At 37.4% G+C, this 288358-nt stretch overlaps 12 protein-coding genes across 22 annotated transcripts; 5 read left to right on the forward strand and 7 right to left on the reverse strand.

The window, feature by feature from the left end:
• Window positions 1–2211: 2211 nt before the first annotated feature.
• Window positions 2212–12384, reverse strand: plk1 (polo-like kinase 1 (Drosophila)). Its single transcript, XM_007238135.4, has 11 exons — window positions 11692–12384; window positions 10078–10246; window positions 9841–9985; window positions 9481–9574; window positions 8600–8822; window positions 7999–8059; window positions 5991–6091; window positions 5813–5890; window positions 4541–4695; window positions 4122–4304; window positions 2212–3179 (listed from the first exon to the last, which is right to left on the reverse strand). The coding sequence occupies exons 1-11, from the start codon at window positions 12052–12054 to the stop codon at window positions 2961–2963; spliced, it is 1791 nt and encodes a 596-aa protein (XP_007238197.1). The 5' UTR covers window positions 12055–12384; the 3' UTR covers window positions 2212–2960.
• Window positions 12385–17070: 4686 nt separating this feature from the next.
• Window positions 17071–31056, forward strand: palb2 (partner and localizer of BRCA2). 4 transcript variants are annotated; one of them, XR_007428117.1, is made up of 13 exons: window positions 17073–17619; window positions 19527–19579; window positions 19927–19986; window positions 20278–20443; window positions 20852–22258; window positions 23626–25061; window positions 26259–26414; window positions 26916–26998; window positions 27465–27626; window positions 28108–28224; window positions 28847–28934; window positions 29345–29473; window positions 30617–30753. XR_007428117.1 is itself a non-coding variant. In XM_007238132.4 (13 exons), the coding sequence occupies exons 2-13, from the start codon at window positions 19541–19543 to the stop codon at window positions 30846–30848; spliced, it is 4101 nt and encodes a 1366-aa protein (XP_007238194.3). In that variant the 5' UTR covers window positions 17074–17619; window positions 19527–19540; the 3' UTR covers window positions 30849–31056. The 4 variants fall into 4 exon arrangements, 3 of the variants coding, with proteins under 3 accessions (XP_049325826.1, XP_007238194.3, XP_049325825.1); XM_007238132.4 differs by having other exon boundaries at window positions 17074–17619; window positions 29319–29473; window positions 30617–31056; XM_049469868.1 differs by having other exon boundaries at window positions 17074–17564; window positions 29319–29473; window positions 30617–31056.
• Window positions 31057–31562: 506 nt separating this feature from the next.
• LOC107197111 (protein tonB2) lies at window positions 31563–36873 on the reverse strand. Of its 2 annotated transcripts, none has more exons than XM_015602690.3 (3): window positions 36661–36873; window positions 34471–34648; window positions 31563–33463 (listed from the first exon to the last, which is right to left on the reverse strand). In XM_015602690.3, the coding sequence occupies exons 1-3, from the start codon at window positions 36864–36866 to the stop codon at window positions 33386–33388; spliced, it is 462 nt and encodes a 153-aa protein (XP_015458176.2). In that variant the 5' UTR covers window positions 36867–36873; the 3' UTR covers window positions 31563–33385. The 2 variants fall into 2 exon arrangements, with proteins under 2 accessions (XP_015458176.2, XP_015458177.3); XM_015602691.3 differs by lacking the exon at window positions 36661–36873 and adding an exon at window positions 36122–36217.
• A 1180-nt stretch (window positions 36874–38053) lies between these two features.
• On the forward strand, window positions 38054–45465 carry ndufab1a (NADH:ubiquinone oxidoreductase subunit AB1a). Its single transcript, XM_007238131.3, has 5 exons — window positions 38054–38293; window positions 42089–42217; window positions 42932–43019; window positions 44691–44799; window positions 45232–45465. Exons 1-4 carry the CDS (start codon window positions 38138–38140, stop codon window positions 44780–44782), a joined length of 465 nt encoding a protein of 154 aa, XP_007238193.1. The 5' UTR covers window positions 38054–38137; the 3' UTR covers window positions 44783–44799; window positions 45232–45465.
• Window positions 45466–52351: 6886 nt separating this feature from the next.
• Window positions 52352–56510, reverse strand: LOC103041889 (glutamic acid-rich protein). Its single transcript, XM_022674912.2, has 9 exons — window positions 56489–56510; window positions 55582–55698; window positions 55169–55330; window positions 55016–55081; window positions 54659–54733; window positions 54442–54543; window positions 53885–54202; window positions 53490–53631; window positions 52352–53170 (listed from the first exon to the last, which is right to left on the reverse strand). Exons 2-9 carry the CDS (start codon window positions 55696–55698, stop codon window positions 53097–53099), a joined length of 1056 nt encoding a protein of 351 aa, XP_022530633.2. The 5' UTR covers window positions 56489–56510; the 3' UTR covers window positions 52352–53096.
• Window positions 56511–58878: 2368 nt separating this feature from the next.
• Window positions 58879–82284, forward strand: si:ch211-14k19.8 (mucin-2). Of its 2 annotated transcripts, none has more exons than XM_022674910.2 (10): window positions 58879–59205; window positions 61490–64207; window positions 65929–65999; window positions 66748–66806; window positions 69830–69987; window positions 71771–71930; window positions 73947–74138; window positions 75749–75970; window positions 80746–80902; window positions 81006–82284. In XM_022674910.2, the coding sequence occupies exons 1-10, from the start codon at window positions 59163–59165 to the stop codon at window positions 81078–81080; spliced, it is 3855 nt and encodes a 1284-aa protein (XP_022530631.2). In that variant the 5' UTR covers window positions 58879–59162; the 3' UTR covers window positions 81081–82284. The 2 variants fall into 2 exon arrangements, with proteins under 2 accessions (XP_022530631.2, XP_022530632.2); XM_022674911.2 differs by having other exon boundaries at window positions 75800–75970.
• An 811-nt stretch (window positions 82285–83095) lies between these two features.
• On the reverse strand, window positions 83096–95252 carry cacng3a (calcium channel, voltage-dependent, gamma subunit 3a). Its single transcript, XM_007260282.3, has 4 exons — window positions 94574–95252; window positions 87866–87949; window positions 86835–86975; window positions 83096–85348 (listed from the first exon to the last, which is right to left on the reverse strand). The coding sequence occupies exons 1-4, from the start codon at window positions 94782–94784 to the stop codon at window positions 84681–84683; spliced, it is 1104 nt and encodes a 367-aa protein (XP_007260344.3). The 5' UTR covers window positions 94785–95252; the 3' UTR covers window positions 83096–84680.
• A 7298-nt stretch (window positions 95253–102550) lies between these two features.
• prkcba (protein kinase C, beta a) lies at window positions 102551–176384 on the reverse strand. 3 transcript variants are annotated; one of them, XM_022674908.2, is made up of 17 exons: window positions 176022–176382; window positions 174995–175026; window positions 150986–151068; window positions 139557–139668; window positions 136862–136990; window positions 133412–133568; window positions 133114–133248; window positions 131462–131558; window positions 127409–127555; window positions 126319–126492; window positions 126028–126119; window positions 124939–125001; window positions 123625–123763; window positions 122228–122308; window positions 122013–122120; window positions 120332–120472; window positions 102551–104144 (listed from the first exon to the last, which is right to left on the reverse strand). In XM_022674908.2, exons 1-17 carry the CDS (start codon window positions 176189–176191, stop codon window positions 103992–103994), a joined length of 2013 nt encoding a protein of 670 aa, XP_022530629.2. In that variant the 5' UTR covers window positions 176192–176382; the 3' UTR covers window positions 102551–103991. The 3 variants fall into 3 exon arrangements, with proteins under 3 accessions (XP_022530629.2, XP_022530628.2, XP_049326116.1); XM_022674907.2 differs by lacking the exon at window positions 102551–104144 and adding an exon at window positions 111725–115111 and having other exon boundaries at window positions 176022–176370; XM_049470159.1 differs by lacking the exon at window positions 102551–104144 and having other exon boundaries at window positions 120426–121754; window positions 176022–176384.
• Window positions 176385–185150: 8766 nt separating this feature from the next.
• Window positions 185151–196583, reverse strand: tlr2 (toll-like receptor 2). Its single transcript, XM_022674906.2, has 3 exons — window positions 196328–196583; window positions 193712–193821; window positions 185151–189659 (listed from the first exon to the last, which is right to left on the reverse strand). Exon 3 carries the CDS (start codon window positions 189656–189658, stop codon window positions 187292–187294), a length of 2367 nt encoding a protein of 788 aa, XP_022530627.2. The 5' UTR covers window position 189659; window positions 193712–193821; window positions 196328–196583; the 3' UTR covers window positions 185151–187291.
• A 6363-nt stretch (window positions 196584–202946) lies between these two features.
• On the reverse strand, window positions 202947–206692 carry LOC103045101 (toll-like receptor 2 type-2). Its single transcript, XM_007260284.4, has one exon. The coding sequence runs from the start codon at window positions 206665–206667 to the stop codon at window positions 204316–204318; it is 2352 nt and encodes a 783-aa protein (XP_007260346.3). The 5' UTR covers window positions 206668–206692; the 3' UTR covers window positions 202947–204315.
• Window positions 206693–216138: 9446 nt separating this feature from the next.
• On the forward strand, window positions 216139–225339 carry LOC111193560 (ATP synthase membrane subunit K, mitochondrial). Of its 3 annotated transcripts, none has more exons than XM_022674905.2 (3): window positions 216139–216370; window positions 219905–219985; window positions 225112–225339. In XM_022674905.2, the coding sequence occupies exons 1-3, from the start codon at window positions 216308–216310 to the stop codon at window positions 225211–225213; spliced, it is 246 nt and encodes an 81-aa protein (XP_022530626.1). In that variant the 5' UTR covers window positions 216139–216307; the 3' UTR covers window positions 225214–225339. The 3 variants fall into 3 exon arrangements, with proteins under 3 accessions (XP_022530626.1, XP_022530624.1, XP_022530623.1); XM_022674903.2 differs by having other exon boundaries at window positions 216140–216370; window positions 219899–219985; XM_022674902.2 differs by having other exon boundaries at window positions 216142–216376; window positions 219899–219985.
• A 50694-nt stretch (window positions 225340–276033) lies between these two features.
• socs1b (suppressor of cytokine signaling 1b) lies at window positions 276034–278921 on the forward strand. 2 transcript variants are annotated; one of them, XM_007260261.4, is made up of 2 exons: window positions 276034–276450; window positions 277021–278921. In XM_007260261.4, the coding sequence occupies exon 2, from the start codon at window positions 277095–277097 to the stop codon at window positions 277665–277667; it is 573 nt and encodes a 190-aa protein (XP_007260323.1). In that variant the 5' UTR covers window positions 276034–276450; window positions 277021–277094; the 3' UTR covers window positions 277668–278921. The 2 variants fall into 2 exon arrangements, with proteins under 2 accessions (XP_007260323.1, XP_007260324.1); XM_007260262.4 differs by having other exon boundaries at window positions 277025–278921.
• The last annotated feature ends 9437 nt before the right edge of the window (window positions 278922–288358 follow it).

The raw sequence follows: 288358 nt of genomic DNA on the forward strand, positions 1-288358 counted from the left end.
ATTGGATTGTTTAGTGCATGAAAACTCACTGACCTTTGAAAGTTAAGGTATCTTTTGTGTGAAACCACCATTTTGGAGATAAGAGGTTTTGGTCTCAAAGTAACGACATACAGAAGTTTGAAATTAGGTTAATTAAATAGAAAGTTCTTTTGTATTTTATTTAGTTTAAAAAACACTTGTTTTCAGAATCATAAAATGATCTAGTTTAATACATTTGGTGATAATCATGAATCACCAAATGTATTATCACAGCATCAGTCTCATTACCAACAAAACAAAGATGGGTAAATATAAAACCTGCTGAAAAGACTGCAATAATAGCTTTTGAGGATTTGAGGATAGGATTTGTCTGTCTGAAGATAACTGAGGAAGGGGGGGGATGGTTGGTTTGTCCCTACATGTCAGAGTCACATAAGGTCATTTGAGATTACACTGAAGTTGGGAAGGGCATAAGTGGGAAAGGGAAAATCTAAAAGTGGCCATCTGCTCCACTTAAACAAGCAATTAGCAATAACAGTAAGCCCAAGTGGGACTACAGCCAACAGCTGTTTGTAATTAAAAGGCCTGCCCACTCTTGGTTTGGCGACATGCCTTGCTTAGCTTACAATGGACATAAATATATGTATTAGCATTACTGACTTTAGGTTTTAGCATTTTGAACTTTTAAGAATATTAAAGAAGCACTAGGTAGAATTTCCTTAATTTTTTATCTTTTTAAAGAAGTAAAATTACAGCTTAAAACTCACTGCAGCGCTGCATTGAGGTGTAATAGGAGGAATAGTGGTGCTCACTTGTCTGTGCAGGAGCTCCTCTGAGCTCAAACCAGACTAAGTTTTCCGAGGCGGCCACGCCCAACGCTCGCAAGAACTCCGACCTGCTTTCCGACCTTTAGTTCTAACCGTTCTACACGGACTATTGGTTCATTCTTTACAAACTAACATAGACACTCTGACAGAAGCTGGAAAGAGAACGAATGTGTCTGTGAAAGCCAGAAAACAAGAAAGAGAAACTAATCCGCCTGAAACATTTATTACACTCTACAACTGTAAGCCCACAAGCACAAAATCTCAATCCAACCTAGTGAAGCCTTAACTAAGCTAAATCACTGGATTGGTTTCTGGGTAGCTTTGCCTTTAGTGTTGTACTTTTAAAAGATGTTGACATTTCTGCAAGATGTGCACTACACAAAAACACAACCTACCTAAATAAAATATTTTTCACGTTTTAGTATCCAACGTTTGCGTTTAGATTACAATTGGAGATGCTAGGTTAACATTGTTAACAAACCCCTTAGCATTATACCAAGTGTGAATGTTTTGCACATGGGATGTCCCAATTCTTGTTAGGGTATTTAGGGAAGACACACCAAACAGACAGCTAGGAGAAATCACAGGCATAAGTGTGTAGAGAAAACCAAATATGACTATAACGTCTATATTCCTATAGTGTAATCTAAAATGTAAATATTTTATGGCCATTTTCTTCGTGACAAGCATAAAAATACTAGTCTTGATAGCTACCTAGTTACATTTCCCACTCCAGCCTAATTGGCACAAAAGGAAGCAGTGACTGAATCCCTTTCTGAAGACATATGATACCCGAATGATAAGTAGTTAACCAGCAGCTTGGTTGCTGAATTTTAGTGCTTCACTACTATCAGATCAGCCCAGCAGGATCGCCTACAGATTCTTGAAGGGTTGTCCCAATTCTTAGTGAGAGTATTTCACCTACACACCTTGTAACTCTGTTCCACTCAAAAATAATCCTTTGCAGGTATGACTAAACAGTGCAGTCAGATTCTATCTGGATTAGATTAGATTTTCACAACATGTATTCACACACATTAGACAAGATGCACCTCTAGTTTGACTGAAACCTGATTGCTCTATATGACCAAATAAGCAAGTTATTGGAAGGATGAGTCTTAGACTTATGCACGTGTTCACACTGCCAGAACATTTGAAAATCTGTAATATATGTCTCAGACCATCTCCTAAATTGGTTTGAAAGAAATTTGTTTTAAAACAAGTCTTGGGGGTGTTTACACTTCCATTATGTGAATTAATCTGATCCATATTTACTGTGGAGTATGATAATGCATTTAAATGAAATGTTTTTTTTTTTCTCTGAACAATTAGTAACACTGTAAAGAAAGGTTCTGATCTGTACAATAAATATAATCTAAATAAATCTAAATAAAAAGGAAATAAATCAGTTCTCAGTAGGTTTATTAATTAACAGTAAACTGTATTTCACACCAACAGCATGCAATGGAGTCCTCTAAAATGTTGTACAAAGAGTGGCACCATAATTGTTTAGCAATAACTGAACCAATCCAAATGTCATGATGACCCAAGTGCCACGTGAAGACTGAACCTAATTAACCCATTAGTGTTAAAAGAAACTGCGCACCTGTTGTACTTCTAAGATACAAACCATAACGTGACCCATGCAAAGAAAAATCCTTTGGTCCCCAAAGCCTTCTGTAGGTGTTCTTTATTATTTAAAATTAACATTAAAATCCTTTGCGTAAAAGGAACCGTATTTTAACAATAAGGTCTTTATTCATTTGGATTATTGGTCAGTTTAATAAAATCTCATTAACCTGTTGATATTTATGTCTAAAGCTTTTTATACAAAGAACAGACAATAACAAAGACAAACAGCTAAAAATAGAACACTCAAAGTAGAAAAGCAATATACATGATGCAGCAGATAGTGAGCAGTCACATTTAGCTTTTTCACCCGTGAAGAGCGAAGAAAAGGGAGAGAATAGTAAACAAAGAAAAAGACTGAAATAGGGGAGAAAAAAAAAAAAGTGTCCAGAGGCCCCTATAAAAAGGTCACAGGGTCCGTCCACTTTAGCATGAAGTCAACTGAGTCCATGGCCGTCGTGTCTGATGGGCTAGCTATCTGCAGTCATGTGAGGATATTGATTAAACTGAAAGTTCCAGTGTGCACTAGCGTCCTGAGCTAGCCCCTGTGGCGGTTGCTGCAACTGTGTTTTTACAGGCCATGAGCTTCTCCACCATGCTGCGGGCATAGCGCAACCTGCTGGCCAGCTCCTTGCAGCAGCCGTACTCCTCGATCAGGCTCATTTTGTAGGTGCAGAACTCTCGCCTCTCGTTGATGTACGTCACGGCTCCCATCAGAGGACACAGGATCAGCTTTGTGTGGTCCTGAAATTCAGAAGGGGAAACTGAATTAGAACCCAGGAGGAGAGGGTGAGGTGGGGGGTAGAGCTGTCAATCTGATAGACTGGAATGATACACATGCATTTATACTTGAAAGTGAAATGAGTTTGTTTAGTCGCAATGAAATTTGACTGCTGTGTGAAACAAAATATGCAAATATATCCAAATAAATCCATATCCAAATAAATAAAATTTATTCATCCATTTACACAACCCAAGTTTTTATTTTTCTTTGAAACTGCAGCCACAGTCTGTAGCTACACTCAGCCAGTTCATTAGGAGTTTTTCATTCTCATTGTCATTCTCATTGTCCTTGACGTAAACTTTGCACAATCACAATATGTGTTCAGACAGGGCAGGGATGCCCCAAATTAGATGTTTATTTGCTTTTTATACCACTTATTGAAGTGACTCAAATCAACACTTCTGTTGATTTTAGTGGCCCAATGTAGCCCAAGTGAGCACATATGTATTTTTTTAAATTAGACTAATGTGGGCAATGTTAACATGTTAATGCACACAATTTAGTTATATTTCATATTAATTGGTTTGCAAATATTGGTAATTTAGTTCAGCGAGTTGCTTTGCCAGGTGTTGTGCCGAATTCCTGCTCTGTCAGAATTTGCCTCCCTTTTGCATACGCAAATATGGTCTTTGGTCAGAAATCAAATACATAGATACGTGACATAACTGTTAGATGAAATAAGAAAGAGAAAGAGAAAAAAAAAAAAAAAAAAAAAAAAAAAAAAAATTCAGGGCAGTATTGATTAGCAATCTGTTGCGCACAACAAAAATGGCTTCAGATTCTAGCAAAGGTAACTAAAACATGACCAGATAATGTGGACAAGCTAGCATGATTTTTGGTCAGTAGCGAGGGACTTAAGAACAACGACGAGGAACACCACAAGGTGTGGCACCAACACTAACCTGGAAGAAGTTGATCTGTACGGTCCCGTTGCTCAGATTGAGCACGATGGCGCTCTTGGTGCGGAACCAGTGCCGTAGGTAGGGCAGGCGGGTCAGTTCATCACCATCACGTGGAGTTATGTTGGCTCCCGCCTTTAACAAGTGCTCACTCATGTAGTTCCTAAAGTACTTCAGCAGTGTGATCTACACAGCAGAGGAAACAAAACTATACATCAGAAAGGAAAGACTTGCTTGCTCACTACAGAATTTTTATACCACAATTTTTTCCTGGCTGGGTCTGTGCTAGTTGGATTTAGTCTACGGGTTTTAGCGATATTATTACACTTAAAGTGGTAGCAGATTATTAAAATTAGCACCGCATACTTGATAAAAAAAAAAAAAAAAAAAAAACAATCTCCTGGTCACATTAGAAACCTCACCTTTTTGGAGAGGGCAGGAGGGTAAGAGCGCACACTGAGGTAGGACTCTGCTGCATTGCGGTCAATGTACTGTAAACTGTCTCCATCTTCATACATAATCAGGCGGGTGAAGTCGTTAAATAGAACTCCAACGCTGTTGTCACACAACTGATACCCTACAGAACAGAGGATAGAGAAAATAAATAAATAAAAACCATTTTAAAGTTGGAGACTACGCTCATTCTGAAACCTGAATCTGAACTTGAGTTCAGGTTCATATCCCAGTATGCACAGTACATATTTAAAGGAAATTTGCACCAATCCACAAAGATTTCAAACTTTAAAAAAAAAAAAAAAAACACACACAACTCCAAAAAACCCAAAGATTTATAGTTTGAGACAGCGATTTTAGGCTTAAGGCATACAGTGAGATCTCAAATCTGGACCCAACTCCTAACCTCCAAGCAGCACATCTATACCAGCTAGCTGACGTACTAATAAATATGCTATACACAAGGTGAACAGAAAGCTGAAGGGGGAGTAAACATCATTTTAAAGGGGAACAATACTTGTCCTCTTGTTGAAATGTGAATCAAAGAAAATGGCTACAGGAGTTCAATTTCCAAAACACTGTGCTCTGCCCACCCAATTCTCAGACCGGTTGTTAGCTTGACCCAGTGACGAGCAAGGACATGTCTGTACCTGATCTCAAATATGCTGGTGGTTGTAAATGATTTAGATATGGTTAGCAACTTTACTGAAGCTCAGTGATTACCTGTTCAGCAGAAAAATAGCTAGCTCACTCATTACTGTGGCTGCTACAACATTTGTGTGCTGTTGTCTTTACCTGGCAAACCCAAGTGTGGAAATGTGTCTGGGGGAATGACAGTGGGCATAATCGGAGGCTAAACCCCTAGTGTGGCACAACACTGTTCAAAAAAGAAAAATACTGAAAGCTCTGCTGAGTACGTTACCTTAACATCATGTTTTTATCCATTTTACATATGCGCATCATGTGTTTCAGCTTGGACCACCTCTAATTTCCAAAAACACTGTAAAAGTGTTACACCTACTGGTGATTACACTATCCAGAACAAGAATCCACCTAGTGCAAAGGCTTATTAAATCAAGCACATCCAATTATCCTCAATAACAAGCTCCTGCAGTAAGGCAGGTTTGTTCATGTAAGGAAAAGTGAAACACGAACCCCAGAAGCTCCCCAGAGAGTGGGTTTGAGAAGCCCCAGTCTAGCAAGGTTGCAGCTAAACAAGCATTAGGGTATCAAATTCTTACCAAGGCCATATTTGTCTGAGTAGTCAACCCATTTACTGATCCAGAAGACGGGGATACAGGCTGGGTCCTCAGCTTCCTCTGTTAGAAAAGTAAAGAGAAACCAGCAGTGTAAGATTTAGATTAAATCAAGTCAGCTAGTTAATATTTTCAAGGAAGTCCTGCAGCAAATCTGTTATACCTTGTCTTACAAAATCTCTCTCTGAAGGTCTGGAGGCGTTAACACTGTTCAGCTGCTGCAACATGTCAGTCAAATGGGAGTCAGGCTGTTCAGGTCCATCCCTGCAGATGGTTAATAAAAATACTTCATTACCTGAAGACCTTTAACAGTTAATCATCCATCCTTTTGGAGAAGCAGTGAATTTTTACCAAAATACCAAATCTTTTGCATGTTTTCATTTTAATATCAAGTTAAGCAAAAGGTGTGGCAAATGCAAATAGCCAAAACTCAATTGTGTTTAACAGCAAAGCACAGTACAGGTGCTGGTCAACGAATTAGAATAATTTGAAATAGTGCAATCATGAAATTCTTTGAATGCATTTTTTGTGCAGAAAGCAAATCAGGTGTTCACCGCACCTGTCCTACTCGTTAGACTAATCACAGAACTCGTTACCTGGAAAAAAATTTGCTCAGCTGAGCTTTCCAAAAGGCCCATTTAGGCCATTTAACTGTGACACTGTTGTTTTATTGAATTAGAATAATGGAGAGACCGTTTCATTGAATTAGAATAAATGCTCGAATTTTTGTTTTCTGTGAAGAGTGTTCACTGTGCAGTATAAAGTCAGGGTTGAGTAGAATTTCTAAGTTGTAAAATCAATCATGGGTAAGCAGCGCGACCTCTCAACCGGAATAGTGGCTCAAATTCAAGCCCTTCGCCAACAAGGCTTGACCCAAACTAAAATTGCTGAGCAGCTCGGCATCAGCCAGTCTTCCGTCTGCAAAGCTCTCAAGAAAAACTGCAGCAAGCGCACCAACTGTTCCGGCGTCCGAAAAACTTCTGCTCGCGACAACAAGCAGCTGAGAAAGATCGCAGTCAGCAACCGGTTCAAGTCCACTTCCGAGCTCACCGACTTGTGGAACAAGCAGACCGGCGCTGACGTCTCCAGATCAACCACTTACCGTCGTCTGCGCGAACTCGGCTTCAAATCTCGCGTTCCAGCAGTAAAACCGATGCTGAACAAGAAACAAGTGGAGAAAAGGCTGAAGTGGGCCAAAGAACACGGCGAGTGGACTGCTGAAGACTGGCAGAAAGTGGTTTTCAGTGACGAATCACGCTTCTGCATCTCCTTCGGTGACCAAGGTCCTCGTGTCTGGCGTCGTGGTGGCGAAACCTACAACCACAAGTGCGTGAAAAGATCCGTCAAGTTTCCCCAGAGCGTTATGGTCTGGGGATGCATGTCCGCTCGAGGTGTAGGGAAACTCTGCTTCCTCAAGAAGACTGTCAATGCTGCCGTATATCAAGATGTTCTGGAAACGTTCCTGATTCCGACTGTTGAGGAACAGTTCGGCGAAGAAGACTTCATATTTCAACAGGATCTTGCACCGGCTCATGCGGCAAAGTAGACCAAAGATTGGTTCACTAAAAAACAGCTTGAAGTTTTGGCATGGCCGGCCAACTCGCCTGACCTCAATGTCATTGAAAACCTTTGGGCCATCGTCAAGCGGAAAATTCGCGACAGAAAGCCTACTACGCTGGACCAACTGAAGCAGAACATCGCCACTGCCTGGGAAGCTGTGAGTGCGGAAACTTGCGACAAGCTGGTCAAATCGATGCCGCGGAGACTTCAGGCAGTCATACAAGCCAAGGGGGCAGCCACAAAATACTGAGACTGTTTTTCCAGGTAACCAGTTCTGTGATTAGTCTAACGAGTAGGACAGGTGCGGCGAACACCTGATTTGCTTTCTGCACAGAAAATGCATTCAAAGAATTTCATGATTGCACTATTTCAAATTATTCTAATTCGTTGACCAGCACCTGTACTGTTCCATATAAATGATCCGTTCTTTTCACTTGTTCTGCCATATTGCTTTTTATTTGACTAATTTACAAATATTTATTTCCAAAAGACAATTATTCAAATGTTTAAATCAAAAGAGGGGTATATTGTTCAACAGTTTGGGGTAAAAGTACAACACAAGTGGGGTAAATAAAGAAAATCATTGTAATAGGAAACAGTAGGAGTCCTACCTTTGCTGAAGCTCCTCCTTTTGTGGCTGGTCTCCTTTTCCCATCTTCTCAATTGGGCTATCTGTTCATAATAAAGCAGAAAAGGTGTCAGAAAAGAAGCCATACAACTGGATTTCTAATCTGTGTGGGTAGTAATTTTTGAAAATGCAACAAGATAGAGTTTTGATATGCCCAGAAAAGCATAGTGTAAATGCTTAAAGAGCAGACCTAATGCACATTTTAAACACACAACATAATTAGCTCAGTTTCTTCAAGTGAAGTGCAATGCATTTTGAATAAAGAGGAATGTGGTAAATATGGGCGTGTATTTGGACAAACCTTTAAAAGTATGGCACTACTAGAAAAAGTTTTGCTGCAATGGCTGCTTATGCAAAACCCTCACACCCACATTTTATGATTAATAACTAATGATGATTCAATGTACTTTGAGAATTGATATTACAATAGTTTTTTTTATTCTATTTATAATTTTTTTTTTTTTAAGTGAGGAACCCCCGTTTTTAATTTTTTTTTAACCTGCTAAACTAAAATGAAGAAAAATTCATTCACTGTTTAACCTAAAGGCACACGATTCACACTAAAATAAACAAGACAAGCATACCAGTATTCAATGCAGTGAGAGGTCTACGGAGCAGGCCAGGGTCTAAACTAGATGGGGCGATGGAGAACCTGGGAGGCACAGTAAGGCAAGAGGTAGGAAGCCTGAGGGGAACGTATCCCGAGGTGAAAAACTCGTCTGTAAGCAGGTCTGCTACTGAGGGTCGGAGAGTAGGGTCTGCGTGCAACATTCGACGAATCAGTGAAGCCGCCACTGGATTAATTTGCTACAAAGAAAAGAAAAAAAAAAGTGAAAGTTATTGTCAGTGTAATGCCAACAAGCAATCAGATCAAAAATTGTAATGAATTAAATATATTTTTTTTAAATGATGTCAGTAAGTAGTTTAACGCCAAGACAGCTCATAGCTAATTTTCCTGGCTGGTGCGGTTTTGTTAGGTACTGTCTTTTTCGGGGCAATGGAGCGTTTATTATTTCTGCGAGACTGGCTGTTTAGCAGTGTTAGTGTAGCACTCTCCTTGTAGACTTCTGTAAAATTCAGATATCAAGCATTGTAGCTGGAGTAAGTTTACTTGATTTTTCGTAATGTCCAAAACATAATTTACGTCACTTGGACATCCACAAATGTTTGGGAACTACAGGTTTTCTAACAGTACCTTAAGGTAAAGAACCCATTGCCCTCATGCAAATTAAATATCATACATCACTTCCATACAGAAGACCCAAGCCAATTATCACCTCAGGTGACCCCTCAGGTGGCAACAAAGTTCTTGAGCAACACGTGAGCATTAAGGACACCAACTTTTTTGTTATTCTCCATCAGCACACTACGGGGTTGCACCGTATGTAATCCTTAAACAACCTTTAGAAGCCGCCACAAACTGGAGCTAAGCATCAAAGTGTGAAGAACTAGAAGTGTTACCAACCCTGGGGATAGAGTACTCGTTCTTTTTGATGCGGACATATGTCTCCTTTAGGCATGACGTCTCAAATGGAGGTTTACCAACCAGCAGTGTGTACCTAACAGAAACATTATGATTAGTAATGTGTGAATTTAAAGCCTGCTTGTAGACGCCACTATAATGGTGAAGTCATGGTGATGGTGAAGTGGCCAGAAGTCATGCACAACCTAAAAATTGCAGATATGATGCAAGTTTATGATGAGAATAGCAATGCTGAGAAACAATATGCTTTGTTTGTACATACAAATGTTGGGATATAAAAAAAAAGTGTTCAATAAACATTTTTAAAATGTAAAAACACAAGAAATTCTGAAGCAGACTTACAGAATGCAACCCAGTGACCAGACATCAACTTCAAAACTGTGCCCTTTTTTACACAGCACCTCAGGGGCTATGTAGTTTGGAGTGCCACACAGGGTCTTCTTCCGCTCACCATCAAATTCAATCTTAGTGGCCAGACCAAAATCACCTTGGGAGAGAACAAAGCGTTATAGGATAAAGTAACGAGTAAAGTCGAACTGTACTTTAGGCAAAAAGTTGTGAGCAAATTTGCCTGCTTACCAATCTTCACCTCCATATCATCGCTAAGAAAAAGATTTCCAAGTTTAAGATCACGATGAATAACTCTGTTGTTGTGCAAGTAGTGAACTCCCTGGATTGTCTGCCGCATGAAGTACCTTGCTTCAGGCTCAGTCACTGCCTTCCTGCGCTTGTGCAGCTCCAGAAGAGACTAACAGAAGAACAATGGAAGGGGAAAAAAATATTAAAATAATAAAATAATTATCAGCAAAGAAGCAGCATAGGGACACTGCTGTAGGGCTATTACAAAAAGCTTGTTGATAGTGTTAACGTTTTTGCTTACTTAAAGATAAATATAATCCTGACAATAAAACTTGTCGTGTTACAAACTTGCAGCTTTAGGGGATATGGAAATTGACAAAACTATGTTTTACACCTTCAAACTGCAAAAATAAAATAACCTAATGTCATTTCTCTCCATGTTTCTAAAAGAAAAAAGAAATTAAACATGTCAAAAGTGTCTAATAGGTCAAGGCTGTGCCCCAGCCAGTTGCTGCATCTACAGCAAAACTGGAAACGTTCATAAATGCATTACTGTAAAAACTAAACACTTTATTTAAAAAATACCCTACCACTGCATGAGTTACACAGCCTAAATGTATTTTTACATGCATCTAAAGAAAATACAATTACAAAACTATAATAACAAAAAAAAAAATCAAAAAGCTCTACTGTGTAGGGCTAAATTACTTAAAAAAACTTTGAGCTGAGGCATTTCTTAGCTCGAAATAGATACTCCATACATAAATGGAAACAGATTTGTAGACCATGACTTTCAAAATTCTCTTTAGTATTCCAAAACTAATTTAGGTCTGGAAACTGATATTTAAGTTTTTTCCAGGTTTTTCATGACCATACAATCCCTGCACAAAGATGGTGATTTTTTTTTACATTTTACTAAATTACAATGCGACTTAAAGTTCAACTTCGACTCCACCACAACAGCAAATATATATAACTCAATATATCTAGGTTAGTTAAAAACATAATAAATAGGAAGAACAGATAAGTTAGCTAATAAAAAGGAGAAAACACCAGCAGGAAACACCAACAAGACAAAAGTATTTCATATAGCATTTATAATATGCTGTATTATAAATACTTCTCAAGTGGAAACTTGAGCATTATTTACTATATTTAACGATTTTGACGGGCGAAAAAAAAGTTCACGAAAATTTTCAAACATCTCGGTCGAGGTTCTGACGTCACATCCTCACATTTAAAATCCACATCTCGGAAAGGAGGCTCGGATACAGCCGGTCAAAACGGTTCTTAAAAACACCCACAAACACTTTAACCCCACTTACAGACACCAATTTCTCACTGTTATAATATTCATGACATTTAAACTTTACAGTAGTGAGGTTTCACACCTCTCAGAGCTAACAAACAGTTAGCTAACCGGCTAATGCTAACTAACCCTCACTGAGGAATTCGACCGTTGGTGAGGACTGAGAGACAGCTAACTTAAGCTAGGTTTGATAGATTAGCCAGTTTGCTAGTGAAGCTAGCCTCAGTTATTACGTGTTTCTAAAGCTTTAAAAAATCACTTTATATTTTACTCCCACTCAGCTAAACTAAGCGAGGATAACTCACCCTCCTCCTGCAGATCTCCAGCACCACGAACACGAAGTCGTCGTCCTCGAAGAAGCCGTGAAAGCCCACGACGTGCGGGTTGTCGAGGCTCTTGTGGATCGCGATCTCCGTGCTCATCTTCTCCTTCTGGTGCGGCTTCATCAGCAGAGACTTGGGCACCACTTTACCGGCGAACACCTCCTTCGTCTCCATGTCTGTGATCTCGTAGCACTTAGCGAAGCCGCCTTTCCCGAGGAACCGGCCCCGCATGTAGCGCTTCATGGTCCGCGGATCCACCAGGATGTCTGGGATCTCTTTCAGGGGCGCAGACTTCGGGTCTACGTTGACCGAAGGCTTCGGCGCCTTCGCCACTGCAGCGCTCATACTGAATACGCTCTCAAAATAACGCTAATTTAAAGAGAAACACGAACAAAACACGGATCTCTGCGACACTGCTAACAGAAAACAGCGAGTTCAGACCCGGACAGACAGGGCGAGCCGCCCGGCCGAGCAATTCGAATAAAAACTAACCGAACTAAGCGCGCCTGAACCGGTTTAACACACAAGCCAGCACAAATCCACTCGGGTACACCAGTTTCTGTTAATGTAAGCGGGGTATTTTAAACAGAAACTCGCTAAATTGTCCGCCTGTCCGCTTCTTCTCTCTACAACCCCCGTCCCCGCTCAGCGTCTCTCAGCGCAGCACCAACACAACATTTTTAAATTCGGCCCTTATTCGTTATCGCCGCCTCTGATTGGCTCTCGCCGGAGCACCGCCTCTGATTGGCTGTGGCCACGGACCCGCCTGTGATTGGCTCTCGCGATTTGAAATCCAGGCGATAGCGGCAAAGGATCATGGGAGATGTGCTGCTTTAAAATGTGTCGTATATTAAAGTCCTCAGGGCTCGAAAGCTAACAGTTGTTTACATTCATTAAAATAAGGTTTTGTATATATGTGTTAAACATCATATAGTATTCTTTAACTGTGTCCATTCAAATATTTTTAGAAATGATCCCATTTAGGATATGGGTCAAAACTAAACACTATAAAATATATAATTTTATTGTCCATTTTGTATTTTATTTTATTATAATGACTGCAGTAAGGATACTTGCTACTTGTTTTATCTATTCATTTAAATTGGAAAAAAAATATTTTATCCATGAAATGAAATTGACAACTATGATTTTCACTTTTATGTCTGTTCAGTTATATATATTTAAATATTACACATTTAAAATGTGTTATTATTAAAATGTATATGTATATATATATATAGTTTTTTGAAAACGTGTGCTGTATTTGTAACATATTTTGGTTGTAACTTTTGTCTGTCAATGAATAAACAGACATAATAAGAACACAGTATAACACATAAACCATACAATATTTATTGATACAATAAAATAACTTTTAACTTTTTTTTAATTATTGATAATTTTTTAAAGATTAGTTTTGTTTACTTAAAGATAAATAGACCATAATCAATAGCAAAACAAAAAGAAGAAAAAAGTAATATTTATAATTTTACATTTATGTACATAAATGGCCATTTAAAATTTTTAGAATAATAAAATTATTATTATTATATTCTTGAAATCACATGCATGGAATGATGATGTGTGCCATACTGTCGTCTAAACAGAACCTCAGGATTAGGTTAATCTTAGAGAGAGAGAGAGAGAGAGAGAGTTAGGAATAATCTGTGTTCTTACTTACTTACTTACACTGTAGGAAAACCCAGTCCAGAACGAACAGATACACATGCTATTAACAAATATTCAGAAGAAAATAATACATTAACTTAAGCTGTAAACTGTGCATGAAAAAGAGAGAGTTGCCAGGTCTTTTTCTACAGTTGATGACATGTTAGCGGCATTTGTGCTAGCTTTGATAGCTCTTAATCTTCTACAAGAGGGAAGTGTTTGAAGGAGGGGGTCACCAGGACAAGAGGGGACAGATATAATCTTGCAAGTGCACTTCTTGACCTTGCTGATATCTTAATACTGAAGTTTTGGCAGAATACACCCAGCCATCCTCTCTGCTATACTGATAATGCACTGGAATGTGTCTCATTCTAGTAAAGAGGATTTAATGAATGAATGAACATGATGTGAAAATAAATATGATGATGGCTATGTAGGGATGGGTCCTTAGGGTCTGTGGCAAGTGGAATTTGCTCAGGCTGTCTCACAAAGCTGCGCTCTGGAGACCATGTTCCATCCCCCTTCAGGTCCTTGAAGAGGGTGATGCCCAGACACTTATGTAAATCCACAGAAGAGGGGGAGTGAAGGTAAGTGTGTCTGAAGTCTACCACCACATCAGGTCATTTGTGGGGTCAGCAACAGGTGGCCTGGACTGCACCAAGACACCAGCTGCTTGACTTCCTTTCTGTAAGGAGACTCTTCATTCTTGGTTTGGAGGTTGACCACAGTGACATGATCTACAAACATCATGGTTGTCATGGATGGTTCCTTGGAAACACAGTGATTGGTGTACAGATTTAACAGAAGGCACGAGTGCACACAAGCTTGTGGTACTTCAGTAACGAGGGTCCAGGTGTCTGACAGGTTTACCTGCTGACTATGTACAACCTTTAATTTAAAACAAAGTTGAGATGGTATGTAAAATGCATAACCCCCCCAAAACATGCAGTGTTTTTTACTTCTATTCTCACTTTCATCTCATTTGATTGCAGACAGAATGAACCCAAGATGTTTAATGTTTGGTAAGGCTATGCATCCATTCCTGCATTTCATGCCTGTAACACCTGCTTTGTATTAATGCAATTCCTTATAGGTGCTGCATTCCAGGCAATTAAATGTTTTAGGTGGTATTTTGTCCCATTCTTCCTGACAACATTACAAGAAAGTCATTGTTGCATTTTTCTGTTTCTAATTGATCTATCTATTGTTAACAGGTTAGGCCTGCACCCAGGCCAGTCCAGTATCCATACCCACTTCTTCCATGACCATGTTTTGTAATAATGTGTGCAGCAAGTGTTTTTTTTCATTGTCTTGTTTAAAAATGCACAGACGTCTCTATAGAACATCAACATTTAAACAATACAGAAGATAAAATAATTGGTGTTGTGTCAAAATCCTATTTTGCCTTACCTGCAGATCCAGTATGGAATTCTTTCTTCTGGAAAAGAACACATTACCACTGTGTGGTGGTCCACCCCAGATGCTTCCAAGTCCACATACATTGATGCCACTGGTGGCATAGCTGACCCAGCACTGCAAAAAGTATTGTTTTTGTTGTTTCTCAGATTAAAGTTTATGTCTCATGAGCTAAAAATATAAACATCTTAGAAAGTTGACTATTAAACAGAATTTTATTAATGAAAATACCATGCAGTGCAAATAGTAACTTTTTATTTTGCTCTCTCACACACACAAAATTAAGCAGCACTCTATATGCTGTTAATATCTGAGACTTTTATTATTTAGCTTATGCTATAGACTGATTATCAGCCACTGTCCACTGTTGTGTGTGCAAGAGACTTGCTCTGCTGCCATTAGTTGCTCTGTGTGTTAATATTAAAGACAGTGTGCTAGACTAGTACTGCCTGTTTGTGTAACAGCTAATTAATGTTAAAGAATAACAGAAAAAGATTCAGGTAATGTCCCACCTGGTGTGTGTGTGTGTGTGTGTGTGTGTGTGTGTGTGTGCGTGCATTTGGTGAATACATGTTTTAGAATGAAAGTAACACATGTCCTCTGTGCATAATAGTTTGTGTGTCTGATTTGAATCTAAAGGAATTTCTTTTGATATGAAACACGCACCCCTCCTGTGCAGTGAGGCTGTGTTCATTAGGTGCTCAGAACCTAGAGCTTAGACTCACCCATGGCTTCTAACTTAATATAAGCCTTTTTTTTTTGCATAGTTAAGTTTTAAGGCATGTAACAATTTTAATTCTGGAATGTGTTGCACATCTAAAATGCTGTTTTGTTTACAGTAGCCTAAAAAAAGGAATGACCACTAACTTTCTTCTTGATTTTAGTCTTTGCAGATTTTCCTGATGCTGGTAAACATACACTCCATTAACCCAGATTATGTTTTTATGCAGTGCAGTGAGTGAGATCTTGCTCTATGCCTCATAACCCACTGAGTCTGGCCAATATGGAGAGTTCAGTCATTACTAGCTTTGTTGTAAACATGTCTGTTCACATCCTAAAGCAGCGTTGCACAAGTCTCTTCTAGTACCAGATTTCAACCACTTTTGGCAAACTCTACCTGTCACAACTGCTTTGGGGCAGATACTTGGAGTTGGGCTGATGAAATACTTTTCTTCACTACTGATGACATTTGCTTTATACAACAGGGCAGCCGCTCAAAAAAGATTTGTTTTAAGTGTCAGTCTTATGATTTTTTTCTTTTCAGTTGAAAGCAATAGTATTCCAGTGCTGGTAGAGGAAAAACAACCTAATTACTGTTATGATTCTGTTGGCATGACCATCCCTGGTAAGATATTAATTCTATAAACTTCAAAAAACTTAGTTCGTTTTATAAATTTATGACCGGTTCCCCCAAGGCCCTTACTCTATACCCCACACAGCCGATTCACACAGCAGCTCCTCCTCTCCCACTTTCTGAATAAACATGATTTATGGGATAAGTTCAGCTACACTACCATGAAAAACAAAACTCGAAATATGTGAAAAAAAATATTTTGTGGCATGTGTCTTGTTACCAAGATCTTTAGGAAGATAAACTTGTTCAGAGGCAGGTAACGCAGGTAACACGGATATGTTAGCTAGTTTAGCTAGGTTAGCTAGTTTGATAAGTGTCCGGTTTAGTGTTAGCGTTAGTTAAAGTAAGCTAGATTGATAAGTCTGGTTTAGTGTTAGCATTAGAGTTAGCTAGGTTATCTAGTTAGCTAGGTTAGCTAACTAGTCATTAAACACCACTGGGGGGCACTGGATCCCATAGGCACACAGACATAGACGCGGTCCTACAAATAAACAAGCCCAGCGATTTGAAAATGCATTATTTCACACATTATCAGCCATTATCAGTGGTAGATGCTCTGCATTGTCACCGGGTTTGATAAAGCTGCTCATCGCTGAAGGAACCAAGAGATCAAGCTAATCTTAGAAGAAGACAACACTGCTCCCATTCTGAACTTTCACCCTGGGAACTTTTCACTGCTTTCAGTACGTACTGTAACTACATAACACAGTACTGTATTTTTACTTTTAGTACTTCAGTAACACAGTTTACAATAAACTTTTGTAATACTTAAGTGCAGAAAATGTACTATATAATAGCCAAAAGGTAAAGTTCTGTTATTCTTTGGGGTGTGCGTAAAGGAGTGGATCAGAACGCAGTGTTGCTGCAGCTGAAACCAATGAGTAATCAACAAGTTAATATTTGTTCCTTTGTTCCACAGAGTCTCCTGTTCTGTCCCTATTCTGTTGGCAGATCTTCTCTGCTGGGTCTGAACAAGCTAAGTTTGTGCATTTATTCATCTGTACACATATGGTGTCCATAAGCATTAGGAAATATATAGTGTAGCTATAATACTACTTTAAAGTGTAAGGTGAACGGTATCCCGTATCCTGCTGCTCTTTTCTCTATTATTTTCCCTGCGGAGAATTGTGACGGCACCATGGGAGTTGTAGTTTTTTTCGACGTGACTGCGCTGAAATGCCTCGCATTTAAAACTACAATAGTTGAGACCCGAGAAAATAAAATAGTGGATTAAATAATGTTTAAAAAACAGTGTCCTATTTAAACACAGTGACAGATCAGCAGAACTGAGTTCATTATATTAAAACTAAAAGTATATCGAAATAAATAATAATTAAAAAACGATCTGACATCCATTACTCTTCCCTGCCCAGAGAAGTAGCGGGAGATTTGTTATGGCGACAGAGAGCAGCAGCAGGTATGAACAGTGTTCGGTTCTGTAGTTTAACTACGGGTTTCTACACTTCTCTCAGGTAAATATTCCTCTTTATGCGTTAAAAATTCGCTTAATCGGCACTATAACACCCAACTATCCTTCTGTCACAGGACCTCAGTGCGGGCTAACCGCTAACGGCTCTATAAATTCACCACATAACTTGCTAGTTAGTTAGGTAAGTTAGCTTTAGCTATGTTGGGTTAGGAAAGCTAACGCTAACTCGCCGGATAAATTGTGTTTATCTGCTACTCGCTGTTTAGAAAACGAGTGACAGCTATCAAATACGGTCTGTTATTGTATAATAAACAAATTCAGAAGTTCAGTGAGAAGGTTACGCTTTTCAATTATTTATAAAACAGTAATATTTCGCTGTGTCAGTCAGTGTGAAGCCGTGTAATAGCATGACACACGGGTTGTATTTATGAGTCTCTCTTCTTAAAATAAAAACTAAAGCAACCCTTTCTATAGAGCCTCTGAAATACCACGGTAGAAAAATAACATATAACAGTTAGTAACCACGGCTATTTAACAGCTAAACCCATTTACCTCAAATGGTTCCCTTTTTAATTTTGTTTAATGAATTTCTCTCTCTGCTTTAGTTAAACTGAGGGAATAGTTTATTAGCTAAATCCAATAAAACAAACTGAGGAAGCAAGTAGGAAAACAGTTTAATACATTTAAGGAGCTATTTATTAAAGTGAGGAAACAATATACGAAATAAAATAAATGTTGGAAATACTTTATTTACTAAAGGCAAAATAAGTTCAAATATTATTTTTCTATCCTGATACTTTTGTGGCTCTTTACATTGTACATTCGGTAAATTAAGTTTAAGCTTGTCACCTTTCAGAAACAAAAATAAGAGACGTCCACCAAATCAATAGATAATAAAACAAAAATCAAATTATACACAGACATTTATGGAAGTAAAGAACAAATCACCAATCGCCAAATAAAGGACGTTCTGTATTTTACAGGATGGGTGGCAGTGGTCATTATAAACAAAATTTATAAAGTAAAAAAAAATGCTATAACTCTTTATCATTGTCACTATCAATAGTAATTTCCTTTAGGGGTGAGCTGATACGATATATATTTATATATAATATAAATCCTTGTTTATATATCTGAAGATGTTTCTGCATTCACCCCTTTAAGCACTATTTTGAGTTGAATCCAGTTAAATTTGTTGCTTTTCTGGCACAACCACCATATTTTCGCAGTAGGCTTTAGGCTCTAAAAGCTTGGTCATGGCTTACTTTATTCGTTCCACAACCACCTTTAATGTAGATAATGAACACATTTTGACACAACTAGGAAGACATAGTTCTGTACAAGTTTAATTAGCATAGTCCCACTAAAATGTCAGCGTTAAATACCTTGAGACGTTGTTTACAATTGTTAGTGTAACAGCGGGCAGATATGTCTTATGGAAGGTAAATTCTGCCAAAATTAAAACTAATATAAAAAGCTCCATCCTCAAACCAGATGTGTTTACTAAAGCGCCCCCTATCCCCAGCTCTGGGAAAGAGGTAGTCCTCTTTCTACACTATTCTATTCACTTAATGCAATTGAGTTCATCCAGCAGCAAAATAGCCTTACAACATGATTATTCTCCCACAACCTTGCCCACCAGCTGGTACAGTGATCTTGGGGTGGTTCACCTACATTCTGTTCTCCTGGAGTTCAGCATATACATCATAGTACATCATCACTTTGAAATACCATTAAGGTCTAAACATCTGTCCCTCCCATCACATACCTCACATTTAGGTTCCTGTTAAGTAAAGGAGGAGTAAGGGGCAGTTTTTAAAGCACATCTTAAGCCTAAAACAGCATCCGAAAGCATTTAAACAGATGTTAAAGTTTAATCCAATACTGTATTTATTCTGTAGGTTTCTGTTGAGCCTCAAAATGTAATTTCTTATGTTACATCTGTTACAGGTGAACTCGTCACAATGGCTGAGGAGAGTCTCAGGGGTGAAGAAAAAGAGATGGTAGGTCTTAATTTTTTCGTTTTTGGTTAGAGGTTACTTTTTTTTTGCTTTCTACACTGTACTGTCAGATTATCATCTTTCACAAATATAATATTCCCTGACATTGTAAACAGTCTGACTGGCCCAGCAGTTCTGTTTTGTTCTGTCAGTACAAGCAAAAATAAATGCTGCTTGATGCACAGATTTGCATATTCTTTTCCACACAGTAATATGATTTCGGTGTCTACCAAGTGTAAGTGCTTGTGGTTAAACTCTTATCAGGATGCAATCCGGATTATATTCACATGAAATCACAGGTCACAAGTGAATAAAATAAGGTGATATTTCTTCAATGAATTTGATTACAGCTCAGGAGGCGACTGGAGCTGCTGCAGAAAGAGTATGAAAGAACAGCTCAGCGACTACAGGTGAGTCTGTCTCTGTCTGTCTCTCTCTGTCTGTCTGTCTGTTTATGGTACACTGAATATTCAGAATCATTTTGTCAGCAGAAGTAATTTGAGCAACATGGCCAAAAAAAATGTGTTGATCTTTGAAAACAAAAATATAATTAGGCTACGTTAAAAATGTTAAACTTCAATTTTCAATCCTTTTTAGGTTTTCATTTTGATGCAGTATTATAAATATTTGTATATAATAAAACTGTTATATGTTATGTTTGATGCCTCACTGTACTGTACTGTGTGTTGGTTCATTTGTAGCGAGCAGAGAGGAAAGCAGCAGTACGCAGGCATGTGCAAAACCGAATCTCTGATGAGAACAGACAGCTGCAGATCAACACAACAGGTTTATCCCAGCTAAGCCCCGCCTCTTCTTCTGTATCAAACACCAACCTGCTCTCTAACCAGCCTCTGCAGTCGGAAATCAGTAAGTGTCCTGGTCATGTTTGATTTTTTTTTTTTTTCAATTTGATAAAGTAATTAATTAAATAGTAATTGTGTTGTTTTAGTTTTCACTTGCAAAATTAATGAGACATATTGAGGATATCATCCATGCTTAAAGAACAATAAACTTAACTGTACATTTCATTACAGATTGATGTGCAGCCAAAATTAAATAAAAATTACAGTACTTGAAAAAAGTACTTAAATACCAGTTTTTAGGAATACGTTTTTGATGCATTACGTGAACAGTCAAACACAGTTGTAAACATGTCCTTTAATATTGTGATATAATATTTTTACCATATTTTTATGGCCCAGAACTAGCATTCGTTCCCATGTAATATCTTAGTAATAATAGTAAATAAATAGTGTTTTGTTGTTTGTTTTATAGAGCCTGATTATGGTTCCCTCTCATCTAAAAAACACCCCTTGGTCCGTTTTCATCTTCCTGACGGGTCAGACGATTCTCCATGTTCCACACCAACGTGCAGACGAAGTCCCACTCACCGCCTGCGCTCAAAACGCAGTCGTCTTCGTCTGCAGAGCAAGGAGAAGGAGGCTGACATTGACAGTCAAGACAAAGCAAAAGAAGGAGTGGAGGAGAGACTGGGAGAAAAGAGAAACTGTAACTTAACTACTAAAGAAAATGGCGTAGAGGTGGAAAGAGGTGGCGAGAAAGAACAGGCTGACATTACCGGAGGAGACACTGTAGAAGAAAAGATCCAGAATGGAGATCCAGAAGTGACAGGAAGTGATGGAGAGATTGGTAAAGAGCAGCAGAGAGAGGTGCTGCATGATAGATTGAGTAAAGGTGACAGGAACTCTGATGTCAGGTTACAAATGTGTTCAATATCAGACAATGCTTCAGTAAATCAGGTACCTGGGGAAGTCTTTCCAATTAGCCAAGTAGAAGTTAAGGCTTCTCTAGGTAACCAGTCAGCTGACATCAACTCCCAGTCAAGCTCCAGTGCCTCTGATCAGTTATTTATGCAGATCCGGTCTTGCCAGTCAACAGGTCTTTCTGAACAATCAGATAATCAGCAAGCAGATGACACGAAAAGGGAAGTTAATGGTGCAGGAATGGACTCTGTAGATGAAATAAATGCTCCATTCTCTTCTGAGAAGAATGGAATTCTTGATTCCTGCACACTGGTCGAGGGTTTACCTTTTCCAGTGGAATACTACGTTCGTACCACCAGACGCATGGCTGCAGCCCACAGCCCTGTGGACCTGAATGCTGTCATTCTCAGCCAGCTCTCTAGAGGGAGGGGAAGACGGAGGTCCAGCTCTTCTCAGGCACGTGGGAGCAACCACCTGACCTCAGAGGACTCTCAACCACATGGCAAAAGCCTTGACCAGCCCAGATGCAGAGGGCGTGGTCGAAGAGGACGGAGAGGTCGCAGGCGTACAAGAGTGGAAGGCGTGACTAAAAGTTCCCAAGCAAGGTCATGTACAGATGATTTCTCCGAAATGGAGCCTGAGTCTCTTACAGAAACATCTCTTACAGAATCTTCCACTCAGTCCCCACAATCTCAATCTCTTCTCCAAACTTCACTCCCAGGTGGGCCTTCTCCACAGCTGGAGCCAGCTTCTCAGACTGAGCTTATCCTAACACCCAAACCGGTGTTAAACACACAGCCAGAAGCTGCAGATTTTAAGCACCTTTCAGATTCTCAGCTCTACCTGGACTGTAAGTTTCTACCAGATTGTGAAGTCTATCCAATCTTCAGGAGGAGATGTAGCCAAACGGAAAGAGCTGGTTCATGTTCTCAAGTCCAGACAAGCACAAATGGAAAAGGTGAGATCTGCTCCTTAACTCACTTAAAGTACATTAATGTAATGTAATGTACTGTATCTACTAGAGGGGGGCAAAATACACGCATTTTGTGTTCTCAGTCCACAGTGTCACATGTATACCGGAAATACAGTTAGGCTCAAAAATATTTGGACAGCAGACTTCATGATATGGGCTCTTTATGCTATCATACTGGATTTAAAAGTTAACAAATGAGCTGTATTTAAAGTGTAGACTTTAAAGTGTAGGTTTAATTGAAGGGGTTGAACAAGATCCTATGAACCGTTTAGGAATTACAACCATTTTTCTACAAAGCCTAATTTCAGTGGTTTAAAAGTAATTGCACAAATTAACTTAAAAGCTGTCTTCAGTTAAGTAGGTGAAAGGTTTGAAGCTGATTCTAGATGTGGCTGATTCCCACAACATGCAGTCAAAGGAGCTCTTAATGAAATTGAAACAGAAAAAAACATCTAAAGAAGCCAGCCCTGTTCTGGAACAGTGTTCTTTGGACAGATGAAACCAAGATCAACCTGTACTGGAATAATGGGAAGAAAAAAATATGGAGAAGGCTTGGAACAGTTTGACACACAGCTCACCACATCCTCTGTAAAACATGGTGTTGCCATGGGCGTGCGTGGATTCTAGTGGCACTGAGTCACTAGTGTTTACTGAAGATGAATTTTGAAGTAAATACGGATTTACTTTTTGCTACAGAGCTTAATTTTATTAAAAATAATAATTATCTACTTGTTATGAGCATTTCTTTTATTTTTTTTACTAAAAAAGCAAAGAAAGCATGCCTGTATTTTCCATTTTTCTATAGCAAACAGGTTTTTCACTGTAAAGACACTAGCATCTGCTGCTGTGAACTGATTGGTGAACTAATGCTGGAGTTACAGCTAAAGCACGTTTAAAAGACATATAAACCTTTAAAATTGGTCTGTGTTACTGAAACATTTGCTATTGTTCTGTGTTGAGGACATAAGTACATATCTCATTTATCATTTATGAACTCATATTTTACTTAAATGCTTCATATGTTTTTATACATTTCAGGCTCACTTCATGTGGGTATTCTCCACTTAGATTAAGACTCCACTTTTCTTGTGATTTTCTTGTGTCATCACTAGTTCTAACACATGTTCTTGTGACAAAACATGTCCAAAAATCATGTAATTCATGGCCCAGTTCAGATTAGTCACATAGTGTATAAGTCACAACAACTGCAGGACTCACGCAAAAAAAACAGTCATATAGTGTGAACAGAACAATGACCTGACAACTCAAAGTTGTGTAGTGTAAATAAGGTGTAGATATTGTTGGCTCATGAAGTGCTATGTTCAAGTGAATGTTTTTCTTTCTCTTCTCAGATTGCAGACCTCTTCTTTCATTAGTCTCTCTTGCTCAAGCTTTGAAGATGACGAATTGCACACCCCTTGGCCAGCTGCTGACATCTTCTGACATTCAGGATTTTCACCTACCGGATGATGAATTTGGCCAACTGAAACTACAGAGACTGTGCACGTCCTGCTTGAATGTGGAACCTTTGAGTTCGCACTACTCTGCGAACAACACACGGTGCAACAGCCCACGCTATAGCTTTAGAAATCTTAGGAATAAGAATATCGCTGAGGGGCAGCGTACTGACAATGAATTGTTTTCCCCAGAGCTCCTACCACCTAGTGCTCACCTAGAAGGTAGCTTTGATCAGAGTGAAATACGTTCTGCTGACCAGTTGCTGATGCCAAGGAATCCTGACCAATCGGAAAAGCACACAAAGTCTGCAAACCAGTTAAAATCTGATACTGGTAGCCAAAAGTCCTGCCAGTCAAGCATCACATGTCTAGCAGAGGTGAGTCAAGGAACTAAAGACCATATACCGTTAAGGAACACAAAAGATGAGAAGACACCTGTAGCCTACAACTACAAAGAATTTGAGGAAGATGCTGGTAAACAAAAACATGATCTAAAAACATGTGAGGAACTTGAACAAGGCAATGGATCTCCATGCCCAGCAGTGCTTAACTTTAGCATGACCTTGACGCCACACATGGAGCATGGTCCTGACTCTTCCCTTCCGTCCCTGGGCATCACTCCTTATTTATTATCCAGCGTCTCACCTTCAGACTTCAGTCTTATTCAGCCTGCACCTTCTGACCAGAGTGTTTCTCTGTATTCTTTTCAGCATGCAGAGAATTCATCTCCAGCTGTGCCGGCCTTTAACCAGGCTTCAAGTGCAGGCCAGAATGTATGTGGAGGTACACTGCAATCTCAGAGCCAAACTACTGAAAGAGACCTCCAAACACTGCCAGGGTCTGAACCTGCAAACGAGGCCTGGTTGAGTCCTGTCACAAAGACTCCACTCCAGAATGTATATGATATGGATTCATCCATTTCTGAAAATTGCCATCGAGCCACGGATGTATTTGAGGGAGAGAATCAATATCTTGACACCCAAACAGGAAACCAATCACCGATACAGCCTGAGCCCAAGCTCGAAGACCAGAGAGAAGTACAGAGAGAGGGCTTGTCTCCACTGCAGTCTGACAGTAGCTGTGTAAATAAGCCCTGTTCATCAGATCCCTCAGTCGTTCAGACAGCAGGTGGCGAGAGTGTTTTGGTTATGAATATGGCCGATACAGGCCACAAGTTAACAGAACACACCCTGGGCATGGAAAACTCTGCCCACCTGGTTTCCCAGAGGATGGATACCGAGACCACTTGTCAGAGCCAGGCTGTGGAAGACATGCGTAACTCGGACAAGGCCATTTCCTATGGCACATTTCAGAAGGCTCATAGATTTAAGGTAATGATTATTTCTTAGTTTTTTGTTAGTGTTATGAAATATCACTATCAAACATAGACCTGGTTTGTTTTTTTTTGAGCCTGTATACTTTTGACTTCAAGATAATATGAATGCAATGTGGAAGCTCTGCGTTTTAAACAGAAAAAACATACTGTAACCTTTTCGGTTGTGTGAGAATCCACCTCACACATCTCATAGCAATTACATAGAAACAATAAAGCAAAGTGGCACAACTATCAGCTGCTGATCAATATCAACCAGATATTATATCACAATACCCACATAGCAAAAGCGTCCTGGGAGACCATTGCAATAGCATTGGAACCACCTACAAACTTTCTAGCAACCACTTGAAGCACCCTAGCAGATCCAAGCTGAATACGTTAGCTAAATGTCAGTTTAAAGTTTTTACTGAGATATTAGGTGTCTAGTAGGAGTGGGCGATATGGCCCTAAAATAATGTCACAATATTTCATGGTATTTCCGCGATAACAATATTCTTGACGATATAACAAAACACTGAATTACAACAAAAATTCAGAAATATACTACTGCAACAAAATGAAAATTTAAATTATTATTGTTTAAGATATGATATGGCACACCCTTAACTGAGATATTAAAAAATACAGAAAATATATCAGATTTGTAACAGAAATCAATGATCCAGAATGTCATGATACTAATAATGCACTCCAAATATCTCCATATATCCAGGATTAAAGTAAAATAAATGATACTGGACATATATAATCTGTCTCTAGTAGATATATAATGAGAAATGAGAACAGTGTGAATTTTTCTTTTGATAAAAACAGTAAAAACAGTCGTACCCTGATGTGATAATTAGGGTTGAGTGATATGGCACGATATTTCAGGGTATAATATCGTTCACGATATTCAAAAATGTTGGCGATATTATCACGTAGATATGATATGGCACACTCCTAGTATCTAGTACAAAGTAGAAAAGGACTTGCAGCTTGTGAGAGAGTGGAAGAGAGAGCAGTAGAGATGCGCATACAGTGTTCTAGCAGCACTGTATCCAATAAACACAAACAAACACGTGACTAATCGAATAAACAATCTGCAGATTAGTCGACTACTAAAATAGTCATTAGTTGCAGCCCTATTCATAACACAATGTAAACTGTGCTGAGATTTCTGATCCAGTTGTATATGTGTCCGTGTCTTTAGGCTCTAGAGGGAGGATGCGTGCTGGATGTATGTTCGGTACGATGGCCATCTGATGACTGTTGCGTGTGTGTGGCTGGAGAGTGGAGTGTGTGTGTCTGGGCTCAGAAGACAGGAGTCCAGCAGTGGAGTTTAATACACACTTGGACCTTCGCACAGGTGAGTACATACTGTATGAGAGTTTTAATCACAAAGAAATACAGTACCAGCCAGAATTTAGCCACAAATTCTTATTAATATTAATATAAATATTTGTCCTCGAAAATTAATATATAGTGTAGTAAATAAGTAGTAATACAAACAAAGACTTAGGTAGTAGACAAAAAAAACACAACATGCCTTCACATGCCTGCCATAAAAACCCAACCCAGGTGGTTTGGGACATGTTGAAGTATCTGAATGATAAAACACATTTTGGCTTGTTTACTTCATAATGGCATGTGTGTTATAAAAATAAAGAAAAAAACAATGACTGAAAGGTGGTGTGTCCAAGTGGCAGACAATTATTATTAACTGAATAAGTCTACTTACTATATGTTATTGTTGTTGTTGTTGTGTCGTAACAAGATTAAAGTACAGAAATCAATAACTGCTAATGCTATACTCGGCTCTTACTGTTTGCACCAGTGACTAAATTGCCTGTAATCTCTGTATGTCTAGTCCATCATCTCTCTTCAAGAGGTTCCAGATTCTCCTGGTTTGCTTTGTGTGTCTCTGGGGAGCCTGGAGATCACAGAAGTGAGGTACACTTTGATATAAATCTGCAAACTCTTTGCATAAGTTAGCATTATGTTAGTACTATGTAACACATTATATAAATTTCATAACATTTTAAAGTTAATGCATTGGTACTATATATCTGTTAAAGTAATATGTAGTTTATAAGTACAAGAGGTGGCCTGTTTTAAGTACATTTTAAGTAAAACACACATCTAAGTAAAAAAAAAAAAAAAGGAAGTAAAATGTTTAAATTTTATGTAAGTTTAGTTACCTACATTTACAAAAAAAGTGAACCCACTTATAGATGTATTTTAGATGTTGCTTCAGCATCAATTACAAACCCAGTCTAAATACACTGATAGCACACAGTAACTCTTATGATGATTGAGCACATTGAAATATTTAACACTTTGTATATGTAACTTTTCTTTATCATATTTGACATCAAAATACTTTAATGTGTCTGTGTGTGTGTTTCTATTTCAACAGGATCCTGCACTGTTCCAGTATTGATGGGGAGTTTTCTCACGCAGAGGTGTGTAAAGGTGCATTGCAGGCAGTGGTAGCTGTATCTGACTGCAGGCTGGTGTGCTGCTCTGCTCCTGGAGCCCAGCAGAAAGTTCAGGTGTGCACACTTTCCCAAGACTGCAGGTAACAATGCATGCACAACCAACATTTTAACCACTATTACACTGTATTCCAAATTACTATGCAAGTGATATTTTGTCTATTTTTGAGATTTTCCTAAATGGTCAATGCAAATTACAGTCAATATAATTTCCAAGTCATGTACCATTATAGATATAGTGTGCAACATAAAGTAGCTATTCATTAGAATGTGGTGTCTATTCATTGTGTTGTTACAAAAATAATTATAGGACATTAAAGCCATAATAAATCATGGTAATTTAACTGTTGATGCTTTTTCAGTATATGTGAAGGCAAAGATTTTGTATTTTACTGAATTGATCCAAAGTAAGGAGTAATATTTTACTTTGAGTATCTCTATTTTAACTCAAGAACATGGTTTGTACTACATCCACCACTTATCAGCGTAAAACTGACAGTTGTCTGTTGTTGATTTATATACAATCACAGATGAATTCATATGCAATCTCTACTCTCTTTGCAGGGTATCTGATGTTCTTTGCCTGGTTTCTACTAGTCGAAGTATTCAGACTTTGGCAGCTGTGGAAAGAGAAAAAGATGCACTAATTGGATGGACTGAATGTAAGACCCTTCTCATTTGGTAAGAAACCATGGTAACCATGTACCATTAGTTATACTAATGTAGGAATACATTTTTGATTTAGGTTGTGTTACTTTTTAGTTCAGTTTAGTTGTATTAGTACGTCCCCCCTTAATGTAATAAAATTGTACTGTGGTAACACACTTTAATCTCTGTGACCTTGCAATAGAAGAAGTTGTCCTGCATGGAATCAGAATTATAATTGTATTAATAGTTTGTTTTCACAAATATGCTGTTGTGATGTGATACACGGTTGTGTCATCAAAACGTCTCAAAATCAGAAAAGTTCGGATTCCCACATGACTATTGTAGGTGCTTTTAAAGTTAGGTTGGGTCAGCATCTCTGTGACCTCTGTATTTGTTTCACCAAGTTGTTTGTGGTTACTTAAAAAGTCTTAAATTTGGTTTAAAAATGCCACAGGCACTTTTTGTTTTTATTTTTAGCATATTTTGTATTCAAGCTAGTTTATTAAACACTGTCTTGTCCCTTATCTGGTCTGTTTAGATATTTATAAAGACACAGAGATAGCATATTTGCATATATGTGTCAGCAATGGGTGCAACTTAAAATATGTGAATTCATAAAAGTTCATACTTTACCTCTTGTATATTTTAATTTTAGGAACATGAAGTCAGGCCAACTTCTTCAGTCTATACATCTGACTGAGGCTGTGTCTACAGCTACCTGTCTAAAGGGATATTCCTACAAGGTAGGGGATATAAGTTATTTAGCAAATATTTAATGTTTTAAACATAGAAGTGTGTAAGGCTGTATTGTAACTCCAAATCAGAAAAAAGGTGAAGAGTATGTAAAATGAATGTAAAGCAAAGCACAGAGATTCTTGATAGGGTTTGATTTTTTCATTCTGCTTCTTGATCGTGCAGCAGAAAGCTGCCTGTGCAAATGCATAAAGATGTTAGGCTGAGGAGGAATAATGGACTAAAGATAAAGATTTAATTAATGACGTGCAGTTACCTATTAGCTATTAACTATGCTTTTGCAATGATTTTTTTAACAAACATGTTTAGGATTAAGGTTTGGGTGTCTGTATACCTTTACTCCAGTAGTTTTTGTACTTTGTGGTGTCTCATAGGGGGCGCTGTGTGTGTTATTTCAAAGTGCAAGCTCAAATCCATGCCTTGAGGAGAATGACGCTGTTCTTTTTACGCTGATCGCATTGAATCCACTTACGGGCAAACATTTCACTTTGACCTCTGTCACCAGCCCGCCTGCTTCTTGTTCTGAGAGGTAAGAGATGGGCTTATTGTGTTGAACTGTACAGAAAATAATAGTAAGCATCAGGAAAAAACCTGCACCATCTGAAGTAGTGCTGCATAATATATTGTTTCAGCATATGTATATATATATATATATATATATATATATATATATATATATATATATATACATATGCTGAAATATATATATATATTTTTTTAATTTTCCCATTTTCTCCCCAATTTACACGGCCAATTACCCAACCCACTCATTGGGACTCCCCCTATCACTAGTAACACATCAGCAGGGTGAAGACTAACACATGCTTCCTCCGATACATGTGAAGCTCTTTTCTAGCTGCTGCTGATGCAGCATTGCCGAGTAGCATCACAGCGAGCTCGGAGGATTCATATATGGAAGGTTAAAAACAGGGTATTTGACAACAAAAGACTCAAAAAGCTGGACAGTCTACAAGTATGGAAACCACTGTCTTTTTGACTGAGCAGCAGCAGCAGAGAGCTTCACATGACAAAGCTGATGGTTGTGCTTTATTAGTTTTTTAAACAGCAAATAAAATATTGAAATAAAATAGTGAAAAGTTTTGTGGTGGGAACGTCAGAAACCCCTAGTTAAGGGCATTTAGTAATCTTAATACTTCAATTTTAGTGTCTGAAAATGTTTTAATAATTAAAGGAGTGTAATTGCCTTATTATGCAACAGTAATAACATTTTATGAAATACATAAATGTCTTTAAAAGTACAATAAAACAATTTTAGCATGATTGTGTATTCTGTGACAATGTGAAGTTATACTGAGTTATGCTGACAGGCCTGTGCTTAAAAGCTTTTTTGCTCCAATCATTAACACAGATTGGATTATTAATATGGTGTGAAATCTGCTGAAAATTAATGTATTTTGGTTAGATCGCTGTATATATTGCAGAAAAACAAAAATATTGTATTGTCAGCTTTTTCCCCAATGTGCAGCCTGAATCTAAGGCCTAAATTATGATCCAGTACAGGCACCCTTGTTGTTTTAGGGGCTTTTATTGTTAATTAACAGTCACTTACACAGGCCAATTATCGAGTGTATTTAAAATACATGAAGAGCTAATATAAACATGATAATCATATGAACTATAAATCTGTACATTGCTGTGTCTCTGGATCCAGGTTGATAGATGGTGACGTTTGTGAATCGATGCTTGCTGGCGTTTTCCAGTCGGGCCATCTGACCATCTGGGATTTGAAAGGAGACGTGGCCGGTGTGCTTGGAGGTGTGGAGGCACAGTCATGTCGACTAGCGCGGTGGGCGGGGCCAAGTACACTACTCACTGGGTATCTAAATGGGGATGTTCATCTCTACCAGTTTAAACCCACAGAATCTAAAACAAATTGTCGTTAATAATAAATTGTCATAGGCTTTTTTGCAGCATAATAATTTATTGAGTTTATGAATGTAACAAAAGAAACAGTATACACATTAAATGTTTTCTTCTTTCTTTAAAAGAAAAGTATTTTTGTATTTTATGATCTGTATGTACCTGTTTGATGTATTTACACTGAAAAAAAAAGTTTTTATTAGCAAATAAATTCACTTTTAGTTACCCAGATTAAGAAGACCTGTTTCTGTAAGCCTTTTGAATAACTGTCACTGTAACTTTTGTCTCTTCATAATTTGTATACTCTATTCCTTATTTGGCCATTATCATTCACTGTTAACCCAAAAGTACCCATGGTTGAATCTGTATAAAGTTCCTTACAGCACTCTGTCTTTTTACTCGTGAACTCTGTAAGTTACATATACTGAACATCCTAAGAACATCACAGCTCAGTGTGTAAATGTGTTTTTGTTCAGAATGTGTAAGTGCTGGGTTAGTGCAGAATATAAAACTAGCTCCTTTTTAAAGTTTATTGTCTGCTTCTACTGCTTAACTATTTTAACAATTCAAACACTTTAATGAAATGTTTCATTATTTATATAATTAGTTCTGATCTGATTTCTAGAAAAAAAAATACTGAAAATGTATATAAATATTTAATGTGTGAGCTTCTCACTGAATTCGTCCGATTAAATTGTTTATTTTAGGCAGGTGCATAAATTTGGGCACCCCTGGCGTTTTTTTTTCTTTTCAATACCTTTACTAATACTAATACTGCATGGATTCTAGTCAATATCAGCAGATTCTTGAGAACAATGTTCAAGAATCAGTGAGAAAGTTCAAGTTAAAGCCCCGGGGCTGGATACTTCAACAAGACAATTTTATTTACTGATCAAGCTCAGGTAGGATCTGAAATGAAGACCTAAATTAATTGCTTTATATTTTTAAAGTACTTGTTTGTAACACTGGTTTAGTAATTATTAATACAATTAAAGTTTACCAGACAAAATATGAAAGGTCTTGGGTTCAGTAAATATGAGACACTGCACTTTGTTTATTGCTTATATATTCCATAATGTCCCCATTGATTCCAATTTACTGTCAGAAAATAAATGATTGTACATTTTCCAGACTACAAAATCCCTAACTTTGATAGGCCCCACATTACTACTGATTTAAAAAAACTGGTAACCAAAATGCTGCTGTGTCCTTAAATAAAAAAAAAGTATAAAAAGTATTTTTTTTTTCATGGTTCTGTTAAATAAACTAACCTTTACTGGTTGTCCTCTAAGAGGCTTTTTGTGAATTATGTAGCTTTGCAGAGAAATCCCTGTGCTAGGTGGTTCTAAAGACATATTGTATAAACCAATTAAATAAAAAACAGCAACAAAATTGTTAATTTATTTGCTGGACAGATTTGCTGTACATAATGGCACATTACATAAATCATAAATAATTGTAACAAAATAAATAATTAAAAAAAAAGTGCTAAATCTGGTTTAACCTACTGTATATTCCTGATCTATGAAGCAATCTCACAGATTCCTTCATATAAACTAATACACTAAGTTTATCATTTAGTCCCAGCATCAAATCTGGACCTTGAATCCAGTTTTTCAATTCACTACCCCAGCTGTTTTCTTAAAGTGGCAGTCTGAAATTTTTAGAGGGATTTTAGAGACCTCTCTGGTGAGAAGGTCAGTCTCTGGGTTAACGATGGATACGCAGATGTTGCTCTGGTAAACCCAAAAGTCACTTTCTCAGGTAACCAGCAAAAGCAATCAGTAAAACATGTGATGTGGCCAGAAATACTCTTGTATAAAATAACCAGATCACTCTATTTTCAAAATTAACATATTTGGCTTTGCAGGGATTGACGCAGTAAAACTTGACGCAGAAGGCCAAATATTAAGGACTACTTAATTTTCAGAAATGACAAAATCCAGAACTGGAAGCTGGACTCAAGATCCAGATATGATGATCTGGGCTGTAGAAAGTAAAAAAAAAAAAGAGACTCTTCTGAAAATCTGTTTTTTTAGAGTTGTCTTCTATAGACAGTGGGGAACTCAGAAGCTTTCTGAGGGTATGCTCTGTAGATTGGAAATGACAGGCATCTCCATGACCTCTCGCTTTGTGTGTTTTCTCTGAATGTGTGTTTTTAAGTTTTTCTTATTTAAAAGCAAATAACAGTGCGGACAATTCACCTGAATAATGTTTCTAACTCGGATCTCCTTTAGTTTCATTTCAACACTGGGGAGGTGGGCAGGAGGTGCATCAGTGGGTGTAGGGTCTGTGGCAGGAGGTGCATCAGTGGGTGTAGGGTCTGTGGCAGGAGGTGCATCAGTGGGTGTAGGATCTGTGACAGGAGGTGCTGCAGTGGATGGAGGGTCTGTGGCAGGAGGTGCATCAGTGGCTGGAGGGTCTGTGACAGGAGGTGTCAAGGTAGATGTAGAGATTGCAGCAGGGGGTGTCGATGAGGGTGTACTGTTGTTTGATGTGGTGTTGAAGAAACGAGAATGTTTGCATATTCCAAAATGTCTGAAGAAATCCTCTTTACGAATTATAGTGGTTGTGCAGCCTGGACAGTGGAAATGTAATTTTGGTCTACATTCAAACCCACATCGGTACATGGTGTAGCCTGAGGAAAGAAAACAGGACATATGTATGTTACTGCAAACAGTTAAGTAATATTAGATAAACTGATTTCAGAAATGTATAAACATAAAAATCCAACATGAACATTAAAGAATAATGCACATAGATAATTTAATAGAGCAAAAAACAAGAAGGAACATCAAGAAAGGGTTGGAGCAGCCTAGGAGATTTGAACTCGCACAATGACATATATATGTATATATATATATATATATATATATATATATATATATATATATATATATTCTACACCTCATACTGTCTGTTGTGATCCAATGAGTTGTTAAATGTGACTCTCATGCCAAATTTATTTGCTGGCCTAGACTGAGAGCAAATGCCGTTTACAACAAGATTTTGTCATTCTTAATAATTAGTCCAGTTTAATAGTTAAACTGGACTATGGTAGCTGTGGTTCATTGCAGTCAAACAGAGTAAACTACGCTATGCTCTGGTACTGTGATTTGATGGAAACGTAAATTGTTTTATAATAAAATACATGAAATGCACTTTTACTAAGCCCACTGCTTCAAAAGACAGATTTTCACACACACAACAATTAATTAACATGAACCTACATAAATCTGCTGTGTGCACTCTCACCAGAGAGGTCTCTAAATCAGCAAAAACTTACAGAATGATACTTTAAAGTGGATGTGGCTGATGCACACTACTTTAACTGTGCTGTAAACTCAATGAAGGTGGACTGAGACACTTGGTCTGGGAGTAGGCAGCTCTGGCTCCACATCTGGTCTCTACTGTGCTTAGTCTATTTGCAAATTTGATGGTGGAAAATTTAGCTTATTATTATAGAAGAGACACAGAACAGAATGGAACTTTAATGTTCATGTTTTCTACAGTCGTCTTTTAAACAAGAAATTAATGTGTGCTTTAACAATTAGTATTATTTTCTGTTGAAACTTGTGTAGTCATTTAAACATTTATATACAAAACATTTTTCTATAAAGCAAAAATACAATATAAAAAAAATACCTCCATATTCAACCGCTCCCCGGGCGTGCCAGGCCAGATGGAGCTGCACCTTGTACGGCTTTGCTGCTTTGAACTTGGAGAGACTGCAGAACGGGCACTGAAACAGATTTGTGCCGCGCACTCTGATGCATCTTTGAGGCTCTGGTTGTTGCCCTTTTTTCCGAACCGATGGATGAATCTGTAAAATGAATAAAAGGTGATGTAGATGGATTTTGTTTATGTAATGAGGTAATAATTAAAAAGTGCTGATGTTTTTTTTTTGTGAAGTTGTATATTGTTTATAAAAAGGAGAGCAGGAAGTCTCTGTTTTTAAATATTTGTTTAAATGTAAACAATTATAACTAAATACAAAAGGATTGTTGGGATTAGTTAATTTCTGTGCTCAGTGCAATGTTAAGAATGATTAAGGAAATTAAAGCAAAATGTATCCACAGGACTTTATAAAAAACTTTATGATTTTTTTTTACATTTTCTTAAAGGGAGATTTAGGCTGGCTGGGGTTAGGGGTTATACTGGAGAATCTCTAATAGAGAGGAAAATACATATGACACAATTGAGTACACTGCAAAAAATTGCAAAAACTAGATACAATTTATTTAAATTGAGACATAAATGCTTAAATTAAGCAAAAAAAGAAATTGCCAATGGGGTAACCAAACTTTTCTTATAAAGTATTTCTAAAATAAGCAATGACAAAGCCTCAAAATGAGTGAAATAAGACTCAAATCAAGCAAAAATGATTTATTTTCTAGCTTAAATTTCTACTCAAATTTTAGAATAACTTGATTGGTGACTTTTTGTGTTTAGTTTGAGTTCAAATTACCTAAAATAAGGTGAAAATTCTAAGTAAGACTGATTAAGATGCAAACGAGTGCTGCATGTTAATCTACACAGATTTCTCTCATATGCAGCAGCATTGGCTTTAGCAGCTAACCGCAAGTGCTAGCCATGGTTAGCACTAATAAATGCTGCTTGACAGCACTACACTGAGGAACCCTGAGTGTTCTGGTAACCCAGGGCGATATTAGCTAGTCCGATATACATGCCTATGAACAGCGAAAGAGCTAGCACTTAGCGCGATTAGCAGCTAATGCTGCTCCAGCAGTGCTAGCCAGGGTTAGCAGCAGCCTACAGGCCAATAATATTCACCTCTGAAAGGCAAAAGAGCTAGAGCTAGTAGCTAGATGGCTATTGCTAATACTGCTCCAGCCTCAGTGCTGGAGAACTAAACTGAAACTTCTGTATAACTTTAGTGGAGTGGCTTTACTGCTCCTTACAACCTGACTGGTAAATTTATACATAAGGTGCACCAGAATATAAGGCGCACTGACGATTTTGGGAGAAATTAAAGGATTTTAAGTGCGCCTTGTAGTGCGAAAAATACGGTAATATAAATGTTTTAAATTTAAATATTAAAGAAATGACTAATTACCTCAACACAGAACAATATAACGTTACCATTTTTCGACACAGTACAGATATATTTGTAACCGTTATAAACCTTTTAAACTCAAACCCAGTGCTCTGACTGTAACTGCAGTCATGTAGCTCACAGTAGGATTAATGCAGATTCTTTACTGCCTAAAGTCTCTTCACTTAATATATAATAAAATACATAGGTAAGCTTATTTTAAATAAAAAATATATACACCATTAGTTAGCTCCACAGTCTATGATTTTGACTGACTCGCGGGCTTCCTCTAGCGATCCGCAAATTCTTTGACATAACGGTGGGCGGAAGTGTGTCTATCTTCAAAATAAAAGCCCTAATTTAAAAAACTGACAGGACATTTTGAAGATTGTTTATCAAGGAAAGTTTGCGCATTTTAGTTCATTAATAAGGAATATTTTTTCTCTTTTAAGCACAATGAATTTAAAACAATACTTTTAAAAAATGAAAACGTGACGTTTTAAGAACATTTATTATAATGCTATCGTTATATGTTAAGGACGTTTCCAAAAGTGTAAAATGAATTAGCTAACGTTAGTATTTTAACTTTTATTATTTAACCTAAAAACGAATGGAAGGGAAACTTCAAGCTAACTAACCATCGATCCCTTCACTTTCACAGCTTCAGTTTCTCGAATATTGTAATTATTAAGTTAGTTATCATTGTAGTTGTTGTTATAATTTTCCGCTCGGAGCTGCTTCCGCTCAGATATTAATGTTATACACCAATAAACACTCACCCATCCGCGGCTCTCCATATTAACTGCAGCAGATCCGAGTCTCTAACCGTGCGGATCTGACCGTGCGGAGCTGAGAGTGCCGTACTGCGGATCTGCCCCCCAATAACACCCGTCTGCAGAAGCGCGGAGCCGCGGATGTAGGCCAGCAGATTCAGGCCAATGGCAGCGCATGCGCAGTAGGACCACGCGATTCTGCTGCGAAGCATGGCTGCGTCCAGAATTTATTTTATTTAGACATATGAAAAGACTTACAGAACCACAAACATTATTACAGTATTTTAAAGCATAATAAGCAGCTGTATCACTACTGGGTGAAAAAAACTGACAAAAAATTAAATAATAAAAAACTAACAAACAAACAAACAAAAAAATACATTACCAAAATAAAAATAAATATAAATGGACATACAAGAGATCAACATTCAAAACATACCTTCATTAATGAGCACAACTTAAAGGTATTCTTACTATTTTCAATTTTAACGTTTGTAGTACAGAGACAAAACATTTTAAGTGCTAAAAAAATTGGAATGTTTATTGGCTGTAACGTTAATAATTACATTTTCTGACCATTTGATGCTAAATGCAAAAATAGGAAATTGGATTTAAAAACTTTTAATGTAGTGCAGACTTTCGTTCTTTTTCCAATTTTTTCCTCTCTGCCTCTCACAATCGTAATTTTAGGATTTTTTTTTGTTGCATTTTTTGCATGAAGATTCAACTTTTCATTTTTCTTCCAATTCTGTTTGCGATAGGCTGAAATTAAGAATTGGATTAAACCCCATTTCTTATTTATTTCGAAATTAGCTTGATACAGTCAGAAAATTAAACTGCTAAAAGTTACACTGACCGTTTTCTCCTCCTCCTTTCCTGACCCTCCTCTCCTTCTTTTCTTCTCCTCCTCCTATCTTACTGCTCCTCTCCTCCTCCTTACCTACTCCTCCTTTTCTACTTCTTCTTTCCTACTTCTCCTCTCCTCTGCCTTTCCTAACCCTCCTCTTCATCCTCATCCTCCTTTCCTTTTCATCCACCTATCCTACTGCTCCTCTCCTCCTCTTTTCTTGGTATTCCACCAAATATTGATTTCTGAACTCTTACAACTTTATGAATACGAACTTGTTTTCTTTGCATTATTTGAGGTCTTAAAGCTCTGGATCTTTTCTCTCATTTTCTGTAAATGACAATATTTTTATTTAGAATTTGGGAGAAATGTCTGTAGTTTATAGAATAAAACAACAATATTCATTTTACTGAAACATATACCTATAAATAGCAAAATCAGAGAAACTTTATTTTATGGATGGTCTCTCTCTGCAGACAGCCGCTGTTCTCCCCCGGTCCGCGGTAGGGTAGGAGCCTGTAGGGGGCAGCAGCGCGGGGAGCGCCGCTATTAGAGGAGGAGGAGGAGGGGGAGAGGAAGAGGCCGCTGCATTGTGGGAATACTGTGTGTGTGTGGATCAGTGAGCACAGGAGTAACATGGCGGCGCGCATCCTTGCCCGGTGTGTCCGATCACTGAACCCCAGCCTGGTGTCTCTGAACCGGGGCTGCGGGGCCGCTGTCGCCTCGGCTCCTCTCGGCCTGAGCCGTTGCCTCTCTGTCCCGGCCTTCGGGCGCCCGGCCCGGCTGACTCAGGTGGGTCCTGTCGCTCCGCGCGGTCACAGCCAATGACCTACCCGAGCTCCTGACTGACTGCAGCCCCGCCGTGCCGCGCTGCGCCGAGACACGGTCAAAGTCAAACCCGGGGTTACAGAGAGTTACCTGGTTAAACCGGATTAATCTGATTTAATCCGTAGTCAGATCCGCATGACTGATAGTGATATTTAAACGTTATATCTATAGCGAACTAACGCTGGCTAGTTTAATTAGCAGCGCCGGCTAATCTGAGGTTAACTAACCTTAACTTCAGTAACGTCGTTATAAAGCTAACTAAACTGCACGTTTACGCTTTTTTACAGAGTAAAAAGGTATTTTAAATAATATTGTATTAAATATTAAAGTAGTAAATAATACCTGATAATCATATCTACTCTCAGTTACGGTAAAATGTATACATACTATTATATAAAGTTTTTTTTTTTTGAAGTATTTGGTTAATAATGTGCAGAAGATTTACTTAATCCTTTAGTTGTTTCTGTTATCTTTTATTATTTATAGTTAACGCTGGTTTGTTTAGTTAGTAAGTTAACACCCTCAATCTTCGTGTTCAGTTTGACTGCGGCTTTTTAAACCTTCAGAAAATTTACGTTATATTATTAAAAACGTTGTCGAGCTTTTTTCAGGAATTAATTGTGTATATGTTGTAGTATCACTGTTTCTCTCAGTACTGTAGGGATAGTGGTGTTTTTTAAATCTAATTTTATTTAAATTTTTTGTCCCCCAATCTTTCCCCCAATTTATAAAGCCAAATACCCAACCCACTCATTAGGACTCCCCCTATCACTAGTGATGCCCCAACACCAGGAGGGTGTGCTAATTGACATCACACAGAGAATGCAAGGCCAATTGTGCTCTCTCAGGGCTCCGGTAGCTGATGGCAAGCTGCATGAACAGGATTTGTAAATTCCTTATCATAGTTGGAGCCCCATATAGTGGTGTTGAGGCTTAAAGCAGAATGACGTTTTTATATTAAGTATCAAAAAATATTAGCTTTTTATACTGAGCTCAGTATTCTCCATTGCAACGTTTTTATACACTTCAAAACTGTTTTTTTTATTATTTGGTAAAGTTAACTAGGCAGAAAACACTGGAACATGGAAATTCACCTGTACATTATTGTCTTTTTGTTCACACACACACATATAAAGCATTGAACAGTATTTTAGGCAGTCATGTAATGACCAGTACTTCAGTAACTGTGGGTAGGTGAGGTCCCAATCTAGGATTAATTCAGATTTAGTTATTTTTAAAAGGGTATTATTGGTTTGTTATGCTATTATCATTGTCAGTGTATTTTAATGGTCTTCAAATGGGAATCCCAGAATTTTGTTTTTTTTTTGCAATAATTTCTGGTATTTTTGGAATTGTGTCGATCCTACACAAAAATATTCCCTAGCAAATGTTAAACATCAAATAGGGCCAAATTGACCTCAGATAGAGGGTAGTTCTAAAGTTAAATTCAATTTTCAATTTTTTGTGCATTGCTTTATTGTATGACTACAATGTATTAAATTAAATTGTATTAGCTATATTACATTATGTAGGGGTTAAGGGAGGTACTTGAGTCTACTATGTAGCATTTATTATATACTGAAGTGATAAGTGAACAACCAAACACACTCTTTATTTGTGCCGCTGTGAGGTGGTCTGGTACACCACCACTGCGCTGCATTGTTATACACTGGTGATTGCAGTGAGTGCTGCATTATATGGATTTAGTAGTATTTAGATTTTAAACAGCATTACAAAGTGGCTGACACACTATTTAGTGCACTATTTCTGTAATAGGGAGCGAACATTTTGGTTCTTTAAAATATTTCCACTTTGCAGAGCGTTTTTAAAATGTGCATTTTCGTGTGGATGGGAGGCCAAAATACTATACTATAATAAGAAATAATTGTGGGTGGAGCTCTAGGACACCCTGTACATAACTCTACTGCAAATTAATGTAGTTCTTAATACTAATGTGCTTGTTTTAGTGTCTTTACAGTGTAATATTCATATTTTAAATGTATGTTAATAATTGATTTAGCTATATTTAAATGCATAAATATTATCTTGTGTGTGTTTTTTTTTTTTTTTTTAAGATTGCTATTTAAATTTGTGTCCGTAACCTGCAGAGCATGAATTTACTAGGCAAAAGTGGCAAAAATAAAAAAATATATATAATATATATAAAAAAAAAATAAAAATAAAGACCGAGCAATGATGTTTAAAATCATAAAAATATTTATAGGCTAATTTACTTGAGCAGTGGTAAAAACTGTCAAAAATAATAAAAACGTATTCAGTTTTAGTTTCTGCAGGAGAACATCCCTAGAATATATGCTGACAAACCAAAAGTCATGGGATAGCAGTGCGTAAATTAATCATGAACTGTTATCTCAAGGGACATAATGCATAACATTTGTGAACTGCTCATGACATGGCAACATGAATGTTTACAAGCAAGGCCTGATATTCGGTGCCAAATGAATTGGACTTTTTCTGAAGTTGTGCAGGCATTTAACATTCCTCTACTCACCGTGTCTGGTCTGACATTACCGCTCTCAGTGGACAGTACAGTGAGTGGTAATGTTTGTCACTGGTGGTTAGAATTTCTATGCAAACAATCAAGCAACTCATGCATATCCTGAAGATCAGTGTATTATTTTGCTTTTACTGTCCCATGACATTTGGCATGTTCATGTTATTCCAGGAAATTGTTAGTAAGCTGTTAGAGAGTTTTGTCAGGCAGTTTTCTTATTTAATGTATAGCCTAGGGATATATGTAATGGTTGATTTCCCTCTGATGTGTAGAGAGGACAAAATGTAAATGTTGATTTAATTCTATAGTTTAGGTGCAAAAGATGTACATTTCTTATCTGCACATTTACTATTTTATTATATTATTAATGAGCAAACTTCAGTCCTTTTTAAGCTTTTATATAAAAATAAAGTGAGTATAAATGGAAAAGTGTTTTTTTTTAGTGGTGTCTATTGATGATAAAATGTAATCAAATTAATCACATCAAAATTCTGTGATCAACTGTGATTAATCACACTTGTTATTTTCAAAACATTTGGTTTGGCTTAGTTTCACACAGGCATAAATCTAAATGCACAAAAAAGTGCAGCAATAAACCAATGAACCACATTGTCTCCTCTGATTGGTCAGAGCTTTCTGGCACTGGAGCAAGAAAGTAAATATTCTATATTCTACGTTTCAGGGCATATATCTGTGCAGTGTGAAGCTGCTTTAACACAGAACTCTTTTCAATTAGATGTACAGCGCAGATGAACTAAATGGAGTCGCATGGCTGCAAGCAGTGAGCGCTGCACATACTGAGCTCTTAGTATGTGAACAGCATGGAGCAGCTGAGACAGCGGTTTATTCATAGCAGCTTATTGTCTGGTAAATATATTAAATTTAAACTGGACTTTATCAGCAGTTTAGCTGATAGGCGGGTCGGATCGAGACCAGATCACATTCTCACCACAAGCGAACCGCATCAGAAAAAAAAAAATCTGCGTGTTTGGCGGGGGCAAGGCAGATTATGGTGGAAGTTGGGAGTCAATCTTGGTGGCGTAGTTTATTTGTGTACCAAAAAAATTCTGCGTTACTAATTCCAAATTAATCACCTGCATTAGCACTTCAACATTGACAGCACTGGTTATTTTATATGGTATAGACAGCTGGTTTGTATAGAGGGGTTGCTATTAACACCAAACGCTCCATCCTCTGGAACCTTTAGCTGTTTTAAACCCTTTTTGTTGTTTGTATGATTTCAGATCCAGTACAGCTCTCCACTGGTCTCTCAGTTGCGGCAGTATGGTGACCTGCCCCCATTAACCTTAGACTCCATCCGCGACAGGGTCCTCTACGTTCTCAAACTCTACGACAAAGTCAACCCAGAGAAGGTAAGTTTTCATTTTTTATTTTTTTTTGGATTTGCTTCAATTAGTCACACCCAGTTCTCATTTATAAAAAATAATAATAATAGTAATAATAAATAAAAACAAGTTTAAACAGAGCATACACACATCTAAACTCCTCTTCATAAATCACAATGTTCTTCAGAACATGTCCAGGTGAACTAGCCTCGTGCTTTGACTACATTCTTCCCACGTTTAACCATAAATGATCCATACAATCACGTTTCCTCATTTTTTTAAGCATAATAATGGAGAAACAAAAGAAGAATGTGAGGCTCAAATAGATTAACTCTAAGTGGACAAAAAAAACAGGCTAGTGTAAAAAAATACTACAAATAAATTAGAATAAGATGCAAATATTAAACTTTATTTTACTTAATTCAAATCTTGTATAAAAACAAGTTAATTTAAACAGATGCATGTTCATTTTTCTTAATCCTTCCTTGATCTTCTTTTTCTTAATCTTGATTTATTGTGAGGTGATATGCATGAGCCAGGTTTGCACATTTACTTGCAGTTCTCTATTTTACCACATGATGTCACTAGGTGCTCGCAGATTCATCAAATTATAAAATAAAAAAAAACTCAGTTTTTAAAATCCAGATGAAATATAATTTATGTCTTGCTTTGAGACATGTTCTAGATTGTTCAGACTTTTTTTGGAAATGCATTCTAACTTTGTGGTTGTTTGTCTATTAGCTTCAGGTCACATCCCACTTCATGAAGGACTTGGGGCTGGACAGTCTAGACCAAGTGGAGATCATCATGGCCATGGAGGATGAATTTGGTTTGTACTCTGTTAATCACTGTTTGTTTTTCGTATTTCTTTTGTATTTTTACTGATTCAGAAGTATATTAGGTGCTTGCCTCTCTACATTTAAAGCTGGCATAGTAGTCCTTTATTGAGTGTTTTAAGTTTTATGATGCATATGTAGCTGTGTGAGTTTGGTTGGGGTGTAAAGTGGTCGTATGTGGCTTAAGAAGCTTATTTAAAACTGTTGTTTTACTTCAAAGTGAAACCCACTGATTTGGTTTATGTCATTTAACGATCCACTGCTGCTTCTCATAGTGTAGATAAACTAGATTAGTAACAAAAGCAAAACAACTTATTCCAGACTTTTATGCTCTAACCTCTGTAAACACAGTGTTTGTAGCTACTTTTGTTAGCGTTATAGCATTTTTATCTGCTCCATAGGCTTTGTGTTTTGTGACACGGTGAGCTTTTGCTTTGGTCTAGCCTTAGCCTTTTATTCCCCTGGCTGTTCATTTTTTTCCCTCAAGTGTGTTTGGCTACCATTCTCCCTTCTTATGTATAGCTAGCTTTAGGTTTAATGCTCTCATTAGCCGTTCTCCCCTTTTCCGTTAGCTCAGTGTTAGTTGTTAGCATTTTCTGCTAGTCCCTAGGCTTCTGTGCTCTATGGCTCAGTGAGCTTTTGCTGTGCTGGGCATAGCATTAGCATTTAGCATCCTCTGGTTGTTAATTTCCCCTCTCCAGTGCAGCAAACCTCTAGGCTTTAGGCTGTGCTGTACCATTCTCTAATCAAGTCAATAGGCTTTTATTGTCAGTCCATCTGAATACAGGTACACAGTGTAGTAAAATTACGTTCCTCCTGAACCAAAGTGCAACATAAAATTATAACACTACAATAAATACAGTAAATACAGCAGATACAAGACAATTTAACAGACAGGACAGTGCAGTACCGATACAGTATAATGATATGTTTTAGCGAGGATAAGATGCAGAGATGTGTAACATACTATAACATATATAAAACATACATGATCACAGCAGTTACTGAGGTAGAGTTAATAGTTTTTAAAAGTAAATAAGCAATTTAATTTAGCAGTAGTAAAAAACTAGTAGTAGTTGTAGTGAACAACAAACTGGGTGCCGAAAAGTGAGTAGATACACCATAAAGCTCACTGTGAAAGCAAGATTATTAAAAAATAAGGGCAAAAAAGGGCCTCAAATAAATAAATAAGTTTTCAGCTGGTTTTACTGGTTTCTCTAATTTAAGCCTACATGAATTCCTCATCCTTCAGAACCCGTTGTTGTGTGTTCAGGTTACATTTTCCTGTTCTTAAGACATATATCTTAATTCTGAACTTCTCTCATCTATGATGATCCTTAATGTGCCTTCTAAAAGTGGCCCTTTGAAGGAGAACTCTGGTGTAAAATGAACTTTTGGTGTAGTAAAACATGATAAAAAGTACTGACCTTTGATGAATAGCACACCTCCGTTCTCCCACAGCATTCGGAGATCCAAACAAATCCTGATAAATCGCTTTTTCCTCCGTTATCCAGCTCAAAGTAGCTCCACAGCTCCTTGCTAGAATCTGGAGAGCCCTGACATTTAACAGATGCATTAATAACTTAAAAAGTGCACAAAAAGCGTATTTAAAAAAACTGTTTACATCCATTAACGCTAACTTCACTTTTTCTGTTTCTGTGCAGGTTTTGAGATTCCAGATGCAGAAGCAGAGAAGCTGATGACACCTGAAGAGATCGTTCAGTACATCGCAGACAAGAAGGATGTCTACGAATAGACTTTTTTGTTTTTCATGTGAGTAAACAAACAAAAGCAGTATTTTAAGACTACTGTATGTTATCAGTTAAAGTAATACACCAAATATTCGATCGCCAGTTCAAATCCCAGATAGTCTTGCTTGCCATCAGCAGCTAGAGCCCCAGAGACCACAGTTGGACATGCTCTCTCTGGGTGGGTAGGTGGCGCTCTCTCCCCACATTCACTCCCATTGTGATGATGTCAGTCTAGTGCAAAATGGGACCATTACTTTTAATGAATTATTGAAGAATTACACAGAATAATAGGATCTAATAATTAGTTCTTAATATGTAAAAAAAAAAGGTTAGATGAATTATTAGATTTGTACCTCAGCTGTTAAATTTATATGATTGTTCATTTTTCTTATTTGCTTTTTCTTTCGTTCTTCTAATTCTTATATGTAATGTTAGTCTTTATTTTTTTTTCCAGGTACAGAGTTTCGCGTGGAGATGTGAATCACGGCAAAGGCGCCAGGACACTGTTTATTTTATTCGAATGCGAAAGCATCTATCTGTAATCCCTGTTTTGGTCTTTGTTGTTTGTGATTGGCAGAATCTGCCTTACACACTGCATAATGCTACCAGTTAGAATTCATTCAGACATGGATAATTCATATAAATATTGCCATAATAAAATCTTTAAACCCCTAATTTAGATTTCAAAGCATGTGTTCACTGTTTTTCTTTCTTTCATCTGTTTATAAAAAGCCAGATGACCAAAACTGCTTCTCCATTGCCACCTATGAAACCAATGACACTTAGAAAGACTCTTTGATGGTGGTCTAAAACAGGAGAGACTTCACTTAAGCTGGGTTTTTGGAATTAAATCGCCACTGTGTACAACCAAAGTTCACTCTACAGGACCTCTGAAGGTGTTATCTGTGGAAACGACTAGCTCGGTAAAGTTGGTCTCGCACTGATGGTTTAGCTAGATGGCGTGAATCTTGGAACAAAAGTTACATGCGAAAAAGAAAATCCACAATCAAAATTTTAAGAATCAAAAGGAAAAGTATATGTTGCAAATTCAAATAAGAAAAAAAAAATATCAAATACATATTTGTAAATATACTTGGTAACAGTTTGGATTTTGCCTGTTTTTGCTTTAATTTTTGTGTCATTGAAGGATTTTTTTGTTTGCTTCTGCTTCATTTTGGCACAGTTTTAAGCATTTTTCCATTTTTATTTTTTTCTGTTTTGCAAAGTAAAAAGTATGAAAAATGTGAAAATAGTTTAGATTAATATAATTTACGATGTGGAGTTGGTAAGATAAGCTAATTTATTTGCAAAATAAAAATGTTTAGGTTGAGAGTACTCATGTCAGCAGTACACTGTGTGAGAATAATGATAGCTTTTTGTAGTTTTGGGTTGCAGTTTAGAAAATGGGTATTGAAAAAAGTATTGTTTGGGTATCTATATCATTTTTTAAAAATGATACTCAGCCCTAGTTGTGGTGTATTTGATTATTAAATTGCAATTAAAATAAATAAAATATTTCTGGGAGGCCGGGGAAAATTTTATGTAGTGGGCTAAGGGGGCCATGAGTTGCAAAAGTTTAGGAATGCCTGACCTAGTGAATGAGTTAGCTATGATTGGCTAATCATGCCTCTAGGTAAAGCCAAGTAGGTACTGGATAGCATTATTTGATTAGCTTTTTATTACTATAGCTAATAGTTTAAAGCTAATACTTTAACGTTCATACTTAAGCCGATGTGATTTTGGCTCCCCAGACAGTAAGTGTAAATAACGTGATTGCAGCAGCACAGGGGCTAATATCTATGATTGATCTGACCCTGGATCAGGGACAAGACGGGCAACAGAGAGTGAAGCACAGTAAACCTGAAAATGAACAGTTTTGCGCTTAATGTGTCCGGTGTAATTGTTATTTATATCAGCAGTGTACAGTTCAGATCAGGAGACTAATTTCTAGGTTCTTGATGTTCACTCCGGTGAAATGCCACCTCACTAAATACACCCTGTTTCTACACGCACTCCTCTTTTTAATTGAGTAAAACACTTACTTTGAGAATAAATACACTATTAAACAATATGCTTGTATGAAATATAAATAGTAAAAGTATCTGCTGCTGCTGCTGGAACCCGCTCACATCGCCGTGTTTGGAAGAACACTAAAGCTGGCGGGGTGGGCGTGGCCGGTTTCAGACAAAATCAAGTGACCAATGGAGATTCAAGGGAAACGCCTTCTTCTTAGCCCCGCCCACCCGTGAAAACTGACAAAACTCAGAAGCAAAAAACAGTAGCAACATACACACTTCAATATTCAATATATGTTTAAATACTATACAACAATACTTAGTTACTTTATTTTTGTAATTATTTGAATATTATTTCAGTTTGGATTTTTCCAGAACTTGCCTTTGGATTTTCCAGAAAAATCCACAAAGAAAAAAATCCGCAAATCCAAGTTTTAGAGCTGTAAAATTGACTGTGTTCTCTGTTGCAGTGCTGTTGTCCAATCAGAGGCAATATATGTTTGTATAATGTAGGGTGACCAGATTTGGGTTTCTGAAAAGGAGGACACCTTGTTTTTCCTTTGGGGGGCTTCCTTGGGGGGGGGGGGGCTGCTTTATGAATTCATGCAATGCAACTATGTCTTAAAAAGCATTTGACACTGTTTTACTCTTATTCAGTATGGGCAGACCTTTTGCATATACCTTTTGCTAATATTACTTTTACATTTTTACACTTTTACACTTTTTAAGTTAACTGATCATTTATCAGTTTTAAAATCTGTTATTATATAACATGTTGATCCACAGCATAGAGGCTACAAAACTCAGACTATGCAGTCTTTCAACACATCTTTAACCTAAATATCTAAAATAAAATGATGTAGCCTAAAATACACACTTGCTGCTCATCCAACACTTCTTAGTCTTGACCGTTTGCTATTTTTATCGGCCATTGCTGATCATGGAATGAAACCTGGAATGGAGTAGAATGGAACGGAGTGGCAATTCTAATCATAATTGTGGGCAGTCAAACAAAATCCTAGAGGATTTTGAAATTCCCTCCGGACATTTTTTTAGGTCTCAAAAATAGGACATGTCCGGGAAAAAGAGGATGTCTGGTCACCCTATATAATGTATAAATATTCATTAGCAAGAGCCAAAATCCTGTCTTTCGGAAATAAAGTAGGGCTAAATAGAAACACCTGAGCACTTTTTTTTTTCACAAAAAGATGGCTCACATGGCATTCATTCATATTTTAAAATGAATGAAAAATCGATGGAATGAGACCTTTAAACACATAAACACATCCCTCTTTGGTTGCCCTTCTGACCTTCCAGTATGTGTTCAGGGTGTTGTTATGAAAATTAGTTGAATTTGCTACTGATTTTTTATTGAGTCCTGCTGGAAAGGATATGTTTATTTGGGCGGTTCAACTATGAGAAGTTCTTTTGCTCTTTTCAGCATTTTGTGTCCAGCAGTTTGTAATGTTGAGACTGTAAATGGTTTCAAATATTCACTGTGTTGTTTAGTCTGTTGAAATTGGGACGGAGCAAAAATGTGAACTGGAGTTGAGCTTTGGTGGAGTTTAGATGATGGTGGTGAAGTCAGGACTAAAGGAAGCCCCCCGTTTCCTCTTATGGATGTGCGGACTAAGCCTGGGTAACATTTCCTTTTGAGGCGTCATAAAAAGTCCTGCCTCCCTCTGTGTTTGTGAGCTGCTGGACGTCTGTAGGCTCAGCTCTCGCTGTGATGAAGAGAGGCCTAGGAGGGACGCTCTGGGCATTTCCGTGTGTGTGTGTGTGTGTGTGTGTGTGGGAAAAACAAAGGAACACCATGCAAATGTTTGGGGACCTCAAGATATTTATATTCAATATTTCACAGTCTCTATGATACTTCTGTGACTGACTTCTGTGTTCATGAAGATTATAAAATAATCCTAAATAAGCAAATCTCAGAAATTATGGATTTATTGGTGACTAAGTTTGACAACCAAAATTCTTCACTGCAGAATATTAACCTATTTACCTTATTCATTTAATAAGTGAAACCACCTGGAGTACTGAAGCATTATATTTTTTTCCTGGTCTTGCTGGAGCATCTGTGACCAAGACAGCAAGTCTTTGTGATGCATCAAGAGCCACGGTATCCAGGGTAATGTCAGCATACCACCAAGAAGGACCAACCACATCCAACAGGATTAACTGTGGACGCAAGAGGAAGCTGTCTGAAAGGGATGTCCCGGATTGTATCAAAAAACATAAAACCACGGCTGAACAAATCTCGCAGAATTCAATGTGCACCTCAACTCTCCTGTTTCCATCAGAACTGTCCGTAGGGACAATAAATTATTGTGCTCTAAAACCATGTGTTTCAGTTTCATTGTCCAACCCCTGTATGTTCATGTACAAACATAACTAAATTAATGAATTAATAAATTAAATCAAATTTTTTTGTTGCAATTATTAGGTTATTAAGTGCATGAAAAAGCACTCAGTCTTATTTTAAATTGTTTGTACAAAATATGTCTTCGAGTTAGTGCTAACCTTCCCTGTAGACACAAAACAGTATTAGATGTTAGATGTTATAATTTTTTCTCATCTGACCAACACTCAATCTGATATTAACGTCTATTAATGTTGGTGGCCAACTGGGTAGGACTTGTTTTTATTTTAAAACAGAAGCAAATGTTCTATAATGTTCAGATAGTGTTTGTACTGTATACAGGATACTTTCTCTGTAGTAACTTACATTGTAAAAAATGTTAGAGTCAGCAGCAGAAACACACACACACAGACTCACAGTGTTAATAACCCTGCCACCCTGCTGCTCTCCTGCCTCTCCCTTCAGCTTTGAACTGTTTTCCGGCCTGGAGTTTTGACTGCTTGCCCCCTGAAGTGATGAGCTAATAGCAGTCAGATGCTTGCATGAAGCCCCACTGTGACCCTACACAACCAACCACACACACACACACACACGTTTGTATTTCTGCCCTTGTAGGAGTTTTCCACTTCCACTAGTACTAGGAGTACTACATATGTACTACTATATGCATAAAAGCTAAATGCTGTTAACTGATGATTAAATTGGCTCCATTGTTCCTTGGTTGCATTGTATTGGGGGAAGGATAATTTAGTCTAATGAAAGGGAAATTACATCATATATATATATATATATATACAGTTGGAATTACCTGGATTTCTGCAGATATTGGTCATTAAATATGTTCTGATCTTCATCTGAGTCACAACAATAGACAAACACAGTCTGCTTAAACTAATATCACACACAAAATATGTGTTTGCATGGTTTTATTGAGCACAACATGTTAACATTCACAGTGAGGGGTGGAAAAAGTATGTGATACTTTGGATTTAATAACTGGTTGACTCTCCTTTGGCAGCAAAAACCTCAACCAATCGTCTCCTGTAGCTGCAGATCAGACCTGCAGAACAGTCAGGAGGAATTTTGGATCTTCACAAAACTGTTTCAGTTCAGTAATATTTTGGGATATCTGGTGTGAATTGCTCTCTTTAGGTCATGATGCCACAGCATCTCAATTGGGTTGAGGTCAGGACTGTGACTGGACCACTCCAGAAGGCGTATTTTCTTGTTGATTTACTTCTATGTTTTGGGTCGTTGTCCTGTTGCATCATCCATCCTCTGTTGAGCTTCAGTTGATGGACAGATGGTCTTAAGTCTTCCTATAAAATGTCTTGGTAAACTTGGAAATTCATTTTTCTGTTAATGAGGGCAATCTGTCCAGACCCTGAGGCAGCAAATCAGCCACAAACCATGATGCCCCCTCCACCATGTTTCACAGTTGGGGTGAGGTTTTGATGGTGTGCTGCTGTGCCTTTTTTCTCCGCACATCGCGTTGTGTGTTTCTTCCAAACAACTCAATTTTGGTTTTATCTGTTCACAGTATATTTAGCCAGTAGTGCTCTGGAACATCCAGGTGCTCTTTTGCAAACTTCAAACGTGCTGCAATGTTTTTTTGGACAGCAGTGGCTTCCTCTGTGGTGTCTACTCGATTTTTGTTTAATGTTTTCCTTATTGTAGATTTGTCAACAAAAATGTTAGCATGTGCCAGAGATTTCTGTAAGTCTTTAGCCGACACTCTAGGATTCTTCCTCACCTCATTGATCATTCTGCGCTATGCTCTTACAGTCATCTTTACAGGACGACCACACCTAGGGAGAGTAGCAACAGTGCTGAACTTTCTCCATTTGTAGACCATCTGTCTTACCGTGGACACAGTGCATGGTCTACCAGTAAAAGCTAAGTCTATTTTTTTGCCCTCATTGATCAAAAAAAGATTAATTTTATTACATTACATATATCAGGGGTCGGCAATAGGCAGCTGATGAGCTAGATGTGGCCCGAAAGCATGAAACATCTGGCCCGTGAGGTTGTTTGAACTATAATGAACGATAATTGGAAAAAAATAAATAAAATGCTTCTCTGGCGAGCTTTTTGTTTATATTCCTCCCCAGTCTCTCTGTCGCGCTCGGCTTGACTTTAGTTTCCGCCCGTTCTTGTTTTTCCGCTTGTTCTTTGGCTCCCTATCTCCTTATAAGGGTTTTTTTTCCCCAGACGTGCTCCAATTCACTAATCGGGGCAGCGGGAGTGTATTGGACCGCCACCCTGTCGACATGGGTTTGATCCCATGTGAGGAGCTGTGTGTTTATTTATTTATTATTATTATTTTTTTTCCCTTTCTTCTTGGGTTTACCTGCTTTGAGATCAACTGTTCAGCAATTGGGTTCAACAACCCTCTGGAGAGCTGGAGAGCTCATAGTCTGTAGCACTGCATCCCATTACACTTCATTTTACAAAACAGATTTTTTTTTTGTGGCCACGTAATGGCTTAGAAAATATTTCTGACCCGTGGCCAAACTTAATTGCCGACCCCTGACATATGTATTATAGTTTAAAGAAAAACATGCCTTACATCAGATTTTTTTCTGCATCCTTATTGGGACATGGGGCACACCTGCTGCCACACTTAGAAATGTTTTTACCTGTGATTGCACTGGAATTTCATATTAAAGTTAAAATCACTAAAATTATTTTTCTGTTACTGTGTTGTCTCTCTCTCTCTCTACAAAATCTACAGCAGTAAAATAAACATGCTGGGTAAGATTAATTAACTTTCACTGACTCTAATCCTAGTGGAAACACAGAGTATCCCAAAGTGGGACACCAGTTGACCTCAGACAATTTAGTGCATGCACAATAATATTAATAACTGAAATCTATAACTGTTCAACTGTAATTTTATTATTACATTTTATAGGTTTCTGTTTGGTGTTTAGCTTAACAGATCTTGAATCTGGATAAGAGTTTTACCTAAATGTCATAAATATAAATTAATAAATTATTAACATCAGTTTTATTGGCCCTGCACTAGAACCCTGTAGAACTCCACAAGGCCAATCCAAACCCCAGGCCTAAAATCCACCCGCCCTCTTAATCTCTAGTAACTAAGTAACAGTAACTAACTACTTAATATCAATATGATCTTTACAAATGGAACAAAATTGTAGTAGTAAAAATAATCACAAATCAATCACCATTAATATATTTTAAAATGTTTATTATTTTTTTGGGTGGTGAGCGTTAATGATATGATTTGGTCAAGGCTGCATTCGCTGTTATGTGGTTTCTTTAAAGTCACGTCACATCACGCGTTTATTAGTCTAGTGATTTTTACTAAACACGTAACCCCAAGTGAGCAAGCCCAAGTCGACAGTGGTGAGGAAAAACTCCCCTGTAGGAAGAAACCTCAGGAGGAACCAGGCTTCACAAGGGGGACCCATCCTCCTCTGGTCTAAACCACATATGACTAATACATGATATGACGTGACTTTAAGACCACATAAACAGTTTTATATATGTTTGCTTCCTGATGCCTGCAAATCATCTACAATACCTATACAATATAAAATTATCTTATTACCTTTATACTGCAGAAACGAAACTAAACTAGAATATTCTAGCCTAGAAAGAGAGCTGTGGAGCCTAAATCGCTCCCACATGTGCTCACTGACAGATCCAAGCCCAAGCAGGGACCAATCAGGATGCACTCTCAGTCTTACTTTTGCTGCAGCGTCACACTGCAATCTTTAATTGTAGATGTAGATTTGGGGGCATCAGGGGGCCGCTATTAATATGCGCTCCAGACGGTTGCGAATTTATGGCGAACAATATGGCGGATAATTTGATACAATACAATAGATTAATATGGATAGCGTTGACCAAATCATATGATTAATATAAAAAAGAAGTGAAAGGGGGGGTGGTGAATGGGGAAAATGGGGAAATTTAGATGGCAGGAGGAGCTGATTTGGGGCGCTTTACTGCCTTCCAGACTCTCTTGAAGATGGACCAGATGGAGCCTGTAGACAAAAGAAGAAAATATTTAATAATTATGAATTTATAAAATCACAGACAATCCCAGTTTAATAATCAAGAACAGTGGCAGGTTTAGGATCTGTAATTTTTTTTTCTACCAGATAGGCAGAAGACATCCATAAATAGGCAATTATTAACCCTTTAGAGCCCAGACCCAGTTATAAATATATTTTTAAAAATAACTAAATCAGTTAAACTAATTGAGCAGCTCATTGGAGTTTTTTTTTTTTATTATTCTGATAACCCTCCCTCTCACTAAGACAACGATCATGAAATACTGATTAAGCATTTCCTGTTTCTTACCTCGGCTGTCACCCTCTTCAGAAGTTTCCTCCATTTTCTCCCAGGTGCTGGATGGCTCTTGGACATTTATCCGAGTCAAAGATTTCTTTTTCTTCAGGTGCGTCTCAGTTTCGAGTGGGAGGATTGGCTTTGATGTTGTCATCTGTACAAGTTGTGGAAACATATAAATAAATGTATTAATATATTAGGATACAGTAGTTCACTGGATGGCCACAATATTATATGGGTGTAAGACTTTATCGATATGTCGAAGTATTGCAATGTTTTGTTTTGCAATCCTCTACCAGTTTTCAAAAACACAGTATTGATTTTAGATCATTAGTTCACAGGTAAAGATTGGTGTCAGACAGTGACAGTGATTAGTTTAGTGTTGTGTTTAAACCACGCAAACTCACCTCCACCGTTTCTTCTTTAGGAGCTTGGTCTATATCCTCCACTGAAACATCAGCCACCTCGGTTTGGAAGCTCTGCTCCTCCTCCTGCTCCTCCTCGAGGTCTATCAGCCGCAGCTCCTCGGGCTCTTTTTCAGTTTTGAAATCATAAACCTGATCATCATCACGCTCTAATGTGTGGGATTGTGCGAGTAATGTACGTTCTTTCTTTTCCTGATCGGTTCGTTTTTGTTTCATGCGCCGCTTCTTCTTCTCCGGGCGGCTGGAGCCCTTGCTCTGGCAGGTCATTTGTAAGCTGGGCTGCTTGAATTCTGATGTATCCTGAATGAGGAGGTGTCAGAGGAATTCACACAATACATTTAATATCTGTATGAGTTTTATATCTGTTGGTCTATGTTAAAATATTGCCTTGATTGCAGTGTTGTAATATATTGCGATATGTTGTATCATGATACATATAGTTCTTGGCAATACAAAGCTTTATTATATATTATATACTTATTATATAAAATCAGTATACTGGTAGTGAAGTCTGTAGGAAAATGTATTTGCTCACTCACCTCCACCTTTTTTTCTCTAGGAGTTTGTTTTAGGTCCTCAACTGAAACATGAACCTCCTCCTCCAGGTCTATCAGCCTCAGCTCCTCAGTCTCTTTCTTCATCTTCAAATCAAAAACACCATTATTATCACGCTGTAATGTATTTGTGTTGTGAACTTGCGTGTGATGTGTGTGCCTCCTTATACTGATTAATGATTTTTTGTTTAATATACTGCACCTTCTTCTCCGGGCGGCTGGAACCCTTCCACCGGCAGGTCATTTGTAAGCTGGGCTGCTTGATTTTTGATGTATCCTGAATGAGGAGGTGTCAGAAGAATTCACACAATACATTTAATATCTGTATGAGTTTAATATCTGTCGCTCTATGTTAAACTGTACATAAATATGCACTATTACAACACAGGACCTTCTTCCTGTATTTACTCTTTGCTCACACCCCAGCGTCAAATTATTGACACATATCCTCAAAAATTACTAAAACCACAACAAAGTGTAGCAGTGTATATATATATAATATAACTGTCACATTAAAGCACCGAACTGCAAATTCACAAAACAATAAAAGGTGACTTACCTGTTTCAGTGGGGTGTCCTTCAGGTGCTCAACGTATTCGTTAAACTCCTTTACGGAGCACCGGACCTAAAAATAATAAAAATAATAGTTTAATTATGGATGTGGACTATGCATTAAACACTGTTAAAATGTGTGTAAATCTAATGTATGTACTTTTCCATCCTGAGAAATTATGCCAAGTTTTATGAGCTGTTTCTTTTTCTCCGGATGTCTGAAGAACTTCTTCAAGTATTTATCGTGCAGGCAGTTGTATTCCCCGAGTTTCTTGGGCATTTTAGGGTCTCCGAAGTCATAATCCTGTTTATCAGGAGAAAGCTGCGAAAAAAAAAATAACACAATACATTTAATATCTGTGTGAGTTTCACACCAACAGCATCACTCTACCAACAAGAACCATCCCAAACACTGGAATATGTAACGTTAATCTAAATAGTTTTATTAGAGTGTTTTCACACTCTTCAAATGCTTCAGATTTACACATTCAAATGATTATAAATGATAAGGACCAGAGAAAACAAACTATAGGTGTGAATTAAGTTCAGAATTCTTTCTACTCGGATACTTACACTCTGTCCCAGTTTGCCCCGGAAGACCTGCACCTTACATTTATCAGGCACAAACACCTTTGTGCCTTTTGGTTTCGCCATTAGAGCAGAAAAGTCAATTTTATCCAGGTCAAACATCTGGAAAGTGGAGAAGAAAACACAGTCTGGTTAAAACCTGCCTGAATTGCAGAATTATGTTCAGTACTGACCGAATTTAATTCACAGAGCTTTTTTCTTTCAAGCATTTTACAGTGTTAGCGTGCAGGAGCCGCTACTTTAACCTCTGCATTTTAGTATTGCAGCTATATTTCTCTTGACTCTGTTAGCTTGATAAAATTTTATATAAAGTCTTATAGAGGCACTAAAGGCAACTATACTGCAGTTTCTGCAGAAACTGTGAGGGTGATTGCAGTGCCAAAATCTTGGTGGATGCTAAGATGTTGCTACGTGGTTGCTAAGGAGTTGCAACAGTGTTGCTAAGTGGTTGTGAGATGGTTGCTAAGGTGTTGCTAGGTGGTTGCTGAAGAATTGCTATGGTGTTGCTAAGTGGTTGGTAGGTGGTTGCTAAGATGTTGCTGAGTGGTTGATGTGTGGTACACAAATGATTGACCCTAAAATTGGTTTATACATATAGATAGATAGATAGATAGATAGATAGATAGATAGATAGATAGATAGATAGATAGATAGATAGATAGATAGATAGATAGATAGATAGATAATACTTTATTCATACCAAAGGAAATTTAGGCATAAATAATATCTATCTATCTATCTATCTATCTATCTATCTATCTATCTATCTATCTATCTATCTATCTATCTATCTATCTATCTATCTATCTATCTTAATGAAGTATTAATATCTTATTAAGTATTAATAAGACCAGCACTGTAGCTACTGTTTCTGCAGCTCATAAACACTTACATTCTCTCTCTTCAAATCTCCGCTGCCCTCCAGAAGAATGAGCAGCTGTGAGGGAGGAGCCTAATATATAGACATAGCTGTGATGACATCATCAGTGACGTCACCAACATTCCACGTTCCATTCGGAGTACAGTAGAATTGTCAGCTTGAATCACGTGACCAACAATATAAGGGCCATTCCACTGAATGGGGCCATTTGATTGTTGTAACTTTTCCAAATTAGACTTAATTTTTATATTTTTCCAACTCTGAATCTGATGGTTCCATTTTTCTCAGTCCTGTTACCAAAACTCATGTTACATTTAAAAAGCATGTTTAAAAGCAAGTCCACTAATTCCTTTGATTTTCCTTAAAGAAAGTGTTGTTGTAAAGAAATGTTCAAATAATTGATATTTATGACAAAATCATTGTATAATCGCTATATATGCATGCACATTTTATTTTTATTATCTTTTCAAGAAGAACCAAACAAAAGATTTATTATAAAACAATATTTTTAAAGTTTAAATGGGATTTGGAGTCAAACAACAATAAAAAAAGAAACATAATAATATTAAATGGTAAAGTTTATAGTGGCAAACCTGGCAACTCTGCTATCTGTAACTAGCTAGCCCTAACAGCGCCCCCTACCTCTCCTGCTGGCTGTCAGTGATGTAGATTTATTTTGCATAAATAAATCTACATCACTACAAGTCAAAAAGTGATTGGTTGATTCCACTGTCACTTTATAATTATGTTTTTGGTTTAACAGGGGATAAGAGATTTACTCAGGAACATTAAGGCACAACCAGTCAGAAAGCAATGTTCAGTCCTCTTATTTTCCTATTTACCACAGAAACAAAAGTCCTGATTGGATAATTTGCTATGCTGTGAGTTTAACTGTTTTATGCATGACAAAATCTGAACATTTGCAAAAGTAACACTTACAGATATATAACCATTATATAAAATAAGAATGTATAATTAATTACAGACATTCTTTTTTCTTTTTTTATTTCAAAAAGGTTAGGCCTTCTCAAAAGTCCCTAAGGGTTCCCCTCCTATATATTTAAAATTATTTTTACTTTTCAAAGAACAACCCTCTTGCAATACCCCTACGGCCCACTAGGGGGCCGCACCCCACAGGTTGAAAATCACTGTAATAGAGGCTAATAAAATATAATAAGCAGTTACCAATTATACTTATGCTCGACAACAGATAATAAATACAATAAATAGATTATATAATACATGGAAATGTCTGATGAAGGTGCAGCTGTTACTGAACTACACTATTAGTAAATTTACTGTGTCCAGTGATAAAAGGATAAGTAGACGGACAGACATATTCACTGACAGAAATAAACACTAAAACTGTTTCTAACTAACAGAGACAGACAGGAGAGAGGGACAGACAGACAGATAGACAAACAAACCTTGATAGATAGATAGATAGATAGATAGATAGATAGATAGATAGATAGATAGATAGATAGAGTGAGAGACATATATACTGACAGATAGACAAACCTTGTTAGATAGATATATAGATAGATAGAGTGAGAGACATATCTACTGACAGACAGATAGACAAACAAACAGACAGAGATAGATAGATAGATAGATAGATAGATAGATAGATAGATAGATAGATAGATAGATAGATAGATAGACAGGCAGGCAGGCAGGCAGGCCTAAAGACAGACAGGCATAAATAGACAGATAGATAGATAGATAGATAGATAGATAGATAGATAGATAGATAGATAGATAGATAGAGTGAGAGACATATCTACTGACAGACAGACAGACAAATAAACCTTGTTAGATAGATAGATAGATAGATAGAGTGAGTGAGAGACATATATACTGACAGACAGATAGACAAACAGACAGATAGATAGACAGGCAGGCTTAAAGACAGACAGACAGATAAATAGACAGACAGACAGATAGATAGATAGATAGATAGATAGATAGATAGATAGATAGATAGATAGACAGACAGGCAGGCAGGCAGGCAGGCAGGCCTAAAGACAGACAGACATAAATAGACAGAGAGACAGACAGGCAGATAGATAGATAGATAGATAGATAGATAGATAGATAGATAGATAGATAGATAGATAGATAGATATATTCAGTGAGAGACATATCTACTGACAAACAAAAATAGATAGATAGATAGATACATATATACATAGATATATACATACATATATACGTACATAGATAGACATATTCAGTGACAAACGTATCTATTTACTTATCCAGGTATCCATGTCTGACAGACAGAGATAGATAGACATACTCATGAGGTTTTTAAGATTGATGTTTCTAGCGAGTGGTCCCCACAAAGGTTTAAATACATGTGCGCGCTCACACACACACACACACACACACACACACACACACACACACACACGTGCGTCTCATTTGGCAGACTGGGGTTCGGCGGTGTGTCCGTGGCTGTTTCAGAGACTCAGAGACAGTCATCACTCTTTCTCTTCCTCTCCGTCTCATTTTCTCTCCCTCTCTTCTCCTCTCATCTCTCTCTTTCTCTCTCTGTCCCTGTGTAAAGCGGTGTTGTTAACTCAGTGCGGCTGTAATGAGCCGCTTCCAGCAGTCTACTGAAGCTCATTAATGGACCTGACTCGGCGGAGCTGCTCCTCAGGGGAATGTTTCATGCAACAAAATGCGTCTTCTGCTCTGTCATCTTCTGTTCTTCTTCACTACAGGTGAGTACAGAGCTTTACTGAGCACCACAGATAACTGCAGCAGAGGCAGATATGTAGCCGAGCTAGGGAATGACTCTCAGTGAAATGACTGGCATCAAAACTGGTAAACATTAGTAGCTACAGAACAGCATGTTCGTAGTTGCAGTAAAAGTACACTCTTAGACTCTTAGTAGCTACACCCCTCATGTATCAGCACAGGGACTTTGTTGACTGTGCTGACTTTATGATCTTTCATTATTTCTGTCGTGTGACTGTAAAATTACATATGAATACTTTTAGGGTTCTGTTAAATTTGTCATTTAAAATTATCCAGAAAAAATCTTCTAGAAAAATACTAAGCTGTTTTGTAATTGTCAATGTGATTAAATTCCTGGTCTGGGTTTGTCCTATACTGTGCTACACCAGTAAGAGCCCTTGTGCAGGAGTCCTAAGACTTTATTAGCCCACCTTTTGATATATGAGTTACCTTACTTAAGTAAGTAAGTAAGTAAGTTGCACTGGACAAAAGTATCAGCTTAAAGGATGGCTGTTCATTTGAAAACATGTCTTATAGTGGTAAGTCAGCTGATTAAGTTGGTTTAATAGCACAGTGTATGCTTTATTTGTGTTAGATGCACTAGCTGGTCTAATGCTGCCTTTAAGTCGTGTTCAAAATATTGGATTTACTGGATAAGTGCACATGAACGACACCATTTTTTGGTTTATGTTAAGCTCCAACTTTAACACAAACACTGCATTTTCTTAGGGTGTTTCTTAGGGTCTTGCTTCAGACTGGAACCACTTAAACAGAAATAATGCTGCTCCAAAGCGCCAAAGTCGTAAATACAAGATTCTGAGTTGGACTCATCACCGTTTTGTTAGCTAGTTATCATGATGTGAGAAAACTCAAACTGTTTGACCAGCTTATCTCTTGACCATCTAAGAATATGGTTTTAAACCAGTTTGATGCATGTCTACAACCCTGATCAAGCTAGACCATTAGTATGACCAAGCCTTGCCATGCTAGTTGACCAGCCTGACCATTATGACCCAAGCTTGACCCAGGCTAATCAAGAGCTGATAACCCAACTAGCTTATCAACAAATGTTTTTTTTTACCACCTTGACCATCAAAGACCAGCTTAGAACCCCTACTACAGAACAATCTACCAGCAAAACTGGATTCGGAGCTAAATTTTACAGCAGAACTTCTTGGGGACCAATGTGTGGTGGACCAGGCTGGTGGCTCCAAATTGTGTACTAATTTCTAATACTAATACATTCATTAAAATAGCTTTTAAGTATGAAGTTCGTAATATAGATAAAAGTAAGGGATGCACAGAATATTTGGTCATATAAGTAAGAAAACCAATTAATTTACACAGAACAATGATTTATTCGGATTCTTGAGTCCTATTTACAGTAATACTGCAATATGTTTCTGCTAAAATTCCTAACCACAGTGACAGCACTTTACTTAATTTTAAGCCAAAACTGAGCTGAAAAAAGTTAGACGTTAGACATGGCTAAAAAACTATGGGAGGGCCCTTACTATCCACTGGGTACTCAGACTGCAGTATGTTAAAAACTCTGTGAGCAATCCAGCTCAGAGAATCAGTCAGCTTTTATCACAACTAAACAGTTACAGCCCAGCTGGAGCTTTTATAAGCATCATCAGTTTTAACCTGGCTATAAGCAGACATGGCTAAAACCCATGCTTCAGCCCAGCAGAGGCCGGCTGCTGTGTCTGTGTCCTTTGTTTCAAATTAAAAGTCCTCCGCATAGTTTGTAATTGTGACTTAATGACGTTTCATAAAAATCTTGAGTGTTTGCGACAAAAATGTTTGCACTGTGTTAAAAATGTCTGGTGTATACATTTTTAAAAGCAAAAGCAACAATATGTTTAAGGTATTTGGTTTAACTTTCTAAAACCAGTTCGTTTTGGCACGTCTCTAGTAAGAGTATCACAGTTGAGTATACTCTAAGAACTTACAGTGAAGTATGTTGGAAGTGCAAGGCTTCATTATCATATCCTGTTCCAAAAACAAAAGAGGATATTACATTAATACTTTCAGTACGATCCTGCCTAAGTTGTACTATTAAATAGTATATAGTGTATATCATATAGTATTAGTGTTTTTGTACTAGAATACTGTTGGTATGCAGTCTACTTGATGCATCTATTGTCTTTACTTATGGAGTCTTTGTTTATATGTCCTTTTTTCCATCAGTTCTGGAATTTCCTACCCTGAGTGTTCAAGAAATTCCTGTTTCCATTCATATCTGTGTATGTGTATGTGTTTCAGGATGGAACACGTCAGTGGACGGTCATGATCCAGCTCAGGTTCCTTACACGCACTCCGACAGTGACCCTGTATCTCCTTCGCCGGACACTCTGAACAGGGTGACCCATTCACCAGACATTCTTGGGTTCGGCAGCGGGTCCCCAACTGTGCTTGCCCTCGGAGGTGTGAGTGTACAACAGGGTGTAGGCGTGTCTGCGTCGGACGATAAGAGCAGACCCCCTATCCCACAGGAAAGCGCTCACAATGGACAGGAAAAGGCTGGAGCTGCAATCTCTGACCTTGCGCACACCGTCACACACTCTCCCGCTGATACACTCGCTCGCACACAGTCCACTCTCTCTTACACACATGCGGAGACACACACAGTTACGCAAACTGCCCCTCCTTCGCTTCGCACGAGTGCTGAAGCAAAATCGCGACAACTCTTAGCACACACACTGGCTGGGCATGATGATGATGATGTTGCCATGGCAACAAGCGCACATTTGAATAGAGAGACTGACAATGCACATACAGTCGCGCAGACACAATCGCTCACAAAGAGAACTCCGCCTACCGAGTCCAACAAACAAACAGGTACAGAAATATACTCCGGGCTACACAATAGCACGAGGGGCAGTCTATTGAATTCAACCGTTTCAGTGGCGAGCTCTCACACAGTCGGTCTCACAGCAGACCCGCTCACAAAAACCAACTCTACAAGCCTACGGGAAGAGTCTAACGTGCCGGACTCCTACAGTGTCACCAACAGTGACATGTCTGTGACATCGTCAGTTGATGAGGGTCTGTCGGTGGTGACCGTGAATTGCCAAAATCACCCGCCTAATGTAACTGCTGTTGCAAGTATACCTTACAAAAGAACACCAGCAACAGAAATGGACCAAACCAGTCAGTCTTTAAGGTTGGCTCAACCTAACCAGGAGTCGCCTCTTGACCGAACACAAGGCACAGAAATGGACCAAACCAGTCTGTCTCTGGGCTCAGCTAACCCTAACCAGGATGCACCTCACAACAGCACACTAGCAACAGAAATGGACCAAACCAGTCAGTCTCTGGCATCAACTAAATCTAACCAGGAGACATTTTTTGGCAGAACGCTAGGCACAGAAACCAACCAAACCAGTCATTCCCTAGGGTCAACAAACAGTAACCAGGACACACTTCAGAACAGCACACTAGCAACAGATACAGATCAAACCAGTCCATTTCTGAGGTTGGCTCAACCTTACCAAGAGATGCCTATAGACAGAACACCAGGCACAGAAACCGACCAAACCAGTCGATCTATGAGGTCAGCTAACCCTAACCAGGATGCACCTTATAACAGCACACTAGCGACAGATATGGACCAAACCAGGCAGTCTCTGACATCAGATCACCCTAACCGAGATGATCCTGAACAAACCCAAACATCAGTTTTGAATCGTTCGTCAACTCTTGCTGTTAATACTCATAATCCAACAATTTCTGATTCGCCCAGCCACTCTGAAGATCCAGTTTCTGAAAGTCCATTTCTAATGACACTCACAACAAGTAGAGAAGAGACACCACCATCAGCAGAGCAACCCTCATTTGAGACATTTCCTCCAAACCCACACGTGGAATACACCTCACAACCTGCCACTAATGTACCCTCGCCGGATTTTACCACCACACATATTGAGCGCACTACAGCAGCTAAAGATAGTTCCACATTTCTGCCTAGCACTATTAACCAATCCAAACCAAACACTGACCCTTCCAGTGCCTTCACAACAACCATGCCGGCAACACCCTCAGATTTGCTTCGGTTAAGTCCTGTTACCTCAGTTGAGCGACTAACTGAGAAAACCACAACTTTTAACCCTACTTTGACTTTACCTTCATCAAATACAGTAAGGAAAGATGGCGAGAGGGAGATGAGTTCCACTTCATTTGAATCTAAATCTATCTCTCCATCTGACACAATCACCCATCATTCAACCCATCAGGTTCATCCTACGGTGACTTCTCCTCGTACAGTGCAAGCACCATTCACTACAGAGGAGTATCTGTACAACACAAGTGAAAATGAACATGAACAGTTCGTCACACCCAAACACCAAACAACCTCGCCTCACATATTTAGTCCTCATATCTCTACAACTGCACACAGCGCAGGAACCACCACTGCTGTCCCTCAGTACACTACTTCCCTTCAGACCGACCACAGCACTAATGACATTAGCCATGCTAACTCCTCTCAGAGTGGCATTTCATTAGGTCCCATGATACCTGTTAGCATTTCTCCACCTATTAGCACTGAAACTGGATCAACAGAGCCAGGTAATGCCCAGACTGAAAGTCATGATCCTCTGACCCCTACAAATCATAGTCCTGTAATGAGCACAGCTAATGGAGAAGCTGTTAGCACTAGCATACCTTCACGCTGGGGCACAACTGCGTGGACAACAACTGTGTGGACAAGAATAACACCATCAACCCCTACACCATCCTCAAACCAGCTCACTACAAGCAGAAAAACAGTTCCTCCAGCACTTTTTACAACAGAACCTCCCAGTACTTACACCTTAACAACACAAATGAACACAAACTCATCCAAACCGACTGGATTAAACACCGCTTCAACAGTGAACAATTCAACACCCTGGCTCCGCCCCTTCATTCTCAAAACTGACAAAGATTGGTCACACAAGGCGCGGGTCTTCGTTGTTGAGGACCAACCAGCTATTATCAAAGGTAAGCAGCATACAAAAAATATATATATATTGAACTTATAATACAAGTTTATTTCTAATGTCTGTTGGTGCCTAGCTTTGTGTTTTTTTTTATTTAAATTGACTCAGAGTCTCTTGCACTTTCTCAGTGACTGCAGAAAAACATGGATGCTGTAGTTGCATTATCTTTCTTTTCTATAAAAATTAATACATTTATTAGACCCGCAATCTTTTACCAGACCAAGTGTCTCAGGCTGCCTTCCTTGAATTTACAGTGCAGCCCAAAGAAGCCACTTTGTCCTGTATATGTACTGTATTAATAGTAGAAAGTGAAAGTACACATTTTTTACAAAGGCATGAACAGTCAGTGTTTTTAACAGGGAGACAGAATATAAAAAAAATACCAGAAAAAAAATCAGATATGAAAAAATGATTTTGTAAACATACAATATCAGCAGGGGATCAAAAGATTAATTTCCCCACTGTATTTTATTACCAAGTACAGTACCAGAGCTCAGCTTTGGTCATCAATTCTTGCTGTTATTACTCATAATCCAACAACTACTGATTTGTCCAACCACTCTGAAGATCAAGGTTCTGAAAGTCCATTTCTAATGACACTGTATTTTTATACTGTATTTCATTATCAAGTCGAGTACCAGAGCTCAGCTTTGTTCGGCTTGTTTACGTATAAGCTGAAAAAAAAGTTATTATGAACCGAAGGAAAAGACCTAAGTGGTATATTGACCAGTCCAGACCAAAACTAGTTTTAGTTTTAGGTGGAGTGCTAGCAAAGGCTGAGTACAAATACTGCCGAGTCCAGTACATTTTTAGCTACACTAATATCAGCTAACAGCCTAAAAATAAATTAGATTAAATTAGCAGATTTTTTTTACACTAACATCAGACTGCAACCAACAGCACTATAACACCACATGTTCAATATTAGTATGATTTAATAAGATTAAATCGAATTGATTACAACTCAGCTACTCCATGCAGTGAAAAGAAAGGTCCTGCAATATAGTGAAACAAACATGTTTGCAAGGGAAAAATATTAATAATAATAATAATAATAATAAAAAATATATGTTAATATTAACACAGGGAAAACTGAGAGATGGTATTAGAGACTGGAGATTAAAAGACAGATTAGAGTGGAAAAAATGTACCACTTTAAAATAAGACTACCTTTATAAAGGCTTTGTAAATGGTTTACAATTAGTTTATTAATGGTTACTAATTAGGTTGTAAATGTCTTAAAAATCATTAATAATCATTTATAACACATACGTAGAAAGAGCAACAATGACCTTTTGTTTGTCAAATACTGAACCCACAGCCATCTATGTTGTTGCCCTTTCTATGTATGTGTTATAACTGATTATTAATGATTTTTAAGGCATTTACAACCTAATTAGTAACCATCCATAAACTAATTGTAACTCGTTTATAAACCCTTTATAAAGGTAGTCTTATTTTAAAGTGGTGCCGAAAAAACATATGGGCTGTTTTGTCATTGACACGTACTGTATGGAGATGGGCAGAGCTACAAATCATACTGAACCCAGCTAAAAGAAAAACATGGCACTAGGCCTGTGGTGGCTTCATTTGAGAGATGTTTTTCTGTTCATGCTTTTCTACAGTCATTAGCATACCTTCTGGTAGCAAACTGCTTCTTTCTTAGCTTGAAAAGCAAAGCAACAATTTGTTTTTGTTAAAAGATTTTCTCTGTGTTTTTAGTGGAAATGTTTCAAGTGCTGCTACAGGTGGTGCTGGAAGGAAACCCTCACTCATATGTGGGACTGGAGGAGGTAAAAATATAATCTGATTGAGTTTTGGCATCTTATCTTAGATATCATGTACATAATTCAGGTTGTTGATAGCTCCTTTGTCTTTAGTCTTGGGCAGCTTTAGTAAAGATAATGCTATTAGCCTAAATGGCAACAGGAAGCAACCATTTGCTAAATAAGCTAAGCAGTGATTGTGTGAGGTCTGTAGAGTGCACAGTAGGGTTACCACCCGTCCCGTAAAATATGGAATCGTCCTTTATTTGGCAACAAAATGTTCCGTCCCGTATTAAACTTTGATTTTACCAAATTAAAAAACTCTGGAATATAATCAAGAGGAAGATGGATGATCACAAGTAATCAAACCAAACTGAACTGCTTGAATTTTTGCACCAGGAGTAAAGGCATAAAAAGCAGTGTGTAAGACTGGTGGAGGAGAACATGATGCCAAGATGCATGAAAACTATTATTAAAAACCAGGATTACCACCAAATATTGATTTCTGAACTCTTAAAACTTAAACAATGAATATGATTTTCTTGCATCTTTTAAGCTATTTTCATTTTCTGCAAATAAATGCTTTAAATGCCAATATTTTTATTTGGAATTTGGGAGCAATGTTGTCAGTAGTTTGTAGAATAAAACATCAATGTTCATTTTACTCATATATATCTATAAATAGCAAAATCTGATAAACTGATTTAGAAACTGTAGTGGTCTCATAATTTGTCCCAGAGCTGTATATTATACTGATAAATCTTCCTGTGTGCAGGTGGAGCGATATCTGCACAGAGTTGCAGGTTACCAAAGTCAGCAAGTCACATGGCACAGGTAAGAATGTTTAATGTACAGTATGTGCTATAAGTGCAAGCCACATTCACAAAGTTAAAAATCTATGTATTGTTACATTACAAATGTTTTAATAATGTACTGGTACTTGTTAGTGACTATCAAATTAAATTTATTTATACAGTGCTTTTTACAACTGATATCGCAAAGCAGATTCACAGAGATGTGGAAGCAGGACAGAGAATCAGACAAAACATGAAACGTAGAACAATGAATCCCCAGTGAGCAAGAGTGACAAGGAAAAGTCCTTCAGAGCCTTGAGAGAATAAAAATATCAAGGCTAATATGTCAGAGGGAACTCATCCTCCTCAAATCAAACTACTAAGAAATGAATATTGAAAGGTCTTTTTACATTCACAAAGGTCTAAAACATTTGGATGAATAACTATAGCAACAATTAAAGCAGTCATAAAATTGATAGTTAGTAATTATATATTTGGTAATGGAGAGTTAGCAACTAGTCTCAGGCAGGCGGCCTAAACTGGGTAGAGGGCAGCTGATCTGTGGTGGGAGATGGGGAAGCCTGACGTCCAAAGACTTTAAAAAGACCATCAGCACCTAGGTGCACAGGTGACAGGGGAAACTGAGGGTGGAGCATCCATCTTAACTTGGAGGAAAGCAGAAAGATGGAATTAGTTTTAACTGAATTTATGGAAATCAGAAAATATAAAACATTATAGTACAGAAAGCCTTTCCAGGATAAGGATAAAATGAATGAACAGATTAATTTCGTCTCCATAGTAGTGCTGCTATTGTGGTTTTAATATTAACAGCAGCAGCAACTTTAGGCACAGTACTCCATGTTAGTTCAAATTCGCTAAACGAATGTGCTTGTCCTGAAGCAGCTGTATCCACGGCTCATTTTTCCTGCTTTTCCGGTTATTTTGAGAGGGTCCTGACTGCAGCCTGCAGGAAGGCGGAGTTGGACGTCCAGTGCGTCCAGCTCCGCCCACTTTGTTAGTGTCATGCCGTCCAGTCCCGCCCACTTTGTTAGCGTCATGCCGTCCAGCTCCGCCCACTTTGTTAGCGTCATGTCTTAGCTCCGCCTCTGAACGGAAGTAAACAATGTACAGGGCAGTTAGCGGACTTTAAATATAATGTGCCGCATCGTCCGGCTTAAATACTGTGTTTACACTACAAGCTTGCGACACTGACAAGGTGTGGCGTGGACAAAGTGGGTGACTGGACACGCTGGATGTCCAACTCCGCCTTCCCGCAGGCTGCAGTCAGTAGTAGTTGGTTATTTTTCTTCTTCTGCTTCCGTTGTTGAGGAACGCTGCTTAGCTTCCAGCAATTGGTCCGAAAGTTCGACCCATCCAGAAAAGCTCTTTCACACTGCAGGAGAACCGGACCATGGTTCAGAAGATCCGGACCGAGACCACCTCTCTTGGTCGGACCAAAATCTGGTCCTTTGGTCCGGACCGTGGTTCGCGGCCCCTTTCACACCTGCTACTTTGGTTCGGACTAAACTGAAAAGTCACGTGGTCATTTTTAACTTGCGTTATGATTCAGAGCTGTATCCTGTATACTAAAGAAGCCTAGTAGTTCTGTCAGTGTTTTATGTAATCAACAACTGACAGACAAAACAAATTACAAATACTATTCTACATACTATAAGTATATTTCAACAATATTTATTGTTTTAAATAGGCCTGTCACAAAAATTACATTATTAACTTATCATACAACAAATGGAAACACCCTCAATAATTGAACTTATTGAGTCTATTAATGTGAATCTGTATGTCAACTTTGTTTTAAAATGCTATATTTATTCTTTTTGATTTTATTTATATTATATTTAGGCCTGCCTGTAATGATAAGTACATTAATGACAAAGCGTACAATATATGGATAAATGTTGAACTTGGCCAAAATATCAGCTTTGTTTAAAAACAGCAGTTTTATTTTATTTATTATTATTACTGTTAGTATGTTTTACGAATGTAGTATTTTCATTTTTTTTTCTGGTGCGCACCATCTGAATTAGCCTTTCTCGCTTTACTCTCCGACTGCTGCTTCTCACTGTGTACTTTGCCTGTGTGAACTCTGCGCTTCCGAATAAGCACAGATCTGATCACAGGCAGAAGAGAGCGTCTGGTGATCTTATAGCACACGTGAGTGGTCTGTGGGTTTACTGCACCGCAATAAAGCACGTATAGCATAAAGATAAGAGAAGTTCCTCCGCTTTAAATAAACACTGTCAAAATTAAGCATTCTCGTCAGTTTATCGGTTTGACCGCAGTCCGCCTATTAGTCACCTCTGCCCCAAGTCCATGAACCCCTGGATCCTCAGCGTATCTAAGGGGAAAAAAACATTAATTACCAAAAGCGAAATTAAATAAGTAGGTTTTCAGTCTAGACTTAAAGATTGAGGCTGTGTCTGAACTACCTGAGGTTATTCCAGAGTTGGGAGACTTAATAAGAGAAGGCAGTTCTCCCTGCTCAACTGCTCTTAACTTTGGGAACTAATAGAAAGCCGGCACCCTGTGTTTTTGTGACGGCTCATAAAAGGTGATGACGTCTTACAAATATTTTTATAGGCTTTGTAGGTACATTTATAGTCTATGAACGTACCAACCAAAATTGACACTAATTAGGAAAGTGGTCTAATGTTTGGTTCAGGCCTGAGGCATTAAATGTGGGTTGCAGGGCGGGGGGGGGGGTGACGGCCAAAATTCTGCTGCATACAGAAAGTTCTCTTATCCTGAGAAGGTTTGGATACCTGTGTTTAGATTACATGTTTTGTTCATTTTTAAAATGATATAATCTAATCATCTCTACAGATTTAAATATTGACATTTTCTGCTAATGTTGCAGTTAGGTGTTCCAGTGAAATATTCATGCCCCCAATTTAATCTATGTACTTTAATACTGACTTTCTATAAATAATGCAGCAACAAATGCAGCCATTGTTAGTTTTGGCATTTCTGTACCAGAATTCACCACCACTGTGTTAGAGTTTTAATTAATTTATCTCTTGTTTGTTATCTCTTGGCGTTTAGTGGCCCAGTGCTTCAGACCGTGGTCAGTTTCCGCACGATGGATGCTCTCTCCTGGCTGGGGAGGGCGGAGTCTCTTTTGCAGGAGGCCAGGCTAAGTCCACTTCCTGGAGAGGGGATATATGTCGGTGGAGCCAGGGTGAAAAACATCACCGTAGGAGGTGAGGCACCAACACAGAAAACACACCAGTCTTGAGGTTTCTCAAGCACTCTTTGAAGCTGGATTAATTTTACATAACAACATTGCTGCATTTTAAACTACAGAAACATTTTTTTTCCAAATTACCACAAGTATTGGAATAGCATGGCCAATTCTTTTGTTTTTGCTTTGCTAGCCCAGGTTGACCGTGTCCATAGCATTGCATAGTTAACATCATACACTCATCATCAGAATAATAGTTGGACCCAAAAGAAGGTGTTGGATTGCAGAGCTATTCAGAGGAAAGATTTGGATGGTTACCAGTTATTGTATTGTAAAAAACTAAATATACAAATTATTTCCCTGTTATATTTCAGTGTTGATTTTATAGTTTTAAAATAATAGTTAAAATGTTAGTTAAAATGTGAAGTGCTGCAATGTGAAACTGTTGAAAATAATTCCAGTAGCATAACATTACATCCCTGATGTTCAGTTCCTAGGTGCAGACTTTCCAGAGGGAACTAATTAAAGGACACATCCTTACTCACTTAATGTAGAAAATAATTCCCTCAGTTTTAATTAATTGTTCTGTTAATTTAATAGATAATTCCCTTAGTTTTAATAAATCTTTCTCTTTATTTAATAAGTATTTTCAATAAATTGTTCTTTTAATTTAATAGATTTTCCCGCAGTTTTAATAAATTGTTCTGTTAGTTTATAAGATAATTCCTTTAGTTATAATAAATATGTCTGTTAATTTAATAGATAATTCCCTCAGTTTAAATAAATGAAAGATAATTCCCTTAGTTTTAATACATCTTTCTGTTAATTTAATAGATAATTCCCTCAGTTTTAATAAATCGCTCTGTTTTGAGGGTTATTATTATTAAATAATAATAATAATAATTGAGGGTAAGTATTATTAAATAATTATTGAATAATTGCATTTAATTAAAATATTTTAATTTTTAGACCAGTGTTGTTTGTTGCAGAACCTCATTAACATAACTAGTTGCTCCACATTTTCTAAATACACACTCTGGTGTGCTGTTCCAACAAGACAACGCTCATCCACATACTGCAGCCATCTCAAGAGCTGCTAACCCAGGCTAGCACTGCTGGAGCAGCAATAGCAGTACAAGCTAACAGCGTTAGCTCTTTCGCCATTCAGATGTGAGAATACCAAATTGGATCCAGCGCGTTTACTGTATTAAAACAAGCTACGTGGGATGAACTGCTAGCTAATATCGTTATCTGCTAATGCTGTGCCTTAGTAGAAATCTGGAAATCTAAACTTACTGTTAATGAATGGAAGTGTTTTCCAGAGACAAATCTGTGAAGATTAACATCCAGCACTCGTTTGACTTAAAAAAAAAAGTCAATTCTTTTTTAAGAATTACAGTTTTCTTTACTTGGCTTATCTTTACATGTCTCGACACCCAACAGCAAGACCTGCTGAATTAGAAGATATACTCCGGTGCACCTTATGTATGAAAATAGATGTTTATTGATAATGTGATAATCTGGTGCGTCATATAGTGCAAAAAATATGGTAATTGTCTGGCTATTGTGTTACACATGCATGACACGCTACTTCTATATGAGTAGCTCAATAATGACTGCCCATATCAGGTGTAAATTTTCATTTAATGAATTATTGTTTCTGCTAAACTTTATCTTTCTTTCGAAAAGCATTGCATTCCTTCTGGATGCATAAGCTGAGTGTATATGTTTTGGATGGTGAGTGTATGGTGAGTGTATGAGTTAACTATGAGTTAATTATGTCTAAAATTCTTTTCTCTCAGGCTTGCACACTGATGTCTGCTCATGGCTGTTTACCTGCCCGTCTGGATTCCAGTGTGTGTCTTCAGAGGGCAATGCCAGCTGCAGTTCAGTTTGCCACTCGGAGTACTGCAAACACCAGGGCATCTGTGTCCACCGGTCTGGGCAACAACCCCTCTGCCAGTGAGTTCCACACCAGCACATATACGTTCACTTTTAAATCTAACTCTAACTTTAGAGTTTACTATGGTTTGGGGTAAAACAGATTTTGGACCAGCCAGGACTGAGAGCATCATCAGTTGTGGGTGGGATGGACCATCAGGGCGTTTCCAAGTCATATTTTAAGTGAAGTCATCAGCCATCAATTTATTTTATAGTACACAACCAATTAAATGGATTCCACTAAAACTACGTAGCTGCCTGTCTGTAACAGTTGCAGTTACAGTTATTCATTCATTATTTCTTATGAAATTAACGATATTAGAAAGACGTTTTTGAAGTAACTGTCTATACTGTCCAGACAGTAGATTTTGTTCAATTTTAGAGCATTGCTGTGAGGATTTGATTGCATTCAGTGGTGGTAGATTTTTGGATGAACATTCCCAAACTATTCCAATAGTATTGGACTGAGCACCATCATTCCAGAGAACACAGTTCCACTGCTTCACAGCTCACTGTTTGGGGAGGTGGAGCGTTAGGGGGTTGTAGTGCACTATAGGACCCTGTGGAGTGGCCCAAACTTTTGTCCTTAATGGCATTTTTTGCACTTATATTACTTTTTACTTTAAGTAGTTTTGAAAGCAGTAATTTTACTTGAGCCTGAGCTAAAACTTCAACTTCTACAACTAAGTATTTTAAACCTTAGTATATATTTCTATTTTTCTCCCTATTTAGCTAGGCCAATTATCCCACATATTCAGCTGCTACTCAGCTGCTACTCAGCCACTGCCTCTTTTCTAACTGCTGTTGATGTAGCAATGCTGAGTAGTATCACAGCGCTCTCGTAGGGAAGCGCAGCGACCCGGTTCTGATACATCAGCTCACAGATGCCTTGTGCTGATCAACATCACCCTAGTAGTGATGAGGGGGAAAAAGCACAATCTACCCAGCCAGAGAGAGCAAGGCCAATTGTGCTCTCTCAGGGCTCTGGCAGCTGGTGGCAAGCTGAATGACCATATACTTTACTTTAACCTGAGTAATGAATGTAAAAAATGTTCACACCTTTGATAAATACGGATACTGATACTCATTTACTCATTTTTGTAAGTGCAAACAAGGCTGTAAAACCAACATCTGATACTCTGTGCCCAATGCATTCTAGATCAGTCCCAGATCAGAGATCCACAGCACAGGGTAAGAGTGAGAGACTGAGCAAAATAATATGTCAGGGAGAGAATTCAATAAGGCAAGTGAGTTCAGCTCAGCAGAGAATCATCCTTAGTGCAACGAAACTCACGAAGCACAACATCCAGCCATAGTTGGTCAACCTTCATATCAAAGAGCTCATTAATCCAACACAAAGAATCCACATGCAGTAAAAAAAAACGTTGGTAAAAAAAGTCAAAAGTGAAACTTGCTTAAAAAGAGACACTCACCCCCCTCCTATTTATTTCCTGTTTTTTCCTATCATGTGATCTAATTATAGTAAATCAAACTTCTTTTTTTGATTTAAATAATTTCCTAAAAGTAAGCTTGATTGAAAACATTTTAAATGTGTTTATATACTGTGACTCAACAGAACTCAATATAAACAAATTAACTGCTGCATTACTTTACTTTAGAGTGACATCTTCACTATTTAATAATGCTTCTGATTTGCTTTATTCTAAGTAGGTATCAGTATTGGTATTTGTATCAGAAAGTACAAAAATACATGTACCTGTACTTGTACTCATTGGGAAAAATGGTATCTATGCATTCCTACTTATTAGATAAGTCTAATAATAATAATTGTCTATAATTGTGACTTATGTTTAAGGATTCAATCAGACTTTATTGTTATTCACATCCCATGTTGGAATAAAATTGTATTCTCTTATATATTAATCAGACCACATTTTTTATTAGCAATCAAAGCAGAAATCCAGTGACTTCCAAAGGATTTAGGTACCTTTTCTGGCAGTGCAAGTGATTAAACTAAAATCCTTGAGAATTTAGTTCACTGATCTCTGTGGCCTGTGTATGCTCTGTGCTCGGTAGGTGTCCTGTGGGGGAGGATTTCTGGTTTATGGGGCAGCGATGTGACCTGCGTATGACCCGGCAGCGGCTGGTTGGCGTGTGCTTTGCTGTGCTGCTTGCTGTGGCTCTGTTGATGGCTGTTCTGTGTTATCTGGTCGTGCGGCGCTTTAAGACCATGCTGGTTCAGGCCAAAGTGGACCAAACACGCAGCAGGTATGTCACACACTTTTTTTTTGGCTGCTATTTGAGAAAAATGAGAAATATTGCTGATCTGGGCGCAGCTACAATCACGCCTATGAGGTATTATCCTGACTTTGTTATCGGAAAGGGTTTGCAGGAAATCGTTGGCCCGTTTAAACAAACCTTGGTTTTGAAGGACACAGCAGTGAAGCAGGGGGACATGAGGGAGGGGCTGAGGGGCAGACCCACACACACACACACACACACACACACACACACACAGCCATGCACAAGGTCAAGGTCATCAACGTTATTTTAAATCCTGTGTTGGAAATGAAATCCTAATCTTTTTATTCTAACAGTTTTAAAGGAGCCATGTCCTACATTGTATTGTATTAAATTGTATTGTATTGTATTTTACACTCTGAGGCCCACTGAGGACATTAGCATGATCAAAATTAATTTTCCAAGCTGCCATTAACATTTAGACTTAATTATAAGCAATCTGAATTAGTCACTGTGCTTTTAAGACTAATATGTCCTCATAGATTATTATACTCACTTAGATACATAGGCTTAAAATAAATTAACATTTTCATATATACAGTGGTGCTTAAAAGTTTGTGTATCCTTTAGAATTATATATATATTTGCATACAAAATGAGCTAAACATTATTATATTTTTACACTAAAAGTCCTAAAAGTAGAAAAAGGAAACTCAGTTAAACAGGAAAGGAAATATAGATATTATACTTTTTATTTTTTCCTTTTATTAAGAAAAATGATCCAATATTACATATTTGTGAGTGGCAAACATAAGTAACCTCTAGAAGTCAGTTTTTAAAGGTGAATGTATCCCGGTCTGCTCTTTACAACACATGTTTGTGGAAATGTATCACAGCCCAAACAAAGAAAATTACTGAGGACCTCAGAAAAAGAGTTGTTGGGGCTCCGAGTGGTTCAGCCGGTTCGAATCCTGTTTATGTAGCTTGCCATTGGCTGCCGGAGCCCTGAGAGAGCACAATTGGCCTTGGTCTCTCTGGGTGGGTAGATGGTGCTCTTTCCCTACATCACTCCAAATGGTGATGTCGATCAGCACAAGGCGTCTGTGAGCTGATGTATCAGAACCAAGTCGCTGTGCTTTCCTCCGAGCATTAGCGCTGTGATGCTACTCAGTAATGCTACATCAGCAACAGAGGTGGTGGCTGACTTCACATGTATCGGAGGAGGCATGTGCTAGTCTTCACCCTCCTGGTGTTGGGCATTGCTCGTGATAGGGGAGTGCAGGACTTATTTTATTAATTAAAATCTTTCACATTGTAAGTTGAAACACATTTAGAGCACTAGAAACGCAGTAGCACAAAGCGGCAGTACAAACATGTTACGTAAAAATAAGATTGAGTTATGGTCTAAAAATTATATTTAAATCAAATAAAGTCTTCACTGGTTTATTATTTACTCTTAGTAAATAACTTCTTATTGTTAATGTACCAGTGAACAGTAGCCTTAGTGCTTACAGTACTAGTATGAAAGGAAACACACACACAGTTTATCTGATTTGGGTCAGATTTAGAGTAAATTTGGGTGTAGCAGCAGAATTCAGCACGTTGCACTGTGTGTGTTTTTGTGTGCGCCTGTGAAGTTATCGCAGGTTTAACCACTTTGACGAGCTGTCGGCTCGTTTTTGGGGAAGGTCCTGGCCAGGCTCGGAGGACTCGCTGGATAACCCTGCCTTCACCCGCTCTGATGAAATCCTGCACATGAGGGCACTGGACCACACCTGCTGTTACCATGACGACACCATGTCCATCACCTCCACCTACCAGGGCAGTGTCTCGCACCTGAATACTGTATATCCTCACAGGTATGTTCCCATGACACATAAAAACACACACACACACACACACACTTTTAAGTTTGCATTCTTTTCACTGTATTCCCAGAATGTTATAAATGATGTTCTGTTCAAAGCAATGCACTGATTACTGTTATCTCCCCAAGTCCACTGTCTGTTTTCAGGGGGCAGTGTCCCCAATAGTTCAGATCAGTTCAGATGCCACTACTATTTTTTTAAATACAATGGAGATTTACATTTTTTACACACAAATGATCACAACCTTCTCAACCATCACCATGTTTGTTGTTTTAGAAATGTTTGACACTAAACTGTCCTCTAGTGGATACAGTTAAAAAACATGCAAACGTTTGGAACCCATAGAACTTAATTATTAATAAAGTCACCCAAAGTATGAAAAAAATGCAATTATTCAGTAAACAGAAGCCACATTATTTTACATTCTTCAAAGAAGGCACCTCTTTCTCACATGACAGTTTTGGGGTAGAGTCACCTAAAATTCAGACTTTCAGTTAACAGCTGTGCTGAATTCATCAAGAAAAGACGATATAAAGGTTTTTAAGAACATTCAAAGTATCTCCAAGAGCAGTCACAAAAACACTCTTATATTAAATATAAAATATTATGATGAAACTGGCACTGATCAGGACTGCACCAGGAAAGGAGGAGCAACAGTTACCTCATATAAGAGAGTTTTTTTGCTTGTTTAAGACTTTTAAGATTCTTACCTATATATATATATATTATGGTAAGCCAAACAGGAAATATATAATAAAAGCCGATATATATATATAATGAAAGCCGATATATATATAATGAAAGCGATATATATATAATGAACTCTGATATATATATATATAATAAAAGTGATATATATATAATGAAAGTGATATGTATATAATGAAAGCTAATATATATAATGAACGCTGATATATATATAATAAACTCTGATATATATAATACTCTAATATATATATATATATATATATATATATATATATATATATATATATATATAATGAAAGTGATATATATATAATGAAAGTGATATATATATAATGAAAGCGATATATATATAATGAACTCTTATATATATATATATATATATATAGTAAAGGCTGATATATATATATATATATAATGAAAACTGATATATATATAATGAAAGCGATATATATATAATGAAAGCTGATATATATATATAATGAACGCTGGTAGACCGTCCCCGGCTCGGGGAAAGCAGCTCGCGGGCCGGACCTTTTTTGCCACCTTCGCCCCCTGACACTTTAAAGCCAGTCTGAGGCTGGTCGCGCCGCTCCTCCGTGGAGAGAGTGCGCCGCGCTGCCTGCCGGTGGTCGGCCTCCCCTGCGCGAGGAGCTGCGGCCGGCTGAACCACAACGCCACCTTCAGTCTCTCAGGCTGACCCGTTTACCTCTTAAAGGGTCTTAACAGCTTTCATTATATATATATATTAGGGGTGTCACGATTCTCTAAATCCTCGATTCGATTTCATTTTCGATTTGAGGGTCACGATTCGATTCGATTCTCGATTTTCTTGTTTTTTTTCTTGTTATTATTTTATGCCTCATAAAATTTAAATAATATATTTATTATTATTATTATTATTATAAATATTATAAATATTATTATTATTATTTATTAAGCTATATATGGTAATGCCATCTAGTGACTTTTTTTGGTAGCAACAGTGTGCACTATTAAAACAAGCAGTTTATCAGAGCTGTGTGTGGATGGCTGGTGAAACTGCTCACTTACATGAAGCTGCAGTTCTTCATCCAACCACTAGCAGCAGCAGCACAAGCCCCGCTCTCTTCACTCAGTCACTACTTCAGTACAGCCCAGCCACGGGCTACAGAGCTCAGCCAGTCCGTTTTTACTGTTTCTGTAAACAAATAAAGGTTTTAACCCCACTAACCGGATAATACAGCTCACTACAGTTCATCTTTCAGCCCAAGCAGCTAACAGCAGCAGGTTAGAACAGCCGACACGGAGGCACTGCTCGGATTACATTATAAACAGGTCAGTTAGCGCGCTGCTAACCTCAGGATGTTTATAACTACGGAGTTTAGTGAACACACCACGGCCGCCAGGTAAGTCTTTTAAAGGCTACTGAAGACTATTAAAGGCTATTAGAGGTTATTGAAAGCATTATTGGGGGCAGAAATCAGTACAGGCTGGTTAGATAAGTGATGTGGTGAAACTGTGACTAGCGCTGTCACAGTGATGTTTATTAACGTCATTAAAACAGATTTTGTCAGGTATTGTCTTATAAATATTTACACATAACTTATATCTCTCCTGAAAAGCTTTTATTTTAGTCAGAAACACGCTTGTGTTTACTTTATCTGAGAGAAAGATGTTTTTTTAATTCAATGGAAAGCAACAGGTGTAGTCAATTATAAGTTTAAGATTTTTAATCCACCTCACTGTGATCTATAGTCAGTGTTCTCAAGTCACACTGACACACGCATTTCAGCGAGTTCACACGCTCTCACCTGCGTGCACCCACCCCTCCGTTAGATACAGATACAAAACCTGCGCGCCCAACCCCCGCCCCCCTCCCCCGTTGGACAGATAAAAAACAGTGATCACACTCCCGCCGACACTCAAAACTTGAGAGCCCTGTCTATATTTCTATAAATCCGTTTTCAGTTTCTCCTCCGTGGTTGAAAGGCAGCTGTCTCTCACACAGCAGAACTGAGGGCGGGGCTGCGCTCATGCAGCGGCTCTCTATTTAAATGAATAGGATGCGCTGTGTTGGTGCCGCGCCATTTGCGTAGCGCGCGCGGGAGGGATCGTCGATCCTCTTTTTGACTTCGATACTCGAGACCATGACCTCATTTCGATTCGATTTCGATAAAATATCGAGATCGTGACACCCCTAATATATATATCAGCTTTTATTATATATATATATATATATATATATATACATATATATATATATATATATATATATATCAGAGTTCATTATATATATATCGCTTTTATTATATATATATATATCGCTTTCATTATATATATATCAGCTTTCATTATATATATATATCAGCTTTCATTATATATATATATCAGCTTTCATTATATATATATCAGAGTTCATTATATATATATATATATCGTCTTTTATTATACATATATATATATCGGCTTTCATTATATATATATCGGCTTTCATTATATATATATATATATCGCTTTCATTATATACATATATGCGTTTAATATATATTTCCTGTTTGGCTTGCCATAATATATATATATACATATATATATATATATATATATATACATATAAACATTGAATGAGAAGGTGTATCCAAATTTGGAAGCACAGTAGTATATGAAGTGTTGGTACCATCTACAGGACATGTTTTCTTTTTTTTTTTCTGTTGGAGCTGTAGGTGTGAGATGCAGTCTTTCTAACATACAGAGCTATGTGATCACTTACTGTGTACAGTAGAAATAATGTAGCATTTTAATAGAGCTGAACTAATTGTTTGCTTTATTTACTGTGGTTTTGTGGAATTATAAAAAGCATATGACTGCAAATCTGTCATATTTAATTCCTGACAAATTGCTTATTTGCCAATGATGAACATAATACATTTTACCACAGACCTCAATGTTTTTGAAATTAAAAACACCATCGTCCTGATCTTGCTTTCATCAAGGACTATAGAAGGACCCTCACAAGACTAGATATTGACGGTTCGACTGTGCCTGATTATAGTATTCAAATATTTTAGAAAAAAGCCAACTTTAGCTTAGGATGCAAACTATCTAAGGCAGTGCTAATGGCATAGTGCAGGAAAACAGAAAACTTGGTCACGACTCCAGCTAACACTGACTAACCAAATTGAAATTTTTACCAAATGAAAAAAACTCTGGAGTATAATCAAGAGGAAGATGGTTGATCACAAACCATCAAACCAAACTGAACTGGTTGAATTTTTGCACCAGGAGTAAATCAGCATAAAGTTATCCAAAAGCAGTGTGTAAGACTGGTGGAGGAGAACATGATGACAAGATGCATGAAAAAACTGTGATTAAAAACCAGGGTTATTCCACCAAATATTGATTTCTTAAAACTTTATGAATATGAATAATTTATTATTTCAGCCATTTCTCATTTTCTGCAAACAAATGCTCTAAATGACAATATTTTTATTTGGAATTTGGGAGAAATGTTGAAGTGGTCTCTTATTTTTTTCCAGATCTGTATATCATGTTTTATCTGCTTAGTTTCAATCTTATAACTTAATTTATTAATTTATGCATTCCTGCTTCAGACCTGTAACACATAAAAATAATTTGGACAGTACAGTACAATACAGTATTAACCCCTATTGTAATGTAGTCATTCTCCGAACCCTTCGAGTAAAGGAGGTTTGAAATACCAGTGAACCAAGTGGAACACTGTCACCATGGTCTGAGAATCGCTGGTTAGAATCCTGGGTCAAGTTACTCACCCTCAGCAGCAGGAGTCTGAGAGAGCACAATTGGCCTTGATTTCTCTGGTTGGGTAGCTGGTGCTCTCTCCATGTGACCCCCAAGAAGAATGTAAAATATAAAAAAAACTGGTTTGATAAAATAAGCGAAACAACACTGAATTAAAGGTCCTTCGGAATTTTTGACTGGTACTGTATTTCCACATTTGCTGCCGCAGTACCGTTTTTCGCCTGTTTAGGGCAGTGTTGTACTGTCAAACCACTGTCATTACATTTCTCAGTATGATTAATCTACTCTTTTTTTTTTTTCAGTTCTCATTATCGATGGGATCTCAGCAACTACAGTCTTGCAGATGGTGTGGTTGATTCAGGAAAGGCCAGTGACCTGTCTGTATGTAGCTGGCCAATCGAACCAATACAGTGGACACCTTTCCCTTTATTACAGCAACTCTCTAAAAACACAGCCTCAGTGAGTCACACAACCAAAATACAAACACACACATTGATTTTACTTGTTGTACAGATATATAGGCTGACTAACTGCTTTTAACTGCTTCCTCCTCCATTTTCAGGTTAAAGCCTCGCGTCCTCGCTCGTACTGTGAAGGCATGGAGCTGGTGGAGCTAGAGAAAAGCTGGACAGCGTAGGAGGACTAAGGAGCAAGATGCGTCTCTGATGAGACTGAGCCAAAAGACTCGGTTACAGGATACTTGAAGTTTTTTGATGGAGAGCTAGACGGACAAGCTAAGCCTCGCAGTTTGTTCTCTTCCTTGATTAATCAGACTGGATGAACTGTATTCATCTGCGAGACTGTGTTTATTAAACGTTTCTGCTGATGTGAGAATACCCTCACTTGCTGTTGAAGGACATATCAGAACTGGACAGCCGTGAATTCTCGTTCATTTTCAGTGGGTTTGCTTAGAATTCCTGTCAAAGATATTTTTCAGTTGTTCAGCTGTTTTTTTTGTAATTTTATATAGAATTTAAAGAAAAACAATGAAGTATTATCTTCTAAATAATATTGTAAATCACTCACCAAATGTGTTTATACTTAATATTTAAAGTATTTTGGGATGATAAATATGAAATATGGGTTTAATATGGGTGTAACTGGTTGACAATCTGAGCTGGTCTACAACCTGACCAAACTATAAATGACCAGCATGACCAAAAACTTGACCATGTTGCTTTAGCATCATGCTCAGCATTAGCAAACCAGACTGACCAGCAAGTCAAACGACATACTGAGGAGCGGTGTGTTTGTTTTTATTTATTTTTTCCTTTCTTCTTGGGTTTACCTGCTTTGAGATCAACTGTTCTGCAATTGGGTTCAACAACCCTCTGGGCTGGAGAGCTACAAGTCTGTAGCACTCCATCCCATTACATTTCCTTCTCCCGTCACATAATGACTTGGAAAATATCTGGCCAGTCAGACCAGTCACCAGCAAAAGCTGATCATGCGATGGATTTTGGAACACTTTCCAAATCCAGCCATTAGCTTAAACTCCCCGGTCAAATGGAGGCACCTTTTCTGGGCACATGTAGCACCAAACACATGTTTCTGTTTCATTGGGCAGCTGTACATGCTTGAAGGAGAACAATAACGCCCAGTTTATTTTTTTATCACCTATTTCATCAACAGATTCCTGCACTAGCTAACATCTTGCTGAGTGATTGGGCAGAGGGAGATTACTGGGTATCAATCCTGCTATTTCCTGAAAGATCACCATTTTTTAAATAAGGGGCATTCTGCACATTTCGATTAGAACCTCATTCTCTTGAAACTGTTGAAGAGTAATGTAAGTGCCTGGGGATGCACAAAAAATGACTAATAAACTGTTGTTGTATTTACCACATCTGGTACTTAGTATGTTCACATACAGCTCAACCAGCCCTAACATTAAAAACTCCTGCCTAATAACATGCTGCGATGGCTCCCTAAGACCTCTTAATGTGATAGTAGTAGATCCTTTAACCCTTTCAGACCTAAAATTTGATAATAATTGTTTTTTTATCTATAATACACACAAAGACTGTATGTTCTAATATAAAACCTATATAAAATGTATATAAAGATTTTATCCATTTAACTAAGTTTTTTATTTTGTATTAGATATTGAAAAATGTAAAAATGAGCTCTTACTTTGCCCTGTTGGCTCTAGTGCTGCCATGCTCTAGTGTCTGAGTTACTGTTTATCCAGTGCAGTGACCAGGGCTAAGCCACGTTTTCATTAGCGTGTAAATGTTTTCATTGGCTGGTTCATGGTCTATTCTGATGGAACTCAATGAGGTCTAAATTAGTGTTATGTGCAACAAAAATCTTGCTGGTTTTGTAATGGATGCAGGATCTGAAGGTGTAAGGTCTGTAAGTTGTGAGGGTAAAGCTTCCATAGATTACACCAGTATGCCTTTGGTGCCCATAATGACCCTGTTGTTGGTTCACTGCTTGTCCTGTCTGATGTTTTGGAGATGTTCTGACCCAGACACCTTGCTTCATAGTTTGGCTCTTGTTACAGTGCCTCAGATTTTAATGCTTGCCCATTTTTCTGCTTTTAACACATCAGCTTCAATGACTTCAAAGACTGGCTGTTCACGTCCTGCTTAATATATGTATATAGCACCACTTGATGGCTGCCAATGAGGAAATCAAGTGTTTACATCAGTGGTTTTAATGTTACAGAAGATCATTGTAGGCTACACACAGATTATTGCTGTTGAGAAATAAAGAAAAAAAATAAAGAATTGAGAAACCAAGAAATCAAAGTACATTCATCAAAAACATTTTTCCTGTAAAACATACATCGGATTCAACAGGAAATTTAGAAAGTGACATATTCTTCCTCCGATCAAGCATGACGTTATAGCCACATCCTTGCTCCTACACCCATTATCTGCCAGTCAGTATTCCAGAAAAAAAAGAATATTATATAAACATTTTGGCAGTGTGGACAGTATGCCAAGTCCTGCTGGAAAATGAAATCTGCATATCCATAAAGCTTGTCAGCAGAGGAAAGCGTGAAGTGCATTGATGTTTCCTGATAGAGTGCTGTAAATCAAGGTCTCAGAAACGTGGGGAGACATCGTTCAAGCTGTGTGAAGTTTTCAAAATCAGTGATGTGAAAACACAGCCTGAGACACGTAACCAGTTAAAATAAGGAACTAAATCAGCCGTGATTTGCACACAATGATGGCACAATAAACTGCACACCAAGTTTGAAAGTACACCAATATGCGATTTATTGTCTTGAAATGCCTTAAATATTCACAATATTAGATGGTCAATATTAGATGTCTATCAGCTTGTGCACAGCTGGCAATTGAGTCACTGCTGCACCACTGTAAATATCACCAAATTACTTCTATAAAATGTGTTAACTGTGAAGAGAAACACTGTGGGGGGGATGGGGGTGTAGTAGCATGAGGGGAGCTTAGAGAATTGACAAAACACAACTGGCAAAAATGTATACGTACATAGTGGATGTGTCTTTTTAATTTAAAGTTCCATTTCTGCTCTACTCACTTACAAGGGATTTGGTGGGGATAAATGTTGTACTGCAGTCAGCCACCAGAAGGTGTAATGATTAAAAAACAAATACAGGGGTTGGACAAAGAAACTGAAACACCTGGTTTTAGACTACAATAATTTATTGTGGCGACGGACAGTTCTGGTGGAAACAGGAGAGTTGAGGTGCACATTGAATTCTGTCGTGATTTAATCAGCCGTGGTTTTATGTTTTTTGGAGACAATCCGGGTTAGCACCCGAACATCCCTTTCAGACAGCTTCCTCTTACAGTGTCCACAGTTAATCCTATTGGATGTGGTTGGTCCTTCTTGGTGGTATGCTGACATTACCCTGGATACCGTAGCTCTTGATACATCACAAAGACTTGCTGTCTTGGTCACAGATGCACCAGCAAGACGTGCACCAACAATTTGTCCTCTTTTGAACTCTGGTATGTCACCTATAATGTTGTGTGCATTGCATTGAACCTTCACACTCTGCTCTTACTGGTGCAATTAGTTTCATTGTCCAACCCCTGTAGATTTCAATGTTTGGTGAGTGATGGATTCACTATACTCAAACATTGCTTTTTCAGGTCTGAAAGGGAGATCAGGAATGTAAAATTTAGAGGAACATTTTAATTCTCTAATTCTGTAAAGAGAAGTGAGCGAGTGAAAATATCCATGGTTGCATTTGAGGCCAAGAGCTGTCATTCATAGTATCACATAGTCACACAAGTCTTCCTCACACTGGTGTGGTTCTCCTCGTGGCTGTGCCACTTGGAGGCGAGAGTGTACCCTCCTTTGGTGGATCTGATGCATGCTGTGGATTTTGACCTACCGGGTGGCTTGAGTTCTGCTTGCAGCGCTCCAGACTGGGCGCTCCGGCCATCTCCACTGGGCTCCGCACATGAGCAGCCATGAGCAACGCTGGAGGCAGCCCGTTATCCAGTGGTGCAACAGCACTTTGGGGCAGGAGCGCTCGTGCCCCCATGCCCACGCCCGCACCAACCAAGGCCAAGCCCTCGTCGGCGATGGCTGCGTGGTGAAACCGTGCAAAGCTGCCACGGCCATAGACGAGAGAGTTGCGTGTCAGCACGGGGGGCGTGGCTGCAAGTGGATAGAGGGCGAGGTCTCGAGAACGTGAGCGAAAGGAGCCCGAGGAGAGGCGGCGCTGCAGCGAGGACTGGCGGGAGCGGGGGCGGAGCGAGCGGCGGGAGCTTGCACGCAGTGCGCGGTGCGTGTCTATGAAGAGGTGCACGGTGAGCACGCCCACCGTCTCGGCGATGATGAAGGACAGCGCACCACAGTAGAAGCTCCAGCCGTACCAGTGGCTCCGCTTGGACTCGCTCTGGTTGGGGTCGCCCGCGTTGGACGAGATGTACACAATGATGCCGATAATGTTGCTGAGGCCTAAAACAGTAACACAGACACACTCGTTTGTATTGACCTTATGTATACATTACATATGCATCATCAGGAGATGTCATACTGCAGTACTGTTGATTAAAAAGTTACACTGATATTGGAAATATTTATTGAGCTGCACATACAGAAATATTGTGCAATGCATGTCCAGTGCTTTAGAGCTGCCTAATAGTGTTCTGCGATAATCCATCACATGTAGGTTGAATATTTCTACAGGTGTTGCAATAAAGATGAAATGTCGAGAGCACAATGTTAATGGTTTGATAGTTATTATATGCCTCCACATACAGATGTATTGGTCATTTCCATCAAGAAAAAGCAGAATGGAAGTGGGTCAGCTTTAGTGCCAAATCCTACTACCACAAAATATGCAAGATTTTACAGGAGAGAGGTGGATCCAACACTTGTTGTATTTTCTTTTTTATTCCCTCCATTACTGGTCACCCCTCTACAAAGGTGCGACAGAGAAGTGTGGTTTGACTGGGGTGTATATAGAGTGCTGCACAGGTGTGGCTGGTTGCCACTGATCTCCACCAGAGATTCTGGATCCAACTCCACTGATGTTTTCTCTCCGTTGCCCAGGTCCCCTGTTGGTGGCCATTGGTGCAGCACTGCCTATCACACAAGAACTGTGTGCGTATTTTGGGTCACACATGCAGAACACCACTAGGAACCTCTAAAACTCTAACTTCTAAGTGCAAATCATCTGGCATGTTGTCATACACATACATTACACAAAGGAGCGAGACTGGTAGTGTTCTCCACTGCAGTGCTGTTAGCCAATCAGAAACGATATGTTTGCATGTATGAATATTCATATGCAAGAGCCCAAATCCTGTCTTTCTTCAGAGACAAGTAATTCAGTGAAATAAAGCAGGCTTATACAGAAACACCAGGGCATTTTTCCCCAAAAAACTACTCACATTCATACTAGAGACCACAACTAGACATTTTAAAATGAACGGAAAAAACGATGAAATGAGACCTTTAATAGGCAAGAAATTCAAATAATTAACTCTTGACAAGTTCAGCACAGCTGTTAACTGAAAGCCTGTATTCCAGTGACTCTACCTCATAAAACTGACTTAGAAAATTCAGCCAAGGTGTGCAAAACTGTCATCTATGCGAGAACTGCTACTTTGAATAATCTAAAATATAAAATATTTTCTAGTTTGTTCAATACTTTTTTGTTTACTAAATTATTCCATATGTTTCTTTTTCTTGGTTAGTTTACTTTAGTGTTAATCGATAATGCAGTGGGTCCAAATGTTTGACTGGTACTGTATGTTTTAAAATGCTTTAATAAAGATGTGTATTATTAACAAATGAAAGGAAGTTATACTTTATCATACTGTCCCAGTGTTTTCTGATTTGATGTTGTAAAAGCTTGACCTTGGCTTATTGATCATACATCTTTATGATTAAACCTCATGTCCAGTGGCCTTGACCAGACATTCGTACGTAAACCTACCAGCTGAGACGAAAAAAATCCCAGCGCTCAGGATGACGTTGTGGCGACTCTTGTAGAATTCACTGGCAGCCACACACACACCGCCGATAAACAGCAGCCCCACACTCATGATGGGGAAAAGACTGGAGGCACGGACTGCCCCTGTAATTATAAACACAACTTTACCATTAGAACCATATGATATTAATGATATTAATAATATTTTTTAATTAATGTGATTTCAGTAGGCAATCAATATTTTTAATTATTATTATTACAGTTACAATTATTACTATTAGATGTCAATACCGTTCTAACGTTGATATGTTCAAAAAATTGCAGTTACAACCATCAGCCAAATGTTTTTGGACTCAAAAATTGCCAAAAGTATTAGCAGAAAACATTGCAATACCTTATAAACCACCTAGCAAGCCTTAGCAACACTCTAGCATCACAAGGCACCACAGCACCCAACAGCCTTGTAACCACAAGGAACCATAGCAACAAGTACATTTACCTTAGCAACTGCCTAGTGACACCATAGCAGCCTGTTAGCAACATCATAACAACCTCTTAGCAACACATTTGCATTGAGTAAGCAAACCTTAACAACCAACTCTTATACCATAGCAACACGTTAGCAACCATCTAGCAAGCCCTTAGCAATAGCCTAGTAACACCTTATCAACCAACCTGTTATAACAGGACTCAGCTTCCCATTAGGTTAGCAATAGTCTAACAACATCCTTAGCAACCAACACATTTACGCTAGCAACTGTCTAACACAATCTTAGCAACTTAGCAAATACCATGGCAACCTCTTGAATGCTGTGAATTGATAAGTATTTATAGTTATGTGTTAATCTGTTATATTTTGTTTTATATAGTTATGTAGTAAAGTCATGTTTAAATCTTAAGTCTCTCGCAAATGATGAGATACTGTGTGTGGTTAAATAAGTATTTTAATATTAGTGTTTATTAATTTATTAAGCAAGAAATACACAGTTTATGTATCAATATCATAAGTGAAAAAGTGTGTTACAGATACTCACGGAGCAGATATTCTGCTGCATCCTGTTCGTAGTCTGCGTCTTCCGGGAAGTGATCAATGTTTTTACACACACCTGTGAACATGCCTTTCAGAAACACAGAACACACACACACGAGCACACATCGCCAGTTAATGAACAAAACCCATTTTCCACTTCATTGCACTAATCTAATCAAATCTTTAACAATATCAATATCTAATTAATGTAATTAGAATTCCCCCCTTTCCAAGCATGCACATTAGAACAAACACAGACATGCTAACACAAAACATTCCTGTAACGTTACTGCACATTTTAGTTTTCTCCTTTGATTATTTTTAGGGAACCATCACAATCATTATGGCAATGTTCTTTTTTTGTTTGAGCAACACTGCAAAAAACTAAATCTTAGCAAGTGAAATTTTCTAAATTTAAGGCAATAAATCTTATTTTCTTCTCTGATAAGACTTTACAGTCTTACTAAGCATTGTGTGTAGGTGTTAGATTATTTTGCTTATTTTATTTAATTTTTTACTTAAAATTTGTACCTTATTTTAAGTAATTTGAACTCAAAATAAGCAAAATCAAGCAGCAATCAAGTTATTCTGATTTTTGTGTCCAAAAACAGTAACTTTTTTGCTTGATTTAGGTGTAACTTCACTCATTTTGAGACTTTGCCATTGTTTTTTGTAAGAAATCTTACTAAGAAAATTTTGCTTACCCCATTGGGAGATCTTTTTGCTTAATATACATATATTTTTCTTAATTTGCATATATTTTGTCTAGTTTTTCCCAATGGATTGTTTTGCCATGAAGACATTGATGTTCCTAGAACATTCTGGGAACTATGAAACCTAATGTTCTTGGCACCACTTTAAAATAAAGCTCCTTTATAAAGGAATAATGGAAATTAATTAGGTTGTACATACTTTCAATCCATTAATTAAACAATAATACATGAGAGGGAGTGCTATAACATGTAATATTGATTAACATTTGGAACTATTTTAACACGTTGAGTTTTTCTAACCAAACAGATCATATTTCCACGTCCTTTTTAACTTAAAATCGTACAATAAACAGTGATAATGGAACTGTGGTATAATTGCAATAATACACTTGAGGTTTGTGCTATAAGATGTAATATTGGCACAGCTGTGCTGCGGTGGTAGGTATGAGGCCGCAGGCCGCAGGTAATAAAAGATAAGAATATCTCTCTCCACACTGTAATTCCATACGTTGTTTGAACTCAAATGATTTAAGTCTGTTTTACATAAAATTGAATTTTGTAGGCACATATATACATTCAAACTGAGATCTTTGAGTCGCACCAACTTATAATAACCGAGTTTAGTTTGTTCTCTTTCGCAGCTTCTTTTTCATTGGCTTCTGTCACAGTCTATTTGCATACTGGGTGTGTCCAATAGTTTCTGACAGACACTCACCATCAGTGTGTAGTTATTCCCCCTGAGCTACCTTACAAATAAATCAACTTCCCCTTTTGTTGTAATAACTTGATGTTTTAATTTATGCTAACTCAAGTTTTTATTCTCCATTACGTAAAAAAAACTGAGCAAACCGGCTGCTTTAAAAAAGTTAAGTAAACTCAACTTATCCAGGTCTTAAAGTATAACAAAAATAAAAAAGTTAAATCAAATTGCCTTTTAGTTGTTGTAACTTGATGTTCTAAGTTATGTTAACTTTTATTACCTAATACTTAACTTTTTTAAGGCAATCAGTTTCCTAATTTTTTTAAATAAATTGAACTTATCCGGGCTTACAGTGCATGTATATATATATATATAAGGAGTAAAACGTTGTTTACTGTATTTCTGTAATTGTTCAAAAGTAAGAATGAAGTATTTACACAGTACAAACTGACGAAAATTTTGGTTTTTATTTTCCAGTGGTGGAAAAGTATAAGAATGGTGTTTTTTGTCTTTACCCATAACAGACTAGCTTGGGCTAAGCTACTGTCTGATTGGCTGGTTAATGATCTGTTCTAAAAGACAACAGGTCAATTAGTGTTCTGTGCACAAAACATAAAAAAAAAGATTGTAATGGATGCAGGATCTGAAAGAGTTTAGTTGCAAATTTGGTTCATCCTGCCATGTTTGTACAATGTATTGCAATCTAAATAAGCAGTAAATTTTTTTTATCTGTTTCCTCGGGGAACGCAATGGCCATGGGCACAACGTTGGCACGGTTGGTGTGTATGTTCATGCACATGTGGGTATAGAAATGTTCCTGGCCTGTGATGCATCGATGTACAGAATAGATCTCTTCCTCTGTGGGCGTAATGGGCTGTATGTCGATGTCGGCTGCTGTGAGGCTGGGCAGGCCGGGGAGATGCCGCCCCTCTGAAGGGGGTGTGGGGGGAGGGTGGGCTAGTTGGTGTGTTTTATATTTGACTATTTTTAGGATCATCTCTATAGCTTCCTTTGTCTCTATTGTTTCACGTTCGCACCTACTAATGCACACACACACGTTGGGCACACAAGTGTGGTCATATTGACGCCCTTTTAACAGCCTGAATGCTTCATTACACTTTCCATTAAAAGAATTGATGCAGAACTGATATAGGTCAGAGAGCGGGAGAGATGGGAAGAGCTGGGTCGAAAGCACAGGGACACATGGTTCGTGTGAAGGTGAAAAGTGTGCAGCAGCACAGCAGAAGCACCAATGTAGTGTCAAAGGTGGGCAGCATCTACTACTCGCAAATTATTACGTTAGATACGCAAAATGCAGTGAGTGTTCAATATTTTGAAAAGAAAATATAGGTCAAAATCTTAAAAAAAAGAATCAGGACCTTATTTTAGTGCTCTATAGGCGAGCCGACAACTGTCTTTGCTGTCGTAACGACAGGAAAAGTATGCCTAGAAACACCTAAAAAAGGCATGTTTGAATCCTCTTAATTAATCATGGGTGTAATAAACCAATCAGCATGTCACTTACTATTCCTTTCAAGAGCCAGTTGCGCTCCGACTTTGGCAGATTGCTATTTCAGGGGCGCAGCTACCTGGACGATTGCAACGCTTCTCACTAGAGGAAACTGACTTGCTCATTTATGATTGTTTATTCTGTTTATTGTTGATGTAAAATTTTGCACAGCTGCCAACAGGAAAGCACTATGGTTTTGTGCACTGCTGTGTGTCCAGCCGGATTATATGCTTTTTGGGGATGCACCTGCGTGTTGACAATTCACTGCCAAGATAGCAATGAACATCTGACTATTGACGTCTGTCCAGGTTGCACTCAGTCAGTCACACACCTGTGTTTTCCATTGCCAAGATAGTAATACACCAGAAATATATCTAAACTAAATATATCTAAATCTAAAAATATCTAAATATATCTCATACAGAGTTCCCCAATGGTGGAACAAACTACCTTCCACTACCAGATCAGGAGAATCTCTCGCTATCTTTAATAAACTCCTGAAGACAGAGCTCTTCAAAGAGCACTTACTCTCCTAACACCTCTAACTAACTACCTTCTACTACCAGATCAGGAGAATCTCTCACTATCTTTAATAAACTCCTGAAGACAGAGCTCTTCAAAGAGCACCTACTCTCCTAACACCTCTAACTAACTACCTTCTACTACCAGATCAGGAGAATCTCTCACTATCTTTAATAAACTCCTGAAGACAGAGCTCTTCAAAGAGCACTTACTCTCCTAACACCTCTAACTAACTACCTTCTACTACCAGATCAGGAGAATCTCTCACTATCTTTAATAAACTCCTGAAGACAGAGCTCTTCAAAGAGCACTTACTCTCCTAACACCTCTAACACACTAACTACCTTCCACTACCAGATCAGGAGAATCTCTCACTATCTTTAATAAACTCCTGAAGACAGAGCTCTTCAAAGAGCACTTACTCTCCTAACACCTCTAACAAACTAACTAATTCTAACCTCATCTCCTTCTTCCTCTTCTCTACTCCTCTATCCCATTATTTCCCTCTGACCTCCTTAAGGCCCCATCTATAGATGCTTTATTTTTAACTTCTATTATTTTTGTACTTAACCTCTTCTATTATTTGCACTTCAATATTGTAAGTCGCTTTGGACAAAAGCGTCTGCCAAATGTAATGTAATGTAATGTAATGTAATGTAAACAGCTAATTTCATGACCATCATGCCAATCAGCATTAATATATATACAAGCACCTTTGCTATTTGAATGACGCAGGCAGAACATGTGAAAATGTGGATGGTCTTTCATGTCTTTGGTCGGAAGCCTACAGTGTCTATTTCTTTCAAAAAAATACCTGGATTTGTCTGACAACTATATACTTTTCCAATGTGTGATTGTCCATTCCAGATATCTCCAAGCCAAGATAAGTCCAAGCCACTTCTGAACCTGGTTAACATAAGACTTCTGTTTTGTACAGTCAAGTTTTAAGTGGTATTTGTAAATGTAACTCTGAATTGTAGTGCGTAAAAAGGTTTTCCCTGTTAATCTCCTGTTCATGTGGTTCTATCTATCTATTGTTGCATGACAGTTCTTGATGCAGTGCTGTCTCAGGGATGGAGATCTCAGGTGTTTAGTTTAAGCCTGTGCTCCTGCTCTTTACAGAGTAAAATTCATCCTAATTCTGTAAACCACTGAATGATAGTATGGACTAAAGTGGGAGGAACATACACATTTGTTCCAATCTTTCTTTGAGTAGCATTGTTTTTAAACTTTTTAAATAATTTTCTCAGGCTTTTGGTGACAAATTCAAGAAGCTCTGCCCATCTTTGCTCCTTAAAACCCACAATCATTATTACAATCATTTGTTGACAGCATCTGATTGAGACCACACCATTATTTAATTATTTTTTTATTATTATTATTGTTCTAACCTTATTACTACTATCTTTAAATTGCCTTCCTAATTTTTTCGGGGCGAGGATGAAATTAAATTTAACTGACAAAACATTAAATATTTTGGGTTTTTACAGTCCGCAGTAGTGTAAGAAACACTGGATTTTATTATTTTCCTTTTTGCATTTTTATACTGTTATGACTAAAATATGACGGGTGTACAAATCTTAGTAATAGGACAAAAGAAAAAAAATTATATACCGCCTTATAAAATGATGCGCCTTATAGTCCGTATATATAAATATGGCATATATATAGACCATAAGGCGCACCAGATTTATATAAGGCACACTGTCAATTTTTGAAAAAATAAATATAATTAAAGGACTATATTTTTTTAGAATGGCTCAAATAACAAAATAAACCTGTTCCAGCTTTTATTCAGTTTTGACATAAATTGGAAGAGAAAATGTTACATCATTGATTAGAAAAAGTTTGGAGGCTTTCTCCTTTCCAGTGGAAATTGTGGAAATCTTTCATAAAAATATTTAGACTTGTTAAACAGTAAAAGATAATTTGGCTAAATTAATCCCTGCTATTTTTTTTTCATCTCTTTTGGCAATGTATCTATTGCAGACTTTAAGATAAGATGTTTTTATACTCAATTATAAATATTCAAACAGGACTGTATTTTTTTTTTACATTAAAATAAATAAACACTAGGGCTGTCACATTAACGTGTTAATTCATATGAATTAATCACAGAAAAAAAAATTACACTGATTAGCTGGAAAACAGTTAGCATCACCAGATACCTATTAGCCACTATGACTAATCTGCCATTTTGGGCTTTATAATAAAAGTCCCATAGCAAATCATACTAAAACATAAAAGAACATCCAGTATTTCCTTTTATTTGGACAAATGGACTTTAGTAATATGGTCAAATATCTAAATTCTGTTAATATTTGCATCTCATTTTAAGCAGGGCTGGTATATTGTATTATTACAGAGCAGCATATTTCAGCTAGTAATGTAAAATATCTTAAGAGTTACTGTTTAGGACATATTTGAGTAGCCTAAACTATCCTGAAGGAAAAAAAAATCTGGCATGTGTGTCTGCTAATTAAACATTTTTTGGTGTATATTTTTGGCGTTTTGATTCAAGTCGGAAATTTCATGTTTATTATTTGTTAAATTTTATTTTTCTTATTTCTCTTGGTTTTAATTACTTTTCATTATTTTAATTACAGTGTCTTGTGACTTTCTTTTAACACTGTCCTGTATTATGTTTTAAATGTTTTATTTCAATGTCATATTTTGTAATTAGATTTATTGTGTCCTTTGTATTACTTTTTATTCTTTTAATTATACTTTCTTATAACTTTCTTTAAATTTGTCTGCATTAAGTCTTGAGTTGTAAATCTTGTAAATCTGTACAACAGTTGTATTGACTCTCTGTATATAAAAGGTGCTAAACAAATAAACTTGCCTTGCCCTGAAGTGTACAGTTTAAAAATATATTTTTTCTTTGAAATTGATTAAATGCGATTAATTTAGATCAATTAATCACAGAGCAAGTAATTACCTGACAGCACTAATATACACCATATGTTACATTCAAAAACTTCAACTTAAGAAAGTTTAAGTGACTTTATAATACATTTGAAGTTGAGTCAACAAGGACATACTAGGGGAAAAGTGGTGCCAAGTTTTTTTTTTTTTTTTTTTTTGCACAGGCTGAACATTTTTACAGTTTTTTTTTCTTTTTCTTTGTTTAATTAATTTTGTTGCTTTTGAGCCCGAGTTTTCTGTTAAATTGTCAATTGTCTCTTCTGATAACAAGTTTAAACAAGTGTAAATAAGTAAAAACAGGTGTGAACTGTAAAGCCAGTGGCTAAAAAGGATGGTTACCTTCCATACAACACTGGCGCCAAAGCCCGGAGTGTGTGAGCACCTCCTCGTTCTTGCGAGTCGTGTCGTTGTCACTGGAACCCTTGGTCCGGCAGACCCCAGGCGAGTAGAGCCAGTAGTCCGTTCCCACAGCGATGGTCATCAGGCTGAAGGCTGCAAAAGCCCCTGCCGTGGTGACGAGCATTTGCACTCCACGATTGCACACCCTCATGTTTCCTCTCAGTCACATCCACTCATTTCTGCACCTCATTTATCCACTTGGAACCAGCAGTGGTGACCTCAGGTCATTTTCACAGACACAGGTGAGGTTCTGTCCCATTGCTCTGAATTAGTAGGTGAGGAAGGGAAAGGAAGAGTTGAGATCCAAGAGAATCTGTCCCCTTAATGTGAAGACACCAGAACTGTGTCTTTCCAGAATCATCCAGAATCACAGACTCATTAATCATCCACTAATCAAACTGAAGCATCCAGCTAATCCATCAAATCTTCACAAGCTTGAACACTGATCACTGACGGAAATCATCCATGAAGCTCCTCCACGCTTCAATAACTTACCTTTAAAAAGGTTTAATTAGGTTGACTTGGCCCAGAATCATCAGCATCAGCATCAGCATCAGCACTTCTCAGGAAAGACTGGATTAATCCCACAGCAGACTGCTGCCACTCTCTCTCTATTTGTGGCACAATCACAGAACGAGGCACTGGTTGGGTGCTTTAGGCCACTTTATCTCTACAGTCACCGCCCCCTGTAGTGACTGAATATTGTGAATGGAGGCAGAGGGATCAATATCAATATATAAAGTGCTTTTAGAGTAACAGCATAGTTGTTTAAAGTTTAGCAAACACTGGGTAACAACACATTTTTAAAGATTTATTCAATAATAATTATTTTTTTTTATAAAAATATCAACCAACTATACATGTCCTCTAAACAAAATTCCTAGAAATAGCCTTCCAAAAGATCAATTGCTGCATGTTCATCAACTAATAATATTACTTTTACTTAATCTTTTTCTCAAATGGTCTTTATACTTAGCTTTACTGAGGTAAAGCTTAAACTGTCCGCCCTGTTGTGGTCAAATAAAATATATTTTTTAACTTTTAATATATATTTAACTGAGTAAATGGTCAGTATTGTTAATTCCAAATTTTGCAACTCTAAATCAAGCACATTTTTATTAAATACCAATTTTTGCTAAAATTGTCCATCCTGTTATTGTTCTCCCTGTTTATGTCCACCTTGTTATTGCACACCCTGTTACTGTCTGTCCTGTTATTGTCTGTCCACCCTGTTATTGTCCACTGTGTTACTGTCCATCCTGTTACTGTCCACCCTCTTATTGAGCAGCTTGTTATTGTCTATCCTGTTACTCTCCACCCTGTTATTGAGCATCATGTTACTGTCCATCCTGTTACTCTCCACCCTGTTATTGAGCACCATGTTACTATCTATCCTGTTATTGTCCATCCTGCTATTATTCACAGGATGTCCACCCTGTGTTTGTCCACCCTGGTACTGTTTGTCCTGTTATTAACCCTCCTGTTACTGTCCACCCTGTTACTGTCCATCCTGTTATTGTCCACCCTGTTTATGTCCACACTGTTTTGACCACCCTGTTACTGTCCCTCCTGTTATTCTCCATCCTGTTATTGTCCCTCTTGTTATTGTCCATGCTGTTATCGTCTCTCCTGTTACTGTCCACCCTGTTACCATCCATCTTGTTATTGTACACCCTGTTATTTTCCTCACTGTTACTGTCCAATCTGTTATTGTAAACATTTACCATGTTTTTCACACTATAAGGCACAGCTAAAATCCTTTAATTTTCCCCAAAATTTTAAGTGCACCTCATAATCTGATGCTTCTTATGTATGAATTTTCCGAATCAGGTATTAAGTGGCAGTAAAGCCACTCTGCTGAAGTACAGCACTATGCAGAAGTTTCAGTTAGTTTTCCTGAACTGAGACTGGAGCAGTATTAGCATTAGCTGCTAACCGCACCAACCGCTAGCTCTTGCGCTGATCAAAGGCGAGTATATTGGACTGTAGCCTGTGCGGTTACTGTGTTAAAACAAGCTTCGTGGGACAAACCGCTAGCTAAAATTGCCCTGGCATACCAGAACACTCAGGGTTTCTCAGTGTAGTACTGTCGGGCAGCATTTACATCCCGCTAGCACTGTTGTCAGCAGCTAATGCTAATTACCTAGTGAAAATCTAGAAATCTAAGCTTACGGTAAATAAATGGAAACACCCAAATAAACAGTATACTGAAGAGAAATCTGTGTAGATTAACATCCAGCTTTCCTTTGACTTTAAAATAAAAGTGTTTTTTTTTAGTAGTTTTACAATTTTGTTTACTTAGCTTAGCTTTACTTAATTTTAAGTCGCCACCACCACCAAGCGGCGAGACCTGCTGAATTAGAAGGGAAACATGGCGACACCCCTGTTCTTTACTAGTGTTGCATAATGCGCCTAATAATCCAGTGCGCCTTACGTATGAAAATGATTTGTTTAACTGGGTTCTATTTATCTACTTTTAGCACTGTGAAAATCTGATGATCTGATGAATTTGGTCATATTTTGGGGTTCACAAACCTTCCAGCACCATTATATTTACTGTAACTACTTCTATGTATTAAACACAGACTTAAAAGTTTTGAACAGCACTGCAGGTTCTATTTATAAGTACATGCACATGCAAATTGCCTTATGCTAAAACTCACAAAATATATTCAGACACAAATGAACGATCTGACGCCGTTTATTTTTTTTTTTTTGGAAATTTCAGCTTTAATAGGTCCTACATACATACAATGGATAAGGAACATGCAAAATATGTCTGTCATCACCAGAGCGACCCCGCCCCTGCTCCAGCCAGGCCGCAGCCATTCGCTGCTCGTATTTGGATGTAGTTTATTTGTTGCTATGTAGTTGACATGCCTCTGTCTTGCATAGTAAAAAGTCCATGATTCGGGAGGGGGACTGGTCGGTAAAGGAAGCCCTTTGAAGCTTTCATTTATTCAAATGTACTGAAGCTCTTTACTCTAATCTGTGTGCATGCAGCACACATACATACATACATACTGTACATACACATAAAGACATAAAGAGAAAACAAACAAACAAACAAAGGACAATACCGTTTGTCTAGGTAGTTGTTATCAACATCCATTTCACTGTACAGGTTGTGATACTTGTGCGTCTACCTCCTTCACTCTTTGCCGCTCATCTACAGACTCATCTACAGACATCTGTGCAGGCATGTTAACTGTCACGTTAACCACAAATTTGTTTATGCAAACGGAACTTCCTCTAATCAGAAGATCCTCTTTGTCTGCCCATCTTTTTTTTCCCAATAAACATCTGTCTATGGTATTGTACTGGATTGTGTGTAATACTTTTTAGGCCCATTCCCCAAAGACAACAGGACGCTTATATTATCATTATCACGTTTACATGATAACACAATGCTTTTTTCAGATGGAAGACTAGAATGCATATTTCTCTACTGTACAGCATATCTATGTCCAAAAAAACATCGAAAGTAAACATAGAAAATATCTTATATCATAACCCTTTAAGGATCTATGCTACAACAGATCCAACCACCATATCAACACGTTTGGTAAATAGATACAGTAGATCAACACTGAGTAAAAAGAGCGAACGCTCTACGACGCATGCATAGGGTGGGCTACGACTCCTTCTGGAGTTTTCTTTACTCACACATATGGCACATAGTGAGGTCCCCAAAATACTGCATACCACGATTCCGGTCATGTGAACTGTAAAAGTGTTCATACTCCTTGAAATGTTTCATGTTTTGATATTTTAAAAGATAGACCAACACAAACTATCACATATTGGTGAAGTGGAATTTACAAAAATTTTAATCAAATAAAAAATTACAATTGCAATTACAGCTGTAAGTTTTTTTTTTTTTTTCTGAAATGTCTCTACCAGATTTGAGCATCTAGAGACTGAGATTTTTGCTTATTCTTCTTTATAAAACAGCTCAAGCTCAGCCTGGTTGGATGCAAAGCGTCTGTGAACAGATATTTTCATGTCTTGCCACAGAAGTTTAATGTGATTTAAGACTGGGTCATTCTAACACATGAATATTCTTTGAAGTAAATCATTCCACTGTAGCTCTGGCTGTATGTTTAGGGTCATTGTCTTGCTGGAAGGTGAATCTCCTTCTTAGTCTCAAGTCTTATGCAGGCTCCAACAGGTTTTTCTCCAGGATTTCAGCCCTGTATTTAACTCCATCCATCTTCCCATCAACTCTGTCCCTGCTGAAGAAAAGCATCCCCACAGCATGATGCTGCCACCACCATGTTTCACAGTGGAGATGGTGTGTTGGTCTAGCACTTAAAATCTGGTAAAATACAATACATTTAAGTTTGTGGTTGTAAGGTATCAAAATGCAAGGGGTATGAATACTTTTGCCACAAGCCACTGTACATGACTATAATATAAGTCAACCAAAAAGTTTAACTTAAAAAATGAAATTATTTATTTTAAATACAAAGGCATGACCAAATATGTTTCTAATATTTCTACTTTTATATCTTCTTTTTGAGCACCAGTCAAAAGTTTAAGCTGTTTAGGCTCTAAAAATAAATCTCTCATGGCTAATAAAACAAGTTTTAACTCCAGTCTTGGATGCCGTGTGGAACCAGATTTATAATCTAATTTTTTTAACTGTACAACTTTCCCCAATAAACTTATTCTTTCACTCTAAATTTGTTATCATTTACATCTATCATCTTCACATCATGATAAAACATCAGCAAAAATAATACAATCTTATCAATCTGTTAAATTACATGATTTTTTTTACTTACACTTTTTTTTTACTTAACTAAGTAATAGTAAGCAGTTGTTTATAAACTATCTGCAAACTAAGAAAAATAATATGAACATTTTGACTGGTACAGTATTTCATTTTTGTGTATTTTTTATAAATACACAAATACAGCTACAGCTAATCTTTTAACAGTTATATAATGGTTATATAAAATTATAAGTGGTTTGAGTCGTAGACAGCTGTGCTTTAATTTCACATGTGGACCCCATATGGGAGGCCCAACTGGAAACATGGGCTCAATGTTGGCCCCTCATCTGAACGCCCACCAGGATATTATTACTGGTCCCATCATGACATCCATATAAGTGACTAACATGGAACCTAGAGCCAAAACACAGTTGGGCTACATACAGGCATTACATGGGCATGTTATCTATGGAGGATGAAAACTGACATAAGTATAAATAAATAAATGCACATATAAATGAATAAACAACAAACAAACAAACAAATACATGAATAAATACACATTTATATATGTCTGCATTGATTTATTTATTAATCTACTCATTTATTCACTTCAATATTTATTTAATTATTAATTTAATTATTTCAATATTTCTACATTTATTTATTTATTTTCACATTTCTTCCTTTCTTTCTTTATTTCTGTGTTTCTGCATTTGTATTTTAATTAGGTAGACTGTCCTTTTCTCACTGTAACGCAGGATTGGTCAACTGGTGAATCAGACAGAGGCAACCGGTTTCCAACTATTTTAACGTTAGGACCGCCTACCTAATTAACACACAAATGCAGAAATACAGAAATAAATAAATGAAGAAATAAATAAATAAATAAATAAATATGGAAATAAATAAAGAAAGAACTAAATGTAGAAATGTTAAAATGAAGACATGTGGAAATAAATAAATAAATGAATAAATAAATAAATAAATAAATGTAGAAATGTTGAAATAAATAAATGAAGAAATGTGAAAATAATAAATAAATAAATAAATATAATTGGAGAAATGTTGAAATAAATAAATGAATAAAAAAATAAAAGTAGAAATACATGAAGAAACAGCTCCAAATATAGGTTCATGATTGGAAATATGTACTTTTTCATAAGAAAATGTATTTATTAACTTATTTATTTACCTATACAATTATTTATGTGTGTATTCATTTATTTATTTACATATATATATTCATTCATTTATTCATTTATATGTGCATTTATGTATTTACACATATGTCTTTTTTCATCCTCCATAGTTATCTGGGTTATATCTTGACCAGAATAAAGCTAGTCAACCAGATAAACTAGCTTGACAAGTTGGAACTGGTTTTAATATAATGTTAGAGAAAGTGATGTACTGCACTGGCATTATCTATGACATCCCTTTCGGTAAAAAACACATACCTGCCTAACAAGAATCCTGCCAAACCTGAAGTTCAGAGACACTTTAAACATACTTTAAAGAGGGTGAAAGTTCACAAAAAGGGTCTAAATTCTAAAGAATTCAATTCTAACTGATATAAATACTTATCAAAACCTCGTATGTCATTTTACACAATTAAAAAGTGATCAAGGAGCAAGTCAAAGTGAATGTCAAACTATACTATAGGTGTATTATGTACTAAATTTGTATTACTAAAAAACTTAATTTTTTGCCTTAATCTGAAATATTCTACAATCATATCAGTTTAAACTCCACTCAGGTGGCAAAGTATGGCACTTTATAGGCAAGTTATTAAAAATGAGCGGGAGAGGTGGAAAGTGGAAATTAAACAATTTTACTGGTTTAAATGTGATTAAAATTGTGCTTTAATCATCACATTTTCTTAGCTGTTATCTTTCTTTAAAAATGTATTTAAAATCAATGTTACTAAATTTTAATTGCTTTCAGGATTATGCCACTTTTTAGGTTCCTTTTTAAAATTTAAATTATGAATTCCAAGTTTTCTGCCAATATTTTTTTATGTCATTTTTAGCTTGACCAATCACCAATTCAGTCCTGTCCACTTGCCCAGGGGGATGGTTCTCACCATGCTTTTAATTGTACAGATGTACAGTGGTGTTTGAAAGTTTGTGAATCCTTTAGAATTATTTTTTCCATATTTCTACATAAATTTGATCTAAAACATGATCATATTTTAGCCTAAAATCCTATCGTTCTTCTCCGCCCACTCCTCCATCGGACTAAAGCAGTGTTATACCAGATCACTGGAGCCCTTTTTTTTCTTCACAAAAATGGCTCACATGGCATTCACTCGTACCAGAGACCACAACTTGACATTTTAAAATGAATGAAAAATGATGGAAGGAGACCTTTAAATAAAACAGGCTCCGCCCACTCAGACCTGATGGACTCTAGTTTCACCTTCAAACTAACTGCTAATCCTAGAGGTTTATAAAGTTTTGTCACTCACAGATATGTAATATTGGATAATTTTCCTCAATTAATAAATGACTTAGTATAATATTGTTGTTTTATTTGTTTAACTGGGTTCTCTTTATCTACTTTAAGGACTTTTGGATGTTTTATTTCATATTTAATTAGAAATATAGAAAATTCTAAAAGGTTCACAAACTTTCAAGCACCACTGTACAAGACATTGGCTTATCACGGGGCCTTACAATTACAATAGTATCGATCAAAATGCTCAAATTTGTTCAAATCTACAGTTTTGTCTACTTGTGCTCTTGCCTTTGGAGTCTTCTGTTAAAAACACATTATGGTGTCAAATTTCTTCATAGCATAGCTTCATCATATTTGCTGAGGTGATGCTTATAATTAATTTTTTCACGTTTCACAATTTTACAATTACCATTGTTCAAACATAAAGAAATGTCCTACGATCCTATGAGCCTAAATCATGATGTGTTGTCTTCAGTCTTTAAACAATAGCAATGTAGTAGCTGCGTGCTATTTCTAAGACTGTACTGTTCTGCTTATTAAAACGTAATATGAAAATATCAGCTCAATTCTGAGATAAACCCCAAAGTTCAGGGCTGGGCAAACTAAAACATCAGTAGAATATTAGCTTCTGGTATTGCTAAATGGTATTAGACCGACACTGGCACACATTTAAGAGTATTGCACTTGCTGTAGCTTCCAGTTCTTATTTTAAACATACATATTCAAGATTAGCTTTGAGGTCAGTTTTGCCACCTTTTTTCATTATTGCAGACAAAATTCATGTATGTTTGCATTGCAATTTCAACAATAAACTTACTTTAGGAGTGCTATTCCAGTCATGAATTTTCCTCAGCAGAACTAGGCTAGAATGCTAGACTACTATGCTAGTTCAGCTAATGTTACTGTATCTGTACAGCTTGCACAATATCTTTTAGCTGGAAAACAACCAGTTTTCAAGGTCACTCATATATTCAGTGATTCTGAATCCCTTATTGACTTTAATTTAGCTTAAAAATGAACTTAAACCTGTTGTTTGTCTGCTTTTTCTGCTGGCTCTGCCCCAAACTCCCTGCTCTGAGAGCTGCCGAGGGGTGGACTTACAATAATTTAGTCATTGTTTGGTATACATTATTTGGTAATTTGGCCTTGTCACTTATTTAGCTAAACAGTGAAATGCAAACTGTTGGCAAATATTTTCAGCTGCCAAATATGTTTGGTTGCCAAATATTTGGTGAATCCCAATTTAAGATCTACAGGGGTTGGACAATGAACCTGAATCACCTGTCATTTTAGTGTGGGAGATTTCATGGCTAAATTGGAGCAGCCTGGTGGCCAATCTTCATTAATTGCACATTGCACCAGTAAGAGCAGAGTGTGAAGGTTCGATTAGCAGGGTTTGAGCACAGTTTTGCTCAAAATATTGCAATGCACACAACATTATGGGAGACATACCAGAGTTCAAAAGAGGACAAATTGTTGGTGCACGTCTTGCTGGAGCATCTGTGACCAAGACAGCAAGTCTTTGTGACGTATCAAGAGCCACGGTATCCAGGGTAATGTCAGCATACCACCAAGAAGGACCAACCACATCCAACAGGATTAACTGTGGATGCTGTAAGAGGAAGCTGTCTGAAAGGGATGTTTCACGGCAGAATTCAGTGTGCACCTCAACTCTCCTGTTTCCACCAGAACTGTCCGTCACCACAATAAATTATTGTGGTCTGAAAGCAGCTGTTTCAGTTTCATTGTTCAACCCCTGTAAATGTTGTATGTATGGAACCTGAACTCTATGAACACCACATTATTATTACACTTTATTATGTTACTATTAGATGCAGGAAGGGATTGACTGAGTGGCACAAAAGAAAAAAAATAAAAGAGATAGAGGTAGGATAATTCTCATGGAGATGACAAGACAAGACGTTCTCATGGAGACTATGAACACAGTCATTTATCACTGTTCTCTCCCCTCCGTCCAATCCAGCAGACTCTTAGATTTTGGGCCAAGTATGGAGAGAGAGAGGACAATCGATATGCACTAAAGTAGAAAACTAAACAAAAACAAACCAACCAACCAAACAAAACAAACATAAAAACATCCAAAAAACAAAGACTGCCTCTCGTTTCTGTAAAGATGAGCCTTAATACTGCAGTAAAAGGGGAACCAATCAAAGGCTGGGCTTAAACCTGAATGACGAACTCTGGGTTAGTGTAGGAGAAGCCTTGGAACTCGTTCTGGTCCAAATTCATAATGAAGAGTTTATCTGTTGGAGTGAGCTCCACCGCCATCTTGGTAAACTCCTTATCGAAGTTCCCAGTGTCACGTCGATTTTTCTACAAGACAGATTTTGAGGAAAGAAGAAGAAGAAGAGAGAGTTACATCATCACATGGTAATTTAACTGATTTACATTTTACATGTCAAGCACTGTTTTTAATGGATGTGCACTATTAATCTAATATTCTCACATATTAGCCAGGCTAAAACCTTGTCACCTTTGATATCATTTATTTTTTATTTAAACTGGTACTTTATTTTTTTTTTTACATTAACTTCCACTGAAAGCTAAAAAAAAGTTCTTTCTACTTCCTGTACCATTACCATTTTGGAGATACTGTGTTTCTATTGGTACTTTGGTGTATGCAATCAAAAAAAACAATCGGCGCACGCACACACACACACACACACACACACACACACACACACACACACACACACACACACACACACACACACACACACACACACACACACACACACACACACACACACACACACACACACACACATTTCGGCACATCGTCTCATTTAATTTTTTATTTACCTTTTTTTCCTACATTATAAATGAACACTAAAATCATCCAGACTACGAATGAACACAGAAGGAATCATGTAGTAAATTAAAAGTGTTAAACAAACTAAAATACTCTGTGGAACATTTAGGTACTATTATTTAAAGAACTGTTAACGTGTGGTTTCTGCACAATTTTTCAGTTTAACTTACCTTAAAGTATTTTTTCTTTATTTAGCTGACTAGTTCTTGCCATAATATGAACAAGAACATTACTCAAATATTCACTATTCACTGTATACCTGTAACTCTACCTCTTCACAACTTTACAACTTTTTACTGAGGAAATTCAGCCAAGATGTTTGAAGCTGTCATCTAAGCAAGAGGTGCTACTTTGAAGAATCTAAAATATGAAATATATTCTTGTTCGTTTAACACTTTTTTTGTTTAATAATTGAATGTGTTCACATGTTCTTATTAATAGTTCAGGTAACTTTAGTATTAATCTACAATGCAGAACATTTTAAAATAATGAACTGCTTACAGATTTACTTAACGAAGTTGAAATTTGAACTGGATTCAAATACAACACTGTGAAGAACATTTCATTTTAAACAAACCAATATCACATGAAATAATTCTCATAACAGGTTGATTTTGGGAATGTATTTCATCATTGTTTTGATTGGAAAATTAACAAACTTTCATGTTTTTTTTTTCTCAAAACATTTAGTATATACTTCTTCATATTTACTATCACATTGACTATAATGAGTAAAAATGTGTTTATTTTACGGTTACTTTTGGAGTAACGAGCGACACCTCATCTAAAAATTAATAAATAACTAAAGACTGTATTTCTGAACATTAAACAGGTAATTTCTACTATGTTTCAGTTGTGGCTGTGTTCTGGTAGCCATTTTTGGATTACAGATCATCTCTTTATGGGTGAATGTAGAGTAGGATTGTGTGCAATAATTCTTAAAACAAAATTAGGCAGGTGCTAAAGCACATTTAGACAAGCAGCTTAATTTTAGAATAAGGTTCTGTGGAGTTCTGTGAGTTATTTGGAGGGCGGTTATTTATGCACAGAGGAAAAAGAACACAGCACAACACAAACTCTTGCTCCTCACAGTAAAATGTGGTGGTGGTTCATCATGCTGTGGGGCTGTGTGTTCAGTGCAGGTACTGGAGTCTTGTTAAAGTTGAGGGTCACATGGATTCCAGTCAATATCAGCAGATTCTTGAAAACAATGTTTAAAAATCAGTGAGAAAGTTGAAGTTAAAGCTCCGGGGCTGGATACTTCAACAAGACAATGACCCTAAACACTAAATACTGCTCACAATCTACTAAAGCATTCATGCAGAGGAACAAGTAAACCATTCTGGAATTATCTCAGATCATATCAGTCCACAGACCTGAATATTATTCAAAACATCAAGATGTTTTGTAAAGAAGAATGATCTAAAATACCTTTAACCAGAAGCCCGACTCTTATTTGAAGCTATAGGTAGAGTTTAGAGTCTGTTATTTCTGTAAAAGAAGGATCTACTAAATATTGATGTTATTTTTCGTTGGGGTGCTCACATTTATTCACCTGTCTAATTTAGTTTAAATAATTATTGCACACTTTCTATAAATCCTATAAACTTCATTTCACTTCTTAAATATCACTATGTTCATCTGCTATATGATATATTTAACTGAAATTGCTGATCTGAACAGCCAATGATTTATAAAGGAAAATCATAAAACAAAATGATCAGGGGTGCCCAAACCTTTTTATACCACTGTTTTATTGTCAACATAACCCTGTTTGTTTTTGCAGTTCTGAATGTTGCCGGTTGTGTTTAATTGGCCAGGAGTTGGAAGAAAGATAAAGTTTACAGGAACAATATAATAATTAAAATTTAGGTAATATTTATTGAGCTACACATACAGTACAGAAGTGATGTGCATGAGTAACACTGCCTAGCAGACTAAGTCTCAGTATAGCAGTATGTGGATGAGCATTGTCCTGCTGGAGTAGCACAGCAGAGTGTGAGTTCAGTAATAGTAGAGCAAACAGGTTGCAGGACCTCATTATCCTGTCAAAGTGCCTGTAATTAAGACCAACGTTAATCTGGCATCGTATGAACCTGCAACCCATCCACACCATGTCATCAAGTCCTCTGGAGGCATTATGGCTCATGCCACGTTTGTGGACACAGACGCTTTTCCGTGGCCAGTTGCCAATTTTTTCCCCTATTAGTAATGTGTGGGTGCTATTTGATGTTCCTAAATATGTTCCAAATATGTCAAGAGAAACATGGTCCATGTTACACACTGCATCTGTATGTGTAGCTCAATAAATTATGCCTGTATTAATCTAAACTTTAAAGTTGTTCTTGGTAAGAGCATTGCACATCAACACTTCTGCATAATAAGATGTTGCATTTCTGGGACAGTACTGTACAGTGACTCACAAAAGTATTCATACCCCTTTAAACTTTTAGCAAATTTTGTCACCTTACAACCAAAAACTTTCAATGTATTTTATTGAAATTTTACGTGATAGACAAACACAAAGTATTACATAATTGTAAAGTGGAACGAAAATTATGTTTTTAAATTTTGTTAATCAAATAAAAATCTGAAAAAGTACTATTCTCTAAAACCCCTAAATAAAATCCAGTGCAATCAACTGCCTTCAACTGTCACATGTAAAAGTTAATTAGTTAAAAGTGTGTGCAGCTGTGTGTAATTTAGTCTCAGTATAAATACAGATGTTCTGTGAAGGTCTCAGTGGTTTCTTAGAGAACACTAGTGAACAAACAGTATCATGAAAAACCAAGGAACTCACCAGACAGGTCAGAGACAAAGTTGTGAAGAAGTCTAAAGCAGGGTTAGATTATAAAAACATCTCCAAAGCTTTGAGCATTCCAAGGTGCACTGTTCAATCCATCATCCAAGCATAGAAAAAGTATTCTACACCTGCAAACCTACCAAGGCCATGCTGGAAGAAAACCCTTGCAGGCTGTAAAAGACTTGAGACTGGGAAGGAGATTCACCTTCCAGCAAGACAATGACCCGAAACATTACAGCCAGAGCTACAGCAAAATAGTTTAGATCAGAGAATATTCACGTGTTAGAAAGTTCTGACCTAAATCCCATTGAGCTTCTGTGGCAAAACATGAAAATTGCTGTTCACAGAGGCTCTCCATCCAACCTGGCTGAGATTGAGCTGTTTTATAAAGAATAATCTAGAAGCACAAAGCTGGTAGAGACAAACCCAAAAAAACTTCCAGCTGTAATTGTAGTGAAAGGTTGCTCTTTCAAGTACTGATATAGAGGGGTCGAATACTTTTGCACATCACACATTTTTTATTACAATTTTGAAAACCATGTTTACTTTTCATTCCACTTCACAATTTGACACTACTTTGTGTTGATCTATCACTTAAAGGTGCAGTCCATATTATTTTGTTTCTAAACTAAAAGCAGAAGCATTTCTGAATGTAGAAGGGATAAAATATTGTGTTTAATGGTACAAGTGTGCTTGAACCACCATCCCTGCTAAGCCTAATATATTTACGCGTTGCTTTTTGCAGGAGTTCTTCTGGCCACGTCACGCATCTTTACGTACTTACGTCACACGTACAGCCTCTAAAAGAGGATCCGGCTCAGTTTTACTGAACGTTAGCGGCTGGTGGAGCAATGGAGACTCCAGAAGTGTGTAGTTAAAGTGAAGTTTCTGACTGAGCACTCTCTCTTTCTCTCTCTCTCTCTCTCTCAGACTGAACATAAACTGGAATCGGATTCATCCGCTCTGAAAGGGACCGCATCACACCTGCCTAGTTTAAAATGATTCTTCCGCATGGTCAGTGCAATTACCCATTCTCACCAGAGAGGGCACTAAATCACCAAATCCCAAAACTTACAAACATCAGCTTTAAAATGTCAATAAAATACATTTAGGTTTGTGGTTGTGAGGTGACAAAATGTGAAAAAGTACAAGGGGTATTTATACGCTTGAAAGCGTAATTATTGGAGTTATCGTCCAATAAACATTGCCTGCTCACACCCATGGATTCACATGCACACTCACACATTTCATCACAGCAGCTAAACCATAGTCAGCATTAGCTTTGACAGAAATACACAGTGCTGGAGACAATGCTTCAGTGTCTGACGGAATGATGAGAAGATCAAACAGAGAAGAGAAAGGAGCTCTGATGCAGAAAAGTGTGAAAAGACTTGTGAAGTCCATATATCTGAACGATGTTCGCGACAGAACGCAGAGAGTTGATGGACTAACGAACACTAGAGCAGCAGGACAAGACAGTCGGAAGAAGAGGAAGCACAGTATGAGTCACAAAGAACAAACACTGCAACCAACTACTCTGATGTTTTCATCACAAGCGTGTGGAAGAAGAGTTTAGACAGCACCACAGAGCAGGGCAGATTCCTCACGCAGATACAAAGTAGATACAAAGACGAACAGCCAGACAGATCATGTTCTAGAAAAGCACAAACACCAAGAACAGCAAGACACCACATGTTCATTCCTACCTTCAGCTAGAGGCCCAGAAGAGTTTTCCCGCCCTCAACCCCACAACAGGATTGAGTGGCCTTGGGAAGGAGAGTCACTTGAGGGCCTGGTCCCTGCGATCCTCTACAATATCTGCTGCATCATGATGTTCTCACAAAACCCACCACTAAATTACAATAGGTTTTTCTTATAGACGAAAGCTCTTGTACATTTTTTTCAGGAGGTTACTTCATAAAGCTTTTATAAAGATTTCTCAAGTAGCCTAAAGAAGCCCAATGTCAAGTCTGTGCAAAAATGAAAAGGGAAATTACACTCATTCACTAAAAAACATAACGCACCAAAAGGAGTTGTTGGAAATAAAAGGAAATAAACGTTATACTTCAGAAAGTAGGAGACAGACCAAAGAAATGATGAAATCCTGCATAAACATTCCTTGCTGTGTGTGGGTGAGCACTGTCCTGCTGAAAATAATGCCAGTTTTGAAGTAAGGCAATTAGGGGTGTAATGATCCAAAAAATTCACGGTTCGGTTCACACCTCAGTGTAAACCCCACTGTTCTGTATTTTTGGTTCGTTTGGTGGAAAAAATAAAGAGGATGGGCATTCTGATTCTGTATAGCCACACCTGTATTAACTTCATAATAACAATGAATCTTCATTATAGCTAGGGCTGCAACTAATGACTATTTTTGTAGTCGACTAATCTGCCGATTATTTGTTCGATTAGTCAACATTATTTTTTTCTTCCATTTTTCATTTCAAAAGTTTGGACACACCTTTCCATTCAATGCTTTTTCTTTATTTTCATGACTATTTACATTGTAGATTCTCACTGAAGACATCAAAATTATGAATGAACACATGTTTGGGGTGAAGAAGGCAAAGTGGCAACAAGTGCTAATAAACACCTCTGGGAACTCCTTCCTTCAAGACTATTAGAAAACCATCATTTCAGGTGACCACCTCTTGAAGCTCATTGAGAGAATGATGCCAAGAGTGTGCAAAACAGTAATCAGAGCAAAGGGTGGCTGTTTTGAAGAAACTAGAATATAAATCATGTTTTTAGTTATTTCACCTTTTTTGTTAAATATTAAACTCCACACGTGTTCATTCATAGTTTTGATGTCTTCAGTGAGAATCTATGGTGTAAAAAGTCATGAAAATAAAAAAAAAAAACGTATTGAATGAGAAGGTGTGTCCAAACTTTTGGCCTGTACTGTATATATGTGAATAAAGACTAAAATGTGATATTAAAGAGAAGCTGCTCTGTGCCCAGTTGCAAAAAACACCTTAAGTTTTTCCCTTATAAACCTTAAGGAATGTTTTTTTATTATTTAAGTGAATCATTTGAATAAAATCTCTCAGCTAAATAAAACTCAGAGCAAGTTTCAGAGCAAGTGTTGGTAATTTCAACATTTTGTTTCTAGATTTAATGACTTAAAATCCCCTAACTCACTCAGATATAGATTTGCATGCATAAACAATGTTTCTCCTACTTTATGTTTAGTTTATTCCCATTTCTGAAGAGAATTGTGGCACTCCTGCCTGATGAATTAGTAAATATAGGCAAAATAGCTCATCAATCTCCAAAACTCATCAATTTTCTCAGTTTCTTGGGAGTTTAAGTGTGGTTTTGGGTCCCTTAAATGATAGGGAATACACAGGTAAGGGACTTGATCTCTTTAGAAACACTTATTATTAGGGATTATGAAATTGAACACTTCAGGGAAATTTAAGGGGTTATAAAGATTTCTCTTAAGAAAGCCCTTAGAAAACATTTAGGGCATTTTTCTGTAACACTTTTCTTTAAGAGATTTTTAAGGGCAATCTTAAGGGAAATTTTAAATTAAGGTGTTTTATGTAACCAATGTTTAGCTGTACTTTTAGGATCAGTATTTAGTTAGAAAAAATACTTAAAATTTTGTGAACTTTGGTCATTATACACTGGTTACTATTCTAAAATATGTTTTTTTTTGGGGAGGTTGTCTGGATGGTTGTTGGATGGTTGGTAGTTTTAAGTAATCACTGTCATAAGGGAAACTATGCATACAATCTTAAAAAACTTTTTTTTTTTTTTTTTACATATTTTAATAAAAAAAGGTTACTATGTAAGAATCCGGAGCTTTTTTAGTATAACAGGATAAAAATGATAAAAAAAGTGTTTTTTTAATTGGAAGCAGGGGTGTGAGAAAAAATGTAGAAATGTTGCCAGATAATTACCACTTTTCTGTAAAGATTCACTGAAATGAAATATTTGCAGGAATATAAAACGTGTTTCACAGGGTGTCAGGATGGAGTGTGAGCCTGTTGCTGCTTAACATTAGATGAAGTAATTGGCTGCCATTCAGTTATTTTTAAATATTCGGTCAGAGACCAATCAAATATTTTTGTTGCCAAATATTAACTTAATCCTTGTTAATTACATTAATTATTTTCTAACACCCCTACTGCCATTAAAGTACCATTTATAACAGTGAATGTATGCATTTTTTTTTAGTATAAAAATGCAAAGTAGAAGCATTTATACTTCATTACTATGTAATATAAACCCGTGTGTATCCATGTGAGAAACAAACAAGACGTGAAAGGCGTATTAATATATTTCAAATATATAATTGAAATTTCCTTATGTAGAAACAGTCTGTCCACAGTTAACCAAGTTAATATCATCCAAATACTGGAGGGAAGTCTGGTTAAAAACAAAAATAGCACACCACAGATTTGGCAGAAGAATCACAAAAAGATATGTTGTCTTTTTCATGGTTTCAGTAATAATACCACTTCTGGAATGGAGAGAAGTTTTAAAGTCTCTAGTGAGGATGTATTTCCAGTACAGTTTTCTCAGATGCAGCGCAGACGAGAGTTCATGCATGATGTCTAATATTCACACCACGGTGCATGACGAAAGGGACTCCATTAAACATCGTGAGCGAACCCTAACCGGTGGTCTCGGGGGTCTTGGATTTGGCACACTGGTGTGTAGCAGTAGTAAAGTCTGGGATCCACAGTCACACACTGATAATGTCTCTCCAAAGAAGGACAGGGAACAGGCTGACCTAGTGAACAACCTGATCAATAACATTAAATGAATCATCAACGCTGCATGGCGGTTGTGTGGGAGAGTGCGTGTGTGTGTGTGTGTGTGTGCGTGTGTGTGCGTGTGAGGGTGTTGATATACAGTATCACACGTTTGAGAAACATTTGGAGAAACATTTGAGGATATTTATAAGTATTTCCCCCCAGAAAATAGTAGACAATAAAGAATAGTTAAATTACAGCATTCATTAATTAAATGTACTAAAAATGATTAAAAATAATGCCCATTTCATGTAGTTGAGGCTTCGTATCACAGGTTTGTAATGGTGGTGTTTTCTTAAAACTGTAACAGTTTGTAACAGAATGGTTTGGTGTGAGCCTACCTAAGTCAGGATTGTTCACGGTGGTGGTGAATGGATTCAGTTTAATTCCTTTAAAATTGCTCTCGTATCACAAATGATTACATAGTTATTTAAGCAATAATACACGAGAGGGACTGCTATAACGTGTGCCTTAGATCAGCACAGCAGTGCCAATATTACACGTTATAGCACAAAACCTCAAGTGTATTATTGTGATCATACCACAGTTCCATTATCACTGTTTATTGAAAGATTTGAAAGAGTTAAAGATGAGGAGAAAATATGATCTGTTTGGTTATAAACACTTATAAACACCAGTTAAAATAGTTCCATAATAGCTCTGTTTGGCTTGTAAGTGCTGCTAGGTTGCTAGGTTACCTGTATATGGCGGAGTAATACACTGAGAGCTTCGATTACAGTGCATTACTGGCTTATAATGGTACTCATAGAACGCCTCTCAGGGTCATAACTAACTGTGATATAATAAATATTAACCAGTGACAGTATTTTCTAGTAGTTTTGAGAGAATGTTTTGACCTAAATTTTTTAACTTTTTTTAATCAATTCATAATTAAAAATTATAAAGGTTGATTTTTTGCTTACTGTTAAATACAGATGCGAATACAGATACAAATACGGCCAAATCTTTAAAGAAAATGCAATAATACAGCAGATTTGCCAAGCTTTTACATGAAAATTACACACACTGGCTTGCTAAAAGTCATGGGTAGCAGTATATTAATTATTTGATCAGACCCTACATGTATCTTTAGCTTCCATGGGACATGAAAAAAGCCATGAGATACGATACTAGTGTCTGACTTATGGCAAATGGTATGTTAATATATAAAACTAACAAAACATGGGTTGTTATATTGTTAGTTTTTGAGAGTAAATATAATGGGAATAACTTTTTTAATAAGCACAATACTTTGTTCCCACCACAACTAGAAAGAAACCAGAATACGAAAGATTCTCTACTAAAATACAGACATTTACAGACACCTACACAAGTTCTATGTGTAACGTAATATTTTTGATGATAGAACTGTGGAAAATCTGAAGAAATAAAAGTCCATTCACGACCACTGTGAATAATCCCTAATAATATTCTTATATAAGGCAAATAAATCTGGCAATGGGGTAAGAACATTTATTTTAGTAAGATTTCCTATAATTCTTTTAAAGTCTCAAAACGAGTGAAGCAAAAATCAAGCAAAATTAGCAAATTAAGCAAAAATTATTAAATCAAAGCAAAAAATATTCTATTTTTTTGGCTTAGAATCAAGAACATGAATCAGAATGATTTGATTGGTGAATTGTGCTTATTTAGAGTTCAAATTACTTAAGATAAGGTGAAAATTCATAGTAAGACTGATTAAGATCATTCTGTTTAATATTGTTCTGAAATTAAGATCATTTTATTTGCTAAGATTTAGTAAGACATTAGCCTAAAAGCTAACCTACAATCTAAGAATTCCTCAAGCACTGATACACATCTGCTCCAGCAGACCTTCAGAACTGATCCATTTCTGTGGGTAGGAAAGTTTCTGGTGTTGGTTTCTCTTCTGCTAACAGTAAGAGCAGACATGTACAGGTCTGGGTGGAAGTTTTAAACTTTAAAGCTCTTATAACAACAGAAGCAGGTCCTTTTTTTGAAAAGTGTTGGAGATTATAAGCTATATACCCCTAAAATATGTTTTAATACAAAGCAAACGAAGATGGGCCCCCATTGTGTCATTAGGGAAAATAATAAGGTAGATATTCTGTGTTATAAAAATGGAGCTGATCTTTTTTTTTTTAACAAAATTGTTGTTTTTGACTGTAAGTAAGTAGCAATATTGGTTATTATGACATTTTTGGCGGGGTCAACAGTGTGTAAATCATTAATCATTAAAATTAATGCTGTGATTTCTTATCCAATGCAAATGCAGATTTGATTAAGTCAATTTGATTAAACGTTCAGATGTCCTGTGTGTAATTACTCCACAAATTGCTCCGCATGTAAAACTAAATCAATATGAATAGGGCTTAAGCAAGCGTTACACCAAACCACTCTGAATCACTTCAGTTTATGTTTATATCTTTTAAATCTTGAGAAACTTATAAAATTCCCCTTTCAAAATGTTGAGTCTGGAACTAAATAATGAATAATAAAAGCCACATAGTTCTCTTAATCTGTTGCGTCCACTAAAAACCGAATGGCCGATGTGTGTGTGAGCATGTTTAAAATATATCGTTTTATTTGTAATGCATAACCAACATTAAAAAACAAAGGCATGGGCAAATGTAAGAACATACTAGGTCCACTGATAAAAATCTGATTTAGGTTCACTCTGAACTTTCTGTCGTGCTCGGCTCATTGTGCCTCAGTCTTTTCGAAAAGCTCCAATCTGATTGGTCCCCGTGACAAGCGCCGTTACCGGCTACTTGAACTCCTGAGCTGCGTATTCTGGGTTAACATAAGAGAAACCCTGGAACTCTTCCTGGTCCAGGTTAAGAATCACTTCCTGGTCTGGAGGGGTCAGGACTGGAGGATGACGGGTGAAAAAGCGGTCAAAGTTCTCTGCATCCCGACCGCACTGTGGAGAGGACGAGAGAAGAGAGGAGTGGGATGGGAAGATGGAGGTTAAAATAATAGGCAGCAAACAAAAAAATATTAAACAAAAGTGTGAAAAACATGACAAACATAAGAGAAACCTGCAGAGCAAACATGGAAAAACCAACAGAAACCAACAGGGATTAAAACATCAAGATCCAAATTTTACAACATTCTCCAGATGCGAATCACAGAATTGGACTCGATTAGCAAAAAGAGTCAAATGTTCATATAATCTTCTAATGTTTTAATCCCACAGATCCTCAAGTAATCACATATCATTCAACTGAAAACTGAATATGTGAGGCAACAAATGTTGAGGAAACATTTGTTTCACAAGATGTGAAAGGTGCTCTAATGCTGCATTCCATCTAAAATCAGATGTTGGATTTACCAATTAGGCAATTTTTCCAATCAGAATTTATCTGTGGAATTGTTTCCATTGTGTTCAGATGTGTAAAATGCTGTAAATGTGTTACCAACTGGTATTGCTAACAATGCTAACAATAGTAGTTAAAATAGAACTCCAGTGTTAAATTGATTTTTGGTGTAGTAAACATGATAAAAAGTACTTAACTTTTTAAAATAGCCCCCCTCCGCTCTCCCACAGCTTTCCAAGATACAGTATTTTTGTTCTTTTTGCCCAGCCCTCTGTACAATGGCCGCTTTTTGCCCCTGATAAATCACTTTTTACACCCTTATCCAGGCTCAAAGTAGCTTTGCACCCACTGTTTACATCCCATAACGCTAGCTTTAGCTCCAGGAGCCACCATCACTTTACCGATAATGACAGACTCTGCTCTTACTGGTGCAATGTGCAATTAATGAAGATTGTCCACCAGGTTGCTCCAATTTAGCCATAAAACCTCCCACACTAAAATGACAGGTGTTCAGTTTCATTTTCCAACCCCTGTATATTAAGACTGAATAACGGTGGAAAAAGCAAAATATGCCCCAATACGTCATAAAGAGTGCTGGGCAAAAAGCACAAAATAACTGGAGCTCAGAAAGCTGTGGGAGAACGGATATGAGCTCTTCATCAAAGGTAAGTATCATGTTTTACTACACCAAAAAGTCAATTTTACATCAGAGTTCTCCTTTAATATCTGCATGTTTAACTGAAACTCGGGTTTAATGTCATTCTCAGCTCCAACATCCGAGGTAAAGTGGAATGCAGCATAAATTGTAGGTCTGGTCCAAACAGACCAGGTTTATAAAGGATTTGAATTTTACACGTGGTGTTTCCAAACAATTTATATTCATGACTACATTCACACAGCAGGTGACCGAGACCTTCACTAAAAAATAGAAATAGACAACAGCAATGAGGGAGGTTTTCTCCAGTGGTATAATAAGGTAACATTTCATAAGTATTTGGTTTTAGTTTACAGTTTAAAGAAACCAAACATGAAACCCAAAGAAGAATGCGTATTCTTCTTGATAGCTGTTGTAACATTATGGTGGCGAAAATGAAGCTGAAACTTCACATCCAGCATCGTTCTTTTAGGAGTCTAAACTATTCTGATGAATAGCAGATATAGATCACATTGAAAAAAAGTGAAAAAAGCAAAAAGAGATTATGACAGAATATGATAAGATTTGGGTCAAACTTTAACCTGTTGTGTGAACACAGCTGTAGTATTTCATTGTCTTGAGTCTTTCCACAAAGCAGGTGCCAATTGCATCCACATCGTTTGATGTGATGCAATAAGCATTAAAAAATGTGAAAGAGGTGTGTTTCTCTAACTTAAAAGTTGTGGTTAATATGATACATGAGAAAATACTATTTCTTAAAGGGGAACATGCTACTTTAATAATTTATAATAGCATGCCCAACATTAAACTTGCATCAAATAAATGTCATTTTTTGGTCAAACCTTTACATAGTTTCCTTTTTGTTAGACAAAACCTGCAAAGATCTTAAATAAAAACACTTTACCATGAGATGATTCATAAAATTTAGAATGCCTTTTTTTCTGATTCTGATGTAAATTTGTCAGCAAAATTTGATTTTGTGTTTGCGGTTGTGAAAGTGTACTGGATCTCAGTTATTCTCTGGCATTAACAATACATATTATATCTAAAGGCATTTAATAATTAAATGTATTTTATCTGCATATCTGCATTTGATCTCAGTTGATCAGGTTTAGGTCAGGGGATTGTGGGATTTTTAATTAATTTTAATCCCATTTTCTCTCCAATTTACAAGGCAAATTACCAAACCCACTCATTTGGGCTCCTCCTATCACTAGTGATCCCCTAACACACCAGGAGGGTGAAGACTAGCACATGCTTCCTCCAATACATGTGAAGTCAGACTCCACCTCTTTTTGAACTGCTGCTGATGCAACATTGCTGAGTAGCATCACAGCGCGTTTGGAGAAAAGTGCAGCGACTTGGTTCTGATACATCAGCTCACAGATGCCTTGTGCTGATCCACATCACCCTTTGGAGTAATGAGGGGAAAGAGCGCCATCTACTGTACCTACATAGTGGCTGTTTACTATGTAATTCCATAAGTGTCCCTTAATTGTTTTCATGACTTTAATATTAATCTACAATCCTGAAAACTTAAATTAAATAAAGAAAAAAAAAAGAATAAGAAAAATATTGAATGAGAAGGTGTGTATAAACTTTTGACTGCCACTGTTTGTTAAACTACATACAATGCAAATTCACTAATGACTTAATTTGATTTGTTTTCACTATAAAAACCAAACACAGAAACATGCACCCACTCTGAATATGATCTTGTCTCATGAAGGTAAAATTCATTCACCAAACTAAATTCTGCAAAGAACTAAACACAAAACATTGAAAAGTAATTAACGAGGACTGGCGAAGGGCTGGAATGTGATTTGCCCACACTCGTCTCTAATTCACCTCTCCGTCAACCCTGTTTGTTTTTTTTTTCATGTTTGTGGTGAAGAGGAAGTACACCTTACTAAGATTAGCATAACCTGAAGCTCTTCTCAGGAACAGGAACAGGAACAGAAGAAAGAGAAATGATATTTGAGACTCACAGACTACAACAATCTCACTTCAGTAAACACAGTGAGGACCGCCATTCAGTTTTAGATTGTTAAAGTCAAGCGTCATTGTACCACATCTAACCATACTAACCATAATCATACGCCTCTAACCCTAATTTCAACCCTAACCTAAACACAATCCTAATCTGAACCTTAATTCTAGTATCACTGATCATGAACATACATCTTTGTTCTTCATTATTCTAACCCTCATTTCATTTTAATGCTCAATATTAACCTAAATGTATTTCTTATCTTAACCTTAATATCTCCATTCTTATCCCTAATATCACAAATCTTAAACACAACCTAAATATAATCCTATTCATAACCCTACTTACCCTAAAATAATCCTGATCTTAATGCTAACTTAAAGCCAACTAATCTCAACTCATATCTTAGACCTAACAAAACTAATCCAAACCCTCATCTTAACCATATTAACACTAATCTTAAGCATAATCACAAGTTAAAGGTAACCCCAATCTTAACCCTACTAACCCCACCTTAACATTCATCTTAATCTTATAACCCTAATCCTAAATCATAATCTTAATCGTACTTTCCCTTTTTTAACCTTCCTGTCACTATACTAACCTAAACCTAACCCCAACCTGAACCATACCAAGTCTTTTCTCAACCTTAATATCACAAATCTTAAAAACAACCAACGTATAATCCTAATCTTAACCCCACCCCCCTAAACTAATCCTTATTTGAACAGCAATCTTAACTCATATCTATTAACAACACTAATCCTAACCCTTATTTTAACCCTACTGACATCAATTGTAAAGCCTATTTTACCCATAATAACACTAATCTACCCATTCCCTAAAGATAATCCTAATCTTAACATTACCAGCCTTAATCTAAACCCTGATAACACCAATCTTAACCATAATTTAAAGATAATCCTAATCTAAAACATAATTATAATCTTAATTGTAATTGTAAAACTCTATTCTCAACCTTCATATCACAAATCTTAAACACAACCTACACATCATCCTAATCTTAACCATATTCCCCTAAAATAATCCTTATTTTAACAGCAATCTTAACTCTATTAATATCTATTAACAACACTAATCCAAATCCTAAGTGACATCAACTGTAAGCCATTTCTTAACCCTAAAAAACATTTCCTTAAACATAATCCTAATCTTAACATTACCAGCCTTAATCTTAACCCTAATAACACCAATCTTAACCATAATTTAAAGATAATTCTAATCTAAAACATAATTATAATCTTAACCATACCTTCCCTCCTTTTAACCTTCCTGTCGCAATACTAACCTAAACCTAACCCCAACCTGAACCATACTAAGTCTATTCTCAACCTTCATATCACACATCTTAAACACAACCTACATATAATCCTAATCTTAACCTTATTCCCCTAAAATAATCCTTATTTTAACAGCAATCTTAACTCATACCTTCCAACAACACTTCTAATCTTTACAGGTTTACTTATCTTAACCCTACTGATAAAAATTGTAAGCCATATCTTAACCTTAACACTGATCTACCATACCCTAAACATAATCCTAATCTTACCAATCTTAACCATAACTCAAAAATAACCCAATCTTAACATATATCTTAGCCCTATAACCCTAATCCTAAACACAATCATCATCTTAATCATATTGTTAACCCTTACGTCAGCATAACTTAAAGATAACCCTAATCTTAACCCTACTACTAACCCCAAAATTAACATTTATTATAATCTTAAACCCTAATTCTAAATCATAATCTTGATCGTATTTTCCCTTTTTTATCCTTTCTGTCACTATACTAACCTAAACCTAACCCCTAACCTGAACCATACTAAATATTAACATTAGCCTTAAGGTGCTTTTACACTGCATCTGGTAGCTGCACCTCTGTACACTGACTCCCACTGAATTCAATTGTTTCTGCAGCAGTAGAGCAAACCTCACCTTAACCCTAAACATCACCAGGCCTAAACCTAACGCTAATCGTATCCATAATAACCCTAAACATCTGTTAAAGCCTAAAAACTATTTTATGTTGTCCTTTAACTAATACTCAGTGCAAGACAGCAGTACAACTAAGCACACCACACACAAACACACACCACATGCACACACACACACACACACACACAGCAGATGGGTGTAAGGGGTGTTACTTACTGCTTTGGGTTTGAATGGAGGTTGAACCTCTTTGTTTTGCAGTTTTTCCCAGTCCATGTAACGGAAGAATGCGTGTTCCTTAATATCTCGCTCTCCCTCTGGACCACAGCCCAAACGCTTCCCTGGGTGCTTAGTCATCAACTGAAAGACACAGAACAGTCTATCAGAGAGATAACAATGCGTATGTGTTTAAGTAAATTTTTTTTTAATTAAGTCAATATTTTGTATGTTGTATGTATGCTGTGAAGGATATGCATCTCTGTGTCTTCTGTTCCTGTAGTTTAACATACAGCTTAGAAAAAATAAGAGACCATTTCTTTGATTTTACCAAATTGAAAACCTCAAGAGGAAGATGGATGATCACAAGCCATCAAACCAAACTCAACAAATTGAATTCTTGCTTAAGGAGTAAAGGCATAAAGTTATACAAAAGCAGTGTGTAAGAACATGATGCCAAGACGCATGAAAACTGTGATTAAAAACCAGGATTATTCCACCAAATATTGATTTCTGAACTCCTAAAACTTTACGAACATAAACTTGTTTTCTTTGCATTATTTAAGGTCTGAAAGCTCTGCATCTTTTTTGTTATTTCAGCCATTTCTCTTTTTTCTGTGAATAAATGCTCTAAATGACCATTTTTAGAATGAAATGTTGTCTGTAGTTTATAGAAATAAAACAACAATGTTCATTTTACTCAAACATAAACCTATAAACAGCAAAATCAAAGAAACTGATTCAGAAACTGAAGTGTTCTCTTATTTATTTTACATTAAAGAGACAAACTGGTCAAAAAGAGAAACATAACATCTCTAAATATGTTGCACGCATTCTTCTCACATAATATTGTGTGCAGCACTGTGGCTGTGAACCCTACACTAGAGAACACAATTCTAATGAACTTGATGCTTGGAGGAACTACATTAGACTATACTGGCTCTATAGGCTATAGGGCTCACCTAAAATTCTTTAATTTTGCCAAAAATGGTCAGTGCGTCTTATAATCCGGTGCACCTTATGTATGAATCTTACCAGTCAGATTGTAAGGAGCAGTAAAGCCACTCCGCTGAAGTACAGTGTTATACAGGAGTTTCAGTGAAGTTTCTCCAGCCCAGAGGCTGGAGCAGTGTTAGCATTAGCCACTAACCACACTAAGCGCTAGCTCTTTCGCCGTTCAGAGGTGAGTATATCGAACTGTAGTCTGCATGTTTATTGTGTTAAAACAAGCTACGTGGGATGAACCGCTAGCTGTTAGCGCTCTGGTCTACTGGAACACTTTGGGTTCCTCAGTCTACCGCTATCGGGCAGCATTTACTAGTGCTAATTGTGGCTGGCTAGTGCTGCTAACCGGGACTGGCTAGGCGCTTGCTAACAACCGCGAATAACACTTACTCTTGGACACAATTCTGGAAATCTAAGCTTACTGTAAGTAAAAAAAAGCACTTTACTCACCCAAATAAACCTGAGTAGATTAACATCCAGCACTCGTTTTTCTTTGAAAGAATGTGTTTTACAGTTCTGTTTACTTTGTTTACCCCACTAAGTAAAAAAATATGCCGTGCTGGATATTTTAGTAAATACGCAGATCTGCCATGGTCAATCAGTTGATCTTCTATTCATTTTACACACAATATAATACACAATAAAAAATGTGTGTGTGTGTGTGTGTGTGTACACCTACACCCTTGCATATGGCCACTGCTTCTTTAGACATGGATTTCGGATAGGATACATGGTGTTCCATGATGGACTGGAAAAGCTCGTCTTCATCTTCACCATCAAATGGGGGCTATAGAACAAGAAATAAATTAAATAACTATAGCATGAAGGGAAAAGATCAGATTTAAAAATGCGTACTCACTGTTGAGAAGGTGTAAAAATACAGCATTACTTTACCTGTCCTGCTAACATTTCATAAAGTAGAACACCATAGGCCCACCAGTCAACAGACTTTCCATAGGGTTGATAAGCAATGATCTAAAAAAAAACAAAAAAACAATCAGAATATTAAATGAAATTTGCTTTAGAAATGAAGATCCAATGTTTTATATACTGTATAAATACATACAGTTTTAGCTATCAGTTGGAAATTAGAATTAAGTACTCCTTATCTGGGCAGTAAAAATGTATTTACTCAGTACAACATCATTGTTCATCATTAAACCTGGTTTGGTAAATCTTAATGATGCTTAATGATTGTAACTCAGCTGCTGATGGAACTGAACACATCTACTACTCTGATTTGATGGTTTTATAATCCAAAACTCAGTCAGTGCACAAATTTTATTTAAGGTTATATATTAATATTTCTATTGTTCTCAAGTTTTTACACAAAGTAAAAAAACAACAACTTTGAATTAACTAACATAATTTAAAAGCTATTTGTCTACTTATCACAAAATTGTATGTCTAAAATGTAAAACTTTACTATGAAAAGCAAATAATCTATACAGCTCTGAAAAAAAATAAGAGACCACTTTAAAATAAGGAGTTTCTTTGATTTTACCAAATTGAAAACCTCTGGAATATAACGAAGAGGAAGATGGATGATCACAAGCCATCAAACCAAACTGAACTGCTTGAATTTTTGCACCAGGAGTAAAGCAGCATAAAGTTATCTAAAAGCAGTGTGTAAGACTGGTGGAGGATAACATGCCAAGATCTATGAAAACTCTGATTAAAAACCAGGATTATTCCACCAAATATTGATTTCTGAACTCATAAAACTTTATGAATATGAACTTGTTTTCTTTGTATTATTTGAGGTATGAAAGTTCTGCATCTTTTTTGTTATATCAGCCATTTCTCATTTTCTGCACATAAATGACAATATTTTTATTTGGAATTTTACGCGTTTAAGTAAAATGAACACTACGGACAACATTTCTCCTAAATTCTAAATCAAAATTTTGTTATTTAGAGCATTTATGAGAAATTACTAAAATAAAAAAAAGATGCAGAGCTTTCAGACCTCAAATAATGCAGAGAAAACAAGTTCATATTCACAAAGAGTTTAGAAATCAATATTTGGTGGAATAACCCTGGTTTTTAATCACAGTTTTCATGCATCTTGGCATCATGTTTCCTCCACCAGTCTTACACACTGCTTTTGGATAACTTAATACCACAATGAACAAAAGAAACAAAGTTTACAAATTGATAGCATTGAAACCATTTTTTAAGTCTTGTTCTCTTTTATTTATTTATTTTAATTTATAACTAATTGTGCAGTAGCATTAGCTTTCATACGGCAAAACACACCCACCCACCCCCACACACACCCCCACACCCACCTCAGGGGCGATGTAGTCTGGGGTCCCACAGAAGGTTTTTGTGGTGACACCATCCAGCATGTTCTCCTTGCACATTCCAAAATCTGCAATCTTAATATGGCCCTCAGCATCCAACATCACGTTATCCAGCTTTAGATCTCTGTCCACACAAAGAGAAAGAGAATTATCTTTTATTCAGGGGTGCCAAAACATCTGCATGCCACTGCCTGTAATATTGTTATTTATGCAACTGTACTAAGATGTGCTGTCAGATAATAATAAAACAGGCAACGTTGAAGCACTGCTTAATGCAGTTGTGCATTGTTTTTCAGCCAGTATGTTCTTTTTTGAACTGTCTGTAATCCATGAGATGCACAAAAGCTTCTCGCTGTTAAAATATCAACATCCCACTTGGTTCTTAAAGGGAATGGCATATGAAACACTGATTGGTTTATTTGATGTTGCGCCCAAAAGACACCCATTAATAAATAAGAGAATTAGTGAAAATGTCTTTTGCGCATTTTGAGCCGTGCAAGGCGTATTTTATATGCCATCACAACACCAAAGACACACCAACATGCCCTAAATCCAGTAAACAAAGCAGAATTGTCGTCTTGCCTATAGATCGCTAAAATAGGACCCTCAAAATATGATATTGGAGTTATTCTGGCTAGTGCTGCTCACTGTGTAAACCGCACATTACTACCTCAGCAGCAGCCAACATGTTAAGCAGAAACTCCACTGCAAAACTTCTTGAACTCGTCTTGCGCTCGTTTATGTAGGTACAATCAACTCGGCCACTAATAATATCTGAAATTAGACTGGTACCACCATATTTAGTGCTGGACGATATGGCCAAAATTATATTGCGATATATTCCTTAATTTCGGTTGATACGATATAATTTCGATGTTGATATTAATACTTTGACTGCCTCAGAAAAACTGCTAAACAATGAAAGATAATTTAATTTAAGTCTTTGAAGCTTCCTCTCAGAGTGAATCCGAGCCTAGCATAGCAAGCCTAGCCTAGCCTAGCCCATCTGGCTACATGCCTGTGTGATTTAGTCATCATGCACTGACGTAGCCCGGCTACAGAGGCTGATTGTGTTCAGCTCTGCAGCGAACTGACGACGGTAAAAACGTCTGTCTGTGACAGAATCTGTACATAATACATATCGATATAGCACAAAAATTATATCACCGTTATTGAAACGTTTCTTATCGCAATAAATACTGATATCAAATTATTGTCCAGGCCTAACCATATTTATTCCAAATATTATTTATTCCAGAATATCAGTGTTTAACTTTACAGAAAAGCAGAAGTTCTCACCTATAAATGATGCCTTTTGAATGGAGGAAGAATAGACCAATAGCAATCTCAGCAGCATAGAACCTGTACAAACACACACAAACACACACACACACACACACAAACAAACAAAACCGACAGAAGAATATATAAATATTTAAATGATTAAGCCTAATAACATTAACAATAAAAATAGTTGCTAACTAATTTAATTAGGTAAACAAGTAATTGATTAAACTGATAAAAAAATAAAATTGATTATTAAAACTAATTTACTGTATTTTTCGCACGATAATGTGCATGTAAAATCCTTTAATTGTCCTAAAAAAAACATCAGTGTTTCTTATATATGAATTTTACCAGTCAGGTTGTAAAGAGCAGTAAAGCCACTCTACTGAAGTACAGTGTTATACAGGAGTTTCAGTTTAGTTCTCCAGAACCGAGGCTGGACCTGTATTAGCATTAGCTGCTAACCACGCTAAGCACTAGCTCTTTTACCATTCAGAAATAAGTATTATTGGCGTGTAGCCTGCTGCTAACCCCGGCTAGCACTGCTGGAGCAGAATCATCCACTAGCCACGCTAAATGCTAGCTATTTAGCCATTCAGAGGTGAGTATATCAGACTATAGTCTGTGTGTTTAACGTCTTAAAACAAGCTAAGTGGGATGAACCAACGAACTAATATCGCCCTGGCTTACCAGAACACTCACTTATGCTACTTTACTCACCAAAATAAACAGTTTTCAGGTGAGATCAACATCCAGTACTCGTTTGACTTGAGAATATATATTTTTCTAAGAATTACAGTTTTGTTTACTTAGCCTAGGTTTTAGTTACCTAACATTTGGGGTTCCAAATACTGTATATGCACCTGACTAATTTTGTTTAAAGAATTATTGCACACTTTCGGTAAATCCTATAAACTTAATTTCACCTCTCAAATATCACTGTGTTTTTCTGCTATATGATATATTTAAGTGAAATTGCTGATCCCAACAATCAATGATTTATAAAGGAAAATCATGAAAATGATCAGGGGTGCCCAAAATATACATTAAGTGCATATAAACTGCCTGAACTTCCTCTTCACAGTTTGTGTGAATACTTACACAGCATGTGGTTCCTTAAACTTCCCTACTTGCTGTATCTGGTACATCAGGTCCCCACCATTAATGTACTCCATCACAAAATACAGGCGATCCTGCACCAGCACAAGGAGGAAGAGCGAGAAGGTTAGTGCTAAAAAAAGCTTTTAAAAAAAAGCTTGAGAAGAGGATGTGAGTAAATCTGCACATATCAGTAGTGCATGCATGTGCATGTGGGTATGTGGGCTACTGAGACCTGAAAGCAGAAGTACAGCTTAGTTAAACAAACAACAAACAAAGAAGTGGGTTGTGTACCATGGTCTGAAAGCAGGAGTGCAGCTGCGTGAGGAAAGGAGGCTTTCCAGACAGAGCAAGAACTCTCTTCTCCACCATCGTACACTCCACATCATCGTCCTGTATCACCACGTCCTTCTTCAGGATCTTCACTGCGTACAGCTCGTCCGTTCCCTTACGCTCCGCCAGCATCACCTGAACAGAGAGAGAGAGAGAGAGAGAACCATACTGTGTCATAGCAATGTACAGGGGTTGGACAATGAAACTGAAACACCTGGTTTTAGAGCACAATAATTTATTGTGGTGATGGACAGTTCTGGTGGAAACAGGAGAGTTGAGGTGCACACTGAATTCAGCCGTGGTTTTATGTTTTTTGGATACAATCCGGGTTAGCACCCAAACATCCCTTTCAGACAGCTTCCTCTTACAGCATCCACAGTTAATCCTGTTGGATGTGGTTGGTCCTTCTTGGTGGTATGCTGACATTACCCTGGATACCATGGCTCTAGATAGATCACAAAGACTTGCTGTCTTGGTCACAGATGCTCCAGCAAGACGTGCACCAACAATTTGTCCTCTTTTGAACTCTGGTATGTCACCCATAATGTTGTGTGCATTGCAATATTTTGAGTAAAACTGTGCTCTTACCCTGCTAATTGAACCTTTACACTCTGCTCTTACTGGTGCAATGTGCAATCTGCTGGTTTTGGACAGTAAATTAAGAAAGATTTTGAGTTGTCATCAACACCACTGCGCTCTTAGACAAGAGTACTCACCTCATATCTTTGTAAATATTTTATTTTATATTTTCACGAGACAACATGAAAGATAAAACATAAGATATATGATACCGGGAAGGCACAATTACAAGATATACCAATGTTTTTTTATATATATATATATTTTTAATCTATATTTTTATACACAGTTTTATAAATCTTATTAAATTTATTCTCTTTTTCTCAATGTATAAGCATTTTACTCCAAGCTGACAATATATGTGAAAAGGCTTTGAGGCCAAAAGCAAATCCAAACAAACAAACAAACATGGAAAACTGTAACTGTAAAAAAAAAAAAAACTCAAAAAGAAGTACACAACTGTTTAGCTTACCTTTCCAAAGCTTCCTTTGCCAAGCACCATGACAAAATTGAAATCTGAGAGTTTCACTCGATCCTGGTTGCCATTAGCATCGTATTTGGAGATGTCGTTGGACGATGAACTGTCGGTATTCTTATTGCCTGGACCAATCCTGGCCCTCTGAGAGGAGAAACAGAGAGCGGTCACAACAATGAGCTAATGTACTAGCATCTAGCTAATGAGCTAATATGTACTAACAGCAGTAAAACACTAGCATCAGTCTTTTCTTAGCACAAAGCTAATATGTTAGCACTAAGCTAATGTGTCAGCCCCTTACACATTAGGACAGCATAAACGAGATGAGCTGACCAATGTAATGCACTACTAGCAAAAAGGTAACCAGAGATGTATAGAGAGTAACACAGTAAATCTACTTCAATACTGTACTTAAGTACTAAAATACTGTATCTGTACCTTACTGGAGTATTATTTTTTTCTAGTACTTCCACTTTTACTTTATTACATATTTTTAGTTTAATACTTTTACTTTAATACACGTTGTATATGCTACATCATTACTCGTTACCAGGGCGTCACTAACCTCTTTAGGAGAGGCTCAAACACCCACATACTTTAGTTCATACTTTACTATAATTTAGTTTTATTCAAGTCTGGGTCTGCAGTACTTACATGTCTTTATACACTAGCCTAGAGCTAAACACTAAGGCTAATTCTGTATTAGTATAAAATGTATATATACTTCTAGTGCTTAACAAAAAAATAAGAATATCATTGAAAAGTTACTTCATTTCAGTAAAAAGTTACTTTATTTTCAGTCCACTGTGTTAAATCAAGTCCGAAATTTTCCCAGAAAAGCACTTCATGCTTCCCTCTGCTGAATACTTTTATGGAGATGCAGATTCCGTTTCGTTCACAGGACCCACACTGCCAAAAGTACTAACTGGTCTTATGTAATATTCAAATTTTCTGAGACACTGATTTTGGGGTTTTCATTGGCTGTAAGCCATAATAATCAACAATAAAATAAATAAAGGCTTAAAATAGATCACTCTGTCTGTAATACATCTAAATAATATGAGTTTCACATTTTGAACTGAAATACCGATTTTCTTTGCACTATAAGGTGCAAATCCTTTAATTTTCCCAAAAATCACTTATAACCTGTAAATCCACACTGCTGAAGTGCAGCATTACACAGGAGTTTCAGTTTAGTTCTCTAGCAGCATTAGCATTAGCTGCTAACTGTCCTAAGCGCTAGCTCTTTTGCCATTCAGAGGTGAATATTACCGGCCTGTACAGTGCTGCTAACACTGGCTAGCACTGCTGGAGCAGCATTAGCATTAGCCGCTAACCACAGCGCTAGCTCTTTTGCTGTTGAGAAGCAAGGCTGTAAAAAAATGGAGTGTTTTCCATTTTTAAACAAGCTAAGTGGGACGAACCACTAGCTGATATCACCCTAGCTCACGGTTCCTCAGTGTAGCTCAGGTGGCATTAGCTGCTAACCACTTTAGTAGAAGTCTGGAAATCTTAGCTTACTCTAAAAAAAGCAGAATGCTTTATTCACCCAAACAAACAGTTTTCAGGAGAGAAATCTGTGTAGATTAACATCCAGCGCTCGTTTGAAAAAGTTTTTTTTAAGAATTACATTTTTGTTTACTTAACTTAGCTTTACATTTAGAAGGAAAACATGGAAAATGTTATTTTCAAATTACAGGACTTTTCCAGGCTTTTCATGACCATACGAACCCTTAATGATATTCAAATGTTTTGAGATGCACTACTATAATAATAATATTGGTGCAGGTTTGTAAGGTTAGTAAAAAAATATTAACGAAGCGATTGTGTACTAACAGGAAGTGATGAAGATTTGCTATACCAAAAAACCTCATTGAAAGTTCTCCTGCTGCTGTTGGTGCCGCAGTCAGTTCCAAATATGTACGTATATATTTGCATATAGTCAACTACGTATACTCTATACTACACTCACTGACAAAAGAAATAACACACACAGAGGTCTTAAAATGTGTGAAAGTAATGCAGACGGAGACATTCTTTGAAAGTCTTTTTTTGTATGTGGGTGAGCATTATCCTGATGGAAGCCCAACCATAAGATGCAACATGTGGCTGCAGGATGTTCTGCACAAATTGCTGACTGGTCCCTCGTATCACTACTAGGGGTGACTGACTCTCATATGCAGTAGCTCCTCACTTCTACGCCCTCTTGTGGTAAGAAGACCACCTCAGACCACCTCTGTAAACATTTACATACCTGCCTGAGGCATAACTATAAGCTGAATGATTTGTAGTAATCTGTAACACTAGTATGTTGTATGTTTTTTGTCAATGAGTGTTTGTACTTTTTATTTTAAAACTAGTTTTTTTTTATTTTAGTAATTAGTACAAAACTGAGACGCATCGTAGGACAGTTAATATATACTATATACTATAATAATTAATACACTAGCAGAGCGCTAACGCTGTAGGAGAGAAATAATGATGATAATGTATTAGTGTTTAGTGTATTAGTGTTTGTGCTAGTGTTTAGCTAACACACTAGGTAGGGTCGCCAACAGTCCCATAAAAAATACGGAAACATCCCATCATAATCAGAACTGTCTTAAATTGGAAACTTTCCGAATTAAAATAATACAGGCCGTGCCTTTGTTCTGTTGTTTTCAGCCTTTATTTGGTATTGTGAATATAATCTTTTATGTGAATATATTTCCTTTATTAATGTCCTTTACTCAGTGAAGCAGACATGATTTAGCTCTTTATTAAGAGAAGTGGCAGCAGTTTAGAAGTGAATGTTCCTTATTTCATTTGAGCAAGCTGGCAACCCGAACTGTACACTAAAAATAACACACTAGCACTGATCTATAGGAGCTGCACACAAATAGACGTTTGGCACAAACCTAATGCACTAGCACAGAATTAACAGGCTAGTGCACATCTAATGCACTAATGCAGAATGCAGAAAATGAAATTAACACTATCTTAAAACTGGCAAATAATTAACACAGTAGCACAGGCCTAATACACTAATTAATACACTAGTGCTGAACTAACATTCACTAAAGCAAAATTAACGTACTAGTGCTGATTTACTCACTAGCACAGAACTGACACACTAGTGTAAAATGAATGCACTAACATACTAACATACTAGTGCAGAAATAATGCACTAGCACAGGCAAAACACACTAGAGGACTACTGCACATTGGTGCAGAACTAACACACTGGTGCAGAACTAATTAACTATTGCAGAGCTAACCTGCACTAGTGCAGAGCTAACCTGCATTAAAGCAGAACTAATTCACTAGTGCACAACAAATGCAAACCTACGGCACTTTAGTGCAGAACTCATGCACTTTAGTGCAGAAATGATGCACTACTGCAGGACTAATTTACATTAGTGCAGAACTAACACACTAGCACAGAGCGTACCTGCACTACAGTGTAACTAACACACTGGTGCAAAACTAACGCACTAGCACAAAACTAATGCACTAGCACAAAACTTACACACTAGTGCTGAACTAACATGCACTAAAGCAGAACTAACGCACTGTTGCAGAACTATCCCACTGGTGCAGAACTATCACACTGGTGCCTAACCTACACTCTAGTGCAGAACTAACATACTATTACAAAATTAATGCACTAGTGCTGAACTAATGCACTGGTCAGACGTAACACAATAGAGCAGGACTAACGCACTAGTGCAGAGCTAACGGACTAATGCAGAGCTAACATGTACTAGTCAGAACTAACACACTAGTGCAAAACGAATGCACTAGTGCGAAACTAACACATTAGTGCAAAATCAATATGCAGTGTGAACGCAGGGTAAGGCTCTAGAGCAGAATTAGTGCACTAGCACAGAACTAATGCATACTAGTGCAGACCTAACACACTAGTGCAGAACTAATTAACTATCTGGAAGTGTAAACAAACAAACAAATAAACAAACAAAAAACACTAAATGAGGTTTGGCAATGGATATAATAATAGTAATAATATTTTAAATATAAAAAAATGAAATAAACAGAGGTGAAAAGTTTAACCTCAAATTTCTGACGCAGTTCATCGTTGCCTTCCTCTCCATCCGGCTGAACTGGAACGTTAAAATACTCCCCTTCTTCTTGGCCCAACAATTTATACCTACAGTGCACACACACACAAACACACACACACACACACACACACACACACACACAAACACACTTTCTGTAGTTGCAGTAGATATGACTTGTGATTTTTGGTATATTTGAAGTACAGTGCCTTGCAAAAGTATTCGGTCCCCTTGAACTTTTCAACATTTTGCCACATTTCAAGACTGATCAGAGATGCAGCCAAGAGGCCCATGATTACTGTGGCCGAGAAAGCCCAACGCAGTGCAAATTGAAAAGCGCTGCAAAAGCACAAAACACATCCATCAAAATTACAACACAGGCGCATCAACTAGAAAAACGCGCTGCAAATAGAACCACAACACAACGGAAGTGAAGCGTCTTCAGTAACGTCTCGGACTTCACTATGTGTACAAAGGACAATAAGTGGCAAACAAGGCGTTTTGTGAAGCAGAACTTTTAATAATATGCACACAACCGTGGTAATCACAGGTAATAAACATAACTTACTTTTCAGAAGCTTGTTTGCCACTTATTGTCCTTTGTACACAGCTGATACAGCATCTTTTGAGGTCCCCCGGGAAAATTCCGTTGTGTTGTGACTCACTTCCGTTGTGTTGTGGTTGTATTTGCAGCGCGTTTTTCTATTTGCTGCGCCTGTGTTGTAATTTTGATGTATGTGTTTTGTGCTTTTGCAGCGCTTTTCAATTTGCACTGCACTGGGCTTTCTCGGCCACCGTACATGATCACTCTGGATGAACGGCAGAGATCTACAGTTGAGGTGGGAGACTCTGTCCATAGGACAACAATCAGTTGTACACCGCACTAATCTGGCCTTTATGGAAGAGCGGCAAGAAGAAAAGCAATTTCTCAAAGATATCCATAAAAAGTCTTGTTTAAAGTTTGCCACAAGCCACCTGGAAGACACATCAAACATGTGGAATAAGGTTCTGTGGTCAGATAAAACCAAAATCGATTTTTTTGGCTACAATACAAAACATTATGTTTGGCGTAAAGCAACACAGCTCATCACCCTGATTAACATAACACACTCAGTATCTGTTTCTGTATTAGCCATAGCTCTATTGTTTGTGCCCATCACATTTTTACAATATATTCATAAATTACTACCTGTTAAATTAGCTATAGCTCCATATTATCTCTCTGTACTGTTTTTGTTCTGTTATTTGTTTGTTGCTTGTTTGTACTGAGCGGGTCAACCCGAGTAGGTTCATCTGACTGAGTCTTGGTTCCTTCCAAGGTTTCTTCCTCTTAAAGGGAGTTTTTTTTCTTGCCACTGTGTCACCATAAAATTGGGATCTCTGTGGTGCTGCTCATGCGTGGACCTGTTTTTCCTGTAAAGCTGCTCTGTGACAACTTTTGTTGTAAAAAGTGCTATATAAATAAAATTGAATTGAACTGAATTTAATTGATTTTTCCCACAAAAGAAAATGTTTGAAAAATATGTTTGCAGCCTAAAATGTGGCAAAAGGTTGAAAAGAAAAAGGGGGCCGAATACTTTTGCACAGCACTGTAAGTCTTTCAGTGTTAAGTCAGTTGTATGAATCTCATCAGAGCCCTCTTACCAGCCACTGACCCCTTTTTTCTGGAGCTCAGAGATACCAAAAGAGAGAGAGCCCATGAAGTCATTCCTGCTGGTCAGATCCCAGTCCCACACCTCCACAGACAGACGCCGGTTATTATCCGTCTCCCGTAGATGACTACAGCCAACACACACACACAAACACACACACACACACACACACACACACAGAAACATTATGCTGATAAATATGTTTAAAAATTACAATCAGTTCTAACATTCAAAAATCACTGTAGCTCAATCAGCACTTTTAAACTGATGTAGTTTATTTTTCTACATACAAAGTGAAGGTTTCATTAAAGGTGGGATTCAGGGAGCACTTGATGGTTTTGGTCTTCTGCTTGCTCTCACTCTTGGGGTCCGGGATAAGCTTAAGCTTCACATACGGGTCCGACAAACCATTGGGGTCCATGGGCACCAAGTTACGAGCATCCCCGACTGTTATAAAAGAGACAGAAGCAAAGAATTAGAAAAAAAAAGGTAAGAAATAACTTCCATAAAGGAGATCCATAAAGGTCATACAATGGACACAACTGGCATCTCTTGCTTCTTGGCTTTTTTTTTATATTCAGAAAGTATAGTTTTTAGCATTTTGAAGCATTACAAGATTACAGCTCTTGTGTTTCTTAATCCCGCTCCTCCCATTCCTGCCTGAATTATTCCCACTCCTGCTGCTGAACTCACAGCAAAAAATGAATAAACATACTCAAAAACATGTAAATATATAAGAGACCATCTACAAATGATACAGGTTATTGTTGCTTTGTTGTTTATTATTTATGGTAATTACTGAACGATTATTATCATTTTGTGTAGACGATGTAAGACAAAATTTAGTCCAGTGCTGCGTGATATTGTGAAGGGAAATGCAGAACCAAAAGACACATTTCCTGGATGAGCTAATAAATATATATATATATAGACTCTACACTGAAAGACAGATGTATACTGAAGTAGAACAGTAATATTCACAAGATTTACACAAATATGACACTAGCACAGACGTAACGCACTAGTGCAGATGTAACACGCTAGTGCGTTAGATGTAAAGCACAAGCGCAGACGTAACGCACTAGTGCAGACGTAACACGCTAGTGCGTTAGATGTAAAGCACAAGCGCAGACGTAACGCACTAGTGCAGATGTAACACACTAGTGCATTAGAAAAAACACACTAGAAAAGACATAACACACTAGCGCAGACAAAAACACACTAGTGCAGACGTAACATACTAGCGCAGACGTAACATACTAGCACAGATGTAAACCACTAGTGCAGACGTAACGCATCTTACACACTAGCGCAGACAACACACACTAGTGCAGACGTAACGCATTAGTGTGAACGAAGTCTTTATTCTCTTTCCTCCATGAGACACGTTCTCTTACACATTCTGCAGAAATTTACTGCAAAAACAACAAAAACAAAAAACACAATTTTTTTCTTTTTAATTCTAAATTTAACATCCAATATGCCTATATGAGGCATATGACCAAAACTGGTTGTGGATTGAAAGAAGTTCTAATCTTTAGGCTAATTATCGACTCAAAAACCCTGATTTGATTATCTAGCTCCAGGGAGCTGTCAATCATAGGCTGTCTGTATCAATACCAGGCATCTATACGCATGTCAGGCCTATTTCAGTGATCCAATATAACACAGGGAAAAGGATGCGTATGAGGAGCCCACTATACATTCAACTTCCAAACAGACGAGCGACTGATGTGTGTGTGTGTGTGTGTGTGTGTGGTCGTGTGTGTGAGAGAGAGGGAAAGATATGGGGCGATCGTTCACTAATTGATCTCATGATGAGTTTTTTAGAGGAGTCTGTTTCTACCCCGGGCTAAAGTAGCTCTGTAAAGCACACACTCGTTTATAGCACATTGTAAGCGCCCACACTTAACACACTCACGCACACACACCTAGTCATTAAAAAATTACTCTTATTATCTGATTACTAGAGATCTGATATCCTGTATTATTTATTAAGGCCACATTTGTTAAGGTATATAGGTGTTAGCTAACAGTTAGCATAGCAAGCTAACACACTGGAGTAATGGTATTTCAGCTCTGTGGAGTTAAATGCTTGTCTCACGCTGTCCTGCCTGAAGAAAAATGAGAATAGCACTTTATCTGAGGAGCTCCTGCTGCTGTTCCTCATTGTTTGAGTGTTTTAGAAAAACAGCAGCAAATGACAAAAGCTTTCACAATTATCCACTCAGAGAATAAGAAAAGAACGAATTACACCATCAATCCACAGTTTGGAGAAAAAGAAAAAATCATAATCGATCCTGGCTACTGAATCATTTATATAGCACAATCGATTTACTGTAAAACTGTCAGAATCTTGAAAAATACTGTGATATACATTTTTTGTCATACCGCTCCCCAGCACTAGCTTCTACCTAAGTTTGTTAAATTATCAATTAAAAGTCAATTAATGTGTGGATCACTGACCTTTTAAATGAGGGAACTAAACTTGTTACTACATTCTAGAAAAGCTTGGTGCCTCATGTATATTGCTATATATAAGCTGAATTTATTGGTAATAAATCTATTAATGTGCATAGGAGTTGAGAAATTGAAAATTTTAACAATATAAACAAATTTAGCAGCAGATACAAAGACAATATCATTATAAATATCCGTTAAAATCTTGACAGGTTTCATATCATTAGCAGGGAATAGAATCTGTAAATAAACAATATGAAATGTGAAGAAGTGTTTTTTAAAATGATGAACAGAGGCAGAAACAATACAAAATATATTGTTCATATAACAACCCAAAAAAGTAATATGTTAAGTGATTCTAAGGTAAAAAGGCAAGTGCACATATTTAATCTACTAATCACAAGTGATTCCAGTTCTAGATGAAAGTATTGACTATGACTGGATGGCAGTAAGTGGTTATATCAGGCTATAATTGGTTTAAACGCTGTAATAAATGCTGAACGGTTCATGGTTTAGAACAGTGGACAGGTTAATTATTCTAATATTGGAGAATTCCTCCTCTAGGGCTGAACACTGCTGCCGTGCCCTAAAGCAAGGTACTTAAGTCCAAGCTGCTCTTCTGGTACAGCAATAAGGCACTACCACACACACACACACACACACACACACACACACACACACACACACATTGCCAGCTGTGGTTAGGTGCCGGTAATAGGAAAAATATTATTTCATGAGGCATCGCTACATGCAAATACACAAGACCAGTTATATAACAATTCTGTCTCTTTTCCATATATATATAGATATAAACATTGATATAAACATTTTTTGAAGGGTAGCCAGTCAGATGAAAAAAAAAACCAAAAAACACATTAATCAACTGATTAAATTGGAGGTGAGTGGGAAATTAATATTTATTATGTTGTTATATGTACACTTCCTATCAAAAGTTTTAAAATACCCAAATGTATTTACTTATTTTTTATTATTATTTAACCTATTTAGGTTTGTGCTAATTGGTGGATATAAACTTCAATCACTTGTTGGCATCATTAGCTTAAAAAATAAAGAAAGAAATACAATTTATATTATATATTATATATTATTTATATCTAAAGGTGGTGGTGGTGGCATGCAATCTATAAATTAATAAATAATTAACTTAACGTTAATAGAAGATCTAAAAGGGATTCTATTAACGTTAAGTTGATTATTTATTAACTGATTGATTTATTTTTTGATTAAGTGTTGTACTCTGTAGGTGAAAGATCACTCACTGGTCACGGTGAGCGTGCCTTCTTTTATAACAGCGCTGATATGCAGTCGTCCTCTCCTCTCCGTGTGATCCGTCCCACACAGGCTGGGGACATTGGTCACACATCGCTTATGAATATTCATCATGCAGTCTGCAGAAACACACAAACATATTCAAATACACACATTTACATACAGCACCTCCTGTTTAATCTTCCTCTCTCACACCTACCATAAAGCACAAGATTCACACATGCACCTGAAATAGAACACGCTTTAGAAAAATGACTTTTTAATTAATAGCTTTAAAAAATGTTTATCTGTTCAGGACAAAAAATAAAAAACTAAATACATGTAAATATATTCGTCTCAATATTTTCCTTTATCTATTTCCAATCTTCTTCTTACAGCAGTTTTCATTTACAAAAACTCAATTTATAATAAGCAATTTGTTAGGGAGCTAATTCGTAAGCTTTTTGCACAAAAAAACTATAAAAAAAATCTATAAAAATCTAAAATGTTGTGCTGCTCCTATATTTTTTCAGAAGTTAGTAATAAATGGACCAATAGAAATGCTGCAAAATGAGCAAAAATATAGTCTTTTTACATTGTTTTCCGTTAAAAGTTAAAGGTTTTATATCTAAATTGCAGTTTTACAGGAGATATAAGGCTTATGCATGACAGAAATAATATTTAAGAATCGGTTGTTGTGGCTGTTTATGATCCAATCAGTAACATTTGACACAAACACAAATCACATAACCTTTCCCATCACAAACATACTAATCATCCACTACACCACAAGCTCCTCACAGAGGTCACACAGTACCAGGTTTGACTAATTTGTGCTTAATTCATTTAACTTAGGTCAGATGCTACGATATTCAAATGTAATGTGATGTTTAAAGATGATGTTAAAGATGTTTAAAGTCCTATTAAAGCTTAGATGCTTTAGCAGAGGAGGTCTGATAATATAACTTAACTGTTTAATTCATATGAAATAACCTATTTATATAATTTTAAAATCTCAGATAACTCAGACTCATCACATCAGTTTTAAAGCATTGTAATGTGGGGCTCTGAGTGCTCCAGCAGGCTAAGTGCTGACACTATGATCAGGAGATCCCTGGTTCGAATCCTGTTCATGTACCTTGCCATCAGCTACAGAAGCCCTGAGAGAGCACAATTGGAGTTTCTCTCTCTGGGTGGGTAGATGGCTCTTTTTCACCTCATAATTTCAAGGGTGATGTGGATCAGCACAAGGCTGCGTCTGTGAGCTGATGTATCAGAACCGAGTCACTGCGCTTTCCTCCAAATGTGCTGTAATGCTACATCAGCAGCAGTTCAATAAGAGGTGGCAGAGGGAGTCCTAATGAGTTGGGTAATTGGCTGTGTAAATTGGGGAGGAAATAGGGTGAAAAAAGGAATTTAATGTTGTATGTTGTAAGCTTGGAGAGAAGGGAGTCTGGGTTGCCAGAATTCACTGCTGAGTCTTCTGGAGGTGTTGTAGATCGTATTCAATGAAGCACTGATAGGAGGTGTCTACCTGATGACTCCTGTGAAAAGCTTATGGTGTAGTGGATGATTAGTGTATTTTGTGATGAGAAGGTCAGGTCCATTGTTACTGATTGGATCATAAACGGCCACAAAAACAGATCTTAAAATATTATAAAACTGTAATTAACAAAAAAAACTCTGGAAATTCAATGGAAATTAAAGGCAAAATATATTTTTACTTTATTTTGTAGCATTTCAATTGGTTCATTCATCACAGAATTGTGAGACAATATGGGAATTAAATTCAAATACAATTGAAAAGATAAAAAAAAAAAACGGTTTTCAGTTTTTTTCTTTTTTTCATGAATTTATTTCTATTTTCTTTCCCCATTTTCTTCCCAATTTACACGGCCAATTACCCAACCCACTCATTAGGACTCCCCCTATCACTAGTGATGCCACCAGTGAACACCAGGAGGGTGAAGACTAACACATGCCTCCTTTGATAACATTGTGAAGTCAGACTCCGCCTATTTTCGAGCTGCTGCTGATGCAGCATTGCCGAGCAGCAGCACAGTGACTTGGTTCAGATACATCAGATCACAGACGCCCTGTGCTGATCGACATCACCCTAGTAATGATGTAGAAAAAGAGCACCATCTACCCACCCAGAGAAAGCAAGGCCAATTGTGCTCTCTCAGGGCTCTGGCAGCTGATGGCAAGGTACATGAACTGGATGCGAACCAGCGATCTCCCGATCATAGTGGCAGCGTTTAGCTGTAAAAGCCAATTAAGATGGCTACCAAATTACTAATTATCAATTTGAGCTTTTTAGATATTCTGATCAATTAATTTACTTCAGAAACAAATTATGTCCAATACGCATTTTTTTTTTTATTTTGGACCATGTTTAACATTATAAACTAAAATGTGTTTTTTTTATTTATGTATGTATTTATTTATTTATTCAAGATACAATAACTCACAATAGTATAGAAATAAACTGATAAACTCCTTTTAAAAGGTACTGATATCTTATTATTCATTAGAATAATACAAAATAATACACACAGAGCAGACAGCCATTGCACTGCAGTTCCAGCCCATCAGCCACTAGAGAGCACTGTGTGCAGATCTTACACTGGAGGCAGCTGTGGGCTTGGTAATGGTTTTTGGCAGCTCAGTGTGAGTGTGTGCATCTATTTTTGTAGGTGTACTTACTGTCACATTTCATCCCCTGGTGTATAAGTCCATAAAGCAGGGATCCGCAGTGGTCGCAGAATGTAGGACTGGAGTATGTGTGTACCTTAAATTTGTGTTTACTGCGAGGGTCCTGTTAAACACAGAAAAAATAAAAATAATTAACTGATGTTCTGGAGATAAAAATACACATATGATATTCTGATTAATAAATATTCATTACAATTTCATTTACAAAATGAACAAGCAAAAAAAAACTGATTATAAATATAAATATAAAAAACAAATCTGAATTTAATAGAGCTAATATGATGTCAACATCTGATTTTAAAAGCTACTTTAACTTGGGAAAAAATACAAATAAATAAATGTATTGTTTTTTTTTATTTCTTCTAGAGTATAATGTGAATTGCTCATCTAAATTTCTCCATTTAGTCAAATATTTTTTGCCTGACGTCTGTTAAATTAAAAAATTCTAAAACATATTTGACAGTCCTGAACATTTGAGATTTTTAAAGAAATTCAGTATTTTATATACAGCTCTGGAAAAATATAGGAGACCCTTTAAAAAAGTGACGAAACCTCTGGAATATATTCAAGAGGAAGATGGATGAACACAAGCCAACAAACCAAACTGAACTGTTTGACTTTTTGCACCAAGAGTAAAGCAGCATAAAGTTATCCAAAAGCAGTGTGTAAGACTGGTGGAGGAGAACATGATGCCAAGATGCATGAAAACTGTTACTAAAAACCAGGGTTATTCCACCAAATATTGATTTCTGAACTCTTAAAACTTTATGAATATGAACTTGTTTTCTTTGCATTATTTGAGGTCTGAAAGCTCTGCTTTTTATTTTGTTATGTCAGCTATTTCTCATTTTCTGCAAATAAATGCTTTAAATGACAATATTTATATTTTGAATTTGGGAGAAATGTTGTCTGTAGTTTATAGAATAAAACAACAAGTTCATTTTACTCAAACATATACCTATAAATAGCAAAATCAGAGAAAACGATTCAGAAACTGAAGTGATCTTTTATTTTATTTTATTTTTTTGCAGAGCTGTAAATACAAATTCCAAAACTTTAAAATTCTTTATGAAACATAACTGACACAACAACATTTTAATAAATATAATTCAATAACGATCTGTTCTAGAAATCAGGTCACAACTGGTTTTATAGAATGTAAAACATTAATTTAAGCTTTTAAATGGTTAAATGGTGGAACAGAGCTGTAGAAACACTACAAAAAAATACACTATTAAAAGTTTAGTTTAGTTTTATCTCCAGCACTAACTCAGCTCTCCTACATCTCCTTCTATAAATAAGGTCAGATTAAGAAACAGATTCACACACCGTCCTGTAGTGATGCTCTCAGGACGTTCAGTAAATGTCACTTAAGAACTTTATGAGTTAAAATAAAGGACAGAATGCTGTAAAGAACTTTACACAGCTTTTAAAAGGTTTGTGACACACATACATCACTGTGGGATCTTTTAGGTTAAAATATATAGTATATGTTTCCATTCAACTCCATTACCCTTCTTATAAAACTGCATATAATTTGCACTTCTAACAAAACCCACGACCTGTACGCAGTTATGTCACTTCCTTAGGTGATAAATGTGGACGGCCTAACATATTCTGTATAACATTTTTTGGCCAAACCAACAGCCTATTTATAATTAAATTCACTTTGTTATATTTAATATGTCTGTTTTAATTTTTGATAAAAGATAACATGTCGAAAATCCATAAAAATTCAGTTTTTCCTTTATAGACATGCTGTGTGGAACCTAGTTTGAGGTTGAATTACATGGCAGGACTTAAAGTGGCAGTTTCAAAATGGCAGTAAATGTCAACTATGTTACTGTGAATTCTTTAAATAGTTTAAACAGTCTAACAATAGCATAGTTGACTGATGAGTCAAATGTTTCCACACTTGATGATGTAGGTACCCAGAATCCTACAGCATCATTCCAAAGACACTGTGAACCGTAAACCAATGTAAATAAAAATCCTTATATTGTCTATTAAAGTCTAAACTTGTCTAAATTAAAATTACATTTCATGAAAAACTCTAACTCATTTACTGTACATCTTGATTACATCAACATACAGAATCGTAAAAAAAAGTTTATATAGGGCAACAAATGGCTGGAAAAGAAAGTTGCACTAATAATAAACAGCTAAATTAGTGCAATTTAGAACTAACTCATATGACTTTGTATAAAAATAGCATGTTAGAGAAGCGGAATCACTCAAAAGCAACGATGGGCCAAGGTTCACCAAACTGCATCTACAATGCAGTGGAAATATTTCCTCCATAACCTAAAATTGCATAAAATTTTGGATATCCTAGCATCTACAGGACATAATGCATAAAATCACCCTGCGTGTTTCCGAGTCCATGCGGTAATTTTCAGTACAGAATCAGTACAGTCTGTTTTATATGTAGTTACACCTGAGGGCACAAAGATCCCCAGCATCAAATACTGACATTTGGTCTTGTCTCTTGTGCACACACATTCCTCCAAAATGTCTAAATCTTTTGATAATTAAAGGAAATTTTGATTACTTTATCATTTCAGTACATTTATCCTTTCTTTTTATTTTACAATTTGAAGAAGACTAATAGCCTTCTTAAGCTTTGTGGGTATCAGTTTTTGATTTTTCTTGGTAAATGTAATTTTTGGTAAATGAAGGTGCGCCACTGACTGATTTAGACCCTGGAAACAGTCTAGTGCTGGGCGATTATGGCCTAAAAAATAATATTTGTTGTCAATGATTGTCAATGATTCAAAACATTATTTACAAGCCCATGTGTTCATATCACGCACTCACCTAATATCTACACAGCCACGGAAACTCACACACTGACGAACACTGGATTATATTTTAGAACGTGGGTCTGTGACTGAAAATTGAGAAATAACGACCTAAACGAGTCACAGAAGAAACTTTGAAGGAGAGATTATTATTGTTTTCCACAATTAATCACGGATCCTCACCGGAGGGCGATAACGCTGTCATTTTTAGAAACGGCAGGATTTGTTTCTAGATATTCATAAGCTTTATCCCACCACGTGTTTGTGTCATAAGTGCTGGAACTTCAATACGAGCTCAGTCCTCAGAGGAATGTTTAGAAAATATGCACGCGTTGGTCTGTGGGAGGTGCCGGTATCCAAGGTTAGACAGATAAACACTTCAGAAATGAGGAGCGTTTTTGCATATTTTAGATTAAAAAGATTAAACGTCTGTATGTAAAGATGTAAAATCGTAAATACTCCATTTTAAAAATCGCATTAATACTGTCATTCGAATTAACCGAATTAATAGCGAAAATCGTCCAGTACTAAAGTCAACCGTCAGATGATCATTGCTATCTTGGTTCGAGCCATGCAAGGCATAGTTTTTGTATTTTGTGTCCTTTCAATACCAAAGACACACTGACATGAGCTAAATCAAGCTGTGTGTTATGCAGTTGATGGCTCGCCTATAAGTAGCTAAAATAGGTCTTTATGTGTTGTTTGAGTTGAGTGCACAATTTCTTTCAATTACTTAATACTGCACTTTATTTAATATCGGCTGTTTTGGACAGAGGGCACGAAGAAGAGTTCCTTTTTTATAATACATTGGATTTGAATAAATGGTATTTCACTTTATGTGTGCCTTTTTTTTTACATTTAATAGTGTAAGCAGTAGCACTTTTTTATTTTAAATAAAGCAAATAAAGGCAAATAACCTACTGCATGTTCAAGAAAAGATGATTGTTACTGTGGCCCAAAAAACGTGATACAAACCAAACCACAAGCACACTATCATTGCATCCCTAATTTTGACCTTTTTATTTTTGTCTTTGTAGACTAAAGTCAGGGGTTTATATGGGCCACTGAGAGACAGTGACATGGCTAAAGTTAAAAAAGTTGAAGTTGAGCTGAGCTTCTGCATTCTGGATCAGTTGCTGTGGCCTGATGGCACGGACAGGAAGTGAGTTGCCAGATCAGAACATGACAAGGGACTAAACGAGCACCTGGGTGTGAACTCTAAAGAGAAAAGGTTTTAGCTTTAGCTCATTAATGGTATTTCTCAGTCCATGTATACTCTTAACCGGAGTGCACAACAAAACACTTTTGAAAAATGCTAGAAATTAAGGATTTAAATAATTATCTTAAGTGATGTTTGTTGATGTTGTGACTCGATGTGTTTAAGACATAGACAGTATATACAGGGGTTGGACAATGAAACTGAAACACCTGTCATTTTAGTGTGGGAGGTTCATGGCTAAATTGGAGCAGCCTGGTGGCCAATCTTCATTAATTACACATTGCACCAGTAAGAGCAGAGTGTGAAGGTTCAATTAGCAGGGTAATACTGCAATGCACACAGTGTATACTAGAGTTCAAAAGAGGACAAAATGTTGGTGCACGTCTTGCTGGAGCATCTGTGACCAAGTCTTTGTAATGTATCAAGAGCCACGGTATCCAGGGTAATGTCAGAATACCACCAAGAAGGACCAACCACATCCAACAGGATTAACTGTGGACGCTGTAAGAGGAAGCTGTCTGAAAGGGATGTTCAGGTGCTAACCCGGATTGTATCCAAAAAACATAAAACCAGTACAACTTTTAACCCCGCCTATTTCTATTTATTTGAATGGGAGATGGATGTTTTTTTTATCTAAAACTACACAACTAGTATATGTTTTTGGAAATTGTCAATAACCCACAGTGTTTTTCTTTACAGTTACTACGTTACTTTGTGATATTTAAAGGGGTGTGGTGATGTGGTGATTGACGCATCCCGATATGGGAGGAGAAGGTTCTGAGACATGTGGGCGGGGTTTGGGTAGTCACACAACCCCGCCTCCCAACTCTGCTGCTCCTGTTCTGGCGCCACTTTGCCTCTACTGAGCAAGTGCACGCAAGATGGCAGCTTCAATTTCGGCCATATTTTAGCTTCAAAACGCTGTAATGAGAGTGAATGGGGACGTCCTGTCTACATTTATATACAACAGTCTATGGTTTAAAGTATCAGCAGTTCACGTCTTGTTCTGAGAGTTTATTGGCTGGCTGCAAAGCAAAAATCTGATTATCGTTTGACTCATGTAACTAAGATTTTTTTATCTGATTTCCCAAGTTGAATTAAGCATGATGATTGGATTACTGACAAATCCCAATGTTCTGCAGTAATCAGATTATGAAACATATGTAAACCTAATCAAAAATGTACCATTAACAAATCTTATTAGATTTGGCTGATGTTCCAAACTGTTCTGATTGTAAACACCAGCTGAACTTACAGTATGATGGATTGTAGGTTAGGGTGTAAAATGATCCTAAACCACATGTTGAGAGTAGATAATTTAAAACTAACAGAGCAGAAATTATGGTATGTTGGATCAAAACACAGCTGAGTAGACTGATATTTCAGGAAACAGACATCTTCTCCCGCAAGTTCATGGACTTTCACACATTCTTCCTGATGCCCACAAGTCATCTAAAATTTCCTACAAATCAGGAAATTATACAGCTCTACAAAAAAATAAGAGACCACTTACAAACGATGAGTTTCTTTGAAAACCTCTGGAACATAATTAAGAGGAAGATAGATGATCACAAGCCATCAAACCAAACTGAACTGCTTGAATTATTGCACCAGGAGTAAATGTATAAAGTTATCCAAAAGCAGTGTGTAAGACTGGTGGAGGAGAACATGTGTTCTCTGTGGGCTGGATTTATACTCAACCTCTTATTCATAACAGTGCAGTAGTTAGTTGAGTTCTATATGTATGATATATATTAAATGCACAGTTCCTGCCTGTATTACACTGAGTTTGCTTGTACGGTGGGTAAATGACATGTTGAGGTAAGTTTACAGGTGGGATTTTGTCAGTGAAAAAACAGGAGGACCAGTGAGTTTTTAGGCTTTCCAAGTCACATAACATCACGTTCAGTAGCTCCTCCATTTCCACTCGCAGTTGTGTTTACATGGATCTCCGTGGAAATGCGTGCCCAAAGTGTAATTACAGTGCGTGGCAGGGGACAAATAGCTATTTTATTAAATGTGAGGTGACGGAACTTAGAGATGTGCATCTGGACAGGACTAAAATTACTGGAGGACCACGGAGATCAGTAAAAAACAGTAGGTAATTGAGCCTGTAATTTTCTCAAATGACGTCTGAGAAAAACATATAAATGGTCATTCTGGAAGGGAATACAATCACAGAGGACCCCCATAAAAAGAAAATTACCCCAGGACCCCCTGAGAAACTAATCCCGTCCAGTTAGGACTTTAGTTCTAAGATTCTAAGATTGTATGTTATGCTACAAATTGTGTCACTGAAGCCAGTAATATGAACAAAAACATGTTTATTTGCCTCCAAGCTTATGAGCAAAGAGCGCAAAATTTTGTAATGACCCAATGGACTGGTAGTTTTAGAGAGGATACGAGCTCAATTTCTCCTTGTGTTGTGCTGTAAATCAGCAGCTATGAGCTCAGTGATCTTTCTGTATCTCTGAACGATGGAAAGGGAAGAACGAATATAAATCTAACTCGTCAAAAGGGTGTGACTCTTCAGGGAGAACTCTATGCCCACACAAATAGAGCTGTATTTTGACACCTTCATATTTTTGTTTACAGCTGACAACACACCTAGTGTTAGATAGGTGCAAGTTTTATAGCTTAAAGCAGAGATATACAACATTTTACTTCAGAGGCCCAATTGGCACTTTTAAATTAGACCAATACATTTAAACATACCTAACTCTCTCTGTCTGTCTGGAGATTTATTGCAAGCATGCTTAGATATAGCATACTATTTAATCTACCTTTTCTGAATGGGGGTGAGGTGAGAGCCAGTGTTAAGGGAGGGGTCTAATTCAGCTACAACAGCTTGTTGTAGCTTCTGTAGACTATGAGGAAACACATAAGGAGTCATGTAGTAACTTAAAAGTGTTAAACAAACCAAAATACTCTGTAAAGTATTTAGCAGTTATCCTGTGTAACAGAGGTAACTCCTGCTCCTCCTTTCCTCTGGCGGTGCTGATGAGAGCCAGTTTCATCAAACTGTTAAATGGTCTTTGGGACAGCACTTGAGGATCCTTTTGTTTAGTTGAGTAGTTTTTGTCATAATATGTATTAGAACATTACTCAAATAGAGTTATTCACTGTATACCTGTAACTCTACCTCTTCACAACTTTACAACTGATGCTCTCAAACTTTACACTAAGAGACAAGTTCAGCACAGCTGTTAACTGAAAGCCTGAATTCCAGGTGACTCTACCTCATAAAGCTGACTGAAAAAATCCAGCCAAGATACAGTGCAAAACTGTCAGCAAGTGGTGCTATTTTAAAGAATCTAAATATAAAACATATTCTGATTTGTTTAACACTTAGGATTGGCAGCGGGCCAGATATTGTCCAAGCTTTTATGTGGCGGGCCACAAAAAAAAAATCTGTTTTGGAAAATGAAGTGTAATGGGATGGAGTGCTACAGACTAGTAGCTCTTCAGCCCAGAGGTTTGTTGAACCCATAGACTGTATATAAAGATGGACGCCGTGTCGCCGTTCCAATTCATTCAATGAAAATGAAGCCAAAATCTTCCGCCATTATGGCGATTCAGAGACCAGAGTCTGCGCAGTAGAGACCAGAGGAGGAAGAAAGGCTGTGGAGAGACCGCCTACTCATTTAAATAACCCCGCCCCTGAGGGCTGCCTCGCGGTCACAGACTGCAGAGCGGGGCGGAGCGCAGCTGACGGTCTGTTATTGGTCCCGCCCATAAGCAGCCCTTTTACCATAACCACACCTTTTTTGAATAGAGCCGAATAACGTTTTAAAACCCGAATTCTGTGGGGATATAAAAATTTGACAATATAAGCAGAGGTTACACTAGCTGTTGCATTTAAATAATGGAGGTAGAATTACAGTATATTAGAAAAAAACGTGATTGAAAGTTGTCTGTTTTGCCATTGAAACCTATGGGGATGGGTGGAGTTACACAGCTTTCTGCAGCCGAACAGCAGGGGGCGCCCGACCTGTGGTGGCTTCACTTTTAAGAGACGATGCTCTGTCCAGCTATATACAGTCTATGGTTGAACCCAATTGCAGAAGAGTTGATCTCAAAGCAGGTAAAAGTAAATAAATAAACACACCACTGCTCACACAGAATCGAACCTGTGTCATCAAGGTCGCTCTCCAACACACTACCGCCGCCCCGGCTAGTGAATTGAGATGCGGCTGGGGAAAAAAAAAACGCCCTTATAAGGAGCCCAAGAACGGGTGGAAAAACAAAAATGGGCAGAAACTAAAGTCACGCTGAGTGCGACAGAGAGAGACAGGGAAGGAATGTAAAAGAAAAGCTCGTCAGAGTATTTTAAAAGTATTTTATTATTTTTTTATCATCGTTCATTATAGTTTAAACAACCTCACAGGCCAGATGTTTCATGCTTGTGGGCCACATCTGGCCTGCAGGCCGTCTATTGCCGACCCCTGGTATATATACTAGGCACATACTGTAACACCATAAGCTTCACCAGTACAGAAGTGGATAACGAGGAGAAACGAGGAGTGTTTCTTCTAACAGATTTAAAACACATCAAACAACACATCCAGAGCACTACTACAAATATTACTTCTAAAAAAACAACTCAAACTGTTGTGCACAATATATCCTTAAACCTTTCCAAAAGGTGGTACAGTATCTCCACTTTTAGATATAAGTTGGAGGCTTGCCTCAGTTGATCAAAGTTCAAATATTCAGCCATCCCACTCTTATTAACTACATTAACTCCATCAACAAGCATTCCTTGTGCTTTCTGACCTCTCAGACCAACAAGGTAAGAGTCAAAGTTCAGTGTGTTATTAGTAGAACAGCCATTTCCGTCAGTGTTACGGGTGGTGAGAGTATCTGAGATGCAACAGCAAATCTACGGATATAATTCTTTAATAATCAAACTGAAACCTACTGTAAACGGCGCAGCCAATCAGGGCCTCACGCCTCTCGCCTCACTAAAGACATGTTGCCACACCAGAGCAGCCGAGGTTGCGCTGCTTATGCAAATGAGGCACTGTACTGCTGTTGTGAGCTGCTGGAGTTGTAAAAATGCATCTCCATTTGTGTACACAGTTATGAGACTGGCTTCACTGGCTGATATGATTGGCTGGCTTGAGCAGAGACAGCCACACTCAGGAAGTGTCTGTTTTTCTATTTTTTTATTTTTTATTTTGCGAGAGCATGGGTGCGTTTGAGTGAGCGCGAGTGCGCTAACATGTTGGGAGGAAGCTAAGATATAAATAGACATAAGAGACGAGAGCGAGCGAACAATCGAGCAAGTGAGCGAAAGAGAGAGAGAGAGAGTGTGTATAGTCTCCTCCAAAAGTATTGGAACAGTGAAGAGCTGGAGACTGCAAACATTTGGAATTTAATAAATATAAGCAGAAAGATCAACATTTCAGCTTTTTTAATTTCCAGGTATTTACATCTGCATCTGATACACAGTTTAGAAGATAGCACTTTCTGTCTGAACCCACCCAATTTTTTGCCTGACCACAAAACCCCAGTATAAAAGACTCCTCTCTGTCTGAGTGACAACCTCTTTTCTCAGTTAGCAAATAAAAAAATGAGTCTTGGCTTGGTCTTCCGGCATGACAATGACCCAAAACATACAGCCAAGGCAACAAAGGAGTGGCTTAAAAAGAAGCACACTAAGGACATGGAGTGCCCTAGCCAGTCTTTAGACCTTAATCCCATAGAAAACCTATGGAGGGAATTGAAGCTCCAACAGCCTCTAAATCTTAATGATTTAGAGATGAACTGCAAAGAGGAGCGGACCAAAATCCCTCCTGACATGTGCACAAACCTCAGTATCAACTACAAAAAACATCTGACTGCTGTGTTTCCCAACAAGGGTTTTACCACCAAGTATTAAGTCTTGTTTTTCAGAGGAATCAAATACTTATTTATCTTTGTAAAATGCTAATACATTTATATCATTTATACAATGTGATTTTCTGGATTTTGTTTTTGATATTCTATCTTACTGTTAAAATTAAGCAACTCTTAAATTTATAGACTGTTCATGTCTTTGTCAGTGGGTAAACGTACAAAATCAGCAAGGGATCAAATAATTATTTCCTTTATTGTATAACATATAATCTAGGTGTGCCAATCAGTTAAAAATGATCGGATTAATAACAACAAATTGTTGGTACTTCCTTATTTTTTGGGAGAGGGACAAAAATAATGATTTAAGGGATCCTTTACTTCTGTATTTTCTTCATCATATAAATTTAAACCCCTCAGGCTGTACCGCTCTGCTGGAACTTCAGCAGCTGGAACATTTTAGTTTGTGGAATGTTTGTTTTAATGCGTTAACATTAATAGCATTAATATAAATGTTTATACTTAACTATGATGTTGCTTGCATTTTTTCCACTCTGTAATACGCATTTCTTTTTATTTTATTATATATTACAATTATATTCTTTGTGTTTCTTCTCATTGGCTGTTTAGAAGTTTGCAGGTGAGTCTTTACAATTTAATCAGTAAAAAATATATAAATTAACAACCACAAAAAGTGTTTGCGGACTTAATTGCCATTGTAATTCCTGGCAACAGAAAATCAATGTTATATTATCATGGTTTAAAAAAAAGCAAGGTTTATTTAAAGGACCATTAAAGATTATAACACGATAAGGGTGTATCATCTGAGGTTAATGAAACATGAGTTTAAGCTCTGGCAGCTTTTGTCAGCAGAGCTTCAGCCAGTATTTTCTTATTTGAACAGTGTGGTACGTCAAAGTAATCTGTGTGGGTTGTGGCCTCTGCCCACTGCCCATTCCTGCAGTCTTATTTCCACCCCGGGTTGCCAGGTATAGATCACAACAGCACACAAACAGCATTCTGCAGCCATAGAATAAAAGAGAGGCTTTTTTTCTGCGGAACATGTAATCACTGAGTATCAGTAAGGTTTGCCAACCACAGCTGGGTAATTTATAACCACCAATATTATGTAGTATTATTATGTAGTAGTGACAGGCTTCTTTAAGTAATTTCAATATATGACTGCAGCATTGGTCCGTGTACAGCTGTTCACCAACTTGGCAGCAACTAGTGTGACAGAATGACAGAAACAACGACTCTATAGAGTAGTAATTCTCACTCTCGTATAGTACTTCCTTTAAACATGACTTAAATGAACATAACCATTTTCTAAATATTTATTGATGTATTTTGAATACTATAATATTAATTAGCAAAACTGCAAAATAATGTAAAATCCATATAAAATAAGGCGTGTGTGTGTTGCTCAGTCAGAAGGAGATGGCATTTTTTATCTGTAGAGGAAGTGTAATTCTCTATGAAGAAATAGAAAAAGATAGAAGGATAAAGAGAGAGAGAGAGAGAGAGAGAGAGAGAGGTGGGGGAGGTGGGGAGAGACTTACATCTGATGCAGGACCTTTGTCTGCTCCTGGGCAGGAGAAAGTAACGAACTCATGGCAGCGTTTATGCACCACGAAACAACACACTGAAAGAGAGAAAAAGAAAGATTATAATAAAATAAACAGTGCTTTTTATTTCAAAACCCAGAAAAAAGATGATTTAAATCTTTTAAAGTTAGTCAGTCACATGTGGTTTCTATGTGTAACGTCTCCAAATGTATAGTACTGTTGCTGTGAGCTGTGTGGTGAACACTGTAAAAACTAACTTACTTTTATAAAGTTAAAAAAACTGTAATCAATAAAAAAAAAAGAAGTGAGCATAAAACACCTATAGTCGAGCTAAGCTAAAATACCAGGAATACGTGTTCATTCCTTTAATGAAAACTATAATGAAAAATACAGCTCTGGAAAAAAATAAGGGGCCACTTTAAAATGATGAGTTTCTTTGATTTTACCAAATTGAAAACCTCTGGAATATAATCAAGAGGAAGATGGATGATCACAAGCCATCAAACCAAACTGAACTGCTTGAATTTTTGCACCAGAAGTGGCATAAAGTTATCCAAAAGCAGTGTGTAAGACTGGTGGAGAAGAACATGCCAAGACTCATGGAAATGGTGATTAAAAACCAGAGTTATTCCACAAAATATTGATTTCTGAACTTTTTATTTCAGCCATTTCTCATTTTCTGCAAATAAATGCTCTAAATGGCAATATTTTTATTTGGAATTTGGGAGAAATGTTTTCTGTAGTTTATAGAATAAAACAAAAACGTTCATTTTACTCAAACATAAACCTATAAATAGCAAAATCAGAGAAACTGATTCAGAAACTGAAGTGGTCTCTTCACTTTTTCCATTGTTTGTTATTGGCCAGTGATCGGAACATAGCCGCTCCACACACTGTTCCCCGAGCCCCTCAGACAGACCCCCTGCCACACAGCTGATTCACACAGCGGCTCCCCCACTTACTGGAACCATGAGTAACAAACTTAAAGTCCTAGAACAAATTTGTAGAATAAAAATTAAATATTAGTCAAAACAAAAGTAAATTTGTGTGACAGTGTTATTGTCATGAAACATTTACCAGTAATATAGTCTTAAAGTACAGCAGAAAATTGGCTGCATCTCTGCTAACAGAGAACGTTTTAAGAACGTTTAGCAACATTTTAAAAAGGTTTCAGGAAGGTTAGGCTGCAACGTTATAGATATAATGTTTCAGGAATGCTCTAAAAACCTGTTATATAATAATGGTTTGCATCACAGTGTAATTAGTATTTATTCTACTTAACAGTCCCAGCTAGTCAAATACTAACATCACAGAAACATTACCAGAATCATTTCCAAAACTAAAAACTAAAACATCCACAAGACTCAACTGATTGAACATTAATGATGCTTAAGAACATTAATTGTAACATTTAGAAAATGTTCTACTGACCAAACATAGCCCTGGCTCTGTGTGCTAGCCTGGATAAACCAAAATAATGCGTAAATGTGATGCTAGCATTAGCTAGCTATTTTAAAGTGAGACAAATTTAAATATGGTAAAATAAGGCTGACTGCAGCACAAAATACTCTAAACATAAGTAGAACTTCAATTTTACATCATCTGTCACAGTTACATCTGTCACTGTTACAGGCTAAATTTAACAGCTACTTCAGGAGAAGCTAAATGTGCAGCTAACTAGGTACCAGGCTAAAGGCTAATCTAGTGTTTCCTCAAGGATGTTTTTCAGAAGAGCAGGCTGGTATATAACAGTTTAAAGTACACTTCTACACTCCATTCTACTCATTTAAATAAAAAAAAAATTACCTTTTAATATCAGTTTACCCCTTTTCCCCACTATAAGGTGCTCTTAAATCCTTTAATTTTCCCAAAGGCATTAAGGAGCAGTAAAGCCACTCTGCTAAAGAATAGGGTCATACAGGAGTTTCAGTTTAGTTCTCCAGCTGTATTAGCATTTGTTGCTAACCGCGCTAGCTCTTTTGCCGTTCAGAGGTAACCCTAGCACTGCTGAAGTAGCATACGCATTAGCCCCAAACCGTGCTAAGGGCTAGCTCTTTCGTCATTTAGAGGTGAGTATATTGGACTGTAGTCTGCGTGTTTACCGCCTTGGCTTACAGGAACACTCAGGATTTCCTCAGTGTAGTGCTGTTTTTTACTAGCGCTAAGTGGTTAGCTGCTAATGCTAATGCTGCTGCACCCCCCTGTTCCTTACTAGTTTCACTTTTACAAGCTGTCTGTTTTTCAGGTGAAAGATACAAACAGTACAGGACTATGATAAAAACTAATAAACTAAGCCTTACTATTTGTTTGTTTGCCAAAAGACTATTTGTGTAAACTTCAAGTCACATCTGTGCCTTTTTGTGGTCTTAAAATGGCTTCAATATAATGTAGTGCTGTCAAAATTCTGGTGGCATGTTGTGACATGCTGAGGCTTTAACTAGTGCTCGGAGTCACTACCTGAAAACCCTGACTACTGGGATAAAGCACATCACCTCTGATTTAAAAGTTTTTATTACATTTGGAAGCAATAGCAGCAAAATACAGTACATAAAACAGGCAGCTGGAGCACAATACTGGTAACTTTTTGTTAAACTAGCTACAGACATCATCCTAAACTGAGACAGAGAAAACAGCCAGAAAACAAAGGCAATCATCTTAAAAACCTCTTATTATTAAGCTCTAAAATCTATTTTACAGTGTATGCAGCCATTAGACATTGTGCTGATGTAAGCCAGCCAATAACAGCAGAGCTTAGAGTTTTATTAGAGTTTATCCCTTCCATAAAAGGGCAAAGAGCATGCTTCATTCTGAGGTAAAAAAAACTCAAAATTAAGAGATGTAAACGGAACATTTTTTACCCAGTTAAAAGCAAGGTATGACCCCACTAATAAGCAAGGTGCTATCCCAGTAATAAGAAAGGCACCACTTCAGTAACTAGTGAGGCATCATACTGATGACAAAAAAATGTATCACTCTAGTAACAAACATGTTACCAACCCAGTGACAAGTGATTTACCAACCTAATGGTAAGCAAGGTTGCACCACAGTGGCAAGCAAAATACCACTTAAGTGACAAGAAATATGTCACCTAAGTGAGAAGTGAATTACCTATCCAATGATAAGACATTTACCACCCCATTGGCAAGCAAGGTTCCATCCCGGTGACCAGCATGCTCCCAATACAGTGGCAAGTAAGATATCACTATAGTAGTGCTGGGCGGTATATCGGTTTATCCAATATACTATTAAAATTAAAAACTGGTGTGCATTTTTCACATACCACCATACCACTAGAGGCGCTGCAGAGCGCTGTGTAGAAGAGCACCGCCACAGCTCGCTAGCTAATGTTAGCTAGTTTAGCATAACACGCTAACACACTAGAGTAACTGCAACTCAGCTCTGTGGAGTCAAACGCTCATCTCTCTCTGTCCTGCCTGGAGAGAAATAAGAACAGCACTTTATCTGAGGAGCTCCTCTTACTGTTCCTTGCAATATGAGTGTTTTTATCTAAATAAAAAAAAGAAAAAAAAACACACAGCAAACAGCAAGTATTCACTCAGAAAAGAGACGAATAAAATTGCGCAATCAATCCACAGCCATACCGCCATTCCACTAGAGGCGCTGCAGAGCGCTATGCGGAACAGAACCATCAAAGAAGAGAGTCAAACGCTGGGCTAACTTCGTCCAGAAGAGAAATCAAAACACCTCCTGCTGCCGTTTCTACTGTACGAGTGTTTTTATCCCAGTAAAATAGAACAGTAACTACAGGCCTTTTAAATATATTAATACTGTAGCTTAAAGAATAATTTGAATGTATTTTTTGACTGGAGAAATAAGGGAATCGTAGCTGATTTAAATACTGTAACGCCTATAATGGCTTCAGGAATAATATATAGTACATTGATATTAAACTTGTGTCTTACTTGTGCAATAGAACTTTAAAAAAATATCTCTTTGAATACTTAAACATTGAGTATTTTGGGTTATTTTTAGCGTTTATGGAACTATTTATTAAAATATGTAATCTTGTAAAGGGAGCCGTGTTAGATTTGTTAGCGTATCTTTTTTTTTTTTAGGTCTATTCTTTAGACCATTCTTTAGCTATTTTTCTGTTAATGAAGTCTGATTTCTTCATATATTGTTTAATTTTGTGGGGCAAAGTAAACCCAATATGAATCAAAGCCTTAATTTAAAGCCTTAGTGTTTTATATTATATATATTATATTATTACTCCTGACAGTACAGTAACTCACAAATCTATATTAAAGCCCAGTCATGCAAAAAATAAAGAAATAAACATTTTGTGATATACTTTGAAACATACTTGAAAAATACAGTGAAAAATACAGTGATATGCATTTTTGGCCATACCGCCCAGCACTATGCATCACCTTTTAAGGTAAATACAATTTCTTCATATATTGTGTAATTTTGTGGGACAAAGTAAAGCCAATACTAATTAAACTCTTAATTTAAAGCGTATGTGTTTTATATTATATGTACCTTTAACAGTACTGTAACTCAGAAACCTATATTAAAGTCTGATCATGCAAAAAATAAATAAATAAATACAAATACAATGATATACATGTTGGTCATACCGTCCAGCACTACACTATTGTATAGTATAGATGTGAGGTTACAGGTATCAACTCAGTTATAAGTGAGATGCAACCCCTGTGATCACCACAGTTACAAGCAAGATAACAACATAGGTGGAGAGCAAGGGATTATCCAAGAGACAACCATGGTACCACTTTAGTGACCAGTTGGATATCACCCTATTGATAAGCAATGTATCATTCCAGTAACACGGGAGGCATCACCCCAGTGACCAGCAAGATCCCAACCCAGTAACAAGCAAGATATCACCCAAATACCAAGCTGACCAGAATGGAATTTAAGATACAACTGCAGTGACAAGTGAAGTACCACCCCAGTAAAAAAGTAAAATCCCTTTTTTGCAGAGGAAAAAAACAAAATAAACCAAAACCTTGATACTTTCATGCCTTCATCAGTTGTATTTGTGTTCAAAATAATAGTCTATAAACTACTCATCATTTGTAAGTAGCTTTGGATGAAAGCGTAAATGTAGTTGCTAAATGTAGTTGAAGAGGGTTGTAAAAAAAAAGTTGTAGAGGGTTAAAGTAAAAACACAAATAGAAAATTGATGCTCATACAAGTAAAACCTGCTGCCGTCTTTGTTCTGTTTAATTTTCCCTTAATGTAACATGAGAGTTTTGGGTGGGGCTGCAGAAAATCCACTGGAAGAACAACAACAAAAAGCTTTAATTATGAATATGTTGACCCATGAGTCTCATTCAAATCACTGAACATAATACAACTTGTTCTACTCAAGTTTAAAACTTACAATTTGACACCCTGTATTTTAACTGTCAGGGCAAAAGCAAATCATCAGACGGATTGTGAAACGAGCAGGAAGTGGGTTCAGTTTTGCAAAGCTAGAACGTGATTGCATCACTGAGGGTCTTTCTCAAGGCCTCTTTCATTTTCTTGTGATATGAAAAGCTTAAACTGACAACTCTGATGATGATCAGTAGTGAACTGTGGGGCTGCTTGATTTGGAACATTCTTTATTCAACTCTAAGTGTTTCCATGATTTCTGGCAAATTAAACAGTAAAATATTAAATAAATACATTCTTTAAACAAGAGTTTCTTAAATATTCTTCCATAAAAGCAGCAGTTTTAAATGTGACTTCCATTGTTCCTTTTATCTTCCATTCTTATAGGATACAGCTTCTCAAAAGTTTGCTATTTTCTTATATGCTTCAGCTGCCTTTTGGTCATCAATTATTTTAATGTTCAACAAGACAGACAGGTGCTTAGCTTTTTTTGTTTGGAACAAGTTTGAGGAGTTAAAAGCTTTAAAGTCTGCATCACCAGCCCTTCCTAATGATAACTGAAGGCAAGCCAGAAGATCAAACTAGCTCATTAACATCAGGGATCTATTAAAATTGGTTGGGAGCTTGAATCTCTGCCCGAACTTGACATATCACTTTAAACCTCTCGGAGATCAATAATTTACCTTAAAAAGTAAGTGTCCACACTTTCAACTCAACGTTTCAGAGAATATCTAAGAAAATGTGAGAAAAAAATACTTTTAAAATGATACAGCTCTGGAAAAAATTAGTTTCTTTAATTTTACCAAATTGAAAACCTCTGGAATATAATCAAGAGGAAGATGGATGATCACAAGCCATCAAACCAAACTGAACTGCTTAGATGTTTGCACCAGGAGTAAAAGCATAAAGTTATCCAAAAGCAGTGTGTAAGACTGGTGGAGTATTCCACCAGTCTGGACTGGTGGAAATATTGATTTCTGGTCTCTTCATTTTTTCCAGAGCTGTGTATGCCCAAAAATGACCTGTATGGGCAGGCCAAATTGAAACCAGAAATATTGTCTATTAGTGTATAAAGTCTTAATATTAATGTCACTAATTGGTATCAGTAATAAGGAGGGGTTGAACATGGGCCCCATTTTAGTTAAACACTGCTCCTGGGGCCTAAACAGGACCCATGTGAGATTTTACTGGGCTGTAACAATGGGGCCCATTTGGAAAGCCCCAAGAAAAACACACGTACAAATGCACTCAGATCACATGACCACGTTCCACCCATGTGAGCCTCATGTGAGATTGTGAGTTGGGTTAAAACAAAGTGTTTAAGAACACGGTAAGACTTACTTTAGTCTTTAAGCTAGGGCTGCAGCTATCAATTATTTTAGTTATCGAGTACTCTACTGTAAAATCGATTCGATTAATCGAGTAATCAGATAAAACTTATTTGCTTGCCAAAAAAGCTATTTAAGAAGAGAAGAAAAGAAGAAATTTCACTTAATAATTTGTGCAAACACAAATAGAAATAAATAAAACACAAAATAGACATAAATACCACAAGTAATAATTAAATAATTAATAAATTAAGTTAAATTATTTCAATTTAGGATTTCTTGTAAGTATCAAAAATGTAGGGAATTAATCAGTAATAAAGCATCTTAGCTTCTCAACAGCAGAGAGAACAGGGCATGTTTTTGAAAATACATCAAGACCTGTGGAATATTGTAACAACAAAAGTATTAAAAATGTTGTTTTTTTTGTTAATTTATATTTTACACTACTCAGATCTAATTAATTGACATCACTAAGACTAAATGACAGCACAGTAAGTTCATGGCCGTGCATTCCAGCCAAAGTAAATTAATTAGTAAAGTAATATTAAGCACTCCACAGCGCTGTCGTTCTGTTATTAAGGTACATTAATGTTAATCTCATTGATTTTGTTATAAGTTAAATTTACCTGCTCACTGCTCTAAAAACCTCCACTTCCTACTTCCTGTGCGTGTGACATCACACTAAGCGTGCTGTTTCACATTAAAAGTCCGTGCTAAATTCCGTGCTCTGCATCTTAAAATTAATTAAACGATTCCTCGAGGCACAGGAAATGAATCGATTTTTTAAATCGAGTAACTCGAGTTAATCGAGTAATCTTTTCACACCTACTTTAAACACAAAAATATACTTCTGCACAGAACCCAATTATGGTACAGCCATTTCACAGCAACAGAAATCTCTTTTACTGCTGCATGATATGTGGTATGTGGTATAATTCCATGCATTCTAGTCTTGTTTGAATGTGTAATATACACTACAAAGCAAATAAATAAAGATTAGATTAATAACTGTCTAACATCAGTGTCTGTTAACAACATTAGCCTAGTTTCTCACGTTCTAAAGAAGCCATTTCCATGCACCAAGCATGTTTTCATGGACCAACTGTTTCCAGGGAATCTGCTGCCAATCTTCCGATCTGTGCTTCCTGAAAGAACACATTTTGAGTCAGGCCCTGCAGAGTGACAGCAAACTTGAACACTGCTGTGTGGAACTGGGTTCTGTGGAACAGAATTGCAGATTTTCTTTTGTTTTTTGATCATTTTCAGAAAAGAAGAGTGAAAAAAGAAAAAAATATAACCTAACAATACACCATAATTATTTTAAAGTTGAGTTATGATCAGATTTGTAAACAAGTCTGAAAATATAAGTACACAATAGGGGTGTATCATATCATATTGTACGTATATCGCCAACATTTTGAATATTGTGAACGGTATTATACCCTGAAATATCGTGCCACATCCTCAACCCCTAAATAACACATCAAGGTACTACTTTTTTTTTATTTTTACTGTTTTTAGCAAAAGAATAATTTATACACACTGTTCTCATTTCCTATTATATATCTACTAGAGACAGATTATATATGTCCAGTATCATTTATTTTACTTTAATCCTGGATATATGGAGATATTTAAAGTCGATCATTGACTTCTAATTCAAATCTGATGAAATTCTTTAATATCTTAGTTAGGGGTGTGTCATATCATATTGTATGCAATAATAAAATTTCATTTTTCATATTTTAATTTTGTTGCAGTAGTGTATTCTTGAAATATTTTTCTTTTGCTTAAGTGTTTTGTCATATCGCCAAGAATTTCAATATTGTGAAAATACCATTAAATATTGTGATATTATTTTAGGGCCATATCGCCCACCCCTAGTACACAATTCAATTTCCCAGTGCCTCTAGCCACAACATTTTTTATTTTGGCGACTAAGGGGGTTTTCACAACTGTAGTTGGTTTCTATATTCTAGATCATTTGATGAGTTTGTTTATTTGGAGAGTTTCTCCCTCTGTTTGGTTTGGTTTCACACAGGCATAAATCTAAACGCACCAAAATGTGCGCCAATAACCACACAATCACGCAGTCTCCTTTGATTGGTCAGAGCTGTCTGGTGCAGAGTGAGCAAGAAAGTAACTATAGCGAGAAGATTCTGTGTTCCAGCGTGAATATCTGTGCAGTATAAAGCAGCTTTTTTGCTGCTGCACTTTTAAAAAGTGTTTTTAATGGTTCGTGAAAAGCAGATTTACACAAAGTTGAGGGAGTCACGCAGCTGCGAGTAGTGAACGCAGCACATACTGCGCATGTAAACAGCATGGAGCAGAGACAGCGTTTATTCATAGCTGTGGTGATGAGCGTTTTCTGGTTTATACATCAGATTAAACTGCAGCAGTTTATCTCAAATAAAAGTAGTATATTTGATAGCTGGGTCGGATCGAGACAGAATTACATTCTCACCACAAGCTAACTGCTTTAGAGTTGGTTTGGGACCGGACCGAGACTACCTCCTCTAGCAGGTCTAGGTCCAGTTGTTTTGATCCGCATCTGAGTGCGATTACTGTTTTTACACCTGCTCAATCAAACCACATTAACCAGAGTCCGTTTTAACCAGACCAAATAGTGCTGGTGTGAAAACGCTCTAAAAATTCACATTCTCTGACCCAACTGACCACTTCCATTGGAAATCCCTCTAAAAACAAAGCAAAAGACGGTTTGTTTGTTCTTAAATATAAACCAAATCTCCACAACAATCACATTCAGAGCCTTGCTTGGAATTCTATTTCAGTGGGATTCGCCAGCTGTAATATTAATGTTACCACCATGATAGCTAATGTGACAGCAAGTGACAGCTTCTTAATTGCCTGCCAGTGGGGACTGGGTAAAAAATGGACTTCATCAAGTCCAGTGCAAGAGAGGTTTTTTTTTTTTTTCATCTGGAATCTCAGAATAAGAGCAGAAGAATTAGATTTTTTTGAGGATGTTGTCATGATCTTTCCACATCAGAAAACACAACTTCTTTCATTAAAAAAAGCACAAAACCTATGTGTAACAGTAGATAAAATGCATATTCTGAAATCAACAAGTTATCAGGGGATCTGTCAGATCTGTGTCAAGAGATCAACAACCTGACAGTCTCAGCAGTGAAACTGTTTCTCTGAACTGGATTTCAGCTGATTTTAGAGTTTTTAGGTGGACGGATGTAAAATCAGTTTTGCTAGTCTGTGACTTTTTTTTTTGCTGCATGTGTTTGAGTGTGGTGTCACCTGTTTAAAAGGCTTATATAGGTTCTTCTAGCTCCTATATATATATATATATATATATATATATATATATATGTTTATACTCAAGATCAGTGTTATATAAGCAGATGGGCTTGGACACAATGTTTTGAATCATTGTTTCTAATTTGCACTCGATTCGTAAAACAATTCTCTCAAGGATTTGACTCTTGTCCAAACACCACACAGATCCCATGAAAATCTAGTGAACCCAAACACTGAGCAGTGACTCTATGGTTATTTTCCTGAACTTTGATTACAAACAGGAGCGCATATGGAGGCCAATTTCTTTCTGGGTAGGAGGGGCTCTCCTTTTAGACAGCTCACAACTTGTTTATTCTGTTTGCTTTTTTTTGCAGTGGTATTGTTGGTATTGTTTTAGTATCAGTTTGAGATACTTAGGCAAAATGGAAAGTTATTATTTTAGTATTGGGATAACACATGTTATAGGTGAGATTCTCTGATCGCTTGGCTTTTTTTTTGTCCTGTGCATTAAGATGCATCTTTGCACAATTACGAGGACAATTTAGAGAAAAACGAAAGTTCAGGATGGCTTGATAGGGAATTGGCTTAGATTAGCCACCATGTTTAACATTCATAGTGATACACAGCCTCAAACACACCCACAAAGAACAAATTTAGGGCTACATGAGAATCTTGGTTAAGACTTTTCCCCACTATAGTATAGTGTGAAACCGGTTACTGTGGCAACTCAACTCCACAACCGGAAAAACATCTCGCTTTGCCATGTAGGTCTATATGACTGGGAACGAGTGACACCAATCTGGCTCACAAAACGGGAAGAATGATCTACCAGCCCCGGAACAAGGCTTGTGAGATGTTTTAGTGACTAAAAGCCCTGAAATCACAGCAAAAACTCCCAACACAAATAATTCATTATGTCGTTAAATATGCAGCACCCGACAAATTATGCATGACTTTGACAGCTTCACAGCCAGTCAGGAAATCTGGACGTGTGCAAGTGTGTGGGTATTTTGACAACTCTAACACATGCATGTGCGCACATGTTGAGTTCTGCTGAAGAGGCCGCAGGAGACGAGAGGCCGGGGAACAGAGACACGGGCGGAGAAGGCAAGCAGGGTAGCTATAAACTAAAAACACACACACACACACAGATCCTAAACAGCTTCCAGAAGGGTGAGTCACGATACATGCAGCACCTCAAGCTTGTACACACACACACACACACACATACACACACACACACATTTCAAACACATTCCAGACTCAGAAATGCCCTGACATTTACAAAGACAGAGTGAAAAGATGAGGCTGATAACAGTTCCCTCTTCAAAGTCCGTATTCACTTTCTCTCCCTCTCGCTCTCTCTCTCTCTCGCTCCTTCTCTCGTCTTCCAGAAAACCATTCCAAGAGATTTCCACAGCAATCTGTCAGCTGTTGCCTAGCAACAAGACCTAAGGGTTAAACAGGGTAGAACCACCCACTCCTCTAAATGACAAGTATAACATCCAGTCTCTCGCACACTCGCTCTCTCTCTTTCTCTCTCTCTCGCATCTTACAGCAATAAGCCGTGCATCTTCACCTCACAGCAACTGTCATCAGGACAGAGCGATTAAAGCTTAACATGCGAACAAAGGTCTGCCCAATTTCATCTTCTTCAAATGTCATTTGTGAAAAACTTTATATAACGTAGTTTCTTACGTAATTCCATGCAGGTACAGGATGTACAGTAAAGGATCTCAGAGATCACTACAGATACTGTATTTTGTGTTTTAGAAACCAGACTATATAACTGAATGGTACAAAGTTTTACCATTCTTGATTTAAAATAAATCCATTTGAGATAAATTTATTAAATGATTCTAATAGTGATGAGTAATGTATCAGTATTGGCAAATTTTCAGCCAAAACGTGATCAGACGTTTTCTCCAATTTAACCAAATTTGTGAGCTCATTGGATCATATTAAAAGAGTAAGAAGCTTTGTAAAATACTGTTGGTTACTCCCAGTTTTGATGATGTCAACCTGTAAATTCAGGATTAATGGCCTTTCCCAGCTTGGCTTGCAAGCGTCCACTGCAAAGCCATGGCAAGACATTTGCATGTCATGAATATTCACAAGTAAGAAAAGAAATCCTGACTAAATGTATCCCCGCCCACTTCTCCACTGAACTAAAACAGCCTGAAACAGCAGAACCAGAGCGCTTTTCACAAATAAACAAAAACCATTCAGTCATACTAGAGACCAATTAATGAAGAAAAAAAAACATGAAAAGCTTAGTATGGTATCCAGTCCCTTCCTCAATCAGTATCGACGATCAGCTAATCGAGCCAAAAGACAAATCAGGGGTTTGGTGTTTGAACCAAAAAACACTGATCATTCCATCTTCAACACTTTTATCATATACTGATATAGGAACAAATCCTTAGTAGATAGAAAAAAAATGATCTTTTTTCAGTATCTTACATATATTTTAACAATATGTACTAAATATCACCTTTCTGACAGTTGATATGTGTTATTTAAATAAGGTATTGTGTCAATGAGCCCATGACCATGTCACCAGTTGGAGTACTTTTGGTAAGTACTGAGCACTAAATACCAGAAAACCCAAAAAACAAAATGTGCACGATGATTTGATTTGGACAGAGCTCTGACTCTGATGAACTTGTCCTCTACAACAGAGGTAACTCTTGGTCTTCTTTTCCAAGGGTGGTTCTGATGAGAGCCAGTTTTATCATAACATTTTGCCTCTGCACTTGAAGAAACTTTTAAAGTTTGACCCTCATTTCTTAAAGTATTTTTTATTTAATTAGTTGAGTAGTTCTTGCTTCTCATAATCTGGATTAGAACATTACTCAAATAGAGCTATTCACTGTATACCTGTAACTCTACCTCTTCACTACTTTACAACTGATGCTCTCAAACACATTAGGAGACAAAAATTAAGTTCAGCACAGCTGTTAACTGAAAACTCACATTCCAGGTGACTCTACCTCATAAAGCTGACTGAGAAAATGACAAGACAAACTGCCATCTAAGCAAGAAGTGCTACTTTAAAGAATCTAAACAAAGAATATACATCCTGGTGAAAAACACTAAATTTATAATGGCTTTTACCACTTATGTCAAAGTGAAAAACAAAAAGAGTATAGATGAATTTTTCTTACAGCAACAGTAAGAAAGTAAGTGATTTCAGCTTTTATTTCTAGGTATCTACATCTGGATCTGATACACCTAAACATTACTGTTCATATACTTTTGGAAAGGACCTCAAATAGCAAAATATCTCTTTCATAAATCCTATATTTATAAAGCATGTTTAAGCCCGATGATACCCAGGGCTTATTATTACTATCAAAATATGGCCCAGCATGGCTTTTTTTGTCAATGTTTTGTGGAAACGACAATGGGTTGACTTTTGAAGTTTAATGGTTGTATATAGCAGTATTCTACGTACAGTTTACCACCTATTCTACTAGATTCGACTTGAAATAAAGACAGATTGAGCACAACACCACAATTACCAACCTTCAGGCAAAATTCCCTATCTGGTAACTGTTCAAATCCATGCTGTTTTTAACTACCCCTCTGATACTCAACCCAGCCTAATGACGAGAATGAGTTTAATTAACAACTTCACTGCAGCTGTTAGACTTTGATTGCAGACATGAGGTAGCTAATGCAGTGAGGAATACCCCAGACAGAGGAAAGCCCATGATAAATGGGCTCTGTTGCTCAGGGCTCATTTAGTGAGTGTCTTAGCGACTCACTGTCACTTTGTGTGACTGCTTCCCCCGGAGGAAGTCTACTTGTAAGAAAACAGAAGTAGCTGGAAGTGTATAAGTGTATGGTCGTTCATGGTGACTTTGTATTATATTATATTGCTCTTCCCTTTTTTGAGAAAATTTGAATTAGTTCTTTACACTGCCTTATAAACAAACCAATAGGCATGCTCCGAAGTGACTAAGAAATACAATGTTTTACTTCTGCATTTCTACTGTAAAGTTATAATTTTGGAGATTTTTTTTTTTTGCATGATACTGATCATAGAGCTCTGGAAAAAATTAAGAGACCCCTTCAGTTTCTGAATCAGTTTCTCTGATTTTGCTATTTATAGGTTTATATTTGAGTAAAATGAACATTGTTGTTTTATTCCATAAAGTACAGACAACATTTCTCCCAAATTCCAAATAAAAATATTGTCATTTGGAGCATTTATTTGCAGAAATAACAAAAAAGGGGCAGAGCTTTCAGACCTCAAATAATGCAAAGAAAACAAGTTCATATCTATAAAGTTTTAAGAGTTCAGAAATCAATATTTGGTGGAATAGCCCTGTTTTTTATTCACAGTTTTCATGCATCTTGGCATGTTCTCCTATACCAGTCTTACACACTGCTTTTGGATAACTTTATGCTGCTTTACTCCTGGTGCATAAAGATTCAAGCAGTTTAGCTTAGTTTGATGGCTTGTGATCTTCCATCTTCATCTTTACTATATGCCAAAGGTTTTCAATTTGGTAAAATGAAAGAAACTGAGAATCTTTAAGTGGTCTTTTATTTTTCTCCAGAGCTGTATATAGCATACATAGCAGTTACTGGTATATATCATATTGGCCATATACCGTAGTTAACTTAAGTTAAGGGAATGAACTATTAAAAGCCAAACACTCCCAAAAAAGCTCTGCGGTACAGCTAAAAAGCTCCGATGAACAGTTTAAAAAGCTCCGCGTCACAGTTAAAAACCTCCGCATCACAGTTAAAAAGCTCTGCGGTACAGCTAAAAAGCTCTGATGTACAGTTAAAAAGCTCTGCGGTACAGTAGTTGAGCTCCATTGTACAGTTAAAAAGCTCCACGTCACAGTTAAAAAGCTCCACGTCACAGTTAAAAAGCTCCACGTCACAGTTAAAAAGCTCCACGTCACAGTTAAAAAGCTCCACGTCACAGTTAAAAAGCTCCGCGCGACAGTAGCTGCACCCGCAAAAAAGAAAAAAAAAAAAGAGAATCGATTCTGAATCGTTCAATGTTAGAAACGCGATTCAAGCTCGAATCGATTTTTTCCTGCACCCCTACACTGCACATCCTTGTACATCTCAAGATAAGGAAACCTTTCCACTACACTGATCCAGTCCCACTGAAAACCCAAAATAGCTAAATAAATAAATAATTAAATAGGTTCCCTCAAGATCAACACTTAATGCAGGAAGTGTGAAACTGGCGGCTGAAACTGCTGTGCAGACCGACTCATACAATGTAAATTTAGAATTAATGACTGATTATTTAATTTTAACATGCGTTCTACCAGCTCTACTGATGATTTACATAGACACACAGCTCCAGACTTAGCATCACTCTATTCCAACGGCTTATCTGGAGATAACAAAGGAGGGAATATGAAATTTGATGCAGGCCGAATCTTTGGTAGTCAAATACATTTCTCCAAGTTATTTGATAACTGGTCAGTTTTAGTCACAGGATACTAAAATAATACTTAGCTTATTGTCAGTGAAAGATGTGGCCTCTTCTATTTTGCTTAAAAAACGAGCTCAAAAGATCACTGGCTGCCATATTATTTGCTTAACTGAAATTTTAATTCAAGAAGTGGGACAAAAGGAAAAGAGGAATAAAGAAGAGAAAAAGTAGATTAAAGTAGCAACTTAAGTTGAAAATAATACTTGTACAATTTAATGCAAAGTTTATTGCACACTAGCACCTACAATGTTACATTAAATTTAAAATAGTTTTTTGTGTCATACAATACATACAATACATACCTACTAAGGATAATCAGTTCACTACAACAATGGCTATAAGCTTACTCTTATGCAGGTCTCCAATGTAGACTAGTTTCAAATATCTTCCTTCAAAGAAATTAAATCAATTTCATAATTTATCCTTGATGCAGTTAAGTAGGCAAGACATGTTTGATTTCTGTCAAATACTGTAAATACATGTTTAAAATCTATCTAACTCGATTAATTAGGATGATAAATCCATTGGAAATCTGTCAACAATTTATGAAATAAACACACAATTTACAGCTTTACATTAAACTCGGAACAGTCATTCAAAATAGCTCCCCCACTACTTTTTAAATATAATTTATACTATAAAAATTGTAGAATAGTGGTGAATCTTATCGGGTTATAAGTTTTTGTTTTGGCACTATAGAAATGAAGACGAGTTTGGTGACAGCTTATTATTTGTTAGCAGTTGTTAACCTAGCATCCTTTCTCTTCTATACTACATCCACTTCCAACAATTTCTTAGCTGATCAACTACATCTAAAATAACAGGTGAATCACATTTATCAAACTTGCATGTGCAGAATACTCCTTGACTTTTGAAGCTTTTGGGCATGCACTAACATAGAACTGGTCATGTTTCAGGGCTATTTCCTATATAAACTGGGTCAAATCACATAAAATGCAAGTGTAAACACATCAAAGACAAATTTAAAAACATATCCAAATCTGATCACTGAAACTAGGGCTGCAAAAACTAATCGATGGCAATCGATTAATAAAATAGTTGGCTAAATAATTGACTAATTAAATAATCTATTAGTTGGGTCTATGGTGAGTTCTGGAAGCCTCCCAGTAAAACCGAAACAGTAAATATTCTTGTACAGTGAGTGGATTTACATATGCCATCCCACACAGTAATCTGATTTTAGACTGACTCTCCAGAGATGCATCAGATAACCAAATGTAACTGCAAATGTAAATGTGGCTAAACTCTTATAAAGGAACAATCCAAATACAGCCTACATGAAAGGACCAGGTGTAAACGGCGTATAATACTAGAAATATAACATTACTTGCTTTTTGGTCATGTGCTTTTGTGGACAAGCAGCTGGTAACAAATGTACAGGGGTTGGACAATGAAAGTGAAACACCTGTCATTTTAGTGTGGGAGGTTTCATGGCTAAATTGGAGCAGCTTGGTGTCCAATCTTCATTAATTTCACTTTGCACCAGTAAGAGCAGAGTGTGAAGGTTCAATTAGCAGGGTAAGAGCACAGTTTTACTCAAAATATTGCAATGCACACAACATTATGGGTGACATACCAGAGTTCAAAAGAGGACAAATTGTTGGTTCACGTCTTGCTGGAGCATCTGTGACCAAGACAGCAAGTCTTTGTGATGTATCAAGAGCCACGGTATCCAGGGTAATGTCAGCATACCACCAAGAAGGACCAACCACATCCAACAGGATTAACTGTGGATGCTGTAAGAGGAAGCTGTCTGTAAGGGACGTTCGGGTGCTAACCCGGATTGTATCCAAAAAACACAAACCACGGCTGATTAAATCACGACAGAATTCAATCAGAACCTCAATTCTCCTGTTTCATTGTCCAACCCCTGTAACTGCTGACATATTTGTGTTATGCACGCTAGCAGCAGTTAGGTGGTGGCGCTAATGCTAGTGCCTCAGCCTTAGTGGAAATCTGTAAATCTAAGCTTACTGTAACAAACAAAAGTGCTTTACTCACAAAAATAAACAGTTTTCAAGAGAGAAATCTGTGTAGATTAACATTCAGCGCTCATTTGACTTGTCTGACTCGTCTGAAAACATTCAAGAATTACAGTTTTGTTAACTTAACTTAGCTTTACAGGGCGAGACCTGCTGAATTAGAAGGAAAACATGGTGACACCCCTGTTTCTTAAAAGTGCCACTTAAAATACGCCTTATAATCCGGTGCACCTTGTCTATGAATACAGACCATAAAAAAGACATTTATTAATAGTATAGTGTTTTGAATCATTGATTCAAATTTGCACTCGATTTGTGAACTGATTCACTCAGTGAGTCGACTACACTCAACCCATCGTGTATGTTCCCCCTAACTTTATATGTATACCAGCTAGTAAATCCCTTATTTTCCAGTTTCTGCTGCTATTCAGCGAACGAGTGAATCACAATGACTTGGTTATAGGTTTCATGTTGTTGTCATGGTATTGTTTTAGCATCGTACTTCAGTATAGAGATATTTATGCAGGTATTGCATCAAAAGTCCAGATTTTGGTATTGTAACAACTATAATGCACAACCGACAAGCAAACTAAATCTCCTCATTGAATGCATAGCAACATCCAGTGAATCACTAGCCTAACCATGAACTATTTTTAACTAAAGCACATCAGATAAACAGATGCAGTCTTGGCTGCATCACCTGCATCTGTGGTCACTAATTAATCAATCAATCAATCAATCAGTGTTAATTTGTTATTTGCCAAACTGTTCCTTTGAAAACAGGTTTTGAATGGTTAAATATCAGGATCACTTTTGTTGAAATGCATTTGGTGTGACCCTGCCAATGGGTTATGACAGGCCTTCAGCAACAAACAGTGACTAAGACTATCATTAATGTTCAAGAAGGGCATGAGCAGCATACATTGCATCATGCTGCAGTGTAAGATCAGTGGAATGATCAGTGTCACTGACCCGGCCACTCTAGCTCATGCAGAAGATGAGTGTTCGAGTGTGCATCTGCTATGCACTTCAGTTTAACAGAAAGCTCTGCACCAGCACTCACATTTCCCTTAATCCCTTTTTCCCTTCATTCGTTCACTTCCTCATGCCTTCTTTCGCTTCTACATGTTAGAACTTGTGTCCCAGTGCTGTACACAGGCGTAGATTTGGGGGGACAATTGAGTTTTTGCTTAAACAAACCATAAAAATCCCTGGAACTGGAATTTAAAAATACTTGTAATTAATGACTATTTTGGTAGTCGACTAATATGATTATTTTTTTGATTAGTCGATTAGTCAATGATTATTTCTGCCATGTCCTCAATCACTAAAAACAACAGAAAAACAGCTAAACATGAGGTTTAAAAGGCATTTAAATGTCCACATGTTGTTTAAACGTGGACTGATATTAAGTTTGGCCACTTTTGGAGACACAGACCAGGTTTTTTCCGTCCCCAGCACTTTGTGTAAGGCGGTACTGTCACAAATTAACGATTAGTCGACGATGAAATTTGTAGTCGTCAAATTAAAATAATCAGCATTGTGGATTATATCGACTAATCGTTGCAGCCCTATTGATCATTGCTTTTTAACCTACAAGATGACTAGAAATACTACTTTATTATATGCATATCTACAGTATGAATAATGCCATATCCACTTGGCATAATCAATATTAGCCATGTTGTAACAACACATTTGTCAAGGTCAAAACAAAAGTAATACAGAGAGAAAAAAAAACTGGCTAATGGCCCAGTGGTGCAACTGAACCCTCTGTGCTGTATTCCTAAGGCTGAGCGGCCCTGGTGTTGACATTTGCCAGTAAAATTAAATGGTCAAAACCGCCATGGCTCTAAAACCTGTTAGCGGATACAGGTCAGGGTAAAGCAGCCTTGACCTCTTTTCCGCTCGCTCTTCCTCTGTCTTTGTGTATTTACCCTATAGACCTGAACACGTAACGCTACCCCATTCATGAGCCGAGATTTTTAAAGTGCCACTTAAGCAGCGACATACACACAAGTATAAAGTGTGTGTGTGTGTTTGCCCATGAATTAGTCAATTATCAACCTTGTGTTGTATGTTCACACAGAGTCCCTTCGCTAACCTTGCTGATGTAGTGCACTGGAGACCTGCTGGAAAACAAGCTACAAGCTACTCAACTGTGTCTTTAATGCAGAACTCCTAATCAATTACTACACTGTTAAAAGTCTTGGGCACCTTAAAATGGAAGCGGGCTGTACGACAGTACTTTATATTTTTTATGATACTCTGTGTGTTTAAATTAATAATTTGTTCTTTAAACAAACAGCAACATACTACATGTTTAATGTAAAAAAGTTTGGAAACATATTTTGATTTAATGTTTTTCATTATTACTTTATTTTCTACATTGTAGATTATTATTAAAGACGTCAAAACTATAAAAGGTATGCATATGCAGTTATAAAGTAAACTAAAAAGTGTTAAACAAATCAAAAAAATGATTTTTTATACTTAAGATTCTTCAAATTAAAACCTTTTTCTTTGATTCTGACTGCACCTGGGTTGAGTTTTTATGTCAGGTGCTTGTGAAGCCATCTACCTAACTGCATATGTGTTCATTTACAGTTTAGTATTTTATATTAATCTACAATGTAGCAAATAATACAAATAAAGAACAGATATTAATGAGAATGTGTGTCCAAACTTTTGACCGCCACTGTATATTGGATGTAGTACAGTGATTTTTTTATAAAACTAAATATGGCTGCACTGACACTGCAATAGTTTATTTCTGTGAAGATATATTGTGAAAATAATAATACAGAAGTCACCGAAAGTCAGTGATCCAACTTGTCATGAATCCAAACTTAGAACCAACTAAGCACCTTAAAAAATCGTTCATTAGTTGTAAACAAGGTCAATTTAATTATTCATGAAACTGATTTCAGGTCAGCCAATAGTACTTTATACCATATTGCAACCTGTACCAAAACAAATCTCTTAGGGGCTCCGAGTGGTCCAGCAGGCTAAGGCACTATGAGATCAGAAGATCGCCGGTTCAAATCCTGTTCATGTAGCTAGTTAGCCATCAGCTACAAGAGCCATAAGAGAGCACAATTGGCTTTGCTCTCTCTGGGTGATGTCAATCAGCACAGGGCATCTGTGAGCTGATGTATCAGAACCGAGTCGCTGCGCTTTCCTCCTAGTGCACTGTGATACTACTCGGCATTGCTACATCAGCAGCAGCTTGAAAAGAGGTGGTGGCTGACTTCACATGTATCAGAGGAAGCATGTGTTAGTCTTCACCCTCCTGGTGTTGGGGTATTACTAGTGATAGGGGGATTCCTAATGAGTGGGTTGGGTAATTGGTTGTGTAAATTGGGGAGAAAATGGGGAACTTTTTTGAAAAAAAAAAAAAGAAAAACTGTGCCTTTGCCTACAAAATATTAAAGATGTCATGCAAACTTTGTATTTGATTGATTCTTTTCTTTTTTTGACTGATTTTCACTTTTTTAACAATGGTAATTCTGCAGATGTTATTTATACTGTTTCAAACTTTCAAAAAAAATAATATATTTAAGTAATTTTGGATAATCTCTATTGATGAACTAATCAATAGAGATGATCCAAAATTACTTAAATATATTATTTTTTTTACATTTACTTGAAAAATAAACAGAGAAACAGAAAAGGTTTAAAGAACACAGGTTATTTTCCAAATATCGTCCAGATGCCCACATGTCCCAGATGGTTCCTCAAGCCCCCAGCCATTATCGGAATTAATTTAAATCCACCAGGAGCAGCAGCACAGATGATTTAACTTAATGAATCATTGATTAAGCATTGTATTAATGTTATTTGTATTTACTGTAATTAAATATTGCTTTCTGAGCAAATACATATTTACTACTGATCACACTGAGCACTATATGTCCCATTTAAGGTGATTTTACCACACTGCTCCTTATCTGATCAGTGTTTATTTGCCCAATAAAACACTAATATTAGAAAAAAAATTGTTACCAAGTAATGTTTGTTTCAAAATAGTGATTATACTGTATATCACTGTTTATTAAAACATCTCTAAATTTCCCCTTAATGGAATTGATTATTATTTATAATTATCATCCAACACCTGATTTGTTAAATCATAGATATGTGCATAAATATGTTAAATCTGGCGAGCTGCTGGTGGAATTTAGTCTAACAAATCCATGCATGGGCTGTGATCGCCCAGGAGAAATCTGGAAACAAGCTTTGTTCTACAAACTACACTATATATAATAGTCTTTGGGAACACACTCTTTAAATAACACATTCAGCTATTTTGGTTGCACCTATTGCTGAAACAGATGTGCAAATTCACACAGCAGCTTGTCTACAGCTCTCCCTGTAGAGAAGTACTGATAATAAAACAGGAGCAGATAAACCAGGAAACTACTGTCACCATGTGCAGCATTGCAGCAAACAGTTATTCCACAAAAGAAAGAATAGTCTCATTTTAATACCCTTAATTTCTGAAGAAACAGCAAATAAGCTAAGGAATGTTTACTTTATTGTACTTATAACAATGGGATTTAATGATGGAGTACAACATGGCCATCTAGCATTCACAGTTTAAACCCCTTAACAGCCCAGAATTTTTGTCAATGATCTGCCTGACATTACACCAATAAATCTTGAATATTTCTGTTTAAGCATTACAAAAAAAAACATTCATGTTTGATAAGGAACATTACCGAAAAGCATACTTGTAATAAAACATATTTCAAAAGTGAACACATTTGCTAATGTCAAAATATAATGAGTACAATCATAAAATCATCTCCTTCCTGAACTTCATTTTAAAATAAATATTTTACTAAAAATACAAATTAAACAGTTATTTCCTCCAAACCTTTAGTTTCATTATGTCCTGTAGGAGATTTCAAAGCTCTCAAATGTTTAGAATGTACATAAGTTATTTTACTGCAGAAATAAGGGTTTTGTATCACCTACACCTGTAACCCGTATACAGGACAAGGCATGTTAAGAGGGTTAAATACAACACAAAATCCCCCCCAAAAAAACACTCTCTGACACTCTCTTTACATGTAAACTAATAATTAATATTGATACTGTGTGTTTGAAAATACGATACAATGTTGATACTTTCTTATACCCCCACTAACATCCGGGCTCAGAAGCACCGTGGGTCCAGTGGAAGACTCTCAACCGCCTGAGAACAGGAACAGGGCGATCAAAAGCTGCCATGGCTAGATGGGGCTACAAAGTTGGCCAAACCACCTGTGAATGTGGAGAGGACCACACAATGCAGCGCTGCCTTGTTTTCCCCCTACTACACAATCAGTGCAGCTTAAAAGATCTTACCATATTCAATAAAAATGCAAAAGACTGTGTAAAGAAATAGGAAACAATCATACAACCAACAAGCTTCAAGACACGAAAAGAAGAAGACTAACGTTAGTGTAGTTACAAGTGATAGTAGTTGTATTAAACATAATTTTCTGGCCTAGACTAAGTCCAAGTACCATTCTACAATTCTTCTTCTAACTTTAACCAGTGTGTTGTAGTAGCTCAGTAGCTTTGGTCTCACTGTGATCTGCACTTTTACTCTGGCTAATGTTGCAGTCTACCAGAATAATCTCTGGTCTTCCAGGTTTTAAATTTCGAAACATGGTGGACATTTCTGTAGAACAGAAGGGAAATGATCTACAGTGTCCATGTTTTATTCAGTAACAGCAACACATGCTATTCATTTTATTTCAGAACTTTTTTCTTGTAGGTTGTATTTCACATTAATGGTAGATTAACAGCATAGTTACACGACTATCTTTGATGAAAAACACGACAAAGGTTTAAATTAATTTTGCTTCACTAGTGGTTTGGATTGGGAAAAAATAAAATGGTTTTACTACATAGTCACAATTAAATCCCCCTTTTTTGTTTTAAGAATGAACTGACGTGAAAGGTGTTTTATAACATCCAGTGATTTTAAGGCAAGTGTTACATAACCAGAATTATGTCTGCAAGCCAAGTATATGATTATCACACATGCACTTAACTACACGTGCAAGAATTTTTAATAACCGCTTGATGTTTATTAATTACTGTTATGACTCAATTCATGTTTTATAGCTTTTTGACACATGCACACACACAAGTGTGCAAGGGGTCTCTGCAGCCAATGTCCCAGTCAACAGCAATTTATTTCCATAACACTAAAAATGTATAAAAGAAAACCCGCAGTCCTCCTCGATCACCCCCCTTTCACAGGCATTTGGAACAGAAAGCGAGAGCAAGAGAGACTAAGAAAGAGAGAGAGAAGTCTTCACACTGCGGAACCAGCCCCCCCTACCAAAATCAGGGCAAGCAAAACAGTTCAGCGCCATAATGCCACCTCACACGCAGAGGCACAGGCGTGCACACACACTCTCTCACACACACACTCTTTCACACACACTCTCCCTTTCTCTCTCTCTCTCTCTATTTCACACCAGCCCCCAACCTCTACCCACCCACACGAATAAGATATTAATTCAATCATCATTCGTTCTGCTCTCATCAATGCTGGTGGGGGTCCTACCTTGGCACTGGAAGCCTTGTTTGCCGAAACCCCTGCAAAAAGAAGAAGAAAATGAAGATTTAGCATGAGATTACGCACAGGAGCTACAAACAGGGATAGGCACATTCCTCCACACTGGTCTTTCCACCACATACACACACACAAACACACTGTCTATAGCCAACAAGCCATATTGTTTGTTAAGTCTGTCCGCACAATCAGAGCAGCAGTAAATCACACAAACGCCCTACAGGTCCTTATGAATGGTAGCCTATATGTAAAATACAGGAAGCAGGGTAATGTGGTATTTTATTTGAGACATCTAGACTAGACTAGGATACACTGCAGTGCATCACGACAGCTAGGGAAACTGACTGGTTGCGCCACAATTTCTCCATTATTCTCTATATGTGTGTGTGTGTAAGCAGGACCACTGCAGATGTGACATTGGTTGTCCCCATCAGATATATTCTTTCCATGAGCATCAAGTGCTTCACCTGTGCCTTTACTAACAACTGCATAATGTCATTATTTGCAACATTTCCCCTTTACATTTAGCCCTGCATATTAGTCTTGCTTATTTCTTTGTATATTCCAAATATGCAAATGTATATTTCCTGACACTTCTGTCCTGTCCCCGTGCTGCTGCAATATTGCAAATTTCCCTGCTGAGGGATTAATAGTGGATTATCTTCTTATTTTTATCTCTTATCTTATACCAGCTACTAATCCAGCCACCACCAACAAAACATGTTTTTTTGAAGCTGCATTCCTGTTTTTCTGTATGATAATCTGCCTTTGGAAATATCATAAACTCTTTCTTTTAGCACAAATATTCACGTCATCACGACAAAACAACATTTTACTGTTAATAACAACCATTTTTAGCACAAAGTCCCCATAATGCTCTAATGGTTTAAGTCCCAGCTGCGCTGGTACAGAAACGACCAAGCGGTCCCCACAATGCCGTTAATATCAACACGCTAACCACACACACACACACACACGGGCAGCAGGCAGGGGGAGGGGGTGTGCGGGGACTGCTCACCAGATGAAGTCGGTGCAGTGGCTGCAGAAGGTGGGCTGCTTGAAGAAGCGCGCGATGAACTTGTGGTCCTTCACCTCGTGCACGTTCTTCTGCCGGAGCGCGCCCTGCCTGGCAAAGCCCCGCGCGCCGCCCTCGCTCTCCGCGTCGCCGGGCGCCGCTGGGTCGGCCATGTTTGGAGGCTGAGAGGCGGCTGGAGAGCCGGCGGGGGGACGGGAAGCGGCGGAACCGAAACGTGGCGAGAGAAGCGCGAGAGAGAAACACAGCGAGCCCGATGCGGAGACGCGCGCGCGCTCACCCCGTCCGCCGCCCCGAATCGCTGCTCTACAGCTCAACCCGCAGCTTCCCGGTTAGCGGAGGAGGCCCCGCCCCCTCTACCTCCTCTCTCTCTCTCTCTCTCTCTCACATCCAGTGTCTGTATCTCTCTCTCTACCTCTCTCTCTACCTCTCTTTACCTCTCTCTCTCTCTGTGTCTCTCTCTCTACCTCTCTCTACCTCTCTCTCTCTACCTCTCTTTACCTCTCTCTCTCTCTCTCTCTGTGTCTCTCTCTCTACCTCTCTACCTCTCTCTCTCTCACATCCAGTGTCTCTCTCTCTCACATACACTATCTCTCTCAGTCTCTCTCTCCCTCTCTCTCAGTGTCTCTCCTTCTCTACCACTCTCTCTCTCTCTCACTCACACACACTCTCTCAGTGTCTCTCTATCGCTATGTCTCTCTCCCTCTCGCCACGCCCCCTCCACCTCCTCTCCTCCTCCTGCTGTTTAGGCATGCTGAGGTGGCTGAAGGGGGGCTGTCTGGTGGCCCAGGTGTGCATGAGCTTAGTGCCAACAGGCCACCAGTCCGCCAGTCCAGCTGTGAGTGTATCTCTCTCTCTCTCTCTCTCTCTCTCTCTCTCTCTCTCTCTCTCTCTCACACTTTCACACTTTCTCACAAGTTAAAAAAATATATAGAATTTATAGAAAACTTATGAAAAACATTTCGTAAACTTTCAGAATGAGTGGTTTGCTGGCAATGTCCCATGTTTACGCTAAGCATTTACCACACCTTAGTGTTATCTTTTGCTAACATTCTTGTTCATGCGATAGAAGCACGTTTGAAAGTACTTACATCTTCCTCATCTGCTGACCTGCCACAGTAGGTACAGATCCCTCCGTCAGATGAAGTCTTTTGACTAATTCTACTGTGTACTGTCCAAGTTTTTACCAAAAATGAAAGTCAACTAAAATGAATGAAATGTCAGATCTTCAACTGATCTAATTGGTGGGGCTCTGGTGAAAGACAAGGGGAAGTGTTTTCAATTTAAAAACCTTTACATTACATAAATACAAATTTTCAAATTCAGATTTTGAATGAAGATTTTCTAATGAAAGGAATGCTTAATTCCTGTATTGAGTAAGATCCTGTCTGCACTGGCTACCTAGGTTTTTATATAATGAAAATAAAACCACTAAGCTACAGACATATAGAATATGTAGAAATTACAATAAAATACATACAACACACTGCACATATAACACAATAATTAATAACAATAGACCTTAGTAATTTAGATGACATTTGTCGCCTAATAAAATTTCTTTGCATGTAAATTTCATCATGTCACCCCCAGCTAAATGTAAACATACAGGCTGCTCTGCTACCTAGGTTAACAAATGCTAAATGTCAGAATAAAGAAAAGCATTAAGGTGATTCTAGTGTAAATTCACCCAATTATCAGCTTTTTAGTTATTTAGCATTATTTAGCTATTTTACTTTACAGCGTTTTTCAGGAATAGGATGGCACTGTGGTTGAGATCACTGCAGGAAGACATGTGTAGATATGTGTTTTTTATTTTTAATGTGGATTCTCCTAATGTAGGTGCAGATCATACTTTGTTCTTTAAAGAACTTCATGAACCAGGTAAATCTTGTCCTCAGGAGAGGATTATAGTTATGGCAGGTGACTTCAATTGCACTCTTAATCCTGAGATAGACAGGAATCACAGAGAGACACGTCCTTTTTTAGCAGATTCACTCGAGGTTTGGCTGATTATTTGGATTTGATTGATGTGTTGAAGAAGGCCTTTCCCTGGGTCAGACATTATGCATGGTTGAAAATGAATTTAATCTGAGGAGCTAATATGAGGAGCTTGCTTAGATAGACTATATGTTCAACAGAGACTATTTTTTTTACTATCTTTTTATAGTTGTATCCTTTCTCACTGTCTGACCATCACTTATAACTTCTACATAATCTTTTATATCTGAGCGCACAACATAATTCTTATTAATTATTTTAAGAGCCTTTGTTTGTAGACTTTGCCAAATCTCTTGGGTCAGCTGCTTGTCCTGTTCAGAGCTGATATTTAAACAGAGGATGTGGGGAAGGGTTGGAGTGCGTTTTCTGATAAACCGCATCCTGTTTTGTTTTTTTTGTTGTTGTTGTGGTAATTAAACACAGGCTCTGAACCATAGACTGTATATAGCTGGACAGAGCATCGTCTCTTAAAAGTGAAGCCACCACAGGTCGGGCGCCCCCTGCTGTTCGGCTGCAGAAAGCTGTGTAACTCCACCCATCCCCATAGGTTTCAATGGCAAAACAGACAACTTTCAATCACGTTTTTTTCTAATATACTGTAATTCTACCTCCATTATATAAATGCAACAGCTAGTGTAACCTCTGCTTATATTGTCAAATTTTTATATCCCCACAGAATTCGTTTTTAAAACTTTATTCGGCTCTATTTAAAAAAGGTGTGGTTATGGTAAAAGGGCTGGTTATGGGCGGGACCAATAACAGACCGTCAGCTCCGCTCCGCCCCGCTCTGCAGTCTGTGACCGCGAGGAAGCACTCAGGGGCGGGGTTATTCAAATGAGTAGGCGGTCTCTCCACAGCCTTTCTCCCTCCTCTGGTCTCTACTGCGCAGACTCTGGTCTCTGAATCGCCAAAATGGCGGAAGATTTTGGCTTCATTTTCATTGAATGAATGGGAACGGCGACACGGCGTCCATCTTTATATACAGTCTATGCTCTGAACACTAAACGTGTTTTCCTGATGACTAGCAAAGCTGAAGGTTGTTTAGAATAGTGCTTAGAAGTGTAAGTGGGTCAGACACAGCAGAGCTGCTGGTGTTTTTAAACACTGTGTATATTTGAAACAGCTTGTGCATCTTGAAATGCACAAAAGGCATGTACTTATTCTCTTAATCATGAATGTGTTTTGGGCGTAACGTTAAATTAACCAATCAGCATGACACTTGCCATTCCCTTTAAGAACCAGGCGTGCGCTGTGACTTTGGTGGATTGCTATTTTAACAGCGCAGCACCTTTGTGCTTCTCAGCAAAGGAAACTGACCTGCGTGTTCATGCTGCCAAGAGTCCCTAGGAGGTCATTTGACACTGAAAAAGCAATGTTATTTTATTTTCTATTATTTTCTATTTATTGTTTATCACACTGTGTAAAGGACACTGAGATGTTTTAAAACTCCAGAAGCACTGCTGTGTCTGATCTACCACTCTTTTCAATACACCACACACTAACAACTCATACAACACCAAAATTCCAGTGCAATCAGTCACTGCAGTGCTGAAAAGAATGAACCACAACCCAAATAAGAGCTGCTCTGTGGTGGTCTTGTGGGGTCCTGACCATAAAATAAAAGGATGAAAGGAGAATAATAAAGTATGCAGAGAAACAGAATGACTAAAGTTTGTAGAAACCTGTGATGATTGCTATGGCGTTGCTAAGGTGTTGCTAGCTGGCTGCTAGGGTGTTGCACTAGCTGCGCAATGTATGCTAATGTGCTGTGGACATGCTAGGTCTTTAAACTTTTGTCAAATAAAAGTAGCTCCTCCATACACACACACAGTACTGGCGAGCTGGCTGAATTGCGGGGTTTTCAAACTTTCAATCAATAACTGGTTTATCCAATAGCTGCTCCATACACACACAGTCACACAGTACTGCTGAGCTTGCTGATGTTAGTTGTGTCCAAACTTTTGACCAGTATCTGTTTTTTTTTCCAGCAGCAAAGAAGTGGCTTCTTGTGCAGAGTTAGCTGGTGTGTAGGATGGAATCTTGGGCCCCCCATTCATCCCTATGGGGGTAAAAGGTTTGCAAATATAGTACACTCTTATTTTTCAGTTCCTTTCTTACTCATTAGTTTCTCCCCTGGTCTTTCTTGCTTCTGTCACTTACTCTCTCGCTCAGTCCCACCTCAGTATCTCTCTCTCTCTAACCCTAATTCCCCTCTCTGTTCTTTTGTCTCCCTCTCTCTAGCAGTCTTTCATTCTCCTTCTGTCACTTACTCTCTCTCACTGTCCCTCACTCCCCCCCTCTCTCTGTCTCTGACTCACTCGCTCCTTTTTCCACTTTGCCTTGGATTCCCCTCCTTGCTTTCTGTGTTTTTCTCCCTCTGACTCTCTCTCACACGCATTCACTCTCTCTCTCTTTCATCCCCACTCTGACGATCCCACCCTCTCTCTCTCTCTCTCTCTCTCTCTCTCTGTGCTGTAGCTCACACAGTGGTTCATTGATTCAACCTAAAAACATCTCTTCATGTGGAAACAAGCAGTTTAACTGGGTTTATTCATCTCGAACCAGTTGGGTTCTGGCAGGGAGTCAGAATTCTGCACAACACTGGTGCTGGGCCGATGAAGACATGTTTATATGTTTATGTCGTATGCACATAAATCTGATATCCTGTCTAGAACCATGTATTAAAGGCTGTGTTTTAACTGCCAGCCAAATTCCAACTTTGATCTAGATTGCATCAAGATTTATTTACTTTTGTGTGGACAGCAAAATCCAACAAATCCAAGACAAAACTGTGGAAAAACTGGGATGGGCTGGAAGATCAGGGGCCCTATTTTAACTTTTTATAAGCGAGCCATCAACCATGCACTGAGCAGGTTGATTTAGGGCGTGTCAGTGTGTCTTTGCTATCATAAAGACGGGAAAAGTACACCTTGAAATGCACAAAAGGCATTAATTAATTATGAATGTGTTTTAGGCTTAACGTGAAATTAATTAATCACTGTGACACTTGCCAAATCTGAAAAAAATATTGTATTTTTAAAAATATCTCAGTTTGAGGTATGCCATATTATATTGTATAGAATAATAAAATATCTGATTTATTGTTTTGCATTAGTGTATTTTGGATTTTTTCATTCAGTGTTTTGTCATATTTCCAAGAGTACTGTTATCGCACAAATACCAAACTGCGGCCCGTTTCCTTTTTTGGAGCGGCCCGCGAGATATTTAAGAAATAGAATGAAAGTTGGCCCATTGTTAAGCAGGTTTTTATAATGTGAGATTCAAAGTTTGAACTAGGTGTCAGAAGTGGGCCTAAGTCTAAAAGTGGAGAGGGTGTGCATTTCTAGTGCAGAAAATCAGGCCAAAGAGTCTAAAAGCAGAAAGGGTGCTAATTTCTAGCGCAAAAAAACGGGCCAAAGAGTCTAAAAGCGGAGAGAATGTGCATTTCTAGCGCAGAAAACGGGGCAAAAGAGTCTATAAGCGGATAGGGTGCGCATTTCCAGCAGGGAAAAATGGGGCAAAGAGTCTAAAAGCGGAGAGGGTGCGCATTTCTAGCGCAGAAAAACGAGTCAAAGAGTCTAGAAGTTGCCGTAATTAAGGAGTTTAATATTAAGAGGCATCATAAAATTAAACATCAATTTGAAAAATATTAGTTTACACAACACTGTCAAAGATAAAGGTAGTAAGTCAAGTAAAATGGTGTGTAAATGAAATAATCAGGAAAAAAGTATTATTTAAAGTGGTATATTTCATAATTTTTTATTGCAGAGTCTGTGGCCCGTGACTTCAAATATATTTCTCCTTCTGGCCCCCAACAAAAAAAGTTTGGACACCCCTGCCATAAAATATCAAGATATTATTTTAGGGCCATGTCATCCACCCCTGCTGTAGGTTGTATTCAGTCAGTGGCGCACCTGTGTTTTGTATTGCCAAGATAGCAATGTGCCAGAAATACAGCATAAAGTTATCCAAGAGCAGTGTGTAAAACTGGTGGCGGAGAACATGCCAAGATGCATGAAAAATGTGATTAAAAACCAGAGTTATTCAACCAAATATTGATTTCTGAACTCTTAAATGCTCTAAATAACAATATTTTTATTTGGAATTTAACAGTTAAGATTTACAACAGATACAATGTAATTTAGTCCAGGCAAACATTTAGTCATTGCAGAATTATGTTCTAAAGATGTAGCTTCCAATTATGTTAATGTGCTGCAATAAAATCACTTAATTTCAATGTCTTCAGTACTGTACTCTCTGTTGTGTTTTGTAGACCACTGATGGCATAATTAATATAGTATGAGTTTTGGAAACATGCTCACACTAGAGCTTCTAGAACTTTCTAGAACTTTTTGCGATCACTTGTAAAATAATTTCACAGTGCCAATTATTTATCTGTATTTACCCATATAATTAATGTCCATTTATTATGACTTTAACACAAGCAATAAAGCAAGAAATAAAACCATATTATTTGTTAAAATAGCTGATGCCCAACCCATTAAAATTAGGGATGCACTGAAAATGTGGTAACTAAATATGCTATGTAATAAGTTTTATTGTGTAATTATGGGTGAAGAAAATTACATAACAGTCCATGGAAACCAAAACCCTTAACCAATAAAGGGCTGAATTCAAAATCATACAAAATATGAAAGTAAAACAATGAATTGATTCAAATTCCCTGAATTTCATCACAAATGTTACTCAATAGTGGGTATTTCCCCCACATGTCTAATAATATTTATTATTAGAATGGCACTACTGAGGTACATTCCCAGTCAAAAGTTGGACACACCTTAAATTGTGATTTTTTTTTTTTATAATTTTAAATCTTATTAATATTAAACTCATCCAAGGAATTATTTAGTAAACCAAAAAGTGTTAAACAAACCAGAATATGTTTTATATGTTAGAGCTGTGCTGAACTCCTCAAGAGTTAATTACTTGAATTTCCTGTCTCTTAATGTGTTTAAGAGCATTATTTGTAAAGTAGTGAAGAGGTAGAGTTGGTATACAGTGAATACAGTAGCTCTATTTGAATAATGTTCTAATCCATACTATGACAAGAACTACTCAACTAAGTAAAAAAAAAAATACTTTAAGAAATGAAGGTCAGTCAATGCGAAACATTCCAAAAACAAGTATCCTCAAAAGTGCACTTGTGAAGACCATTGAAAACATTATGATGAAACTGGCTCTCATCAGGACCGGCCCAGGAAAGGAAGAGCGAGAGTTCCCTCTGTTGTACAGAATAAGTTCAGCCTCAAAACATGCAGGTTAACAGCTCCTCAAATAAGAGCACCTAAATGCTTCACATTTAGTATGGTTTGGTTTGTTTAACACTTTTAAGTGACTACATGATTCCTTATGGGTTCCTTCTTAATCTGGATCACTTTAGTATTAGTTTACTATGAAGGGAAAAAAATACTAACATTGAATGAAGAGTTGTGTCCAAACTGTTAACTGGTACCTGGCTAAATGTGTGATAGAAGAGCACTGCTGAGGTAAATGTATTGTGATTCGTTGATTTGTCTAGTGGGATAATAAAAATGTGTGAAGTATTCAGTAAATATTTTTTATTGTAGTTTTGTTAATCCATTTTTGAAAAGCAAGAAAAAGAGTTAAATCAGTACATTATTAAATGCTGGAAATCAATGGCACATTTATTTAAAACCCTGTTATGTGTTCGCCTTTAGGTTAATATTTCATTTTGTTCAGTTTCAGCCAAAAATTGTTTTCTGGTGCATCCCTAATTAAAACATTTATGATTTAGTGAAGACATTCTTGTGATAGCTTCATCTACAACACTGAGAGTGTGAGGAGAAAATGAAAACAGAAGTTGTGATAAATGTGCCCAGAAAATGTTTTTGTTCTTAATGCCAGAATCTCTTCAGAGATTGCAGTTGGAAAGCTGTCTAAGTTGCTACTTTGTTGTCTGCAAGCTTATAACATATGGCACTAATTGCTCACATTAGATGGTCTGAATCTGACATGAAATGCAAATGTAACCATATAGAGTTGCCCACAAATTGTTGGATTTGACAAAAACAACTGTCAAAACATTTCTCACTTTTTTAGTCCAGTGCGCTTTATTTATAAATTTTACCAGTCAGGTTGTAAGGAGCAGTAAAGCCACTCTGCTGAAGTACAGCATTATAGTTTAGTTATAAATTTTAGTTTTCCAGCACCAATGTTTGAGACTGGAGCAGTATTAGCATTAGCATTAGCGTTCAGAGGTGAGCATATCAGACTGTAGCGTGCTGCTAACCCCAGCTAGCATTGCTGGAGTAGCATTAGCATTACACACTTACTAGTTAGCTAGTTCGCTCTATTTTTTTTTTAGAGGTGAGAATTATAAGCCTGTATCTTGCTCGTAACCCTGGCCAGCACAGCTGGAGCAGCATTACCTTTACCTGCTAACTACGCTAACCACTAGTTAGCACTTTCACTGTCCAGAGGTGAGTATTTTGGACTGTAGCCTGCTGCTAACACCAGCTAGCACTGATGGTGCTGCATTAGCATTACCCACTAACCGCATTAGTTAGCTCTTTTGCCATTCAGAGGTGAGTATATCTGACTGTGGCCTGCTGCTAACCCCGGCTAGCACTGCTGGACCTCCATTAGGATTACCCATTAACCGCGCTAGGTGCTAGTTAGCTCTTTTGCTGTTCAGAGGTGAGTATTATCAGCCTGTAGCCTGCTCCTAACCCTGGCTAGCACTGCTGGAGCAGCATTAGCATTAGCTGTTTACCGCACTAGGAGCTAGTTAGCTCTTTCGCTGTTCAGAGGCTAGTATATTGGCATGTAGTCTTTCTTATTTACTGTGGTAAAACAAGCTACACGGGATAAACCGCTAGCTAATATCACCCTGGGTTACCAGTACAGTCAGGGTTCCTCAGTGAAGCCTTAATAGAAATCTGTAAATCTAAGCTTACTGTAGATAAACAGAAGCGCTTTACTCACCCAAACGAACAGTTTTCAGGAGAAAAATCTGTGTAGGTTACCGTCTAGAGCTTGTTTGACTTGTGCCTTATAATCCAGTGTAATAATCTGGTATATTTGTGATGTTTCCTCTTTTAGATATGTAGTAAAGGATGGCCTGGGTGCCAAACAATAAAACACAATAAATAATACAAAGATTTTAATGCATGTAAATAAATAAATCACACATTTATTAGACAACCATAAAACCAGAGTCCACTTTTGAAAGAATCAGAGAAAGCATTTGCAGTAAAGAAACAGTTAAACTGTAACACAGAGTTTGTTTCTCACTTATTCTCAAAGTCAAACTCCAACTGGGAAAATACAACAATATTCAGGTCAGTAGTCCTCCAGGGCTCGTTTTAGCCAGACAATTTAGGCCCGGACTCTGCCTGTCCACTAGGGTAAGAGCTGAGGTACAGTTCTCTTATTTGGAAATAGGTTACCTGGCTAAATGAGAAATCCACCTTTTTGAAAAATGTCCCAGGACTGGGAATGGGACCTAGGGCTGCACGATATATCAATATATATGATATATATTTAAGCGTCGTCGTCGCAATGTGTGCATGCGCAATAATCTTATAGACATATACATGGACATGTGATGTCACCTAAGGCAATTAAATCAAACACGTCATGTTGCGATGTTTTGATTCTTGACAGTTTTCTGAGTGAACAGCGCTGTCTCTGTGTCTGTGTGAGTGACAGGCTGCTGCTGCCTGAGAAGCAAAAGAGGGAGCAGGCGTAAATACGAGGTAATCTCATGGCCTCCACATGGCTGGACACATGCTTGTAAATGCAGCGGCTTACGGCCTGTCGAAAGCTCCTCAGTGCACCTCAGTTCGGCACATTAATATTACCAAATAAAGTAATAATTGAGAGTGAGTGTAAAAAGGAGTCCTAATTTCCAAACACTGGAAAGAGTTTCCTGCCCCACCTGCCCCTCTCCAGTCATGAAGCTAACACGGGTTACCAGATCGACACACAGTGGCAAAAAAGACGAGTCTTACTCTGTCGCTGATCAGTGAATATATACGTTTCTGTGCCCAACATGTCACCTAAACTATGCTATTGTTGGTGGTAAAATTACCCAGATATGGTTAGCAACCTCTCTCAAACTAAGTAACTACCTGTTCAGTAGAAAAATAGCCAGCTCACCCATTTCCATGGCTGCAGCACACTGGTTGCGTGCTGTTTTGTTCTATACCTGGCAACCCATGGTGTGGAAATTGAACTGGAGGAATGGGCGGTGGGCAGATTCAGAGGCTAAAACCCACACAGATTACTGTGACGTACTGCACAGTTCTATTAATAAAATACTGGTTTAGCTCTGCTGACAAGAGAGACCAGTGCTTAAACTCACACTTAAACATGGTTTCTTAATATCTGATGATACATCCTAATCATGTTATGAGATCCTACAGCCAATATGGTCCTAAATGGTCCTTTAAGTCATATTGGTATGTAATTAGCTATTTTTTTTCTATTAGACATGAATGTTTCAAAAAGAGTTTGAAGTTTTGAAATTTTTCACATTGCCAAGCTTTTTGACAAAAGCCTGTTTTAAGCATGCACATTAAAATAGATGCACATTAAAATAGATTATCAACAAGGAGAAGATGCAGGTACAGTTTGGGTATTCATTTATTTATTCAAAAAAAAAAAATTCCGATATTTTTATTTATTTTTATTTTTGAGATTTCATTTTATTATGATGTTATTTATATATAAAAAAGCATTGCTATACATAAAGCAGGGTTGATTTTACATATTTTACTTTATCAATAGAATTTTTAAAATAACTTTTGTTTGTTAAAACAAGTTTCTTTTTTCAGTAACAAATTAAGATGCAAAAGTGATGGATCAACATCATATTAGAAAACTGATAACAGTGACTAATTACTATCTGGGTTTCCTTGTGCATGATGGTTTTGTTAAATAACTGTAAATTATTTATGAAGTAGATAAACAACATTGGCTATGTTAAGACTGCCAGCCCAAATCAAATTTTTGGAATATTGTAGCTATATTGTATTATTTTTGACAGTCTGGACAGCCCGATACCACATGAAATCAAGAGTTTTTTTGCATATCGGATATAAACCATATTTGGTTATAAATGCCATTACATTTGGATTTGAACAGACGTATCTCAGTCTGGCACTCTGGATTTTCAATATCTTTTTTTCGCTACTCACAACATGACAAACAACAACCTCATTAAATCCAGAGTGACATATGTGAGGGGGTCCAAGAACAACAACGAAGGTTCAGGAATCCTCCCTTTTCAGTGCAGCTTGCAGATTAGACCAGAATTCCTCTCTTCTTTCTTCCTCCTGAGGCCACTCCAGGTAGGTCTTGGAGTTCATTATTTTGCGTAGCTTACAGAAGCGCTTGGGAATGGTCTGTTTTGCGATTGGCTCCAGCAGGATCAGGACAGCGGAGTCGTTGTGCTCATCGACGATACGGAAATGTGAAAAGTCGAGCTCGTAGCGGCACCACTCGCTGGTGACGAAGTGTTGGGAGAGAACGAACAGTGTGCGGTGGCTCTTCTCAGTAGAGTCGATTATATTGTCCACAATCCAACGGCCTGGACGGAAGTCTCGCTCATGCAGACAGAGGGCGAAGGGAGGCTGAGCACTTTCCAGCTTCGGAACAAGGATTTCTTCAACCCACTCCGCGTCTCGCTGACTGTACGAAACAAAGGCGTCATAACGAAGATTTTCTCTCGCTCTGTGCACCGCTGGCTTTCGCTTTGCTCGTAACCATGCAGCCGTCATTTTCAGGTACCATAACACATGGAGCTTGTGACAGGTCACACCAACAAGCACTAGAGTGAGGACGATCATCGAGCAGAGAATCGAGACCGCAGGGATCATGTGACACTCAAAGACCGATAACTGAGCACTGTCCACGGTCTGACCTCTTAAAGGGAATGGAGAGTCACATACGTAATTATCGTGACCGTCCCTGAGCGTCACCAGGTGGTCGACATCACCCTTAAAAAATGTCACAAACTCACAGCTGCAAACAAAGTTGTTCAATCCAGCTTCCAAATACTGCAGATGTTTGAAGCTCATCAGGTCACTCTTGTTGAACACATTCAGAGTATTCCTCTGAACGAGTAGAACATTGACTCTGGGGAACCTTCCTCCATCAGGGAAGTGCAGGAACCTGTTTCCTGAAAGATTAAGCTCCACAAGGTTGGGTAGGCTGAGGTGGAAAACTGTCAGGTCATTTTCACTCAGATCCAGCGAGGTTAAGCTCACCGGTAGGCATGGTGTTGCCCTATAGAGCTTTGTGGCAGACAAGTTCAGAAACCTTAGACTTTCAGGCCAATCGCACTTCTGAGGCATTGTCCTAAAGTCATTGTGACTGATGTCCAGAAATGTCAGCTTCCTCAGACGTGTCACCAGTTTGAACATGAGCTGAAGAGACTTTAAGGAGTTATAGCTCACATTGAGCGTGTTGAGGTGATGCATGACGCCCGCACCGTAGCATAACGTTTCCTGAATCGTCACATCTGTTAGCAGGTTTTTGCTCAAGTCCAAGTATTCTATATTTTTGAGAAGAGAAGACGTTATGCAGGGCATGACAAAAACAGTGCAGTTAATCACAGACACGGCTTGGGGATGCTTCAGAAGAAAAGCTAACTGGATCATACTGCTAAAAGTGAAGAAGCCCTGGATTTCAACATTGCGAACAAAGATGGTGCTCAGATTGTCGTACCGGGCTCTCCAAGACTTTTCCCACCATCCTTCACCTCTGAGCTGGATATCCTCAACACCAATGTAAGACACTGGAGAACCACCCAAAACCTTCAGGAGACTGGTAACTGCCTCATCGGTTGTGCTGATATTTTGCAGAGTAAGCCTAGCAGTGCCGCCTTTTCTGACCTCTTCAAGGGGTTGCATGGAGTCGTTTGTGTTCAGGAGAGCATCTCTAATAGTCAGTGACGTCTTAGGGTGGGAAACATCTCGAAGGATTTTTGAGACAAGTGATGGATTTTCCTGAAACAGACCGTTTAAGCTTAGTGAAATTGCTGTGATGGGTCGAGTCGTGTTGAAGCTTCCTTTCTCATACGACCTCAGGTTGTGTCCAATAAACGTCATCTCGTCCAGTTGAGTAAGTCCAGTTAATAAGTTCTTTTCAACTTTTTTTAATAGAAGGTCTCCAAGTTTTAGAGTTCTGAGGTTTCCCAAATACTGGAAAACAGATTTAGATCCCAAGGTCGTGTACAGGTTTCCCAAAAGGTTCAGGTGCTTCAGAGATTTAAGGTCATGAAACCAGGATGAAGCGATGTTTTCCAGTTTATTAAAAGACAGGTCAAGCACTACCAGGTTGGACTGTGATCTGAAAGCCTCGTCATGGATCCTTTTGAGTTTGTTCTCCTGCATATACAAAATTTCCAGTTCACTGCACAAACTCAGGTCTGTCTTCTCAACGGATTCGATGTTATTAAAGGAAATGTCAAGGTCTATTACATTTTCAGGAACTGCTGGGACCTGTAGGAAGTTTTGAGAGGAACAGTTGCAGAAGTGATTTGTGTCACATTGGAAACAGTTGCGTCTCTGGAAGGTCAAAACATGAATCCAAGTGAAACTAAAACAGATAAACGTAGACAGTGAAGTTTCCATTCTGTTAAAAAAGAAAAGAAACAAGATATTCATTTTAGAGTCTGTCCTGTCATAAAAAACTGATACACATGTGACATAACTGTAGACACATAGATATAATATTTAAAAATATGTATTTTCTATGAATGCAAATCCCATGAGCATAAGAGTAAGAAATCTTACCTTGTGACACAATGTGATAATTGACATGTAAAATATGTTTAGTATATTTTCATGTAACAATTTGATGTATTAATTATACAATGTAAATAAGAGGATCATACCACTACGGTATGATCATGGTACAGTAGTATGTACAATGGCGTGAAAAAGATTTCTTTTGTTTTTCCTTTTGTCATACTAATAGTTTTCCAATTATCAAACAAACTTTAATATCAGACAAATATAACCTGAGTAAATATAAAAAGCTCTTTTTAAATGATAGTTTTATTTATTAAAGGAAAATAAATTCCAAACCAGTCTAGCCCTGTGCAAAAAAACTGCAATCAAGCTTTACCGGTAACTGACAATGAGCCTTTCACATCTCTGTGAAGGAATTTTGTCTTCAAAACTCTGCCATGGAGACCATTTCTGAAAAGTCTTAATCTTATTATTAAATAATTAACACTGACCTTAACTGAGGCAAGTGAGACCTGCAGTTCTTCAGATATTGTTCTGGATTTTTTGTGACCTCCTGGATGAGTAGTCCATACCCTTTTGGAGTAATTTCGTTCGGCCGGTCACTCCTGGTAAGGTTCACCAGTGTTTTACAATTTCTCTATTTGTGAATAATAGCTCTCACTGTGGTCTGCTGAAGTCTCAAAGCTTTAGAAATGACTTTGTAACCTTTTCCAGACAAATCGATGATCAATGACTGTGTTTTCTGATCTGGTTTTGAATTTCTTTATAATGTGTTGTTTTTTGAGATCTTTTATCTGCTTCATGTTGTCAGAAAGGTTATGTTTAAGTGATTTTTGATTCTACAGGTCTGGCAGTAATCAGACCTGATTATGGCTAGTAGTGAAATTGAACTCAGCTCATCCAAAAAAGTGATTAATCACAGTAAGTTATAGTGGCTAGGTTGGTTTGAATAGTTTTTTTTTCTTAATAAATTAAATCATCATTTAAAAAAGTGATTTTTATATTTATTCAGGTTATATTTGCCTGATATTAAAGTTTGACTGATCTCAAAAATGAAAGTATGACAAGAATGCAAAAACGCAAGAAATCTGGGCAAAATCTAGGGGGACAATTACTTTTTCAGAACCACTGTATATTGATTGATTGTGTTATTCAGCAGGTGGCTTGGGAATGGCCATGCAAGATAAACTATATTGCTAAAAAGTATTTGCTCACCCATCTAAATAATTGAACTCAGGTTCTAATCACTTTCATAGGTCCACAAGTGTGTAAAACCAAGTGAAAAACGTAATAAATAAAACTATTAATAAAACTTAGTGAAATCCAGCATGGGACTGTGATAGGATTTCTCAGTCATGAAATTTCCTCACTACTAAATATTCCACAGTCAACTGTCAGTGATTTTATAACACAGTGGAAGAGACTGGGAACGACAGCGACTCTGTGCTCTGTCAGTGTAAAATAACAGAGTGCGGTCAGCAGCTGCTGAGGAGCATAGTGCACAGAGTTTACCAACTTTCTGCAGAGTCACTACACCAATCACTACACACCTCCAAACTTCATGTAGCTTCAGAGTTCATCACTATACACCTCCAAACTTCATGTAGCTTCAGAGTTCATCACTACACACCTCCAAACTTCATGTAGCTTCAGAGTTCATCACTCACTACACACCTCCAACCTTCATATAGATTCAGAGTTCATCACTACACACCTCCAAACTTCATATAGCTTTAGAGTTCATCACTACACACCTCCAAACTTCATGTAGCTTCAGAGTTCATCACTACACACCTCCAAACTTCATGTAGCTTCAGAGTTCATCACTACACACCTCCAAACTTCATGTAGCTTCAGAGTTCATCACTACACACCTCCAAACTTCATGTAGCTTCAGAGTTTATCACTACACACCTCCGAACTTCATGTAGCTTCAGAGTTTATCACTACAAACCTCCAAACTTCATGTAGCTTCAGAGTTCATCACTACACACCTCCAAACTTCATGTAGCTTCAGAGTTCATCACTACACACCTCCAAACTTCATTTTGCTTTAGAGTTCATCACTACACACCTCCAAACTTCATGTAGCTTCAGAGTTCATCACTATACACCTCCAACCTTCATATAGCTTCAGAGTTCATCACAACACACCTCCAAACTTCATGTAGCTTCAGAGTTCATCACTACACACCTCCAACCTTCATATAGATTCAGAGTTCATCACTACACACCTCCAAACTTCATATAGCTTTAGTGTTCATCACTACACACCTCCAAACTTCATGTAGCTTCAGAGTTCATCACTACACACCTCCAAACTTCATGTAGCTTCAGAGTTCATCACTACACACCTCCAAACTTCATGTAGCTTCAGAGTTCATCACTACACACCTCCAAACTTCATGTCGCTTCAGAGTTCATCACTACACACCTCCAAACTTCATGTAGCTTCAGAGTTCATCACTACACACCTCCAAACTTCATGTCGCTTCAGAGTTCATCACTACACACCTCCAAACTTCATGTAGCTTCAGAGTTCATCACTCACTACACACCTCCAAACTTCATGTAGCTTCAGAGTTCATCACTACACACCTCCAAACTTCATGTAGCTTCAGAGTTCATCACTACACACCTCCGAACTTCATGTAGCTTCAGAGTTCATCACTACACACCTCCGAACTTCATGTAGCTTCAGAGTTCATCACTACACACCTCCAAACTTCATGTAGCTTCAGAGTTCATCACTACACACCTCCGAACTTCATGTAGCTTCAGAGTTCATCACTACACACCTCCGAACTTCATATAGCTTCAGAGTTTATCACTACACACCTCCAAACTTCATGTAGCTTCAGAGTTCATCACTACACACCTCCAAACTTCATGTAGCTTCAGAGTTCATCACTACACACCTCCGAACTTCATGTAGCTTCAGAGTTCATCACTACACACCTCCAAACTTCATGTAGCTTCAGAGTTCATCACTACACACCTCCGAACTTCATGTAGCTTCAGAGTTCATCACTACACACCTCCGAACTTCATATAGCTTCAGAGTTTATCACTACACACCTCCAAACTTCATGTAGCTTCAGAGTTCATCACTACACACCTCCAAACTTCATGTAGCTTCAGAGTTTATCACTACACACCTCCGAACTTCATGTAGCTTCAGAGTTTATCACTACACACCTCCGAACTTCATGTAGCTTCAGAGTTCATCACTCACTACACACCTCCAAACTTCATGTAGCTTCAGAGTTCATCACTACACACCTCCAAACTTCATGTAGCTTCAGAGTTCATCACTACACACCTCCGAACTTCATATAGCTTCAGAGTTCATCACTACACACCTCCGAACTTCATATAGCTTCAGAGTTTATCACTACACACCTCCAAACTTCATGTAGCTTCAGAGTTCATCACTACACACCTCCAAACTTCATGTAGCTTCAGAGTTTATCACTACACACCTCCGAACTTCATGTAGCTTCAGAGTTTATCACTACACACCTCCGAACTTCATGTAGCTTCAGAGTTCATCACTACACACCTCCAAAGTTCATGTAGCTTCAGAGTTCATCACTCACTACACACCTCCAAACTTCATGTAGCTTCAGATTAGATCAAGAACATTAGAGAGTAGAAAGACTCATGAAATTGGTTTCTATGGCAGAGCAGCTCCATCCAAGCCTCACATCACCAAACACAAAGCAGGCCAGCAGATACTTTTGGCAATATAGTGGACCTTAATATAATATTTGCAATTAAATATAATAAATAAATAAATTAATACATAATTGTACATAAACATACATTGCAATGATTTGCAAATCTCATGGACTCATATTTAAATCACAAAAACACATATAAGATGTTGAAAGTAAGACATGTTGACAGACAGTTGATTTTTGGAAATGTCACCTGAGGGCCCAAAGGTCACCAGCATCCAGTATTGACTGTTGGCCTTGTCTCTTGCACACAAGGATTGTCCAGATTCTCTGAGTCGTTTGATGATATTATGTCATGTATGACTGTAGGATAGCAAAAATATATATATATATGTTGAGGGACGTTTTCTGCAATTGTTTTACAATGTGTAGACATATAGTTTTGGCAATTTGTTAAACCTTGGCACATCTTTAAAACGCTCATTTCATTCCCAGTTTTTATTAGCACATCTTCCTTTTTTGTCAGACTTTATAGCCATGTCCCAATAATTATTTTTATTTTTATAAAGTGGTAAATGTCTTAGTAAATTGTTATAATTCTTTTTTATTTTTAAATGGTTGCATTCTGTCAAAAGTTTGGACACACCTTCTCATGTAATGGTTTTATTTGTAATTGTTTATAAATGAATACTGAAGTTACCAGACTATGAAGGAGCAGATAAGAAGTCATTTAGTAAACTAAAATGTGTTAAACAAACATCAGTAATGTGATGCATTTAGGTGCCTTTTTTGTCTGAGGCCAGTAACTCTGATTAACTTATCCTGTGCAACAGAGGTAAAATGTTCTCTTCCTTTCCTGGGATGGTCCTGATGAGAGCCAGTTTCATCATAACCTTTTAGGTTCTTAAAATGTTTCGGATTGACTGACCTTCATTTCTTAAAGTATATTTGTCTTTATTTAATTAAGTAATTCTTGTCATACTCTGGATTAGAACATGACTCAAATAGAGCTATTCACTGTATACCTGTAACTCTACCTCTTCACTTCTTTACATCTGATGCTCTCAAACATATTAAGAGACAAGAAACTCAAGTAATAAACTCTTGATGAGTTCAGCACAGCTGTTAACTGAAAGCCTGAATTCCAGGTGACTCTACCTCATAAAACTAACTGAGAAAATCCAGCCAAGAGGTGATACTTTAAGGAATCTAAAATATAAAACGTACTCTTTTTAAAAAAACATATTTTTTCAGTTTGGATGTCTTTAGTATTAATCTATAATACAAAAATGTTTAAAATATTAAAAAACACTGAATTTCTGGTGTTACCAGACTTTTGACTGGTACACAATTTTATATGTTTTATTAGTTTTTTCTTAAATTGGGGTTGTAGTTGCAGTTTGTCTCTTATGGTGTCAGTTTAATTTAATAACTGTTTTATCGCATACAAAATCTACCTATTATACACAGACAGTTTTTATTATTATTTAAATGTTATATCAATATCTTATTAACAATAGATTCATATCTTAATGTTAATGGATTATTAGATACATTTACGCTACATTAGCCTACATTTAAATGACATTCTGTACAGTTTGCAGTACTACACTATTTACTGTTTACTGTTCTGTGTTGGAACGTGGATGTAAGAAATAAAAATGAGAGCAAAGAGCTAAGGACGCGCACCAGAGGTCTAATAAAGGAAAAGTGACTCATAAGAAGCCTAGAGTATGTTCTCTATTTTATGAGGAAGGTGGACAGGAGGAAAGTCCCTGACCATTATTGCACAAGATATTTACATAGGAAATTAAAGCAAAACTGTCAGGAATTGATACCAGTTTCTATCTTTTTTAGAGCTTTTTAGATATGCTTAAACTCACTGCACCAGAGTAGCTATTTTTATTTAACATCCTTTATTTTAGTATATTATTGGTAGATGTTTAAAATAACTGAGATGTAAAAAAAAGAATGTGTGTACAATAGTACAAAAGCTTGTATACAATTTGGTAATATTAGAAGGCAAAAGCAAAGCAGTAATCAAAACAATATTTTACTTTTTTCTTTGTTAGTTTCTTAAGTTAAGACAGTTATTTATGCATATAACTTTTCGATGTTAAATTGTACTGATTAAAGACTAACCTTTTGTTCTGCATGGTACCAAAATGTATCTATGTGTCTATATGTGTCTATCATTACATATATTCTAATAAAATGCTTAACCCTCCTATTATGTTCATTTGTCAGGAACATGTTTAATTATCCAAAAGATATTTGAAACCTAAAATATCCTTACAAGCAGTGTAAATATTTTTTTAACTCCATTACTAATTATTCTATCAATATTTATTGCAATAGTGTTATTACCTATAACAGGTAATAGTTCAATTAGGATAATTAACTCGTTTTGTAATAAAAAAAAATACATATTCAAACTTTTTTTTTATGTTTCACTACTTTCACTATTACTTTTAAAAGTCCAACATATAAAACAATAGTTTTACATAACACTGAAACATAACATTGCAATTAGTATTGTTGGTGGCTGCAAATATGTGAGATAAACCATTTTTATATTATATGTTGATTACACTAATAAAGGCAAGCAGAAGAAGTTTCATATAGAATTTTTTTTTTACCTGGAACATAACAGGAGGGTTAAAATAAATTATATGATTGACAATTACATGCCTAAAATAGCTACAATAGATTCAATACACTAATTTATGTTTTTATTCTAACAATGCGGTTATTATTATTATTTATATTGCTTTATTTATTTATTTAATACTAGCTCTAGTTGTTAGTAATTAACAGTACTGATATTATCAGGTTGAGCGTTAGTGATCTTATCAATAAAATCAATTACCTTTCTGCTTATTTCTGCCATGTGTAACGTTCTGATAGATGAACCGCAGTTTGCAGCGCACATATCTCCGACCTCAGATAGATGAACTGATGTAACGTTGCGTCACAGGAAGGAACAAAACCACAGAAAGTTAAAGATAATGTTCACCATTTTCAGTCTACACAGGCTTTCATTTCTACAGCAAACCCTTTTCATGCAATAATGAAATCTGTATCTGTATAAAAATCTATACGTTTGGCAGAAATGTTATGAGGAATGTCCTGTACTTCACATCTTATTGTGAGATCTTGTTGAAATAAGAGATAAAAGTTGATTTTCGACTCCAAAAGATGTTTTGATGCCTAAACTTTACTTGATTAAAGAGTTCAATTCTTTTTATGTGAAACTGATGGTCTCCTGGAACGTCTTGCTTCAGTGATCTGTGCTGAGAAATTGAGGATTTGAAAAGAGGAAGCGGCTCTTCATGCAAAGCTGTGTAAAGCTGACGATATCAAGGAAGAGAAGAGCCACATTGTTTAATGGGTTGCCACTCTTGTCGTAAACAACAATTACTGAAAGATTCTCAACAGAATATACAGTATATAAGTGGTGTTAATGGAGTCAAAGATTTAATCTGATTAATCACGACATTATTCTGTGATTAACTGCGAATGATCGCACTTGTTCTTCTTAAGACAAAAGTTTTTTTTTTACAGTGGATATTTGAATATAAATAAAAGAATGAATGTAAGAAATGTAAAATGCAATTATTATGCATATTAGTAGTGTTAATTAAAATACTAGTATACACTTGTATGTTTGAGGTGGGATAAAAACCAACAGGGGGCGCTTTATTAAAGAATGCATAATAAATTGGATAGAGGAAACTTTATTGTTTACTTTATTGTAAACATCTCAGCTTGGTTATAAGAATTTCTGAATTTGAAGCATTTAAAGGTTAGGTTGGTCATGACAGGATCTTGAGCTGGTGGTCCTTCATTCACACCTTGATTGACCTAGCTGTTAGCCCTGCCTCAACAGCCAACAGTTTCCAACTGTTCTTTCCATGCACTTTATCTCAGCTGGATTTGCTATTCTTTTTGTAGGTCACTTGATGTCATTCTGTGGTTACTGACAGACATTAGAATATGTTGACGGCCAATTTCCTGATCTGAACTTCATTAAAAACCTCTGGAATGTAAACAAGAGGAAGATAGATGATCACAAGCCATCAAACCAAGCTGAACTGCTTGAATTTTTGCTCCAGGAGTAAAGGCATAAAGTTATCCAAAAGCAGTGTGAAAGACTGCTGAAGAGCATAAGCCAAGATGCATAAGCTGTGATTAAAAATAATAGGTAATTCCACCAAATATTGATTTAGGAAATCTTTAAAGATTAGTATTGCTGTTCATGAAAGAATGTGAACTTGTTTTCCTTGCATTATTTGAGTCGATTTTGACCATTTCTCATTTTCTGCAAATAAATGCTCTAAATAATATTTGTACTTGTACTTCTGAGAAACATATAATTTTGAAGTGGTCTCTTATTTATTTATTTTTTACCAGAGCTGTATATGTGTTAATTTGTCTTCTTATTATATCTTTTTTTTTTTTTGGTGCAGCATGTGGTTTTGCATAGTTTGTGTAAAAAATGGATGGACGCCTCTGGAAAAGATGTCATCTTAAAGGCAGAAACTCCATACCATGATAGACCCTGGCTTTTGGATTTGTTGCTGATTACGGTTTGGTGGTCTTTCATCCTTGGTCTGGAACACATTTCTTACAAAAAACATCTGAAAAATGTGATTTGTCTGATCACAATTCATTTCCACTGTGTGCTGGTCCATCCCAGATGGTGTCACTGTTGAACTGACAGATTATCTATTGAATGCTTTGTGTTGAAAATGGAAGACCTTTGTTCAGGACTAGGTTACATGCTTTTTTATGATGCTCAAACCTGAACACAGATGCACAGATGCAGACTTCCCTTGTGCTGGTCTGTTAAACCAGTGCTGCAGTTATCTTTAGTTCCTGCTTGTTTTAGAGAAGTCTGGGTCAGTGGTGGTTCTAGCTGGTACAGTGCACTAGGTGAATTCCAGTGTCAGCACTCCCTGGCACCTCCCCCAAAACCCAAAACAACATTAAAGCCCCCAAATTTACTCTAATTTCTTATTTAACGGTGCGGCTAATACTGTACATGTTTTTTTATTTGTTGTTGTTGTTGTTGTTTACAGGCTAACGATCTTCATGCCACCAAAACACGCCAGTTCAGTTAAAACATTGAAAATATACAGGGATTAGACAATGAAACTGAAACACCCGTCATTTTAGTGTGGGAGGTTTCATGGCTAAATTGGAGCAGCCTGGTGGCCAATCTTCATTAATTGCGCATTGCACCAGTAAGAGCAGAGTGTGAAGGTTCAATTAGCAGGGTAAGAGCACAGTTTTACTCAACATATTGCAATGCACACAACATTATGGGTGACATACCAGAGTTCAAAAGAGGACAAATTGTTGGTGCACGTCTTGCTGGCGCATCTGTGAACAAGACAGCAAGTCTTTGTGATGCATCAACAGGCACGGTATCCAGGGTAATGTCAGCATACCACCAAGAAGAACTAACCACATCCAACAGGATTAACTGTGGACGCTGTAAGAGGAAGCTGTCTGAAACGGATGTTCGGGTGCTAACCCGGATTGTATCCAAAAAACATAAAACCACGGCTGATCAAATCACGCAGAATTCAATGTGCACCTCAACTCTCCTGTTTCCACCAGAACTGTCCGTCACCACAATAAATTATTGTGCTCTAAAACCAGGTGTTTAACGAAATATCTTTATTCACCCAAATACGCTGTTTTCAATAAAACAAGCATGAAAATTAATCAGGGCTCATCAGAACAACAAAGTATTTGCAGCTGCTGGACATCGTGCATCGGACTGAATCGTGCATTTAAAGTGGCGCTTTGAGCTAAATGGAAGACTTGGATGAAAAGCAGCGATTTTCTAAAACCGGCCACATGCGAAACGCGACTTTTGCTTAAATCTGCCAGTGGATCCTGACAGCGTGGAGCAGTGTCAAAACATCCACTATCAGCAACAGGTTTCGAAAACTGGTCTGCTGCGTGATGAAGAGGATAACACAACCTCCACAAAGTATTGCATGCTCTTCCGACACGGAGGCGGGAGAGCCGGAGCCGAAGTGCAATATAGGCTAGGCTACCGGTATCAACTCCACCATGGAAAAATATGGATTATTATTGTAATCTGTATTATTTATCATTTCTGTGTAAATATATTGTGTTATATAACATGGACAACTCATAGTCTGGCTCATAGCCAGGTGCAGGCTGTGTATCTACTTTTTTTTCTTTTAAAATTAGTGGGTGCAGCTTACATTCAGGTAGCCCAGATATTACGGTACCCCCTAAAAGTAAAATATGCAGCCGCCAAGCATGCTGGGAGCCCCCTTAGCCTGTGCTAGCACATGACCCTTAGTCTGTGCTACAGTATGTCGACTAATAGTCTTTAAAATAACTGGAAACTAACTCAGTTAAACGGGTGTAGAAAGTGATTGATTTCAAAATGGCTGATCTCAAATTTCATTTTGTTAGTTTTAAAGAGGATGTCGGTGTTAAACAGTGGTAAACACTTTTTCTTCACAATTTTGTTTGGAGTTTGTCGCAGGCCAGAAAAACAGAAATGGATGTAAATTAACACATACATTTTACCAGACAAAATATGAAGTGTCTTGGGTTCATATTAAAAATTCAAAGTAAATGTTAGAAACACTGCACTTTCTTTGCATTTTTCACTGTCACATATTTTTCTCTTACTTATTTTACCCCATTTTCTACCCAGTTGGAAAGAATATTTATTACCCACTGCCTGTTTATATGAACTCCACCAGCAGTGATGGCATAGTTATTTTGAAAAAGTAATCTGATTACTGATTACCCCTTTAAAAAAGTAACTTAGTTACTTTATGGATTACTTGATTTTAAAAGTTACTAAGTTGTTTTTAAGTTACTGCCACCTCAACATAACAGTTAGGCCAAAACAAACTTTACTGGAAGCTTCTCTGCACCTTTGGGAGTTGTTCTGTAAGTGTGCTGTGTGTGTGTGTGTGTGTGTGTTCAGAACAAGTGCTAATTTTAGCCTGTTAGCTTGTTAGCTCACTAGCCTGTTGTTATTTTGGTTTCGGCAGACAGTTTCAGCAATAAAGTGATGAATGTAAATGCTTTTCTTGTCCATCCTTTTATTGTAGCATCCAGCCGGATGCTACAATATCTTTTTACTAAGGAAATCAATAAAAAAAAGTAATGCACAGTGATTTGGATAAATAACTTTAATCTCATTACAGGACTGAAATAGTAATGTGTTAGATTACTCCTTACTGGAAAAAATGATCAGATTAGAGTAATAAATGAATGAAGTTCAACTTATATAGCGCCTTTCTTGAAACCCAAGGAGGCTTTTTTATTTATTTATTTTTTTACATACAACCATTCATACTCAACACTCATTCACACACTGGTGAGAAGCGGCAGCCAATAGCGCACAGCGTACTCTCAACCGGAAACAACCGGCCACCTGTAGGACTGCATCCAGCACTACAGCATTTACCCAGGACAGAGTGGGCACCCAATCCATATCTGGGCACAGTCATGCATACATTTACACACACACATACCACACACTTACACATATACACCAGATCAATATAGAGTATAACATTTTTCTGGGCAGTTTAGAGTATCCAATTTACCTGATCAATTTAGAGAATTACGTTTTTCTGGGCAATTTAGAGTATCCAGTACCTGATCTCCCCGGTGTCCCTGGAAGAAACCCCCCCCCCACACACACACACACACACACACACACACACAGGGAGAACATGGAAACTCCACCCAGAGAGGGACTTGAACCCTAAACCCCTGTGCTGGGAGGCGAACGTGCTCACCACTAAGCCACCGTGCCGCGGCGGCACATTGATGCATTATTGACATCACTGCCTATCAATAGTAAAAATCACAACACTAGGAGGGTGAAGACTAGCACATGCCTTCTGATACAAGTCAGACTCCGCCTCTTTTCAAACCACCACTGATGCAGCATTACTGGTTAGCCTGAGCGTCTGGAGAAAAGAGACCACACCCATATCCTCTACTGCTCTGGGCTGAATCTGACAGTGTCTCTGCATGTTACAAGCTTAAAAACACAAATCCTGGCCTGCAACAACCAAGTAAAGTTTCTCCTAATTAAGAAATTATGTTTTGAGGCATATATAGTAATTAAAATACATTTGTTGGCTAGTTTTTTTCAAATTAACTTTGTTTTTTTTTTAAAAGTGAGAAAACTGCTTACTCCTTAAAGAATTTGTACGTATGAATCAGCACTAGTCTGAATCACTTTACCTATCTCAAATTCTCACTGCCATGATAAGCCAGCAGTGGATTTTTATGGAAGTAAAAATTTCCACTCTGTGACAGATAAAATAGAACATGTAATTCATCCTGGTGTTTCAAGTGAGGCAGAAAAAGAGGGTTGGATGATCTCTACTGCCCTCAAGCTGATGAACTCAGAACAACAGAGTAATACATTTATAGTAATTATTTAACATTTATTTTGATCAATCAAATTGTATCAAAAAGTGTATTAGTTGGTTAGTTATATTGGTATCACTTTAAAATAAGACTACCTTTATAAAGGGTTTATAAATAGTTTACAATGAGTTTATTACTGTTTACTAAATAGGTTGTATTAATAATCAGTTATAACACATATTTAGAAAGGGCAACAATATAGATGGCTGTGGGTTCACTATTTAGCAAACAACAGGTCATTGTTGCCCTTTCTACGTATGTGTTATAACTGATTATTAATGATTTTTAAGGCATTTACAACCTAATTAGTAACCATTAATAAACTAATTGTAAACCATTTATTAACCCTTTATAAAGGTAGTCTTATTTTAAAGTGGTACCGTTTTATTAAACTAAATCACTAAAAAAAAAATTGTGATTTAGAATTTATTTGTACAATTTTATTGGTATGGCAGGTCTTATGTTTGCCCTAATAATTTAACAAATTTATTTAGCTTTTTTTAAATGTGTTTTTGGATAGAGGAACACAGTTATACACAGAAACACAGTACAGTGGAAGAAAATGAAACATGGTTTTTAATCTGTAAACAGCAATGTCTTGTCAATGTATTTAGAAGCTCAATGGTATTTAGGTCAGGACTTTGACTGGGTAATTTTAACACATGAATATTCTTTGATCTGAATCATTCCACTGTAGCTCTGGCTGTATGTTTAGGGTCATTGTCTTGCTGGAAGGTTTATGTATTTTTGGATAGAGGAACACAGTTATAGCAAAGCTCTGAGTTGTTGCCTGGTCTGTTTGTCAGACATTTTGCACTAAAAATAAGCATGTATAATAAACAACATTTAAATAAACTAGTCATTGTGGTTAAAGGTGAGGATGACTCATCTCTGTACTGTGGCTGTACTCTAATAGCTTACTTACATTAGTATGAAGGCATCAACTAACCATAAACATTTCCATTTATATCAGTAATCAAACAACACTTAGATAATCACATAATCACAAAGTTTTAACACTAAGTTTTAACCACCATTAAGGTGGTTGAAATGTGTGACGTGAAAAGTATTTAGCCCCCCCCCCTATATCAGTACAAACAAGAACCACCTTTTCCTGCAGTTACAGCTGCAAGTGTTTTGGCTTTTGTCTCTACCAGCTTTGCACATCTAGAGACCGAGATTTCTCCTTGTTGTTCTTTGAAAAATAACTCAGCCAGTCAATCTCAAAAAATGTTGTGAAACAAAAAATGTTCAACTTCAAAAAATGTTGCGAACCGGAAAAAAACATTGTTTCCGAAAGATTTTGAAAGAATGTTGGGAACGGAAAAAAATGTTTGAAAAAAACAGGTGTCATGCCAAATTTCGCACCCCTGCCAAAAAATACTACCCCATGGGAACCGGAAAAAAATTCCTCTCTGAAAGATTTTGAAAAAATGTTGCGAACGGAAAAAACTTAATCTCCAAAAATTTTGGGAACTGGAAAAACAGGTGTCATGCCAAATTTGGCACCCCTGCCAAAAAATGCTACCCCGTGGGAATCAGAAAAACTTGTGAAACGAAAAAACTTCATCTCCAAAAAATGTTGGCAACTGAAACAACTTTGTCTCCGAAAAATATAGAAAAAAAGTTTGTCTCTGAAAGATTTTGGGAACCGAAAAAACTTCGTCTCTGAAAGATTTTGGGAACAGAAAAAGCTTTGTCTCTGAAAAAAATTGAAAAAACAGGTGTCATGCCAAATTTGACACCCCTGCCAAGAAATACTACCCCATGGGAACCGAAAAAACTTCGTCTCTGAAAGATTTTGAAAAAATGTTGGAAACCGAAAAAACTTCGTCTCTCAAAGATTTTGAAAAAATGTTGGGAACCGAAAAAACTTCGTCTCTCAAAGATTTTGAAAAAATGTTGGGAACCGAAAAACATTGTCTCTGAAAAATTTTGGGAACGGAAAAAACGTTTTCTCTGAAAAATTATGAAAAAACAGGTGTTGTGCCTAATTTGGCACCCCTGCCAAAAAATGTTACCCCATGGGAACCAGAAACACTTCGTCTCCAAAAAATTTTGGGAACCAAAAACCTACGTATCCGATAAGCTTAGACAGGTTATTTGCAGAGCATCTGTAAATGGCAGTTTTTATGTCTTGTCACAGAAGCTCAATGGGATTTAGGTCAGGACTTTGACTGGGCCATTCTAACACCTGAATATTCTTTGATTTAAACTATTCTATTACTGTAGATTTGGCTGTATGTTTAGGGTCATTGTCTTGATGGAAGGTGAATCTCCTTCAGAATCTCAAGTCTGTAACCACATTTTCACACATCTACAAAACCTTCCTCATTTGTTGTCCATATTTTATCTTAACTGTACAAATGGACAGTTAAACCTTTTTGAACTCTCACTGAAGGTTCAGGAATCCTCCCTTTTCAGTGCAGCTTGCAGATTAGACCAGAATTCCTCTCTTCTTTCTTCCTCCTGAGGCCACTCCAGGTAGGTCTTGGAGTTCATTATTTTGCGTAGCTTACAGAAGCGCTTGGGAATGGTCTGTTTGGCGATTGGCTCCAGCAGGATCAGGACAGCGGAGTCGTTGTGCTCATCGACGATACGGAAATGTGAAAAGTCGAGCTCGTAGCGGCACCACTCGCTGGTGACGAAGTGTTGGGACAGAACGAACAGAGTGCGGTGGCTCTTCTCAATAGAGTCGATTATATTGTCCACAATCCAACGGCCTGGACGGAAGTCTCGCTCATGCAGACAGAGGGCGAAGGGAGGCTGAGCACTTTCTAGCTTTGGAACAAGGATTTCTTCAACCCACTCTGCGTCTCGCTGACTGTACGAAACAAAGGCGTCATAACGAAGATTTTCTCTCGCTCTGTGCACCGCTGGCTTTCGCTTTGCTCGTAACCATGCAGCCGTCATTTTCAGGTACCATAAAACATGGAGCTTGTGACAGGTCACACCAACAAGCACTAGAGTGAGGACGATCATCGAGCAGAGAATGGAGACCGCAGGGATCATGTGACACTCAAAGACCGATAACTGAGCACTGTCCACGGTCTGACCTCTTAAAGGGAATGGAGAGTCACATACGTAATTATCGTGACCGTCCCTGAGCGTCACCAGGTGGTCGACATCACCCTTAAAAAATGTCACAAACTCACAGCTGCAAACAAAGTTGTTCAATCCAGCTTCTAAATACTGCAGATGTTTAAAGCTCATCAGGTCACTCTTGTTGAACACATTCAGAGTATTCCTCTGAACGAGTAGAACATTGACTCTGGGGAACCTTCCTCCATCAGGGAAGTGCAGGAACCTGTTTCCTGAAAGATTAAGCTCCACAAGGTTGGGTAGGCTGAGGTGGAAAACTGTCAGGTCGTTCTCACTCAGATCCAGCGAGGTTAAGCTCACCGGTAGGCATGGTGTTGCCCTATAGAGCTTTGTGGCAGACAAGTTCAGAAACCTTAGGCTTTCAGGCCAATCACACTTCTGAGGCATTGTCCTAAAGTCATTGTGACTGATGTCCAGAAATGTCAGCTTCCTCAGACGTGTCACCAGTTTGGACATGAGCTGAAGAGACTTTAAGGAGTTATAGCTCACATTGAGGGTGTTGAGGTGGACCATAATACCTAAACCATAACATAAAGTTTCCCGCATCGTCAGGTCTGACAGTAGGTTTTGGCTGAAATCCAAATACTGGATTTTTATCAGGAGGAAAGTTGTCACACAGGGCAGAACGAAAAACGTAGAGTTGATCAGTGACAGCTTCTGGAAATTCAATAGTAGAAATGCTAATGGGAACAGACTGCTGAAGCTGTAGAACTCTTCAATTTTAGCATTTTGTATAAAGATGGTTTGCAGGCGTTCATAGTGGGTTTTTCTAGCCTTTTCCCACCTGCCTACGCCTCTGAGGGTCATATCCTCAAGACCAAGATAGGACAGTGGGGATCCATCCATAACCTTCAAGAGACTGGTGACTCCTTCATCTGTTGTACTGAAATTATGTATTGTAAGTCTTGTGATGCCCAGATGTTTGACTTCTTTAAAGGGTTGCATGGAGTCATTTGTGTTCAGAAGCACATCTCTAATAGTCAGTGATGTTTCTGGGTGGGAAACATCTTGAAAGATCTTTGAGACAAGTTTTGGGCTTTCTTGAAACAGATCGTAAAGGCTTAGTGAAACTGTTCTAATGGGTTGAGGCATTTTGAAGCTCCCCATCTTGTAGGAACTCAGATTACTTCCGAGAAACATCATCTCATCCAAACAGCTAAGACCACTGAAGACATTGCTTCTTACTTGTTTCAGTGCTGGGTTGCCAAATTTTAATGTTCGTAGGTTCCCAGCAAACTGAAATAGCGGGTCAGATCCTATGGTTGTGTACAGATTTCCCAGAAGGTTCAGGTACTTCAGAGAATTAAGTTTATAAAACCAGGATGGAGAAATGTGCTTGAGCCGATTGAAGGACATGTCAAGCACCTCTAGGTAACGCTGTGAATTGAACGCTTCTTCATGGATCCATTTCAGATTGTTGTTCTGCAGCTTTAAGGTTTTCATTTCAGTGCAGATGCTCAGATCTTCCTCTTCAATCAATTCAATCTGATTGAAGGACACGTCCAAGAGGAGAACGTCTGCAGGAACAATGGGGACTTGCAGAAGATTTTCAGCAGAGCAGTTGCAGAAGTGATACTGATTACATTGATGACATGGTGGTCTCTGAGATGTAAAACTTTCAACTCCACAAAAATAGAAACATATGAAAGACATGAAAACAGTTGCCTCCAGATTCTTCATCCTGTAGCAATAAAAAAAGAACATTGTGTTATACAACCCTCATTTAATTAAGAATGTATGGAACATGCAAATAATAATAAATACAGTGCTTACATTTACTTTGATTGCAACACATTCCAGAAAAGTTGGAACAGTAAAGCATTCACCACTTTGTAATGTTGGTCTTCACCACAGTACCTATTCTTTCTTATGACGCTGTAGTCCCGGTGCTACAGAGCCGGTAAACATAGGGGCTTCTGAGGCTTCGAGTGGTCCAGTGGGCTAAGCGCTGCCACTATGATCCAGAGATCGCTGGTTCGAATCCTGTTCTTATAGCTTGCTATCAGCTACCGAAGCCCTGAGAGAGTACAATTGGCCTTACTCTCTCTGGGGGGGGTAGATGGCACTCTCTCCCCCACATCACTACTAGGGTGATGTCGATTCAGCACAAGGCATCTGTGAGCTGATGTATCGGAACCGAGTCACTGCACTTTCCTCTAAATACCTAAATTGCCTCTGACCCAACTTTTTTGGAACAAGTTGCAGACCCAAAATGCAGGAAGAGATGTACACTACTGGTCAAAAGAGATGACCCCTGTTTTTTAGTTGTCCAGTAGCAGTACTGTATGACCCAGACAAGCTACGTTTTTATTTTCTGATCTTGAGCAATGACTTTATTACTGCACTCCACCTGTCAGACTAACTCTAACTCAAGGCGCTGTTGCCATGTGGGTCAGCCAGACGTGATTCTTCTTTCAGCAGTTTTCTCCAGTTTCCAGATTCATCTGTGATTTCTTTAAAGGAAATAATTATACTATTCATAGTTCTTTTAGCATAATAGTAAGAGTTCTCAGTGTTTCTGTGCCTTTTTTTTAGTTCATCAACATGAAAGTGCAGTAACACAATCTGTTCCAGCACTGCTTTACAATATACTTATACAGTGAATTTTGTACCATTTCTTGATATTGATTGAAGTGCCTAAATAGTAAAACTAAAGAATAAAAAACTTTTGACTGGTATTGTATATTAACAAATAAAATATAAAAGTTGTGAAGACAAAACATGAAACATCTTGGGTTTATACTGTCTTCAATACAATTAATGTCAAAATAAATGTAGGAAACTGTCACACCTGGTGAAGGAGGTGCTTCCTTTACCTCTGCACAAAATTAAAAATTAGAACCAGTGCAAAAGAAATTGAGGTAAAACTTTGAAATTTAAAAGGTAGGTCTCATAAAAGTGTAAAACTCAACATACATTTAATTAAATAAAATCCAGCCTTTTTTTAAATAAAAAATGGCAGCATGATCATTTTTTTACTATTAGTATTTTACTATTAGTAAATACTAATACTTTTTTACTATTAGTATTTTTTTATCTATCTATCTTTTTTTTTAGATATGGTTTTATTCTATATGTTTTTATGTGATTGTAGACATATAAAAAGTGATCTGTCTAAAATCTTTTCTTTTGCTTCTATTTTTCTTATATTTTACACATTCCACCCGTACAGCTGGTACTACTGGATAAAGATGTTAATTAGTCTTTCTTTTTTTTTCATGATCCTACCAACAGTACAGTTTATCTACAGTGATCTATAATCAAATATTAATAAGACACATTTAGATAAGTGGATAAATGAAATTTACAATAAAAACTGGATTATTACACACTCTTGTGAGCTGCTTAATTTGTACTACTGCCAGTAAAATAAGAAGTTACCAGTTAATACCAGTCAAGCATTTCATTCCAGTGAAACAATTATCATATATATCATTATAATTTTCCATTTTGTCAAAAGAAAGAAGTAGAAGCATGATTACCTGATAAGAAGAGTGTGTCTGCTCCTTCTCTCTAAACGGGAAAGAGTTTAGTATGTGAAGAATAAAGGAACAAATTATAACCACTGATCTATATCCATATGAGAAGTGGTGAAAGAGCAGGAACCTACCCGCTGCTGTTTCCACAATCAGAGAGAACAATTCATTTACAGTTATGATGATTAATATTCACTGCATTTATTGTGATAAGGAACTTGTCTGGACCAACCAGCTGAGGCTTTTTTTTAATCACAGCTGAAGAATAAGGAGACACACCCAAATGAAGAGTCCAATCAGAGAAAGAGTACTGAATTTGAATTACAAACTAGGTTCCAAGTTTAAAGCAATTTTAATACTTGCGGTATATCATGAATTATACTATTTGATGTGTATTTTTGAAAAAACAAAAAACAAAAAAACATTTATGCATCATTTTATTGGCATATTTGCAAAAGTTTTCTTGTTTTTGTTAAATGCAAATACATGTATGAATCTCTACAGGAAAATAACATTTGCCTACATTGTAAATGAATACTAAAATCATCCAGACTATAAAGAAGCACATTTGGAATCATGTAGTAACTTAAAAATGTTAAACAAACAAAAATACTCTGTACCGAGTATTAGTTTCTGCGGCTGGTAACTCTGATGAACTTAACCTGTGCAACAGAGGTAATTCCTGGTCTTCCTTTCCTTGGGCGGTCCTGATGAGAGCCAGTTTCATCAACTGTATTTTGTTTTCAGATTGACTGACCTTTGTTTCTTAAAGTATTACAGTATTTTCTTTACTTTGTTAAGTAGTTTTTGCCATTATGTTTTAGAACATTAACTCTTGACAAGTTCAGCACAGCTGTTAACTGAAAGCCTGAATTCCAGGTGACTCCACCTCGTTAAACTGACTGAGAAAATCCAGCCAAGATGCGCAAAGCTGACTATCTAAGCCAGAGATGCTACTTTGGAGAATCTTAAATACATAAAAAAGTTATTGTTTAATACAAAAACATTATAATAATACATAATAATGAAAAAAATAAACACTGAATAGTAGAGTATATCATTTATTCACTCATTTTAGACGCATGATTTATTTTATACAGTTCTGTGCAAAAGTTTTAGGCACCTAAGCAAATTACACTAATCCATTTATTTCAGCAATATGAGTGTTTTTGTCTGGAAAAAAAGCACCACATATGATTTAAACAGATGCAAATAAACATAAATACAGTAAAACGTAACAAGAATTTCTCATTTTTGGTAGGTAGGTTGTATTCTGAGCCAAGCTGAAAAACAAAGTGTAGAGATTCCAGATTTCTCCTGGATGCTCCTCAGCCAGCATGTTTATATTATGTTCAGTTCCATCAGCAGCTCACCTGTTTTACTGAATTTACCAACTTTACCAAACCAGTTGTTGATTAATATGATGAGAACTAGAAAAAAAACACTATTAAACTCAAATGAGGAGAAGAGATTAGAAGATGTTTTAAGGAAAACAGTGCTGTAAAAGCTGCACTACTTTTTGTAAATTTGCTGTTTGTATTTATCGTAATGCTGCAGCGTGTTTTGCTGAGCTAATTATACACTTACTTCACAGATAAGAAGCTTTTTCTTTACTGAAATTCCCACAGATGCCTAAAACGTTTGAACAGTACTGTATATATATAATGAAGCATAATGTTTTGTCATAAGTTTTGTACGAGGTATCATTCTAAAAACATAAAATAAGGTTTTACTTCCTATATAGTTTTAGGTTGAAAATGTTTTTACTGAACTATGTCTTTATTTTTCAGCTTCTGATGATTTGTGGTGTAAAAACTGAAAGCTGAACTTTGAAAAGAGGAAATTTGCCACTCATGCAGTTCTTGTGGTCAGACAGTTGTGTGGCAACCGAGCAACAAATTCTCTTTACTGGTTCTTCTCTCATGCAAGGCCAGGTCACCAGACTCTCATTTACTGAACACTTCTCTATCCGGTTCACATAGTGCCTGTTCACTACGGAAAAATAAATTACACATTAGTAATTACAGTAGGTAGGAACCTAGTAGGAACAAAGGAGGTGGGCTTAATGGTAAAAATATTATTTAGCACAATACAGTGACAGACATCCCAAGTTGCAAAAGTTGATTTCAGGGAGGTTACCCACGCCGGTTACAATATCACAAAAAATTGCACAACATCAAAAACATTTCATATCATATTACAATAATTATTAATATTGCTTCCGCCATGATCTGCTTCCTCTCACACTGAACAAATGCCGTCCGGGATTACCTTTCTCACAGACTCTTTGCAGAGAACAGGCCAATCAGAACCCTCTCTGTTTTCTCTCTCTCCTTCCCACACGCGATTAGAGAGAAAAAAGTCTGTCGTCTGTGAGCGCGTTTGCGTGCAGTGCGCGTTTGGGGCACTCGTTCTGAATTGCGGGAGATTATATGTGACTTGTGGGCATCAGGGAGCCACTACCGAAATGCGAGAGACTCCCTCAGCTTCAGGGAGACTTGGTTTGTCTGCAGTGAAAAAAAAAAATACATTAATAAGGCTCCACTATAAAAATAGAAAAATAGAAGAGAGCCTGCAAGCTCATATGAGGACTTTCAGTCACCTTTATCCCTTTTTTGTGTGAATATGTACACAGGAAATTTGGCAGTGTTAAATCAACACTGTTAGTGTTAAACTTTACACTCTCAGTGTTAATTTAACTCTAAGTGTTGATTTAACACTGCCAAATTTCCTGTGTAGGGGTTTGATGTTGTTGGTGTTCCCCCTTACAGATGTGTGGTGGAGAGCGTTGTGTGCTCCAGCATCAACGTGTGGCATGGAAGCTGCTCTGCTGCAGACAGGAAAGCACTGCAGAGGGTGGTGAAGGCTGCACAGAGGATTGTTGGAGTCAGCTTCCCCAGCACCATGGACATCTACACCTCCAGATGCAGGAAGAGGGCCACCTGCATCAGGAAGGATCCCACCCACCCAGCACATGCACTTTTTGTCCCGCTTCCCTCAGGACGGAGGCTGCGGAGCATCAAGTGCAAAACAACCAGACTGAGAAACAGCTTCATTCCGGAAGCTGTAAGACTCTTAAACTCCACTTAACAACACACTGCACTGACACACAAGGACAATTACTGCACAAACACGGTCACTTTACCCGCACTGAGACACTTTATTTTCTACTGCTCTAATTCATTTCATGCTGCTATAGCACACTTGCACTCTGGACTTGTTGTTGCAACCTGTCTACTCTTTCTATTTACTCTTTCTATTTATTTCATTTGGGGTATTTATCTTTAACTATTTTGTATATTCTATTTTTATTGTATTCCTTTATTGTACTTTTATCTATATATCTATTTAATAACAGCTCCTGGGTGTAAACTGGATCGTGAGATCACAATTTCGTTCCACCTCATGTACCACATAAGATGCGAATGACAATAAAATCTCCTTGAATCCTTGAATCCTTGAATCCCTTCCTCCCTTAGTGTTGGGTAGGAGGGTTTTTACCCGACAGCAGAGATGTAGTCATGATTCAGGACGCTGACACACATTACAAATACCTTCTGAAATACTTTATATTATGTTCTTTAACAAAGACAGACATATGGTATGCCATATTAATAAGTGTATAAATTAATACATTTTATATTTATATGTAAATACACACACACACACACACACACACACACACACACATTTGTAATGTGTGACACCGTCCTGAATCAGTACTACATCTCTGCTGTTTGTAAAAAAACAAACCGTGTGTTAAACGGGTACAAATTGAAGTCTAAACAACTACATTTTCAGCTATAATAACTTTATTTTTTGTTATACATCACTACTGTATTGATAACTTAAGTTTATTGTAAGCTGCGGTGTGAAAAGCATTCTGGGAAAGACAAATCCTGATGCATCCTTGATAATACAGGAAGAGCAAGAAGACAGAGCTTGTTCTGCGACTGATGACATTTCCCAAATTCACATAAACACAATACAGACAAGACACCAGATTGAGAAATGGCCACACTGTTCAGAATAGCAATGACGTGTAGAGTTGAGAAAATCTGAAATTGATCTGTCGCTTGTCTCTCTTTCACTGCTTGAGAAATCGTGGCTACACATCACAGCTACACATCAAGTTCTCCTATAAGAAATGACTGGCTGCTTGTCGCTCTGTCACCTGCTAGTGTAAATGCAGTGTCAGCAGCTGCCTCACAGCCCACAGCGGCTCTTATTAGAGCAGTAATAAACCTACCATGTAAACACACTCTTTTTTCAGGCTGGCCTAAGCTACGATGCTACAATATACTGTACATCCATTCCTGCATGTTAGGCCCACAACATATAACAAAAATAGAGCTGCACAGTAAAGCATTTACCACAGTTTAACTTCCTTTTCCCAAAACTTAGGTCCAATCACAGGTCACCTCTTGTCCCTGCCACTTACCCTACCCCTCTGTTTTATGCATTCACATGTAGTGGAAGGGTTGGCCCTATTGTTAATAGGCTAGAGGGGTAGGTACATGGCCCTTCAAACAGAGATTACACTCAAGGTACACTTGAGGGATATGAGAATCACTGGCAAGATGGTGGAACAAGCGACCACAGAAACCCACAATACATTACTATAGTTTAATATGTAATTTCCTGTTTTTTTTTTGATAGCCACTAGTTGCTAGTAGTTCATCTCAGTAGCTAGCTAGTAAGCTAACTTTCCCTTTTCACCTTTAATGGTGCAACAGATAGAAGAGGCGGCAGCAAAAAAATAAAGCTTAAAAAAAAACTTATTTCAGCTCCCCATCATAGAGAAATAAAAAAAATAAACAATAATAATTAATTGCTGGACCACCTGCCCCTTTTCTAAAGTTAACTAGCTAGTTAACTAGCAGCTGGTTTGCTGAACTTTAGCGCTTCACTGTTATCAAATCAGCCAGGCATGGTCGCCTATGGACCACATCTAGTAGCCTGGTAATGAAGAAGTATTATTTATTTATTGACAATTGGCAAATTATAAAACCGTTAAGGGTTGCTCTAATTTTTAGGGGGAGAATTTAATATAATAATTAATAATAATAACCTTAGACCCTAAAATAGAACCTGGGGGGACTCCACAAAATAGACTTATGCAAACCAAATAATTTACAATTGTTTTTCTTGCATTATGATTAATAACTGAATAATAAATCTTGGGTTTTTTAACCTAAGTTGAAAGCAGTAGTATTCCTAAGTTGGGAGGGAACAAAATATTCTAATTAATGATTTTAGTTTAATGTTACTACTGTAACATCTACTAAAATAATTCTAAATAAACTTTTTAAAGTTTTGTTTGTTGGATGTAATTGCTGTACACTTTGACAATATTTTATAAATGAACAAAATCAAGAATACAATATTCTGAAAAACATAAAATTCACACAGCTATTTATTTACTTTACCTGCAATCAGTGGCTTGCATTACAGAGAGAGAGTGGGGATGTGTGTGTGTGTGAGAGGCAGAAGAAGGGAGGCTCGCTCTTTGTGTGTATGTGTGCATGTGTGTGTGCGTGTGTGTGAGGTGGAGAGAGTGCGGGGTCAGATTAAAGTAAGGCGTCACTAACCTCACTGGACCTAGCAAACAATATGTGTAATACTTAGAAAAATAAGGTTTATAAGCTCAAAATCAGCATCGCAACTATACTAGCACAGTGCTTTAATTATATTCTTTTCTTGAAAGATTTCTTCATGACTGCTGGCTCCCTCGCTTCCCGACACTCAGTTTTCTAAACAAATGAATCTCCTACAGTTCAGACCTCATTTCGGGCTGCGTTCACTGCAGTCCGGCATCAGAGTTCCGCTCTCGTAAATGTCAAATTGTCCATAATAACTTTTCTTTTAATTTGTTGCTGCCAACTGGGGTGGCAAAGCTTTCTTTTAGGGTGGCAGTTGCCACCCTATGCCACCCCAGTAGATCCGCCTATGCTTACAGTGTTTAGGATTTAAGGTCATAGCAAGTGTTTCAGGTGTTATTTAGGGTCAAACTGTCTGCAATGAAACAAAACAAAACAAATTCAATATAAAAATTGGCATTTTTAATTAGAATTGTGCACACTACCTGTGTTGACTTTTCTCACTTTAAATGTACAGTTCTGTAGCTGATACAGGAAGTTGTCTAGTCACTGTGGAATATGTGAAAGACAACACTGTTTGGCCTCATTTCACTGACCTTCACAATGGTGATAAAACAGTAAGGCAGTTTGGCACACAGGTCCCCCTGATAGTATTACAGTCGTGGTCAATAATTTTGGCAGCCCTGCAATTCTGTCAGAAAATTCTCCACTTCTCCCAAAGATTTATTTCAGTTTAGTTTCAAATGCTTCAGTATTTATATGTATATTCTTTTCCCTGCATTGGAACAAAATAAATTTTCTTTGAGGTCAATAAAGTATCTACCTACCTATCCACCTACCTACCTACCTACCTACCTACCTACCTACCCATTTACCTACTTACCTACCTACCTACCTACCATCCTACCTTCTTAACTAACTAACTACCAGTGATCTATCCATATTGTTTTGTTAATGGCCGATGGTGATATTTAGAGAGCACAAGCTGAATTTGTATTATTTTTTTTTGCACTATTAAGGTCTATAGTGTCTCTGTCCAGCCATCTGAAATTACACTATTTAAGTAGTTTTGTTTTTACTCTAAACAGACTTTAATTCCAGTAGGAAAAGGAGTGACAACATAATCTCTTTTACAGTTCATTTAAAACAACACACAGAATATGGGTAAGATAATGACAAATAAAAAGAACAACAATATTATCTTACCTCAATGTGATGTTAGAGAGTAATAAGAAAGTCAAATCTTCAGAATTTAACCAAACAAACATTTTCAGAAACGATTGTATTTTCATCAAGTGACGCTTCTATAATTAGTATTTTATAATGAGTATTCTACTGAAAGAAGAAAAATTTAACACAGTAAAAAACATCCTTTAGAACATTTTTTTTGAGACCTCAGTGTAGCATTAGTGTGGTAATCAACTTATTAGGAATTAATTAATCCTGAGTGATTGTTAAAACCATAGGCCTATATAAATAAAAAATCTATAAAAAATAGTAGTAGTTAAATTAAGAGCATTCATTTTTTTATATATTTTTTTATTTATATAGGCCTATGGTTTTAACAATCACTCAAAACTTTTATTATTATTATTTTTCTATTTATTAGTTAATATTGATTAATTGACTTAAAACTTTATGAATATGAACTTGTTTTCTTTGCATTATTTGAGGTCTGAAAGCTCTGCATCTTTTTATTTCATATTTCAGCCATTTCTCATTTTCTGCAAATAAATGCTCTAAATGACTTAAATATTTGTATTTGTAACTTGGGAGAAATGCTCATTTTACAACAATGTTCATTTAACGTAAACATACAAACTGATTCAGAATTTTTTTTTTCAGAGCTATATTTATATATGTGTTTTAAAGAATAGTTTCAATTTTAAAGAATAAATAAATTTATTTATTATTATTTTTTTTTTATTTGACGGTTCAGGCTTTAAAGGGTTAACTGTAAAGGGAGTATGTTTAAGTCCCGCCCTCAAAACAACTACCATTGGCTAAGCTTTAAGCGATACAGACGATTTCATTGGCTAACAAGCTGTCAATTCAAAATGACGACAAATACATACATAACAGAAGCAGAGTGAGAGAGACAGGCTCGTCTTCAGGGTTTTTACAGTAAACAGGGGGTTTAAATTCGGAGATACACTAATTCTGCTTTATTTATCAGCTTTAAATACGGATTATTCATAGTTTACTGTGTGAACAGACATGCCGAGCTCCCCGGTGAAGACCCGGATCCCCCTGAGCAGCTTCGGTCATCTGATCACAGAGGTGAAGGTATAGCTCTCAGAACCTGCACTGAGCCTTATTACTTAACTTGACCTCAGTTACTTAACTAATCACAAATAACACCCAGCCACAAAGTTTACATCTTCTCATTCTCATTTGTAATTAGTTTATGTATAGTTTATTTTCTACATTGTAGAGTAACAATATTAAATACATCAAGTCTATTAAAAGACAAATGGGATTCTGTAGTAAACAGTAAAAACAGTGTATAGCATAATATATAATATAATATAGCATAAAATAATATAATGCAGCAAAAATATTGCAGAATATTTAGTGCATGCATATAAACTGCAAACTAAAACAATTATACAAAAAATATACCTAAAGCTTCACAGTAAATAATAGACTACTTTTAAGACAGAACAGCCCTATTATCACGATATGGATTTTTAATATCACGATATTTCTGTCACAATATATAGTATACGATATAATATTGCCCACCCCTACTACTAAGAAGAATCTAAAGTGTAAAACATATTCTGTTTTTTTTTTGTGTACAGAATAATTCAGCATGTATTCCTGTATAGCTTTATTATAGTCTTCAGTATTAAATTGTAAAACAAACAAAAAAAATCATAAAAAGAAAGAAAACATATTAAACAAGAAGAGGTGTGTCCAAACTTTTGGTTTTGGTATTGTAGGTTATATAACTAAACTCAGTTATGGATCAGTATTACATACCTTTTATGTCTGCAGCATATTTTTATTTTATTTTATACAAGATTTAATCTGAATGAACAGGTTATTATAGATATAGGGAAAGTTAACCATTACTTTTAAGTAGTGAATATACAGTTTTCTTAAATGTTCGTGTGAAAAGGTTTATTAATAATTCAGGTAAGTCAGTTTTTATTATTATTTTTTTGTTGTTTACATTTCCTGTCCATCTTGGGATAAATGCATTTTAAGTGCATTATAATTCTGTCATTATAAAACCAGGACAGTGACAGGATGGACACAATGCTTTAAACTGGAATACATGGTGTTGGTAGTAATATGTACCGTGTTTTTCGGACTATAAGGCGCACCGTATTATAAGACGCACTATCAAAGAACGCCTATTTTCTGCTATTTTTCCATACATAGGGCGCATCGCATTATAAGGCGCGTTAAGTGACACTAGAAAGGGTGCCTATATCAAAGTGAACAGGGGTGGCGCCATGTTTCCCTTCCCCCACCGGGGGTGGTCGCTTGCCGGTGGAGCGTCTCAGTATACAAATCTAGCTATTTCAAAGTCAAACGAGTGCTGGATATTAATCTACACAGATTCCTCTCCTGAAAACTGTTTATTTGGGTGAGTAACGTGCTTCAGTTTATTTACAGTAAGCTTAGATTTCCAGATGTCCACTAAGGCTTGCTACACCAGCGTTAGCATAGCTATCCGCTAGCACGCTAGCTAGTCACCTAAACTAGTAAAGTTAACCCAAACTTAAACGACAGCGTTACACTGAGTAATCCTGCGTGTTCTGGTAAGACAGTGAGATATTAGCTAGCGATTCGTCCCCCGTAGCTTGTTTTAACACGGTAAACAAGCAGATTACAGGCTGATAAAACTCACCTCTGAGAGAGTTAGCGCTTAGCATCTAGCTAATGCTAGCCAGGCAAAGCAGCACAGACTTACAGGCCGATAACTCACCTCTGAACGGTGAACGCTTAGCGATTAGCATCTAACTCTAATAATACTGCTCCAGCAGTATTAAAAGTGCTAAATTTAGAAAATACTGATCTCTGAACAGTGAAAAAGCTAGCTAGCTAAGCGGTTAGCATCTAGCTATTGCTGCTCCAGCCTCGGAGTGGCACGGCTCTGCACGGAGTGTGTGTTTACTGCTCCTTACACCTGACGGGTAAAATTTAGATAATACTGATCTCTGAACAGTGAATAAGCTAGCTAATGCTATTTGCTGCTCCAGCCTCGGAGCTGCACGGCTCTGGACTCTGTATAGCACTGAAACTCTGTATAACGCTGCACGGAGTGTGTGTTTACTGCTCCTTACAACCTGACGAGTAAAATTTAGATAATACTGATCTCTGAACAGTGAATAAGCTAGCTAATGCTATTTGCTGCTCCAGCCTCGGAGCTGCACGGCTCTGGACTCAGTATAGCACTGAAACTCTGTATAACGCTGCACGGAGTGTGTGTTTACTGCTCCTTACAACCTGACGAGTAAAATTTAGATAATACTGATCTCTGAACAGTGAATAAGCTAGCTAATGCTATTGCTGCTCCAGCCTCGGAGCTGCACGGCTCTGGACTCTGTATAGCACTGAAACTCTGTATAACGCTGCACGGAGTGTGTGTTTACTGCTCCTTACAACCTGACGAGTAAAATCCATACAAAAGGCGCACCGTATTATAAGACGCACTGTCAATTTTTGTGAAAATTAAAAGTTTTTAAGTGCGCCTTATAGTCCGAAAAATACGGTAATTTGTGCAGTAGAGAGTAGAGACTAAGAGTAAAGGGGCTACTTCTATTAGGCCTTCAAAGAAAAAGTCCAGCATATCTAGCCAGACTAATGTTGAGTGGCAGGACAACAACTAATTAGATCATATTGGCTGAATCAGACTTTGCAAAAAAAATATGACACTGAGGCAAGTGCCCCATAGCATGACATGACTTCTGTACAGTAATTATGATGCACTTCTGAGTGAAGAGCCAAAAGAATATTTCCCAATGTGAAACGGGTTGTTGTGTTCTTTTTGGTCAGCAGTGTTTTTTTTTTTTATCTTGGAACTCCCATGGAGACCATTTTCACCCAGTCTCTTTCTTGTTATTGAATCATTACCACTGACCTTAACTAAGGCAACTGACAGCATGAAAGCTGCAATTCTTTAAATGTTGTTCTGAGTTCTTTTGTGACCTCCTGGATGAGTTGTCCATGCCCTTTTGAAGTAATATCGGTCGGCCGGCCACTCCTGGGAAGGTTCACCAGTGATTCATGTTTTCTCCATTTGTGACTAATAACTCTCACTGTGGTCCACTGGAGTCCCAAAGCTTTAGAAATTACTTTGTAACCTTTTCCAGACTGATAGATGATCAATTACTTTTTGAATTCCTTCAGATCAGGCCATAGCGTGTTGTGAGATCTTTTATCTGCTTTATTTTGTCAGACAGGTTCTATTTTAGTGGTTTCTTGATTCTACAGCTCTGGCTGTAATCAGGTCTGGTTGTGTTTATTAGTGAAATTAAACTTAGCTTTCCAAAAAGTGTGATTAATCACAGTTAATTTATGGAGGGGGGGGGGGGGGGGGGGTTAAACACTTTTTCACACATTTTCAAACCCACTAGATTGGTTTGGATAGTTGGATAGTTGGATAGTTTTTACCTTAAAAAAGTGCTTTTTATATTTACTCAGGTAATATTGTTCTTATATTTGTCTTTTTCACGCCACTTAATGTCTAACCAGTAGTTTTTTGGTTCAGTTTAGTTTAATAGCCTTGTATTGTGTGGTGTTACATTTAATATTAACAAAAAATGTATTACTGTTATTCTGTGTGTGTTCTAGAAACAGCTCTTTGGGATTGAAGCACCGGTGAATCTTACAGGCTGGAGAAAACATTTTAACACCTACACACTAACAGGACGCAGAAATGTAAGTAACTGGACATCTTTTACAGCCTCTCTGCTGTAAAAAAGAAAAAAGAAAATCGAGAATCGAATCGAGGAATTAGAGAATCGTGACACCCCTAGTGAGCATAGGTGGGCTATGTGCCAAAAATTTGTACAGGTTACCATGTTAAAGTACAATCCAATTCATTTCACACGGGATTTCTCTTTTTAAAAGAGAAATCCCGTGTGAAATTAATTGGGTTGTATAAATATATATATAATCTGTTTGGGGTTTAGACACTTTGGGTTGAGTCGACTCATTGAGTGAATCAGTGATTTAAAACATTGTTTAACAAGCTCATGTGTTCATATCACATGCTGACCTCATGTACACACAGCCGCAGAGTTACTCACACACTGATGGACACTGGATTATACTTCAGAAAGCAGGTTTGTGACTAAAAATTGAAATAACGCACTAATTTAATCACAGAAGAAACTTTGAAGGATAGATTATTTTTGTTGTCCACAATTAATTACAGATCCTCACCGGAGAGCGATGACGCTGCAGTTTTTCTCCTGTTATGTTCTGGGTCAAACTGATCTGTTTAAAAGTTTGAAGATCTAGAAAAAATTGTTAAAAGTATTTTTTTCAGTATAAAACTTCTTCTGCTTGCCTAAAGTACTGTAGTCAACATATAACACCCTGCAATAAACAAAAACTCAAAACCGTAAGGCTCATTCACCTTAATGGGTTCTTCTCGCTAAGAAACACATGACGCAATATTGTGAGCACTTCACGCCCACATATTATACATTAAGTTGATAAAATAATTAAAATGACAGACCTAATACACTTCATAATCTAGTTTCTTGACCAAGGCTGTTCTAGTCTCACTATATTGATTATGCATATTTTAAATATGATTAGAATATTTTGAAGGCCCCAAAATGATGAAAGTTGATAAACTCAAGCATATAGACACCAAGTGAAATTACACAAATATCTGGACAGTGGTGAGAAGCTCAGACATGCAGAAATGCACAAGACCGGGAAAGCACTGTGTGAGAAATGGGAAACTGGGCTGAGGCAGTAACAGGATCACATGTCCTTCAGATGTCTGGTGAAGATGACCTCTGGTGGTCAGTTGGGTAAAAACAGAGTAGGATTGTGCTGCAGTGCTGTGTCTGTGTAGGAGTACACCACAGTACAACAGTTCTTTAAGAATTCTTTATGTCGTGTGTGAATAACGGGGGATTGGGGGAGTCTTACTCCCTAATTAAGACTTAACCCCCCCAAAAAAAGGTAAAACAATAGTGAAAACCTGTATATGTCCTCCTATAATATTAAATATTACAATAAATTTACAGTATTCATATCTGGAATAATCTTGTAATATGATTTCACACAACCCAGAAGTGGATCATACCATTCATTGTTAGCTGCCTCTCCTTTTTAGTTCCACCTTAAATACTGATAATTTACCATTCCACCTTAAATGCTGGACATTTTTCATTCCACCTTAAATGCTGCTAATTTACCATTCCTCCTGAAATGGTGCCAATTTACCATTCCATCCTAAATGCTGCTAATTGTCAATTCCACCCTAAATATTGCTTATTTACCATTCCAAATTAAACTCTGCTCATTTTTAATTCCACCTTAAATACTGCTAATTTATTGCTAATTTACCATACCATTAATTTACCTTAAATTCTGGTGATTTTCCATTCCACCTTAAATACTTCTAATTTACCATTCCAACTTAAATTCTGCTCATTTTCAATTCCACCTTAAATAATGCTAAATCACCATTTCACCTTAAATGCTGCTCATTGTCAATTTCACCTTAACTACTGCCAATTAAATGCTGCTAATTGCCAATTCAACCTTAAATACTGGTAATTTACCATTCCAACTTAAATACTGCTTATTGTCAATTCCAACTTAAATGCTACAGTGGCGACACATTCTTAAGTGGCGACACATTAAAGAGAACAGTCACTAGCTGAAATATGACTAGGGGTTATTGTAAGACTTAATATGGAGTTTAGAAACTCGGCCTGTCATGATTACTGATTCTGTGGGGAGATATATTGTCCCAGAGATAATTGCAATAAACAATATTAGTGTAATTTTATGGCCATTTTATGCCACTGATATAATGTTTTCGCATCAAAATTACTATATATGAACTTTTAATCATTATGAATATTCAAAACTGAATACCAAAAAAATAAACCATAAAAAAATACTAAGAACAACATATTGGGCAAAATAGAAGTCAGCAAAAATGAGTGAGGCCCTTAGTCATCATAATGGACAACATCGACAAATTTGTTGGCACAGAATGAACACAGGTGTCTCTCGCTCAACATATTTTTTAGTGTTTAAATCCCACATATAAAGCTTCTGTTGTCTTTGGAGTGGATAGAGAGAAAGCAGACAGCCAGTCACTGTGAGCTGAGGCCAGGGTTGCCAGGTCCATCTTAAAGCACTTAAGGCTTTTTGATGGCTAGGATAAATATAAAAATAGCCAAAAAAAAACCTCTCCCCTAAACCTTTGCCCACAACTATTAAACAAGTCCAGTTGGGAGGAAAAACCAAGAATCTGGCAACTTGGGTTTAATACATAGTTCCTTAAGGATGACTAATTTAATGATTAATTTACAATAATGGAAAAAATGAATAAGAAGTTGTGTCTAAACTTTTGACTAAAGATGAATCTTAGGGCGTTTTTACACCACCACTATTTGGTCCGGTTAAAACGAACTTTGGTCTGTTTGTAACTTTAGTGCGGTTTGATTGAGCAGGTGTGAACACACTAATCGCACTCGAGTGCGGATCAAAAGAACCGGATCAAGACCAGCTAAAGGAGGAGGTTTTGATCCGGTACCAAAAGAACTCTGGGGCGCTTCACATGTGGTGAGAACGTGATGCGGTCTCTATCCGACCCAGCTATTAAATATAGCTGGGTCGGATCGCAGTTGATAATGTGCAGTTTAAACTGATATATTAGCCAGATAACGCTAATTACTACAGCTATGAACAAACGCTGTGTCCATGCACGCGCGGCCTGAGCTGCATTCACTGCTCACAGCCGCGTGACCCGGTTTACTATGTTTACATCTGCGCAGCACATCTAAACACTGTGTTTAAAAGCGCAGCGTTTCAGCGTTCAGTGTTACAGCACCGATATTCGCGCTGGAACACAGAATCTTCTGGCTTTATTCACTTTTTTTTCGTATATTTATATTTACTCCCGTGTCAGACAGCTCTGACCAATCAGAGGACACAGTCTGCTCGCGTGGTTTATTGGTGCGCATTTTGGTGCGTTTAGGGTTGTGTCTGTGTAAAACCAGACAAAAACGAAAAGGGAGAAAACGCTCCAAATAAACGAACTAATTAACTGATTCGGACCAGAGAAACGACCTACCGGCAAGGTGCGAATATGGGGGGTATTGGGGGTGATCAGACCTCCCCCATTAAGACTTTAACCCCCCCTAAAAGGGTAAAAACAATAGTTTGGGGGGGGGGGTCAAAACATTTAAATATATACTTCTTACATATAATATTAAATACTACAAAAACAATGCAGTATATATGCCTGCAAGAATATTGTGATACGATTTTAAGCACCCCTGAAGTGGATCATACCATTCCATGTTTATAATTATTCCTCTCGTTTACCTGCCTGCTGGATCATTATTGGTCAGGTGGTTTGTGTCTAAAGTTAAGGTGCGCGAGCTGCTCAAGCTACAGCATTATGTGTAAGTAGCTGCTATCTACTTAGCTTTTAATATTCACCTTAAACATACTTTTCCTCACATAAATAAATCACATTAATTTGCTATCCCACCTTAAATGCTGATAATTTACCATTCCGCCTTAAATGCTGCTGTGGCGGCACACAGGCTTCAGGCTGTAGATGGTATTTTTGCTGCAGTTGACCTAGTGATGAATTAGTTGCATTCCTACATCTCCTCCGACTACAGGTGTGAAAACGCCCTTAAATGTGGTGCACTCATGGCTGCTCTGTTCAGAATGAAAAGTAAAAGCCATCCTGGCCTTTTTAAACTAGACACGCGAAACTAAAGAGAAACAGAGACCTTTAGTGCCATCTAGTGGATAAAACAACAATGACTTTAGCATCCAAAAAATGTACTAACATGCCTGTTACATATCTGTATATTTTCCAGAGGTGGAAAAAAGTACTGAAAAATTGTAATTAAGTAAAAGTACCTTTACTTTGCTAAAATTCTACTCAAGTAAAAGTAAAAATACCCATCTAAAAATCTACTCGAGTAAAAGTAAAAAAGTACTCAATTTAAAATATACTTTGAGTAAAAGTTACATAGTTACTTTTAATTATTTGATGTAAAAAAGTAAAAACAATTAACTGTTTTAATGAACTATTATTCCACATAATAATTTGGACCTTTCAGGCAGTATTTGTTTAGACCACCCCATAAAACAAGTGTTGTAGATTTCTATGATCCCTTTTTTTCTTTACTGTTAAAAAGTTATGGTCATATAGGTGACCTATAAACTGTACTTTTATAGTTTTACAGTTCGTTATTATTTTTTAATAAAAGTACTTACACCACATGCTTTCTCAGATTTGATGTGGAAGTTTTGAAAGCTGACAGATCTGTCCGGCGGGGCACATTATGTTTTGCATGAGGAAGTTATTGCCTCGTTATTCCACGCGTGAGCATCCGTGCCAATTGTTTTTTTTCCCTCAGCATTTTATTTTTTACTCAGTAATTGGGAGTTTTCCAATGTAGCAAAGTAAATTACTTGTGTCAAAATGTACTTGAGTAAAAGTAAAATTACATATTTTAAAAACTACTTTAAAAATTACTCATAAAATTTACCCAATTACAGTAACTTGAGTAAATGTAATTAATTACTTTCCACCTTTGATATTTTTAATATAATATAAGGTATAAATATAATGTCTGAAATGTACTAACTATGCGTTTTACCCTAAATTTCCACACCCCTAATTGGAAATGGAATTAGTTAAAGTTATTTTTTATAAGAGTTAAATGATCTCCTTCACTAGTTGTTAGAAGAAATCATGTGACAATATTTAACTGTGTTGTTTTTGTCTCTCTCTCTCTCTCTCTCTCTCTCTCTCTCTCTCTCTCTCTCTCTCTGTATAGTTTGTTCTGGCAACCTATGGCGTCCTGGCTCTGACTGCAGCCGCCTACATGATGAACCGCAACAAAAACAAGGAACACCCAACACCGTCACCACCCTCGTAAAGACGCCTAAATACAGCCAAGATTCTAAAAAGTTGGTCCACTCTGTTAAATGTAAATGAATAAAAAAGAAAAATACTAAATAAAATAAAATGTGTATTTAATTAACAATAAAACATACAACATGTATCAGATGGTGAAAGAGTGATTTTATAACCATTTCAAAGCACTACTGAACCTGATGTAACCTCTGATGGCAGCCATCTCCAAAAAGTTGAGACGGGTCAACAAACGGCTGGAAAATGATTGATACTAATGAAAATAACAGCTGGAGAAACAATTTGGAACTAACTCCCATAACTGGAAATAAAAAGAGCATTTTAGTTAGTTTAGTTTAGTTTTGTGTGTTAATGCCATTAAGTTCTGAATGAGTTAGGGCACATTGAGCAAGGCACATTGCGATGCTCATTGCTATCTTAGAACCTTTCAACAGTCTCTTTTCACGCCTTGCTCCTGTGACGTTTAAATATGTTGGTGATGATGGGCATAGTGTTAAAGTGAGGTGTGTTCAGGTACGCTTCTGGCGTATTGCTATCTTAGCACCAGAAAACACAGGTGCACCACTGTCTGATTAGAACCTAGACAACAGTCAACTATTAGATGTTCATTGCTATCTTGGCAACCCAGCATGTGTACACCACTGCTTATTACACAGACACACAAAGCCATGCAGCAGAGCACAACCCCCACTTTTACATCAACAATAAACAAAATACAAAATAAAATACCTTTACAGCATGAATGAGCGGTCAGGTTCCTCTGTTGAGAAGAACAGAAGCGCTGCACTATTAAAATACCAATCCGCCAAAGTCACAGCATGCACCTTAAATGCGCTCATGCTCTCTTAAATGGAATAGCTAGTGATATGCTGATTGGTTTATTTCATGTTATGCCCAAAACACAACCATGATTATATAAGAGAATTAGTACATGCCTTTTGTGTGTTTTCAAGCCGTGCAAGGCATACTTTACCCGTCGTTATGATAGCAAAGACACTCTAACACGCCCTAAATCAAGCTGCACAATGCACGATTGACGGCTCACCTATAGATCGCAAATATAGGTCCCTTAATATTTTTCATAAAATCTTCATTTCCACACCTGAAATAAATATTTGTTCTATTGTGAATAAAATCTGGCTTTATGAGATTTGCAAATCATTGCATTCTGTTTTTATTTAATTTCATTTACATTTTACATAGTCTCAAATTTTTAGGAAATGACGTTGTACATTATTTTCCCATAATTAATCGGTTTATTGATCATTAATGGCCTGTTCTGTGTAATATGAACAACAGTTCTATTGTTGCATTTGCACAATATAATAGATGCCAACATTCTTCTAAAGTTATTCATCATCGTGAGAGGGCCACGTGTTCTTCCTCATCAGTCGTGTGTGGTGTCCATAGCAACAGCACGGATTTGCCAGGTTCTTTTACTGTATAATGGGCGGTTTGACCAGGGGCCATTAATGTACTCTGGTGATTGGTGCAGCTGTGAAACCATAAAAGTCTTTAAGACTGAAAAGTGTTTCCAGAATCGATCCAGATTGCACTGCAGAACCCACAGAGGAATCAGAGTCTGGCAGTGATGTGAGGAGCGTGCAGTGTAGGAGCTTAACCAGTGAGCGGCAGTGCAACTCATTATTTCAGCCCAGTGCCAAGAACCCAAGATTAATATCTGATAGGTTTGGGTTTTTTGTTTTGTGTGGTTTTGTTTCGTTTTGTGAAACTGAAAACCTCTGGAATATAATCAAGAGGAAGATGGATGATCACAAACCATCAAACAAATCTGAACTGCTTGAATTTTTGCACCAGGAGTAAAGCAGCATAAAGTTATCCAAAAGCAGTGTGTAAGACTGGTGGAGGAGAACATGCCAAGATGCATAAAAACTGTGTAAAAAAAAAGGGTTATGAATATGAACTTGTTTTCTTTGCATTATTTGAGGTCTGAAAGCTCTGCATCTTTTTGTTATTTCAGCCATTTCTCATTTTCTGCAAATAAATGCTCTAAATTACTATTTTTATTTGGAATTTGGGATAATTTTTTTCCAGAGCTGTACATATGTATAGATAAATAATAATGTATTATTATTAAATTAAATAATAACCCATTCCCCCATTTAAATTAAAGATGATATTTTACAAGACAAAGATCATCTCTCTTTTTACTATCAGTATTAAAAGTAACATTATTTTCTTAAATTATTCTCTTATTTTATTTGATAAAATAAATAGGCATTTATTTTATAATTTTTTAAGTATCAAATACTTGCAATGTAAGCAATGATTCCTAAGATATTAAAAATATTCTTTGGCTAGGTGTTTTTTTGTTATATGCCTGTTTTTTGTTTTGATTTGAACCAACTTGTATGGTGTAAAAAGAGGAATGAACAGTATACTAGAGCTGTAAGGAAACACTGATATATTGAAGTCTAGATAGCAGTGTTGTACACTGGATCCCACTGTTCTCATTGCATAAAAACTAAACTTTTCTCTTTTTTTAATGAAATTAACATAATACTGTGTTTTTATACTTTGCCTGCTTTTTCTAAAATGTAATTTAAACAATTGCAAAATATTACCTTGCTTACAGGTAGAGTTAGCATACGTGACAATCCCTGTTTGAGTAATGTTCTAATCCATATTATGACAGGAACTACTCAAGTAAAAAAAAAAAAAAAAAAAGCTTTTAAGAAATGAAGATCAGAAGGTCAGTTAAAAAAAAAAATCAAGAACTTTGAAAGTATCCTTAAGTGAAGTTGCAAAAAACATCGAAAATGTTAGGATGAAACTGGCTCTCATCAGGACCACCCCAGGAAAGGTAGAGCATGAGTTACCTCTGTTTCACAGGATAAGTTAATCAGAGTTACCAGCCTCAGAAACTAAAAACTAACAGCTCCCCAGATAAGAGCGCCTAAATGCAGCTTCACAGAGTATGTTGGTTTGTTTAACACTTTTAAGTTACTACATGATTCCTTATGTGTTCCTTCATAGCCTGGAAGACTTCAGTATTCATTTTTAATGTAGGTGTCCAAACATTTGCAAATAGCCTAAATATAAATCCCTAAAGTATCCATATTTAATTGAATGTCTTTGATTTGACCAAATTGAAAAACCTCTGGAATATAATGAAGAGGAAGATGGATGATCACAAGCCATCAAACCAAACTGAACTGCTTGAATGTTTGCACCAGGAGTAAAGCAGCATAAAGTTATCCAAAAGCAGTGTGTAAGACTGGTGGAGGAGAACATGATGCCAAGATGCATGAAAACTGTGATTAAAAACCAGGGTTATTCCTCCAAATACTAATCTCTAAACTCTTAAATCTTTATGAATATGAACTTGTTTTCTTTGCATTATTTGAGGTCTGAAAGCTCTGCATCTTTTTTCTGTTATTTCAGCCATTTCTCATTTTCTGCAAATAAATGCTCTAAATGACAATTTCTTATTTGGAATTTGGGAGAAATGTTGTCTGTAGTTTATAGAATAAAACAACAATGTTAATTTTACTCAAACATATACCTATAAATAGCAAAATCAGAGAAACTGATTCAGAAACTGAAGTGGTCTCTTCATTTTTTCCAGAGCTGTATGTGGGCTTGTTTTAGCAAATGTAATATTTAAATGGCTGTTTTTGCATTGTAGACTCTGTGACCTCTGATTCCCATCATTACCACTGTAGTCACCACTGTATCTCTCTACACTGAGCTTAATTTGCATTTCAGTGCAATCACACAGAAATGATTGTCTTTCAAAGCCAGTGTTGACATAACTGGGCTGAATTACAGCATACAATACAAAGCAAACAGTGTCCTGATATGCCTAGTAATGTATTTCACAACCTGCTGTGAGACTGAGTGATATAAGACTTTTACTTTCACTTTACAGTGCAGGCTGATCATTATGATGCTGCTATGCAGAGTATCTACAGCATACTGATCTCATAAACTACTCTTTACTTCAGTAAATGCATGTTTGTGTATAAATGTTCATACATTTGTGTCGCAACAAATTTTGAATCAGGCCTTAAAATGGGTCTCCAAAGCATCAGGACTGAAAAAGGACCAGACTGTGAGGTTCCAAACTGAGGGCCAAAGATAATAATAACCTTTGGTCAACTGACAGTTTATAAAATAACCCTAGTGTGCTTTCAGTACATGTGAAACCTACAATGAGAGCTGCGGGTTGTCTTTGATCCTGACCTCAACAAAGGAATTCACAGTGTAAAAACAAAAAGAAAGTATCAGGGGATCCAGTGTTTTTTTGAAAGAAGTTTCCATCAACATACTGCTAGTGTCACCTGCTCAAATATTAAATAAAGTACGTAAAGTAGATACAGTATCTGTCAATAGTAATACTGAAGTCATCCAGACTATGAAGAAACACGTAAGGAATCATGTAGTAACTTTAAAGTGTTAAACAAACCAAACCATTCTCTTATTAAGCATTTAGGTACTCTTATCTGAGGTGCTGTTAAAAATGCATTGAAATGCCTTTTCCCGTATACAGGCTACAGGTGTAGGTGATACAAAACTCTTTTTTTTTTCTGCAGTAAAATAAATATAATCAAGAGGAAGATGGACGACCACAAGCCATCACACCAAGTTGAACTGCTTGAATTTTTGCACCAGGAGTAAAGCAGCATAAAGTTATCCAAAAGCAGTGTGTAAGACTGGTGGAGGAGAACATGATGCCAAGATGCATGAAAACCAGGGCTGTGCAGAGACCTTTGGAGGGGCAGGTGCTCAAAGTCAAAAGGGGGCACATGGAACACAAATTTGAAACACTATACAGAAACATACCTTACAATATAACCGGTTGATTTGTGATCTTACTGTGGTGTTACTGTAGACTACAAATGAATAGAAGTCACGTTAGATCAGTGTTTCTCAACGCTGTTCCTGCATATTCCCACTGTTCTCCATATTCTAGAGCACGGGTGTTTAGTTATATATATATATATATATATATGTATAATAAAATATATATTATATTATATATATATATAATAATAAAATGCCTCTCTGGACAGATTTTGTATTCGGGCTCCCTATCTCTTTATAAAGGCGATTTTTCATGGCCGCGTCCCAATTCAACAGCCGGAGCAGCGGGACCGCAACCCTGACAGCACGGGTTCGATCCCGCGTGAGGAGCGGTGTGTTTATTTATTTATTTTTCCTTACCGTGTCTGCACAGATCTGATTGGCTGAAGAGAGCGTTTGGTGATCTTACCCCTCACGTGATTGGTCTGTGATTTTACTGCGCCGCGAAGCACGTATACAATTAAATCCTTCTCAGTAGTTTATCTTTTTGGGTCCACATTGGACAACGTTTGGGTGCGGACCCGGACCGCGGTCGGCCAATTAGTGACCTCTGTTCTAGAGCTTTCTCTGCTTTAAAGGCACTTAATAAAGTAAGTGGTGTTTGATGTGTTTAATACACTGCTGGATATACATAATGATTGATTTATGATCCATAGAGAGCTAAGGGATTTTAACAGTTAAACTCCATAAAGGATTGTTAATTAGCTGATCAGTTGGATCAGGTGAAAAACACACAATTTTAGGGCAGTGATCAGGGTTAAGAAACTGCTTTAAACTACCAACATTAGGCGGGGGCGGCGGGGGTGCTTTCACACTTGCACTTACTCTCCTCCGCGCTCCACAAAACCAGCAAGGTGATTGGCCGTTTCTCCTGAAAGGCGGAACTTTATCCGTGAACCGGCACCATGATTGGTGTTAAAAGCTTTCCCATTCAAACAGTAGCCAGCGACTTGTCTCCTGATTAATACTTTTTTTTTATTTAATATTATATGAAAATGCTATAAAAATGCTAATACATAAAAAGTTTCTGGGCCAAAACAGGTATGACTTTCACTCAACCCCCCCCCTGCACGTGCCTGATGAAAACAGTGAAAAAACAGGGATATTCCACCAAATATTGTGTTTTTGCATCATGCTGTTGAAAAAGATGTGGTATTGATGGCAGCGTTTGTTCCTTGCTGATCTCAAGGTACCCTACTTTTCTGCTTTAATCCTACATCACATATGTGTACTGACACAATAAACTCTTGTACATATGGTTTTATCAGCTATTGTTGAATGATGTTTTTAGGGTACAGTGTACACAAGCATTCAACTTAGGCTTACTTTAGCATTTTCTGTACTGTATCTGTACTGTCCCAAATATTACTGAACTTCGCTGGACCTGGAGAAGTTTATATAGAGAAAGTGCTGACTTCATCTGGTTTAGATTACTGCATGCACTCTGCAAAAAAAGAAAACACTTTAGACTCATTGTTTTGACTCTGCTTAAGGTTATGAAACGCTTCAGATACACTACACTTAGCTAGATCTTAGGGAACATGTTGTACCTTGAAGGTACTTTGCTTGTACCCTGGGGGAAGTTAGATGCACAAGATGTACTGGCACCATAGCTTTTATGGCTGACAGCATATCATCCTATACTGGAGTAGCAGCTTGCAGATTGTAACTGTGGCATTATTGACAGACACAAAGAAAACAGATCACATTTCACCAGATTCAGCCTGTCTTTTTCTGACTCTGTGCAGTCATAGAACCAATTTTAATAGTTCTTTTATTAGTTCTTTCAAGCCTTCATTTGATCTGTGAAATCTTATCTTGCTCTTCTTCCAGATCCTTGCGGTTTTCTTTTGATTAATTGTTCGGGCTTGCACACAGTCCCAGCTGAACCACAAAGGCCGCCACGCTCTTGCAGTCATGGTGCCAAAGTTATGTAATAATAAGTTGCATCACATCAAAAAACAAGGTCACACGCTCTAACGTTTTTCATGAAGTCTCTTAATTTTTTCCAGAGCTGTATGTTGGATAATGCTGAAGGCTCTCATAAGAACTCTTAAAGGAAATAATCCTTAGGGCTTTATCTTACACTCTGCACAATGTACATTGTGATGCATTTGCCGCAAACAGTCTATTTTCACGCTATCTGCCTGCCTTGCACTTGTGTATATATTTACACTGATGGGTGTGGTGGTGTGAAAGTGAGGTGTAATTTCAGGTAAATGTTTCGGCATATTGATATCTTGACAACGCAAAACACAGGTGCATGACTGACTGAACCTAGATAGACGTCAACAGTCAGATGTTTATTGCTATATTGGCACTGAATTGTTAACACAGGTGCATCCCCAATGCGCATACACCCCCCCATTGTTATGCACACATAAACATGCAGCAGTGCAACAGCCCATAGTGTTTGCCAGTTGGCAGCTATGCAATCTTTTGAATTAACAATAAACAGAATGAACAAGTGTAAATGAGCAGATCAGTTTCCTCTGCTAAGAATCTTTAGACACGCCCAGGTAGCTACGCCCCTTGAAATAGCAATCCCTCAAAGTCCGAGTGTACCTGGCTTTTAAAGGGAATGGAAGGTGACTCACTGATTGGTTTATTGCTTGTTATGCCCAAAACACAGCCATGATTAATTAAGAGAATTGGTACATACCCTTTGCACATTTCGAGCCGAGCAAGGCATACAAGGGTTGGACAATGAAACTGAATCACCTGTCGTTTTAGTGTGGGAGGTTTCATGGCTAAATTGGAGCAGCCTGGTGGCCAATCTTCATTAACTGCACATTATTGCACCAGTAAGAGCAGAGTGTGAAGGTTTAATTAGCAGGGTAAGAGCACAGTTTTGCTCAAAATACTGCAATGCACACAACATTATTGGTGACATACCAGAGTTCAAAAGAGGACAAATTGTTGGTGCACGTCTTGCTGGAGCATCTGTGACCAAGACAGCAAGTCTTTGTGATGTATCAGGAGCCACAGTATCCAGGGTAATGTCAGCATACCACCAAGAAGAACCAACCACATCCAACAGGATTAACTGTGGACGCTGTAAGAGGAAGCTGTCTGAAAGGGATGTTTGGGTGCTAACCCGGATTGTATCAAAAAACATAAAACCACGGCTGCTCAAATCTCGGCAGAAATTAATGTGCACCTCAACTCTCCTGTTTCACCCAGAAGTGTCAGTCACTACAATAAATTATTTTGGTCTAAAACCAGGTGTTTCAGATTCATTGTCCAACACCTGTACTTTTCCCATGGTTACGATAGCAAAGACACACTGAACTAAATCCTAAATCATGCTTTGCAGTGCATGGTAGATGGCTCGCCTATAGATCACTAAAATAGGGCTGATGACAGGAATAATGCAGACAAATACTTCCAGATCTTAGAGGAACATATGCTGCCTTCAATGTGGCATCTTTATCAAGGATTTCCATGCATTTTTCAACTAAAACAAAGTAAAACCACATGCTGCATGCATGAAAATTAGGCATGGTTGCGTCAAAAGAGGCTACCTGACTATTTACAGTCCTAATCTGCTCCCAATAGAGAATGTGTAGAGAATTTAGAAATTGTTACATATGCTCTGTACTGCTGCACATCTTAAGACATGTTTGCAAGAATATAGTAGAAGGAAATAATTACACCATGGTCCATGTTGCAAATCCCCCAAACAGTTTGATAGGCCTTTAAAATAAATGTTGGCACAAGTTATGCACCCTTGACTTTGCAACATTCCTCCCCGGTTACCTTCTGTCAACCGTTACCTGACAGCCCTGATTTGTTGCACAATGAGTTTTTTTAGAAAATCTCTGGAACCTTTATCTTTTATCTGTCATATTTCACTGCTGTGTCAGACAGCGAAAGTATAATATCCCAAATGAAAACTGCAACCGAATGTGTTTCATTTGCTTCAAAGGTTCCTTTAACCATTTTCTATGTTTTGTGTTCCAGTTAAAAAATGACCACCTCATTATAGCTAAGGATTTCACACATTTAATTATTTGATTAAAACACACATTTGATTATTGAATGTTATAATAAATCTTAAACCAAGGATTAACTTAGGCTTTCATACCCATTACAGGTTCTGAGACTGTTTAAAATAAATGAAAAAATGATAGAATGAGACCTTTAACTCTTAACAAACAAAACAAATGAAGCATGCAATCATCCTGACCATGTGCACTGCCCTCTTCTACCTGGGCAAGAAGGACACATACAGGGGTTGGACAATGAAACTGAAACACCTGGTTTTAGACTGACAGTTCTGGTGGAAACAAGAGAGTTGAGGTGCACATTGAATTCTGTCGTGATTTGATCAGCCGTGGTTTTATGTTTTTTGGATACAATCTGGGTTAGCACCCGAACATCCCTTTCAGACAGCTTCCTCTTACAGCGTCCACAGTTAATCCTGTTGGATGTGGTTGGTCCTTCTTGGTGGTATGCTGACATTACCCTGGATACCGTGGCTCTTGATACATCACAAAGACTTGCTGTCTTGGTCACAGATGCGCCAGCAAGATGTGCACCAACAATTTGTCCTCTTTTGAACTCTGGTATGTCACCCATAATGTTGTGTGCATTGCAATATTTTGAGCAGAACTGTGCTCTTAAGGTGCTTACACACTGAACGCGGTATGCCGCGCGGCATTCCGCTGTGCTGCTGCTCTGCTCTACGCTGGTCAGTTGCGGGTGCGTTGCGCTGCTGCTGACGCCAAGCGTCTCCTGCTGATAATAGGCGGAGTTTTCTAAAACCCATCACCTCTGCGAGCGGTGTTTTGTAGTTTTGAGTCTCTACAGCCTCTGTGGATCTGTATCTGTTTCTCAGCCTCAGAACAAAGCTCTGATTCTTCTCTTCCTCCTGTTATCTCTATATGAGTGTAGGGAAGTGATGTACAGCTGAGGGGATTCACTAATCGCTATTATTAGTCTCTCGCGCACGTTTATTGTTGTTTGGACTACAGTTTCTCTCTAGTCGCGTGAGTTCACGTCATGCGTTTTCTGCCGAGGTACCGCTTGCCGCGAGGTCAAAGTTGAACCATGTTGAACTTTGCCCGCGGTAAGCGGTAGCGCGGTGGAGGCGTGGTTATGGGCGGGGAAACGCGCCGCTTTCCGCTCTGCTCCGCGGCAGCGACGCACCGCTCTACCGCTCTAGACACTATTGAATTCTATGGGGGTCAGCGTACCGCGCCGCACCTACCGCGTGCAGTGTGTAAGCACCTTTACCCTGCTAACTGAACCTTCACACTCTGCTCTTACTGGTACAATGTGCAATTAATGAAGATTGACCTCCAGGCTGCTCCAATTTAGCCATAAAACCTCCCACACTAAAATGACAGGTTTTTCAGTTTTATTGTCCCTGTATGTGAGATGCTCGACGTCAAGCTCTGGGATCTGGGTCTGAACAGCACACTGTGCAGCTTGATTCTAAACTTTCTGACGGACCGACAGCAGGTGGTTAGGATGGGCAACATCACATCCCCCTCACTGACCCTCAACATCGGAGCCCCTCAGGGCTGTGTGCTCAGCCTGCTCCTGTACTCCCTGTACACCAACAACTGCACAGCCAGACACAGCTCCACTGTCATCATCAAATTAACTGACGACACAACAATTGTTGGCCTGATCTCCAATAATGATGAATCAGCCTACAAAGAGGAGGTTAACATCCTGGAAAACTGGTTCTAGGAGAATAACCTATTTCTAAACGTCAGCAAGACCAAGGAGCTGATCGTGGACTTCAGGAGGCAGGAGCAAGCACACTTGTCCATCTCCATCAACGGGACTGCGGTGGAGAGGGTCAGCAGCTTCAAGTTTTTAGGTGTTCACATCAGCGAAGATCTGACGTGGACATAACACACCACACAGGTGGTGAAGAAGCCCAGCAATCCCTGTACTTCCTCAGATGGAGCCTCAGCATCCTCAGGACTTTCTACACCTGCACTGTAGAAGGCTGTCTGACGGGCAGCATCACCACCTGGAACAGAGATTTTTACACCAACCGCTGCCTGAGGAAATCTAGAACAATCATGAAGGACCCCTCCCACCCAAGCCACTCCCTGTTCTTACAGCTGCCAAGTGGAAGGAGGTTTAGAAGCTTAAAGACCAGAACCAGCCAGTTCAAAGACAGCTTCTTCCCCCAGGTGACCAGGCTCTGGAACAGCCTGGAACAGTAGAACAGTGTTCTACCCACCCCACCCCACACCTTTCAGACTTTCCCATACTTATCCCACAGACAGCATTCTGCAACCTGTACTTCCTACACAACACAACTCATTCTGTACCTGCACTTTACTCATAGTTTAGTCATAGTTACTCTGTCACCTACTAGACTATCTCTGCACTCCCACACACATACTCCAGATTATTTGCACATGTATACAGCATTGTGAAATCTATATGTTCAGTTATATTTTACCTTACATCTACAGTGCAATAACATACAGCTCTGGAAAAAAAATAAAAGAGCATTTAAAAATGTATGATCAAGTGGAAGATGAATGATCACAAGCTAAACTGCTTGATATTTTGCAACAGGAGTGGCATAAAGTTATCCAAAAGCAGTGTGTAAAACTGGTGGAGGAGAACATGCCAAGATTTAGAACATGCCAATATATAGAATAAAACAACAATGCTCATTTTAGTCAAACATATACCTATAAATAGCAAAATAATTTGTCTCTTACTTTAAGAAGCATTTTTGTTTTGCAAAAAATTATACATGTATTTACTTATTCATATAGGTAGTGGTACAAAATATGATTTTCTATTGATGATCAAATAAACCAAACTTTTTCAGAGATGTTTTTCTCCAGTCACATGCTGAAATATATAAAAATATATGGCGTCTGTATACAAATCAAGTATCCATTTAAAAAAAAAGCTTCTTCAGCCTGCTGCCATCAGGGACTGAGGGACAGCTTCATCCACCAGGCTGTGAGGATGCTGAACTCTCTCCCTGTTTTACTGGAACTTTTCAAAAACTGACACTTTCACTTTATGCATGCACTACTGCTTATACCTACACTTTCATACCCACTTAAGTTTTATAGCTTTATATTTGCACTATTCTTCATACAGGTTCTGTTTATACTTGTACTGTAATTCCCTCTTAAATCCCACCCTATCACTATTACACTATTTTCTTGTGTCTTTTGTCACACGAATGTCTATATTTGTGATATTGTTGCATTGTACATTTAGTGTCACTCATTCTTTTATATTTTTAATCTTTATATTTGTTGTATCTTTGGGAAGGAGAGTAATGTAGTTTCAATCCTTTGTATGTGCCTTACATTGACAATAAAACTACAGAACTTGACATTTTTACAGACTCAAACCTACAAAGAATGAAGGGGTTGGTACACTTTAACTGTAAAAGAAAGAATCTAAAAGTAACTCAAACTGTATGATTTTTTTTTTATATAATAAACTTGCATTTTATTGCATGAATTCAGTATTTGATCACCCACCAACAAGCTAGAATTCTGTTTCTCACAGACCTGTTAGTTTTTCTTTAAGGAGTTCTCTCTGTTGGGAACTTGTAACCTGTATAAAATACTTATATCTCACTCAATCTACCACACTCCAAACTGTTCACCATAATCAAAACCAAAGAGATGTCTAAGAACACCAGAAACAAAACTGTAGACCTGCACAATGCTGGGATGAGTAACAGGATTATGGGGAAGCAGCTTGGAGAAAAGCAACAACTGTTACAATTATTAGGAAATAAAAGAAACATAAGATGACTGTTAGTCATGTTTGGTCTGGAGCTCCATGCAAGATCTCACCTTGTGGGGTAAGGAAAGGTTAGGAATCAATCCAGATCTACATGGGAGAACGTGTTCAATGACCTGAAAAGAGCTGGGACCACAGTCTTAAAGATTAACATTAGCAACACAACATGATACAAGGAGGTGTTTTTCAGCAAAGGGGACAGGACAACTGCACTGAATTGATTGGAGGATGGATTTGGTTGTTTATCGAAAGATTTTGGCCAACAACCTCCTTCCCCCAGTAAGAGCAATGAAGATGGGTCGTGGCTGGGTCTTCCAGCATGACAATGACCTGAAACACACAGACAGGGCAACTAAGGAGTGGCTCCATAAGAAACATTTTAAGATGTGAATGTTCTTTACCAAAGTTCTTCACACTCAAACATGGTTCTTTATGAAACAAGAGGTGGAAGTGTTTGCTGTTGTGGCACCTCAATCTATTTTTTTTTTTTTTAAGTTTTGGCCTAGTATTAGAAAACAGGATCTTATATAAAACACAAAACACTTTTACTTTTTTGCTCATTTATTTCAGCAAGTAAATCATCTGTGTGAAAAAAGTAACTTTCCCTTTCAATTCTCCACAATAAGCTGAACAGATAAAGAGATTCAGCTGATTAAACACAGCCGGAACTGTTGATTAAAAGCTAGTTCACAGTGAGGCTTAACATAACAGTGATGAAATCACCACAATGGTTAACACCTGTGTACTTTGCCAGGAAGTAAATAAGGAAGTAGGCAGTCTTTCACGGCATTGTGCACACCGGTTGTTATGCAAACACCTTGTAAGTTTAGCTGTTTTGATAATAATGTGATTTATAAGTGATTATAAGTGATTTATAAATAAATCTTTATACGGTATTGTGTAAAATTATGCAGCATTGTCATCATGACTGGACTAATAAAAATGCTGCAAAATTACCTAATTCTGTTTTAATGTGTTTACATTGACTCCCACTGAAAGTTGGCATTTTATAACATATTTCATTTATAACATATTTCAGTAATTCAGTTTAAAATATTAAACTCTTTAACATTAAATAGGTGTATTAAACACAAAGTACACAAAGTAGCACTTCATTGTGAAGTGGAATGATAATGATATAAGATTTTTACATTTTTAATCAAATAAAAATCTAAACAGTATAATACTGCTCATCACCCTAAACACATCATCCTCGCTGTGAAACATGGTGGTGGCAGCATCATGCTGTGGGGATGCTTTTTTTATCAGCAGGGACAGATATGGGAAGTTGGTCAGAGTTAATGGCAAGATGGATGGAGATAAATACAGGGCTGAAATGCTGGAAGAAAACCTGTTTGAGGCAACAAAAGACTTGAGACTGAGAAGGAGATTCACCTTCCAGCAAGACAATGACCCTAAACATACAGTCAGAGCTACAGTGGAATGATTTATGTTAACCCTTAGAACCCTAGCCTGTTTTAATGTGTTTTTTCTTCATTTAGGTCAGTTCTTCTTTCAGGTCTTATAACACAGTAATTATATCAGACAGACACATGGCCCTTGAGCTCTTTTACTCCAGAAGTCATACGGCTGCTCAAAAATATAATCATTTAAAATAGCAGAATTGTTATATTTTCCAGGAACTGATCATGTTTTAGTCAGAATTTTACCAAGTGTTTTTTTTTACTTAATTTTGAATGTATAGACTTTAAATATATTCACACCTAAGATATCTTTTCAAAAATGGTTAGACTAGAGTATATATGAGTTGAAAGCATAAGAATAATGATGATAGTTCATTACATGGATTATTACTTTGACAAAATACACGGAGAATCAGCATCAGGGGGGGGTATTTTTCTGGATAATCACAACTCTAGGATACATGTAGATACTAAAAATCTGACACTCAGAGCAGCCTGTGCCTTTCAGTATTTTGACGACTATACTAAATATTTATTTTCAGCTTATTATAATAGCAAAAAATATTATAATAAAGAGTTATTCCACAAAATGATGAGAAAAACACTTTTATTTAAGACACACAATGAAAACTATATACAAAAATGTAAACTTTAAAGTCTAAATAAATAAAAATGTTTAGTGCGAAAAAAGAACTTAGTAAAAATTTGCAAGTAAAATAAAAACTATATAAAGTAGTGTACGCACCATACCAACTTTAGTTGAGTGCATATCTACCACCACACTTATAATATATATAACATCTATAACATATAATATAAAAAAATCCTGTGTCTCCTTTTTTTGTTGTTTTTTTATATGGTCTTTTTGACATCATGTAAATCAGACAGTTATTCTTTACGTTGTGTCCAAAATTCATCATGAATGAAATAAAAATCCAAAAATCCAAAATGACCTAAAACGTCTCTTCACACTGACTTCCATTGAACATTAACAAGGGTTTTTAAATGTGTTGTAAAGTTACTATTTTTTGTTTTTACTTTAACAGCGACAAAATGCAAGTGAGGGGCGCTATGTGCTGGTCAGTGCACTTCTATTTATTTCTAAAATTAACTTTCAGTGTTTTCATTTCTCATTTCTTTGTCCTCTGACTTGGTTTCATGACGATAGCAGACGGATCTGAGATCATTCTGAAAGTGAAGCTGGGTTTAGTTTCCAAGATAATGTGATTCTGACAGCCGTTCTTTATGTTGCGTCCTATATTCACGATGAATGGACAATAAGAAATGCTTGAACTTATGTGAAATAAAATCTCTTTTTTCTCTCTCTTCCATTTACTGTAAATCGCCTGTTTCGCTTCATTCTGAAAGTGAAAATGGGTTCAGCTTGTTGAGCCTTATGGCAGTTTTCAAGGTTCCATTATTTCTAAAGAATGTAGAAGTTTGGTATGCAGAAAGTTCCTTTTTTTTCCTTTCTTTTTTCAACAGTTGGTTTGAACAGTGTCCAAAAACGTCCAAACAACAGTTGCAGTTTTTTTTTATTATGGGGCCCAACCAGCTCTGTAAGGGCGTTTTCACACCTGTAGTTCGTTTCTCTGGTCCGAATCAATTGATGAGTTTGTTTACTTGGAGCGTTTTCTCCCTCTGTTTAGTCTGGTTTCACACAGGCATAAATCTAAACGCACCAAAATGCGCACCAATAAACACGCGAGCAGGCTGTGTCCTGTGATTGGTCAGAGCGTGGTCTGGCGTGGAAGTAAATATACATATACAAAAAAAGTAAATATAGCGAGAAGATTCTGTGTTCCAGCGAATATATGTGTTTTTACACTGAACGCTGAAACGTTGTGCTCTTAAACATAGTGTTTCTATTTGCAGCGCAGATGTAATCATAGAAAACAGAGTTACACGGCCGTGAGCAGTGAATGTAGCACAGACCGCGTGCATGGACACAGCGTTTGTTCTTAGCTGTGGTAATTAGCGTTAACTGGCTAATATATCAGTTTAGACTGCGTCTTATCAGCCGTTTAGCTCAAATAAATGAACTTTATTTAATAGCTGGGTCGGATCGAGATCGGATCACGTTCTCACCAAAGCGAACCGCTCCAGAGTTCGTTTGGTACCGGACCGAGACCACCTCCTCTAGCTGGTCTCGGTCCGGTTCTTTTGATCCGCACTCAAGTGCGATTACTGTTTTCACACCTGCTCAATCGAACCGCACTAAAGTTAGAAACGGACCAGAGTTCGTTTTAACCGGACCAAATAGTGCTGGTGTGAAAACGCCCTAAAAACATGCATGATAAAAGTGTCTTCGTTCTAGATCAGGGGTGGGCAATGATTTTTTCCAAGGTGCCAGACTAACACACTCTGAGTGCTTTCACCTCGTTTGGTCCGGACTTTCGGACTTTTCAGTTTAGTCTGAACCAAAGTAGCAGGTGTGAAAGGGGCCGCGAACCACGGTCCGGACCAAAGGACCAGATTTCGGTCCGACCAAGAGAGGTGGTCTCGGTCCGGATCTTCTGAACCATGGTCCGGTTCTCCTGCAGTGTGAAAGCGCTTTTCTGGATGGTTCGAACTTTCAGACCGATTACAGGAAGCTGAGCAGCGTTCCTCAACAACGGAAGCAGAAGAAGAAAAATAACCAACTACTACTGACTGCAGCCTGCGGGAAGGCGGAGTTGGACGTCCAGCGCGTCCAGTCCCACCCACTTTGTCAGCATCATGGTTTAGCTCCGCCTCTGAACAGAAGCTTCAATCACGCTGGTATGTTGTTTGTTTTTGCTGCCTTACTTTTGTTAGCTACACCTGGGCTCAGTTTTCCATGTAGTACTTTTGCCCTCTTTATTAAATTCTCTGATTCTAATCCGTGTGTGTCTGCAAACCTTTGAATGGAACAGAACTGGAGTCCACAACAGGGGTTGCATGGAAGACAGTTTATAATGAAACACTGGGCCTCCATGTCTTCACCAATATCTTCTTAAGAATTTTTCTTAATTGAAAGCATGTGCCAGTTATTTTTTTAAAAGCAGCACTGTAGTACCCTGCAATTTCCCATAAAAGGGAGTAGGATATTAGGGCTGTATGAAAGAAAAGTTGGGATGCAGAAGAGACATGCAGACTCTGGGCAACAGGCCAGAAAGAGAAATAAAGACTTTAGCAAAGTGAAGATGAAACACTATTGCAAAATTAAACGCAAACCGAAACGCAAAGTTATTTAGCAGCGTAACCAGTGGCTGTACAGCCACCAACACTGATGACGCTTGCTAAGATATTTCACCTTGTCTGTCTACAGAACAAAGCATATTTTAAGAAGTGAAAAAAAATGTTAGATCCAAACGTCTGTCGCCATAAGAAGCCATCAATCACTGAACACGACTGGAATGTATCAACCACAATTGCTGATGGTTACAACTGTAATTGTGTCTGGTTACAACTTTTAACCTAAAAGTCCAAGTCATAAAAATGTTTTTACTAAAAATTTGGAGGACATCACTGTTTTAAAGGTTTTAACACAGAGTAAACACAAAAAGTGCCCCCTTGTTGTCATAAAACATAATATGTATACAAGAAAAAAACTAATTAAAAGCAGTTTTTTAGGATAATTTCCTCTTTTTGGAGCCTTTTTTTAAGGACACTGATAAACTAATAGTTCTACACAAATGCAGGAACATTTCTTTGCCTGTTTGTTTATAATCTAAACTTAAACGTCAAAGTTATAGAACTGTTTTTACTAAGAAATCACTGTTTTAAAGGCTTTCGCACCAAAGGTTCTAACACAAATTAAACACAAAAAGCACCCCTTTGTTGCCACGAAATGTCAGGCCCGTCCAGCCAAGCCAAGCACCCTATGCCCAAATAAGGACTTCCCCTAATTAGAGCACACACACACACACACACACACACATACACACATACATACACATACACACACACACACACACACACACACACTCTGAGAGGCACTCCATGCCCATATATGGACTTCCTCTAATCAGGGCACGCTCATGCAGTCATCCAGCCCTGATTAGAGATCAGCTTCACCTGGGCAGAGTTGCTTATAAGCACGCTGCTCCTCTCTGCTGTTGCCGAGTATTGGTCGCTCTCATGGTCTGTGGTTCCTTGTGGTTCCAGCCTGTTTGCTACTCTACAAAGCGTTCTATCTCCCAAGCCTGTCTTCCCTAGTTCCTGTTTTTTCCTTGGACTCCTCCTGGCCTAAGTATCCCTGTTTTATTTCTTGTTTTGTTTGTTTGCCCTGTTTACTTTCTTAGTCTAGCCATTTTCCTAAGCTCTGCTTAGCAGTTTTCTGTTTGCTATTTTGTAGTCTAGTGCTCCCTTTGTTTTTCCCCATTCCCCTTACTACTTCCTGGTTTTATTGTTTTGGCCGTTCCACTTATTCCTTAGTCCCTGTTTCTTTTGGCCCAGTCCCGTTTACTTTGTCAGTGTTTATATTTGTTTTCAGTTTTGCCCGACTTTAGTGTGTTGCTCTAGTCCTCTTTTATATTGTTTATTTTGTTGTTTATTTCAATCAATTTTACTGCTTCGTTCTACATCCCAGCAGTGTCTCTTATTTTCTCTCTGCCTGTTTACAGTCAGGCATGACACGAAACATAAGGTGTATACAAGAAAAAATAATTTAAAGCAGTTTTTTAGGATGATTTCTTCTTTTTGGAGACTTTTTTAGGACAATGTAAAAATATTGGTTCTACACAAATGCTGGAACATTTCTTTGCCTGGTTGTTTCCTGCTTGTTTTAAAATTTTACTTAAAACTTAAAAGTCAAAATCATAGAACTACTAAGAGTTTGGGGGAATATTGCATGATGGTTCTACACAAATGCTGTAACAATTCTCTGCCTGATTGTGTCTGATTAAAAGTCAAAGTCATAAATCATAAATAAAAGGAGGAAATCACTAAATTAGTTTAGTTTTTGCAGGGGTTGGTTGCAAATATGTGAGATGAAACATCTTATTATTATATGTTGATTAGACTAATTAAGGCAAGTTTCATACTGAAAAAAAAATATTTTAACTATTTTTCCTAGATCTTCAAACTTTTAAACGTGTCAATTTGACCTTGAACATAACAGGAGGGTTAAAGCAGGTTTTTAGGATGATTTTCTCTTTTTGGCACCTTTTTTAGGACTCTGATAAAGTAATAGTTCTACACAAATGCAGGAATGTTTCTCTGCCTGATTGTTTCCTGGTTGTTTTTTACCTAAGAGGTAAAATGGTGAAATCACTGTTTTAAAGGCTTGTGATATAAAATAAACAATACAGGCATTCACACACAGACTGAATGCAGCTGTCTACAAAACTGCAGGGAGAAAGCAACAAGCAGAGGCGGTCTTTGCATAGAGGCATTGCTAGGCAACTGCCTTGGGCCCCTCCCACTGAACCCTACTGTAGGTACAGCTGTACAGCTGGTAATTGGGGCCCTTTGGACAGTAATTCACAGATTCATAAATGGTGATTCTTGTATGTTTAAAATGGAAACAAAGACAACACAATAAATTACAAAGAAATACAGATTCCGTCCACACCCCCTCTCTTTCGCGTTAAAATGGAATATTCCATTTTTGTGAACCTGCGGACACGCTGCTTGTGAAAGACGGAATTAAGGTGAAATTAAAAGTGTACAAGTGGGTTGTGAGCGAAGCCATGAAGCGTCACTACCCAAGTGGCACTACAAAAAGAAAAAAGAAGAAAGAGGCTAAACTAAAAACAGATGCTCTTCCAAAACTGATAAGCTTTTTTAGTATGTCAGCACCACCGGACCGAATGTTCTGGTGGAGGAGGAGGACGAGGAGGTGCCTACTAGGGTTGTGTCATTTATGACCCAACATCGGGATGGATGGTAACCATTGCGGTGCCACGCCCACTTTTTTGTTTTTTCAGAAACATGCACTGACCTTCTTTAGGTCTCCTTCACCTAAAACTTTAGCAGGGATTGTACAGAAAAAGATCAAATCAGGTATATGACTTAAATGAATTAGAGTCAGGGATGAAAATCAAAATACCCCACTGCTATAAATATGCCTAATTGGCATATTATAATATTATTTATTATTATTCTATTATTATTAAGATATTATTATTTATATCTCGGTTACAGCTTGTCTTCGTTTTTTTTCTACATGTCTGTATTAATTTTAAACATTTCATGTTATTCACGCAAATAGAATAAGCCTGCTCGTTGTGCGTCAAGAAACTTGCTCATTGTCAACCAGTGTTGGGCACCTTACTTTGAAAAAGTAATCAGTTATATTTACTAGTTACTAACGGTGTTACCCCCCTATAAAAGTAACTAGTAAAAGTAACTATTGACTTACTTTAAATGATGTAAATTCTATTATTATTAGAAAAATAACAAACAAAAATAAACCCAAGATGTTGACAAAAATATAATCTAACGAATTTCAAAACATAGAAATGAAAAACGTTAAAATGGTATTAATATAACATAATATAATATAACAGCTGGATCAAACAGTTTAGCGTCAGTCACAAGGAATGCGCGCATCAGTCATAAGGAAAGCGCGCGGCATTGCGATTAAAAAAATGTTTTAATAAATAAGTTCCTATCAAGTGAATTAAAATATATGGTCTTAAAATGTATTAAATTCACATATTTATTGATATTTAATCAAGAGAAATCAGGCAAAATGCGCCGCTCTCTCTCTCTCTTTCGCAGTGCGGAGCTGAATTCAGCGCGAGGCTAGAAATAATTTGAAAACTCTGTTTAGTTAAATAAATTAAGATGAGTGAGGACCTGTAAAGTTAATCAAATATTGTCAAATATAAAGTTATAGGTTGAGGTTTTTGGGAGCTGTTTATTCTGCGTACTATTAGATAGATGTTGATGGGCCCCCTAGCTAAATTCGCCTTCAGCCCCCAAATTGCTAAGTCCGCCACTGGCAACAAGCTGTGGTTAATGCATTGAACCGCTGACCGCCCTCACGTTGTTCCAGAAAAAGCAAAACCTTTGTGCCAGAGCCCTTTCTCTTTCACCTAAACAGAAAAGAACGGGTGTGGTAACAAAGCCATTTATCAACACTCTCAGCCCACGTGTCACGCTTAACAAGGTTTACAGAAAAAAAGAGAGACTGGATTTGATTTGGTGTGGTGGTGTGATCTGCAGTGCAGCAGCTTTTTACTTTCGTTTTGATTAAAAAAAAAAAAAAAAAAAAAAAAAGCTTATGGTTCGGTTAAGGATATTCCAGTAAACATTCCAGCTCACCGATCCGGGTCTTTTTCATAAACATGTAGATTTGGTATGCTGGAATGTTTCTCACCGTTTCTTTTTTCACTTTTTGTTGAGTAGACTAATTACAGGTTAACAAATTACAAGTCTGTGTGCCAACCAGTCTCAACGCTACTGTGGTTTTTACAACATAAGGGAAGTGCAAATTATGTTAATGATTGTGTATTTCCAGATTTACAGGTCTGGTCACAGTTAAGCCACCTTATTTGTAAACATAATTTATAAGAATTGTAAGCATTTGTAAGGAAATCCCTCATAACAGGTAGAACAGCACAGGTTTGAAAGCTGATCTTCTCTCTAAACTTCTCTTCTAAACTGTTTTAATAGTTCTGTTCCTGATCACCTAACTACTGTATAGAAAACATGGAGAGTGCAACGTCTCTCAAAAGTTAAGCTACTCTTGGTCTAGTGCCTCTGCTGGCTGGTTGTAGTATAATGTGAAGCAAAATATTGCAATGGACACACATTATGGGTGACATACCAGAGTTCAAAAGAGGACAAATTGTTGGTGCACGTCTTGCTGGCGCATCTGTGACCAAGACAGCAAGTCTTTGTGATGTATCAAGAGCCACAGTATCCAGGGTACTGTCAGCATACCACCAAGAAGGACCAACCACATCCAACAGGATTAACTGTGGACGCTGTAAGAGGAAGCTGTCTGAAAGGAATGTTCAGGGGCTAACCCGGATTTTATCCAAAAAACATAAAACCACGGCTGATCAAATCACGACAGAATTCAATGTGCACCTAAACTCTCCTGTTTCCACCAGAACTGTCCGTCACCACAATAAATTATTGTGGTCTAAAACCAGGGGTTTCAGTTTCATTGTCCAACCTCTGTATTTGGCATGCTAGATATCTGACCCAGTCAGGGAGTCAGGAGCAGCAGCTACGTATTTCCTATAGAATTATGGAAAAAGAGAGAACTATAGGTCCAAAATGCACCCTCTGCATTACCAGAACCGTTTATATGTAGAGTATGACCACGTTCTGTTAGTTAGCTTTTTATCATGAACTGACTGTTAACTTATGATTAGGGGTGAATGGAGCTAAAAGCTAAAAACTTCAAATTAAAAATAATAACAAGCTACTTGTTCACAGTATTTATTTTTTATTTTTTTAAGTAGAATAATGTTTAATTTAATAAAAAAGCAAAAAAAAAACATATATTTCAGTTTATCTACAGAAAAAAGAAGGTTTTACACTGTAAAGCACTACTACTGTGAGCTGATTGGTTGGGTTAGTGAGCTGATCCTGGATTTACAGGTAGAGCATGTTTAAAAGGCTTACAGTATAACTGGAGTTCAAAACTATAAATAATTATGTCTGCGATACTGAAACATTGTATATAGTTCTGTGCTGAGGTCATAAGTACATACTTCTGCTTCATATGAACCCCTTCATGTTGGACTCACTTTAAGTGTGTATGTTCCTCTATAGGGATTCTCTGGCATGGCAACACTAGTTCTCTTGTGTGTTTAGTTCAGGTGTGTTCTCATGATGAAACATGTTACTGGAGAGCAGCCAGGTGAGTCAGCGATTTCCCATATTTCCCGTAGCAAAACAATATTGTAAGTTGTGACCCCGTGTCGCCCATCAGTCGTGTAGTGTGAAAGTCTCAACAACTGAAGAACTCAGAGTTACAGCACAACCAGTGGTGAAGTGTGAACATCACAATGACTGACCACCCAGAAAGAAGCATTGTGTGAACCTGGCATTACAAACAGACAAACTGAGCATGTACTGGAAAAAGTCGATCTCTCTTTTAATTATAAGTGTCTTTTTATAATAACTGTGTAGTTACATGTTAATAATACATGTAATAACAGTGTAACTACTGCTGAAGTACACATTGTAACTAATCTACAACTAATCATTGTAACAGTGTAACTAAACTAACACTGATATACATTGATATACATAAACTGTACAGCAGTCATTAATCTGTGACAATATGAACCAGTAGTTACACTGTTATAACATGGATTGTTAATGTGTAACTACACAGTTATTATAAAGAGACACTTATTATAAAGTGGGACCAAAGTCATTTTGTTTCTCAGTAAAGGAAGTTTGATGCTTGGTCTGGGAGAAAGAGGCGTGTTTACTCTCCGGCTCCGGTTTCTGCTAGCCAGACTCATGACAACATGGGAAAGGAACCACAGCATCCAGTTGGATGGTGGACAGGAAATGGAAATACTGTTATTTTTCCAGGGAACGCTGTATGTTTAAACAAACAGACGCAACATCATAATGGACTTTTGTTGCAGTGTCAATGCAGGGAAATCAATGACCTCATTTTATAAACAGTGATTTAATCCATAAAAAACCCAGATGCAATTTTGAATATTAATTCAAATGAATTAAATGTTATTAAAGTTATTAAGTTTTTTTCTGATTGATTTAACTGTTTTTTTTTTCATTCATTTTAAAATGTCTAGTTGTGGTCTCTAGTATGAATGAATGCCATGTGAGCTCAGGTGTTTCTATTTAGTCCTGCATTATTTCACTGAATTAGAGGTCTCAGAAGAAAGCTAGGATTTGGCTATATCGACCGCCTACCTGCCTTCAGCCCACAGTGAATTTTACAGCTCTAAAACTCCTAGGACAAAATGTTTTCAGAGATTCAGACTTAGTTATAAAGATACAGCACTGAGTGCTACGTAAAGTAAACCCTTAAACTTCACTTAACGTCAGATTCGTGCCATGGGCTGATCTGAGGCTGCCCGCCATGACCGCATGAATTTCAGCTCCTCCATGGCATTGATAACATTTCTTTCAGCTAAACTAACGCTATTAAACTTTTACCTCAGACTTGGTGATTCAGTTCTTGGGCAGTTTACATCGAAGCCCCAGAGTTCGCCCTATATCATAAAATCTGATGCGAACAGCACCCACTTTGACCAGTGTTTTGACCAGAGTTGAGCTGCCTGGTCACATCGCGCTCTCATAGTGTATATCTAAGGTCTCGGTAAAATGCAGAATTAACCGGAGATCCAATTTAAACCTACAGGTACTTACACAAGATATCTAACGCTAACTAGCTCAAAAATCAAAAGCTGTAAGCCGTGAAGTCACTGGTTGATGTTGACATTTTACATCTCTCTGATCAACTCGTATTTCTGAGGATTTTCTTTTACTAGCTATTGCAGTTTCATATGCAGCATGAATATACAACTCAGAGATTTTAGCAGAAGGAGACCTTTAACCCTTGTGTGGTGTTCGGGTCTGTGGGACCCGTTTTCATTTTTCATCAAATGATACTAAAAAAATATTTTTTCTAACTGAAACTCATTGGCATTGGCTCATTTTTTGTGAAAAACATATATCAAAACACATTTTGGATAAACACACACTGTACACCCCCCCACGCACACACATTTATATTAGATACAGTATGTTTGGCCAAGGGCTAATAAACATTGCTTCATTTGTAAATTTGAAACTAAACTAATTTTCTACTCATATCTTGAGTTTAATTCATTTTCTTTTTACTTTTATTAAAAAACTAATAAAAAAAGAGTAGCACTTTTTGAAAGAAATGTAACATAAGAAAGGTAAAGGGCAAATATTAACCATGTAAGCTGTTTATATTGCTTGCAATTTAGGTGAAGCGAGCATGTGTAAAGCATTTTAATGTAGAATTGCTTAATTTTGCTGAATTAAATACAAGTAACAAAGTAAACGAGTAACAAAAATATGAACACCACACAAGGGTTAAGTTTACATGACTTCTTTTGTAACTATCTGTTGGTTATTTCCTAATACATAACATAACAACTTACCAATCATAAATCAAATCAACAATTTTATAACTTGTACTGGAGATATTTAATCAGTTTGTTCAAGAAATGAGGTCAAATGATTTATTAAAACATTTGGATTGTCAAATTGGTTTTAGAAGACCTTAAAAAAATACAAAAAAGTCATGTATAAAATGAGCTGGCTGTGTCTTCAGCACATCAGCATTTTATAAATGAGGTCACATGTACTGTACACACATTCATAACCGGTCCCGTCCCTGCTGACAGGATGTTAGTATATATCAATTGATGACATATAGGACAAAGTTCTGTGAGGAATTTGCTAAATGTTTTAAATGGTGTGTCATAGCCTGCAGAGAACAGTACTGGAACATTCAGCAATGTGTTTAAAAGGTTTCAGGAAGATTAGCCTCTTATATTACAGAAATAATTTTTCAGGAATGTTCTAGAAATGTGACAGCATTTCCAGTTATACGAACACTAACGTTATAAAGTTACTTTCCAATTTCTGAACATACAGTACCAGTCCAAATTTTCTCATCCCAAAGTTTCATTTATTTATTTATTTATTTTAATTCGTACAATGTAAATGAATACTAAAATCATCCAGGAATCATGTAATAAACTTACTGAGGCTGGTAAACTTATACTGATCCTTATCGTCCTGATGAGAGCCAGTTTCATCATAATGTTTTTTGATCATCTTTGAACTGATCTTTTTTTTATTTTTGAAGTTTTTGATAATCTTATGTACTTTAGGTAAGTATGTAAATTTGTTTATATATTTACAGCATACTGTAATCTGTATAGTATATTTACAGCATACTTAGATATTTCTCAATATGTCTTAAGTACAAGTAAGTGTCTTTCTTTTTCACCAGAGTAAACTTACTGTATTTGGTTCTTTATAGTACGTTAAAGATCTATAAACAATTGTATTTACAAAAAAAGGGTTCTAATATTTGTAGAATATTTGTTGTGAGACAGAGACATTTCTCAATTTAAAATTCACAAAGTTTGGACTTGCATAGTACACACTCTCTAGGATGAGAGGAAACTGCAGTTGGAACAGGCGTGTGCTTCATACAGTCAGTCAGCCATAAACCATACTTGGCCCTCAGCCAAATGGAGTTGCACTGGAACAATCTATAGATGTACAGACTGAGCATAAAGATAAACCCGTTACACACAAACTGAATTTACATTTCATACTGACGGCCCAAGATAAGGCTTTTCTCAGCAGGGAAACATGAGAGCTGACCAATGGGTGTGCTGGAATACCTAGCTTTTTTTTTTTTTTTACAAAGGCCAATTTCTTAACAAATAAACCAAATATTTGAAGTCTAAACCACAACATTTTCACCTAAAAAGTACACTTTCTTACTAGAAGTATATACAGCTCTGGAAAAAATGAAGTGACCACTTCAGTTTCTGAACTCAGCCCACTCAGAATGCTGTTTGTTGACTTCAGCTCAGCATTCAACACAATCGTCCTCCAACAGCTCATACACAAACTGGACGGTCTGGGGCTGAGCACTTCACTGTGCAACTGGTTGTTAGACTTCCTGACTGGAAGTCCACAGGCAGTGCGGATTGGCAGCAGCACATCCAGCATCACCACACTGAACACAGGGGCTCCCCAAGGATGTGTGCTGAGCCCCCTTCCGTGTGGTACGGGGCCTGCACAGCATCCTACCGCAGGACCCTCCAGCGCATCGTGAGAGCAGCTGAGAAGATTGTTGGCATCTCTCTCCCCTCCCTTCAGGACTTGTACAGCTCCCGCCTCACACGGAAAGCCCTCCGTCTGGCAGGAGATCCCTCTCACCCACTACACAGCTTCTTCAGCCTGCTGCCATCAGGGAGGAGACTGCGAAGTCTCGGGGCGAGGACCAGCAGACTGCAAGACAGCCCCATCCATCAGGCTGTGAGGATGCTGAACTCTCTTCCTGCTCTACCCCCCATCCCAATCCTGCCCCAAGCACACACTCACTCAGCATCCTGACCCCCCCACTAATAAAGTACTGAAACTCTGCACTACAATGCACAAAGTACTGGTCCCTTCCAAACGGACTTGCACTACACAACACCTGCACTAATGATATACTTGCACTGTCTATACGCACTTTAATTCCACTTAATTAAACTGTGAACTTTAAGGACTTACGCACCCATTCACTTTACCAGCCTTAAGCTATATACCATAGGTCGGCAATAGGCGGCCCGCGGGCCAGATGCGGCCCGCAAGCAAGAAACATCTGGCCCGTGAGGTTGAACTATAATGAAAAAAAAAATCGGACTGTCCGTCTCAAAAATGCTCTTTATTTAGAAACTTAATTTTCCAAAACAGAAAAATTTATTAAAGATTTTTTGATAGAGCCACGGGCTGTTAGATAACTGCTAGCTTCTTTATTCTGTTATTTTTTTTTATTCGTTTGTTTTTTTTAATTTAACAAACAGGTATATCATTAATAGCGCCCCCAATGGTCAGTCCACAGATTTCACCCACATCAGCCCACTTGAATGTCTGCTTGTCATTTTAAGAGCGCCCTCCCGCCACCGCGGGAAAAAATCTGTCCCGCGGCCAAACTTAATTGCCGACCCCTGCTATATACTATATACCGTATTTGCACTACTGTTATTTATACTGTCATTCCATCTCAATCACCATCAATATTGCACTATTGTCTTACGTATGTTTATTGTGTCTTGTTGTCTTATTGTACATATAGTGTCTCCCACTCTTTTATATTATATATCTTTTTTTTTACTTATATTTATATATCAATTTCTCCCCCACACTACTGCACCTTGTTTTTGTCTCATGTATGTCTATTTGTGTCCCTGCTGTATTGTACACATAGTGTCTCCCATTCTCTTTTATTATATATATTATCTTTACTTGCTGTAAAATTTGGGAAGGAGAGTAACGTAATTTCAATTCTCTGTATGTCCTGTACATATGCAGTACTGACAATAAAACTACTTGACTTGACTTGACTTGACTTGAATCAGTTTTTCTTATTTAGCTATTTATAGGTTTATGTTTGAGTAAAATGAACATTGTTGTTTTATTCTACAAATTAATGACAAAATACCCAATTCCCAAATTCCAAATAACAATAGCCATTTAAAGCATGTATTTGCAGAAAATGAGAAATGGATGAAATAACAAAAAGATGCAGAGCTTTCAGACCTTAAATAATGCAAAGGAAAAAGGTTTAAGAGTTTAAGAGTTCAGAAATATTGGTGCACAAATATTTGGTGATATAATCCTGATTTTTAATCACAGTTTTCATGCATCTTGGCATCATGTTCTCCTCCACCCTCCTTACACACTGCTTTTGGATAACTTTATGCTGCTTTACTCCTGGTGCAAAAATTCAAGCAGTTCAGTTTGGTGGTTTGATGGCTTGTGATCATCCATCTTCCTCTTGATTATATTCCAAAGGTTTTCAATTTGGTAAAATCAAAGAAACTCCTTATTTTAAGTGATCTCTTATTTTTATACTTCTTTTTACACAAGTTAGAGTAGGTCTATGTTCTAAACAAAAATTGTTCATAAAGTACTTTGCACAAAATCACTCTCACATAAAAAGATTTCACCAGCTCTATTCTTGACAGTTTCAGTCCCTTTCAAAATGAGCCTTTTAAGGGCTATGTCACTTTAATGCAAAGAAGCTATAATGTTGCTATATAAAGCCACATGTTTACCCTGAGTATTAACACACATTAGTGTTAGCTTTTGCTCAATGACAAAACAAAAACAGGCTAGTTTAACTAGCTTAACTGCGATAAAAACATCTGATCATTTCCCTCATCTGCTGACTTGCCAGGGACAGTAGGTATAGACCCCTCCCTCAGACGAAGTCTGCTGCCTAATCCTTCTTGGTACTGCCTGAATATCTCAACAAAAAGGACTGAAATGGGGGATCTTCAGCTAATCTAATGAGTGGGGCTCTGGTGGGAGTTGACAAGTGATGGGTGGTGCCAGGGGGTCCTATGCACGTTTCCTTATTGTAATGTCAGAATAATGAAGCATCCAAATGGCTATAGAAGCAAATGATTCCAGACACCAAACGCTTTCAACTGACGTACAGAAAACAGATGAATAGATTTTTCTTTGTGCTTAAAGTGTTTATAGAGGCAGTTGAGATGCCTCTATAATTAGTTATGCATAATATCTCTCCTGTTCCTCTGAGGTTCTTCAGTAAATGTAATGGTTATTTGTATACTCAAATACATTTCATTAAAGCTACAGTCCCTATATATATATATATATATTGCAGAGGTTTTTCTGGCTATGTCACATTTGGTTTATCACTCTAAATGAGGACCTCACTCACTTTTTAAAAGTAATCTTCTACATACTCAGTGCACTTACACATTTTCACCAGAGAGGTCGCTAAATCCCCAAATCCTTAAATCCCTAAATCCACTTTCACTTTAATTAATCATTATTGGGTAAACTAGGCAAGTACTTCTTTTATATAGATGGCTCTCAAAAGAACTTATAACTTTATCTTATAACTTTAAAAAGGTTTCTACTATTGTAGGGAGATAAAGAACCTTTTTATAATATTATATAGATCCATTTCCGGGAAAACACTTCTCCATTATCTTTATCAGTAATAAAATCATTTTGTATCTAAATTCCATGGTTAAGGGCTGCTGGCCAGCTGTAACTGTAGCAGGTAAAATAAAGGTGTGTCTCCTCACCACACTTGCAGAATTGGTTTGGAATAGGTTCAACAACAGGTTACGCCAGGTTTCACACTGAACTGAAAGTAAATGTTGCACATTTTACGACTCTCTGGCCCTTTAATAAAGAAAAGCGAGGCCTACCTGGAGTGGGTGTGTATGAGTGAGTTCAGCTGAGACTGATGCACGCTGCTTGTGTTCTCTGTGGTAAGTGTGAAAAAGCTTTGTTTTAAATGTAGGATCTCAATTACAGGTCTGAATGTTTTTAACATATAATTTGATTTCTGAAGAAAGATCAGTAAAGGCAGAAAAGCCTACCTACAGTCTCTCATCACTATAAGAAAGCCATATGTTTTATTGATATATATACTGAAACTGACTGGATCACCATGTGAGCTTTAAAATCAATGTTATATCAGTGTCTATAGTAACAAAGTCTCAGACTTTTTACTTTTTACTTTTTACTTTTTAATTAATGTTTCCTTCTTTCTTTCTTTCTTCCTTCTTTTCTTTATTTGTTTGTTTATTTATTTATTTAGATAGATAGACAGACAGACAGACAGACAGACAGATAGATAGATAGATAGATAGATAGATAGTCTAGACATCCAGCAGCAGATATACATAGTACACAAAGGTTACAAAAGAAGGATAAGATATATCGATACATATAAAAATACAATAAAATAAAGTAAGGGACTCATATGGAATACTTTCACATATGGAATTATTAAACAGTAAAACATGTTTGTCCTCCACAAATTCCTTGGCCAAAACCAGATCAATTGAGATGGTGATTTGAAGTGATTTGTGAAAAAAAAACAGCAACTATTGTTCAGCACCTCTAGAAATTCTTTAAAAAAGAGAGAAAACTATTCCAGGTGACTCTCCCTCATGAAGACACTGAGATTAAAATATAAAGAGTGTGCAGATCTGTCCTCAAAGATAAAAATGTAGATACTTAGAAGAATCTAAAGTATAAAACGTATTCTGGTTTGTTTAACACAGAAATGCATGTCTTTCTGTATCACTTTAATGTCTTTAATATTGAATTCAAGATATAAAATTCATAAAAAGGAGGACAGAGTTTAAATGAAGAACACACTGCATGAAATACACTGCCTGGCCAAAAAAAAGGTGTGTGTGTGTGCTTGGGGGGGTCAGGTTTAGGTTCAGCAACAGTATGTGCTGAAAGAATGAGGTTAGCTGACTACCTGAATATACTGAACATAGAATAGTGAATATAATCAAAGTTAAAGGCGGTCCAACCAAATATTAGAGTGTGTGGCCTTTTTTTTGGTGGTGACTTTTTTTTTGGCCACTCAGTGTACATAGTAACAAACATGGATTCCTAACTAAGAAGAACCATTAGTCCTCTTTTGTGTGGGCCTTTAAAGAACATTTTAAAATTGGTTCTCTATACCTCCAATATATAGTTCCTTTATTGTTGTGAAAGATAAAGTTTTTTTACTTAGATTGTAGTTTAAAGTCAAAGGATTATTTGAATAATCAGAGTCTTTTGCATGTGGTTCCACAAAAATGCTTCTGGACAGAGCAGCACTAATATCTACTCTGCTGTCTAAAAGAACCGAGCAAAACGAAAGCTGATCAAGCCTCGTCCTGGAGGTCTGCTTTCCCACGACTGACTTGCCTATGAACAAAAAAAAATCCTCTGTAGCGACTGACCGAGGTTAAACAAGCTTCACATTAAGTTATCAAAACAGCCCACGGGTGCTCTGAGAATTGTGGTCTGATGCCAAGATACAACATTTTGCATATATTTTTGCATTTTGTTTGCCAATACTGATGCCAAAAAATGATATAGCTTGTTTTCATTGGATTACAAAAGCAGTAAAATGATTAAAACCTAAAGTTAAAGCCAATCACCTAAATATTCAGATTTTCATCAAATACCAGATTGAAATAATTTTTAAAACTAATCACAAACACAAAGTCTATAAGTCTTAGGATTTAAGTCCCACAGTTTGTTTTTACTCTGGGTGAATGAGCTATTGAGCTCTGAGATTCCTCTTCTGAAGTCTCCAATGCTCCACCAGCAGCTCACGTTCAATAAAACTGAGCCGGATCCTCTTTTAGAGGCTGTACGTGTGATGTAAGTATGTAAAGACGCGTGACGTGGCCTGTAGAAGAACTCCTGCAAAATGCTACCTGACACCCCAGTTTTTAGAATGAATATATCAGGCTTAGCAGGGATGGTTGTTTCAGCACACTGATACCATTAAACATCAAACACAATATTTTATCTTTTCTCCACTTAGAAATGCTTCTGCTATCAGTTTAGAAACAAAATAAAACAGACTGCCACTTTAAGATACCCTATATTGCCAAAAGTATTTGCTCACTCATTCAAATCATTGAACTAACTGTGAAAAAAAATATGTGTAAATTAACATGCAGCATACGTTTGACTTAAGGGACTTACAGTTTTGTTTACTTAACTTAGCATAGCTTACAGGTGATATGGCGACACCCCTGTTCCTTACTAGTGTCACATAATGCGCCTTATAATCGGTGCGCCTTATGTATGAAAATAGACAAAAAAAATAGATGTTCATTGATAGTGTGCCTCAAAATTCAGTGCACCTTATAGTGCAAAAAATGCGGTATGTCCAGTGTAGATGTGATAATAATATATCGCATTATAGGTTCTATATAAATATAAATGGACATTTTTAATATTCAAGCTGAAAAGTTTTTTGTTACTTTCCAATGCTTAGCTGATTCATTTAAATGTTATAGTCTTTGTGGATTACTCAATGTCCATCTGATATATACAACCTTTTATTGAGCACTAATGTATCTCTGTTGCCTTTAGTTAGCCAATTAGCCCTACTTTAACAAGCTAGCATGCTAGGTTAGAGTTGCTAATAAATATTCCCATAGTTAATTTTATTTTTTTTATTTCCTTCCATCATTTGATTGATCAACTGGTGACTCTTATTTGTATAATTTACCAGTAACATCAGACCTCATTCGAACTATAATAATTTACATGGCCTTGCCATGAGCACACTGGCCAGTGTTTAGCCTCACAATCCTTTACAGGTGTGGTCGTTCCATAGCATCCCCCGAGGTAACACATCATAATCAGTTTATAAACTGCTGTCCCATGATTTTTGGCATGTCAGTGTAGATAAAAGTCAGTGCATAATGAATACAGAGTTTACATAGCCTAAGGCACTATAAAGGGATTAGTAAATGTAAACATCTCAGTGTGAACCAAGAGCTTAGTCAGGCAAATATTTAAGAAACAAGTTGTTCTGATTCTCTTTGCTGACGTTTGCATTTTCCTTGACAGGGATCCAGTTATTGGTCTTTTCACTGGCAACATCTATGTCAGCAGATTTAACTGATCTCAGAGCTGTAGGTGAGTAGTAACTACAGTAACTACGGATTTGTGTTTACTCAGTTTCTCAAGTAATATCTTTACAAAATTGAGTGTTAACTTTTTTTTTACTTGTTTTGTATTTTAGTAGACGAAACATGCTAGGGCACAAATTATGAAGGGGGGTTGGGTCAGTCTGACCCCCTAATTAAGAACCTAAACCTCATCAAAATGGGTACCTATGTCTAAAATGATCTTCTAATATGATTTTACACAATCGTAAAATGGATCATACCATTCATTATTGGTCACATTACTAACACAAACATGGCTCTACATGTAAGTAGCTGTGGTCTAGATTTCTTAAATAAACTGTATTATCTTTAGTAAATCACTTATGTGAAGATCCCAGTTCGAATTTACCATTTCACCTTAAATGCTGCTATTTTAGTATTCCACCTTAAATTCTGCAATTTTTTTATTCCACCTTAAAAGCTGATAATTTTCTATTCCACCTTAAATGCTGCAAATTGTCTATTCCACCTTAAACACTGCTTATTTACTATTCCACATTAAATGCTGCTAGTTTTCTATTACACCTTAAATGCTGCTAAATTACTGTTTTACCTTAAATGCTGCTAATTTGCCACTCCACCATAAACACTGCTAATTTACTATTCCATATTAAATGCTTCTAATTTGCCATCACACCTTAAACACTGCTAATGTATCAATCCACCTTAAATGCTGCCAGTTTCCAGCCCACCTTAAATGCTGCTAATTTTCTATTCTAACTTAAATGCTGCTAGTTTACTGTTACACCTTAAATGCTGCTAATTTACCAGTCCACCTTAAATGCTGATGTGGTTAAAGATGGCTAAAGATGTGGTGCTTTGAACCTTTAGGTTTTAAGGTGGAATAGAATATTCAAATGTGGACTGTTTGTGATTTCTGCACAACATAAGCATAAAGCACTTAACATCTAATACTGACTCATTGTAGCATATTAACCGTTTTAAGGTGGAAGGGAAATATGTTTTAAGGTGGAAGGGATAGTGTGAAGGATAAACTAAAAGCTTGGTACTCTGGTGTCTGTAGTAGTGAGAAGATATATTGCTTAGTTATATAAGTAGTTCCACAGTAAATTTTAATATGCATGCAGTGAATCAATACTCTGATGTACAACCTTTAACATTCAGTTTTTTCAGTAGAATAATAATTTATTTATTTTGGTGGCATGAACACTGCCGTCAGATTTTTGGGTGGCCTGTGCCTTTAATGCTTTTAATGTTTTAGCAGGACTGAGTAATGGTATGAGCTACATTATTTGCTTTAATGTATTTATAATTTACACACTGTAAGCATTACATGTTTATGGGTTTAGTATGTGCTTTCCTGTGTAAACTAAAACATTAGAAGAAATCTCCACCAGATTTTGCTGCAGGTCTTGCAGTCACCCCTCAACCTTTTGTTTTTTATCATTTTGTGTTGTTCTCCTTTTTTTTTTGTTCAGGGCATTAATCTCTTCTCTGAACCATTAACAAGCTCAGAGTAGCTCCACAATTTATTGGTAGAATTCCAAGAGTCCTGAACTAAGTACTGAGAACTTTGAAAGTGCACAGGCCCAGAGAACTGTTTGAAGGTACTGTGTGTATAAACAGTGTCTGTGCACTTTTAAAGCTCTCTGTGCCTCGTTTTAAATGTCAGGGCCCTTAGAAATGTACCAGTGAAGTGTGGAGCTACTTTGAGTGTGTTGAATGGTGAAAAAATAGTGATTTCTTTGCATGGGCAACACTATGCCCCTATCATTAGCATTGTAAGCCTGTTGGGAGCATCGGCTAAAAGTGCTTTATGTTGGAATGCTGGGGGTAAATGAAGTCTCAACGTATTCAACAAATATTTGTGCTCATTATTATTTTTCACTACAGCCCAAGTCCATTTCACACTGGATTTCTCCTTTAAAAGTGGCATTTTATGTTAAATTTGAAGAAACTACTCGTTATACTTATCTTATGCTAAATTTTGCAAATATGAAAATTATTTAGATTAAACTGTAGCTTTTGCAGTTGCATTTTATGAGATTTAGCATTTTCTCTCTTTATAGTTAACTTTATTGACTTGACACGTCAGTTTACACTTCACACAAAGCATTTTGAGTTTAAGTCTTTATTTTGCACAGGTAAGAACACTGCTTTGTTGAACATGGGTGTGGTCTTTTTTACTCATGTGTTCATGTGTTCAAGGCAAACTAAGAAAATCAATAGGGCTGTTCAGTGTTTGCGTGGTTTTAGACTAACATTACCTGATTTGTTCTTTCTTGCTTACTGTGTTGATCTTCATCTACACAAGGCTCATAGTCTTCATCTCGACATATATAAATACAGGTGTTGGAGAATAAAACTGAAACACCTGGTTTTAGACCACAATAATTTATTGTCATGACGGACACTTCTGGTGGAAACAGGAGAGGTTGAGTTGAGGTGAACACACATTGAATTCTGCCGTGATTTGATCAGCCGTGGTTTTATGTTTTTCAGACAGCTTCCTCCTACAGTGTCCACAGTTAATCCTGTTGGATGTGGTTGGTTCTTCTTGGAGGTATGAAGATTGACCACCAGGCTGCTCCAATTTAGCCATGAAACCTCCCACACTAAAATGACAGGTGTTTCATTGTCCAACCCCTGTATATATATGGTCACAGAAATAACTAATCTGACAAAAGTAAGTCAGACATTGCTTTTTAACCATGCTTCAACAGAATTAATTCAAAAATTAAACTTATTAAACAAGCCTGGACAGAAATTATGGTACCCTTAACTTACTATTTTGTTGCACAACGTTTTGAGGCAATCACTGCAATTAAATGATTCCTGCAACTGTCAATGAGACTTCTGCACCTCTCAGCAGGTATTTTGACTGACTCCTAGTGAGTAAACTGCTACTGTTGCCTCAGGTTTAATGGGTGTCTTCTCCAGATGGCATGTTTCAGCTCCTTCCAAAGTTGCTTAATAAGATTCAGGTCAGGGCTCATACAAGGCCACTTCAGAGTAGTCTAGTGTTCTCAACTATTCTTCCGCCATTCTTGGGTGTTTTTTAACTGTGTGTTTTGGGTCATTGTCCTGTTGGAAGACCCATGACCTGCAACTGAGACCAGGCTTTCTGACACAGAGCAGCACATTCCTCTAGAATCCCTTAAAAAGCCTTAAGATTTTATTGTACGACATCCTGTAACAGGGCCTCCTCCATGTTTCACAGTAGAGACAGAGTTCTTTTATTGATGTGCTTCATTTTTCATCTGTAAACATAGAGCTGATGTGCCTTGGCAGAAAGTTCCATTTTTGTCTTATCTGTTTATAGGACTTTCTTAGAGAAGCTTTATGGTTTGTCAACATGTTGTTTGGCAAATTCCAGTCTGGCTTCTTTATTGTTTTGTTTTCAACAACGGTGTCCTCCTTGGTCGTCTCCCATTAAGCCCACTTTGGCTCAAACAATGGCGGATGGTGCGATATGACCCCGAAGATACTTGAGCTTGAAGTTCTCCTTTGATCTTTTGTTACCATTCGTATTATCTATTTCTTTGATCTGTCATCAATTTTCCTTATGCTGCCACATGCAGGGAGGTTAGTTACAGTCCCACGGATCTTAAATTTCTGAATAATATGTGCAGCTGTTGTCCCAGGAACATCAAGCTGCTTGGAGATGGCCTTATAACCTTATAACCTTTCATAACACCTATAACATCGTCTATAAATTTCTTTTTAATCTCCTGAGACTCTAATCTCTTTCCTTTACTTCCTCTGGTCCATGATGAGTGTGGTACACACTATGTCACCAATCAGCACAGTGACTACCTGTAGCCCTATATATATACGTCCACTGACTGATTACAAGATTGTAGACACCTTTGATGCTAATTAGTGGCCACACGTCCCTTTGGTCACATTATTTCAGGGGTACCATCATTTTTGTTCAGGTTCAGTTTCATAAGTTTATTTTTTTTTTTTATAATTATGTTATTTATGTTAACCATGGTTCAAAATCATTGTCAGATTTTCATTTGTTCCTTTTCTTTATAGATGTTAATATATATTGGAAAGGATGTATCCCCCTAATACTGGGATATGCTTACAAAATATGCACATATTTTCAGTAATGGTATGAAGAAAAAACAAATAGATCAGTTTGTCGGTGCTAAAATAAAATTCAACATTACTGCTAATTAAGTATTGAAGCCAATTTTCCTGGAAATTTAACTAGCCACACAATCCCAATCAAAACCTGACAATGGTCACAGGAATATTTAGATAAAGTGAATGTCATAATATAGTTTTTTTTTATTATTTGTGAAAAAATCAGTGTGAATTCTAGGTTATGTATCAGTCTTGTAGTGATGCCTGTGTAACATGCAGAGAGTGCCACTGTCTCGTTCTCATCCTGTTCTGTGTCTCTCCACCTAAAGTGTTTTCACCTATGTTTTATTTGTGGCTCCACCCCCTCGTTACCTTAGCCCAGGTGTTCCCAGTTTTCTTTTTCACCTCGTGTCTGTATTTATACCCCACCATTTCCTGTTCCCTTTCCGGTTCTTCTGTCAGGAATTGTACAGCAAGGACAAAGAGAGGACATGGAAAGCAAAAGCAAATGCAAGTAACTTTATTAAGAACAAAGAAACAAACTCTGAGAACACATAGGAAAACATACACAACCTGAATCAACGTAAAACAGACAAGAATCGACGGAAAAGGTAACAAGGGGGCGGAGCTACAAATAAACATGTATCAATGGCAATAACATATATCATTTTTCTGGTCAAGCTAATCAACAACAACAAAAAAAATGAAAAATAAAAAACACTATTCAACTAAATTTACAAATTTATTTGTACATTTATTTGTACATTGTAACATTTCTACAATGTTCATTGTAGATTTGGTGCCATCCCAATATTCAATTAATGGCATCATCATCACATATTGATACTTGCTTTAATATTAACAATAATTAATCTTTTATTAGTCCAATCGCAGGGAACACACAAGGGCTCATTGCTATCTTACACCCTGTAAACAGTCACATACCTTTTGTGCCTGTGTCATTTAAATAGCAAAAGAGCTTATAAATATATCTATGTCGATGAGCACGATGGTCTGGAACTGAGGTGTGTTCAGGTACATTTCTGGTGTATTGCTATCTTGGCAACACAGACACATCGGACAGTGCTCAATGCACAATCACCCCCGCTCATTACACATACACACAGACACACAGCAGTACATAAATCCAATTATACAACAGTTAGTTCCGACCTTGCAATCTGATTGGTTGAGAAGTGTTCTAGCCGTGATGATATTCGTGATAACATCACAGCCTTCTCACACTAAACTTGTATCACTCCGCCGACGCATTGTTGAGTAACGGCGTATACACACAGTACAGTTTTGAATAATCGCTTCCACCGGCACCAACAGCAGCCCACAATGCGGACTGTGAAAAAAAGGAAGGAAAATTGCTCGGCTAATTCCGTCTGACAGCCAGAACGATAACTTAACCAGCCAGGCTAGGCTAAACTAAGTTAATGCTGAACTAAAGCAAGCTATGCTGACTGGAAATTTCCGAAGCGCGGATAGATTGACTCCGGTCACCTACCCACAGCCACACCAGCAAGCTAACAACACGACCCAGCAAAACAAACAGAAATGCTCAAAAAATGTGCAGCGTTCACCTGAAGACGACTCCACAGGAGAGGAGAGTATTAGCGTTATTTCACCCTCCTAACGTTACCATCTTCACTATTCCCAATTTTGCTTTCAAGCTAACTTTCGTGGTGTTAGTCTGCCTGAACCATACACTGTTTTGTAGTTAAGTTGTGGTGGAACTACTTTTTGGCGGAAGGCTCAGTCCATATTAAAGAACTGAATTTCTTAAAGTTCTTTGATTTATTTTCTTTATTCATTTTGTAAAAAGAAACTGTTGTATAAAAGCAATAGAACACTCGAGGTCATGTGTTATCACAAATAACATCACGGCTGTGATGATCTACGGCACTTGCCTTTGGCTCGTGCCTGCAACCGAATCACAGCCGTGATGTTATTTGTGATAACACACTCCCTCTCGTGTTCTATTGCTTAACTAAATTACATCTACAAGCAAGAGAATAGAAAATAAAACAATATTGCTGTTCCCGTAAATTACCTGCTCACATACCTGCACAGTGTGAACGTGAGGTCAGTTTCCCCTGCTGAGAAGTGCAGAAGTGATGCACAGTTAAAATATCAATCCGCCAAATTCAGAGAATTCGCACCTGGAGAATGATGCCAAGTGTTACACTACGCCCAAAACACACCCATGATTCATTAAGAGAATTAGTACGTCATACTTTTCCCGTTGTTATGATAGCAAAGCTGCATAAGCTGACAGCTTGCCTACAGATTGCTAAAATAGGACCAATATACACTTTTAGAAGAAGACACAGACAGGGATATTGTAGAGCGCGTGCCAGGAGCAGTGGGCAGCCATTACTGCGGCGCTCGGGGTGAAGTGAGGGTTAATGGCCTTGTTCGGAAAAACTGATTCTTGAGACAGAAGAAAAGAAGCTGCACATAAATCTTGAGATCAAACAGCTCTATAGATAATGGGTATTAAATCCTTCAGTAGTGTACTATGTTTGTGCTCTTTATTTTAGCGATTAGCGTGCATTGTGGGATTGTTAAAGTGCACTAATAAATAGTGGCTATGTTTTCAGACACCACTTCAACACAATGACAGAACCACAGAAGACAAGTGCAAGGGTGTGGGGTTTCTGGCTTTACAATTGTTAACCAGACAAAATCGATGACAGACTGCGTGGCATTAACAAGGCCAAACCTGGTCTGAAAGATTTCCAGCGTGTGTAAACATGCCAGCACGTGCAGGCACGTAACAAAGAGTGTTTACTTAGTAAATCTTCTCAAATAAACCAGAAACCAACCTCAACAACACAACAATAGCAGCTAAATTAGCAATGCCATCCAGAGAAGTGACTTGCAGCTCTGCTGGCTGACATTTGTGATTTATCTGCCAAACAAGAATGAAGTCTGGAACTTGAGCAGACTTGAATTGAATTTGTCTGTTCAGGAAACTGAATAAATGCAATTACCAGCCATTAAATGTAAGTTTGGAAAATTGAAAATGAATCAAATGTGACCGGCATTAGTCGATAATTGCCATTAAAGCTTCCCAAGACAATATCATTAGTCATTGTATGTTGCAACTTGCACCGTGTGGTTCCTAAAAGGGTAATTGCTCAATAATACGGCAATAATAAAATAGTATTTTCTTTTACTACAAGCATTTATGTAGTAGGCCACTGTACTACACAGTACTGTAAAAATTCTGGGAGTTGGTTTGGTAAATTTTAAAGAAAAATTTATTTTTGACATAATTTGAATCTGAAAGGTGTTTGGGCCAATATAAATGCTCAATAAAATTATATATTTTTCTCTAATGTTGCCATTTGGTAGCAAAGAACAGTTGTAAAAATGCTATATATATATATATATATATATATATCTTTTTTCGCTCTCTCCCTTTCTCTCTTATTATACACTCTCTCATTTTCCTCTCTCTCTCTTTCTCTCTTTTATTCTCTCTTATTCTCTCATTCTCTGCCCCTCTCTTTCTCTTATTACACACTCTCTCTCTTTCTGCTCTCTTTTTCACTCTTCATCCTCTCTCACTCTCTCTCTCTCACACACTCTTCTTTTACACTCTTTTTGTCTTTCTTTCTTTCTTTCTTTCTTTCTCTCATTCCACTCTCTTACTTTCTGTCTCTCTCTTTTTCACTCTTATTACACACACTCTCTCTCTCCTTCTGCTCTCTCTTTCACTCTTCTTCCTCTCTTCTTCCTCTCTCTCTCTCTCTCTCTCTCGCTCGCTCTTCTTTTACACACTTTCTGTCTTCCTTTCTTTCTCTCATTCCACTCTCTCTTCCTTTCTGTCTCTCTCTTTCTCACTCTTATTACAGACACTCTCTGTCTGTCATTCACTCTTTATCTCTCTCTCCTTCCTCTCTTTCTCTCTCTCTCTTATTACTCTCTCTTTCTCTCTATTATTACACACAATGTTTCTCTCACCTTACTCTCTCTTTCCCTGTCTTTCTCTCTTTATTTCTCTCTTATTACTCTCCTTTTCTCTCTCTCCTTCCACACTTTCTCTGTCTGTCTCTCTCTTATTACACACACACATTCTCTCTCTTTTCTGACTCTCTCTATTTCTTTATTTCTCTCTTATTCAATCCAATTCAATTAAATGTAGCTTTATTAGCATGACTGTAAATTACAGTGTTGCCAAAGCATTATATCAATTAACAACAAAAATGATATATGAACATACATAACAGACATAATAACATTTATAACATTATAGTTTTGCCACAAACGACATACAGCAAAACTTACATTTGTGTCCCATATACATGTAGTATATACTTTTATCTTTCTGTCTCTTTATCTCTCTTATAACACAATCTCTCTCTCTGTCTTTCTCTTTTTATCTCTCTCGTTCTCTCACTCTCTCCTTACTTTCTCTCTCTCTGTCTCTCTTTATCTCTCTCTTTATCTCTCTCTTCACCCCCCCCTCTCAGTGTTCTTCAGGCTGTAAGTTGATAAGCGTGTGGTAACTGTAGTGTTTCAGGGGAGAAATGGAAAGCTGGATAATGGTTCTGTAAGTGTTTTTTTTATAAGCTGTAGTGGATGTGCTGTTAGCGTGTGGAGTTCTCTGTGTGATTAATATGTTTAAGGAATGTTGTGTGATTATTCTTTATGTTTTTTTCTCTGCTCTCACTTTCCTGTTACTGCTCGTCTGTAACAAAACCCTGCTGTTTTAAAGCAGGGAGGTTTTATACAAAACTGACATGTGATTGGAAAGGCTGGTTGCAAATCACGTGATTTAGAGTAAGTCCTGGGCTTGAGAGTGAAAGTAAAAGGACACAAGCGCGCGCCCGTGAGTGCGTGTGTATGTGTGTGTGTGTGTGTGTGTGTGTAAGAGAGGGAGGGCAGGGGGAGGGGTTTATGGTTGCCAGTGTGTGGATTTATCAGCTTGTTTTGTCTGCAGATCGGGTCGGAACACAACAACCAACAACCGCAGAACACAGCTATAAACTGCAATTATCCGTTCCACCTTAAATCGCGCCTATTTATAAACTGTTTAATCAGTAGGAGTTGTGTCAGCTGTCTACAGTGTTTACAGTATCAGTCAAAAGTCTGGACACACCTTCTCATTCAGTGTTTTTCTTCATTTCTTTATTTGATGTATTTTCTACATTGTAGATTCATAATAAAACATTTTAACGAATTCCGGGGGACATATGGAATTACATAGTAAGCAGCAAAAAAGTGTTTTTCCTCCACATTAATCCCCTGATCTAAACCTGATGAACTGAGATGGTGATTTGAGATGAGCTGGAGCTTCACAGCATAAAGGAAAAGCAGCAACTATTGTTCATCACCTCCAGGAACTCCTTTAAGTCACTGAGAAATTATTTGAGGTGACTCTCCCTCATAATAAATGTGATAAGTAGGAGAATCCAAAGTATAAAACATATTATGGTTTGCTTAACACTTTTTGTTTACTATTTTTTTTTCCAAAGCTATATATATATATATATATATATATATATATATATATATATATATATATATATATATATATATATGTGTGTGTGTGTGTATATATATATATTTGCACTAGGAGTGGCGTAAAGTTATCCAACAGCAGTGTGTAAGACTAGTGGAGGAGAACATGCCAAGACGCATGAAAACTGTGATTAAAAACAGGGTCTTCCACGAAATATTGATTTAAAAACGTTGATTGTATGATTATAAACTTGTATTCTTTGCATTATTTGAGGTCTGTAAGCTCTGAATATTTTTGTTATTTCAGCCATTTCTCATTTTCTGCAATAAATGCTCTAAATGACAATAGTTTTATTTAGAATTTGGGAGAAACATTATCTGGAGTTTATAGAATAAAACAACAATGTTCCTTTTACTCAAACAAACACCTATACATATCAAAATCACACACACACACACACACATATATATACATACACACATTGAATGAGAATATTTGTGTCCAAACTTTTGACTGTTACTGTATCTATGGCTTTTATTACAGTTTTCTGTGATGTGGGTATGGGTTTTTTTTTTTTTTTTCATTTTTCTCTAATTATTTCAAAAGCCTTATTGTATTATTTTATTTTTTTTATTTAGGTGATAAAAAATAAAGCTATTTATACATGTTCAAAATTTCCTTTTTATCTCAGGGAAAAAGTTTTCAAAAAGGATTTTAAGGATTTGAGAAACTAGTTGCTGCATGTTTAGCAATTAAAAATAGTATTTTCTCCTAATATTTATCATATTGTGAGAATTTTAAGCTAAAATAGAGTCGACACATGCATGCAGGAAATTAAATGTGAAAATATAAGGTAATTAAACTGATGTCGTATGAATATTATAAATATTGTTTAAAAATTTAATTTAGAAAGTCATTTTATTAAGTTTTAAAGTTTTATGGGGCAAAGGGCACAGCATTCTGATAATGACCCCTATCTGTCTGTCTATCTGTCTATCTATCTTTCCTAAGAAAGAAAAAAAGTTCTTGATTTCCAGTGGAAGTCAATGTAAAAAGTCGAAAAGTTGATTCATCATGAAATTATGACATGGCCAGATTATTATTATTCCATTATTCAAAAGATTAAAAACAGTATTTATAAGAATAAAAAAAAATTGTCTTCCTAGAAAGAGCACTCTGACAACCTTTCGTTTTGGTGCCCACAGTGTTGACACGACTTTGAAATGCAAGGTGTTCTACAATCCACAATGTGTTCTGTTGTCACATAATGGATTATGAAACATGATTGGAATTTTGGAAAGTTTTCAAAAGGTAGTCTTGTGACCGAGAAGCAATTTTAGCTAATGATGAATTTGTCACAACATTGTGGGAGCGTTGCTGATAAAAACGTACACTGTGCAACTTTGTGGCAATAAGGGAAATAAAGGGGCGGGGACAGAAAAATGAATAGGAACCCATTGTTCACAATATTGGCACCGACCAGTTTGCATAAAAAACGATGATGCTCTTTTTATAATATAATAATAATAATACAATCTTCGACCTTCATTCGTTATTATGGTTCATCTTTTATTATTGCACAATCTACACTACACATTTTGAACTTGAACATTTTGAACTATTTATTTCACACAGCAAAAAAAAAACAAGGAAGCTATTAACATTTGTTTTACAATACGCCCACATTTCTGGAAAACCTGCCTTAACCAGGGCATTGCATTGCAATGGCACTGCATCATGTTTTTTTTTTTTTTTATTGGAAGGTAATCTAAGAGGGCACTTAACAGGTGCTCTTACCTTACATTCAGAGAAAGTTCATCCTATTGTGAGGGCACCTAAAAAGAACACTAAATCACATTTAATCCAGTAGAGTGGCTTCCATTATCAAACTTCCCCACGTTCTCACTTATGTAGATCAATCCTTTACAGTACGGAATCACATTTAGCGATTATCCATTAGAGGAGCACATATCCGGCACTTTATCATGTGCAGCTGTAGAAAAACCTAACATTTACAACCTGACCCATTTACTCTACTGGGAAAACAAAGCACACTTTGAGACACGGGCAAGTAGGGGTGCGTGTCAATAGAGGGCACTTAATAACACAACTTTTACAAGGCTATAAAAGATGAGTGTCCACAGAAAGATGGTCATTAAGACAAATTATCAAATGTTCTTGCTTTAGACGGCACCTCATGATCATTTATTTGGCATTTTGTCTTGTTTCGGTGCATAAGAGACCTTGGCTAATGTTGTAGCAATATTGAAAATTTGTATATTTCTATTCCAGAAGCATCTAGACCATCTTACTGGCTGAACTTGCTGTACCTTGGGCTGTACCTTGAGGCTTATCATCTCATACCAACAGAAAAAAGCAAAATACCAGATTGATGAGGTTGTCTTGTACAAGGTTTCTCAGCAACATTGGTGCGCAACTTCTTGTATACTATTCTCAGCATGGAGCGGAGGCACTTAAAGGAGAACTTCCATGTAAATTAAACTTTTGCTGTAGTAAAACATGATAAAAAGTTCTTACCTTTGATGCACAGCACACCTCCATTCTCCCACAGCTTTCTGATATCCAGAAATTTTAACAGTTTGTCCAAACACCCTTCAGACTGGGTGACACGGGACATAATTTGCTCCGATAAATCCCTTTTTCCACCGTTATCCAGCTCAAAGTAGCTCCACACCTCTTTGCTAGAACCTGAAGAGCCCTGACATTTAAAACGAGGCATTAATAACTTAAAAAGTGCAGAAGAAGCACAAAAACACACTGTTTACATCCTATAACGCAAGCTTCAGTTATGAGTGCAGCCATTACTCCTGGCACCGGCTGCTATGCTATGCAGAGTCTATGTAGAGTCCGTATAGCTTAGCAGCCAGCGATTTGTCAGGGGAAATTATGCCCCATTTCACCCAGTCTGAAGGGTGTTTGGAAAAACTGTTAAAATACGCTGTGGGAGAACGGAGGTGTTTTATTTATTAAAGATAAGTACTTTTTATCATGTTTTACTACACCAAAAGTCCATTTTACACCAGAGTTCTCCTTTAAAGAAAGCCATTAGAGAAACAGGCCTAGCAGCTGAGACCAGCTCAAGGTGGCTGTGGTTAAAGAAAAAAAACAGCCCACAGCTGGAAACCTTCTGCAGAAAAGGGTTAAACACTCTTTCCTTTGCTGCCCCTATGAGGTGAAGTGTACAGGTCAAACCTTAAATGATCCAAGATGGCTATGATCCAAGATGGCGGCGCATGCACACGCTGCGGCTTCTCTCCCCCCCGAGGAAACAGCGTTTTCGTGTTTTTTGTCTCGTAAGTCGCAGTGTTTTTGTACGTCTCTGTCGTGCGTTCACGTCCTGAAACGCACCTACAGCCGTGAGTTTCTGCTTGGAGTCGGCAGAAACTCACTTTTGGAGTTAAACCGCGGACTCCGAGAAGAACTGCGAGTCTGCGGGGTGCTCCGGACACCCGCACCCCCACCGACCCCCACCGCTGCAGCTCGCCCACAATGGAAGCGCCACAGGCGGCAGGCGAGGAGGCAGAAACGGGGTAAGCGCGGTGGTATCCGAGCGAGGCTAGCGGCTAGCCCACACAAGCCAGCTATCCCCACCGTACTTTTGGCCAATGTACGCTCTCTGGACAATAAACCGGATTATATCCGCTTACTTCAGTCAACTCAGAAGACCGTGAGAGACTGTTGTGTTTATGTTTTCACCGAAACCTGGCTCAACAACAGCGTCCCGGACCACGCCGTTCAGCTGGAGCGGCTAACATGCTATCGGGCGGACCGCGCGCTAGCTGACGGAGGTAAGAGCCGCGGCGTTGTGTTTACATCAGCGATGCTTGGTGTCGGAACGTTGTTGTGGTCTGTAAACACTGCTCACCGGTAGTGGAACTGATGATTATCAAATGCCGTCCGTTCTATCTACCGAGAGATTTCTCCGCCGTGCTGATCGCTGCTGTTTACATCCCTCTGACCTCCAACAACAGCGTGAGGAGTGAAGCACTGAATGAACTATACCAGTACATCAGTGAACAGCAGACAGCGCACCCAGATGCTTTTCTCATTCTGGCTGGAGATTTCAACCATGCAGTCCCAAAGAGTGTGTTTTCTGGACTTTTTAAACACATAGACTTTCCAACCAGGGGAAACAACATATTGGACCAGGTCTTTACTACACACAGAGGAGCCTACCGAGCCTCCCCCCTCCCCCACCTGGGAGCCTTCAGGAGTACACAGAAACTGTCTCTGCCTACATCACCAAGTGCACTGATGATGTAACCGACCTCAAGACCGTCACTGAGCGAATCAGAAACCATGGCTGACAGGAGAGGTCCACAAGCTCCTGAAGGCTAGAAATGCAGCCTTCAGAACAGGTGACCAGGCAGGCCTGAGGTCAGCCAGGGCCAACCTGTCCCGCGGGATCAGGAAAGCTAAGAGGCTGTACTCAAAGAAGATTTCCCAACACTTCAGTGACAGCAGAGACACACAGAACCTGTGGCAGGGTATCCAGTCTATCACAGGCTATAAACCACATCCACAGACCTGCGACAGCGACACATCTCTGCTGAACGACCTGAATGGGTTCTTCGCAAGGTTCGAGCCACTCAACAACACACCCGCCCAGAAATCCATCCTTCCTACTGGTGACCAGGTGCTGACGCTGTCCCCAGACAGTGTGAGGAGAGCATTCAGCAGGATCAATGCTCGGAAAGCTCCTGGGCCTGACAACATTCCTGGCCGTGTGCTGAGAGACTGTGCCTGGGAACTCGCAGAGGTTTATACTGACATTTATAACACCTCTCTGAGTCAGGCGGTGGTTCCCACATGCTTCAAAGCCACCACCATCATCCCTGTCCCAAAGAAGGCATCGCCATGCTGTTTCAATGACTATCGTCCAGTTGCACTCACCCCCATCCTCATGAAGTGCTTCGAACGACTAGTCATGCATCACATCAAGTCTTTGCTCCCCCCCTCCCTGGACCCCTACCAGTTTGCATATCGGTCAAATCGCTCGACCGATGATGCCATCTCCACTGTTCTCCACTCAGCAGTCACACACCTAGACAAGAAGAACACCTACGTCAGAATGCTGTTTGTTGACTTCAGCTCAGCATTCAACACAATCGTCCCCCAACAGCTCATACACAAACTGGACAGTCTGGGGCTGAGCACTTCACTGTGCAACTGGCTGTTAGACTTCCTGACTGGAAGACCACAGGCAGTGCGGGTTGGCAGCAGCACATCCAGCATCACCACACTGAACACAGGGGCTCCCCAAGGATGTGTGCTGAGCCCCCTTCTGTTCACTCTGCTGACCCATGATTGCACACCAGCACACACCTCCAACCTCTTCGTCAAGTTTGCGGATGACACGACGGTGGTGGGTCTCATCAGCAACAACGATGAGTCACACTACAGGAGCGAGGTGAGCCGCCTGGCATCCTGGTGCAAACACAATAATCTCTCTCTGAACACAGAGAAGACCAAGGAGATTGTTGTGGACTTCAGGAGAACTCACACACTGCACACCCCTCTGTTCATCAACGGAACTGCTGTGGAGAGGGTGAGCAGCACCAAGTTCCTGGGTGTGCACGTCACAGAGGACCTCTCCTGGAGCACCAACTCAGCATCACTGGCCAGGAAGGCAAACCAGCGTCTCTACTTTCTCCGCAAGCTGAGAAGAGCTGTAGCCCCCACCCCCATCATGACCACCTTCTACAGAGGGGCCATCGAGAGCATGCTGACCAGCTGTTTCACCGTGTGGTACGGGGCCTGCACAGCATCCTGCCGCAGGACCCTCCAGCGCATCGTGAGAGCAGCTGTGAAGATTGTTGGCACCTCTCTCCCCTCCCTTCAGGACTTGTACAGCTCCCGCCTCACACGGAAAGCCCTCCGTCTGGCAGGAGATCCCTCTCACCCACTACACAGCTTCTTCAGCCTGCTGCCATCAGGGAGGAGACTGCGGAGTCTCGGGGCGAGGACCAGCAGACTGCGAGACAGCCCCATCGATCAGGCTGTCAGGATGCTGAACTCTCTTCCTGCTCTACCCCCCATCCCAATCCTGCCCCCAGCACACACTCACTCAGCATCCTGACCCCCCCACTAATAAAGTACTGAAACTCTGCACTACAATGCACAAAGTACTGGTCCCTTCCAAACGGACTTGCACTACACAACACCTGCACTAATGATATACTTGCACTGTCTATACGCACTTTAATTCCACTTAATTAAACTGTGAACTTTAAGGACTTACGCACCCATTCACTTTACCAGCCGTGAGCTATATACCATATACCGTATTTGCACTACTGTTATTTACTATTTTTACTGTCATTCCATCTCAATCACCATCAATATTGCACTATTGTCTTACGTATGTTTATTGTGTCTTGCTGTATTGAACATATAGTGTCTCCCACTCTTTTATATTATAATTATATATCTATTTTTACTTATTTACTTATATTTATATATCTATTCCTCCCCCACACTACTGCACCTTGTTTTTGTCTCATGTATGTCTATTTGTGTCCCTGCTGTATTGTACACATAGTGTCTCCCATTCTCCTTTATTATATCTATTATCTGTACTTGCTGTAAAATTGGGAAGGAGAGTAACGTAATTTCAATTCTCTGTATGTCCTGTACATATGCAGTATTGACAATAAAACTACTTGACTTGACTTGACAGACCATCCTCCCACTAAGCTTTCTAACGTTCTGTTTCTAGCAACGCACTTTTGATGAGTATCTCCCCTTGCATGATTTCTAGGATGTTACACTGTTAAACTCAACATAGCCTCCAAAAAAACTGAGGGGTTTTCTGGTAAAGTATTTAACAAAGTCTGAACTCCTTTACTTGAGACATTCAGGCAAGTACTGGGTTGTTTTATTTAGGTCTTTTGTTTAATAAGTGGAAATTTAAGAAAGCTAACACATAAAGCTAACGCATTATCTACTTAGGAACACTAAACTTCTTTTAACTATGAAATAATTTACTTTTACGATGATTTACTTTTTTATCGTGTTTAAATATGAAGTTTGCAGCTATGTGCTTATTTTATATTTATAACAAATTGCTTAATAATTTTAATATTATGTAGATGTGTATTTTCTATTGACATTGATGTTTTAATTGTTGTTTAAAATAGCATCAAGCACGAAAACACTAAATATGCACACAGCTAATTAACCATTACATGTTAAATAAAAAAAAAAACGAAATACCTCACAGTCAAATAAAGCTCTGGAAAAAAATTAAGAGACCACTTCAGTTTCTGAATCAGTCGGATTTTGCTATTTATAGGTTTATGTTTGCGTAAAATGAACACTATTATTTTATTCTATAAACTACAGCATTTCTCCCAAATTCCACATAAACATTTTGTCATTTAGGGCATTTATTAGCAGAAAATGAGAAATGGCTAAAATTAAAAAAAAGATGCAGAGCTTTCAGATCTCAAAATATTGCAATGAAAACAAGTTCATATTCATAAAGTTTTAAGAGCTCAGAAATCAATATTTGGAGAATATCTGGTTTTTAATTATAGTTTTAATGCATCTTCGCATGTTCTCCTCCACCAGTCTTACACACTGCTTTTGGATAGCTTTATGCCCCTCCTGCTGCAACAATTCAAGCAGTTCAGCTTGGTTTGATGGTTGTAATCATTCGTCTTCCTCTTGGTGAAATCAAAGAAACACACGTACATTAATGCTGATCTTAATATTTGCACCAGATGGGTACAAGGTTGTAATGCAACTTAACCCCGTTCAGGTATTAAGAAAGTGTTTTGCAAGAATAGCAGAAACAAAACATACCGTATAGTATATTTGTTACTGTAAAAAAGGTTTAAGTCATGTTTTCTTTTTAATTTTAGGCGTTTGGTAATTAGTCAACTAACAAAAAAAAAAAAAAAAAAAAAAAAAATATATATATATATATATATATATATGATTATTCAAAAACATCCCTGACGGCAAATAAGATTTTCGATTGCATTTTATTCTTTATTTTTCATGTTGACGATGGAAAAACAACCTTTTAAACAACCGTTAAACAACCTTTATTTAACATCGCCTCAACGACGCTGAATCTGCGCAAAATCGACGTGCATGAATAAATTAATTCTGACTTTTTTTTCGCGCTTAGCAACAGTCGGTGAAAAGAAAAGGTGAACGAGTTCGTGCTTTCCTCATTTAAATGCGAGTTCAGTGAGTCTTTGAAGGCAATTTACAGGCTGTAGAACTGTGTTTACCGGTTTCCGACACGTGTTTTTACTTATTTTTTCGCGTTTTATTCATTCTCTCACGTTTAAAATGTTTGCGTATACAGCGCTACACTCTCTCTCTCTCTCTCTCTCTCTCTCTCAACCACACACACACATCCTCTATATGAATAAGTGTGTGTGTGAGAGAGATACTCAGTCTCCAGTTCCCGACGAATGCTTTCACTTTCGCTTTATTTTTTCTTCATTCGCGGCGACATGTTGTAGGATAAAGTGATGCTTTCTGAATGTCGCGACATCAACAGAAACTGCGACCATGTTCGGATTCAGGTGGGTCTTTATCGTGATTTCATTGAGAGGGGTGAGGTGGGCTGGGTAGAGTGAGAAAAAGCTGTCTGGCGTGAGAATTAAAAGGGAAAAACGGGCTGGGTGGCCTGAGGGATATCTGGCTGGCTGGTGCTGGGTGATAGCGCTTCTGGCTAGTTGGTTGTTGGAGGTCGTCTTTGCTGTAGATTTGGTTATGTGTTGTTGTGTGTGTTGTTGTGTTGTGTGTGTTCAAGGGGCTACAGGAATGTGTGTACATGTGTGTATGTGTGTGTGTGGTAACCTTTTACCTGCTGTGCTCTGAAGCACAACAGTAGTTAAGAGTTAAGTGAAACTACTGGGATTACATAAAACCCCAGTGCCTGTTGCTTCACTCATTCCCAACAAGGTTGTTGTTTGGAACGACTTGCTGTTGCTGTCCGGTCCCCAAAGTGACAGTACCCACTGGAAGACTCCTGACTCCTTGCACACACATGCTGATGTGTTTAGGCATGAGCAGACTCCTCCTACTCCCATCATTCTTTCAGTCCTTTCTCCACTAAACGCCTTTGTCTTTTCTCTCTCTCTCTCCGCTAGTCAGCTGGCAGCCACTTCTGCATGAGTAGAAGTGATGGAGACACTGCTCAACGCAGTCCGGAGTCTGTCTTAGAATGGTCCAGCACAATGATCCTCCTGACCATGCAGCTGCGCCACAGGGACCACCTCAGCCCACTGAGGTCCCCCCTGCATCCTCCGCTCCGCAAACACACTTCCACCCGTTTCGCCACCAGCGGGACCGGAACCTCATCACACAGGCCGCTGACTATCTGGCCAGGAGTGGATTTTACTGGGGTCCTCTGGACGTGGACGAGGCACACGCCCGCCTGGCCAGCCTTCCCGTCGGGACCTTCCTGATCAGGGACAGCACCCAGACAGACATTTTCTTCACCCTGAGCTACCGAGCAGAGGACGGGCCCACCAGTGTACGAGTGCTGCTGAAAAACGGGACGTTCAGCCTGGACGGGAGCAAGCATTCCTTCCCCTGCATCTTTTCCCTCCTGGACTTTTACATCACGTCCCCCAAGAAGAGCCTGAAAAGGCCCTACCGGGGAGACGCTCCCCAGACCCTCCAGGACCTGTCCAGGAGGGCCGTGGTACGGACGTACGGCAGGGACAGCATTGACAGACTGCCTGTGAGCTCTGGGCTCAAAGACTTTGTGAACTCGTATCCTTTCTCCATATAACAGGCACATGCTGTCAACTTGCACATGTTGACAAAGAGACTTTTGACCCTTGAGGATTTCATTGCAGCTATTCGGTAGGCTCGCCGCCAGGGACAGCACTTTGGGTGTGAGTGGACGTTCAAGGATTTATCAGTACTGTTACCATCAAGTGCACTACTACAGAGCTCTGTTTTCTGTATGTGATGCTTTTTCTGCTGTGCAGAAAATGTTTGGTTCATTTCAGAAAATAACTGTAAAATATAAGGACTATGAGGACATAGGAAACAACACAACAAATCTTTTTTATAGTTTATTTTGCAACTTCTGTACAACGCAAAAGAGAGTTTAGTGTACGACCAGTACCGAGATTTTAAAAGTTGTAACATTTAATAAGTTCATATTAGATGTCTGGGTTTGAGTCAGTACAAAATAAACAGCAATTCTTTCATCTAATTTTCAAACTACTTGTTAAACATAGGCATCTGGTTATAATTATACAAGAGTCATCGCTATTTTCAAAGCAGGTGGTCAAAGTAGCAAGTGTTTCTCAGTTTGCATTAATTATTGACTACCAAACGAGTTTAATACAGCCGAAACTTCTATTTATCTGATGTATTTGAATGTTGTGAGTTTCTACAGCAAAAGCGTGTCGTTTTGCAAGGTTTTGTCTGTATTGTTTTGCTGAGGAGGTATTAAACAACTGTTTTCCCACCCCTGTTCCCTCCCCTCTCATCCAGTAACTCTTCTGATTACTGGCGCATTTAGAAGAAACAGAAACAGAAAGTTCATCTTCTTTAGAACCGCTGACGTGCGAGACATCCTGATTTGTTGATCTTCCCTCTGGCTGGTTCCTTCGATCCTGAGAAAGACGGGCTGAATGCTGACGAGTTCAGCTGTCTCTTATTTATTTGAATGGTCTGTGGAGGAGTTTCATCACCTTAAGCCACAAACTCTTTTGCACTGAAGACTTGTGAGTTTTCATTTTTTTAAGCAGGTACGCAGCCCCACCTAGTGGAACATTTCAAACAGCCAGATCTGAAAAAAAAAAACAAACTGTTACACATCTGCATTTGAACAAATTTGAATCTCTCACTTTTTATTAACGTTTGTTTCAAGATTTCACGATGAAGGGGCCGATAGAAATGCTCCAGCATTACTTTGGAGTAAATAGAATACATTCTTCTTACATTATTAGGTTCTAACCTGTGAAATTTTCTTTCATGCAAAGAACATTTTTTGTATTGTTGCAACTAAAAATCTTTAATTTATACAGAATACCTTTTCATGTTGACTTTTCTAGAAAGTTAAGAAGTATTTTCCTGCAGTGAATAAAATGCAAAACAAATGTTCATGTGGGACCACAAATAACCATTTTTGATTAATTTAAAAATGTTTCAGGTGGTACTTCTTTAAAAAAAAAAAAACAGGTTTTATGGTTACACATTTTTAGATTTTAAGTTTAAAGAAACTTTACATGATTTATATAATGTAAGATTTTAGGCAGGATTTAGTGTTTTTTGGGTTGTTCTATGACATTATTAGTTAAATATAGCCTTCGTCGGACTTGAGGTCAGTTTAAAAGTGTAAAAATTACACAATAGTTTAAGACAATTAGACATTATATTAGTTTACATTTAAAGATATTCGGCTCCAAAGAACACTAAATGAATTTGCATGAATCATTTTAAAGCATTGTTCAGATTTTCTAGGAATTTAAATTCATGTTGAGGAAACTAAGTCAGTTTGTTGTAACTGACATAATGATACAGCCTTCATAGTAAATAGTAAAGATCTATAAAGCATTATAGTTATTATGACACTTTGTATATGGACGACATGTTGCATTATAATGGACGTAAGCAGCATCATGACTTTAGAACTGATACAGCTATAAAAAGTAAAATTGTATGAATGTTTGTTAACATTAATATGACTTCTTAACCTTATAAATCTTGCTCTACAGTAAAAAAGTTTAACAATAATTATATCAACTAAAATGAGCAAAAACAGCAGAAAATATAAGCAGTGAAGTCTTCCAGCATTAGTATAGGGTTTGTAACTTTATAATTCTATAAAGATTAGAAAAATAATGATATATTAGACTGATAAACAGGGGGTAGTAGGTTTCAGAGCTATTGCTGACTCATTTGGTTTGAGTTGTAAGTTTCGAGTTTCCCATTTATTAGTAGAACCTTCAACAACAGGTGTTTTCACCAAAGCTGTTTTACAAGTCAGTGGTGGAAGTGCAAGAGAAAACTCCCTCTCACTATTTGAGTGACCATTGTGCACCAACAGACACAAAGCTCACTTCTGTTCGTCCGGTAAGCACTTTATCACATTACCTTTAATAACTTAAATTATAAATGATCATAATAACTCACCAGAAATAGCCTGAAATAAAGTTAAGAACAATGAAACAGAACTGAAACAACTAAACTACCTACCAAGAAAAGTAATGCTTCAGTAATGATCTCATTATTTAATCTCACAAAAAGGTAATGAGACAGAATTAGTTCTGTTTATTATCAGAATGTGACACTTTAACAGTTTATAACAGTCTAACTAAACCAGAAGGTAACATTAGACACGAAAACACCCCAAAGACACAGGCATCCACCCACTCCATCCTCCACAGATCAACAATTAATGTGTATGAATGACAGATTCAGCATCTCAATATACCACAATTCTCTATGCCCATGATTCCCTGTATCTGTACCCTGGTGAAAAAGTATATACTTAATTGTACTTACTTAAAATATATTAAAAGTGCATTAATATTATGCTTTCATCAAATGTTTGAAAGTAAACTTTGATCATACTTTAAAAAAAAAATACAATGTAATGTATTTAAAAAATAGACTACTATAAAGTACACCTTTAATTTAATGTGATTCAATATACTTCTTATGTATAAAAGATACTTTTGTACATTTTTAGCAAAGTGTGTTAAGAAAATAAACAGCTGTTACAGTAGTTCACTTAAAATACAATGTATCATGCATGATACACTTTTTACAAAGTAAATTAAATTACTATTACTAATTAAAAAAAATAAATACATTTTTAAAAAATTGTAAAAATTGAAGTACATTATATTAAAATATGTTTTTATACCCAACAAAGTATACTAGGAGTTTGCTACTTACAGAAAAACAGGAACAAGAAGCATATTTGTACTCCAATGTAAATATATTTAACATCAATTCTTAGTACATTTCTAATATACCTGGTGTATAATAGTGATACAGTTGTAATACTCTGTAATTAAATGTATTATAATTTTACTGTAAGAATATTTAAAATATGGGGTTACATACAGCACATGAAGTAGTTTAAATGTTTAAATGTTAGTTAAGTATATTTAAAATAGTTCACTTTTAGTACAGTTAAGTACATTTAGCACTTTTTAAGTAAGACTTTTGAACTATTTTTATACAATTAAAGTATAATAAGTACAAAAAAGTTGTTCCATTTTAGCACTCTTTAAATATACTGAATAATAATGTGGCTATACGTACACTTTAGTTCACTATAGCATATTATAATGCTTAATATACTTTAAGCTATTTTTTTTTCACTAGGGTTGCCTTTATCTAATGGGAAACATTAATGACCAAAAGCTAAACTAAACAATTGAGTTTTTTAGTCTACACTTAAATATTGAGACTATAGGGCCATCTCAAGAAATTTGAATATCTCTGAAAAGTTACTTTATTTCAGTAATTCAGTTAAAAATGTGAAACTCATATATTATTTAGATGTTTTACCCACAGAGTGATCTATTTTAAGCATGTATTTATTTTATTATTGATGTTTATGGCTTACAACCAATGAAACCCAAAAATCAGTGTGTCCGAAAATTAGAATATTATATATAAGACCTATTGATACTTTTGGCAGAGTGGGCAGTGTGCCAAGTCCTGCTGGAAAATGAAATCTGCACCTCCATAAAAGTTGTCAGTAGCAGAGGGAAGCATGAAGTGCTGTAAGATTTTCTGGGAAAACAAAACTGCAATGACTTTAGACTTGATAATAAAACACAGTGGATCAACACCAGCAGATGACATGTCTCACATCACTGATCATCAGTAAATTGTACATTTCATTTGTAAATCATGGGAGCAGAGTCTGGAGGAAGAGTGGAGAGACACACAGTCCAAACTGTTTGAGGTCTAGTGTGAAGTTTCCACCAATCAGTGATGGTTTGGAGAGACATGTCATCTGCTGGTGTTGATCCACTGTGTTCTATAAAATCCAACGTCAGTGCAGTTTTGTTTTCCCACATATATCATGAGTCGTGTCTGAATATTACAGTATCTGGAAGGTTATTGCAGAGTTGTGAGGCTTTATAAGAAAAGACTCTTCCCCCTGCTGAAGTCTTCAGAATTCTAGGAACTAGTAAAAAGCCCGCACCCTGTGAGCTGAGTAATCGTAATCGTGAGGACATGACAGGAAATTACGTCTTACTGGTAGTCAGGAGGGATCCTGTCCAAATCTATATATGTCAATAGTAGTAGAAATTTTAAATTCAACACAGAATTGAACTGGATAACAGTGCAACCCTGACAGAACTGTGATTTTTTTTACTTTACTTTTAAAGGGTTTTACTTTCTTAAGTCTCTGTCACTTCGTCAGATTTATCGCGAGACATTGTGACTGTAAAATAAACCAACAGCCCCTATCACTTCACAACAACTGCAGTCGGATAGTCCTGATAAGCTGATAGTCCTGATAAGCTGATAGTCCTGATAAGCTGATGAGTCTGATAAGCTCTGTTCTCAGGCATGAGAATATGACATGCAGCCTTATGTCATGAATTTACTCTCTCTGCACTTGTTTTTAGATTGCATTTTGTAAAAAAATTAATTTTGATTTTTAGGTCATTTCTATGGAATTGACCAACTACTTTGGTCTAACTAATAAAGTATTAGTAGACCAGGTGTTGTGTAAATTGCAGTAAAGTTGGCAGAACTAATGTCTCTTTTTAAAATTTAAACCAATTTTATGATCTAGATTTATGAGCCTTCTATTTTTGTACCCTGTGTAAAGAGCATATGAAGTTGGTTTCACTTTCAATACTCGAGGCATTGATGTTGGTTGATGATTAACAGATCAGTCTTTTGTTGTCCCGGCTCCTAAGATAGAATAGACATGTGAACTGCAACTAGCTACACTCTAAAAAGTATTTCTCATGGTCTTTAGCCAATACTTGAATAGATACCCTGTTGTAAAATAATTTATATGAATTTAGCAGGATTTGTATTTTCATTTATTGTTTTGTTGAGTTATAGTGACACACAAAATGGAAGTGTTGTGTCAACACACTTTCCTGACTAACCCAGACTAAATATATTCCATAAAACACTAAATGTCTGTATCAGACATTATTATCTGTATCAGACAACTTAATTTTCCATCCATCTGAATTCTCCCTGGAATCAAAATAGAGAGGCTCCACCAGACACCAGTTTTAATTATGTGAGGGATGAGCTGTGTGACCAAAGTACTGAATAAAGTTAATCATACTGTTGAATATTAACATTGTTTGACTTTATTAAGACAACTTCAGCACAACTGACATTATAGATGCAATATAGAAGATTGAGATAATATATTTTAAGAGCAAATCAACAAGAATAATAATTTAATTTTAGATAATGCTAGGCTACACAAAAAAAATGAAATTGTTCTGTAATGTAGTGTTGTGCTCATTATATGTGTCAGATTTATATAAATAAATTTTTTTTGATCAATGTAATTCTACAAGAAGTTGACACAACTCAGAAAGTCTGTTGCACACTGTTGCATTGATTTTTTATTGGCTTTATTTTTTAAATGTACTTTGATAGTTGGCTAATTTAGACAGTAAATATAATACATATCTATGTATGTAAAAAGTATTTTCCACCCTTTCTTGTTTGGGCTTTTTTTTTATACTTACATTTTTTAGATTACCAAATGCTATCAGACGGAAAAAAAAAAAAAAAAAAAAGCTATCCAAACCAACTTGGCTCTATGTAATTAACCACATTTTTTGTAAAGCTGAATTCAACTTCACTAACCACAACCAGACCTGATTACTGCCAGACCTGTAGAATCAATAAATCAGTTAAATAGAACCTGTCAAACTAAATAAAGCAGGATAAAGGCTCTCAAAATGCAACACATTATACTGTGATCTGAATAAATTCAAGAACAAATGAGAAAACAAAGTAGTTGACATCTACCAATCTGGAAAAAGTAACAAAGTATTTTTTAAGCCTTTTGGACTCCAGTGAACCACAGTAAGAGCTAATAATCACAAATAGAGAAAACATGGAACACTGGTGAACATTCCCAGGAGTGGCAGGCTGACCGAAATTACTCTAAAAGGGCATGAACAACTCATCCAGGAGGTCCCAAAAGAACCCAGAACAACATTTAAAGAACTGCAGCTTTCACGCTCTCACTCGCCTCAGTTAAGGTCTGTGTTAATGATTGAATAATAAGAAAGAGACTGGGTGACAATGGTCTCCATGGGTGAATTCCAAGATAAATAAAAAACTGCTGACCAAAAAGAACACAACTACTCATCTTACATTTACCAAACATCTTAAAGATACTCAGGACCCAAGGGAAAATATTCTATGGACTGAAGAGGCAAAATAGCACTTTTGGAAGGTGTGTACACATGTCTCGTTACATTACATAACATAACACATATTTCAGAAAAAGACTATCAAACTGAATGTAAAACATAATGGTGGTAGTGTGATGCTCTGTGGCTGCTTTGCTGTAAAGAAGAGTTGACCAAAATTCCTCCACATCGCTGTGAAAGTTCACTGCCAGATATTACACAAACTTGATTGCAGTTGTTGCTGCCCAGGGTTATCTTTGATATTAAAATGTGTTCATCTGAAAATTGTAAGCATGATGGAAAAGCAAAAACAACAGAAATCTGTAGGGGGCAAATACTTTTTTTTTTACAGTACTCTAGATACAACGACAGGCCAAATATCATGGTGTAGTAATAGAGGGTAATTTGATAAGAAGTGTTATGTCAGGTATACGTCATGATAAATCCTGAGATGGTTCAGTGAGGCTGGTTAGTGGGCGGCAGATGTGCAGGCTTTTAACATTCCACAGCAGTCTTTTCTGGGTTTAGGGTTTTTGATAATAGTCTGAGCAGCTGTGGACTGAAGGTTAGAGAAGAGGCCTTGCAACTGCAAGGTCAGTGGTTTGAGACCCGGAACTGAGAGGATCTTGTGCCCCATATGTCTGTTCACTAGAGTGTGCATGTGTGTGCTCACTGCTCAGATTGTTTATAGGCAGAGGAAAAATTCTTATGTATGCAGCCTAAATGGTGAGTGAGTGTTTTTTCCTTCTTCATTGTTCCAATTCTTATCAGCAACAAGAACCCTGGTTAAATCAGGCCCTGATGTCTTATAGTTGCCATTCCAGTTAATCCTAAAAGTGACGGATTAGCGTGAGATCAGGGTTGTGCAGGTCATTTACAAACTCTGCAAACCAGTACAGGCTTTCCTCATACTGATCCACAAAGCTAGAAACATACAATTCTTTGAAATGTTCTTTAAAGACAAAAATCAGCCTAAACCATTATGATGCCTGACCTGTTACTGTTCTTCTGTCTCATTCTAAACCAGATTTGTTAGTAAGTGGATGAAACTTGATTCGTATTCGGTTCTATTGACTGGATTTTTACTGCAACACCCAGTCCAGCGAAATATATAATTTAGCAAACAAACACAGTGATATTTGAGAAGGGAAATGAAGTTTATAGGATTAACAGAAAGTGTGCAATAAATATTTAAACAAATTAAGACAGGTGCATAAATTTGGGCATCCTGACAAAAAAATTACATCAATATTTAGTAGATCCTTCTTTTGCAGAAATAACAGCCTCTAAATGCTTCCTATAGCTTCTGTTTCAAGTTATTTTGGATCATTCTTCTTTACAAAACATCTCCAGTTCAGTCTGGAAGTTTGACGGTTTCTGATCATGAACAGCCGGCTTTAAATCACACCACAGATTTACAATAATATTCAGGTCTGAAGACTAAGATGATCATTCCAAAATGTTGTATTTGTTCCTCTGCATGAATGCTTCAGTAGATGTTGAGCAGTGTTTAGTGTTTAGGGTCGTTGTCTTGTTGGAGCCCCGGAGCAACGTTGATCATTGTTCTCAAGAATCTGCTGATATTGACTGGAATCCATGAGACCCTCAACTTTAACAAGATTCCCAGAACCTGCACTGATCACACAGCCCCACAGCACGATGAACCACCACCACATTTTACTGTGGGGAGCAATAAAGTGTTTGTGTTGGAATGCTGTGTTTTTTTTCTCCATGCATAAATAACCACCGTCCAAATAACTCAATGTTAGATTCATCAGTCCACACAATGAAGCTGGCTTGTCCAAATGTGTTTTAGCTTTAGCATACCTCAAGCGACTTTGTTTGTGGCTCAGAAAAGGCTTCTTCTGCATTTCTCTCCTATACAGCCTCTCCTTGTGTAAAGTGCACTGAATAGCTGAATGATGCACAGTGACTCCATCTGCAGCAAGATGGTGATGTAGGTGTTGGGAGCTCTGGAGGTCTGTGTGTTGACTATGACCGTTCTCACCATCCTTCTCCTCTGATTATCTGAGATTTTTCTTGTTCTGACACTTCAGGTCTTAACTAGAACTGTGCCTGTGGTTCTTCCATTCCCTCACTCTGTTCCTCACAGTGGAAACTGATCAGCTGAAATCTCTGAGATTATTGAGCTTTTTGTATCCTTCCACTAAATTATGATGTTGAACAATCTTTGTTTTCAGGTCATTTGAGAGTTTTGTTTTGAGGCTCCCATGTTGACTCCCTACCCCTTTCTCATAATATGATTCACCTGTTTATGTAGGTCAAGGGTCAATGAGCTTACCAAACTAATTTCCAATTAGTTTGTGTTCCAGTAATTAGTGCTGAAGATGTTCAAATCAATAAAACGAAAAGGGTGCACAAATTTATGCACCAGCCTAATTTTGTTTGGGGAATTATTGCACATTTTCTGTAAATCCTATAAACTTAATTTCACTTCTTAAATACCACTGTGTTCATCTGCTATATGATATATTTAACTTAAATTGCTGATCCGAACAACCAATGATTTCTAAAGCAAAATCATGAAAATGATTAGGGGTGTCCAAACTTTTCTGTAAAGCAATTTAACAGAACTCATGGTTCATGATAAGCAAGTTGAAGATGACAATGATCGAAGAAAAAAAAAAATCCTATAACCATAGGAAAGGAACACTGACAGGAACCACATCTCAAAACGGGAAGCCTTCATTGTTTGGGTGGATACAGAATGCAACAGTGCAGCTAGCGTACACAACTGGGTTATGATTCACACCTTCCTGGTTGTGATTTGTGACTCATCTGCACAAAAATGATTTGATTTCTGCACCCGTTCCAAATACATCTCTGGCGACCGTATCCTAGCAATCACATTTTAGCTGTTTAACATCAGGATATGTCAGCTTTATTAGATTCCACTTCTAGTTCCAAATTTAGACATTTACCCATAGACATACAACCATGGCCAAAAGTGTTGGCATCCCTGGATTTTTACCAGAAAATTGTAATTAATATTTGTTTTATGTTTATTTCCTTTGCTTGTATTGAAACAACACAAGAACACACAAAAAGGCTAATTATACATATTTATTTACACAAAAACACAAAATTATTGGCACCTTTTCAAAAGTGTGAGTATGTGATGCTTGTTTAAACTTACCTGTGGCGAGGAACAGGTCTGGGCAATATAAAAATCACACCTAAAACCAGATAAAAAGAAGAAAAGTAGACTCAATCTTTGCACTCTTTGTCTGTCTGTGGCACACTAAGCATGAAGAACAGAAAGAGAAGAAGAGAACTGTCTGAAAACCTGAGAACCACATTTGCGGAAAAAAATAACAACTATTGTAATCTTAAGTTTAGAAGTTCATCTGCAGAGATCTTGATGTTTCTATGTCGACAGTACACAAAATAATCAAGAAGTTTACAATCCATTGATGAAAGGTTGCAAAGCAGCATGGTCCTGATGGTGTATAAGCAGCCCCAAACAAGTTAAAAACAAATTCAAGCTGTCCTGCAGGCTCAGGGTGCATCAGTGTCAGCGCCAACTATTCTATAAGAATTTAACTAAATGGAACACTTTAGCAAGAGACCCAGAAGTATGGAGTCAAAAAAGGATCATAAAGATTTTGAGTTTGTAAAACAAAAGTCACAAATGTACTGAAACTTGTAACTGCGTTTAAACAACTACATGCATGTAAATCAAAACCCACAAATTAACTGGAATGTGCAAACTTGAAACAGAAAGTAATATTAATAATAATTCAAATGTACAAATGTGAAAAAATATTTTGAATATATATAAATATATATATTTTAATTTGTAAATCCAATCTTGTGAATGTGTGAATCAATACTGCTCAAATGGCTTAAGCTGGGTCAGACCAAAAATCACATGGAATTTGTGAGGTTGTAAATGTGACAGAGGGTGGTTTTCAGTGTGGAGGTAAAAATCCTCTCATTCACCTTCTCTGCTGCGTGTGTGAAGCTCTAGCTGCAGTTGGGAATTTTGACCTTGTTTTGACGCCTGATTGATGGACCAATAGGAAAGCTTTATCTGGACCAATCAAATTACGGGGTTTGATAAACAATCAGA

This window comes from Astyanax mexicanus, chromosome 21 (genome assembly GCF_023375975.1).
Source record: "Astyanax mexicanus isolate ESR-SI-001 chromosome 21, AstMex3_surface, whole genome shotgun sequence".
Taxonomy (NCBI): domain Eukaryota; kingdom Metazoa; phylum Chordata; class Actinopteri; order Characiformes; family Acestrorhamphidae; genus Astyanax; species Astyanax mexicanus.

Coding starts and splice junctions, on each gene's coding strand:
- plk1 (XM_007238135.4), bottom strand. CDS start 12,054: ATGAGCGCTGCAGTGGCGAAGGCGCCGAAGCCTTCGGTCAACGTAGAC. Junction 8,060..8,599: donor TCTCACTGCATTGAATACTG/GTATGCTTGTCT, acceptor TATTATGAACAG/ATAGCCCAATTGAGAAGATG. Junction 3,180..4,121: donor TACAGATCAACTTCTTCCAG/GTTAGTGTTGGT, acceptor TCTGAATTTCAG/GACCACACAAAGCTGATCCT.
- palb2 (XM_007238132.4), top strand. CDS start 19,541: ATGGCTGAGGAGAGTCTCAGGGGTGAAGAAAAAGAGATG. Junction 19,580..19,926: donor GGGGTGAAGAAAAAGAGATG/GTAGGTCTTAAT, acceptor ATTTGATTACAG/CTCAGGAGGCGACTGGAGCT. Junction 19,987..20,277: donor GAACAGCTCAGCGACTACAG/GTGAGTCTGTCT, acceptor GTTCATTTGTAG/CGAGCAGAGAGGAAAGCAGC.
- LOC107197111 (XM_015602691.3), bottom strand. Junction 33,464..34,470: donor GGGAGCGGTTGAATATGGAG/GTATTTTTTTTA, acceptor TTCTTTCCTCAG/GCTACACCATGTACCGATGT.
- ndufab1a (XM_007238131.3), top strand. CDS start 38,138: ATGGCGGCGCGCATCCTTGCCCGGTGTGTCCGATCACTGAACCCCAGC. Junction 38,294..42,088: donor GCCCGGCCCGGCTGACTCAG/GTGGGTCCTGTC, acceptor GTATGATTTCAG/ATCCAGTACAGCTCTCCACT. Junction 43,020..44,690: donor GGCCATGGAGGATGAATTTG/GTTTGTACTCTG, acceptor GTTTCTGTGCAG/GTTTTGAGATTCCAGATGCA.
- LOC103041889 (XM_022674912.2), bottom strand. CDS start 55,698: ATGTTTGACCTGGATAAAATTGACTTTTCTGCTCTAATGGCGAAACCA. Junction 55,082..55,168: donor TAATTTCTCAGGATGGAAAA/GTACATACATTA, acceptor TATTATTTTTAG/GTCCGGTGCTCCGTAAAGGA. Junction 53,632..53,884: donor CTAAAGAAGAAACGGTGGAG/GTGAGTTTGCGT, acceptor CAACTTGTACAG/ATGACAACATCAAAGCCAAT.
- si:ch211-14k19.8 (XM_022674910.2), top strand. CDS start 59,163: ATGCGTCTTCTGCTCTGTCATCTTCTGTTCTTCTTCACTACAG. Junction 75,971..80,745: donor AATACTGTATATCCTCACAG/GTATGTTCCCAT, acceptor TTTTTTTTTCAG/TTCTCATTATCGATGGGATC. Junction 80,903..81,005: donor TCTCTAAAAACACAGCCTCA/GTGAGTCACACA, acceptor CTCCATTTTCAG/GTTAAAGCCTCGCGTCCTCG.
- cacng3a (XM_007260282.3), bottom strand. CDS start 94,784: ATGAGGGTGTGCAATCGTGGAGTGCAAATGCTCGTCACCACGGCAGGG. Junction 87,950..94,573: donor GCGCCAGTGTTGTATGGAAG/GTAACCATCCTT, acceptor TGTTTCTGAAAG/GCATGTTCACAGGTGTGTGT. Junction 85,349..86,834: donor GATTTTTTTCGTCTCAGCTG/GTAGGTTTACGT, acceptor TTACTGTTTTAG/GCCTCAGCAACATTATCGGC.
- prkcba (XM_022674907.2), bottom strand. CDS start 176,191: ATGGCCGACCCAGCGGCGCCCGGCGACGCGGAGAGCGAGGGCGGCGCG. Junction 136,991..139,556: donor CCAGGGGATGAAATGTGACA/GTAAGTACACCT, acceptor GTGTTTCTGCAG/ACTGCATGATGAATATTCAT. Junction 131,559..133,113: donor AAAAAAGGGGTCAGTGGCTG/GTAAGAGGGCTC, acceptor TGTGCACTGTAG/GTATAAATTGTTGGGCCAAG.
- tlr2 (XM_022674906.2), bottom strand. CDS start 189,658: ATGGAAACTTCACTGTCTACGTTTATCTGTTTTAGTTTCACTTGGATT.
- LOC103045101 (XM_007260284.4), bottom strand. CDS start 206,667: ATGTCTTTCATATGTTTCTATTTTTGTGGAGTTGAAAGTTTTACATCT.
- LOC111193560 (XM_022674902.2), top strand. CDS start 216,308: ATGCCGAGCTCCCCGGTGAAGACCCGGATCCCCCTGAGCAGCTTCGGT. Junction 216,377..219,898: donor ATCTGATCACAGAGGTGAAG/GTATAGCTCTCA, acceptor TGTGTGTTCTAG/AAACAGCTCTTTGGGATTGA. Junction 219,986..225,111: donor CACTAACAGGACGCAGAAAT/GTAAGTAACTGG, acceptor CTCTCTGTATAG/TTTGTTCTGGCAACCTATGG.
- socs1b (XM_007260261.4), top strand. CDS start 277,095: ATGGTCCAGCACAATGATCCTCCTGACCATGCAGCTGCGCCACAGGGA.